This window comes from Dicentrarchus labrax, unplaced genomic scaffold (assembly GCF_905237075.1).
Source record: "Dicentrarchus labrax unplaced genomic scaffold, dlabrax2021, whole genome shotgun sequence".
Taxonomy (NCBI): Eukaryota; Metazoa; Chordata; class Actinopteri; family Moronidae; genus Dicentrarchus; species Dicentrarchus labrax.
The window spans coordinates 24994652-25278709 of NW_026136705.1; the positions used below are offsets into that span (position 1 = coordinate 24994652).

Sequence of the window (284058 nt, forward strand, 5' to 3'; positions counted from 1 at the left end):
TGCAGAGCAGGAGAAGCAGTAAACAGTTGTTTTTGTTCTTTTACTGCAGACTTCCTGTAGTCGTTTCAAAGTAAAAGCCTTCCACAACCGAGGAGGGGTTACAGCTTTTACTTTGACTTTCAGGAAGTGATAGGTCTGTGTCATTGGGTGGAAATTTGCTGCAGCGTACATTAATAATTGAAACCTTTATTTAAACAGGGTAAACTCACTGAAGAATGCCTGGATTTACAGGGAAAAGACTGGATGGATGGAGGGATAGATAGATGGATAGATAGATAGAAGCAAGAGCAAAGATCTCATTTAGAACCTATACATTAATCTGGTGATAATATTTACCTAATGTGTTTTGAATGAAGTTGACGTGTGCATAAAAACTACATCTCTATAGTCAATAATTGGAAGAAATGAAAGTGTAACTTGTCAGGAAGTGAAAACGTGACTGCAGGGACCCTCTGATGAGATCTGGCCTGAGAATAAAGGTCACATGACTTTCTGTCATAACATGCACATTACCCAGCGTACTTCAGCAATTTAATATTTGACCTTTTGTTTACGACGTACAGGATACTTAAACATTTAAACAGAGTGCAGAGATGCATGGTCACTTCACTTTTTTATCAAACTCCGTCCTGAAAAATGTCATGTGGGATCACATAGTGGAAGTTAAAGTAATTAGTAGTTCTTGTCAAAGAAAAACAGGGTAAAGAATTGAATAATATAATAATTTACAAGTTGGATCCTCTTGCAGATACTGAATGATTAACTACAGGTGATGGTTTTATGATGTGAGGATCATGTGGCCTTCATACTGTGCAGCTTTGTGAAAGTAAAAGTTGAACAGCAGAATTGTTTCTATTAATTGACGCTCTAACTTTTGATGTGTGTTTTTTATTTTTATTTATTGAACACCCAAGGGTGCAAAGGGGTTTAAAGTCAGTTTAATAGGAAGTGTGGCCACTGTGTTATAGTCAAATGATAACAGGAAGTTAGCTGCTGTTTTGCAAAGTCAGCTGTTATTTCTTTCTTTGGAAATTAAATAGGTTACCTGAAGAATAATTGTGACACATGCAGATGATTAAGATCATATGGGTTTAAACATGTCTTTAGTTTTCAGGCTTTTTGTTTTTTAGTCATTGGCTGTAACACTGGTAGACATTTTGTAACATTGCTACATGTGGAGTAAAAAGCTGCATCTCTTCAGCTCCAGTGATATCTGAACATATTTGGAGTCACTATCAGGGCCTGCAGATATGCCTCTGCCTTGCTAAACAGTCTGAGGAGTTAATTTTTAACATTTCCTCTCCAAGTTGTTTAATATATTACAATATCCTACTCTAGAGTGCTGTTTATACATCTCAAAATTCTGCCTCACTGCAAAATGGTGCAACTTTATTGTCAGAGGTGTTGATGCCAGCAGTGGATTCTGCAGAATTTATGGCTCAAACACGCCCTAGAAAATATAGGACAGAAACTGTTGCATTAAAATTTTAATTTGATAGTTTTCATCTGCAGTATTTTCCCTTTTTAAATGCATGAAATTGTAGAAAAGGCCAAATTCTAAAACATTGAAAATGTGCTTTTTAAAACTGGTCGTTCAGTTTTGTTGTTGTGTCAGTCTGACACTTTGGTTTAGAATTAAATATCTCAACATTTGATTGATCTCCATGAAATGTGGTCCAGATGTTTATAGTTCTCAAAGGAGAAATCCCAGATACTTTGGTGATTCTCTTACTGTTAATCTACGCCACCAACAGGCCAAACTTTCCATTTGTCCAACACTTAATGAAAGCATATCTCGAACATTTGTCACAAAATGTTCCTGTCAGGCTCAAGAATAATGCAAATATAGAATAATGTTAAGTGTCTAGAGTGTTACACTAAAATCCTAGCGTGCCATGCTAACCTTTAGTCCTTTGTAATTGTAACAAAATGAAGTGATGATATACAATACAAAAAAACTACAACTACATCTATCCATCCAACTCTATATTCTAATGTATCTTTACAATTTTTAAGGTGTAATCTCTGCTGTACCATAGATGTTATTTTTGTCTCCAAAAGAGGTTTATGGGAGTAAAATTCTGGTCCATTATTGATCCAGAGATCTTATCGAATGCCAAATGTGAGCAGTGAACATGTCTGTTGAGCCACACAGGGACCATTAACTCTTGTCTCCCTCTTGTCTTTCTGTCAGTGGTTGGGTGCTCCCTCCTGCCAGCGAGGCAGCTATGCCTTCTATAAGTCGGTGAGCAGCAGAGCTCAACCCGACGGGCCCGCCCAGGTGTGGAGGCTCGGGGATTTTTACTTCATCCGCTGTGGACCGCAGGATCCTGTGTGCATCGCAGAGGTGAGATAACTGCTCTGTTATATTAAAGCTGCTATAATCAGACTTTCCTGAATAACAACAGCTCACATGACTACATGTTATGTGAATGGGGTTCTTAATATTGATGAATCCCTCAGACAAGTATTACATACACTTTCCTGAAGAGTTTTATAGCTTATTTCAGCTCGTTATTTTGTTTATTTTTTTACCTGTCACTTTTGATTCATGCAAACTGCTCTCATTGTTGTTTTCTGATGCAGCCAAAAAAAAGCTCTAAAACATGCTGTACACTACCTGCTCAGCGGCAAACAGCCGACAGACACAGCTGCGGACTAGCTGGTGAACATAGTGGAGCATTTAGCAGCTAAAGAGCCAGATATTTCCCTCAGGTGTTGGTGGAGATCAAAAACAGAGATAAAATAGAGTGAATATGGACTTAAGTTCATCAGGTTGATCATGTTGCTTCAGATCTGCTTGTTGTGTAAATAGATAACTGTTGCTAATACATAGCCATATCAACTTTATAAGAGGATAATCCCTTTTCGAACCTCAGGCGGGAAATTCTAGTGTTGCAGCAGCACAAGGACAGAAATAAGTACAGATAAATAAATAAAAAATTAATAATTAGAATAGAAATAAATATAGAAACGGTACAAGTAAACTCAAAATTACAAGGCAAGCTGTACACATACACACAGTACCCAGTATTTAAACTAATAGTGAAGTACATGTAACATGTAAGAGTAATATAACGTACTGTAACAGCAGTAGTACTTAGTGTTTGTTTGTACTCTGTATTAATCTAGAAATATGGTAGAAATATAATATATAGAAAATAATGCTATAAAACAGCATACCCTATTAACATAATAGCAGCTTATTTTAGTATTGAAAATAAAATATAATACGGTATAATGTAAGTCGTTTTTTTCTCTCAGAAATTAGCTGTCAGCTGATTTTGTTGGATTGCCCCTTTTAACTGTTGACTATGACCAACCCGAACTAAATCTACAAACTGAACAACGGCACATCAAAACCCTAAATAGGTCACACTCCTGCTCACATGAGCTATAGAAGACTAATAGTATGTTTTACTGAGTCTACATCCCACGGCAAGGCTAAATTTAGTGAATTTAGGTCGCAAGCTGACAAAGTGTTAATGAGATTGCATTGTATTTAGGCTGATAGCATTGTATTGACAGTGACTGATTGAAATGAAGGATGTGAAATCAGTGTTTTTGGGTCAATGTATTTGTTCAAAATACAAACCCTGGAAAGAGAGAAACGATGAGTTAATACCAACATTTTAAATTGGTCAAAGAAACTAATTTAAACTGAACATCCACCAAGTGCATCTTCTCCCAAAGTAAATAAATCAGTAATAATCAATTGACACAAGGGCCAGGCAGAAACAAACAACAAGATGTGGATTCCTCTCAGACATGCAGGCCTTTATGTTCGTCTGACAGATATTTTGCATCCTGGTTTCATGTCTGAAGAAGCCCCCGGATCACTGTGTAAAACTCAAAATGATAAATCTTGAAGCATTTCTGTTTCACTTTAAATATGAAGCACAAAGTTAAACATGCAGAGAGATTAAATGCATGGCCTGTGTAGGCGGTATGCCTTCATCCTTTATGAACAAAATCCCATTTTAATAAACTAGTAAGCTAGTTTATTACTTGCAGTATTAAAAAAAAAACTTTTACATACAGCATGAGAGCAAATGGGAACAAAATTAAAGTCACGACTTAACGTCCTGTCATTCAATGCTTCTGCACAGTTAGATTTCATAATACAGGAAGCAGAATTCAAAATAAAGTTTCTTACATTACTGAAATGTGCCTAATTAAAATTCAGCTGTAAGCTCTGTTTTAAGACCAGAGAGGAAATGGAAAGCACAGGAACAACAAAGTTGATTCTACTGACCTAAAAAAATAAGAATATCTATTACTTTATTACTTGTTACCTTATTGTAAAGTCAGTATTCTTAACCTGGTCAGGATCCTGTAGGAATAATGATTCAAATCATAAATTTCCAGTGATGTGATTGATCAGTGGTCAGTGCTTTTGGTCGATGTTTATCTGATCCTTAGCCGTGTAGCATAGGAAACAATGGTGATCTAACCCGGTTAACAGTGAACCAGCTTTGTGATACCAGAAAACCTGAGTGAACCCCAAAAATATCTGATGATTGCTTTTTTTTTTTTAAAAAGCTTACAAGCCAGAAAAGGTTGGGAAATGTGTGGTAAAAACATTATCACCTGTGGATCCCAACTGTTCAATTATTTTCATTTAGTGCAATCAGACAGTAAAATATGATTGTACCGGTAATTTCAAATATTTAATCTCACAAAATCACACTTTTTTAAATAATATTTTACCCTAAAAAGGCTTGTTTAATGACTTTAGATACTAAAATGTTCAAAAAATCTTTCTGTATCCTTCAGTTTTTGTGTTTATGTCTCTGCTCCACAAAAGAGCATATTTTAATATTTGCACAAATCTGAATTGGAACTGATTGGAAAATCCAGTAAACCTCCAGCAGTAGAATCTGGTCTATCTACTGAAGGAGGTGCCCAGTCGGACTGAAGGTGATGAAGGTGTTTCAGTCTGTGCACTCAGTCAAACGTCTTCTGGGTGAATAAATAAAACCAAATAAAGACGAGCAGCTGAGCAGCAGTGATGCTGAAATTATCTCGATGTGATTCAGCCAAGAATCACGTCCGACCTCCAAACCTGCACAGTCTGGTCCACTTCAGTTCAGTTCTCACTCGCATAATATTGTCTGTAAGTCTCGGCCCATCAGTCTGTTCAGACTGAATCTGCCTTTATCAGGAGTAGTTTCCTGTTTGCTTGTTTGTCTCTCCTGTTGTTTCCTGTTTCTTCACCGTTGCTCTTACACAACAGGTTCTGTAATCTTCTGAGGGGGCTTTTTCATTATTTTCAATACAAAGTTTTCTTTTTTATGTTGTTGTTGTATGAAAGTCTTGTATCTTTTAACAAGTCCTAACATGGCAAATGTTGTAATCTGTCAGTGTAACTGGTTTGGTTGCAGGAAGTTTCAGTACACATATGATTTTTTTTCAGTTGAATAAATGTTAAAATCACAAAAAAAAAGCTGTTTGACTCCAGACATGGATTGTCAGTACATTTGTGATGCAGCTGTTTACAAGGTTACAAGGCATCTGTGTTTTAAAAAAACAAACACATTGTATTCTTCTTCATGTGCAGGTGACCTTACTGTGGGAGGACCAGACACGGCACCATCTGCTGGCCAGTACCAGGCTGTACTTCCTGCCAGAGGACACGCCAAAGGGCCGGACCAGGGAGCACGGAGAGGTGGGTCAAAGGTCACACGTGGAAGACTGGCTCTTCTTTTAGACATGAAATGCCAATGAGATGTTTATCTTTACATGGGATGATATTTAAGTCATTTTTTTATTCTTCCATGTATTTATACAAATATTATTGTAGTACACTGTTTATTTTTTATTAAACACTCTTCAATATGATTTATTTTAGTTTAATTTAAATTAAATATGGCATCTGTTACCATTTCCCATGAACTACGTCACAAAAACACAAAAACTTCTATATAAGGTCATATCCATCACAGGATATGACATACTGGTGACCTACACTCAGCTGCCAGGGCTCAGAGTCTTAAATTATAATAATACATTAGAATTGATTTGTTGATTAGATGTTTTATTATTAATCTAAAAAAAGGTAATTAAGGAAAAAGTACAATCTGTACTTCAAAAATTTTGTGTAGTAGAACCTTAAAACTGCACTATAAGTACAGTAGTTAATTGAATGTACTCAGTAAATGTACTTCCACCACTAAAAACAGATGTATAATACAGATAAGTAAACAAAAATACCATCGACTATAATATGAGGCTTGGAATAAAACCAGTCCCTCTGTAATTCCTGTCGAGCTGTAATGGGAGTGAACGTCTCCCTAATATAATCTGCTTAAACACCATCTATTAATAACCTCGTCACCGGAACGCTGCCTCCTTTTTTTATCCAAACATGTTCGGCCAAGAACTTAAACAGGTTAACCTTCAGTCAAAGTCTCTTCATCAAGTAGTGACCTTTTGGTCTTTTTATCCTCGTGTTAAAATGTCTTATTAATGACCCCTCAAGAACAAAAAAAAACATAATTTAATGATCAGCTTAATCATAAAAGAATTTAATCAGTTAAATTACTTTAAATAAATGACAAATGAACAGTGATTTTGCATGAAGGAAGAAAAGATCAAATGTGGATGCGTCTGCTGCTGCTGAGTGTTTTTGATTAACACAGTTCACATGCAGGCTGCAGCTCAGCCTTCACATGAAAATCCCCCTTTGGGAAATGAGACTAATGTTTTACCCAAATGTAAATCCTATGACTTGTCTGAAACTGAATTTTCCACATTTTGAACTTGATATTCCACTGTTGAAGTCTCTATATTGAGGTTTAAAATTTCCTGCTGGAAAATTGAGCCTTCTGAAAGTTGTTTTCAAAGGAATGAGTTACTTTTATATGAAGAGTTTGTTTTTTAAAAAGCTGTCTTATTTGTCTCAAGCGTTAAAAAACCAACGTTTTTTATCTTTAAAGATCTGTAGGATCAGTTTTAACATACTTTTAACATGCATGAATTTATCAACAGCGATTTGTAAGACTGATTTTTGTACGGATTAAACAATGGAGATGTCCCATGTTAATCAGTAAGCTGTAGAGGTGCTGGTACGTGGATTTTGTTATCTTTGGACAGAGCCAGGCTAGCAGTTTCCCCCATTTCCTGACTTTATGCTAAGCTAAGTGGCTGCCGGCTGTAGCTTTATATTTAGTTAATAGATATGAGAGCGGTATCAATCCTCTCATCTTACTCTTGGTAAGAAAGTATTTCCCAAATGTCAAACTATTCCCTCAACATGCCAGCCTCATGTGTAAATAACCCAAGTCACACACGCTTTGTTTGCTTTATCGAGAGTGCTGTTATCAGTGTTATCGCTTATTTCCTCTGCTCAAAGAAAACAAAATCAGTTTGTTAAAGTGTGAAGCCAGTTTTAATTTGTTGACAAGATTCTTCTCATCTCACATCTATAAAAAATGGATATTTAAGCCAAGAATTTTCATTTCCGATCCGATTCCAATACCTGAATTTGGATCTCTACCGATACAGACACATACGCTTTTGCAAAAGCTTAATTAAAGGTTCGGTGTTTAACATTTAGGAGGATCTATTGGCAGAAATGGAATATAAAATGAAAATATACCTCGGTTTTCGTTTGTGTATAATCGCCTAAATGTAGGAATCGTTGTGTTTTCTGTTACTTTTCATTACCAGATAGGGCAGATAAGTTTAGTATTGTATGATTTAGCACAACTTCCACCCCCTGAATGTTTGCTCTACACACATTACAAGTTTTTGTCTTACTTTTTTATGTTTCAAGACTAAAATATCTAAGGACATGTCGCAAGGTCCGCCTGTACGTCTATCAGTCCGATATGTTAATTAGGTCAGTATCGGCACCTAATACCGATATTGGACTCTACCATTTATCTAAGGATTTACTGTGACAGGAGGCAGAAAATTCAGCAAATTTTAAGAGCTTGGGTAACGCTTAAAAAATCTAAAACTGTTTATTCATGACTCCTACAGAACCACTTTGTGTAAAAACTCCTTTGCTGTGTTAATCAACTCTCACCTTGCTGCTGTAGGAGCAGGAATGTGAGGAGTTCCCACCTGGCTGCTGCCCAGAGGTGGTGGAGGTTGTTTTCTTTTGGTGGGGGGGGCTGGGCTCTATTGTTTTTGCCCTGAGGACTGAACAAGATCACAGCTGACAAACTGGAATGGGAGGAGTCATCAGCCGCAGCGCTCCACTTTAAACCGTGCAAACAGTGGCTCAGCTTGTCACATTGTACCCACGTGTTAACTGTTTGTATTCAGGGAAACTCAAAGGAGCAACACATACAACTTTTAAGAGTCGGGGCAGCATTTACTGAGCCTGGTGGGAATTACTGTCAGCGGCACAGAATTCTGCGTCACTGCAATTTTTCAATTTAGTAGAACATTTACTAAGACTACAGATGTAAATGAAGCTCATCTGGTTTGCATTAAGTGTCAGTTAATAGGATGTGATGCAGAGCTGTTGTGACATATACGAAAAGTAGTGTTCTGCAAAAGAGTGTTTTCTACTGCTGAACTTTTATGACAAATTAATTAATTAATCTAATCTTAGCTTGTCTTCAACCCACAATATGAAGCTTGTATATGAGGAACTATTAGTTAGAGAGATGAACATTGATTAGAGGCTGAATGTGTTTAGAAAAGTCACTGGATTCTTACTGTAAACAGATGAAATACCATAACAGGCCTAAAGGGTTTTTAATTGGCTTCATTCATATCACACTGGACTGCAGCTGCTAGTAGCCATTAAAAGTGAAGTGAAATTAGTTAGTTTAGTAAGTTAGATTAGTGTGTTTTTAATTGCAAGTGCAGAAAGTGCAGTTTCTACTTAGTCTCACTCTCTCACCAAAGTGTTTTTATTGCCTGACGTGTTGCGACCTGGCGATTCTCTCCCTCTGCACGTGTCTGATAAAACAGATTATACACCCGCTTTTCTCGTTTAAATGTCAGACTGCTGTTTCCTTTACTGCAGTGGCCAGTCTGCGGCGATTCCCTCCTCATGTACTTAGCACCGACAAACAGGAATACCTTAAAGGATCAGTCTGTAGGATTTAGTGGCATCTAGTGGTGTAGTTGAACACCTCTCGCGTCCTTACGTGACAACCTGGAAATAAGAGTCTCTTCTCCCGCTCCTAAAGAAGGGGCTCAAATCCTTTTTAGTAAATATCTTCTTTTGGTTTATCCTTGAGCTCGGGTTAAGGTGACAATATTTAGAAAGACCCATCAAAAAAGAGAACCTGTGTATTGCAACTATACAATTATTAACTGATGCATGAAACTATTTCAGTCCGTAGATTTCTCTTCAGGCTATTTCTCATAAAGTTCCTCTTTCACTTTTAAATGTTGCATCACATGCAGTGCAAGAAGTGTTCAAACAACAACAGCAGCAATGCAACACTTTAAGAATACAAGTAAAAGTCCTGCCTTTCGAAGTAGAAGTTACAAAATGTACTTAATGTGTATTAAAAAGGAAAACCCTCATCATGCAGAATAGCCCCTGTTCGTGTTATATTATTGGATCATTATAAATACTGGTGTATTCATTCTATAAGCTGTGCTTTATTGTGGTATTTGCTTGAGGTGGAGGTAATTTCACTACCTAATATGCTGCTGTCTGGTTTAATCTTAGATTGTCTATAACTAAATTAAAAATATGGAGATATAGACAGTATAAAGTCTGTATAAAGTACAGATGAGATATTATGAAATCATATTTTTTCAATAATTCAAATTTAGACTGTGAAATGTTGAAAAGCAAATCCTCAATAGTTCAGATAAACAACCAAGGGCTTAATAATATAAACATTAAATAACTTTCCTTAATGGTGGGAGGTTGGATTCAGAGTTTGGGAAAGTTTTCAGCCAGACGGAGACCTGAATGAAACTGTGAACCTTTTCTAATAAAACCTTATATGAGCAGGTTCTGCCTATCTGTACTGCAAAAGCTTTTTGTATTCTCATGTAAATGTCAAGACTTGTGTGTCAAGCATGTGTAGGTGTGCTCTTGAATATAAATTACCAGGTGATAGTTGAGCTGGTGGAGCATGGAGGGGGGAGCAGAGTTATATACAGTGGATAAAAGGACAAAAATCATAAAAATACAGCTTTAAAATCTGCTCAGAAGTTACATTAAATTTTAAGTTTATGGTTTGTTCAACCTGTAAACGTCTTCTGCCTGGCATAGAACCACTTCTCTCATGTGTGTGTCAATCGTCGTCTTCTTTTATTTGCTCACAAGCCAAAACCTGTAGAGCTACAGTCATTGTTTTCTGGCCTGTTCTCCTTCCTCATGCTTTGTCAGAGATGTAATAACAATCTGTTTCACAAACGGTGTTCTGGACAAAATGTGCTGACAAATATTTTACTAAGATAAACTTTACCAATGAAGGCCAGCTTCCCTCCAGTTGTGTCTTCAGCATATGGAGAGTGAAGTTCTGTTTCTAAAAGTCTGTTCCTGTGTTTTGGAGATCAGTTTCCCTCCTGTGTTCCTCTTTGTACTTTCACATATATTTTACAGTTTACTGATCACTGATCACTCGCCATATTTGAGCTGTGTTCAGTCACTGCTGAGGCAAACTGAACCTTTTCTGCTGTTTCTGCTTCATATTAAAAGTTTTTCCTCTGTCAAACTATGAAGAAGTTATAGTAAGTTGTTGTAAGTTAGCAGAGTTTCATTAGTGGTGCTATTCTTCAATAAAACCAGGTCTTATGAACCAGATATAGACATCCTGTCTGCTATTTGATCAGTTTTAAATACAACAGAGAGGAGTAGTAACAGAAACAGTGAGCTGTAAATGGCTGTAGGCTGTCACTGTGGTTTGTGACTAGCACCTACATTATGTCATCAGGCTAAACAAATTGACCTCACTGCCGGGAAAAACGCTCTGTATATGTGATGTAAACACGCTCGCTGAGCTGATGTTTGATTTTTATTTTTTTTTTTTGCCTGAAAAATGTGCGAAATATGACATTTGTTCAGCCCTGAGTTGTGTTTGCAGGAGTTGGCAGTCTGTGTATTCTGAAAAGCAAAACGCATGGCAAAAATTTCTTTCTACACCACTTGCCGAGGTTTAACTTATTACTCTGACTCATATTCAATTCAATTTAATTCAATTTTATTTGTATAGCGCCAATTCATATCAACTCCTGTCTTCTCTCATCTACATTATGGAGGCTGGACAGTAAAGTGACAATGTTAGGGAAGATTTTAATAAAAAATCAACCTGAACATATAAAAGTATTCATTTAGTTGGTTACATGGTCTGGAGTCTTAATCTACCAAACATTGTCAGCCATTATCTACCTTTTTAATATACTTATTTGTAGTTGTTTTGTAATATACCTCACTCTAGATAATCATTTTGTAAAATCTCTCCTCCAGGGAATCACTTAATGACAGAGATAGATATATACTTTATTAATCCCCGAATTGGGGAAATTCTTTTTCATTCTTTTTTTTTGTCTAATTGTGGAACGAACCTCTTTGTGTGCTTAGGATGAGGTTGTCGCGGTGTCCAGGAAGATGGTGGTGCGGGTTGAGGACCTGGTGCAGTGGTCATGTGCACAGCCAGCAGGTTGGAGCAGCAGCCTGAAACTGCCACCCTGTGGGATCAACGGTCTCCACAAGCCTCTACAGAGCAGCGATGGTAACAGCGGTAACACGTCCAACAAGAGCAGCGAGCCGCTCAAAGACAAAACTGAGAGTAAGAAACACTCAAATACACTTATTAAACACCCACAAAGTGATTTTTAGACGCTATCAAGTAGGGAATTGGAATCTATACACTTCTGTATGGTACGAGATTGTCAGTTTGTTCCCCTAACAGTTGTTGAATGAAGTACAGAATGAATCAATATTTAAATAATTTCTGTTTTTCCAATCATGTATTCGGAGTTAGGCTCCTTTCTGCATGTGCTTCACAATAAAAGCATACCCCAAAAAGGAGGGATTAAGTCCTTTCAGCCTCCGAAATCTAATTTTCCCCAGCTGCAGAGCCTGTACACATCACTGGACGAGTACTCCGACGGATGATCTTTTTCACCACAGAGGGATCTTTGGTTTACGTGTCTCATGTCTTTTCTTCTCAGACGACCTGGTGGAGCATCAGGGCATCAAAGTGCTCAGCTACCCGCAGTATTGCCGCTTTCGCTCTCTGCAGAGACGCATCCAGGATGGAGCGAGGGGGCCGGTGCTGCAGGACCCACATCTGCTGGCCCTGGGGGCCGTCAAAGCGCTGCCCAACACCCGGCTGATGTACTGCAGGGACACCTTCAGCCACCCGACGCTGGAGAGCAGTGCCAGCTTCTCCTGGCAGTTCAGTGAGTGCTTCAGTGAAACCTGTCCACTGTACTGCAGGGGGACGTACCAGAGCATGAACCATACTGGATTATTGTGGCAGATACTTGATGATAATAATAAAAAACTTTTTTTAAACGTGTTTAGTATGTTTGTTGTTGCACAAGCACAGTACTCTGATACTGGATTAACGCCACATGTTCCCAAGTTTTTGTGTCAATTAGTTTGTGGTCGTTTGTTTTAACACAACCTTATTTAGGGATGATTAAAGCAAAAAAAAATACTGTAAAAGCTGTAATCAGCACTTTGCAGATTAAAAGACATCAAAGGTAAAACTGGGCTGAATTTGTTTGAAAGGTTACAGGCTTCTAGGTTACATTTAACTGCTGTGAAATTAATGTATTGTAGTGTGTAGTTGCTGAAAGAGAGTCAGTAAAATGCTGCTTTAAGCATTTATTTGTATCGTAGATGTCTAACAAAAAAATTTTGTTCAAATCTAAAGATTACATTCCAGAAAATCTAATTAAATGTATCATTAAATGTTTCAGTCCTGCATTCTTTGAATCTTTATGTACGTTATTTGTGTTTTCATTTCTGCAGGATGTCCGTCTCTCAGTCTTCGAGGGCGACCTCGCAAGAGGAGAGGCCGAGACGACAAAGACTCCCCGACCTCCAGCCAATCAGAGTCCTGGATTGAGAGGATGAAGGTTTGTTCGTTATATTAAGTATTCACGTCTATGTTGTTCAGGGTTGTCTCATTTTTAGAGTTGTCTCTCATTATTAAACAGTTATTTTGAGGTGTCTCTTTTGAAAGTGGAGGGTAAAATCTCTTCCTGGATGTCTAACAGAGTTCGTCCCTCTGAAACCTTTAACTGAACTGAACTGGGCTCAACTCTGCACTGGTTTAGAAGCAGACTCGTCTTCAGGACGTCTGCTGACCGAGACATTTTGGCCTCAGAAATAACAAGCACATGAAAAAACTTAATTTGATTTATCCTTTCAGTGCAGGGCAGTTCAATGATACATATGTTCTGTGTGTTCCTGTTTTAATACTGGATGTGTCCCTCTCAGGAGAACGTGATGGGCAGTGTGGAGGTCGGCTGTGAGGGCAGCTGGCTCCCTCACCCTGAAGAGCAACTGTTCCTGGATCAGCTCTTTGCCTTCATGGACCGTCAAGGCTCACCCATCCACAAAGTCCCCAACCTTGGCTTCAAGAAGAGTAAGTCTTAATGATTTTCTCTCTTTATTTCTTTCTGTCTCTCTTTTTGTCCCTTTCAAAGGTGAATCAAACAAGAATGCTCTTGACATTTGAGAAATGAAAGAAGGTCACAGGTTCTATTCCTTCCCATCATGCTCTCTGCTTTTGGCTTAATCAGACCTGCCATCCGCTTTCTCCGACCCTTCAGAAGACTTTTCTTTTTACCTTTATTTAACCAGAATTGCACCACTGAGATAAAAAGTTTTTCAAGAGGCCAAAAGAGGCAGTAATATCAGTCAAATACAGACCGACAACCTAGAACAGATAACACTCAATTTATATCAAAATATAAAAAATTATCAAAATAAAATGATTAAGTCTAAAACATCACAGATCACAGCTAGAAACAGCAGCAGTTTAAAGTAGCTCTCTGTCAGGATACAGCTGGCTGCAGTTCAAAACTCCTGTTCGACTGGTTTCATGATCACGCTTGTGTCTGTGTTTGTTCAGTTTACTGCAGAAAATGTTTATTTAAATGTGCAGTGAGATTTTTGGCCTCTTGGGTGGCAGCAGTTTTGGTCCATCCTGCCTGTGGCTTCATGACCCACCAGGAACATTTCAGAAGCGTTTTGCTCAGCAGATTATGGTAACTTGCTCAGATTTGTTGATTTAATAATTCCTTAATTTATGTGCTTCTACCAGGCTTTTATTAGGCTAGTTAAATTTGTTTTTACGATCAGGGGTCTGTACAGTGTGTTTTATTTTGAAAAGTTTCTATGTCGGTCTTCATGCCAAAGCAGTCTGCTCTGTGCTGCTTCCATCAAAAATAGACCAGCTGCACATTTTCAGCATAGTAGAGCGAAGAGCCGCTTCAGGGACACTTCTGAAACACGCCGTGGTGCTTCTGGTGGAATCACTAGCATCTCGGAAACAGTACAGTGGTGGAGCAAACAGATAAAGGACTAGCTAAAACACTATAAAGCTGAGGGGAGCTGAAGATTCAGGCGATAATCCTCTGTAGGTTCATCACCAACACCCCTCACGTTATCACATAAAGATATCAATTATAGGGGCTTTACGTATTAGGTAAATTTAGGCTTTACGTAACTAGGGCTGGGTCAAATTACAATCTTAACTAAAATATTTTATGGTCTCTTTTAGTTATTTGATTACATTTTAAGCATATTCTTCTATTATTGAGTTAGCAGCTCAACTTACATATAACAATATAAAGTATTACATCTAATGAATGGATCTTGGTTTGAGGAGATGAATAATAGTCTTTAAAGGAGGAGCTGCCAGAAGGTTGGAGACGTGGATGTTTGGCAGCTGAAATCATGATGCGAGTTGTAGTTCTGCTCTGTTTGCCTCCGAGGATCATTCAAATCATAATCATAATTAAATCAGCAGTTGAACCCACTTTGTAGAGCTGCAAATATAAAAAACAAAGGAGGGTTTGTTTCATGTGGATGAGCAGGAGAGAATAAAGTCATCATGCACATTTGAAGTCTTTTGCAGATTGCTTTTATCAGAGCATATTTGTTTGTCAAGTGAGCGTTTTATTTCAGAATTACATCCCGTTTTGCACTTTAATTGGCTCCGTGTTTCATATTTCCACTTGCCGCATTGGGCCGCTGGGTTGTAACAGGTCTGTCCTCTCTGTCCTCAGTTGACCTCTTCCTCATGTACTCTGTGGTCAGACGGCTCGGGGGCTACAAAAAGGTGAGTCACTTCGAGTCACTTTAAGTTACTTCGGTTACTTCAGCTTGTTTAACCTTTATTTAAAGGAATAGTTTGACATTTTGGGAAATATGTGTATTGGTTTTCTTGCAGAGAGTTGCATGAGATGATTGAAACCACTCTCGTCTGTATGCAAAATATTTAACTGTCACAAGCTTAGCTTAAAGACAACAGGAGGAACCGGCTAGCCTGCCCTTGTTTGGTGTCATTTTTAAACTTAGATTTTTTGTTTAGTTTTAACAAATGTCATTACACATGTGAATTATTATTCTTCAGAAGTTCTGATAGGTGGATTGGGTTACCATTGGACAGAGCCAGGCTAGCGGTTTATTTGTATTAAGGATTTGAAAAATGAAATTGAATTGTTACAATTAACAATGATGACTATTTATGAAATGAATGACTTAAGTGAACCTGATGCAGTGAATTTTTAAATAACTGTAACATTCAGCATTATAAACTAATATATTTGTCTCTTCAAAATAAAACCGTGGAGCCTGAAACAATCAGTCATTTCACAGCAGCTTACAGTAAATAAACACACAGCAAAAGCAGCTTTACAATAAATGAATACAGACAGACAGAAACAGGCGGTTCAGTTTCAGCTCAGTGCTGCACTGTTCACAACAAAAGGCCCGTTCAGTCGTTCATTTCAGCCGCTGTACTGAACTGAGCCTTGTACTGAACAATACTGTATTATACAACATAGTTCTACACCCCTAATGACACATTGTGTAATGTATGTAATTGTTTCAGTCCTGCCACACACACACACCACACACACACACACACACACACACACACACACATACACACAACCACTGACACCACTCCACTCAGCTTAAAAATAAAACAGAATCAAGTTCAAATGAATTTCAGCGAACGCGCATCTCATTAGAATTAATTTGAACAGAACCCACGTAGCCTATAGAACTGTGCAGTGAAATAATATAAGCAGCAGTGATGCAATGAGATAATTGGAGGGTGATGACAAAAAAACAACTTTAAACTGTGGATTGCTGTCAGCGCATTAGCCACAAACCTGCTTTCCCTCTCCTACCTCTCCTTGGAAGTTTGACTGTTTGTCAGCGTCAGTAGTCTTTACTCCCCCCTGTCACTGTAGACTCATACTAACAACCACCCTTCCTTCCTGTCACACACACTCACAGCCAACACACTCTACTACATAAAGGTCTAGTCTGTAACATTTAGGAGGATCTATAGGCAGAAATGGAATAAGTTATTAATAGGTATGTTTTCATTAGTGTATAATCAGGTTTCGCAGCCACCTCCTCCTCCTACATGCTTGGAACTGGAAGATGAGTTGAGGACGTTGCAATCAGCAATCGTACTACAGACAAGGAAGCTGTTATTTTCCTAAATACAGATTAGTTTATTAGACTTTAGATTAATGGTCTTTTTTCACGCTTTTGGACGTGTTTTTGAAGGTGTTTAATATAGCATTGATGCCCGAGCCGTTGAGAGTGATTGACATTGGGGGATTTTTAAACTTTGCTGTAAGAGATCCTCGCTCCCAATGTGGAGCTGAGTAGTAAATAGACTCGTTCGAGATGAGGCAGGCACGCACAGAATCTATTATTGGCGGGTGATGCACAATGCATGCTGGTTAGATACGTGTCCAACTTATACCCGACTTGCTCTGACCTCAGGCTAAGTCAAGTACATTTTTTCTTATGTAGCCCAAAATTACAAATCACAATTTTCCTCAAGGGCCTTTACAATCTGAACATAAACTGGAAGAAACCTCAGGAAGAGCCACTGGACGGACAGACATGCAATAGATGTACATTTAGATATGCAATAGATGTACATTAAGATATGCAATAGATGCCACAGATGAACAGAACAAACCAACAAAATTATCACATTATATACAAATTTTAATGACAACATTTCTGATATATGATTATTATAGAACATATGTGAAGAATGTGGATTTAGGAGGACATTCAAGCAACTTCAGATAAGACATAAGATCCTCCTCTCCACCATGGAGATCTGGAAAATATTGTTTCTTTTCTGCAGGATTTCAAACTTGATCATCTTCAACTTTGTGTTTGTGTCACAGGTGACAGTGGACCGTCTCTGGAAAGTTGTTTATAACGAGCTGGGAGGATGCCCTGGCAGCACCAGTGCTGCTACCTGCACCAGGAGACACTACGAGAGGTCAGACAGAAACACTAACTGAATATAAATGCCTATTCAGGCTAAAAGTAACATGAAAGAAGATGAACTAAGCTTCCTGTAACTTTGTGTTTGTCTCAGGCTGATGCTTCCTTATGAAGAGCACCTTAGAGCAGGAGGAGCAGAATTCAAAATCCCAGAATCCCCCATGCCTCCCAAACCCAGAGGGATAAGAGGAAGGAAACCACTTCCAAGAGGCAGAAAACCAGGACCCAAAGCCAAGGAGAAGAAGATTGCAACCCCTGCTTCTCCTTCTCGCACTGTAAGTGACAGAAAACTTAAAAAAAAGGATTTGTCTTGAAACAAATGAGCTGATTTTTAAAGTTTTTTACTATATTCTGTGTCCTGCTGTGACAGACTACTCTTAACTACACATTCACACGTAATTACCCCCAGTTCCTTTTCTTTAGTTGTACCTTTACATTTTTTATTTCCTAACTTTAAGAGTAATGATAAATAACAAAAAGGCATATTTTGACCGTGGTAAGTTAATATGGATCCAATGGGATCACCTACAAGTCAAAACAATCCAGTAATAGCTGGTTTTTACAACTCTGTACTACTATGACTCTAGAATACAAAATAAATCCGGTAAACTCATGGTGCTTTACATTGTGTATAATGTATACAGCAATAATGTACAGAATACAATAAAAGTGCAACAGCAGCTCCAAAAGACATTAACAAACCCAGCACAGACATCAGAAATGACCACTGATCTTCCTCTCTCTGGGCAGATTGTGAATGCAAACGGCACCATGGTGGTGAAGAGAGGCAGAGGCCGGCCGCCGGGTACACGCAACAAGGCCACGCTGATCGCTCAGGCGAAGCTGCTGGCTCAGCAGCAGGCTAAAGCCAAAGCAGCAGCTGAGTCTCAGCAGCAGAGTCCTCTGCTTCCAGCCAGAGGTGGAGGTGGACCAGCAGCCAGCAGTGCACACAGGGTAACAGCTCAGACTCTACTGTACTGCAGGGATTTACAAAATCCATCTTCATCCATCCAAATATCAAATACTCACCGTAATATAGCCTCAAAATAATAAAGCAAGGGATTTTTAGCTTCTGTAGACTATGTAGTCTACAGAACTACAACATAGATATGATTTGTCACTGTAAAAATATGCTTTCAGCTGCTGTAGTCTGTCATAGATGGTGGATTCACAGGATGTTTAGTAGGAGCAGACATTGATTTTTAAAATAAGTCTTCGATCAGTCACTGATGTAAACAGACCTGGTGTACTCACAGCAGATCAATACCACTCTTATAACTGTAGAACCTTTGTTTAGTTTAGCCAGAGAGAACAGAGCAGGTAAGGCTCCCCCTGCAGGAGAGGAATGTGCATTCAACAAATGAAGTGTCCAGCAGAGAGAAAACAATGATTTAGAGGTTTCTGCAATATTAAGTTTGTTTTTGATCGGACCAGTTTCACATTTTATCTGCAATTTTAGTGAGATTGAGTGAGTGTTCTTAAGAATTTTCCAGAAAGAAGCTGTATTACATTGACACATTGAGAGTATTGACAGGAAGTACAATTGTTAATTAGTTTTGTGATCAGCTGAGAACGACTGACTAAAAGCACTTACAGAAGGAATGGAAGTTTCAGGCAATTTGATTATGACTATAGATTTTTAATAACTGACAATGAAAGCTGAACAGTCTTTCTCTAATGGACAAACTGCAAATCTTTTTCATAAGTTAAAAGAACTACAGTGTCCATCTTTTTAAGGATATTATTGAACCTTTTTTTAAATAAATAAATATATTTGTGAAAGGTTTTACAAGATTTAAATCTTCATTAGAAAGTCAGAAAGTACTGAGAGAAGGACTAACACAGTGTTTGGTTTAGATTTGTTGGCAATAAGAGAAATACAGAATAAACATCGTCACTATCCATGACCTCCGTTTTCTTCTTCTCTCCTCCATCCCTGCAGCCCGCCCAGCCAGCTATCCTTCCCGTCAACATGCCCCTCACCCCTGACCTCTCCCCCATGTCTGCCCCCTTCCTCCCCTTCCAGCCCAAACCAAAGGAGCTGAAGCCGGACAGAGGGGAGCCTATGGCTCCTACTCAAGGTGTGATCCTTTCCACTCTGCCTCGTCACTTTGTTGGAGGATCTCTGGGGGGCTTCAGCCCCATCAAAGGTGTGTGCCCCCTGGATGTCTTCCGGAGCTGCATTAGCCTCCAGAGAGGCCCGGAGAGCCCGGCCGTGACGCCTCAAGACTCAACCCAGCACCATCCAACCATCTACACCCTCCAGCCCAAAAGCGGGAGCCCGGATACGCCTCATCCCAGCGGGGACCAGCTTCAGCCTCAGCCCCACCCGCTCAACCAGCAGCACAACCGCTGCTCGGGGTGTAACGTGGACGAGGCAGCCCAGAGAGGAGGCAGTCGGGACGCCAGGAACCGGCCTCCTCTGCCCCCTCTCCGGGTCCTGCCTTTGAACCTGGACTGCAGCGTTCAGGTGTGCCAGCTGATGAGGACTCGTCTGGGCTCGTCTCAGTTCCAGACCTTCACCCGCCGACTGTCTGAGGCTCTGTCCCAGGACCTGAGCACCAAGCCCCCCTGCTCTCCCATCACCCCTCCCCCAGAGCAGGCGCTGCCTCTCAACCTCAGTAAACGCTTCACAGCTAAGAGACCCAGCACAGAGGGACCAGAGCCGAGTCCGGCAACAATCAATGGAAACACAGATCAACCGCCATCCAAGAGACCCAGAGCCGGCTCCACAGAGCAGGCGGAGGACTTCAACCCGGGTGACCGATCCATCTCTGGAGGGAGTGCAGGTGGGGGAGGAGAGCAAGATGTGACTAAGAACCAGGAGGAACCCGCAGACCTGAGCTCCCCCAGCAGGATCAGGGCCTTCCTGCTCGGGCTACCACCGTTCCAGGTGAAATTCGAGGAGGATCTGAACGGGACGAGATTTGGGAAATTTCTTCCTCCGGGATCTAAGGCTGAACCCCAGAGGACCGAGACAGAGAAAGCAGAGGGAGGAGTGGCGGTAAAGAAAGAAGTAAAAGAGGAGGAGGAGGTGTGTGAAATAGAGCGATGTGAAACTGAGAGGAGCAACAAACTACAGAAGTCAGAGCAGGAGGAGAAAGACCCCCCCCACCTCTCTGGTCCTGGCCCAGCAGAGCTGAAGAGAGCCGGGCCCTCAAACACTGACACGCACTGTTTTTAGCATTATTCCCTCTGTTCGTATTAGCATTTTGTGATCAGAAAACTGTCTGATTATTTGGGGGTTTGGTCGCTTTTGGAATCTGGAAAATTATATATCCACTTGGGCTTGGTGATGGTTTTGGACGCCGGATTATTCAGTAGTTAAATCGGCTCAGGTTAAAGCCTGAATACGCGGAGCAGGGATGTTTTCTTTTCTTCATCTTTTGAGAACATTTGAACTCACAACTTCTCTTTGTTTCCCATTATTTTTGTCTCCTGTTGGTATTTCCTGTTTTTTTTTCTTCTGGTTTTTGATCACGTCGTTGATTGAACTGCAGAGGAATGACGACACAGAGACTCATGACAATCACAAATCAGTTTCTCTTCCTATCTCTGTTGATTTCTGTCTCTTTACGGTAAAAAAAGAAACAGAGGAGTGAGACTGTGACTCTTTAACAAACACTGCCATAACCCTCCATAACACTATTAACTCCACTATTCAATGTTACAGTGAAATATTGAATAAGATCCATATTACTTAAAATAAAAATCATCTATCTATGGGTGATGCTATGCATCAAGCCATCATTAATTAGCGTCTAGAGTGTACTGTAGTTTGCTAGGTTCATTATTAAATTGTACTCTACTTCTGTAGAGAGATAGTTATTTTCTGATAAAGTGTCTAGATGTTATCTGGAGCTCTGAGTGAAGAGCTCCTCAGTCTTCACATTATAGCTCGTTAAGTGAAGCATTTCTATAGTCCTGCTCGTTAGCTGAAATTATATAAACTTTTCTTACACACATGTGCCTTAAATGGCCTGCGATCTGTTTCATCGCCGGCTTCAAATACATTCAGTTAAAGAGATACCTTGATGTTGGACCTGTTTAGTTTTCCTTGACTCCTCAGTCAGGCCGAGTATCTTTGCCTTTCTCCGTCTGAGCTTCTGTTTGAGGAATATAAAACATGCGACTTTGGACTGAAGAAGCCAAAGTCCTCAAATTTCTAAATGTCTTAATATAAGCAGCTAAAACGGTTCAAACGTAGGCTGAAATCAAGATTTCTGATCCGAGAATATGTAAAGTACAGATCTGAATAGATATCGCTGCCACATTTTGTTCGATACCCAGCCCTGCTGTCTGCTTCTGGCCACGCCTCGGCGCCGTTGTCTCGCCTTCATCACTGCTACTGTTCAGGTTGTTCAAACAGTAAGAAATCACATGAGTGCAGGAGGAAGAATTGTGTGTAGAGATCATACATGAACATGTAGCCCAAACATTCAGACTACCTCAGGTTTTCTTTCTTTTCTATTATTCCCACCTGCTTTATCTGTTTCACAGGGGTGGAGCCTATCCCAGCATGCATTTGGGTAGACGGCAGGGTTGGATGCTGGTCCATAAACACAGACAGACACACTTTGACCCCATTCCCACTTGGCATTAAAGGACCAGGCTGGTGTTATTCTATATTTTTCCCATGAAGAGACCAAAACAAACACTGTGTTACTCTCCATACTCTCTCACGTCCTGTCTGTGGCTCTCAGTAGGATACATTCATTGTTAGTTTTGGTCTTTTAATGGGATTTGACCACAAGAAAAATAGAGAATATCTCCAGAATAATCCTTAAACCTTGAATCTGTATCTGGATACATTTGCACTTACTTTGTGTAAATAAGCGCTCTTCTTATCTCCGTTCAGACTTCATTGTGATTGGATCTCAGATTAGGTGCACAGTTGGCAGGCAGATGGCAGACTAGTCTCAGGTGAAGGGAAGTTTATGGGCTCTACTTATTTTTCCTTTGCAGAAGAAGGGCTCATCTGTAGCTGTAAGACGGGACGAGACTGTTGACCTTTCGATTTGTATTTCTTACACGAATAGTTAAGTGTACAGTAAATATGAAGCAGCTAGCAGACAGTTAACTTGGCACAAAGACTGGAAAAAGAGAAACGGCTTACCTGGATCTGTGCAAAGGTAAAACCTACCTACCAACACCTCTACAGCTCATTATTTAACACTTTATAACTTGTTTGTTTAATAGTTAAACCGAAGTGTAAAGTTGTGAAGTGTTGGTGGGTTATGTACCAGACTATTTGCTGGTCCCAGCCAAGGAGTAGTCTGGTACCACCCCATGAAAAACTAGAGATTGTGCTGTTTGTGAGCTTTAAAGGTGGCGGTAGGTGGATTTCTTTTACCTTTTGTACAGAGACAGGCTAGCTTTCTAGTCTTTTGTGCTAAGCCAGCTCCCGGCAGCAGCTTCATTATAGCGTACAGACACTCGAGTGGTATCTCCTCAGCTTGACACTTTCCCCCCCTCCAAAAAAAATGTGGAAGTATCGCTTTAAGAATGTGGCCGAACTGTACAGATGTCTTTAACACCTGGCTGAGATCTGATTGTTTTCTGACTGTTATGCGAGTTTGATCCAGATAAGATGTCCAGATACAGATCGTACGTTTAATGCCAGGTGACACTCACTCTGCTTCACCAAAGAACGTTTCTCCCACGTAAACCAATCCACCGCTCCACCCAGACTCTCTCATCTCAAGTGCCAACACAAAAACCACTGACTCCATATTGTGACAAAAAAAACAAAAACCTTGTGTAGCTGGGGAAAAAATTCAAATGTCAAGGTATCCCTTTAATCGCAGCCTTTTCCTTCGACTCGTCTCTGTTTGTTTTTCTGCCACAGACGTTGGTTCAGATTTGCACACCTACTGTACCATTTGCTTCATTTGTTGTTTTTTTTTGTTTTTTTTCCATATTTATATTTGCCAACGTATTGTTATCTTACAGTAGTGGAATCAACTACGACACCGAAATTAACTGGTGCTGTTTGTTCTTAGTTTTGTAGCTATTGCCATATTGTTGTTGTTGTTGTTGTTTTTTTTTTATTATTGATAAAGCTGCAAATTCTTTTCATCTCAGCAAGTCATTAAATCTTGACTTCAGCCTCAAAGAGCTTAGTGAAAACATTTTACTCCCAGCAGATTTATTGGTCCAGAGAGTTTTAAGAAAATATTTTAAAGGACTAAATTAAAAGATACTATGACTTGTTATGAAAATATTTGCAGTTTTTTCCCGACTGTTGGCTTCACGTGAGACAGATATGAATTGTTTGTGAATGAATGCATGAGTAGAGAAATGTATACTCAGTAGATCATAGCTGGGCAGATTCACCAAAGCACACGTTCTCCACCAGAAACCACCAGACTCAAACCTCCGCAATCTTTCTAGAACATTTATAAATCATGTTTGAATCAGAGTTGTCATTTGTATTTCAGGATATTAGAAGTCATTTATTTTACTGCTCCTGTCTCTCTTAACGGTAACGTCTGAAATGAGCGGTAACGAGGAGAAGACGGTCAAATACTTCTTCCTCTTTGTGACTATTTCTTGAAAACAGAGTCATATTTTCATCAGTGCAGTAAGATTTGATTATATATCTCACAACATGTCTGATAATCTTACAACAAATGTATATTTTGTGTCTCACTCTGCTTCATCATGCCTGTAAACCTTTTATTTATTAAGGTGAGTTGTTTGAGTCTGTATCAAACTCGAGCAGTAAAGGCCTCTGTAAGCTTCAGAGGAAAGAGTTTGTATGACGGCGGCTAAAGACTAAAGTGTGTAAAGCTGTTCTGAAGAGTCACGAGGAACGAACACATACTCGTTTTTACATACAAATATAAATGGCGGCGGGCACTTTCAGGCAATCTCTGCTTTAAGACCTTCATGGTGTCGCACTCAGTTGCTCGTAAGAAAAGTGACAGAAGCAGAAGCTGCTTTCACACCTCCACAGACCAGACCACCGATCACTGTACAAATAGAACCGATGTCAGACACAGTTGTGCTGTCAGTTTTATTCAGATTATTTTATTGTCCGTTAAATGTACGTAAAATGAAAATTCAATGTGTGCATGTACTATAAATACTAATAATACATGTCCATAGAACTGGAATCTGGACTGGAAAATGGCAACCAGTCAGTTAAATGAAACTTGCTCGGCGAGTGCATCGGACCAAAAAAAAAAGTTTCCATGGTTCATGGTTTACTTCCTCCTTGTGCAGTCCACCGCACAGGCTCAGTAGTGCGTCTTACCTCTCAAAATAAAAATAGCTTTTCTAGACTCTGAGAATGTTTTTACAAATATAGAATCTTAATGAATTAAAAAGATGCCTTGTTCTGCAGTTGTAAGTATCCTGTGAACAGTTTTACAGAGGTCTCTTTTATAATGGAGGTCAATGGGGAGAATAATTTTTTTTGATGTTACAATACCTCGAACAGCCACTGGGGGCATATTGTCAGCATTGTGCAGTTCTAATAGATCAGTAGAGCTGCCTCCGACAGTAGACGGGGGGGCTGAACTTCCGTTTTATTCTCTACATAATTACTTTTGTCACTTTAATGTGCGAACAATCGAGTGCAACACCGTGAACTTCCAGGATTTTCACCCTTTCTGGTGTGGCTGTGCATACAAACACTTTTGCCTTCAGACAACACTGCGCACAAACTAGTTCGTCTCAGGCGTACACGGCCTTTAACACTCACCTACTGGGAGCTTCCCAGTCAAACCACAGCTCCACTGGACCAGTTTTATCTCAGTCTGACTCTCCTGAACATTTTTGCCTTAGTTTTAATGTTTTGTTTTTTTCCTGCATGTTAATTTTTATGTTAATGACAACATGCCACTGAGGGCTGAACGCCTGCTGTCATTCAAAGGGGAGGGGGACATCTTCTAGTTTAGAGTTGAGCAGCATGTTAAAGCAGTATGAGAGTTAAATAGTTTTTTTTTGTTTTTGTTCTTCCTTCTTTGGTTATTTAAGCTTTAGTTTGTAAAGGTTTCTTTTAGGTATAATTTCTTTTTTTTTTTTTTCTCCTTTGATAAAGTTGAAGATTTAAATGTTTACATTTTGTTATGCATGTTCAAACAGATTTGTTATATCCAGTGTTTTGCACACTACTTCAGCATTAGTCTTGAACGGCACTGCTCATTAATGTAAAGTACTTAAAAATTAAGTGCCTGATACTTAAAAAGTGAAAATTGGAGTTGATATTTGTAAGCAAATGAAAGTTAAATTTGCTCATTAACCTTCATGCCATTGACTTGAACAACAGCTCTTGTTGTCATGCAATTTTTGTTATTTTAAAAATTGTGTTTTAAAAGCCTCTGCAGGCTGTCTGATTACACAAGAGGAGATTATCTTGTTAAAGCAACTGCAGGACGCTCCTTCGGCTCCACGGCGCCGTCGGAGCAAACTGGACCTACAAGGACTTGACAACAGGAACACCTAGTGGCCATCAGAGCGCTCAGTGATGTGATTCATCCAGTGAGCAACATTCATGAAGATAAATGATCAAATTTTAAAAAAAGGTGCGACATGGGACATTTTAAACATGTGTAAAGCATTAAAAGACTGCAGCTTCTTCTCCGGATTGAACACATTGAGACACTTTTGTTTGGATTTGGAGCCGTTACAGGAAGGGGGCGCTGTTGTTCCAGCAGACAGTGGAGGGAGAGTACCGCTTTGTCAGAAAACCGGACTGTGAACTACGACAATTTTTACATTATATAGACTAAAGGATTAATTGTTTTAATCAAGAAAAAATATATACAGATTAAAGATATTCAGTTTAGCGCCTTAAAGGGAACCGGGCAGATTTCCACACACTTTCTGCGTAATAAAATGACCAAATATTTTAAGTTCAATGTTCAAATGTCTTGTTTTGTTTGGCCAATAATGCAAAGTCCAAAAATATTCCCGTTAATTTAACATATTGTCGTAGAAATCCAGTAAATTTCTGAATTTGAAAACCTGGAACCAGTGGATTTTCAGCATTTTTGTGTAAAAAAAAAAAATGGAATGGAAATTGTTGTTGATTAACTTTCTATCAGTTATTTGATTAATCGATTAAGTAACAACGTGGTTTCAGTTGTACAAATATCACAAGGTTTATTTCTGGTATTTACCGCTCTATCAAACAGTTAAGTTTAACATCTGTAGTTCCTGGTCGTAAATCTTCAAACTTCAAACCTCAAAATCTGGTTTCCAGTGACCTCAAACAACATATTAATCCTTTCCTGGGAGTGAGGAGTAGAGGCAGCGGGAGGGTTTATGGGAAATGTAGTCTGTCTTTGGAGAAACACCAGCAGAAAAAAGTGCAGTGAGGAAGAAGTTGCAGTCCATGACAACCAGACTTTTCCATCATGTGATTTTCTATTGATGTTAAAGATGCTGCATGTGGCACCTTTTTTATAAACTGTAAAGTACCAATGAATGTCTCAGTCACATCTTCCTGTGATCTCATTTTTTAATCACTTGACACCATTTCCTCTCATGTTTTTGTCCTTTTTTTGTTGTTGTTGTTGTTGTTCCTCCTTGAAACAAAGAACCCGATCAACTGTAAAACAAGAAGTGTTCTTTTCTTTTACAAACTGTGCTGAAACCTTTTTGAGGAGAACGAACACTTCCCAGTATAAATCAGTCGCCTGCGCCCGTGCACCTAAAATGGCCGCCGAAGGTGTTTGACTTGAATGGGGAATTTTTCTTTTTTTTTCGTGTTGCATTTGTGTGATTTGATGACTGCAGATCTGCAGCACAAACTCCAGTCCCATTTGTTTTTTTGTCTTTTTTGTTTCTATAAACGGTTGGCAGTGTCAGGTACCATTCCATTTTAACACTGTATATTTATAATAAAAGTAATCTGTTAATAAAACCTCACTGTCTTGTTTCTATCCTTTCTGAATGAGTTGGGTTTATAGCTGCCCTTTTACTCTTTTATTAATAAACGTACTGTAATTTGTGTGATGTGTACTCATGAGTATTGGTATTAGGGCCACTGTGAGGGGGCAAAATGTAGATTTTCAGAATTAAGTCAATATTGTGTAATTATTTTGAGAAGAAATAAGTTGTTTAAGTTGAAGAGTCATGATTTTCAAAAGAAAGTACCAATTTTACTTTGTAATATAGTTTTATAAGTGAAATCATAATACGAGATAAAATAAATTTAATTTTATGAATAAATTATGAGACTAATGTTGTATTTAAACATCTATGAAAAAAGGCTTTAAGAAGCTTAATATCAAAGAAGAATAAAGCTGAGTCTTATTTGTAGCAAAGTCATAATATGAGAAGTAATTTTATGCGACAATTTGCAATTTTGGTTTTAAAAAATTAGATAAAAATATTGAGAATAAAGTAGTAATTTCAAAATAAACGTTTATGATTTAACTGTAATATTAAGAGATTAAAATTGTAGTTTTAAATGGATTAAGTTATAATTTTAGAGAGAAAGCATGATGAGAAAGAGTTTTAATATCAAATTCATGTCCATTTTCTTTTAAAGTTCTGGGGGAAAAGTTGTTATTGTTAAAACATTTCAAGTGTAAAATAGGTCAGAATTTTGACAAAATATTATGAGAAGCTTTTTAAAGTTTTAATTCTATGAGACCCGACTTCATCCTGTTAATGTTAACTTTGGAGATTTGGCCCAAAATCTACCTGATATTTACTGAAACACACAAACAGATCCTTAGAGATCAGAGATTTATCTTTGAAGAAAGGCATTAATATTTGAATTGTTTTATTTTTAATTGACACTTGATATTAACTTTGAGATTCTTGTTCATAAACTAAAGATGAAACACCTTAAAAACTAAGAATCATACAGTTGGACCGGAGAAAGATACATTTCTTAACTTGCTGTGATTCTTCAAACTGAACACTAGATGGAGGCAGAGATCTGATAAAAGAAAAGACGTGTCCTGTGTTTCAGTGTAATATTGAAGTACTTAAGTATTTGTATTTCCTGTGTGACTTTTTACTCAACTAAATGTATGTGACAGATATAATTACTAGTTGTAGTTGTAGTTGTTGTTTAGTTCGTCACATTTCAGATGTCCGTGTTGTTATTAGTAGTGGGTGGGGGGGGATTAACAAATACAAATACTGTACTTGAGTATTTATTTTTCTGACAACTTTTTACTCTCACCCTTTTACATTTTCACACAAATATCTGTATTTTCTACTCCTTACATCTCCAAAACTGACTTGTTACTGTAGTTTTAATGCATCTGTATGGAGTTATTATTATTATTTGTATCATTGCACGCTTTCCCAACATCAAGACCGGTGCATATCCTGGATGACACAGATATAACATGACAGAAAAAGAGGTAACGACGTAACAACAACTCTACTTATAGTTTCAGTTTTGTACTTTGTACAGAAACAACAGGTAGAGATGTCCATCAGAGAATTAGAAATGTGTAATATGAGTACATTTCAGAGCCTGTACTTTTTCCATTTTTCTTGACCAAAGAAGTTGAATCAGTACTTCTACTTCTACCAGTCCTTTTTTTTGTTTACAAAAGTATCTGTACTTCTACTTCTACTAAATAATGCGTGTACTATTGCCTCCTCTGGTTGTTGTTCCACCAAAAAGACATTTCTCCTCTAAACTTAATTTCAATAGTTGTTTGAGGCTCAAAGAAGTAAAATTATTAACATTATACCCTGATGCATTAGTGTGAAAAATCTTACAATTTCACATAAAAATCATGTATCAGTCGCAGGAGACATTTAATTGTAGGAGGATTACTTTTACTGTTAAGTATTTTAAGTTAATTTTGTTACACAATAGTGCTTTTACATCTTCCACCACTGGTGTTTTCTCACTTGTTTTTCCTTTCCTGCATTTTAGCACGTCACCAGATATAGAACCAATCCCAAGAATGTAAAAAATCTGTGTCAAACCTCCATTTTCTTCACAAAACACACACACACACACACACACACACACACACACACACACACACACACACACACACACACACACACACACACACCTACCTCCTTCCCTCCAGGACTTTTATTCTGTTTCAGAAACATCCAGAGTGTAAACATTCACACCGAAGAGGAAATGAACACATTCCTCAGTCTGCTGCAGGAACATTGTTACCTACGCTGTGTGTGTGTGTGTGTGTGTGTGTGTGTGTGTGTGTGTGTGTGTGTGTGTGTGTGCAGGACTGAACAAATAAGGAAGTTTATCTGTATGACGAGTCAATTCAAATTGTTTTTCATAAGACAGAAAGGCATTAAGAAATGTATGTAAAACAAATTAAGAAATTACACTTTTGATTTGATTTGTGAAAACAAAGTAAAACAAAATAACATATCCACTCAGATAAGATTTTGTTAATGATAATGTTAGCAAGCAAGCAAGCTAAGGTTATCCAGCCAGATGCAACCCAGCCAAGCTGAATAATGTTATCTGGTGGCGGCCAAAGTAACCTTCCAACGGCGAGCCAGCCCGATCAGCTCCGGGAGTCTGGATGAAGCTAGCAATTAACATTAACCAGGTAAAAGCAAGTGTAAACTTATCGTGACGTCACCCATTGGTTTGTGGAGTGCCGATTTAAAGCCTCCAGTTTGGCATTTTGGCCATCGCCATGACAGTTAGGTGGAGCCAACCTCATTGGCTGCACAGTTTCAATTAATCTGTAGCAGGAAACAATGGCAGCTCGCCTAGTCACAAACGATCTGATTTTCCAGATAAATTATAAAATATGTTTCTGAAATGATTTCAGGTGACAAATAGTCAACAAAGTAACAGAATCCTGCTTCGTATTTGATCAGCACTGCCTAGTTTGACAGTTTTGATCGGGGTTTGGTGCATTGAGCTATTTTACTCTAAATTGGACCATAATTTACTAAATGAACATCAAAATATTTGGAAGAAGACTTGAAACTAGAGAGGGAGACCATGAAATCATAAGGAAACTGTTTACTGAGCTCATAAATCAAGTCGGGTCATTTCTCCATTACAGTGAATGGGATCGGTCTGTTATTGCAGATAAAGGAGCTCCCCCTGCTGGCATTTACATAGAATGCAGGTTGTACCCGTTTAACATGGCAATAAAAAGTTATTAATACATAAAAATAGTTTGTAAAATGCTTCACCATTTATATGGAAACCAAATGAATGATCCTGTTCTGTAACTGTTGGATTAAAAAAGGTGATGACATGTCAATAATGTGTTACAGTTATATACTAAACATAAATAGCTTATATATAAGCTATCTCAGTCTATCACAGTGTAGTTTTCTGGGGTGGATACGAAGATTAAAGCCTCAGTGAGTTGCTGATGTGTCAAAAGACTTTTTCATCTTGTTCATTTAGCTGGTTCAGGACTTTGTGTCATTCAGCCTCTCTTTGTGTCTCTGGTCCGGTTCTGTTTTCTGGATTACACAGCTCACCACGGGGCTCCGTCTCACTGGTTTGGTATGCGTGTTGTATTTTTCCTCCACAGCCTAACAGACTTCTAGCCCTTTGAGACTCATAAATATTTTCGTTTGAAGTGTTTCCCCTTTGTCTGAGACTTGACCAGCTCAGACTGTAAAATAAAATAATCCAATACTGTAGACAGTAGCAAAGAAACATAAAGCTATCAAGTCTTTCAAACAACATATAGGAGCATTTTCTCATCTGCTCCTCTATCAACATTCAAAACACGACACTATGGTTAAGGTTTGGTTAGGTTGAAGTGACTTGATTAAGGAAATGTCGCACTTTCGGTCAAAATAAGTCTTTAAAATATTAGGTGACCTTGTGTCGTCATGGTTACAATAATAATGACTTATTAAAAGTTAGGGAACGATGGTGGTCGTGGGTCTTTTATTTGTTAACTCATTTCTTTTGTTTGTCTATTTCAGGTTTTCCTCTTCCTCCACTAAGAAAGGTAAGAGTTTGTTTTCATCTGCTGAAAGAGGAACGTTTCTCTGCGCTCACCCCCCTTCAATCACAGTTTAGGGTTCAGTCACTCATCTGCACTGCATGTGTCACCATAGCCTGGACAACACCTGGACGTACCTGCAGGATTCATGACTTAATGACAATAGTGGTCCAGTATGAAACTTACAGGAAACTTGAAGCCTCAAGGTTACTTTATTTCTGTTTATTTTCTGTTTTAATGTGTAATTGTGTCCATTGTCCAGGAGTCAGATGAATAAAGAAAAGTCTAAAAGACGTAAGACTGAGATTTTCTTCCTTAAAATTAGATTTGACCTGAGTTTGTAAATGTGTTTCCTTTATTGGTACTTGAATTGTCTTCATTGAAGAAGAAAGAGTAGATGTAAAGTAATTGAATAATAGTATTAATAATAGTATTTGTTAACTAAAGCATGAACAAATACTCACTTTTTAACTTATCCTTTTACTGCCTGCAACTTACAGCGTATTCTGCCCATATTACAGTGTAATTTCACAGTGTGCCAGTACAGTATGTACCTGTGCATGAACATAAGAACAAGATGTGAAGTTGGGGAATAAGGGGCTGACAAATATGGCAAAATACTTTATATTATTATTATATACTTATATTGAAGGTGTTTTTCAGTCCCTCCAGGAAGTTGCAATGGCGACGATTAACGCAAAATCAATCAATCCCTGTGAATTCTGCACAAACACTGAGCTGTACATCACAAAATAAGTGATTTTATTCTCAGAGGGAACAAGTTGCCTTCTATTTTTAATGAATTACACACAAAAAATCCCAACTATTTTTTGCAATATTCACTTTCTCCTGAAAAATGCCTAAAAACATTGCAACATGCGTCGCAATTTTGTAGAAAACCTGCTGTGAAATCAGGCATTTTAGGCCTTAACAATCCAGAAAAAAGCCTGTGAACTAACTGGAGGGACTGATTTTTATCTAACAAGTTCATAATTACGGCTTACATGAGTGTGACCATCCTTGAGAGCTGCACAGATCATTAACAAGCAGGGAGATTCTTCTTTGGAGCTGTTGACACTGAGAGTGGTTACAGTATAAATTCTTTTTAAGTTCCCATATTATTACCTTCTTATTCCCCAGGTTCCCATCCTGTTCCTTTGCAGGCATCAGTAATCTATTAGTACACTGTTACTACACTGTAAATTGGCTGTACGTTGCAGGCTGTAATCTACCGAGGATTTTTATGTCTTAAACCAGAAGGAGGTCTTTACTGTTTTCCATTTTCTTTTATTGTTGGGTTTAAATCTGTTGCCTTTTGTGAAGCACTTTATAACCTGCTGATTTCTACAAATAAAGAGTATCATTATATAACATTGTGGATACGCATGCAGCCAACTGGTTTCCTCTCTGTCCAGCAGAGCACAGTGGCCTTAAGAGACCAAACCAGATCCGCTCGGTTACATGATTCATTGATGTCAGAGCAGTTTACGGTTCGACGTCCGCAGAGTTCAGAATTAATCCCCAGTTTGTTTCACCCGCCCGGTTTTTATTTCTCTAATCTGTTTCCTCTCCCACAAACCTCTGTTCTTCAGAGGGAATGTAGAAACATTCAGAGCATCAAATCCTCATATTCTGACTTTTATAGTTCAGTGAACATCCTTACTGAAAGATTTAGTTTTTTCCCGTCCAGATTTCTGAGTTATTGTTTTCTTTTATCTCCTCTCAGACAGAATCAGACAGTTTGTGGATGAGAGCTGGACACATTTTTTAAGAGGAGGAATTAAACTGTTAAACCAGGCTTAACTCTGAGTCCATCTCTGAGGACGTGAGCTTAGAGAAAGACAGAATTTACATGTCTGGAGCTTTTTATTTGATCTCTTATATGTTGATTTCCTGCTTGAGAATCCATCAAGAATGAAAACTCAGAGAGAGACTTAAACGAATGTGAAGAGCCAGTGATTGTTACAAGATAATAAAAAAGCACTCTCTCTCACACACAAAGACTACAGATGGGAAATGGTCATTTTCTTCTCCTTCCTTTTGTTTGTTTCCCCATCTGTCCACCTGTCTGCCTCCTCCTTCAGAGACATCCCAGTATAGAAGCTGATCAATAAAATCAATCAATACCCTCTCTGCCACAAAGGAGCACAATGAGTTTATAAAACAAAGGAAGGAGCAGTAACAGGCGGCGAAACTAACACCAGTTTAAAGCCTCTGGTTTTCCATCCAAATTTACAATTTTTACTTCAAATTAACAACAAAACGTTTTGTTTTTTGTCTTTTAGAGCGACATTTGTAGGTCTTTCCTACTTCTACTCAATCAGGCTACAAGTAAAAGTACAAAAGTATCAGTAGTAAAAGTGCTGGTTGCTTCAGTAAAATGTCTCCAGTGAGTAATATGTGATTATATATGGCATTATTAGTTTGTTAATAGTGATGCATCAGTGTTTAAGAAGCATTTTAGCTGCTGGAGCTAGATTTAACTAGTTTAGTACAGCCAGGGGGGTCACCAGATAAATCTATGGGGTCATGAGATGGTTAAAGTCATTCTAGGTAGAAATAGATTGATGAGTCACATTACCAGGTTGTCAAATACAGACGCTTTGGGTTATAGTAAATGAGAAACAGACAAAGTGTCCCTGGAGAGAGAACCACACAACACAGCAGGTGGTGTTCGTGCTCCCAGGACGACAAATACCGATACTACTTTTACTTTTAACAATCAGCTATGTTCCTCCAGAATGACTGACCCCACCTTTAAAGCCCCCTATAAAGAACTTTGCCCCTGTGGACAAAAGCGGTAGTGTTTCTACCCGCTCCTTTCATTGTTTTCAAGGGTAATCCAACCCAGTGGCAGGCGTTAAAGGACCAGTGTGTAGGGTTTAGTGGCATCTAGCGGTTTGAAGCATTTGAATATAGCTCAGCTTTCTAAGCATGGAGGAGAAAGAAACTACAGTGGCTGTAAAACTGACAAAAAAGGCAAAAAGGTCAGCCAGTGTTTGTTTTTTTGTCTGTTCTGGGCTACTTTAGAAACATGGCGGTTCAACATGGCAGACTCTGTACAAGAGGACCCCCTCCCTCTGTAGATAAAAACAGCAGGTTTTCACCATCCAGAAAGGTTGGGAACCATTAGTTTAATCTTTAGCTATGCAGTTTATAAGCTTATCATATGTTTTTTTAATACAAAATATAATCTGTAGAGCATCTACTAACTAAAGCTGCCCATATTTCCCTCTGAATTAAGTATGAACATTTTTAAATATTACGTTTTATATATTTTATTATTATTGTATTTCTTGTTGTTTATTGTATTTTATCTGTTTTATTATTTCATTTTCATTTATATCTTTCATGTGTGTTACTCTTGAATCACACTAAAGATGAAAGATGATGTATCAATAAAGTGTGATTGATTAAAAACAACTGCAGTAACATTTCTACTGTGAGATTTTATTTTTTATGTTATTTCAGAAGATTAAGATTTGTATCTTAAAACATGGGACGCTTTTAAGATTAACACTTAAATAAAGAATAAATCTGGTGATATTCTATATTTTACTTATTGTTAACAAATTCCATGAAAAGATTCAAACCAACAATCTACTAAAAAGGTTTTGTTTGTATTATTGACAATATAAAACTAAAATATAGAACAACTATTAAAAAAATGTTTGAGTTGTGGTGTGTTGAGCTCTCTTGGCCACGTACTAATTCCTTATTCATTTTTAATAATACAAAGTATAAAAAGAAAGAACTTAGTGGTGCAGACATCTTCAGGTTTGCTGTCTAAATAGTTTAAATTAAATATATTTAAATTGAGTATACAAAATGATTTATTTTTTCTTCCTCAGCACACGTCAGCAGAAAAGTTTCTTTCAAAAAAGCCTCAAATCAAAAGTAATCTCTTTTTCCTTTTTTCAGCAGACTCTGACCTAATTCTGACGGACTAGCTGCTCTTCGTGACCATTTGGTGGATTAAAACTCACTGATTTTCTAAGTGTTATTTATTCCTTACTGAAGCTGGAAGCAGAGTCGGTGTAATCTCCACCGTTCAGCCCTGACAGGCCAATTTGCTCAGTCAGAGCCTCCATTAAGAGAAGGCATTTTAGTGTCAGCTCATTCTGCAGGCCTGGATCTCATTTAGGGGAGAAGATTTGCACTTTGAGAGTCAGTCTCATCCAGAACAGCCGCTTTATTCTTCACAGAAAAGAGAAAGAATCAAGTTTCCATTTCAAATCTGACAGGAAACGTCTTTAGTTTCTAATATTATTTCTGTCTGACTTTCAATGTTGTCTTCATGGAGCATAATCAGAATGTGTTTATGGTCACTGCAGGCTACCGTACTCCCACATATACACACATTCACATAAGCATACTGGACACACACAAACAAACATTCACACTAACACTAACAAACAAAACAAACACAGCATCTGCAGGAAACAAGGAGGACCTGCAGGGTGAAGAGAATTAATTAATACTAACCCACTTAAGAGGAGGGGGAGGGATTGTGTGTGTGTGTGTGTGTGTGTGTGTGTGTGTGTGTGTGTGTGTTAGGGCAAAGCTAGAGTGTCATCGGATGAGACAGCATGGAGCAGACGGGAAGAGGGGAAGGGAGAAGATGCCGTTTACATGTCACAGTAGCATTTTTAGCCATACTAGCAGGTTGTTCTACAGACAGCAGTCTGTCTGTCTGTCTGTCTGTCTGTCCATCGGACTGTCTGTCCATCACTTTGGTCCAGACTGTCTATAAAAATATTGGATGGATTGCCATTAAATTGATGATTTTCAGAGGATTAATCCTACTGAAAATGTGTTTTCTAACCTAATATCCATTGGCACTGCAACTGTTGTGCCTCAATCATCACATCACATATATAAAAATGTACTTAAAAAGTTATGAGCATGTCAGTTAAAATGTACACCTACTCTGAACATAAGACTTTGTAAATTATTGTGTTTACGTGTTTACAGGACATATCCATTTAACAACACTAGTGGAACAACACCAGCCACAAAGCCCAATAAATTCCATTTGTAGACAGATTTTAGAGCCTGTGCAAACCACTGATGATCAATTATTAATATACAAAGGGCCGCCTCTAGCCTCACAAGAATAAACTAGAAAAAAGACCAAACTCAGACACACAAATCACCAACAATAAATAAAAGGGCTATGGACACATAAAATTAAATGACTGCTATATTAACAGCATAATAAAACATCACCAAAACAGACAATAGAGATATAAACAGCCCTCTCAGCCTCTCTGTCCTATTGTGCTCTTCAAAGGTTTCAAACATTTTGAGTTGTGACAGAAAGAGTCCTCACACACCTCAAAAAGCAAAAACCACCTGGAGGAGGATCCACCTGAGCGTTTCAGCATTTATCCTAACTCAGCTTTCACCTGTCAGTCACACAACATTGGGTGCATCTGTGTTACTTATCATGCTTGCTGATTGGTGCATTAAATCAGTGATTGAATAATAGAGATTGCGACCTTGTTGAGCTTCCATCACATTATTTGTGCTTTCTCGATTCAGATTGGACTACATTTAGCTCTAAACACTGCTGTGTCTAAGACTATATTAAGCTGCAAGAACAAGTGACCCAAATATATATTTCTTTGCTCATAGTGACACAGACATGTTTTTAATGACAGTGTGAACAGCACAATGAACATCTGCAAGAAACTGAACTTTTCAGTTCTTTCATATGTGGTCCAAACAGGATTTTTTTTGTAATACGATACGATACATTGTGATGTGACTGTGGGACATTTCAGGACCGTGGCCTGTTCACACAGGAGTCTGATATGGACCAAATTTAAAAAATAATGTTAAACACAAACAAAGAACCCCAATATAACCAATAAATGAGAATTGAGGGTTAAGGCTTGCAGTGTCAAGACTCACAGCGCCGCTAGTATAAGTGTAGACTTGTTTATTCTCCACACTACTTTTTTATACAAACTAGTCCTGGCCCTAAACAGCTGTAATAAACGCTTCTGACTTAGATATGGTCAGTTGTGTATCTAGTTTGTTTAGCATCATTTTAAAAGAGTCAAAATCTATAAAATCACAAGTGGATCTAGTTTCACTTGAACTGAAGCAAAGACGAATGAACATGCATACTCAGTGTTTCATGTTTTTGTGATTCTACAGAGACAAGACAAGAAACGTATAGCCTACCTGTACATACTAGTCTAATTTACTGGTAACATCTGTACAATCATTGCTGTACATTTGCTCTTTCTGTCAGTCCTTTTTATATACAATCTGTATCCAATATACCTGAATTCAACAAGAAAGCAACATTTTACTCCTGGGCCTGAAACATGTAAGTCAGAGCAATTGATACTGAGACCTTGTGTGGAAATACATGACCAAAGTCACATGACATAATTTATGTGACATTGGGTAAGGGACAGCCTCAAACAGGAAGTTGACCCCAAAAAGTAAGAGGTGTAAGAGAAATTACATATACTTCAGTTTGATTTTAATATAACGATATAAAATGTGAATGACTTATATGTTGTAGATATAAGTGATTTGCAAACATGTATGTTGTAATAGTGTTCCAAAATAAACATATATTGTTTTTAAAATATATTGAATTTTTTTTAAATTAGGACATTTTGTTGCTGTCCTAAATTACCAGACATGGCGATGGTTTTAGACAAACTGGGGCATGTTAGAGGCTATGCACTAGTGTACTCACATAAAAAGAGTAACCTCATATTAATGTCAGCACAGAACACAGAGACGAACCCGGCAACCAACTAATAAGATAGACTTTTTAAATAATTTATAAATTGACTCCAAATATCTAGCTTGCTAAGCTAACTGATGCCAATCCCCCAAATGATATGTGATAATAGGCTTTATAAATTGGTCAAATTAACCTATCCTAATAGTTTTCTCTGACAATTGCAAACAATAAAGTGTAACCTTAATGTTTAGTATGTTTAATGTGCATCAAGCAGCAATGAACTGTCCCCAATAGCTGACTTCACCCCTATAGTGTACTATATATATATATACTATACATATAAACTACTAGCATTGTTGCTAAGGAACAATTGTTCCTACAAAAAGGACCCAAAACACACATTGTTTCAGTCCTCTGGTGAAATGTTGGCAATTATTTATGATTCCATGATGCACTTAAAACTGTGAGAACAGAAAATATACAAAGTGTACTGGTGGTGTGAAGGTTTTTTTTATTTATTTATGTAAGAAAAAATCATGACTCACATTGAATATGTGTGAAGCCTGAGCTGCGTACCTCCTCTGATAATCTGTTTATCAGGAACCTCAACTTAAAAGATGGGAAACTTTTCCAATTATTTTGTAAAAATGAAAGGGTAGCATACTGCTTGATGAAAGCGGTGGAGAAGATGAACACAGCAGGGTGGACGCATAAGCTAAATTATGTAAACTCTGTTGTGGGCACAGTAAGTTTCAGCAGGTTCACCTTGTACAACATCCCTGTTTGTGCCAATTAAAGCGCGCACCAGCGTCCACCGCCCCTCCTCTATTATCCTCTGGCCTCAGTGTTGAGCTCTGAGAGCAGAGGGGAAGGTATGTGGGCTCGATGCCAGCCGAGCCTGGGAGAAAAACAGCCAGGCTGCCCGTGTGGGGTTCAGCTCTCTGAGGCAGGTTACTACGGCAACCAACCACCGCCACCAGACGGGGGGGAAAACCTCCTCTAAATGTCAACTTTTTTTTTTGGAAACAAAAGGAAAAGAAGCTCATTTGTTCATTTATTAGGGTTGTTTTTTAAAAAATCTTTTGAGGGGGATTCTTGGACCATCAGGTTTTTGAAAATTGTATTGTTATAACCCTTTAATTAAATCTTTATAGATATTTTAATCATGTAAACGAAAAGTGACAGTAGAATTTAAAAAAGGGATCATGAAAACAGTTTATTTATTTGGAAATCTGTCAGCAGTGGTGGATGAAGTATTCAGATCCTTCACTTAAAGGTCCAGCGTGTACCATTTAGGAAGATCTATTGACAGAAATTTAATATAATATTCATAGTTATGTTTCCATTAGTTTCACAGCCACCATAGTTTCTCCTACATGCTTGGAAGGCTGAGCTGTATTCAAATGGCTGCAGTCTGTAACTTCACTGCTAGATGCCTCTAAATCCTTCACACTGGACCTTTAAGTAAAGTAATAATACCACAAAAAATACTCTTTTACAAATAAAATCGTGTAAGTGAAAGTAGAAAAGTATTAGCATCCAAATATAATTAAAGAACCAAAAGTGAAAGTAGTCTTTATGCAGAACAGCTCATCTCAGAAAAATGTGTATTATATCCTAAATAGTTATTGATAAATGGTTGTATTTGTCACTTTTAATGTTGCAGCTGGAAATGGGAGAGCTTATTGTTTTTATTAAATACTGGGTAGCTTGTGATTTTCACCAAAGGATCAATGAAGTTTTACATTAACCTATAATAAAACATCATAATTTATTTGTTGATTATATTCTATAATCTGAATCTGCAAAGTTATCAATAAATATAGTGGAGCAAAAACTACAATATTTCCCTCTGAGTTGTAGTAGTGTCAAAGTATAAAGTAACAGAAAATGGAAACACTCGAGGAGAGTACCTTAAAATTAAGTACAGTACTTGAGTAAATGTATTTAGTTACTCTCCACCACTGTTCACCCCATATGTGAAGGGAACCTAAGTACAATTAAGGCTGAGAAAGTCCAGATTAGACTGATGACAACTGATCCAAGTCTGACAAAATAACAACAAAGCCTGAATGGTTTGAGTCTAAAATGTCCCAAAATGGCCACCGTAAAAACATTTTCTCTCTCTCTTATTCTTTGAGTTTTTTTGTTTTGTTTTTTTGTCTTCCTTGTCTTTATTGGACAGTCAGCACAGAGAGAGATTTGTTTTACACCTCGACCATTAAAATACCAGGGCGCCCCAAGCAGAACAAACCCTTTTGATTTGTCTGCCGACTCCACCCTCAGGACAAACTTTACATTTTTTGTCCCATTAATCGTAAGAACAACAAATTTCTCCTTCAATTTTGACCCGTCCAACAACACACTGTGAGATGAGAAATATAGATGGTCGCAGACTTTTAGTTTTCAGTCAAAAGCTTGCACATTGTATCAGAATATTGTGCTCATTAGTACTGATGTTGAACCTCCTGCACAGAACCATCTGTGAATCGCTTACTGGAAACCCAGCACTTGCTTGGACATCATGAAGATTTGATTTCGGTGCAGGAGAGTCTGCCTGTAGCTGCTCCAGGAAATACATCCTAATTATCTGCCCGTCTGTCCTTGTGAACAACAAGCTGCAGCCAGAATCTACATACAGTTCAGACGTCCTTCTCCTCAGCCCCCGAGCTGCTGTTCTCTGAGAGGCTGCAGGGAAGCCGACGCAACAGGAGACACACTGACACATTTCTGCTCCCAGAGGCAGCCGGGGAGAGTCTGCCTGCTGGAGAGAGTCACTGTGTGAGAGAGAAATGTGCTGGCACAGTTTTAGTTGCATTCAATCATGGTGTATTGCATTCTGACTGGATGTGGACTGTAGACTGTAGACTGCCGACTTAGAGCTGATCGCTGGCCTCCGAGGTTGTCAGTCCACATCTGCATCCAGAAAATAAACATTCACATTAAGGTATTTTAATTTAATACAGAGCAAGTGAATGGAATTTATTCTGCAGCTTAAAAGCGTTGAAAAATTGCGATAAAAAAATAGAAGAGCAGCATTGTTCAGAAAAAATGTCCCAGTTATTCAGGTAGAAATGAGTTCCAAAGTAAACACTTAGGTCTGTGGATTATTCAAATACAAAGTCCCTATTAAAACTGTTTCAGATGTGTCAAAAAACCCAAAACTTAAACTATCTCTGTGATGAGAGGAACTTTTGTAATAACTGATCCTTTGAAGAACAACTTCCTTTGTTCTGATTCCCGACTACAAAGGGTACTCTAGCCATGAGAGGTCAAACTGAACAAATTACCACCACCAGCCCTGCAGACGGTCTGAGTCAGGGGACGGGTCTAAGGGGAGGTGCTGCTATCAGATCCTGGTGGTTATTACTCACAAAAAATGTTCCCACTCGGAGAGCGAGGCTGGCTTCAAGCCACTGTTCTGTCCAAATTGTTCAGCTCAGTCTCACGCCAAGGTGTGTAATAGATCTGCCAATCCACTGGAGCACTGGTTCTCAACCTTTTAGGTGTCAAGGACCTCCAAATTGATACACATCAGGCCGCCGGAACCGTATTTGATAGGATGTAGTCTCAAGTATCTCCGTCTGATGAGATTTAGTTATTCCGTAACTGTCTGTAGATTGAAGAGAGTGAAACCTGTGAGCAGAATAGTCACTCTGATACTGTCTCTCATTCGGATAACTTCTAGTCAATTAAATAATAGTAAGTTAAAAGTACTCTCTTGGTTTCTCTGAAGGACATTTCTACCGGATGTTTCAGTGCAAAGCTGAAACTTCAAATAAGGTTGAGTCTTGTTTTATCTTGTTACAGCATTTTCATCACGTTACATCCCCTCAAATGTAAGGAGTAGAAAGTGCAGATGTGTGTGTTAAAATGTATGAGCTAAAAGTAAAAACAAATACTCAACACCTGAAAAAACTACTTATGTACGGTAACAAAGTATTTGTTTGTAGTATTGTTTGTTACTTCCCACTTCTGACTTGATTATACAGTGCATTGTCTCACCTGTGAAAAGTACACGAACTTATGAAGGTACAATGCAACAATTAACCCACATCAGCTACCTAACGTAACTTATGATCATTTCCTAAAATGAACCAAGTTGTTGCTTTATTTTGAAATAAGTTGTTGCTTTATTTTGTAATAAAGCAAATGTGACACTGCCACATTGGACAAGCGTGTCTATTACACGCTTTGGCACCATACCGGGGTTGAAACTAGAAACTAGACTCTTTAGAGTGCAGATTGTTGATGTGTCCCATTAAGCAGTTCTGAGATTGTAATCGCTTTCTTTCCTTTGTCTTACGTGCTTTTATGTGAAACAGGATGTTGCCGTGAAACCTAACATCTGGAAGGAATTAATTTGAATATAAATGAGAGTTCACAGGCAGAGAGATACTGCTGACCCATAGTCTGCAACGATATACACAAGAGTCATAATTTGTGTCTGCAGATAAATTAAACAGTTCATGCACAACACTTGAACAACGGAAACACGATTAATCAACCGCCAGCTGGTTTTCAAACGACAATCTGACACCTAAAAAAGCCCCACAAAGCCACGAAACTCTTGAGTTGTACTTATGTGGGAAAAGATTCATAAACTGTGAATTGCAGAGCTGAGATCTTATTGTTGCTGTTGTTAATAGCACCAGATGCATCTCGTTGAATAATCAGTTCGGTGCTCGTGTATCACCGCCACCTGTGTGTTCTCTGGGTTTGACATTAAGTACGCTGAAGAAACGTGACGTTGCACATTAAAATATTTCCTGCGTGAACCACAATTTGTCTCATTATGAGTTTGAAGTTCTTGCACCTGAGCGCCATATTTTAAAACAAAAAGTGTACTTCTTCATGTACCTTTTTAATTAAGTGTGGAGTTGACATGTAGCCAACAGTAATCCACAAGGGAAAAAAATGCTTTTTCCTTCCTTGACCCAGCTTTAGGAAGGAGAAAAAGGGAAGACGTGTGAACTAAAAAGGTTAATTCAAAGTCTCAGAAACCAAATCAGTGTATAATCATTAAAAAAAATCATTGTGAAACCACTTTTGTTAGATTTTTTAACTGTTATTTTGTGGTACTTAATTCTCCCTGTGTTTGTACATTGTCTTCTTTTTCTTTCTTCTTCCTGTAACGTAACACAAACTTGCTTGCTTAAAGCCAAACAAAACGAGACAAGACCCTAATTAAACTACAGTGCAGCGAGCACTTTAAACACTATAAAGTATTTTAATTGATTGTCACACTGACAAGTGGTCATTAATCGCTGTGTTTATACCCTGGATGCTCTTCTGAGATTGGAAATAATACGTTTCACTGCAGACATTTTCACCTGTCGTAGCAGAGGTGGGTCTAATAACACAGATGGTGGTTATTGTCTATTTAACTGTATTAATAAGTCATGACAATGAGGCAGCATCCACAATACCAGGAAAACTGGAACTGGAACATTTAAATGTAATGCAGGAGATTTTCTGATTTAATCACGTTGTTGTAAAAACACGTTGTTTTCTCGTGTTCTGTAGACATATGTATACGTCATATATAGTATCCATATAGGAGCGGATACTCAGATAGGGTGATGTTACAAGTAAAAGTTATGCAATCAAAAACAACACTAGAAATATGAAGGTCTGAGTAGTCAATTTAATAATAGTGAAATTACAATATTATAGTATAAAAGTAAAAAAGTACTCTCTTGGTTTCTCTGAAGGACATTTTCAGCATTTTCATCATGTTACTGTCATGTATGAGCACTGTTTTCAAATAATCGATAATTCCAATTAAATCCATTGTAACTAAAGACGCAGAAAGTGAAGATGTGTGCGTGTTAAAATGTAGAAGCTAAAAATAAGAAGTTGTCAGAAAAATAACTTCTGACTAGAGGATACTGTGTCAGTGTCACGTATTGTCTCACCTAAGTACACACATATATGAAGGTCCAGTACCAGCAGGCACGATTAACCTTCGTCAGACACCTGATAATCTCCTCAAGCCAACCAAGTTGTTGCTTTAGTTTGAAATAAATTGTTGCTTTATTTTGAAATAAAGCAAATGTGACAATGCCACATTGGACCAGTGTGTCTATTACACTCTTTGGTATGATACCGGGGTTGAAACTAGGATAACTGTTATGCATTCAAATCCACACTTAGGTAAAAGTAGTATTATTAAAAGAAGTATTATCGGCTCTCCAGGAACGGGTTTAATCTTTTACATTATATCAATATTAATGTATAATATCTATGTGTATACATGTGTATCTGTTCAGTCATCATATTATATATACATATTATTATTATATTATTATAAATATTATTAATATTATCATCATATACTGTTATTATTATATATACTGTTATTAACAATAACACTACCATCATGTCATCATTACCACCATCTTGCAACTACAACTCTTTGCATCTTACCTACCTATTTATCTTTTTCTAACTTTTCTATCTAAGTATTTTATTCTATTGTTGTATTTTATTGTATTTTAATGTACCTGGCTGTTATGACGACCCAATTTCCCTTCGGGGATTAATAAAGTCTATCTATCTATCTATCTATCTATCTATCTATCTATCTATTATAAAAAAAAGATTAAAGAAACCTGGAGCAGAGGTATAGAAGAAAGTAGTAGTAGTAAGTAAATGTATAATTTAGTTGAGATCAGTAAAAGATAAACGTAGACGGTCCATCTGTATTTTATAGTTGTGTGCAGCAACCGACATCAGTTTAAAAGCTACAGAGAAGAAACTGGGAGCTCCTTTAAGTTACTGCTATTTACACAGGAGCCTGTGAGGCAGACAATATTTGTGGTAAGTAAACTATAATTTAATTAAAAGTGGGATAAGTTAAGATAAGCGATTCTAAGTATTTGTTGTTGTTTTTTATTTGGCTCTATAACTGGTAAACAAAGTGGCTCAAACCACACAAACACTAACTTGTTATTCCAGATGGGATTTGTGTGTTAATTGGGTTAATTGACTTACCCACAGACATTTGTAGTTTGCCACTATGCTGTTGTTGTGATGTGTTAGCTATAATATATATATATATATATATATATATATATATATATAATATAAAACAGGAGAGGTGTGAGCCTTTGTGCAGCAACTTTAGCGACAGTTTGCTAACCTACAACATACCTATCGTTAGCTACATGAGGAGCTTTTAACATAGTTTAATTAGAAAATAGCATCATTTACCATTATAACTGCTACTTAATTGTGCAGATGATTGTAAGCTAGATCAGTATGAGCTTAAAAAATGTTAGGTTAATGACAGCTGTAAGGTATCATGGCTTAAAATAATAACTAACTGCTAACTAAAAGGAGCTAACGTTCTGGTATTTTGCACATTTCTAGAGATTTTCGACAAAGTAATCTCAGGGTGTGAAGTTTAATTGTGACGCTAACAGGACGAGGGTGTATAGGGATATATACCTTCAAGTTTTCATGATTTTTATTAACAAAGAATACCACAAAATATTACAATTCATAATCAGTTTTTCCGTTTATGAATTTTTTTGCATTTGCTTCATCGAGGTTGTAATTAACAGTGATGTTGAACTGGATTACGTTTTATTAGGAGGTAGTTTCTTATGGGTTTTTTTTGGCCCACAGGAGGTGGGAAGACTATTAGAATAATAATAAACATATAGTTAAAAAAAAACATCTCTTTGACAACAACTGAGCAGCATAATCTTCTTAAATGTTGAATTTGTGGCGTCACATTGCATTAAATTGTTCATGTTATCAATAGTTATGCATACAGAGGTGTCATATATAGGTGTAGCCTGCCTAATAACATAGCATTTTTTTATAATTGACATACAGATAAGATTAGATTATGAGACGTATCAGACAAGCTGAAGTTATTATTATTTATTTGCTCCATTAAACATTACGGACTCCATCTCAATAACAACTTCTGTTATGATTTGGCGCTATGTAAATAACATTTGATTGAATATTATACACTCATCTGACACCAGAGATGGAGGAAAGTCAGTTATTTTAGCTGCTGCTGATCTCATGAGCATCCAACAATAAATTAAATAATTTTTTTTGCACCTGATGAAGTTGCTGTGTTGCTCCCACCACAGTGTGTGGGCATCAGAGGTAAACTCACATTACACAGTCATCTCTCAGCTGTCTGACCTCACCGTGTTATGAAATAATGTTCTCTGAATCATGTCCATTTCAGATATTTAATTAACTAATAAAGGGGAATGATGACATGTCCTTCTGCACGTCATCTGAGAGAAAGTGTCTGTGTTTTTCTGCCTTTCTTTTCAGTGTCTTGTTACTTTATTATTATATATTTAATGTACTGCTGCACAGCCATGGTCACTTGGCAACTACGGCGGAAAAAACTTTATAGTCATAGTAACAAGAAGCTGTATGGTGAGTTAAGATCACCAGCCTCAGTTGGTTAAATGTTAATAAGAATTGTTTTAAAGCTTTATTTTATGCATCCACAATTTCTAAATGAGTTGTTTCCTGTAAAGATGTGATTTCTTAATAATGAATGCAAGTAAATATTCATCATTTATTATCATATTATTTATTATTCTGAATAGTAGAACTTCATATTTGTTGAGTTGTGACATACTTGTCTATTTTTTTTAAGATGCTGCTGTGGTGGGAATTCATTTATTGGAAGACCAACTGAGCGCTAGAGCTTCAATGATCAGACGATTCATTTGCAGCTATTTTGGTGATTTATTAATTGTTAAAGTCATTTTTCATGCAGAAATGAAAAGCATTTCTAGTTCTATCTTCTCAGTTGCTGCTTTTCTTTGTCTGATGTGATTATAAATAGAATATTTTGGGGTTTCTGACTATAACCAATTATTTTAAGACATCACCTTTATGGCATTTTGACTATTTTCTGACATTATTTAGACCAAATAACTGACCAATTAACTGTGAAAATAACCATTAAGTCTCTTTTTCCCTTATAATTTAGCACCAAATATACCAAAATACATATTTCTATCCAGGAAATTTTGAAGGAAATGATTAGGATATTACATTTCTATGAAAGCATTTCCCTTCATAAACGTACTTTAAAAGTACTTTAAAAGTACTACCAATGAAATATATACATATATAAAAGTACCAAAAGTAAAAATAGTCAATTAGCTGAAGAGCAGAATAATGTAGATTATATTATGGGATTATGATTATTGATGAATTAATGTGTTGCAACTTAAATGTATTCCTAAATATTTAATATATATCTCACTTTATATAATCATTAAAGTCGTATTGATAATTTGCTTGTTATTATTTTGTGTTAATAATTTGAATAGCAACTACTCAAATATATGTAATGTACAACATTTCCTTCTGATTGAAGTAAATACTTGAAAAATGTCCTACTACTACAATTAAACTACTTATTATAATGAAAGTTGACTCTCCGGCACTAGGACCCATCAGCCAATATCCGGTAACATACCGGCGCTAGGACCCTACGGACACCGTGATCGTCTCTTTGTCTCCACCAGTCAGAGCCTCCTCCTCCTCCTCCCTCCTCCTCCTCCTCTCCGTCCTCTCTGTAGTCTCATTTCGTGTCTCTCTCCATCAGCAGCGGTCTGGATGCTTGCAGGGACAGAAACATGGCTGTGAATCTCGGCAAGAACAGACTGGCCCTGCTGACCGCCTACCAGGACGTCATTGACGAGACCTCGGACACCGACTGGTGAGTCCTGCATGCCGGACGGCCATCCCTTCTCTCCAACCTCCCCCCACCACCACCAACATCTCTCTCTCTCTCTGTCTCCATCTCTTCTTGTTTCGCTGCGTTGCTCCTCTCTCTCGGCGTCCCTCGGGGTTTTGTTGTCCGGGTTGGTGCACGCTGAGGATGCGCAGGGCAGGACAGGGGCGCACCGTGCAGCATCATCACCACCCCCATCACACCCGGACTGGAGAAAAACTACCAAAAATAAATACAACAAAAATACTGTCAGGGCTTTAAAGTCCCAGCAGATCCACTACAGCTCCACGCACTGTCAAGACAGACGACTTTATCTCCAGCTGAAACGCTCTGCCTCTTCGTAATTAAGCGCATTAAGCAGCTACGAGCTGAAGGGAGCTTTAAAGCAGTGAAAGTGAGAGAGTTTTGTCCATTTTGGGTTGTAGAAAACACATGCAGTGCAGCAGGGTTTTCGAGTCTGAACTGAAAACTGCACTGCAGAGTCGGGGCAATGTGCGCTGCTGTGCAACACTGTGTGCGCACTGGACAAATAATTGTGCAAGCGGAGCGCTTTGTTTCCTCTCAGTTTCTCCTCTCCGGGCTCAGTCGGGACCAGGTTTACTCGCAGCCAGCTGGAAGCAATTTCAGGCTTTTATATAATGCGATGCAGCGGTGTGTGTGTGTGTGTGTGTGTGTGTGTGTGTGTGTCAGAGGCTTCAGCAGAGGTAACACGGGCCTGGTCCAGAGATACTGATGAGCCCCTGCATCCCCAAACGAGGGCGGAGAGGAGAGGGGCGAGGCCGGGGGGGGGGGGAGAGAAGGAAAGGGGGGGTTTCCATCATCACCCCCTTTGTGGCCTTTCCTCACTTGGAAATAGTGCAATGAAAATGAAAGTGAATTTACTGTGAACCAGACAGATATCATAGTTCCTCATGAAACAAGGATTTTTTTTAAAAGGCCAACAAGTATCACAAGTAAATAAACAGCCTGCGAATGTTTGCACATGTGGGAATTTTGGTATTTTCTCCCAAGGTGAAAAGGAAAATTGCTTCCTGTCTGACAAAAACACAATATGTGCTTTTATTTTGTGTCTTTTTAAACTAGAATAAGTAGTTTAAGCTCCGGTTTGTAGGATTTAGTGGCATCTAGTTGCAGATCGCACCTCTGTCGCCTCACCCTCCCCTTCCAAGCACCAAGGAGAAACTATGCTGTTCCATCTGTGGATAAAAAAACATAATGATACTTATTTTCAGGTGATTATACACTAATGAAAACAATATTATATTCCATTTCTGCCTCCTATATGTTGCACACAGGTTTAAAATTTGTGCCCCACAGTTTCTCTTTCTGTCATGAATGCAGTACTGTGCAGCCAGGAACCAGAAAGTGCCGGATGCTGGACTTTCCCTCCAGCATGTGACCCATAAGACCGTTATAGTTGAATTAAAGTGATGCCAAATGAAAGAAAGAGGGTTGCATTAGCTGTATTTTATAGGATTATTATGTTGGTTTGTTTGTTTGTGTCTGACAGGGAAGTGAAAGAGATTCATTTATTCAATTGGGGGAAACTGTTAGGAGTTAATGAACCAGGTAAAAACCATTCAAAGAGGTAATATTTGACTTTGAGCAGGACTGTAAGTTTAAAGTTAAACTGTAACCTGTTGTCCTTGATCGTGATATGCCAGCAGTCACTACTGTAACAGTAAGAACAAAACTCCAGTCCAAGTCTTCCACCTTAAACCTGCAATAACTATTTTTTTTATGCCTTTTAAGATGAAATGTTGAACTTCTTAGCAAACACTTTCTTATTTCCACATCCAGCAGTTACGGAGCAACGTGATCATTAATTTAGAGTCATGTTTGTCCAGTATTTACTCTCTTTTAGCTTTGTTTTTGGTCTCCACCAACTCCTGTGGCATTTTGGCTGCTAAAAGCTCCATTAATGCTCACCTGCTAGTCTAATTGTGTCTGTCTGCTGTTTGCTGCTGAGAAGGTATAGTGTATTGTGGATTTTTACTCGCTTTTACTCTGAAAACGACGCTATGAGAGCAGTGACAGCGAACCAAAACAGTAAAGTTGTGGGCCGGACAGCTAAACAATGAGCTTCAACTCGCTACGAAGCTCTGCAAAGCCGAGGGGAGCCGCAGATCCAGCTGAAACATTGTTTTCACATTATTATCTCTCTCATTTAATTAAACCGATGGATGCATCTGTTTTAAGTGGTGTTATTAGATTTACAGTCTGTATACAATAGCTGATTGATGAGTGACCGCTAATTTCAAAATCACTGGAGGTTGCACAGTGTTTTGGCTCAGATTGCAGAGTCAAACACTCTCTAGTCACCATCTTAACTAGGAAATGTGAACCTGTGCCATCTGTTCTGGGTCATTAGACTGAATGAGGCCAGATTGCCTTGAATACACATGTAATGGTTCTGCTTTCAGTTGGTTTTAGCTGTCGTGGTTTGGGGGAGATTTTGGTTTTGGTTCCACATTTAGTTTCTTGGTTTGGTGTCAGTGCTGATGATGTTCCTATATACATACCAAATAATAGCGCCAACAGATTGGTGGATAATATTTATAATTGTTAGTTGCAACCCTCTAAAATAAACAGTTTGAACACATTTTGTGTTCACCACGACAAACCTGGGGATTTGGAGTGAAATAGCTTTCACAGGGATTTTAACAAATACTTTTGAGTGCTGTTATGTCACATTTAGTGGCCATTATATCAAATAAAGACAGAATTGGAGGCTTATCTGGCGGACCTTGTATGCTATATGTTGAAAGTTTTCTATACTAGTGACAATATGTAAAATAGTGTTGGTAATGCTACAGAAATAGAATATATATAAATGTTTTTCTCTACAAAACCCTTCTTTGAGTTTAACAGAATAGCTGAATGTCTGTTATAACACAAAGCAGTAAGAGTGTAAAGATATCGCAATGTTGAAGACATTACATCAGTTTCACTTCACAAAAGGAAATCCTTTTGCACAGTTTATATCCTTCCACAGAAATAATAAAAAAAAAAGATTCTATAATTTGACAAAGCATAAGAGAAAATATATTTTGTAGATTGCAGTCATAATTTGTAAGAAAATTGTTTGATGAATTGTATTGAATCGTGAGTTGAGTGAGTAATTAAACAAAACCAAGATGTTCATTAATTTTACAGTTTTTGATTCTCGATGCTACAGACACATTTTGGTTCGTACTCAAATAGTACTGAGCCCTATGGAAACACCTCTCTAACTCTGCTTCAGGGTTCTTTTTTGGGTTGTTGTGTTTTTGTTTTGTTTTGTGTTTACTGACAACAGTCGAATGCATTTATAGCATACAAACATATCCGACGTTCATCAGAAATAGAATATAAAGTCCCGGATTAATTTCTGTCACTGCTCCTGAGCATGTTTAATGTCATAGCTCCCAGAGCTCCCCAGAGACGAAAAAACGTCATCGTCAACTGCTTGTTAAGTTGTTGATCTCAGCAGGAAATTATGCTTTTTCCACTCACAAGTCTATCTCTGTGCCTCCCCAAACATGCAACGTGTAAATTACATCTCTGCCCTCATAACCCTGTTTGCAATGAGAGTGAGAGCCCCCAACAATCAACACTAAGGTTAATGTTTCAAATGTTTGCTTGTTATGTCGGATGATCTGTTGGAGCAGAGACATGACGATGATGCAGAGGGCCTCAGGCCTGCCCCCGATTTTCACACTTGATGAGATTTGAACAAAGGCAGAGACTTCCAAACACCGCTGACCCCAAACAACATGGTACACCCCCCCAAACACTATAAACAACCCCCTCTGTCCTAATAATGATACACTCATCTATCTATCTATCTATCTATCTATCTATCTATCTATCTATCTATCTATCTATCTATCTATCTAAGATATATAAGTGCAGACCTTTAGATCAATGGTTCAAGTACCTTTGGTGTTGTGTACATTAACAGCTTTCCCCCCCAGTTAGAACAACAATCAACCAATCACGGCTTTGTAGGCAGTATTAAGTATTATTGTCCTACATAGACAGCTAGCTAAATCCAAGAAGAATAGTGACAGGTCAAAGGCTACAAAAGTGATGACAAAAAAGTTGAACAATGATCATTACTCTTAACTGTTACTGTAGCTTCATTCAAGACATGAATGTCAGGCTGAATGAATGAACTGAAACCAATGATTAGTTGATTATAATCGATTAGTTGATAGAAAATGAAGTAGCAAGAATGAATTGGGGTTTTTTTTGGACTGACAGAACAAGCCATTTGAATAAGTCACTCTGGGAAGCTCTGGGAAACCGTATACCAAACAAGTAGTTGACAAAATAACTGAGAAGACGATTGATTGATAATGAAAGTGAACGCCCTAAAGTAAATATAGGTTATCAGGCTAAGACAGTCTGAAAACTATCAAAAATAAATCCTTGAAATAATCATTTATTATATTATATATATATTTATTTATACTTTTATCCATAGTTGAACCTTCTTTCTTAACCTTCCTATCTTTGCAGTCTGGAATAAATGCAGCTAACTAACAAACTGATTTAAGGCTGATAGTTGATTTAATCGCTAGTCAATCAACAGAAAACTATTAAACCATTAATGGTATAAGTCCTTTTTCATAGTTCTAGCTTTGATGGAGCAACGGATTTGCTCATTATTTGTCGTCAGTCGAATTTCGTAAATAAGTTGCTTTACATATTTTGGAGGAAGCAGATAAAAGTAAAACTGTAATGCCTTCTAAGACGTAATTAATGTTAGGCTGGTAATTAATTTTTTCTTCTTCATCTTCTACACGTCCTTCTTCGTCTTCATTTTCATTTCCTGCTACGTCTTCTTTATCTTGTAAAGATTTGATTTCTGACTCCTGCTCTCTTTGTAGCAGCAGGTGTTTTTTCATGCAGCTGTAGAGGTTTATTCTGTAATTAGACGACATCCTCACATAATGCACGTCCCCTGTGAACAGCCCTTATCTCTGCCTCGCTCACTCACATGATACTGCCGCTGTACAAGCTTGTTACTCAAACTTTGAGCTCGGCCTGCTTCTCTCCATCGCCTGCAGCCAACATGGACTCGGCCACTGCCACCGTCTCAGCCCTCAGTGCGCCATTAGCTGCGAGTGGTTTAGAGCGGGCTGCTGAGTCTGAAGTGATAACAAGCAGGAAGGGATCCAGATGACAGATGACTCGGTCATGTCCTCTTGTGTTCAGCCAGAGAGAAGCTCCGTCTCCACTGATAAGAGTCATCTGAACAAGGACTCCTTCAAGATTTGTTTAAAAAATCATATTGTAGCACAAGGTTGTTTAAACGCATTAAGAGCAGTTTATTTTCAATCAAAAATTTTGCCAATGTGAAATTTAGTTCAAACATTCATGTTCCTCCTCAGGATGATTTGTAATAACTCTGAGTATCCTTTTAGTTTTCATCAAGCAAAATCCTCAGGTCAAAACTTTACTTTGTCTAATACTTTGGTTTATGACCAAATACCTACATAACTAATAACATTATGCCAAAACCCCAGCCATATAGAGCTGCTAGCATGGTCGTGGACTTGCCAGGCTTCAAGCTTGCACTTATGTCCAAACCTCACTGGTTTAGACCAATCTGCGTCCTTTGAGAAGCTACGGCATAAGCCACAGGTCGAAAACAACGATGGCAGCTGCTAAAGATGTTACCGTAGATGCTGCTAGCATCAGTTATATCAGAAGTGGAGAGTATTTCGTCATTGAAAAGCAAAGAACGGCGCTGACGGCTTTATACATATATATATATTTTTTCGCTCTTCTAAACAGTTTCCAACGACACCTTTTGTTGAACCTTTGTTGATTTGGTGATTTCTGAAGCCCAAATCGTCCTTTACTTCTATGTGGACAGTCCACACGTGCGTCTGCATATGTAGACACGAAATATAGTATAAATAGAATTGTAAATGGACTGCACTTATATTTCTAGTCCTCCAACACTACACGTCACATTTACACATCCATACACTGATGGCAGAGGCCCGCTATATTGCCCCGGTATTCTGAACCATATTCGCAGTCAGGTGTCAGTTTTGGAGCATATCCGACTTTGAAGCTGGAAGACCTTGTTGACCATGTGGTAAAAAAAGTGAACATCTGGCAACGGGAAACATTTGGACACCAACAAGGTGAAAAAGGACTTTACATAAACTAATTTATTTATGTGCATATTTTAAATATGATGGCATGGCACTGTGGAAATTGTTTACATTCACCTCCTTGAAACAATACAGGTAGAAGTGATGGACGGCTACGCACGTCTTTTGATAAATTTCCATCAGTGCTGCTATATTTAATGTTTAAAATGTAAGCTAGGCACAGATACACGAGATGTAATACGATTGGATTGACTTTACAGCCTGTTAACATTAATTCCTCCTGTGCCTGAAGGAAGAAGAAAAGAATGTCGGCTCTCGAACCACAAATGTCAGGCTGTAGTGAAGGTGATGTTGTGAAAAGGGCAGTGGGAGAATCAGGGTTATCCAATATCAAACAATGCATAGACGTTCAGGAATGCTGAGCACTCTGTGGCTGCTGATTGGCCCGAGGCTACTGTCACATGACCCCTTGACCCCCTCCAGCTGTTACAGAAAGCCATTACCCGACGAGTCACCTCTGCCAGGCTGACAAAAGAAGAAACCGGCGGTAAGAGGAGCTGAGCAGGAGGGTCGGCGAATTCTGAGTCATGTTTCATTAATTGAAGCCCTCAGACAAAGAAGCTTCAGGTCTGACGCATTCGCTAATTCTTTGAACTGCAAACATGCCTGGTTCTTTTCCCCCTTGCTCACATTTTTCTACCCAGCTAATAATTTTTTTATGTAGTTTCTTTATTTACCCCTGGGAAAGCTTTTGTACTCAGAGTGAGGTTACACAATGTATCACCGAAGAGCTGGTTGAGGTCAAAGACAAAATGCTGCCGAGGAAAACAGCCGCTGGTCATGTACTTTGGCATTCTGGGCTCGTGGTGTTCTTCGGTGGAGAATTTTTCACTAATCGCCTCATCTAGACAGGTAATAAATAAAAGGAAAAGCCTGAATAAACGAGCAGAGAAATGTACTGAATGCAGAGAGCTAAGGATGAAAATCATAGTCCTCTACAGTCAGATCTGAACTGAAAACCCGTGGGAGCTTTTGGAGAGAGAATTTAAGACAGTGCTCCTCTCAGTTGCAATCAAAACACCAGGTGGGACTTGCAGAATCTATATCCGTCCATCAAGGTATTTTTACCCACACGTTGGAGAGGGTTGATGGAAATGGCAAAACTCTAAACAAACATCCTCGATTTCATCAAAAGAAAAACTCTTTCACGCTCAATTGAGGTAGTTTTTAATGCACTTAATGGCTCACATGACTGATCAGCTGTTTCCACATCAGTACTCTTCATCGCTCCCATGGCTCTATAATGCATCTATGAACGCTCCCCATAGATGTGATGCAACCTTTCTCACCACTAAGCCTTCACAAAACAGCTGAATAATGTCTAAGCTTTTGTCAAGTCTGAGAAAACAACCCTGATCGGTGTCACAGTGATGTCATCAGGACATATCTCAGGTTGAGACTAAACATTTATAACAGGAAGTCTGTGGTGCAACCTGTTGGCGTGGGGTTTGAAAATCGTGGGCGTTCACCAGGCAGGGAGGGTCTAACGACGGATGCTGTTGAGTTTTATAATGGGAAATGTAGTATCCAATGTTTTTGGAGCTTGAGCCACACTAGAGACCAAAAGTCCCAGCCTCTGCTGCTTCGATTTCCACCATTCTTTTCCTTATGAGTCACTATTAAGAAAGGGCAATAATGCATTTGCCGTAGTACCTCTTTATAGGTCTGCACGAAATTTTTAAAATATCATCACTGAAAAAACTCATGATGATGTGATATTTTTTGCTAGCAGACAAACATGTTTTCTTAAATCTGGAGAACAAGATTTGTAGGCCAGGGCATCTCTTCAGAACTACAGTATTTCACTACAATGCTGTTTTGTCACACATTTTACCTTCCGGAAAAGATTGCAGCCTCTGTGATTTGGATGTTGCACTTGGCCATGGTTCGATTTTGATAATATTTCTATTGATTGCGCATCCCTAACCCATGTACACTAAAACTGGTATAACATAGGGCTGCAGCCAAGGATTATTGTCATTATCAAGTAATAATTTTGTCTATAAAACAAAGAAATATATTGAAAAATGCCTGTTATAATTCCCTTTAGCCCAAGTTGTTTTAAAGTAAGGTGTTGTTTTTAAATATATTTTCTAGCGGACAGGAACGGGGGAGAAAGAGGGGGGATGACAGCAAAGGACCGCAGATTGGAGTTGACCAATGCCCGCTGCAGTAAGAACCCAGCCTTTGTGCATGGGGCATCAGCTCTGTAGCATATCTTATTTGACCAACAGTCCAAAACTGTAAAAACCAAATCCATATTACTATTATAACAACAAAGAAACAAGCATAAAAAGAGGAGACAAAGAAAAGCAATAAATAAAACTTTTTAGAATTGGGACTGTGAATGTCATCAATTTTCCGTCAAACGACTAATCGATTAATCGACAGCGCATTGTTGCAGTGCTTGTAAAAAATAATGAGGCTCTGTATTTATAAATTAAGTAATATAAATGTCATGTAGTAAAATCTTCCCACCTGCAATCACAGTTGAACTCAGTTTTCACAGTGAAACAGCGAAGAATCGGCCCCCATCATTGATTATTTTGTCTGTTGCAGACTCGTTGGTGCCGACCAGGAGAGACAAACCACATTATTAATGGATCCTCTGACAAAAAACCCACAGAGGGAGGCATTTTCCGATCAGCTTCATATTCCTAATGACAGATTCTCTCCCATTAGTCTGTCACTGCACTCAGCAGGTCAGGAAAAAAACAGGAAATCTGTTCAGACCGATCAGACGTGCCCAGGTTTGACCTTTGACCTTATGTCCGGGTTGAGGATACAGCCAGAATCCTATAAACTGATCTCGTTCTCACTTCTGTCTCTGTTGTATTTCCACTGCAGGTATTCTAGTTTAAATCCATAGATAGTGTTAAACTGGTTGTAGTTGGTCGTTCTGTTGTCTTTTTTCTCGGTGCACTGACAGCTCTCCCCGCACAGTGTGCACTCTCTCAGATTAATATAGAACAGGGTCAGTAGTACAACATGCAAAACAGGCTTTTTCTTTCATCATGTCTACTTTGTGAAACTCAGTCAGACATCATCTCCCTGGACCGTTAATCTCCTTCCTCTACTGCACATTTATAACTTCTTTACTGACATGAGCTGAAATATATTAGATCAGGAATAAGCTGGGCCAGCTTTGTTTGTTTGTTTTTCCACTTTGTATGTCTTTGGAAAGATCAAGAACTCTCAAGAAAACATGTCACCTCCTCTCCCTCCCCTTTTCATCTGGTTAGCGACAGACTTCAGCTCCATAATGGGGTTGTAACCTTCAGTAAATGTCTCAGAGAAATGTGAGATTGCGGGTCGGACGGCGGCGTGTCAGGCCGAGGTCAGCGTCATGATGAGGAATGAGGAGGGTGACGTTATGCTGCAGTCCAGACGATGAAACCAGCAAATCAAAATCAGACGCGCCTCAGGCCTTACTGGGATACTCTGACACTGAAAGACTTGCTCTGATATTTTCCACAGCAGACACTTGTCATGTGGAGGGAAATGTTACAGTAATGACACTGAAAAGAAATATGATTTCCTGGTATTACTATTCCACACTGAGCTGTAAAATAGTATAATTGGTTGGTGTTGTACATTCAGAGGAAAACATTGCTAACAGACATTGCCTCATTCGGAGTCGGATATCTCTAAACCTGGTCAAATAAGACCAAAGCTATCTGCGTGACTAGATACCAAGTGGGAGGAGGAGGTGGAAAGTCTTTGTTTGTTTGTTTTTTTTGTAATTTGGGTGAACTAACTCTTCTCTGTGACAAAATATCTCAAGGTCCACAGTACTAGCTTTTCCTGGAGCCTTCAACCCCATCTCAGCAGAGCAAACTCCATTAACTGATGAGGACCATGAGATGCAGCTGAAAGCTTTAAAAAACTAAGAAGTGGACCTGGAGTTAAGATGTATTTTTACAAATTGAATTCCACACTCTGGCATGGGAATTGAGAACTGGTTCTCCTGGAATGGTTCAATGTAGTCTGATCCATCAAAATTGCAGCCTCTGAGCTTATCAATTCCTTTTATTGACACAGACATGTTTTTCTGACAGTTGCACTTTGCAAAATAATGAGTAACTCGTACGTCTACGCTGCTGGAAACTTGCAACAAGAAGGAGTCACGGCACACAAAAAGGCTTTTGTCAAATATTTAATTTATCATTTAATTTACTGTATTTATTATTTATTTGTCCTTATAACAATTATTACAATTTTCATTTTCATTTCATTTTTTTTTTTTAAAGAAAATGAAACTTTTAGGACTATCATAATAGACAAATTTGAATATGACAGGAATATAGGCTAAATGTAATTGTTAAACATTGTTATTTATTCATTTAACGTGCTCTTGCCACATGGAGACCTAAAACAAACAGGCCTGTGGCTGATTTGGGCTGCAGAACAAAGTGGTCTGGCTGTTTGGTCTTGTGTTGGACCTGCAGATTCATTAAAGCATCCTGCTGTGTGCTCTTTTCAGCACTGAGGCTGTTTTCCGACCCCAGACGAATGGTAGCTGAGATGATGAATTCAGTGACCCATGTCAGAATGATTTGCCTCAGCTGGACTTGTTGGTAACTCCCCCTGAGGCAACACGTTTTTTTTTGTTTCTATTGTACAATATGGAGGCTGCTGCAGCAGACTGGATGGAAAATTAATTCCGAGCTTGTAGCATTTTTCACTTTTGAAACTATTCAAAATATCAGGTTGACATATCGAAGTAACCAAGAAGGGTCTCCACTCCGATTAAACTCGGCTCTGCTGTCGGTGTATTTCGATTTTTTCAAAGGGCTGTTCCTCTGAGAAGATAAAGATACGATTTATTGAACTGTATTGTGCTCTGTTCTGGTGAAACTGAAGGTCAGTATCGGTGTTTTTCCTCCCATGGTACCTTCCCCCGATGATCTGCTCTGCTCACTGACTCCAAAATCCAACCACCTTTCAAACCTGTCTTCTAGGAAATATATTGAGGTTCACATTTGTGGTTTTGAGTGAAATATCTCAGTAACAATTGAATAGTTTGCCATGAAATGCAGGAAATAGGAAAGTATTATACTAGATTGTTTTTATATTCATGTTTGCTGACTCGCAATTATTTTCTTCCTATCTTTGGTTCATTGCTATATTTCTTGCCATGTCACTGCCACTAGCTGTCTGATATTCTTAAATGTAACTTAAACAAAATGTAAAAAAAAAAACACCCATTACAGTTTCCCAGAACCTAAAATAGCATTTGAACTACGTTGCTTAGCCAGACCAACAGTCAAAAATGCAAAGATATTCAGTTTACAAAGATATGAAACAAATAAATGTAGCAAATCCTCCAATGTTTTGTCGCTTGACAGATTAATTAAATCATTTTAGAGCTAATTGTGATTTTAAAAACCAAGCAACAATTAGGAGGGCAGAGGTCATTCTGTGCCAGGAGATGTTTCAGTGGCAAAAGAAGTTGATCTGTGGGCTTTATGCTTAATGGGAGAACAGAGGAAGATGTCACAGACTCTGGGGCTGAGGGGCAAAAAGGTACATAATATTTTTGAATTTTTTTAACACATCCGTGTGTTACTCAACCAGAAAAATCTATAATAGCTCGTTGAGCCAAAAGCCACCATTTTGTTAAATGAACAGCCCACTTCATAAAAACGTTGAGTCAGTGAAGTGAAATAAAATCTGTCAGGCCGAGTGTCATTTTGCTGCCGCTGTCGAAGGTTTTGAGTTCAGCGAGGGAGCGCTGTGGTACAAGAGGGAGCCTGCAGTTTGTAACCTCAAAGCTTTCCTGAATGTTTTCCTCTCTCTGTGAATCATTTGCACTCTGCCCTCGCAGTTTCATAGCAGCAGGGAGAGAAGAGGAAGAAGAGGGAGATTAAATTGGCCAGAAAGGAGAAGTCAGTCAGCTCTTATTTTTAGCTTTGCTTTCACACGTAGAACACATTTAATTTACAACCAGAGCTACAGAACTCGTCCCTTTTTGCAGTAAGAAAGCAGTCAGGAATCATATAAAAGTGATTCTTTATTTCATTCTGCAGAGACATATTGATTCTCAAACCATTTCTGTCATTCAGATTATAGCTACAATGCAGGACTCTCAAATGACAACATTTCAGTAAGAGTCTAACTACATATAACATAAGATATAGTCATGGTGATGCTGTTGAAACAAAAACAACCAAATGTACCCAGTTTTAAACTCGACTTCCATATATGCAGTAAAGGGGAAGGTGTTTGGATGCATTTCCCACAATAATGTGAATGATAAGAAGTCCATAGTCCCAAAAGAAGATTGGAGTTACTCCAGGACTAAATTAAAGCTTAAATTAAACCTCCAATGTCTCCAATGTGTGGTTGAACCTCCAATTAGTCTTAATTTCAATCAAATACAACAAGCACCACTGCCATTTTAAATAAATCAGTTTCTGAGACTATTGGCTAAGACATGGCTGCTGGAGGATTTCTATCTGCAATTACACCTCCTACATCACTGGAAGTGCAGCACTAAATCCAATCACCAATCAGTCAGTATAGCTGTATCACATGATGCCGACTAACGCCCCAAAAACGTGTCACGAGTCCAAGAAAACATGGCTATGGTTTCTGCCTCCTAAGGACTTGAAACACTGTGCAACTCTCCTTGTTTTCTCCGTACTTGATGGGGAGCCAATCTGGGCTCAAAACACTGTTCTTCTCCTTATGTAATAAAGTGGAAATTTTAAATGGGAGCATCTCACAGTGTTTTGAGTCCCAGAGAGACAGAAACCAGGATGAATGAACTTAGGTGTGAGTCACAAGAACTCTGACATGACTGTTTGTATTATCTCAATTTGAGATCCAATTAAATTTGATCCAATTAAATTTGAAAAGTTTTGATGACATTTGTGTGTGCGGGAAGTCAGCCAGAGGACTATAATGAGCTCTGTGGGCCAAATACATGTTAGCCCGAGGAAGCCTTAAAAATCTTTTTGCTGTACAGTGAGCAACTCTCATTGGAATGAGTCTGACACCATCTTGGAAAGCAGTATCCAGTATATGGTAATACACCTGTGGAGCTGTGTTCAAGGTACATATTACATATTAAGATCTTGAATATGTGTTCATTCTGGAACAGTGACAAAGTTAAGTTTACTAAAGTATATTAAACAGATTTTTGAGTTTTCATATTTTATTTATTGATTAACATTCTGATTTTAAAGTAACTAAATGTGTCAAATACATGTAGTCAAGTGTAAAGTAGCATAAAGTACCTCAGAATGTACTTAAGTACAGCACTTGAGTAAATGTACTCGGTTACTTCCCACCACTGTGTTTGTACATGTGTAGTTGTACTAATTCCTGTCAGCTCAGACCTGGAAATGTCACTTTTCTTTGCTTTGGAGTGTATAGTGAAAAAATAAATCACAGCACGAGTCTGATTTAGATGAACAGGCTGTTCAAGTTAATTAAGACATCTGCCAAGTGTAGTACGGTATGCACACATGATCACATACACACACAGCACACTTAGAGTGCACACTTACATACTGCAGGCAAACATTATGCTTGTTAGACAGACAAAAACCTACTGATACGGCTAAATTGTTTTCCAATTGCGGAATTTTTTTCTCCGATTAAGACCCGTGTATACATTTTACTCCCCCTTTAGGATATATGTAAGCATGATGATGTGAGGATTGCCGACACTGTAATGATACAAAGCTGGATGAAAATCTGCAAATTTCCCCTTTTAAGACAAATAGACCCTGAAAGTGGTTCATACCGGACTTAAAATTTTCATATTTTAGAGGCTGTAAATGATATTTTCTTTATTAATGATGTATTATTTCTTCCAACTGCATCTAGTCTACTAATAATAAGAATGTTAATTTTTATGACCTGGCCTGCCCGATCTACCATCCACGCATCGCTATCCTCCAGTCTGTTCAGGAACTGGTTTTGGTGTCCAGTTTTTTTAATGTTTTTCCAGTCTGAAAATCCGAAACAGAGACCACTGTCAATCACGTATTGTAGAGCCGTCTTGCAATGATGATATGTGTGTCAGGCTGATTCATCCACGGCCTTGACTGACAGTCCACAGTAAGAAAAGAGAAAATTGAGGGATGACTTTGCGAGGTGAAAGAAAGCTGTGATTACAAGTGTTTTTTTTTTTTTAGGTAGTTTAAATGGGGAGTGTGTGACACTTTATGTGTGTGTATGTGTGCGTCAGCCTGAGGTTGTATTGTAAGAGTCGTGGTAATACAAGCCTCTCTCAAGGCTGTCGATGAATAGACTGAAACAGGCAGGAAAAGACTAGAGCATGCCTTGTGTGTGTGTGTGTGTGTGTGTGTGTGTGTTTGAATTCTCGGCTGTTGATCTTTTTCAGCCTTCTCAGTACTGTTGCTGTCTTTATACTGCCACATGTGGGCAGCTGTGTACTCTGGTCTCTTAAGGACTGACTGTGGCTACTGTACATACACACTCATAATGCAGGCATAATGGGATCGAGGTCACAACGAGAGCAAGACAGAGCCCATAAAAGACAATTATTTCACTACGTTACCGTCTGCTCATCGAGTCACAGTGCGATATGAGGACCGCCCCTCATATTTTAGACTCGTAGGCACTTTAATCGACATATGGTTATATTATCTTCATGTTCAGAATGAATGGTTGTTTGGTCGCCACTTCTATGGGAAGGATTGATCAGTTATCAGTTACTCAAGTGCAGTTTTTTTTTAAAGATTATGATAAATGACAGTAAAGACAAGAAACATAAGGAGAGTGGGTGGGAATCACATCCAGCAAAGGTCCCCAGTAGGGTTTGGTATCGGCCAACATTAAATAGAACAAGACTGATCAGATCCAATATCGGCATTGCTTGCCAATACTAATTCACTGATTGGATATCGGACGTCACCGATCCCCCGTACCGACCAGATTCCATAGTCTGATGTTTTTATGACAGCTGTCTGCGGCTTTTCTGGAGTTAATTTATTTGACTGCTGTTCATATATATATATAGTTTGTGTGTGTGTGTGTGTGTATTAGCTACATTTATTGGAAATAGTGCGTACTTCATGTTGAAATTTAAATACCATTGAATGTACAGTATTTACTAAGCATTCCACATAAATACGTTTTGTTTTTAGTAGTAGTAAGTCAGCAGTAGGTTTGTGCTGACACTCCTGTCTGCTTCTCCAAACTGGGGGCCTATAGGGACTTTGGATAAGTACCTCATGCAGTCCCACTTAAAAAAACCTGAACTACCTCTTTAACTAACATTTCAGCTAAATTTTTTTCATGTGTGTGGCCATGATAACACGAGACAGACGTGGGTGCTGGGTTGTTAGTGAAGCTAACCTTGTCCTATTCTTAAAGACAGGTGGCAGTTGTGACTCAATGGGACTTTGTCTGTTGTGTTATTGAATAAAAAGCCATCAGACTGCTTCCAGACTGACTGGATCTAGATTGGAAGTCAATGTAGTCAATCTCTATACTCTGACCGGGCCTCTCATCTGACCTCTGGCTCATACGTAATGGTTTTTTAAACCAGTTAACCTTTGTACAAAGTGGACTTTAACTGTAACTGTATTCAGGGACATTTGCTGTTTGATGTCAAGTTAACCTGCACCGCATAAGGTTCGTAGGCTTTACTTTGATTTATTTGTTGGTGAGATCAGAGGGTCTCAGTCTCACAAGAGTGGGTATTATTTTAGGTAGCATGTTTTTGATGCTTGCACTTCCTCCCTGTTCCTCCACCTCCTCTTCGTCGCTCCCCATTTCCTGCCCTCCTCCGTTCTCCCTCTTTAATTTCTTTTTCTCTGATTCCTGAAATCATCTGAGACTTTTCTTGTCAAATTCCTCCCTCCTTGTCTCAAACTCCTCTCCTTGTACTTAAAAAGAAGAAGTACATTTGTCCACACCCCTCCTTTTATTTCTGCCTCTTCAGAGAGCTGATTGAAAGAGAAATCTATATTTTTGGAAACGTTTTGTTGTTACTCCCTCTCTCTCTATCCCTGTCAACAACAAAAAAAGACTCATCATGTTCTTCTGTTCCTTTCAAATTGAACCTACAGACGCTAAAGCAGTTGAAACACACAGTCCCTCCATCTTTTGTTTACACAGAGACAGAGAGGGACGGAGGCCAATGTTTGTCCTCTGTGGACCTCTGAGTCACCACGACACTGCCTGGGACTGTGAGAGGGAGAGAGACATAGAAACAGAAAGACGTAGAGAAAGAAACAACATCACTCTTATTTCTCTGTGTTTGATTGTTCTGTGTTTTCTGTGTGAGAGCTTATGAGTGGCTATGATGACAGCAATGTCACTGTGTAGTGTGTGTGAGTGTTGGTGGTCAGTACTGTGTTGTCTTGTGTGGACCTTCACCCCGAGGGCAAACCACAAACCTACTGCTGACTTACTACTACTGAAAACAAAACGTATTTATGTGGATTGTTATTGTTAAAGGACAAACTGCATCCCATCATTAACAGAATGTAACCTGATAGAACAGAAGTCAGACTGATTCTAGCCCGGATGTTAAACTAGATTTATTGACTTGATTTGACTTGAACTTGAATTTTTAGATCTGGAAATGACTATATAATTTGAACAACTTGAAATTTATATGATATTTGTGAATCCTAGAAATTTCAAAGATAGTAATTTAAGCCACTTAAATTCATGTTTTTAAAGTAAATGAATAAATTCAGTGGTATTAAATGTCACAACAGGCACAGTTGCTTATAAAATTCCAAATATATGACCTTTCTTTTCTTCCACATTTCTCTCTGCAACACAATTTACTAAAGGGACCAAAACATGCAAAAATAGACTTCAATTGAAATGTTTGTCTTTTGGACATTAACTAGTATGCAGTTTTGTTACTTTTTTTATCATACAGGATCTATACAGTCATGAAAAACCTGAATAAGTCATACTGTTTTTTGTAATTGAAACAAAAAATCCAATTTTTAACTTTAAGAAGGCACACTTCAATCCTTCACAATCTTGTTGAATAGTAACTAACCATTGTTTTAACAGCATATAAGCAGCTGTATCTTTATGTGAAGCAGCTACCAAATATATGAATAAAAGAACTAAAAGCAGGATTGCAGACAGAAGCAGTTAGTGGTGATGGGAGAGGGGAGATTTAGAAGGAGCTGATGAGGATTTGGGAAGGGATAGAAACTGAAACTAGCAGCTAAAGAGGTCGGTGGGGGGGGGGGAGGTTAAATACTGAAGTACTGTTGACAAGTGGCCAAATACGACTTAGTGAGTGTGTGTATGTGTGTGACTTAGATCCTATTAGGGTCATCTGTACTTCAAAGTTTTTCCTTTTTGTTCAGTTATGTTAAAGAACATTTTGAGACGCATTGTTTTCGTGAGATGATACATCAATGTGGCAATTTTGTTAACGCACGGATAACATACACATATTAGAATCAGTGTGAGTTACACTTCCCAATATCATTATCTCTAATGTCCAAACAGTTAAAGTTGTCTGTACATCCATTAGTACACCCATTAGTGCACTACAAACAGGAACTGCCAATAGCTAATTCAGCATACTTTAATGGTGCTAATTTGGCAACTAAATACAGGGCTCAAGTTTTTGCCCATTAACATGTCTGTGCAAGATGGTTTGAAATCCTGAAAGTCGTCGTTTGAAAACGTTTGGAAAAGGGCAGACGCTTTCAAAAAATACTCGGCAGATGATTCGATGAAACATCTGTCTATCACGGGCGAATTTGAACCACTGAGATCAACAAACTGTACAACGCAGTCAAACTCATATCAGATTCAGTCGGGAAGAGATTGAAAACATCGAGAAGATCGTTCTGTGCCGTTCTTTACTTTTCTTTCAATGAAGCTTTCAAAGATTTCCTGATCTCATGAGTCCAGCTGCCTTACAAGGTTACTATCCCACAGTGTAACCATGGATATACAGTATAAAAAGAACTGGATACAGTGTTGGAGGCTGCACTCACAGTTGCCCATAGACACCAGAGACTACCAGTGGCTGAGCCAGAATGAATCCATGGCAACATTATGCTTCCTGTTTACATCACCCTAAACCACATCAACCTGTAAGAACAAAACCAGCTTCAACAGAATCTAAATATTGGAATAATCCAACTTCTTAAATGCTTATTTTTTGCTTGAGAACAAGGCTTTTAATTTGGAAGAATTCTTTCCAGTGTTCAAACCCATAAATCGACTGATAAAATGTTTACACAAATGTATCTTGGGATCCTTATACAGTACACTATGCTTTATATCTTTCTTATTGCCCTTTTTGTAAATGCCCCAAAGATATGAACTGAAAGTCTACCAAACCACAAGTCTTTGGTGAGGAATTTGGGAACCAGTGGATTTGGTTTGGAGGATTTAACAGCCAAAATGTCTCTGACAGGCTCATACTGAAAATCTTCTAAAACCTCTCACCCCTGGCTGTGAAGATTAGACTGGGATTTTCTGGTCTGGCTCAAGGACTGTATCTTGGTGTTGTTCAGTTTTCTGTCCTGTGAGACTCTGAGATTTCTTTTGACTGGAAGACAAAACCATTCAGTGTGCAGCTCTGGCCAGAAGCAGTTGTGAGCAATTTATTGTCTGTATATGAGACATACTATCTGTCTGTCTGTCTGTCTCTTTCTCCACAAGTCCAGCCACATGGAGCTGGACCAGTTTAGAGTAATTTGAACTGCTTTACCTCCACTGGGGGTTCACACTGAAGTCTGAGGGTTTACAGTAAAGCCCTGCTGTAATATTAACTGTCTACATGGAGAGCAGAGATTTTCTTTAAACCGCAGATTCTTCTTTATATGGTTGACTAAAACCAGAAAGGGTCCACATATGTCTTCTGTTTTGATCAACCAAATTCTGTTGTTGGCTCAAATGGTGGCTATAAATACTTGGTAGCTTTCAAAATGATTATCATGTCAAAGTAGGAGCTCATGCTTCCTTAAATCCCTGTCCTGGCCTTGGTGAGAGACAAGCCAGACTATGCGTTGGACCGCCACCATTTTAAAGCTTGCAGTTGTCGCAACCTGCATGACATGCAGAGGTGAATGGGTAGGAGGTGCCAGAGGAAAACCGACTAGATCAGGAAGGTCAACAACGATGGCAACTGAGCCATCAGTCAAAGTAAGCAAAAAAGATGTGACATCTCTTGATTGTGAGGCATCCTTGACCTAGAATTGGTTCCCTTCCATTATGACACTCTACAACCTCAAACTGTTGTGTCACCATAGATGTGTTAAGAGAGCTGTATACAGTTCGATCCATCAACCTTACTGCCAATTTGTCCCAGTTGTCAACCACAGTACTGTACTGAACATTCCCTGCAAACCAAAGCCTACCTGGAACTGCAGACAATGTCATGTGTTACGAAGTTTAAAACCAGAGTTGGTTTAATGTTTATAAATACCTAAATGTTATAAAATATATAACTCTTTTTATGTGCATGATGCCATTCAGGTGTAATGTCAATGGAGCCACACAACGCAGAAGCAAAACAGGAAGAGAGAAACCTCATTCAAATCATCGTCATGCCGCCCTCTCAGTATCTTGGCCTCTTTTAGTGTCTTTAAGTTCAGTCCACTATCTTTTATTCTGAACCCAGCAGATAGAGGGTTATAGAGCAATAGACTTAAATGGTTTTAGAGTGGGAAAAAGTACTAATACCAATATTATTACTGACTGATATGTTGATTGTTTTCTTGAGTAACGATTTGTTTTATTTTTCAAATTAATACCAATTAAAATTATACATATTAAATTAGATATATTTTATTGTGATATTTACTTATCAGGACATTTTGCAGTTTAAAAGTGCTCTCTGGTGGACAAACTGTAATGGAGACTATGTTTCTATTTGTTATTTTGGTTTATAATTATTTTACTTACATGTGACCATACTTTTAAATGGTGAGGTAAAGTGAGGTATATTTTCCTTCCTTGTTCCGGGTTATTTTCAGGAACCCCCAGTTGGCTGTCTGACAATCTGTGCAGTAAAGCTAACACTGTACTTGTATTTGTGGTTCAGTACACTTTTTTGGTATCTCCAGTCTTAAATCTCAGACATCAGATTGTACAGCTGTGGAAACTGTCTGTGTGTGTGTGATGTGATGTCCGACCTGCCCTGACCTTCAGTTTGGAGCTATCCCAGCTGCTGGCTGCTAAGTGGCCTTAGCGAATTGTTGAAACTTGTAAATCAGTGTGTGGAAGTGGAGGAAGAGTCCCAGCTGTCGAGCCTCGCCCCTCTAAGCCTCCAGCCATTATTCCTTCCACATGTGTTTGGTTTTTGTCTCTAGATGACAAAAGTTTTTTTATTTTCCTGTGACCTGAATGAAAACCACAGCCAGAGATGCTGCAAGAAGGAGACAGCCAACAGCAAAAAAAAAAAGCCTCTCATATGTTTACACTGCTGTTTGAATTTGTAGTTTGGGTGTAGATGATGGTGCTCATCCAAACCCACCATGTGTCAGCACATTAGTTGATATTAGTGATGTTCCAGCTATTGTCTGCATGTGTCATTGAGTGAAAGAAGAGCTGGAAAATATGTTTCATATGTTGGACACTATGGTTATATCGTGAAAGATTTGTGAGGAAGGAGAAACACCCTCCGGTCCCTCATCAACAACTCTCCTCCCCTTACTTTAATACATTATCAATCATTATAGCTGAATAACTTTGTTTTGTTCTTTCCTAACAAAACAAGAAAGGAGACAAAATATTTGTTGAGACATTTAATGAATTCAAGTATTTTACCAACCCGATCCAAAATGGATGGATGGACTTTTAGACCTTGGTTAATCTGCTTGTATTCAGTCCAGTGTATCTACAGTGAAGATGGTGATTATTGGTGAATACTGTAATCAATAGGAATGATGACTAAATTACTGTAATCAATACAAATTATAGCTAAAACTATGTAACTGAGACTCAAGGTATTAAAAACCTTGAACTTTCCTTTCAGAAAATGGCCCTTTGAAAAGGAATTTTGGTGCAATAACAATAAAAGAGAGAGAGAGAAAAAGAAAAAAACAACTGCTTAAAAGTCAAGAATAATACATATAAATGAGAAATTTACAATAAAAATATATAATAAACATGTGAACTATTTCTGTTTTTAAAAACAAAAAAAGGAAATACGGACTAAGAAATGTTCACATTATAAAGAATTTATGCAAAAATAATAACCTGAGGATTTGGTCTGGAGTGTAGAGACTCTCTCTCGCCCTTCCTCTAATGATGCGGTTACCCCCCCCCCAGCCCTTGTTGGAGGCTTTGACCACAAATTGCACAAATGTTTGATCAGAGAAGAAGGAGAGAAATGGCCTTACATGGGCGCAGTTTACCAGGGCTGTTTTGATCGGAAAGCTCATGCCCCCGGTCTCTCTCTCTCTGTCTCTCTTTCTCTCACACACACACACACACACACACACACACACACACACACACACACACACACACTGTCCACCTTCTGTATCGCAGTCTGATCGTCTCCTTCCTGGAAGAACAGAGTGGTTGCAGCCTGCTGACTGAGCGGGCCGGCTGCCCGTTCCCTGTGTTAACAATTACTACAGAGCTGTTTACTTTCCGGAACCGTCTCTCTTCATCTGATCCCTCCTTAGCTGCAGCGGTAACGACAGACGAGGTGGTCCTGTTTATTGCGAACGCTTGTTCATTGTCATTGATGTCCTTTTCTTTCTTTTTTTTACCCCTTTAACTATATTGTCATCTTCATTTCTGCTTTATCAGAATGCTGAAGATCTGTTGTTGAATGCAGAGACAGAAGTTTCAAGTAGTATTGAGATCCTTTACATAAGTAAAAGATGTAATACTACAATATAAAAATACTCCATTACTAGTAGGGAAATGCCACTAAGTACATTTACTTACTCATTTTAAGTCTCAAGCCACTTCTACTCCACTACATGTCAGAGGGTGATATTATAGTTTTACTTCACTACATTTATCTGACAGCTTTAGTTACTAGTTCCTTTACAAGATTTTTGCACAAAACATATCAAAAGTATAAAATATGATTTTTATGATATATTTTGATAATTGTTTAAAGTAATTTTTATCCAAAAACATTGATGGAACTAACTAGTTATTTAAATTTGGCTTTAAATAATAAAATATCCTTATTTTTGACACCTTTCTGTAAATCACTATATCAGTGCTAACTATGTACTTTTGTACAATGTATTCTGTGTCACTCTGCATTGACATCACATCTCAGGCATCAAACTGCAGCTGACAGTCTCTGTCCAGTACCACTCTAGTCACTCTTCTTTGGTTTTTCGCTGTCAAAAGTTGTAGATTGTACCTGGTACTTTTTTAGCACTATCGCAATCAGCTAAGAAACCCGCCTACGTTGCGGGGGTACTATCTGCAGTGGAAAATGAAATCTAGAAAAGTGTCTGGTAACAAAAGTGAGTTGAGTGCATCTGAGCCGTACCATGCAGTGGAAACATGGTTGTACAGTCAGACATTTACAGCTCAGACACCGGATGGGACCAATATTCTCCTCTGTCCTCACATACAGTATTTAGTCTGCAAACACTTCCTCTCTAACAAGTCGCTAAGGATGCTTTCACACCTACCTTGTTTGGTTTCATTTGTTTGGTGTTGAATGATGGTTGTTGCATGTACGTGAGAGGAATTCAGCAGAAAATGTGCTTCAGTTAACAAAACACACATTTGAAATATAAAGTATAAAACCTCAAACACACTCAAGAACACGAGCTATGAAAAAACAAAACACTGAAGTAGTAACATTAATTGCCTGGAGGTGGTGCAGACCAGGCGGCATCCTCTGGCAAATGAAGCCAACATGGAAGTGCCATAAACTGCAGTTCCTGGAACGGCCACTTGAGGCTGGCTCCAGAAGAGTCAATCTCCATAAGGACCCTTGTTAAAATGCCCAACTTTGCAGTAGAATTAAACATGTTTACAGCCTGGTACAAAAGCGGTTTTGATCTCTATAGCTAAATTACCTGTTCATGACAACTGTCCAGGGGGTGGCTTTTTAAATAACTCACCTATTTAAATTATATTAAGGCTTAAAGTTATGCATAATTCAGGGCATGGCCATTCTGAGTGCTGTCAGCGAGTCTTAGCTCCACCAATGCTCCACATTTTTGCCCATTTTTGGATCAGCTTAATAACGAGAAACCTATGGTATGTCCATATTTATTTATCTAAGTCTAAGTCTGCTGTTACTTTTCTCTCCTGTAGGTGGTGCAGGATGGCAGGTGACTGAAAAGGTCCCTCTTTGGGAAAAATATGCAGTCTGCAAGTATTAATTAGTTTCACAAGGTGCCAGTGCTGTGAAATCACAAACCTATTTTAAACCATTTTAAACACTGACATACGATTGCATGATGCAGGCTGTTTTAACACTCCCGGTGTTGTGTTGCTGAGATCCCGGGTTGACTGAAACAACTGAAACACCAGTGCTGTGGGTGTGAACGCTGTCTGACTCAACAGCAGAGCATGAGAGCAGGCTGTTGTTTTATTTAGAAAGTTGAAGTTTTGACTCCATACTGAACTCGGCAAGGTTTCTTCAGGGGAATCTAAAAATATTCCTCACGTGTCTATCCAATTCTTTATTGTTTAGGTTTATATCTTATATCACTCACACTCCCTCCCTTATGTATTATGTGAAAGTGTTTTTTATAATGTATTGATATTGTACATAGGAGTTGAGTCACTGTAATTTGATGCAAGTTGGTTGGTTGGTCTATAAATATGTCAGACGTTTTGATCCAGGACCAAATATCTCACCAACTGTTGATACTCAAAGTCAACTGAGGATGAATCCTAATGATATTGGCGACCCTGTGACTTTACTTTCAGCGCCACCATCAGGACAAACTTTACACTTGTACTCTGTAAATATAAAAATCTAACGGCAAGATTGACACGAAGACTGGGCCAACCTTAACTTAAAGGTATGTCATAATCTTAGGGTCAAATTGTAACACAATTTTCAGTCCAAAGAACTAATTTTTTTTATAATAGGTGTGTATGTGTCACTTGAGTAAGCCTCTTTTGGGGCTGAAGACTACATGTTCAAGAATGATAGAAATGGGTGGCGATAGAAAGAAGTGCCCTTACCAGAGCTGCTCCTCATCTCTGCTCAAGCTAAAGGCTCCAGGTTACATTAGCTGCTACTAGCAAATCCAACATTGTTATAGACGTGTGTTACTAAAACAAATTGGCTGTGTTGGTGTGTTGTTTCATGAGATGAAATCAGATCCAGAAGGTCCAGTTGTTGGGTTGCAGCAAACTTTTGTTGAGCAGCGTGCTCTTGTTTCTGTGATACGGTTCATTTGTATCATTATTAAAGACAACAACTACAATCGATTATCTCACCTTTTGCAATCATTTGCTGTAAACGCCACTTCCTTGCTGACATTAGTTTGTATGTGGTAAGTATCTGTAATGCAGTGAAGGCAGACGGACTCACTGAATAGTATTTGTGGAGACTGAGGCCACTCATATGGCATCACATAATATGAAGGAGGTCATGGCAAATGATTACTAAAACACCCCATGACTCAGACATCCACCTTTACATTAACACTGATTCTATTGGCTCTCCGTAGCTGTGAATTTTAGCACGACACCTACAGCAATAAAGGTGATAATGAAAAACAAAGCAGGTCACGGCTGCTGGTGTCAGGGTTTTATTTGAAAAGCAAACTGCGAGGGATGAAGTGTTTTCAGACAGACCTGTCGTCCTCGCCCTTGTTGTTCACCCTCTCTCCTCTCCATCGATCTCCCGATTCCTCTAAGGTCTGTCCGATGGGGATCAGCCTTCATGTGATTTAGCGGAGGCTCTTCCTGTTTCTCTGCTCTGCTGTTTAGATGAACGGCACTGAGAAAATGCCCTAGAAGGTTTATGGACCCCGCTGAGCTCTCTTTTCTCTCTCCCTCCTCTCTTCATCTCCTATCATTATCCATCTGTTTCTTCCTCGTCATCTTCCTCTCGCCTGGCTTAATTTCCACCATAATTAAATTCAGTTTTGCTCCATTTCCATCTCTTCCCTCTCCCAGAATATCATGTTTAAGCAGAGGAAGCCTCCCTCCACTTGACATGTCTATAAATGAACTCCAGGTGGAAAAATGTGCTATAATCCACTGAAATAAACCTGTATTCGTGCTGCCGTGCCCCACCACCGAAATGTTCACTTGTGCTCAGGCCTCTCTCTGTCTCCTCATATCATATGTTCGCTGGATGATGGCTGAGGCTTAGGGATTTATGGAAGTGATTTATGGAGTGGAGCACGGCTTACGAGCTCTGCGGAGGTGCAGGATGTCTCATGTATAGTTTTTTCTTAAAGAAAAGTGGGCAATATTTGCCGTTTAATGCGTTTAGCAGGCAATTATTGTAAAAGAATTTAAATGAAAGCAGAGTCTGTAGGAGGAGAGACTGTTACTGACAGATGTGTTGAATTGATTTTTGAGAAGGTTTCAGCGAGGAAACTTAGGAAGAATTTATTTCATCTCATAGTATTTTGAATTCCCTTTTTTGGGTCAGCTGTGGCAGAGAGGCAGCAGTGCAGCTCTGATTTGGGTTTAGTGGGAAGATGAGGCAGTAGGTTGTTATTCCAAAGCATGATTCAGCCAAATGTACTGTCTGACACACACAGCTACGAGGGTATGAGCCTGGTGAGTGGGAGCCCTGGAGGGAAACAAATATATTTTGTTGTAATCATGTATGAGCTCATCTAGTGCTGCCTCTCTGCATTTTAAACCAATCCATATGCAACACCATCATTTGTTAGTGATTTTCATAATCATTACAAATGAGATACAAAAAAAAGGGACCATTTTCTGATCTGCTTCTGCAGTGGCTAAGGTTTAGTGTTGAGTTACAAGTTACAACTACCATGTTTGGGCATAAAAACTACTTTCTTACGGTTAAAGCTCCAGTGTGTAACATTTAGGAAGATCTATTGGCACAAATGCAATGCAGCTGTTGGGTATTTGTTACCTTAGAATGAACTGATTTTAGCTACAGGGTCCTCTACTACATCATGTTTCTACAGTAGCCCAGGATGGACCAACCAACCTCTGGCTTCAGATAGGGCATTTTGCATTTTTTTTGGAGTTTTGCGGCCACTGTAGTTTCTCCTATATTCTCAAAAGAATGAGTTGTATTTAAGTGGTTGCACACTGGTTCTTTTAAGAAAGGAAAAAGAAATCAATACTGACTTTCAGCAGGACAAACAAACAATTCCATCTCCTGTTCCTCACAGACAACAGTCATAATTCACTACAAGTCATTTTCAGAAGCACAGGATGCTTTTCAGGCTTTTGAACAGACAATTGGTTAGAATATGGCCATTTTTCTGGTGACTGGTGATAAAAGAATATTACTACTACTGTACCGTACTGGACAGTAAAATGTGAACACCTCACATTCAGTAATTACAGCAATATGTCAGTATGTCAGGTGACAATAGAGCATCTTTATAATCATAATCTTCTCAGTAATGTCTTACTGACAGAGTACAGTAGTACCATGATGATTCAGAAATCTCCACATCCTAATTTAAGCCCCTGTTATGAAATGATCAACACACTGTAATGAGGACAGAAATAAACCACAAAAAATCTTTCTTTTGAACTAAAAATAAACAGGATGTTCTATCTCCTCACCTAAATATGGCAGTGAGTTATTAGCTTCTTTTCTCCTGCAGAAGCTGCCAGTTCTTTTATCATACAGCGGTGGTCAGTGTGTGGGGGCCGAGGCCCAGCAGTTTGCTCAGTTATGTGGGTTACAGTGGAAAGACGGAGGCAGTGATTTGAAAGGAGAGCGTGCAGTCGTTTAGTTCCGCCGTGGTTCTATCTGCCCTCCTTTCTTTGCGCTTCAAACGTCTCTCTTTCGCATTTGACTCATACATATTCATCTCTCTCTCTCTCTCTCTCTCTCTCTCTCTCTCTCTCTCTTCTCCTCCATCCCCCTCTCTCTCCACATGTGGTAATACTATTAAAATGTCTGTCAATGATTAATTCCTACAGGCTGAATCAGGAGAGAGAGATCGAGCAGAGCTACACCGTTTACTCAGTATCAGCGACAGCCCGGTGTTATTTTAGTTAGCCAGTCGATGCCTATGTTTTTGGCTTTTTTGGCTTGTGACCCATACAAATGTCTACTAGTGAATGTGAGTTGTCAGTAGCGATGCAACAGTTAGTCGATAAATCAATTAGTTTCCAACTTTTAAATTAATCACCAACTATTTTATTAATTGAATATTGATTTTAATATTTATTATTAATTTAATATTTTTTTGAATTTACTATAAGAAAAATGATCAAATTACCTGCTTTCAGCTTCTCAAATATACATGTTTTCTGGTTTCTTTCGTCCACTAAGATAGTAAATGGAATATCTTTGGATTGCGGACAAAGAAAGACATTTGAAGTCGTCACTGTGGGCTTTGGGAAACTGATAAAAAAAAATTTCTGGACAAAACAACAAATCAATTAATTGAGAAACAATGTACAGATGAATCGATTATTAAATTAGTCATTAGTTGGAGCCTGAGTTAGCAACAGAGTGGTTATTTTTAGGGAACAGAAGAGGTGAAAGTATCCTTTAATATTTCTGGTTAGCACCTGGAATTGAACCTGTGACTTGGATTTGTGTGGCCATGGAGTATGTGCTGTATCCACTCAACTACAAAGGTGCTCCATGTTCTTCTTTTAGAATTGTAATTTAGGAACAAGATGATGCTGTGTGTGTCTGTGGTTCAGAAGTGACGTTATGTATTTGCATCATATGACGTGACAGATATAGTTATTTCCAGAGAAACTTGAGCTGCTTTTGAGCCACTTTTAACAAACTCAAGTAGCCTAGTTCTTTTGAATGACGCTTTCCTGTAGCTTGACTGCACTCAGAGTGAAGCAGCCGGTAGCTTTTCAAGTACGTTCACTGTCATTGTAAATGTCAGTGTCATAAACAATCTCTCTCTCTCTCTCTCTCTCCCTTTCTCTGTCTGTCTCTCTCCATCCAATCCCATAAGCCCCGGCAGGCGTGCTGGCACACATGCAGCTGAGCACAGCTTGACTTATCAAACTTGGAGTGCTGTCCATAAAGAGTCAGCACTCCTCTGTGTAACAGCTACAGTCCAGTGAGTGTACTGATGTTCTGTCTGAGTCTACTAAATCAATACACAATATGATTCTGAGGAGACAATCTGCCTCATTTTCACACTGGAAAAACCCTGCAGAGACTCTACTGCATCCCCTGATACCTACTTGTACTGTTTTTTGGAAGAAAAACAGGTCGAAAAGGTCTTGATGCACATGTTCCAGGACAACAGGGCCTCAATCTCAAAACAAAAATCATCTTTCGCCTAAAATATCACCTGGAGTTCTGTCTTTTTTTCTAATTTTCTAAATTCAATAAATATCTACATTCTGTCTCCTGGACATGACGCTTATTTACAACAAATTTGTTGATCTGATGATCTGAAGTTTTTTTGGACACAAACCAGACAAGGGCCAAGTTGCCAATGTTTTGTGCGTTGCTATCCGCTAACAACAAAGGGGAGATACAATTTTCGATAACAGATTCACTGTTAGCGTCTAAGTTTAGTGAATTTGTGTATTTTGCCAGTTTAGGTGTCAGAACTCAGAGTAACTTGCACCAGTGTGCCAAAAACACATTTCACACTTTAATTTTAACTTGCAGAAAAATTTTCACATGGTTGAGCCTGGCTGTTGTAAAGAAGATTTGCTTTGTAACACTAGCAGGCCGAGGTGAACAAAACACAGCACAGTAAAGCAAGGGTCAGTATTTAATCAGTATATTATATATAAGATTGTCCTTGATCAGTTGTCGAAAACTTGACATCTAGATGTAAGATTTATACCAGGATGGCCGAGTGGTTAAGGCGTTGGACTTAAGATCCAATGGACATAGTCCTCGTGGGTTCGAACCCCACTCCTGGTAAACCAGGGACAGTGAGGTGAGCCCATGGTAATATCTCCTGAAATTATGTTTATCACTGTTAGGAAAAAAGCTAAGCTTCATTGGTCACCATGTAGGATTAAGTAGCATGATGATGTGCAGATTGCAGTTCAACCTGAGAAGGAGAACAGTCTGTGAAGTGTGTTAGAGGAACTACGATGACAGCGAAAAATGTGAGAGCCCCTGTCTATAGCCTGGGTTTGGTTTATTGGTTCTGGGCTACTGTAGAAACTTGGTGGACCTCATGGACCTTGGTAGGTGAAAATGAAAACTCAAAGTTTCATATATTTAGGTGATTATACACTAATGAAAACATACCTATATTTATTATATTCCATTTCTGCCAATAGATCTTCCTAAATGTTACACAATGGATCTTTAAGGTTTGAGAAAAGTCATGGTTTTGGTTTAATATTGAAAAAGTCCAGTGACTCAACAGCACAAGATATGTTAACTTTTTTAACATTTAATTGAAACTATCTTTCCTTGACCCTGACCAATGTGCTACAAGCAGAATATCCTACGCTTTGGTTGCCTCCTCTGTACAGTAGACAAACCAAAACAAAAGGCAATAATTATTTTTTCAACAAGAAAATACATGGCAAAACAAATTAGTAGTGTACACATGTAATTTCCAGGAGACAGGAGGTTAACAGTTTGTTATGTGGGGCACATAAGCGCCAGTTTGCCCTCCAGTTTGTTGACGAGACTGAATCTGCATGATTTAGCTTATGCTGTCTCTTGGAGAGGAAACATGGGCCTGATTTGTTTTTGCCTCTTTGTGCATCCAGACAGCTGATCCCCTGCGTGTCTGCCTGTCTCTGCTGTAAAATAAAGATGAGCTGAACGAAGTCAGTGTAGATCAGATTCTGTCATTTGACTGTGATTGACAAGATTAAACTTGCATATTGCCCATATATACCAATACAAAATGTTGTTTTTCATTGTCTTTATTACTTACATGTTGATTTTTGATTTAACGCTGAACATATTTTACAGACCATGAAACAACGACTGGATACAAGAGATAAATCTTGTTTCCATGCCTGTTATTTTGTGCCTGCAGGGTGATAATTTTCTCTCCCTGTAGACTAAAGAGTGCAGAGAAACAGGGAATCACTATTCAGTGTTTTCCTGGTGCCTCAGGTGGACGAGCAAGACACACAGAGGAGGATGGGTGGTGTTACTGTGTATTTTGAGCTTTTGTATATGTGTGTACAGTCACATACACACTACTATTACACAGTTCCAATGCACCTGGTTGCTTGCATGTGTGCATGTATGTGTAGTTTTGTGCGTGTGTTTTTGTGCTGCGATGGTGTTTGATGGTTGATTCTATTGTTTTGAGTCTTTGAAGGTTCCCTCTTTCCCTCTCGTGGATTCAGCTGCAGGCAGGTTGTCTCAGATAAACCCACTTAGAGTTTCACCAGAAACAGAAACTGCACAATGCATTTTAAACTTTTTCTCATGTTAATGCTAAAGCCTAAAATTTAAAAGAGCTTTATTCTAAAATCCATTTAAATGATAGTTTTGAATATATTTTAGATCAGTTAGTATTGAGCCATGTGCTTTGGTAGTTGCACAATATTTTCATATCGTTAAATGTGACAGAAAAAAAATTATATACAAAAGAAAAGGGACCTGAGCAGTTTGCTAGATCGTGATAGCCACTATGTCTGAACAGAGATAGAAAAGAGTGTCATCTACAAAAAGTCAAACTTCATCGACCAAAAAACAGTATAATGACACACCAGAAGTTTTTGGGGATATTAAGCAAGCAAAATGACTTGATTAATGTTGGAAAATACCATCTTAATGGTCAAAACGACTAGAGTTGATTAGTTGACTAATAACTTAGTTTAGTTAAAAAAAATGAATCTGCTAGTTTGACAATTTTTTTTTTAAAGCAAAATATCAAACATTTTCTAGTTCCAGCCTCAGAAATTTGATTGAATGGCATGGAAGTGGTGCTGTCCAGTTTTGTGGCTAATAAATTACGTAGTATATCGGTCTGGTGCACAGACAAGCGTACTCGCTGATACTTGATAGCAAATTTTAGGCAGTATTGGAGGAATTTACGATTGTATCGCAACAACTCTATTGCTAACAAATAATAATACTAATTTTCTTTTGATCAACATATTAATCTTCCAAAAGTCAATCCATCCATCCATTAGCTCATTCTTTAGAGGGTCGGGGAGGGCTGGAGCCGATCCCAGCTGACGAGAGGCGGGTACAGACGTACTTCTAAAAATGGAGTCTCCAAAATGCCAGAAAATATTGGACAATCCTGAGGACAAGTTTCTGGCACCCAAAGTGATGCCTTTAAATAGCTTCTTTAGTCCAACCAACAGTCCAAAATGTGATCCTCCTACAGTAATGACTTAAAGCACACAAAACATTCACATTTGGAAACTGAAGATGGGTATATCTCACTGGTTAGGGATGGTTATGTCAAAAAAGATAGAACCAACTGTGCATCTGTCACAGAAAGTCTAATAAATTGTAAAATGTCTGTAATACTATAAGCTGTCATAACAATATGTTAATTTCCACACATAGTGTCCTAAGAGAGATGATGTGATGCAGTTGTGATCCTTGTAGCTTAGTCTGCAGCACTGTTTGATGTTAAGGGGATTGTTCAGGTGTCCTGACAAAGGCTCAGTTGTTTGTGTGTGTCGGGGGAGTTGATCTCTTTCTCCCTTCTCCCTTCTCCCTTCTCCTTCCTCTCTCCCTCTTCACCCCCTCTCTATTAGTCTGTCATGTCCTGGTATTAAACAGGGATTTGGATGGCAGGAGTGTGTCTGCAGCATAAGATTTGGCTGTACATGCCCAGTCCCAGCAGGGGTGAAAGCTTCGGCTGTGAGCCCCAGAGGACAGTAGACAGAGAGGAGCTTTATTTAACAGACGACTATTTCCTGTCCCTTCTCATAGCTGATAAGACAGCAACAAATATTTTAAAAAAGCATGCAGAAGAAGACGTTATCTCTCTGGTTATTGTCAGGGAAGGAATACAAATAGATAGCAAGCAAAAGGTAAAAGCTACACTGAGGCCATAATCGGTAAAAAGAAATGCTTTGAGTGAATGTTTTTGAGGTGATGTTTTGGATTCTGTACGTGGGTTTACTGCTCGCCATCATCTTTGTCATTTACGAAAACCATAAAATCCAAATCTGGGCATGTGTGTAGGAAAGTGCCAGTTATCTAGACAGAGTGTCTGGCAGAACTATCTTTCAATCAATCAAACATATCGTTCAAGTCCTAATCTTCTTTTGACTGCACTGTATTTTTAGTGAGAAGTTGGTTTTCAGTCTATAATTTAGTGGCTTTTAAAGAACTAACCTTGCTGGACTCATGAGCTCATGAGAGAATCCATCTTGCCAGACTTTAATCTGAGCATTTTTACAGGACCAATCAACATTATTGAAGAAGTACAGGCAGCTAAGGGGGTGGGTGCTAGGTCTTGCGCAACGAGAGGACATAGTTCATTAAACAACAATGGCGACTCCCATAGATGTTAGTGTAGATGAACTGGAGAGTATTTCTTCAGTGAAAGAAGAACAAAGAACAGCGCTGAAGGCTCCAGACTGATTTCAGTAAGAGTTTGACCACGTTCATCCGTGATAGGCAGATGGTTTATCAAATCACCTGCCGAGTATTTTTTGAAAGCATCTGCCCAGTTTCCAACGATGACTTCCCAGGTGGTTCTGTGTAACAAACCACCTGGCACTGTCAGATAATTTACGAACAGCATCATCAGCATTAACATTATCAATAGATTTAAGAATAGTTTGGTCTCCACCAACTCCTGTGAAAAATATCTGGCTCTTTAGCTATCAAATACTCCACTGTGTTTTTGCCAGCTGTGAGACTGAATCTGCAGAAAAACAGGAAGAATTCAGCAAAGATGGACAGCATTTGTTGGGGGTTCAGTTGGTCAGTAACAGCAAGTGCTTGAAACCCAGGAATTGGCATTACTACACAATTGTTGTTTCTCTGCAGTCTCAGTGTAGTCCACCTACATGGATTTTCTTGCTCTTTTATTACTAGCCCGGGGATCATGACACTCACTTGACAACTTCAGTTCACAATAGAAAAAACTGCAATTGTGTGTTTTCAGTCCTTCAGCACTGACATAATATCTCTGGATTCTGTTTTCAATAAAAAAAATACCTGCAGTACAACCTAACCACCTCCCGCTGTCTGGTGTTTATCTCAGTGTTATTGAGCAGCACATGCAGACATCACCTTACAGTTTGTTCTGTATACGGTGAAAAGCCCTCCATTTTCATCCTCACTCTGTCTTCATGTCCATACTGTTCTTTAATCTGTGAGCCTGTTTGCTCCCAGTGGTTTTCAGTCGAGCAGAGCACAGAACAGTTTGTCTATCTGATAGCAGGGATAAATCAACGACTTTCCTCTGCTGCTCCTAGCGGTAATGCTGCTGCCAGACCAAAACTTTGATTTTAGAGCCAATACCAGTCGACATGGTACCACAGGGACCCAAACAACAAATGGCTGTGGAAGAAACAGAAAGTCCTGCCAGGAAAACAAAAAAACCACAACAGGTGTTAGACATTAGCTGCCACTTTGAGGGTTTCCTGCACTGCATTGGTCATACGTGTACATTACGTAAATAAACAGAGTGTCGGTTTTGTGGTTGAGACCCATAGCGTTGTGTTTGAATCAAGTCTCAAGTCTCTAATGAAGTGAACTGCCGTAGTTACCAAAGTCATCTACTGGTCAAAAATCTAACATTCGGGTCATCAAAGCCATGTTTGATCCCCAAAGCATTGCTGGAGTCATTGAAGTCGTGTCTGTTGCACAAAATTTCAAGTTGCCGAAGATGAAAGTTTTAGTATTTGATTTAGAGTTGTCAGTCTGAGCTTTCAATGAATCCAGGCTTTAAAAATACAAACAATCACAGATGGTCATCAGTTACAGGAAAACAATGTTATTGCATTGGGACCAAGTTATTTAATTAATTTCTGTACTCACCTACATAATTCAGTGTTTTAATCTAATCATATGATCGGGGTACCAAAACAAACACCAAACATGAGTGCGAGAGGGGTTGCTACATCACCCGAAGGCCCTCCAATAACTTAACATAATAATGATATTATTCTCATAAATGTTTATCATTTGAAAATTATAAACAAGGTTTCATAAACAGAGAGAAGAGCACAAAATACAGAGAGAAAAACAAGAGGGGGAGCCAAGAGATGAGTGATAGCAGCTTGGCCTGCAGTTTGCTGAGTTAAGCACTCTGCCTTATTGGAGTGTGTGCGTAAGTGTGTGTGTATGTGTGTTTTTCAGCGGAGGGAGGGTGGCAGCTTATGCACAGGAGCCCGCAGGGGCATTGTGGGTAGTTTCCTTGCAGGTTTTCTCCCTCTGCCTGGATATAAGGGCACTTCCCTCTGTCTCTTTCTTATAGTCTCTCCCTCCTATTTCTTCTCTCCACATTTTCCTCTTTCTCCGTATATTTCAACCCAGTTCCGTCTGCCATGTAGTTAATGGTTTCAATCTAAAAACAAAAATGCACTTTTGCAACAGTCTAATGCACCAACTGGAGACTGAACCACTCAACTATCCGATAAAACTTTTGGTAGGGGCAGTGGCACGACCAGTTGACCCATCTTAAGTCCCGCCCCTTTTTGAACTGTGCTCCAATGACAGCTCAGCAAACTTTAGTCGGAACCTTCCTCCTTTCCTTTACTTAGATACGCTATGTGCTAGCCTTGTCTGTGTTGTTGTTAGTAAAAACCCTCCTGTGAGAAAACTGTGAGAAAATGTAGTTCATGCTAGAAATTGATCCACTGACCTTCATCACATTTCATTTACATCAGCCTTTTTAAAGCTAACATCTGTGATACTAATTGAAGTAAAAAATTCATTTTAAACCAAATTTTGGCTTCTAGTTTGGCAAGCATTCTGTGTATTTATGCTCATAGTCACCGGGGTAGTCTGCGTGTCCCTTGGTGGATTCAGATTGCACAAAGGATTCACAAGAAAAAATGCATATATTGTATTGGATGTGCTACGGAAGACAATAGCATAAGACAATGCCAGGAGGTTAAGTAATACCGTGTTGGATGACACCGTTGACTATTTAAACAACATGAAGAATCCTCTCACGGTTTGTTTGCTGTAAACAGATACACCAGAAAGATCCTTCGTGACTTTATATCCTTGACTTCAGTTTGCTGTCTGGTGGGTTTACATTTTTCAGTCGAGCCTGGTGCAGTTTGGCTAAATCCTGCAGAGATACAAGTTGCATGACGTGCTCTAGGTGTAGAACTGCTGTTCTAATTATGGCTGATGTAATGCAGCTGACAGTATTGCAATGTGGATCGTGATTATGTGATGGCCCTGCAGTCTGAAGGCAATGAGACCACATGTCAGTTTTCATTAAAAAACAGTCAAAGATGTTTATGCACGCAAACAAAGCTGCACTTCACAACCTGATCAAGAGTCAGTATCCACTGGAGTAGAATAATTAAGAATTTAATAACAATAAAATTACTTTACATTAGTATTAATAATTTATTGACAAGCCTATTGTCATGATTTTGTTCAACAGAAAAATGGTCTTCTGCTTCAAGCTAGTGTGAACGTGTTTTGGCATTCTGGTGAAAATATACTGATTATATTGTTTCTACTGCAGTTCAATTAACGTGCATTACACAATTCAACTAAAAAAAAACATGGAACACAGCTGGGTGGAAACCCTGCTCATGTTTCTGCTTCCTGCATACTGTGCAGAGGAAGTTATCTTCTGCCTGCAGCTCCTTACAGTCAGCAGTCTGCTTTTTCCTGCTGTTTGCTTCCAATAAATCAGCCCCTGACGCTCAGTGCCTCACAGCTATTTGAGCATGATAGCGACCCAATGTACATAGCTTTGTTACAGAAGTCCTGTCCAAGCCAGTGGAGAAAGATCTGCAGCTCTCTGTACACACCCCCCTACTCTTCTGTCCCTTTGCATTTAATATTTGATTTAGCATTAATCTTTTATTTGATTTCTTTGAGCAGATAGTTTTGTGCAGTTCACAGGCTCATTTGGTGTATTCAAAACCAGCACTTTGAAGGAAACCAGAGAGAGAGAGAGAGAGAGAGAGAGAGAGAGAGACGGATAATATTCTCCCTCTGTATTTCTTTCATCCTCCTTTCACGCTTCACACATCCTTCTCAGACCATCTGGGTGCTGGCGGGGTACAGCTAACCCTGCTGCCTCTCTCTCCTTATGCCTGACAACATTACACAGCTACAGAACACTTTGCTGTGCACTAACGTCAGAGACAAATACTATATCGAAGCTGAAAGGATTTAAGCTAACTGGTACAAGACAGGCATACAGTTTACTCTACAAGAGCTCAGATACTGTGCAGAAAATACACATTGTACACTGGATGCAGTCTAACAAAAAGCACTATACGATTGCATTATGGGAACTTTAGCATCTCGTGTTTCTTGGAGCTTGTAGTCAGAATATCTCGGCCTCTGCAAAATCAATTTTAGCCATGCTAGTGGCGTGGATGGCAGTGCCAGTTGGTTAGCAGGTCCACCACTTTGGTCCAGATTGAAACATTTCAACAACTTCTGGATGGATTGCCATGACATTTTCTACACATATGAACCCTATGACTTTGATAAAGCCCTGATTTTTCCTTTAGTGCCACCAGGTTGAAATTTCTGGTTTTGAATGTGAAAGTGTCTTGATAACTATTAGATCGCTTGTTACAGCATTACGTTTCTCTCAAAACTGTGTATTAGTAGTATACCTCAAGGTTTTCATAGTGTTCTGGCATTATATTAAAACACAGGTTGCCTATCTGGTATGCTTAATAATGCGAAATAATCAGCATTTGTCTGTATGGCTCCGTAAATCATACACAATCTTCCCTGCTGCCGCTGTATTTTATTCTCATAATTTACAGGAGAGGATATCATTTCACATTAATCAAGTCTTTTGTGAGAAACACAAGATGTGTTATTATGAAACTTAAATGACAAATCAAATATGAACTAGGAATCTTCACACCACAGTTGCAAACTCTCACAACAGCCTTCTTCCTGTATTCAGAGTGAACCAAAAGTCACTGCTCAGAATCTGCCTTTTTCCTGCAGTATCTCTGGTCAGCGGGTCCCTCAGCTGTCAGTGTGTCACTTCCTATGCTGCAGCAGCGATGACGGGTGACGCCTGCACCACATGTCCAACAGGTCTCTGTTTCACGACTTAAAACAGACGGATGTGTGACTGGGACTGCGAGAGCTCTGACTCAGGAGCTTTGAATCTGTCTTTCATCCTGTTTGGAGGACATTTCACCGCTCCGTCCGTCTACTAAGATGCCTTTTAGTGGAGTGGAGGAGCTTAGGGTCAAAAACTGGATCAATGACGGTGACCTTCAGCGTCTTGGTGCTGTTTTCTGATTCTCCTCACTGTAAAATGACTCCTTTTGGGACTTGGGGCTTTATATATATTAGAAATTATCGCACGTTATTGCACTTTACTGTAGTGTTTCTCTGGACCAAAAGGGACCAGGTGGAGCCAAACGAGCTGAACGAGGACAGACCCGAGAGGGATAACATCACCACTGGCAAAGAGACAGAAAGAAACGGCTACTGTAGTGACATTTTAAGACCTCACAACTATCAATCAGTCCTGCCTTATGTAACCATTTGCTGCCTTCTTCTGCTGCTTAAAAATAAACAAAACACTTAATAGTTCATCATTCTGGGGGATATTTATGTTTGCTTTCCTTCTAAGGGTTAGATGAGAATAATTATAGAGCTTCAGAAGTGCTATTAGCTACATTTTGTTATCTTTGGACAGAGCCAGGCTAGCCGTTCCTTCCTCGTTTTGTGGCCACCGTTTCTCCTTCTAGCTTGGAAGGTGAGGGTGAAGCAATAGAGTTGCGATGTGCAATTACACTGCTAGATGCCACTAAATCCTACACACTGGACCATAGAGTACACACAACCGGCTTCGTTATGTATCAGTGTCAAACAAAAAAATGAACTGACTCTAATTGGTTTTTTAGTCAACAGTCAATACTTAACATGCAGCAGAGTAATACATTTATTTAATAATTGATAGCACAAGTAACTTTAAAAATCAGCGACTTGCAGATTTTGACTCTTCCTGTAGCTTTAGAAATGCTGAGTCAATAAGTAAAGTACAGAAAATTAGAGGTGAGGACATAAATAAAAGAGCTGTATCAGTTTCAAAGCAATCGGGAGACTCCTCCCTGTTCATTTTTAAAAATGTTTAAATCCTTTAATGAAACGTGTTTTTAAAATTCAAACAGAGCTGCTTTGCCTCTCTCCCTCTCTGTCATTTAAGGTGGTTTCATCTCCTCGGCTTGTTGGCACACAAACTCCCACTCCACAGAGAGGGATTATGTTTTTTTGGCAAAGCATGGAGCTGGAGCGTAACGCAGGAAAATGCTATTATGTAAAATATGAAGCTTACTCTGCACTCTGGTACAGTTTGTGCCTGATTTCCAGTACACACACACACACGCACACACACACACACACACACACACACACACACACACACACACACACACACACACACACACACACACACACACACACACACACACACTGTATGAATAGATATCTGTGTTTTAAAGGTCATTCCAAACTATTTGTTCATCTATGTGAGGTGAAACTGTTATCTGATAGACTCACAACCTTATTATAACCTTCACAATGCTGATATTTTTAAACCATCATCATGTCACAAGTTTTACGTTATTGTCAAGAATTGTTTTGTCAAACAACAATCATTCATTTCAAAAACTTTTTCCATTTGAAAACTCCAGGAAGAGGCTTTAAGCTGCCAAATCATTGCACAACAAGGACATCCTTGATGGTTCTTTGGAAGGAAGAGTTGCAAATTCCGGCGTTGGATATCAAGTAGAGAGTATTGACTAAAACCTGATACCAAGACCCGCTGAGCAATGTGAAAAGTGACTTATTTTTGGCTTTATCAAACACGAAGGGATGACAGATCCCTTTAGTGAAATGAATATAAAAATGGACGTGTACATGATCCAAGTTTCTGCTGGTCAGCTGTACCTATTATAGAGTAAGTACTCTCATGGAAACTTCCCTGTACAAACACTGTGTTCAGATTGTGTCAATAACACTTTTAGGAAAGAAATTGTCGGTCATTACTGTAAGAAACATCCAATCAGAGAGCCTCAGGCCATGCAGCCGTGTGGAGGAAAGATAGAGGTTGTTTAGATATTTAAATCAATTGGTTTTTGGATCAGTAATGGATCCAGTCAGTAGCTGTGTTGCAGTGCTTGCTGAGCATTCTGAACATGTTACAACTCTGATTGTCTTCTGGCTGCTGAAGCTCACTCTACTATTGTCCTCAACCCGTCCACATAGTTGTTTATACTCAGGGTTCCCACGAGTCCTTGAAAATCTGGAAAACCTGGAAATTTAGAGACTAGTTTTCCCGAGATGGAAACACCTGGAAATTGATTAAAATGACTAAATATCCTGGAAAGATTCAGATTACAGAAACCTGGGTGCTCCTCTTTCATTTCTGCTATCAAATCAGTTAAGAGCTATTCACACCACTTTGTTGGGGTTGATAATTGTTCATTTACGTGCAACAAACACTTTCTACCTCTCATTTAAAAAGGCTAATAGGTGAGAAGATGACTATTTTAACTGTTCTTTATGGGCTCAAGCTAAATTAATGTTACAGTTAGAGGAAAACTGTGGTCAATTTGCAGGAAAGTGCCACAGTGGAAAAATATCTGCTCTGGTGACCATTGTGAGCAAATGCAGTCCAGTGTTGTCAAGAAAAACTCCTGTCCTGGAAAAGACCTTTTCTCCTGCTCTGCTACAGAGCACTGTAGCTTTGTGTCAACAGTTTGTGGTTGTTGGAACATTTCAATCCCCCCATGCACATAGTCAGGTCCATAGTTTTCCCAGTTCGGTGTGGAAGAACTGAAGTGGCCTGATCTCAACCCCATCCAATACCTTTGGGATGAACTGGAACGCAGACTGTGAGCCAGGTGTTATCAGTGTTGGACCTCACTAATGCTCTTGTGACTGAATTGGAGCAAATCCCTGCAGTCTGGTTACAAAATCTGGTGAAAACCCTGAAACCAGAAGACTGACATTACAGCCCATAGAATGACATGTTCAGCAATCACGTATCAATGGGAAAGTGTCCACATACTTTGTTCATGTGTCCAATGTTCTTCTGTTCCGAAACAGAGAAATGATGGTTAAAAGTCAACTTTCAAATGCAAATTTAAAGCTAGAAAAGTACATTTAGAAGCAGTAGCACTCAGGTACTACATGTACTCTCTAGCGAGAAATTTCTCAAACTCACGCATCACAATTTTGGCTCTAAAGAACTTGGTTTGCTCTTATAAATCTGGCCTTGTGGGCTCTCAAATCTTGGCACTCGATTCTATTATCATTGGTAGGTTGCTGGTGCAAAATATCAGCTCTTGAAAAAAGTCACTCTTTTTATTTTTCAGACAGATTGTTCTGACATTTGCTCTACCTTGCTGGAATGTTTCTGCTGCATTACATTTGGCCGGCTTTCCACCAGATTTTGGAAACTGGCTGCAGGGGTTTGCTCCCATTAGAGAGCTCCAACACTGATGATACTTGTAGTCGTATAGTATAGAAGAAGAATACACTAACCAGTAAACAGGACCATATATTCAACAGGCATTGTTTTAGGTGTTTTTGGGTGGAATTTGTTCAGAGGAGGAAAATATCCAAATTAGCATTTTTCAGAAACAGCCTCATCTTTCTCCTCTTTTTTTTACCTTCACACAACCACTGAACACTCACCTTTTCACAAATTATGTCACTTTTTCCCCACTGAATCCCTTGCTACATCTCCCTAACTTATTTGCTGTAATAGCATCCTATGTTGAAGTAAAAAACCTTCTACCTGAGCTCTAATTTCTCTTATTTCTGCACCGACACCTCTTCACTCCCACATAACCACTCAGATATCACAGGAATAGAGGCGGTTTACTGCAGCTCTGCCCCTGTTCAGACCATTTGAATGGTTGCTTTCCATCTTCAATAAAAATTGAAGCTTACTTTTACTGTGGCAAAATATTCTGGATGAGAGCATTAGTGAAATAGCTCATATTTAAATGTAGATGTAAATAATAGAAAAGGTGAAGGACTAGCAGAAGCATCTGTGACAGATGCTTCAGAATAGGGGCTATAGATATCCAGTGCAGGCTAAAAATAACCCGGCAGGATGGTACCTATAATTGAAAATGGATGTGGCGGAACAGAACAGATTCTTTTCGCGTGCGTCTTTTCCTCTGTTTCTCAATTTCACCTCCTATCAGAGAGCGGGAGGTCCGAATAGACAAAGACAGAGAAGGAGACGGTTATAGAAAGGCAGAGACGTGGTCAGACTCACAGACAAAGACAGGATGTGATCTTGTTCGTTTTCTTTGGTCTGAATCTTGAATTTGTTCTGTTAGGTTCACAAAAGGTGGAACCACTGGGATTAAATGTGGAAGCCAAAAATGCCTCAAGATGCAGCTCCTCTAATAGCGTCTAGATGGAGACTCCAAAATCTCCAACGTCTATTTAGTAGAGTCCAAAATACTGAATGTACTTCCTGTAACGCTCATTGTGATGCTGATTTTCAAAATGATTATTTCATTAAGGTATTAAAAAGTTGGTATCCTCGAGGACGGACCTTTATTGGCTGTGGGAATTATGAGTAAAATGTTTTTAGCTGGCAAAACACACCAAGTATACAGGCGGACAGCAGAGTAGTGGATTATGCTACTAAGTGGTTTGAGATATGAAATATTTGTTGTCTAAGATTTATTGTAAGGGTGTTTTTGGAAGGATGTTGAAAGGTTTTTGTCCATTGTCCCTGCAGAACGCGACAGATGCTATGTCCATGTGACTATACATGCAGAAATAGCTCAATGAGACCATTTATCCAGTCTTTATTTGTTTTCGCTTGTCTTTCCAAGCATGAAGAACTGCTGCGTATCAGATTTCCGTCCCTCTCTACCCATAAACCCTTGAGTTGGAAAGTAATTTCCTGCCATTAGTGCAGTTTATAATCTCACTCCTACTGAACCTGCAGAGCAGCGCCTCTATTTGGTGCCACACGAGTTGGATTGGTGTTGTTCTCACCTGGACATATGAAGCGAACTGAAGCAGTAAACAGTGCAGCACTCCGTCCAAACAGGTCTGGTGTAACAGAGAGAGAGAGTCAGACAGGCAGGTAAACAAAGAATCAGGCTGCCACACTTGACTCTATTTCTGTCAGACTCCCACTGAGAGCCGAAGGTGCTAAGCCAGGTTATAACAGTCTGCTGTGTGAGTCTGTGAGACAGAGAGAAAGAGATGTTGAAAATGGAATATATATTCTCTGGCAAATGAGACACAACTTTGTTTTCCATTTGCCTTTGGTAACAAAAAATATAACATTCATAACATAGCTAATATGTTAAAATACATTTATGATTTTAAAAAATCCATTGAATTGTATCTGGGGAAAACAAACAATAATAGATGCTAGTTGCTGATGTGATGTCCAAAGCTGCAAAAACAAAATTAGTTTGTTGCAATAATAGAGAAAACAAAAGAAAGAAAGACAGGAATGTTTCTTTGCTTTTTCAGCATAAACTTTGCCTGAAGTACAATCCAGACTTTGCAAAGACAAGAGAAACGTACAGTCGCATCTATTTCGACTGGCCAATGCAGTTACCAGATGAGGAAATGTATTAAATATAACAGTGGTGAAAGAATTATTTGAAAAGTAGCATTACCGCAGTGTAAAAAAAACAAACATATTAACAACAAATGTACGTTTTATATTTTTAAGATGGAGCTTTTATATTCAGTAGCGTCCCATAATGTAACAATTAGAGCTTAGTATGGTATAATAAATTCTGATACCAAGACATACGGATACCAGTAGAGTACTTCATTTGATACCTTTTAAAAAATAACCCTTCAACATTTTATGCATTTATTAAGTGTTATTATGATCGGAGGTGTGTAGTATAGCCGTTTTGGTGACTTCAGCATGCTGAACTGCCTACTCCGTCAAATACACTGTGCTTGACTTCACCACCACAGACTGTATATGTAGCTGCTAGCTGTTGCTGCGGTAGTGGGCCAGTCATATGTCGCATTAAACTAAATGCTTGTGGTGATTGAATACAAGCAAAACCCATACAAATAGTCATTTTTTTTCTAGATCTTGGTACAGAATGCAGGTATTGTCCGACTTTAGAAGTTTTAATGCTATATGGTATTGGGTTATTTTGGTCAATACAATAAAGGTAACCCAGCCCTTGTAACAATACATCATATTTTTTAAGTACCTCAAAGCTGTATGTAAGTGCAGCACTTAACTGTACTTCCTCCGGTGGAAATCGGGCTGTGTTTGTGTTTGAGTTCGTCTTCTGTCAGTGATTTGTTTGTGAGCAGCCTGAAGGCGCAGAGAGTCGGTCCATTAATCTAATTATCAGAGTGGAATCACAGATTGGAGGGATTAGCAGACAGGAGCTCTCTGCTAAAGCAGCTGATTTGAAGATGTCTGTTAATCTCACTCGTCTGGCGGCTCATTACTTTTATAAATTGACATTTTGCTTCCAGTCAGCAAAAGTAATCCCCGTGTTTTATGAGTGAGATAACGTCAGCAGTATTGATACCATGGTGCAGATGAAACGCTCTGACAAAGCAGGGTAAAGGCAGCAGTGAGCTTGCCTTGCTCAGGGGCACTTCAGATGATTCTGTTTCAAGGACAAACACTAGTGTAACCCTGCTGCCCCCCTAACGTAGTTTTATCTCCATCCTTTTATTTGATTCTCTAATGGCTCCATTTTCCCTTCAGGGATTAATAATGTTCAAACTATTCAGTGAAAGTTATTGATTGGATCTGAGAGGACGGAGGGCAGAGAGAGGTGGACAAAGAGAGAGAGAGAGAGAGAGAGAGAGAGAGAGAGAGAGAGAGCTGCAGAGGTTAAGCGTTCCACTTTACTCTTGCACAGAAGCTTTTTCTGTTGATGTAACACACATTGTTATGGTGTTCAGCAGCTGTGAATATGGTAGATTTGAGTGTATCAAACTTCAGTAGTGTCAATACATTTTTGGTACCAACCACTATGTTTAAGTCTTATGTAGTTATTCTTCTGTCGAATTTTTCCTGATTTGAATAAAAGTTTTGTTAATTTTAGTCTTTTAGTTTGTCCTTTAGATTGACTTACTTATATAGGATCTGTAAGGTGTGAAATCTTTGAAACGGGCCTCAGCAGTAGGGGTGGTGTTTAGAAACCAGTAGAAACAGCAGTAGAAACCGTCCCTCTCAGGCTGCAGGGTTTCTCCTGGCCTACTTTTCTGTGCTCTGACCCTTACTCCACCACAGCCACACTGAGATGATGATGAGCACATGTTGGTGTTTATGCAGCAGTGAGCATCAAAGATGCTTTCAGATCTGAGAGATCTTGGAGGTCTGGAGCAGAGCGATAAGGCGGCAGGAGAGCTCGGTGTCATCATGCTCTACTGCTGCTGGAGAGTTTGGTTTGGGCTGTTACTGATTTGTTTTGTTTGTCTTTTCTTCTGTTTTCTTTTCCTCTCGTCTTTATTGTAACCAACAGTCGGCCTGCTCAGCTTTGTGAAATATACAACATAGTGTAACCACTGTCTGTCTTGTTTTGTGTAAAACATGACGGTAGCTTGAATTCGAGTTGGCGGTTTAATAGTAAGAGATGAATGGATAGGTTTTGCCCTCTCCTGTTCAACTCAGTCACACCAATTTCCTGCCTTTTATTCAGTTAATGTGTCTCATTGACTCAATCAAAAAGCATTTCAAGCGTGGCATGCAATACACACACATACATTATACACATATGACATACACAAACCACAAATCACACCCTTCCCCCATAAACACACAGCACATGTTGTCCTATATGTTTGAACAGGGAATATCCCTGCAGCTCTGATCTCACACAGTGCTGATTACAGCTCTGATATACCAAAAGTGTTAATCACAGTCATTTAACATTTTTACGTTGGTAAATTAATAACTAATTAATTAAAAAACAATAAATCATAAAATGTTAAAAGTCAATTTTGCTTCAAATCCTTTTTTTTTTTATTAAACCTGAACTTTAACAACCAAGTACAAGGTTTGTTCAGTGTTGTTTCTATCACTTGGAAAGTGTCTGAAAAATCTAATCATTTCTGTCTGCGGCTGACATGGAGAAAGTCATTCAGACTTAATTTCATCCCGTCTTGATTATCGTCTCTATATTCAGCACTCAACTTCAGCTCGAAATCAACTTCAATTGGTCCAAAATGGAGCTGCAAGGCTTTTAGGAGAACACTGCCCCAATTTCAGTATCCCTTCATTGGCTTCCTATTGCTTCCAGAAAGCAGTTCAAAATTCTATTAATCACTTATAAGTCATTAAATGGATTGGCTCTAAGGTGTATTTCTGACCTACTAAACCGATACGTACAAGGACTCACACTGAGTTCTCTCACAGTGACCATTGACTTGCTTTCATGGCACCTAAACTGTGCTGTAAGCTACGGTTCACAATCTGCATCATTACTTCAGTACTTTTGAGGTGGTCCACATAAATTCAAACAAATGCTGTTCAGGTTTATATTCACTTCTTCATTGCAGTTCTGTGTAGTGCTGGAAACCAGTACATCATACCACCTGTCGTGGTCCTGGAAAGCTTTCGGAAAGAATGTAATTCATAAAATTGATAAGATGTGTTACATATCATACATTACAACACAGTTTAATAAATCCATCAGTGAGTAGATATCTTCCAAGAATACTTTGATTCACACTGTTGGAAAAGATTATCGTTATCGCTCTTACAGTAACATACCAGCTCAGTGAAATCACAGCTGTACAGCTGGAAACACATCTGGGAAATTTAAGATATCCTAAAAACTGCACAAGAGAAGCAGAAGAAAAGATTGTGTGAGAGAGGAAGAGAAAAACTATTTTAAGCTTCCAGACAGACCTACAAACAAACACAAGAAATATGCTGTTTTTTAAAATTGCCCTTACAAATCACTTGAGCTCTTATTGAGCTAAAATGCCTGCTATGTTCACATACAGCTATTAATAGCACTGGTAGAGGGCAGCGACATTGTGTCTTAAAGGAAAATATTAAAACTACCCTAAAACCACTAAGTAAAGATGTGCATTGATTTATGTGCTGTTTTATTGTTTATGTATCTTTTTTATTCTAGTGGATACCTGGACAAAGATATTGGAACACAAGATATTTTCAGAAGGCTGTTGGCTGTAGAACAATGTTGTTTGTTTGTTTTTTCGAGGACTGCAATATTTAGCAATACTGCAACAAGAAATTCACTGTAGAAGAGCTTTTGGCTTACAAACTATCAGGGATCTTGATGCAGCCAAGGGGCAGAAAAAAATATTGATTCATTGTCATCTCAGTTCATAAATGCTTAATAAAAAAACCCTTTCTGCAGTTAGAAATAATGCAAGTTTTGGAAAACAGTACTACTATTTACTCTAGATAAATAATATCTATTTTCCAACAGAATAGTGCGATGTCCATTTCTATGCTGACGATGCCATTGTATATGCCAACAGCTCTACTGCAGACTAGGCCTTCTTCAGGTCACAGTCTTCTTTTGCCAACCTTCAGACCTCTTTTATTGATTAAAAGCTTGTTTTAAATCAATAAAAGAGAAGACTTTTAAATAATAAAAAAAAGAAATAGTGTGTAGGATTTAGTGACATCAAGTGGTGAGGTTGCACATTGCAACTAACTGAACACCCTTCCACTCGCCCTCCCTTTCCAAGCGTGTAGGAGAACCTATGGTGACCTTCAGGTAATGTAAGAATGTGAAAAGCCCTGTTTATAGCCAGTACTTGGTTTGCAACATGCCAGGCTTTGTGGAAGAGGGCACACTACCTATGTAGATATGAAGGGCTGATTCCAAGTTGAAACACCACACAATTTTTAGTTTCAAGTGAATATACAGTAATAAAATTATTATGAATATTTTATTCCATTTCTGCCAGTGGACCCTCCTAAATCCTAAACGTGACTGAGTTTATTCCTGTTAGCACATATGAAACTCCTACTGTTTCTCATTAAAATATAGCAGACACGTAGCCCACATGTTTAAAATTGACTCTACTGAATCACCTCATATCTTAACATCTGTCTTTTTCTCTGACAAATCAATCAAAGTGATGGCTTTTCCATCCAAAGTCATCAGTCTCTCTCCTCGATTAAACCTGAATAACAACTGTATTGTGAACTGTGACGTGCAGTTTCCCCTCGATAACCGCACTTACACCAACCTCACTGCCCTGGTTTCTGCAGAGTTACATCTGATACTCTGTGTAAACTAATAGAAAACAGCTTTAAGTGTAATGTGTTCAGAAAGGTCGGTTAATCCCCTCTGAAGGAAACAAGATTTTTCAGTCAACTTTACTTGTACTCTTGAATTACTGTAGCTTCAGGAGCTTGTTTTATAGACGTGTTGTTCTCTTTCATGAAGCCGGACTTGCAGGCTTGATGTTATTACTTGTTCAGTTAAGCCAGACATTATTTTAAATGTCGCTCACACTGTGTGACCTCAGCATAATACTTTTAAACACTGCAGCTCTGGATGCACTTTATCTTTTTAAGTGATGCTTTTTTGTGACGTAAATGTGACTCGGTGATTACAGTTAGAGTGGTTTTCCGTTTGTTTTTTATGGTTTAAGATAAAATTGTCTAACATTAAGTGACATTATGGTTGATGGAAAGTTTCTCATCGGGTACACAGTGTCTTAGTAAACTATGGGGATTAGAGAAAGTGGTCAGTCACATACATATGGACAAGTGACCAAAATATAAAAATATTGTTATTAACTGTTCAAAAGACAACTTTTATTCTGCTGCAACAATACTACTGCTCTTACTGTTACAATACAACTGCTGCCAACTGCTTCCTACTACTGCTTTTACTTTTACATTTCCACTCCCTGCCTCTTAAGCTGTCTTCTTGTAATACAGTACAACTACTTGCACACTAATTACACTACAACAGCTGCTAAATATACAACTATGATTGTACTACTCATTCCTGCTGTCATTGCTGCTGCATTACTACTACTACTACTACTACTACTACCACTGCTGCTATTACTCATTACCACGACTACAGCTGTTACCAGAACTAAGACCTGCAACGCAGTCAGACTAAAGTTAGAAAAATGAAGAATTACTGACTTGACTGCAAACAGTGCTGCATAAAAATAAGAAAAATCAATATTAATGGTCCAGTCTGTAACCTTTAGGAGGCTGAAATGGAATATAATATTCATGCTTTCACAAGTGTATAATCATCTGAATATAGGAATTGTTGTGTTTTTGCTTAGAATGAGACGTTTTTATCTACAGTCGCTGCAAACATTAAACATTAATTTAACCACGCTAAACAGCGTGTTGACAATTATGTACAGCAAAAAAACAAGCTGTGAGATGCTAGCCTGGCTACAACATACCCTATCAGTAGCTGCTCATGGCTTGTAAGTTCTGACCACCAGCACCACATTAATGCACATTTCTATCTATGCTACACTGTGCATCTGTCACACACTATGTATTCAGAAAGCCACACATCCACTCTTTTTTCTATAGCATTTATAAAATATGCAGGAAGCGAGGGTCCTGCAGTAGCACAATTACAGGGGTTTACTCAGTTGGTGATTTGTTCATTTTTAATGGGGGATGACCCAATGGGAGCAACCCCTTGCCCCCTGATATTATAGGAATACAAGCAGCAGCAGTGTGTCTCTATGATCCCCTCCTCTTCCAGGAGTACACATAAAGATAACACCATTCTATAGACACTACAATATAGTATAGAACTGAGTAATTATAGTTTATAGTTTAGAGAATATTATAGACAAAACTGACAGAAGGGTCCGACTGAGAGAAGAGGCAAAATTATAAATCTGTCTGCTACCTCAGCGTCATGGATTTATCAGTACACAGCACAGGTAGGCTGCTGTTATTTCAGAGCCATAGATTCTAACTTGCGCAAACCTCAGTCAGATAAAGGATCAATGAGTGAGGCAGACAAGACTAACATCTTCAACTCTCTTACTAGGGGATGGAGAGGGCGGATGATAGGTTAACGAGAGGGATGCATTTTTGTCATTTTGTTAGCAATGGGGATGGTATACCCCCTTAATTCACCTACTCAGTGTACTAACTCCTTAAAAGCAAAAACACTGCAGTCTTGACCTGCTGCAATAAAAAATTAATAAGATAGCGACATGCAAGCTATGCCGAGCCACACAGCTTGAATATTTAATTATTATGCCTCTGCATTGACAGGATTTGGTCTCAGATATGTGAGAATTCACTTAAGGGCTTTGGAAGGAAAATGTTCAAATGCTGTTTCATTTTAAAGATCAATTTCCTTGAAACTTTTACTACTACTGCTTGTACTGCTGCAATGGTCAATGCTCATGCTGCTGCGAGGAATAAGTAGGACAGACTATGAATATGAGGCACATGTTGATGCTATGATGCAGCAGCGTGTTATGATCTTAGCAGTGCTCTGTACTGCGCTGAAGCAGATGATGCAGGATCCCGTCATGGTGGACTCTGGCCAGCAGCTGCCCTTCCTCTTCTTCACTATCAACAATTACAGACGTAAAGAAAGAAAACAAACAGGATCTGGCCCTCTGTCCTCTGTAAGGAACAGAGAGTGGCCATCTGTCTGCAGGGAAAACAGCATGTTGGTACCCCATGTGGCGTCCTGGCATGGAGCACAGCCACGCTGTCTGATGACAGCCTCTAATCTACAATAAGACAAAAATACTTATTTTTCCATTAGATGGTGATGGTGTGGGGCCAGAATAAAAGAGTTTAATTGGTTTTGTTGAGGTCGACAGTCAGAGGAAACACTTAAATCCAAGCTGCAAGAACGCATACAAACCCTCTCTCCAGCAAGAGATGAAACTCCAACCCCTCCTTCCATCCCTCTATTCTTGTATCTGTGTCGGCAGACGTGATATCCCAGCAGGCCGACGTTTGTCTGACTCAGTCTTTGTGCTCCAGCTAAAAACATCTCGACACACATTCTCCTTTTCTGGTCACCGACTCTCTCTGCTCTAATCTACTGTACTCTGCCCTGCTGGGGGAATAACCAGGGTTTTCCTTCCCTCAGCAGAGATGAATTATTTCTTCAGCTCTCTGGTCACATTATAACTGAAGCGAAAGCACAGAGTGCATCCTTGTCAAAGACGCGAATGGTTGATTTGATATGTTATCAGGTGGGAGGAGCACAGTTTTCTGTCCTCGTGGTGAATGTTTTTTTTTGTTTGTTTTTTTTCCAGAAACTGAGATGATGCAGTGATATCTCTGTAACAATGATCTGTCTGGTTGTATGAAGGCAGCTGGCCCTGAGTCTGCCAATATTGGCACATTCGGTCTACATATGGCAGCTCAGACGTGTGAATGGATGTGGCTGTGAATGTGGAACAGCATGTTGATGAAATCGAGCATGTTGATCCTCCTGGATAAGGTTGAAAACACAGCAGTCGTGACAAATACAGTCTGGTTGAAAGACTCGTAGCTACAGGTTAGAGCTGGAGGTTTCAGTTCCAGTGTGTTTTTTATAAGTAAAAAATATCAACTAAATGTACTCAAGTCTGTACTCAAGCAGGTATAAGGTTTACCATGTTTACCATCTCAGTTTGGCATGTTAGCATGCTATCATTTGCAAATTGTTTCTGGTACATTTGAAGCTAATAGGAACGTCGTTAGTTTTGCTTGAGGGTTTGTTTTGTTCGACCAGCAGTCCAAAGCCCAATAAAATTCAATGTGCAGTGATGTCAAACAGAGAAAAGCAGCGAATGCTCACATTTGAGAAGCTGAAACTAGAGAATGTTAGATATTTTTAGCCACATTAGCGGCAGGTGGCTCTATGGATGGCAAGGTCGGTCACTTGGTCCAGACTGAAATATCTAGTGGATGGATTGTCGTGAAATTTGGTGATCTCCTAAAGGTCCAGTATGTAAGATTTATGAGGATTTATTGGCAGAAATTTAATTTAATATTCATAGGTATGTTTTTATTAGTGTATAATCACCTGAAAATATGATATGTTGTGTTTCTGTTACTGTAGAATAAGCAGTTTTTATCCAAAGACTACATGCAGACACATTAAGGCCCCTAATGAGTTAACGTAACGCCTGGTAAACCGAACAAAATTGTATAATTTAACCCAACGCGCATTTAAAAGGGGTTAAACCATTGATTATAAAACATATTTCTGTGGCTTTACTTCACTTAACTGAATGAAAGATGTGACATTATAATGTGGTTTTGAATCTTTTGTGTGTCCGCAAAGTAATATTTTGAGATGAAGCAGGTTAATATAGGCTTCCAGTAAGTCTCTTACTGTGGATGAATAAGCAGAACAAAGGCTGATTTAAGACAGATATTGTAATCTTTGAGCAGTTCCTCCCACTCAGCAGGCCGCTCTCTTGCTAAACGATCCACCCACATTAACTCTGGGAGTCAGTGCAGCTCATTTCCAGATTTCCTTTAGGATTGTGCCAGTGCTGTTGCTTTATTTCAAAGTGCACAATAATGCTTCCTGGCTGCTCGACAAAGGAAAGTCAGAATGAAATCATAGTCACTGTGATGACTGTGTTCTTCTCAGCATAGCAGTCATCTCCTCTCTCTTCTGGAGCTGCAGTTTATTCAGGACAGCTTCAGTTTTTCACACATTATCTTTTTTCTCTTATGTCACTGTCCACTGAACAAGCTGTTTGATTGACGCTTCACGGTTCAGTTTCCTTTGTGCCTGTTTTACTTGTGAAGCTGATTTTTATCCTGTCATTATCGGTGTTGAGTTATTCATTAACTGCACTGAAATTACTGTTTACTTCATGGACTGTAATATGGAGAAAACCCAAACATTAAATTAATTTAGGCATTCATAAAATGTGTTATGAGAGGAATGTTGAACATTCAGTCTTCTGAGTGATTTATCAGGAAGAAAAAATAGGACTTTCTCTGTTGGAAAGTGGATGATTTTGAATTTAAGTCCAAGCTGGTGAAGGTTGTCTCCTTAAACTATGCTGTTAAATTTGTTTTAGAGGAAAGGTACCTGGGTTGTTTTTACTGGTAATGCATTTTCCAGTTCTGTTCAGACTATAAAGACAGTTTGTGGTTCAATTAAATATTTAAGATACTTGTTGGGCTTTGTTTCAAGTCATCTGTGCCTTTTTAAGTATTTCTCCGTGACCTTTACCAAGCGCTTTTAGTGTCTAAACTGAACAATAAAACACTTTAGTAACAGTAGGGTGAATATAATAGGAAAGCAAATAAAATTAGTTGTCAGTGGAACTAGGATGCAACTAATGATTATTTTCATTATTGATTAATCTGTCGATCATTCTCTCGATTAATGGATTAGTTGTTTGGTCCATAAAATGTCGGTTACTGTTTCCTAAAGCCAATGATGACGTCTTCAAATGTCTAGTTTTGATCACAACCCAAAGACATTCCGTTTACTGTCATATAGGTCCAGTGTGTAACATTCAGGAGGATCAATTGGCAGAAATAAAATATAATATCCATAGGTATGCTCCTCCTCTACAGAGTCCGTGACGTAATGTGATTGGTCAGTTTGTTAGAAATAACAACCTCTCTGAATGATTAAGCTGTTATTTACAGCCTGATCGTCTTAAAAAAAAGAAAGAAAATAAAGACTGCAGCATCCTCCAGGCCTGCAGGCTTCAGGCTCTATAAATGAATTAACAGGAGTTAAAAAAAAAACCAGTTGGTTCTTAAAAGATGCCAACTGGACTGGACACACGTTTAATGCTGACTCTGCCATATTGAGTCTCTGTTTGGCCTCAAGAACAATCGTTTGCTGTTAATGAGAGGAAGAACCCACCATCACTGCTTCATTAAATACTTAATTTCATTTTACTCATTGAGTAGAATTACAAAGTCTCTGTCATGGGCTTTAATTATCCTGGTGGTTTGGACGGGGGATTTCTGTCCATTCAGTTTTTAATTAATTCAATTCCACATCTTTTTTGCTGGAATTTGGCCAAGTGGAAACACATTGGTTTCATGACAGTTACTAGAGTTTGCTTGTAATTAGTAGTAGTTGACTAAACTTATCGTGTTACTATGAGAAAACTCTGAATTATGAGACTTTGATGTTGTTGATTATCATTATTACACACTTTTTCATATCATACTGCACTTTAGCTGTTAGCATTTAGCTACAACTCTGTGTGCCCTCCTCTTCCAATCCTACTGCGGCCTACAAAAACATAACATTAGCCACATAACAGAACATACTGTACTTATCTACATACTGTAGATAAGATATGAATCTCACAATCACAAGATAAAAGTCTCATGATTTATATAGTAGTTAATTGTTTTCCTCAGTCTCATACCTCTGACCAGACTGCTATTTTAAATTTGGGGGATTTAAGACTTGTTTTTTCAAGTCGCTCTTGAATCAGTTTCAGTACATACATCAGTGGGTATTTGCTGTAATAAACACTTTATTTTAAAGTATATGTTTGGGACAAGTATAATGCTATGTCAGAGTTCATGTTTTGATTTTATTAAACTAATCTTTCTTCTCTCTCTTCTCTTCCATGTTTGCCTCTTCCTGTGATTCGGTTTGATCCTATCAGGTAAGAAATTCTATTAATTTGTACAAAAACACACAGAAACATTGACAGTAAGTGCAGATGAGAAAGTCTGACTGTCCTGTATGTGTTTGGGTGGAGCTGAGCTGAACCTTATCACTCTCAGATTACATCAGAGGGTCTTTCAAGTTTGCGGAATTCCAGTGAAAGCAGAGGGTGTGGAGCTGTTTGGAAATGTTTGGACAGACTGATTTCACTTGTTCTTAATCCGGTTTCACTTCTGCCTCTGCTGCATGATAGAGAAATGTTATGTAACTGAAATATTTTGAGGCAAAGACACAAGTTAAGAGTTTGTCAATGACATATTATGGGAATAAAAACGAAGAAAGTGTGCCGTAAATCCATATTTGAATAAGCTAATAAGAGACTCTCAGAGGTCCGAGGCTGCAATGGTTAAAGCTTCATGTTCTTCTGCTGCTTAGATCTCATTTTCAGGTTATAACTACAGTTTGTGAACATTAATTAGGCCGTCAGTCAAGCTTGTTGTGTTTCTGATTTCTCTGAAAACAGATGCTGAGAACAGATCTCAAGTTATTTATAACTTTTAAAATGTTGAAGCTTAATAGTAATGAAGGATTTGACAGGAGCCACTGAAGCCAGGCTGTAAGGGAAAGGGTGCAGAGAGACCCTGTGGGAGGGAAACAAGAACTGTAATTGGTCAGCTTTGGCTTTTCCGATGCAGGGTGAGGCTGTTTATCAGAGAGTGAACAATTTAATTTAGTTTTCTTCATAGAAATGAATTAATTACTGAGATATAGGCCTACTGTGTCAACGTTTTCTTAGACACCCTACAACCAAGAAGGCCTTGCGACCCTCCATGAAGCTTTGGTGACCCCTAGTGCGAGTTCTGACCCCCATATTGGGAGCACTGTATTTGACTGCATTAGTAGCGAGCTGTACCCAATAAACTGGCAAATTTTGTGTATAATTATAGCGTGATCACGTATGATACACACATTAACTCGAAGCTACAAATCCAGCTTAACTGTCCTGGTTACATAATTTGCTATTTGCCCAAAACAATCAAATGAGATCAGCTCATCTCTGAATAGGACTGTGTGGGTGAGATGATTGGAGTGGTTTCACACTTTGTGTATTTGTATCTGAAGAAAATATTGTGTCACAAACAGTTGTTCTGTCTGCATGATCGATGTGGTTCTCCAAACAGCAGTAGCTACTCTTTGCATGCTGCGATCTTTCTGAGTCAGATATGAGCGATGCCGGAGCCTTTGACCTTTTAATCTTCAGTTCCCATCTCCTCCATTTCACATTATTATAATTTTTTCCACTCCTTTAACTCACCTGCAGAAGTTTTTGAAATCTCTTCTTCCTGTGGTCTCAGTGTTCCTCCTGCTTTCTGCTCTGTGATATTTACTCGTTTGCACTTTGTGTCCATCCTGCAGTATTTTTAAGGGTCCGTCTCTCCTGTGGTGCCGGTCATTAAACTGCAGTTCTGTTCACCAGTATCGACTGGAAGACAAACCTTCCAGTCGTTCTCGGAATCTGTGGCTTTAGAAACAGCAGGAGTGTCTATTATCTCTGTTAGGAGCCGGTGCTTAAAGGTCCAGTCCGCAGCCCTGCTGGGAACACTGGGAGACATATTTTATAAAATGTATTAGACGGAGGCAACGAGAGGCAGAATGTCACAGCAGGGTACGGCTGGAGGCGTCTGACTGATGTGGAGGAGGAACTGAGCAAACCCAACTAATAGTTCAAATGCAGGAGGCAACTGAACTCAATGTCAAAGCAAATACATTTCAAACTACACTACAGCTAATTATTTTCATCATGATCTCATTCGACGGATTCTTTTTTTAGTTTATCGTTTAGTCTGTAAAATGTCCATCACCATTATCCAGGGCTCAAGATGACGTCTTTAAATATCTTGTTTTGTCCAAAATACAACGATATTCAGTTTATAATGATAAAGCCTATAAATTTAAAGCGCCAAATTGTGATTTGTGATTCTGTGATTTATATATAAGCAGCAAATCATCACATTTGGAAAACTGAATGTTTGGTGTTTCTACTTGATAAATGACCTAAAACTGTTAATTTATGGATAGAAATATTAAAAGTTTAGTATAAAATGTATAAAATAGTGTATCATAGTATAAAATGTGATATATTATGACACATGATATATGTAAGTTACCTGAAACACATAAACCATGATCAATGATCTTATATCTATCAATCAGGACAAATACAAACCTCCATTCATATCAAAAAGAATTGAAATGTTCTGTGTAGCACCTGTCAAGAAAAAGGCAATTCAAAGATTTACATAAGACATAAAAATACAAGATATTAAACTAACAAATAATCATAAAAGTCACAAAATTTCAAGTTCAATAAAATATAAAAGACCAGAAGGAGGAAAAGAAGAAAACTATTAAATAGAAGATAGTGGAATAAAATGTTTGATTAAATATTTATATTCTTTATATGAGTACGACTGTTAACTTGTCATCAGTCAGTCAATATTTTTCCAAATGTTGTATAACTCATGTTACATTTTAAATGTATTTTACAGCTCAGCATTCGTCCATCAGCTTTTTAAATCAAATGACTGCTTCCAATTCTACGAAGGAGGGGAGACAGATGTCCTCAGTTGTTTTTCGCCTCCGAGCAGCAGCAGCAGTACCAGGCGTTTAAGTCGAGCATAAACAAAGTTAACTCAGTTAAAAGGCAGGCCTGTATTGACAGAGCCAATCAATAACCTGTACTAAGCAATAGAGGGAGGGAGGGAGCTTTGTCATTGCTGCTTTAATATGTGTGTATTTCAGCTGTTTAAAGAAGAAAATGGAGGACTGGACAGTTTACATAAAGTCAGGGACAAAATAAATGATTTAAAGTCTGATTGTAACTTTAAGTTTTACCACAGTTATCAGGCTGTCTCCTATTATGTAAGTATTGTGTGTGTATCCAAGGCCAGTGTCCAAACACATCATGTTCTCTACTTATACTCAGTTGAGCATTAAATGTGGATTAATTGTTATCCAACCCAAGGAATGCACATGTTCCTTCTGTATGAGTGACATTTGAGAAAAGCTACAGCGACCAACTGTTCTTGGAAATAACTGAAACTTTTCTTAAAATTAAATTATACATTTGTGACCAATTTTTTTAAGATTTACATATTTTACATATTTTGTATGAGCCAGTGGGATGAGAGAAAGTACTGAAAGACGGACAAACACATTATGAGAGTGCAGGACCAAATCACTGAAGTACTCTTTTAAAGCGTTGATCAGTCATTATAGATACTGTATGTAGCCAGTAGGTGTTTTGTGTGATTGAATGGCTGTAATGGAGATGTGGATTACTCATTCTCACAGGCTATTGCGTGTGCGTCCTCTTCTATCATATCTCATTGTCATATTTGTCATTTTCGAGCTGAAATATGTGAAATTAGTGGTTGGGATTTGAGATGAAGAGCAGTGATGTGTTCAAAAAGATGAAATAACAGAGTAAGAAGAGTTAGTGAAAAAGAGAAAAAAGGAAGTAAGGAAGTTTAAGCAACAAAAAGGAAGGAATAAAAGACGAAGACAGGTACGATGATGAAAGAGGGAGTAAGGAGAACAGGAGTGATGGAGAAGAAGTGCAGCATGTGGACATGAAAGCTTTCCATCAGTACAAAAGCTTTTAACTCCAACTGGAAGTGCTGACCAGAGGGAGGTCTGTCTGTCCCTGTGTCTGGTCCCGTCCACTGTGCTGCTGAACAGAGGAAATGGACTCCAACACCAGCGGCAAGTTTCAGCCAACATAACCGTACAAAAACACTGGCAGCCTCTTTTCATTCATCAACCAGCCTGCGTCATAGAAACTAGACTGCAGCTGAGTCTGACAGAGAGAGAAAGGGTTCACATGGTGCCGCAAAGTTCAAGCCTGAATGTTTTTTTTTTACACCTTGGCTGGTTAACTCTGTTACTCCACCAGAAAACAAAACTATTGGATTAAAGGTGGAAAGACAACTTTGCTTTTCTTGTTTACCTCAAGCTATGTTGTTAGGGACTCCACTGTAGCCTCAGACTAAACTCACTTTGTCTTTACATCATTATTGTAATAACATTTTGCTGATTTCTGTTCGAGGGGGATTATTATTTTGCCCTAACCAATGAATAGTGAACAAAATATTTATCGAGTCAACTTGGTAGTGGTTGGAAGAATCAGTTAACTTAATATTTCTTCACACTGATTGTAGAAATATGTTCATTTAAGAGTTGATATATAAGTTTTTTGGTTAAAATTTGGCTATTGGCTCAATTGTTGTTTTTTTGTCAGTAAGTTTTCAAATAAAAAATCTAAGATGCAGATGGAACTAAGCTAAGCTCAGCTGAGCTTTGAGCTTAATGCTAAGAGGCACAGTGGATTGAGTAAAAACAAAGTTCCCTGGTGGGATGAGGCAACCAAAGGTCGGCAACGCACAAACAGTTGGATCTGGCAAACAAGCTCAAAGAAGCTGAAAAATCCCCTTCATGCAGATCCAGAAAGAAAAGAAAAGGCCAAAGATGGCCTGATAGATGATGTTGCAGGAAGCAAGTAGAAGTATGAGAATACATTAGAGCAGCTGTACAGGTGGGTGTGGGGATCAGGTGACTGATATTAGTGGGAACTGCTGGTAATGGCAGGGTCTGGAATAGTGACTGAAAGGCAGAATGGATAGAAATATGCATAAGAATCAACAGCAGACTGATGTCATGACACGCTTTAGTCATGAAGTTAAGTGTTGGACAAATGCTAATTTTGACCTTCTGGATGAAATCACCAAAGTTAAGATTCATTCTCTGGAGACAATAAGTGTCTGTGCAAATCTTGATGACTGTCAACCAATATTAAATCAAGATGTTTCTATGTTTTAGTATCTTTATAAAGCAGTGGTTTACTTTCTCCTGTGCGCTCGTATTTCTGTTCTGCAGAAATATCTTAAACTTTGCACACTTCGCTGTGTGTAGGTGGGATAAGAGTGACTGCACACCAGCTACTTAAAGGGACATTGTGTAGTATTTTATTAGCTAAAATCAATGTCTTCATTCATAAATGTGTCCTCATTGGTGTAAAATTACCTCTGCCAATGATCTGACTTATCCTCGTAAGCGAAGAATTTCTTATCTGTATATACATTGGACGGGCAAGTCCATGGAGGCTTCCATGTCGTTCAGCCATTTTGAAAAACTATAATCGCCGAGAGGGACATAAAGCACTAGCCTACCTGTCTAGCTAACAAGCCAGCGTCACGTGACTGAAACCAGCTATAACGGAGAAGGAAATCAGTGAGAAGCGCTTGTCACTGGCCCCGGCACATTTGAAAGTCTGCACTGCACTTTAGTTCATAATGGAGGATCATACTTATGCTGAGCCACAGGAGAAGGAATGCTCGTCGCCAAAAAAGCGAAAAAGAGTTAAAAAGGCAACGTGACCGGCGAATTCACAGAACGAGGGTAAACATTGGGGTAGCTTTTCCCAGGTGGAAAGAGCTAATGAAGGAGAAAGACTTTCAAAGGGACGCTGAAGTTGCCTGCTTTCTCCTCGACAGGTAGGCTTCTTGGTACATAACGGCTACCGTAGTTGCAATACGCATTTGAAAATCCGAGGCACTAGAGAGAACTATTTGAATGCAAAATATAATTTCACCGCTAGATGGGAGAAATTCCTACACAATGTCCCTTTAAATGTTAAATTACTAAATCAGTGTAAAATAACTAGTGTTCAAAACCTTATTTTTTAATGCATTTGAATGACAATATACATCAAAAGAGTTTGGATAGATTCCCTCAAAGGAGCAAAATAAATGAGGAGGAAAGGGAAGCAAATGTGTGTCAGCCAGTTGTTCCACTAAATATCCTCCTGCAGCTTCCACCATGTTTAACAAAAACAGGAGGTGGTCTAGTATCAGCCCGTCAGCCTCCTGAAGGTTTTTGTGCTTCCTTTCCCGTCTCCTCCCTCTCCTGTCTCTCTCTGTCTCATTGCTCATGTGGAGTATCAGCAGTAAGTTTCTATATGTGAAGCTCTTACTGTGGCTTTCTGCTTCTGTAACTGTCAGAGAAATATGACGCAGCAGGAAAACCTACAATGAATTATTCTGATGATTACATAACACAGAATATGAATATGTCTTTTGAGAAAAACAATTTTTAGTTTCCTCTGACTCCATCCCGGTGCTCCTTCTTCCTCTCTCGTGAGCGATGACTTTCATGTCAGGCTAAATATTGAAACAGGCTCTCCTTCCCCCCATCATCACCAGGCTGCCAGGACGGTGTCAGCACAGGACGATGCATCTATTTCAAGCTCGGATCATCCTGAATGAAAAGATGATCCTTTTTTTTTTTTTTTCTTTTGAGTGAATACAGTTTTTTGGCCGTGCTAGCTGTTTTTCAGCTGCACCCAGCCTCACAAATGGGGATATTAACATGCATTGTTGTGTTTACACACAGTCATCCCACAAGAGTTGTTACATTTCTGTTCAATATATTACTGTAGTGATTTAGATTTTTAGACATTGAATAGCTTTGCATTAAAAAATAGCCTGCATTTCTTTTGATAGTTCTTTATAGTTGTCACAGTAATGTTTTCAAATAGCAGTGGCCCTCAGGTGCAGATAGTTGAGCTTATCACCGATATATCATATACACATATGCCAAGTGACAAGAAATGAGGCACAAAAATGCCCAAAATGCTGTATCTTTTAAGTAATTTAGAAACACCAGACTCAACTGCATGTCGGACAGTTCTGGCCTCCACGTGGTCCATTAATTCCTGATGACGGACAACTCGTAGGGTATTATCTCTTACATATACCGTATCAGCCTCAACCATTCAGTATTTTTCTGTCTCTAATTGAAACTTCTGGCTACTGGGGCATTTTTTGACAGATGGTTTACTCTGAGGAAACAAAGCAATACAAATGGATTTGCCTTTATAAAGACTTTACAGTCCATAAACATATACCTGGATCGGCCCTGATCTCGATCCCACAAATGAGCTGATACGTCCCGAGCTACTGTCAAATTCCCACAGAAGTATTTGCACTAGTAATAAGAAATATATAGATTAAGGTGGATTTAGCTTTATAAAACCTACACAGTCCATAAGAATATGTCTGGAACCACACTGATCGTGATCATGATCCCACAGATTGACTCCAGCCACCTCTAATTAAACTTAAATTACAGTAGAAATCTTCCTGTTTTTTCCCCACAGAATATTTACATGAACAAGAAAAAAAAACTGCAGAATAGGATCCCAAATAGGGCTAATGACCACCAAGAATACCAAATCCAGCGCTACACCATTGGCACCATTTATTACTGCTGAGCTGTCTGCCGAAGCCGCAGTTTGATGAGCATATGCTTAATCGTCCTGCAGTTAGTTAACTGTAAAAGGTGGGTCATTCACAGCACCAGTAATGATTCAGAATTTCCAGGAAACCAGTTAAAATCACTGAACAACAGATGGTTCCCTCTGGGAGAGACGCAGCACTGGGAAAATGTCTAGTAGCACCAGTCACTAATCCAGGTCTGACTCTTTGACTGTGTTTTCTCACTCTTTGTAAATGAGTAATGTCTTCTCCTGAGTTGTCCTGACCCTCCGACGTTAACTCTGTTATTGTTGTACAATCTTAGTGACCTTAATACAAAATGTGCTTTGAATAAAATATTAATAAGGCAGATATACAGACTCACACCTTAAGGCAGAGAGGCTGAACCTCCAGCTGTGTTCAGTAATTGGAGAGTGGGCGAAGCAGGTGGCGCTGCCCCACACTTTGACAGTATGTGTGTGTGTTGTGTGACAGCCTCTCCGGTGGGCAGAATGTCAGAGTGCCTCCGTTCTCTGGTCGTTAATTACAGCTCCTCGCCGACTGCGTCACCTCAGGACAACAACCCAGCGACATGACAGGCTACCACAGCTCGCGCTGTCTCTTCCTGCTGTCTAAGGCAGAGAAAGAGATTGGATTTCTTTTTTGATAGCCATCACTGTCTTGTTGTAAACTTACACGGCTTGCAGACTTGCTTGCATACCTGCAAGGAATAGCAGGATGAAGAAAAACATTCAGCCATTTTGTAAATTATTTTTCCAAATCACCACCAAGAAACTGACTGAAGAAATGACATTGACTACTGATAACCTGACCTGTTCTAGGCTTACTTGGCAATTTTCCAATCTCAGTTATGTAATAAATTCTTTGCAGCCAAAATTGTCAATCTATCATAATCTAGTGGCCATTGGAGGAACTGCATTTTAAGAAAATGGGCAAGAAAAATAAAGGTGCGTTTTCATTCATTACCATCATGTTATTAGCTTTTCAGTTTGGTGCCAGTAAACCATTTCAGAAGAATAAGGTGCAACAAGATGACATAATTGAAAAAGCACCGGTCAAATCTCAAGTGGTGGGTAAAGTTGTTTTTTTAAAAACACTATGGAAATATGACACATTTTGTTTGTTTTTGTGAGGAAGGTTACATTCTCCTCATCACTCCATACAGATGTTTTCCTCTGCCACCATTGTTGCTCTCTTATTTGGATGTGTAAGGCACAAGAGTAAAAACGTATTTGCGTTATTTTGAGATTTCTCTGTTTCCAATCAGGTTTTTTCAGACACAAATTGAAAATGTTCATGAAAACAGATGGATGGGAACACACATAACGGCGTCAGCATTCAGTCACTGTCACTATATGTATCACTATAAGTAGCTACAGCTGCGTGTTAATATTTGTTGCTCTGCGATATTACCTCGCTGGCTAATTTGCTCTGTGCCCTAGAGCTCCATTGTTGTCCAAAAACTATTAAGAACATCAATCAAGATGTTCCTTCATTACCATGAATACACACACACACACTGTAGTTTATTTTAATTCAATCCCTCATATCCCATCCTGTGGCCCCAAATACTCACTAGAGCACCAAATGTGTTAAAATACTCCTCAACATTTTCTTCTGTTTGTGTAGCATTTGATAAAAACTACAGTGAGCAGCTGCTTTAGGGGATTCTTAAGCTGTTTACCTGGTGTATTTAACCTTACCAATAGTGCCCCAAGTCGTAAAATTTCCTCCAGGAGTTGTTGTTTCACTCAACTGGAAACTGTGTCGAGTTTCAAAACAATTAACTGCAAAGATATTTGTGGATTAAGGGAAACTATTAGACCCTTTAACAAAGTCAGGGAGTGTTTTTATGTTGAAGAGGAATGAAGATTCAAACATTTGAAGACAAAATATAAATTACTTTAGACAAACTGATTCATACTAACACCGCATTTGTTCAGATGTATCCAAATCTATATGTACATCTGTGCTAATCATGATAATAATGATAAGCTTTTCCCTTTTTTTTGTCTCTCATCCCCACAAAGAGAGAATGAAAGCATCAAGAATGAAAGAAAAAGGTGTTACAACACAACAGAGAATTTCAACCATGTGAAAAAAACTCTTTATCCATCCCACCTCTTCTTTTCCATATGTAGCTACCTCCCACACTCACTCTCACACACACACACACACACACACACACACACACACACACACACACACACACACACTCACACACACATTCATCATCCATGCGCTCATGTAGAACAGCTGTATTCATCCCCCAGACACACGTATAGGTTCACTTTAGACAAATGCTGCTACTGATCTCTGAGCCACTTACACAAGAACAACACTGTTTTATTACAGTCCAGCTGTGCAAGTGGTTTATATTTAGAAAAAACGATTTATCTGCTGCACTTCAAAAATCACTTTCAACTCTGAGTCAGTTAGCTGACTGGTCTCTTATTAGGGTCTTGGTTGGCTTATGGGAAATGAGGGCAGTTAGTCATTGGAAAAAGCTGCTCACATCTCTCACATCACAGTAATATTCGCAAATATTTCTCTGCTTTATGTGACTAGCTCACGTCAGCTGGTCACAGATTTCTTTATATGGCTATCTGGTCCAGGCAGACCATGGCAGAGCACGCCCACAAAGTACAGGAACCTGCTCCGTCTGTATTCGTAACTCGACTGCTCTCCTCGGGGGCCAGGTTTCTGTTTCTTTTTTCTCTCTCCTCTGCCTGAACTCTTGGGGAGTTTGCTGATGGACATAATACCTTTACTTGTTGCTATTAGCTAGCCGATAACTGTTGCTAACAGACTGGGAGCTTGAGGCATGTAGATGTGTGCTAGAGATGTAACATTAAACATGCTTTGAGCTCCCAGTCCAGGAGACAGAGAATGGGCTGGATGAAGGGCCAGTATAGGATAAATAAGGATGTTTTTGAAGAGTGAATCATGCAAAGCTACTCTAGCAGAGTCTCAGACTAAGAATATAGTGCCGGTAATTAGCATAATAGGTCTCCTTTGAGACATTCTTCTCCATGACTTTGATGTTTGAAATAATTTGACTAATATTTTCTTTTATTAAATCAGCTTAATGATGATTACTTTTAATGATTTGACCTGTATTCAACAAAGCATGTCTGTAGATAAGGAAAGATAACTGGCTGGTTCATTTTGTGCTTTATTGAAGCTGTACAGTAAACAGTCATTTCTATGTCTGGCTTGGTATCGCTGGAAATCATACAATTGTCGATAAAATACTTGAGTTTCAGGACTGATTCAACAAACTACTCTGATAAGTGCAATCCCATGTTTCTATACAAATCATTTTTGTGTTTAACAAAAGCCACAATTCCAACAAAATAACTGTTGTCAAATCACAATCTGGCTAAATTGGCAATGTTTGGATTTCAATCAGAAACTGTCTGATCGAACAATAACTAACGATGATGATAAACCTGAGCAAGCTTTGGATAGCAGCTTTCAGTACTCCACAGTATTAGAAGGCTTGGTGCAGACACATTTGGGCCGCAGCTCTTTTATAATAGTAATAGCCCTTCAGAACTTCTCAAGCAGCCAAGGGGATCAACTTTAAGAAAATAAAGTCTCCCTTCCCTCAGACCCAATGAAAAAAATGCCACATAATTCATCTTTAGAAAGGGAAATTTTCTGTAGATGTCAGTCTTTTGTGTTCGGGGATGAGGTCAGGCCTACAGTAAATGGTGATAATGTGTGTGTGCACCAAATCCCTATTACGCTATGTGTGTGTGGGTTTCAATGGCTCCCTGGAGCGTGACATCATTTCACTGGGTGGTTTTACAGAAGGAGGGAGGACAAAGAGGGCTGGAGACAGGATGTCAACCCCTCAATTATGTAGGAAGATCTTGTCAGTCTTGTCACAGATCTAACAGCCACAGTTGAATCCATCATGATGGACCAAATGTCTTTCTATAAAGTCCAAACACCTACAGAAAAAAAGTAGTTGCTCGTCTGCAGGTTCATTTGGTAACATTTTCAATCAAGCACAGAAAACAGCATTGAGAATTCTGTTTTCAAATTGAAATACCCTGTGTAGACTCCAAATTTCACGCTATATCAACATTGTGGCACCAGTAAATCAGTCAGAGGAAATTTGACACCATAGACCACGAGAACTTCACGAAAACACATTGTTTTGTTTGATACCACACATCCAGTACACAAGCCACAAATTTTGGCGCAAGACAATCTTATAATCAAAATGAGTTGCTGTTTTATTTTTCTTCAATTATTTAGTCCGACAACCAATCACTAGTGAGTAACGTATTCCACCAGCCACCCATTGTCAGTCGAGACAAGGGGTGGTTGCTAGGATTAGTTGACATTGGTCAAGTCAGACTAGCTCGTGGGTAGCCTCCTGTAGTATTTAGTGCCTTTCAGCTTAACAAGCGTGCATGAAAAATGTGATTGGCCAGGAACAAAAATAAAAAATGTATAACCAATTGCTGTAACATCATAAATTATCCAGGAGACTCTTGTGTTTCTGTGTTGAGGAAAATTTACATTTTTAAACAAGATGAAGAGTCTACTGCTTTACAACTTTGTCTCTCATACATGCTTTCATACGCTGATGGCGGAGGTACAGCTGATGTTGATGGGAAAATATTCAAATTTGGCTCGATGATGGTACTTGATGAAAAGTCAGGTTGTGAAGATATTTAAATAAATCCCCCAAATATCAACCTCATGGGGCTGCATGAGAAAAGACAGAAGATCACCATAGTCAGTAGAATTCATCCTCTTGGAAGCATATACGTCTGTAAAAAATGTCATGATAATCCATCGTAGAGTCGTAGAGTTGACTGACATTACCATCCCTTGAGCCTTGGCAAAAAATTAATGAAGAAAAGAAAGGAAAACAAAAGAAAAAGGAACCATTCAAATGCAAATATGCTCTGGTTCTATAAATAATGCTGTCCTCAATGGAGCCATTTGCGTCACGTAACACAATCATGTTTTTCAGCAGTTTATCCATTTGACCAAGACATCCATTTTATGGGAGAAACTCTGGGGGAATCAGACTGTCTTGTTTTTTCTAGCCACTCGCTCCAGATAAAGATGTGTAACATCTACGGTATGTGAAATATGTTTATTCAAATGTATTTTAATTTGCCCTTCCTGCTGCAGAGTGTGAATGTGTCCAGCCACATGTCATATGACCTACTTCACATTCAGCATCAGTGTACTCTGTGTGTGTGGTTATTTATGTGTATTTGTGCGTGTGATGTTGTGATGTGTGGGTCACTTTGGCACGTCGCCGTCTGCAAGCCCGCATTCACACCGGAAATTAGATGAAGAGAGAAAGAGAGAGGACGAGGGGAGGCGGAGCGAGCAGGAGATGGAGATGTAGAGAGGCAGGAAAATGGAGTGTGTGTGTGTGTGTTTTAAATAGAGAGAGCGAGAATGAAAAGGAGGCAGGGAGACATAGGGTATGTATAAGAGAGAGAGAGAGAGATGGAGGCAGGATGAAAGGCTTTGCTGGCCGACAGCCCACAACGACCAACCACCAGAGACTGTTCGATCACAACTCACAAGGGGTCTGTGTGTGTGTGTGTGTGTGTGTGTGTGTGTGTGTGTGTGTGTGTGTGTGTGTGTGTGGAGACCAGCCTCTCATACACAGACGTCTCTGTTTGAGGCTACACACAGCCAGATGAGACTGCAGCATCTGAATGAACAGAGACACGGTTATAAAGACGTAAGACTTGAAATTAAAAATTGGGTCAAAAAGTCCAAACTTATCTGGCTAACAAGTATTGTGTGTGCATCAAAGCCTGATATATTGTATTCCTCTGTGCTGTAGAGCTTCCATTGTTGTCCAAAAATGATTAAAAATACATCAATGAGCGTGCTGTTGCACTCACATGTTCTTCTTCATTACCACGAACAGACACACTTCAGTATATCTTGACTCAATACCACATACACCGCCCTGCCCCTCCAAATACTCACGAGAGTACTGGTTCCCGATGTGGGGGTCGGAAGACAAGTCTATGAGATGATTGGATAGAAAACCAGAAAAAAATATTCATTTTTTTAAGCCTAACACCAAATAATAAATTTTTTAAATAATCTTAGCCTTTTTTCTTGTGAATTACTGGAAAAAGCAGACATATGCAAACAAGGATGAGGAGTCAGAAATAGCTTACAAGTGTTTACATGTGAATTAATCCACTGCTGAAAATAGTCCCCAGCAAATGCACCTCTGACTGGGCCTTTTTTCTTTAGAACAGTGAGTTGGAATGACGGACATTCCTGCCTTGAACACCCAGTGTAAAAGGGGCTACAGAGAGGGAACAGTCTATATTGACGATGGACAAACTCTTAGGAAGGAAAATATAGATTAACACCCATGGGGGCTGGAAGTAGCAGTGCTGACATAATGAAAAATGTTTAAACTTACAGTGACTTTCTCCTTTTTTTTTTTTTTTTTTACATGGATGTACACATGAACACTGGTATTTATGGAAGTTTTGTCTGTTTTTTTTATAGTTTTATTCACTAAAATGTTATAAAATGTGTATAAAATGTTATATTATATATATATAATATTATCCTGGCCATTCATATGAATTCAAAAACCATGAATGTCATGCATTTAGCCTTTAGTATGATACACAGACGTTCTCTCAGCACCCCCAACTCTGACTGACTTCCCTGATAACGCAGCATTATTCTTTTAAAAAAAAGATGATAATATGTTTCAGGCAGACATATAGCAGTAACCTTTGAGTAAATCAGAATGAGAAAGAACATGCATTCCCATTCACAAAGAATAAGAGGATGAGGGAAGTGTAGAAGCATAAAGAACTTTTTCACTGTCTGAAAGAAAGGAACACATTCTCTTAAGGTGATGACTCATTGAAGGGGAAATTAGCAGGATTTCTCACAATAATAATTATAAGAACAATAGCAGCAACAACGGTTCAATTAATTATAGTAATGATAATAATAATATGTTTCTTGATTAGTCCAGAGGGGTACTCCAGCTGAAAAGGCAGCAGCTTGAACCACAATCACCTCGACCCTCTATGCTGTATAGTGTGTAGCCTATCTACTGTAAATGATGAGGTCACCAGAAACCGCATCAAAACCCCGAAGAACAATGTAGTTTGTAAGTTCCCAAAACAACAAAATACACAATACAATCATAGCAGTACAATGGTAGCCAGCAGGAATGAGCAGGAATAAAAGGTAGAACATATTCCAAAAAGGCACCTAATTTACAAATAAACATCAGCTAATGTGACTGTAATAACAAAGTTAATTTAAACATAGATGGACAGTTTAATAAAGTAGTTTTCCCAATAATTCATTATACTTATTAAAACTAAATATGGTATTCAGACACAGACAGTTGTTGTAACAAACATTCTCTGTTTTCTATCCAAACCTTTATATCTCTGTATCTTGCCATGTGGATAGTGTCCATTTAGTTCCAGATGGAAACTATTGCCACAGATTATCTGAGTAAACAGGAGAGTTTTGATAGCGAGAGAGAGGTCTGAAAGACATTTACTGACCAGGAAAACTCAGCAGGAATGTCAGGAATGATATTTGACATTTAGCTGCTGCACTGTGGGGGAGTCAGGAACGGTCAGTCTCTTGCATTAAAACCGCATGGATCCCAAGTCACTGTTGTTCCACTTGGAGCTTTTAATATTAGAAGCTAAGGCAGGTAATAGAAGAGGTGTTTGGAGAAGGGGTCAGTGGTCAGGAAGGTCATGGCACCTTATTGAGGGGTGTGACTGCAAAAAACCCTTCAGGATTAAAAAAGAAAATGCTCAAACATTTGCAATATAAGTGAATAAGTGGTAAAGTAAATGTTTATCATCTTAGCACAAGCAAATGACACAATGGTGAAGTCAGGGCAGGAAGAAGTAGGCCAAACAACTAATTTCAGGCTCATTTATCAGTTCAGAGAATATCTCTTTGAATAGAAACAGCTTGTAGTTTTGTTTTCAGAGTCCTGGACTATCTCTGCAGACCATCAGGTCCCAGTTAAACGTCCCCTCGCCCGTCCAAACATTCTCTGTTTGCCCTCCTGTTTACACTCGTCCGCTGCTCACATGGCAACAGCCCAACATTGTGCTGGACGCTGTGTTGGTCAGTGCTGAGCTCTGATTGGTGCAGAGGAGACGGCGGCTCCACAGCCACAGGAAGTCCATTGTAACCCATCCAGCACACAAAGCAGGCCTGTGAAAGCTGCTGTGGCCTCCATGGAGAGTCCAGGCAGGAATGACCTGCCAGTGCCACACAACTTCAAAATAATAATAAAGAAAACAATCCATGTGAAAAGATAAAAGGCAGATAAAAGTTCAGGGTTCAAAATTAGTTTTTGATTTTTAACAGTTGTGGTGAAGTAAATATAATATTCGGCCAGGAGGTGCTGTCGGAATAGAGGTCCTTAGTAACCTATATGAAAACAGTCCATTCCCAGGGCCCCGCTGCGTCTCATACAGACACACAAAGTATCCTTCAGTGTCAGTCTGAGACACAGCAGGCTGTGATCTAACTCCAATGAATCTGCGTCAGGTGAAGTAGTGTAAAGAGCGAGAAAGTCCGTGTAAGGAAGTGGTTGTGGTGGATAGAAAAACAGGACTTTCACTCAGGAGGCCGGGGGTTTGTGTGCCGCGTGACACCCAAAGGTCAATTAAAGTTTTATGTTTTGTAATGCTACATTAACATAGTAGCTTCAACCCATCTTTTCCTAAATCTAACCAAAACAGTAACCATGTGTTAAAAAGGCGCCTCAGACAGAAACTGAAGTGTACCTTGTGCTTCTGTATGAGAACGTGTTGATCAGAAGGGTTTATCATGTTGTGAGCATCATAGTCTGAGGATATGTGTGTGCTGCAGCATTATATTGTTCATTTGTTTGTGGATGGTGTAAACATAAACAACATGAAGTCATTTGTGAGATTTTATGATACAATAAGTGTTTTTTCTGAACATTTAAGTATGGACTTTTTCAATAATAGTTTTGGTACTGTGTCATAGATTTGTAAAGCACCTACAGTACAAGTACAGCTGAGGCTGATGGTAATCATTTTGAAGGTATGTTGTAATAAGGGTTTTGGACTAAATTTGACCTTCTGGTGGTGACACTATTCATTAGGAATTGTCCAGCATGGATACCTGTACTCAGTTTCATGGTAATAAAGCCAATAGTTGTTAAGTTATTTCACACAAACACACACACACACACACACACACACACACACACACACACACACACACACAAAAAGTCAACCTTATGGTGGCACCAGATGAAAAGAAGGGGGATTCAAAGACAGTCGGTTTCAAGTGGGGACCAAGACTGTCTGTACAAAACTTCAACAGCAACTTAAATGCTAAACTGCTAGTTCAACATTGTGTTTTTGTCAAATGCTTGGATACGTGATTATCTGTAAGGTCCTTTATAACAAATTGTGCTATTGTCTGTAATGAAAGGCTGCTTTCTTTGTGTGAAGTAGTTGTCCACACCAGCAGCTAATCTAATCAGCCAATGACCACTAGAAGAACAGGTGTCACCAACTAATCAAGCTTCTGACAAAGACATCATGTTGAAATGCGTTTCCCTGCCCTGGTACATACAGTACACTGCTAATACAAAATCTATAACATTAGTTTGAAACGCCGTCACAATGCAGGCTTCTGTGGAGCCGAAGCATTGTTACATGTTTTCAGCACAGCATAAACTTTTCCATTAGTTTTTCATTAGTTACTCTGCAGCATCAACAGCCACAACCTTGCCTCAGGCCTCTTTTCAGCATCGCTACCTGTATCCCAACTGCTGCACCAATTGCACATATTGAATTACCTTCCATACTGTAGACAGACTTTCTGCTCAGCCTCGTAAGCAGAGAGACCGAACTCATCTGTCAGGGTATTTTGACTATTTCAGGAATAATGGACCGGTATCCTCACTTCTCCCGGAGGCACTTTTGCATTTTTCAGTGTAGAGGAGAGAATGAGTATACTGAGGAGGGATGAATACTGAATGCTCAATGAAACCCTGGAGACAATGCAATGTCTCTGTCACATACTCAGAGAAACAGTGAGTTGTGTAGTTGTATAAGTCTGTCTTTCTTGCTGAGTCAGTGTTCAACCAGACCTCTGAGTCCTGGGAGACACACACACACACACACAATCCTAAACCCCTATTCTCGTCCCTAGAGAGCTGATTAGGGTGAGTGTGCAAGGACTGGTGATATGTGTATGTGTGTGTATGGGATAGGTCCTAAGGGCCCAGAACAAGAAAAAAAAAAGCATTCTGCTGACTAAGTCACTGTGACAGACTTTGGTCCACAGCAGTGGCTGTTTTGACTGTCCTGTCCTCTACAAAGGCAGGGTTTGATGACTTCTAGGACAAACAAAACAATCTTCTGTCTGGAATGGCCGTGATACGTTCTAGTCACCTTTCATTTTAGACCTATTTTGGTAGACAAACATTGTTGACCTCTGGCAAACCTTCTGGTCAATAGACATTGTAGATGTCTTTGGAATATAAATATTCTGGACCTGTTTGCCAGCAAAGAATTTCTACAGTGGTCATCTGCCAGAGAGATCCCAACTGTTTATCTGTCAACATTATAAATCTCTGGACCAGTTCTGGGAGATTGACTTGCTGCAGCACAATGCTTTGTATCTGTGGGCGGCGGTTGACACGAGCCCTAAATTGTGTTACCTGCCTCTCTTTTGATGCAGTTCTGTAATGTTCTACATTCCTCTTCAGCTAACTTGTTTCTCTACTTTTAGTTAAAGCAAGATCATATCACGGATGCCTAAAATGTTTTCAGCCTGGGGCCCAGAAGAGAAATGAAAGCTGTTGTTAAGGGACCAATCTAATTTCCTTTTTTTTAGTGTCACATTGTTTGTAAAAGTTAGAACTAACTTCTCTATTTAATTGGTACTGGTTTCATTTTGGTTTAGAGCTGAAGCCTGTAAACATTTTCACTTCATGAGAAGTATCGTTCCACAACTCAGAAACCAAACAGTTTCTTGCCAGTGCCACATTCCTTTGGAGGAAACTCTTTGTTTTATTTATCCAAATCTCTTGTTAGTTCAGAACAACATGACCTTAAGCTTTTGTTTTATCGTTCTAGTCTTTTGTTTTTTTCGTCACTGTTGTCATGCGGAGAGCCCGGCAATAATTTGATCCAACAAATCTTCGGTTTAAATTAGTATTTTCAGACATTCTTTTGACAAATGACAAAGCTAGTCTCTCAGGCCTTTGGGCTATTGCTGCTATTGTTCCAGTTCTCTCAGCTCTCAACACAAAACGATTGCTGATCTAGACAGTATTCCTTTTAAAAATCAATTGCAAGTCAGCCTTTTCCAGATCTCAACAGTACAAAGAACCCACTGCCAAACATGAGTGGTAAGCCTGCTGGTTTGCTTACCAAATTCTTGAGTATTGATGGAAAATGTTCCCTCAGTAATTTTGCTGCCTCAGCAGCTACTGGTTTGGCAAGATAACTCCACTTTCCATCTGGTGTACCCATTATTAACCATGTAGGATGGTGGCAGGGATGTGCGATGTCTGAAACTTTGGATAAAGGACATGAACTCATTCAGATGTCGATAAAAGGTTCACTCATGCTCATATTGTTTCTGCTGCACACTGAGGGACCTTGTTTGGAAAAATCCATGTTTTGCTCTGTTACATCAAACTAGTAAAGTTTCAGGCTCAGTCTCCAGGCTGCTTTACAGACACTGGAGTTTTGTTTTAGAGAATAAACATATATATATTCATTCAACATAATGTAACAAATTCAAGGACAATAGCTACTTCTGTGGATGATTATATTCTCTAGGATAAGACAATATATTCATTTTGGAAGCTTGTTTCGGCATTTTGGGCACATCTGTTTTAAGAGTAGGATGTAGTATTGTCTAAACGTCTCTTTTGAAACACCACCCGCACACTCTATCTCTCTGTTGCTGGGTAAAATCATGTCACACTGCGAACGTTGATTCTGTTTGAGATGTGACCGCTGGATAACCTTTTTGGGAGCAGAAATGATCTGAGTCTTGGTGTGAGTGTTTGTGTGCGTATATGAAAAGAAAACAATGTTCTTTTTAAAAATATATGTTTTGCCTACAGGGTATTTCAACAGATTTCCAATGTATACAGTATTTCTGCCTTTGAAATGTCTTGCAGAAAAGCAACCTGTAACTAGGTATGGATATAGAAGTTAAATACTTTTGTGTTACAGGCAGAAATCTGTCTATTCTATCTGTCAAGTACCAAGAGCTGATGATCAGATCTGGTCAGATTCATAGTCTTAGAGTACATTTTATTTGGGTGCAGTTTTCGTGAAATACATTTCAATAAATATACATTATATGAACACATTTTTGAAGTTTGATATCATTTACAGAATGCAGAATATGAACCATGACCAAGGATGTGACTAAAATCATTTAAAAAGTAAAATGGTCCACTCCATTTACTGTGATGTTATTTTAGCTGGACATGTTTTGGATTATTATTAATTTTTATGGATGCTGCATGGAGAATTTTTTGGACTGATCTATTCCTCTTTCTTACCTCCAAATGTTAATAACTGTAATATCACATTCATTTTCACCCTCCCCTCTATCTCTCTCTGCACCACACACCAGTGCAATGATCATATACCCAAGGGAAGCCATTACTAGAGACTTTTTCTTCCCCTCATTATAATTTAATGCAGGCCCAGACACATGCAGACTCATGTTCAAGCTATCCTTTTGTCCTTCTTTTCTCCTCTTGACTCACTGAAGAGAAATTCTCATCTCTCTGTAATCTTGGCGACATCTTTCACTCTCTTTTTTCTTTCCTCTGTCCATTGTCCTTCCACTGTTTGTGTCATTAGGTTAGCTCATATCTCCTATGTTTCTGACTATTTAGGGTTATTTTTAGGCAGCTGTCATCAGTCTATCAGTGCAAAACACCATGGGGCAACGGGAAAAGGGAACAGAGTATGCAGGACTCTTATGTGAGGCCCACAAATATACTAGAATGAATAGTCATGGATGTGGGGAAGGGCCCATAGACAATGCCTATGTACAGGGTCCAGAATTTAGTGCTATGCCTCTGCAAAACACTCTCAAGGTCTATTGGATAGATGTTGATAATATTCAGAAGTTCATGCCCACCTGAGGAAGAATCATAATGATTTTTGTCTTCTGATCTTTTCTCTAGTGTCGCATGCAGGTCAAAATTTCCATTGTTCTCAACACATTTATGTTGTGTGGTCAAGTTAACAGTAATGCACCTATAAATAAACTGTGCGAAACATGGCAACATTAGCTTCTTATGATGCAAAAAGCCAAATATGCTAAATGTGCAACGACAACTTCAGGCTGTAGTTTACACTTTGCTAACTCTAATAGACATACTATCAATGGACTACAAATAACCCATAATGCAACACTCCCTGTAGGAGTTGGTGTAACCAGTGTAACACTGGTACTGTCTGCATTAACTTGGTGTTGTGAATATGTAAATGTCTTGTCCTCAAATATAACACAAACATAAATATTAACATAACACCCCTCTTTTTCAAACCTAATTTCCAGAAAAAAGTCTTACATTGTGGCTCTTACAAGCTAGTGTAACTCAGTCAGACAGCACTGTGTGTCTGGTTAAGCACGTGTGGGCAAATGATAAACCAGAAGCTTCTGTTTCTGTGCTGCATTTCTCGACTGGTTAGGAAGAGAATACGTAAGTGTCAAAAATCAATTCATTTGCTAAAACAACTCGACAGTCGACACTTGATTCCCAAGATTCACTTTGAGCCACTCTGAAAGCATCCAATGAAGTTGCAGGAGAGAACCATGAAGACCTAACATTACGTTTCGATGAGCGCCAGATGGAAAAAAATTACACCAAAGTTAATTTTGTTAAATTTGTTTTGTGGTCAAAATGGCAAAATACTTTTGATGAAGAGTGCATTATCGTTACTTAAGACTCCAAACTCAAAGTTTGACCCGGCACTTGCCTCTGGGAGTGCAAAGACTTGAGACTCATATCAATCATGAACTGGCAAAACCTTGCAGGTACCAGCAGCATTTATATGCTAAGAGAATAAACCTTTCCTTACTGTACAGTGCAGCTGAAACTGAAAAGATTCAGTTTAGACCAGTGGAGCTGAGCCTGACAAGATGAGTCTGGATTAGTCTAAGATGCCCTAAAAAGGCTGCGGAACATATCGTAAACCCTTTTGATTCCGATAATAACATGGTCTTCAATTTAGCGCCACCCTACAGGACAAACTTTCAATTCTTTGCCCCAATATTGATAAATAATATTGTAATATCTTCAGTTTTTCTCCATTCAGCAGTTTTCTGGACTGTAATGATCATTATAGCCTTGTGGTGGCGCTAGCTTGGCTTCAGATTACTTGTCTTGTTTTCCCATTTCTGCTTTTCACACCACTCGTGTCTTACTCATGAGATTGGCGTGCAGATTTCTACATTCCCAGACCGACAGGAACAGGAGTCATGGCTGTTCCCTAATGCCCTCTTCCACTCCCTCTGAAACATTACCCATAATTCTCCATCCTCATGTCTGTCTGCCTCATTTCTTTCGCATTAAGTCACCATGTAGGTTTTTTGCTCAATAAATCACGCTACGTTATCCGACCACAGGAATAACAGTCATTGCCAGCATACTTAATCATCCCCCATAGTTCTCTCTGTCCCATCCCACAATGCTCTCTGTCTGCCTGCGTCTCTCTTCACAGCTCTTTGTCTGTATTTACAGTCTCTGTTCAGAGTATCTCTCTAACCACACATATGTTTCTTTTCCCTCTGGCCATTAAAACCTCAGGAGGAATCCATAACTCTCAGACCCCGAGGATAAATATTGGATTTGTGTTGGGGAACAAAGCGCGCCTCACTTTTGAAACTGAATAAATAACCGAGAGAACCACTGTGCACACTACAGTCCTGTTTGTATCTGATCACATATTCACACATTGCCCTAACTAAATATATGCTACCAGATCCAGTTTTATCACACAAAATTAATGCCATGCTCATTGTCACTTCTAACATGGAATGTGTGGAAACTATTGCACCATTTTAATGCATCTGTTAGAATTTATTTGCATGACAGAGTTGCAAAACTGATGTCTTTTGATGTGGAAACATTACAGATTATTGGATGGATGATGAGATGACCAGCAGTGATCTCATGACAATGTGCTCATATGCTCCTTTCTTCTCTCTCTTTAATTCACTCTGTTAATGTCTCCTAATTAACTGCTGACTCGACTTTAGCTGCTTTTTCTTTTCTAAATGAGCCTCGGCACTCGGCTTCTCTCTCGTCTTTTGTCTTCACTGAGTCAGTAGGAAGGCTGACGGCAGCTTGCAGCAGCAAAGAGCTTTCTGACACTATTCATAACATCAGCCGTCTGGTGACGTGTGGCCGAGAGGCCTGAAAGTAGAACAAGTGTTTTCCATTTTTCACCACCAGGCTGGAGCCTTGGGGGGTTTTCATCCTTAAACTCTGGCAGCGTTATTGCCTTGTTCTGTACTTAAACTGTGGTACCTCCAAATACTTCTCAAACCTCTACAAGTTGGCAAATTAGGCCAATTTTCATAGGGTTGTCATGGCAACTGGTGCAAGTATTACATGCATGGAGCTTTAGAATGTAAAACTGATTTGATAAACACACAAATTACTTTTCTATCGATTGAATGTCATTAAAATGGTTAAATCACTGCTGGGCTGCCAAATCTCAGGCATTAACCGTGAGACTCAATGCAATTGACACTTTTTACACGCTCTCACGAGTCACGCCACACGTCTATATTCTCACACAGTGAAAAACAAATATTGATACCATAGTGATGATGTCGGAGCACTACAGCACAATATAATTATATATGGTAAACAGACTTTCTGTCCACTCAAGTCTGAACATCAGGGCACTCCAAAATTAAAAAAAAAACACGTTCTCATTTTGCTCTTCAGTTTCACATCTAACACAATTCGAAATGTTCATAAAAAGTTTAGCTGAATTAGGGTCATCAATAATATGACCCTAGAATCGCCCCTAGAGGTGAATACTACAAAAAATGCATTGGTATTTATCCTAGCTGTTATTTTTCAGACAGTACCATTGGTTATTAGCTTAATTTAGCTGCCAAGGTGTCAGAAGATGAACTGGCTTTGTAGTCTTATCAGTAACTACGTGTGAATGCATGCTCCAACATAATCAATAAGACAAATGTAACAAATACAAACAAAAGCTAAGCACTCTTTCCCTCTCTTCTATTTCTAGGCTGGTTTTCTTGTTAATAAAATCAGTTTTTCTGTTTTGAAAGATTTTCCACAGGCTCCACTGTCTTTGAACAATGTGTTTTTCTCCTTTATTTACTTCTCACACAATGTTACTGTTCGTAGATGTAGCTACTTGTCAATGACCCCTTCCTCACTGTGCTCCCGACTCCACATTTCAGCAACAAAATTACTCCATAAATTCACTAGAAACAGTGGGGGAAGCTCACCAGATACCTTGGTTAGGTTTGGCCTCCTGATTTAGGCTATATGATGTCTGGAAATTAATCTGTAAATGCTTGTGAATCTGGCTTTTAAATAACATTCCTGGGGGTTGAGGAGTGATGACCCCAACTACTGGGGTGAGGAGTGATGACCCCAACCCCTGCGGCAGGTAATGTCACAGAAGGCCTAAGTGCACTGACTTCACAGATAGTGAATCTAACTCCAGACTAGATTGAAAAGAGGGGCAGCTGATTTCCTCCTGTTCTTAAGCTCTCACTTCAAAAAGCCTGCAAGTGATTCATCATCTTGTTATATTTCATTTCATTCAGTAACTGTAACCTTATCTTCAAAATTCTGGGCAAGTCGTCCTCGTCTGTTGCTGATTAAATGATAACTCCGAAAGCAACTGCATAAAATGTCAATCTGACATGTTGCCCCACTTAATGGACATTAAAAAATGTGATATATTTGAAATAATAATCTTCACAATTCCAGTCTCCAGCACAGACATGACTGAGCATCAAACTTCATTACTTTTTTGGCACCGATTAAAACATTAGATTAAAAATAATATATATTGCATAGATTATTGAAAACTGTCACATGTGGTCACATCTTTAGTGTTCCAGGAAGTTTGAGTGTTACATTGCCTTGTTATATACCGGGTCAGGAGGGGTTTGGGGGGTTTTGGGTGTTAAACGTTGTGCACCTTTTAGGCCAAAGGCAGCAGGGCTTTAGATTAAGTGAATGCTACATTAAAATGATAACTTATGAAATCAAAAGCACTTACGTTCTTCTGACTATAGTATGCTCTGGTATGTGCTCGGGTATAGATGCTTCTCACCTGTTCAGCTTTTATATATAACCAAACTAACTGTCTGCTATCAAAAAGCAAAAAAAAAAAAACTTTGCTGAAAACAGCTTTTTGATAGTGGCTTGTGTTGGGTTTATCTTCTGTTTACTTCTTTTTTTCTGAAAAAATGTTTTTGTAGAAAAACATGTTTACATTTCTAAAGGTAAGGTATAAAAAAAGAGTATTGTTTGCACACTGGAACTTTGTCATCATGTAGGCACTAATACAGAAGTATTTCAAATGATACCTTGTCTCAAACAAAGCACTCTGTGGGCACTACCAGCCAAAAGATCACCTGGCTGACTGCATCTGAATCCTTCAGCAGGCAACATCAGCAGCGCCATCTGCAGTCTGTGTTCAGCTACACACCTGTGTGGTTGAGGTCAAGCAGTGAAAGCACTATGTGATATTTATTTGCACCAGATGACACTAAATGAGGTGAAGGTGCCTCCTGTCACGTAGGAAATTTGAGTTAGAGCAGGTTCTTTTGACCCCCATACCCTGTTTGATAACACTTAATTGATCCTACAGTCTATTTTTCTGCACAGCAACATGTTCCTTTGTGTATTTGAATTGTGAAATATGATACCAACGTGTATCTTTACACACTCCTGCTGTTTGCTGGGTGAAGGAAACAGACAGACAGAGCTTAGTGCATCAGGTCTGCAGATCCCTTTGAAGTTGTGAAGTGAGTCCAGCTGGATTGTCCCAACACACATACACACACGTACACTCAGCATGCTGTGTGTTCACCTAGTGTGTGTGTGTGTGTGTGTGTGTGTGTGTTTGCCCTTCAGCTCTCCTACACCCTCCTCCTTTCTTCCTTCCCTATCTTTACATCGTCGCTCCCCTCAGGTCACAAACTGCTGCTGTTGTGATAACGATGGGGGATGCTGCCCGGTTGCCATGGTGACACTTCCCGCGGGGTGTGTGGGGTGGTTTATCTTGGCAACCTCTTTTTTTTTTAACAGCTCCAAAGTCACTGCCATGCACTGCTGCTCCGCCATACAGGAGGTGGACAAAATAACAGAAACAGCAGAAATGAGACAAATCTGGTGCAGCTTTTTCTGATGAAACGTTTTCCTTCAGAGCAGCTTGAAGGTGTCTTTGTAGCTTGTCACATGTGTCGCCATGGTTTGAGGTCTTGTCTTGCTTCAGATTCCTCTCATCAATCCAAAATACTTTTCTTTTTCTGCTCATAGCTGCTAGTTTAGTGCGCCTGACTTCAGGTTGTGCATCTTTTTGTCTTTAAAACAAGACATTTCTGAAGGGAAGCTCCGTTGTTAAAAACAGATTTAAAGTTTACCCTGTCCTGTGTTTGTTGAGACTGTGTCACAGAGGTGTTTATTCAATTCTGGGCTGTCAGGTTTCCTGTATTTGAGATGCAGCAGCTGTTCCTCCTCCCTGATTCTGTTTATTAATCTTCTGAAATATGTTGTCAGATTTTAAAATCAGCTCTGGTAGTTGCCTCTTGGTCCTGAGAATCTGACACAGTGCGAATCAGCTTTCAGCTTAAAATAACTCTGGCTTTGTAGCTTCTTCCTGTTGCGACTCCTGTTGTCTTAATGGACTGGGAAGGATGAAAAGATCCAGTCTGCTTTTGTGTGTGTGTGTGTGTGTGTGTGTGTGTGTGTGTGTGTGTGTGTGTGTGTGTGTGTGTGTGTGTGTGTGTGCAGTAGTATTAGACATGTTTTATGTTGTGACTACAGAGAAAGGAGAAAGGCAGAGGAAAGGAAAAGGGAGAAGGAGGAATCGGCAGCAAATAGAAGTATTAAAGAATTTTAAAAGAATGTTAATGTCTATTTGAAGATACAATAACAGGGTTCATTTGTTTAATTGAGTAATTTTATCTGAGATGAGTTCAGTCTTCAAAGATCTTGATTAAGTCCAGACAGAGAACACATTTAATCATGTGAAATTGCCTCTTAATCTAAATCCGTCAACGTTGCAGTGATGATATCATTTCGATGTTCCTCTCTGAGCTTTTCGGCCATCACTGTTAAAACTGCAGCACTTTTTTAATGCATATTTTTAGTCGAGAAAAGAGTATTGTTCACAAACATTTTCTTTTTTTTCTCTCCTCCTCCCACCCCCATACTGCCTTCACAAACAATATATGAGAAATTATTTATATAGGGGATGATTATACCGAGCTAATGTGTAATAAAATAATGAATAGTAAAACAGACCCATACAAATACTACTTATATATTATTCTAATATAGAAAAAATAAACATCATGCTAACATATTTGTAGCACCAGAAGATGCTACACAGCTGCACAGAAACCTGAATAAGGATAATAAAAGTATCAGTTATATGAAAATCACACAAACACACACACACACAAACACACACACCTCCTACAGTAAAGAGCAGATTAGAGAGGAAAGCTGTTGTTCCGCCTCCAGTTGAAAGCAGTACAGTGATTCTTCTGCACATCAAAGGCAGCGTGGGCACACACACACTTACACACACACACACACACACACACACACACACACACACACACACACACACACACGCACACACGCTGACTGATTTTTATGGAGGCTATATATAGTATATAGGTGCTCAACTGGGTCGAGATCTGGTGATTGAGAGGGCAAAAACTGTAGCTTATATATGATTCAGTCAGCCCATGTGACCTGAATATATGGCATATATGGATGTATGGACTATATGAGTGTGTAATTAGGCTGTCATATTCTTCTGTTTGAATGTGGGAAAAATATTCAATCTGTAATGATCTGATCTGATTAAAAATTTATAGTAACATAAATGTAGCAGGGGGCAGTCCTGACCCAGTCCATGCCCAGTTGCCCTTAGCTAAGGCAAAATAGATAATGGTAAAGGTGACGATGTTCATACTGTAAAGTCTTATATGTCCACGTCCTCCTGGACGGCACAGTGATCTGATGCCTCCATCAGTAGGACACCATCATTTGTCTGCCTTTGGTTTAGGGACAGATCGTAGTTTAGATTATATTACTATGTCGTTAAGGTTAGCAGACCTTAACAAAGTCTGTTCCACCACAACATTGTTCATACTTTTTATTTAGATAGCCATATTTTTTGGCTCTATAATAATGTCAGTTGATTTCCTCCTTCAATGCCAATGTTCATATTTCCTACGGACACTAGAGGGCTTTTTTTATGTGCTACTTGTTCTGTCATTTTTCTTGTAAAATGCACCTGCCTTACAGTATCATTAGCTTGTCACTCAAGAGAGGTGGGTAGTTGAAGGTAATGGTAATAATGACTACGTGGGTTAAATTCAAATTACTGGTTAACTAAAAATTTGCTCAAAATTGATGGCGAAAAATTGTTTTCTTGAAAATGCTCTAACATGTGTTACGACCCGGCTCGTTTTGGAGAGCAGTAACATATAATTGGGATAGGAAATGAGGTGAAAACATGTCAAAGGACAGCCTGTTCTCTCACACTTGTTTCTATAAAAAGATGAATCAGACATTGCCACAAACCAAACCCGTGTGCATTGGACCCAGGAAAGGTCAGGGCGGCACTCAGAAGAGCTCATTGATTACGGCCTCCACACTTGTGATTAGTTGATTAATTGAGTCCTTTTCAATCCCTCATTATTCCTCTAATCTTCCTGCTGGTTGTTTGTCCTTCCTCTCTCCCTCCTCCTACTCCTCCTACTCATCCTTTCTACTTTTAACCTCCCTGCCTCTTAGGTTCTTCTCTCCTCCTCCTCTTCTCTCTCATTTTATTTTCCTCTCCTACTCCATACCTTTCCCTTTGTACCATCTTTTCTTCCTTTTCCTCACTCATCCTATTTTATCTGCTCATCTTATGTCTTTTCTTTGCACTCAGTTGTGTTACAAGCCTCCGGTGGTAAAAGTAAAAGTCCTGCATTCAAAATTTTAAAAGTAAAAGTATTTAATTATTATCAAAATAAATTGCCTAAAGTATCACAGACTACTGATTCTGCAGTAAAATGGTCCCTGACAGAGTTTTACTATCATATATGATGTTTTTGGATTAACATGTGCTGCATGGGTACATTGCAGGTGAAAGTACAAAAGTATTAACATCAAAATATACTTACTTACTTAAAGTGGAAATGGTAAAAGTACTCGTTATGCAGAATGGCCCATTTCAGGATAATATATGTTAGAGTTATTGAATTATACATTACTGATTGATTCATGTTGCAGCTAGTAAAGATCTTAATTTCACTTTGTATACTTCCAGGTAGCTTTTGAATTCCCCCCCAGGGATCAATAAAGTCTTAACTCTATCCATAATAATAAATAATAACTTATTTGATGATTATGTTTTTTTATTAATCTGAATCTGCAAAGTAACTTAAGTTATCAAATATATGCAGTGGAATAAAAAGTATAATATTTGTATAGTATTTGTGGACTCATCATCTTCATCACCATGTCCTTCTCTACCGTCACCTTTATTTTCCTCGTCTCATCCTCTTATTATATTTTCTTTCTCTTTTCTTCCTATTTTTTCTTCTCCTCTCGTCTTCCTTCTTCTCTTCCTGCTCTTACGTATCCAGCTGTGCTCACACACACGCACACACACACACACACACACACACACACACACACACACACACACACACACACACACACACACACACACACAGAGCTGTTTCTAGGTCATCAGGGCTTTATATGAATAATAAACAGCTGTCTGCTTTAAAGAGAATTATTTATAGTGCTTCGAGTGAGCGAGTTAGACCCACACATGCTCTCTCTCTCTCTCTCTCTCTCTCTCTCTCTCTCTCTCTCTCAATCTTAAACACTTCCTCTTTTTCCTTCTCATCCCCTTTCTCCCATCCTTTATTACACCCTGTTGTCTTTATTATCTGTCATCTTTTAATCCCTGGCTTTTTGCTCTCTCTGATTTTTCCGTCTATAATCCCCCCTCAGCCTTCCTTTTTCTGCCTCCAGGAATTTGGTTTTTCACTGGTTTGTTGTGATGCTGCTACCACTACAACTGTACCTCCAATAGTAGTAGTATAGTAGTAGTCATTGTGTGATGTCAGCAGTCCAGTAAATACATGCACTTTGGATTATCTAGCAACAATCTTTGACAGAACAAAAGTATTAGCATCTAAATATACTTACATTACCAGAAGTACTCATTAGTTATTGATACATTAATGTGTTCATCACTTTAGTGTTGCTGTTGGTAGAGGAGCTGATTTTTATTACTTTATACACTGCTATTGTGCATTTACCCTCATATCTTAACCTATAATAATAATGTTAATAATGCAAGCTGACTTGCATGTACTTTGCATCAATCAGAGGTGACTACAGACGCCAGCAAGAGTTTTTAACCACTTAGATTTCGAATATGTGATTAACTTCTCAAAATAACCCCTACAGTACTTTACTTTAGGAGATGTGAGCTCTTCAGATGGCCGTCAGTGTCGACGGAGAACAGGCTTAAAGCACAGATGACTTTGTAGATGAAGAATTGTTGCTATCAGTTTGTGTCCACCTGATGAATGTAAATGCAATATTCACTCTTTTAGCTCTGGTTTTGGTCACCACCAACTGGTGAGAAAAAGACTCTTTAGCTGCTAAATGCTCCACTTACTTCACCACGTAGTCTCTAACTGTGTGAGCAGGTGGTGTACAGTGGGTTTTTACAGCTTTTTTTTTGCTGACAACAGCCTTCTGTGGCTGAAAATAAATATAATTGGAAGATTTTTCATACCTTATATGTACAAATCTTCTAACACTACAATAAAATTAATACATTTATATAAATACAAACAAACAGAGGCAGTGTAGGAATGTTATTCGAAATTACAGTGAAGAGAAAAGCTATCCCAACGGCACATTGAGAATTTTGTGTTCTCTTATTCATGCATGTTTCGACTCCTTGTAACAAGTTCAAACTCCCATGAGCATTAGATTTGAGGCCTAATGAACAGCCTAATGTTACAGCCTGTTGTGTCTAACTGCTGCAATGTATTCTGGTCTATTTGCTGCCCTCTCTGAGGTACAGATACCTCTCTTATGACTGATTTTTATCACAGTGTGATCATAATACTTTGGTGGATGTAGAAAGAAGTCTAATCTGTTGAGGACAGTGAAAAAGAAGATTGGATAAAGGGAGCTGATTGGAGAAAAGGAGATTTTGGAGAAATACTAGTCTGGCACGGAGAGAGGGAGAAAAAAAAGCCTTTGGAAGCAGAGAGTGACTCTGCAGAAACAGACAGGATGGAGGGGAGGTGAGGTCAGCAAAAAGTCAGACGGAGACCAGACTAAAGCTTCGGGCTCAAACAGCATGAGGTCATCTGGACTGAGCCCGACTGGTAAAACCCACCATGCACACACACTAATACCACACAGAGGCACATGGACATCTACAACAAAACATGCAGCTCTGAAAAACATCCTGTTCTCCAGGAATATATCTTTTCTTAAGCAGTTTACAAAAAAATACAATTACATTTTCTTAAAAGCACAAAGCCTTTCAAACCATTCTAATATGCCACTATCACTGCAGCAATGTTTGTTTATTTGGAAAAGGGGTTCACATCACCATGTTTGTGTCACTATACATTTATTTTAGCAACTAATTCTGACTTTTAATTGTGAACTCTAAACACCCCCTTTCAAATTTGGTTAGTGTCATGTCTGTAACAAACAGGAGTCAAGAACAGGATCTATTTTATTTTGGGTGAAAGTGAATTCACATTTTAATGACACACACAGAAACACACGTACAGATACATCGATATACGTGTATGCAATCACTGGGAGCAGCTCGGAGCTTTCTGTGCTGATTGAGAGTTTGGTAAAGAGTTTTATATGGCAGTTTTTTTAGTAATAATAATCTTCAATAATCTACAGTGCACTGCTCCCCAGTTTATAATCTCCTGTTTAAACCCTGATAGATTAAAGGGTAATTTCTCTAACCTCAATCCTAGCTTGCATTTAATATGTAGAAAAATCCATTTTGATCACTGTCTCCTCCTGTTGGTTTCCACGGCTCCTCCTGATTTGATGGAGAATCACCATGAATACCTTTTATTCATCCAGGAAGAGTTTTAGTTCCCTGCTTCACATTCATACGAGGCCTGGTAAAGTTTGACCAGATGGACAGTATGGTCGGACATTATGTCGACTTTGAAAGAACAAGAAATATTTAATAGCTGGAAGCAGTGACATGTTAAAATCCTCTTTAACTCCACATGACCCACCAGATGGTTCATCATTTAAACACATTTTGCTTTTCAAATGTTTGTATCACCATAGAACTGTCTCTAATAATGCTGACGGTGTAGGAAGTAACTAAATACATGTACTCAAGTTCTGTACTTAAGTGCACATGTCAGGTACTTGTACTTTACTTGAGTGTTTCCATTTTATGCTACTTTACACTTCTACTCCACTAAATTTTAGAGGGAAATATTATACTATATGTATCTGACAACTGCCGGAAATTATTTGACATGTTATTCATCAGTACAGGGGCCATTTTACTTTTGAAAGTACATTTTGTTGCCAATGATACTAGTACTTTTAATGTAATGGAGTATTTTTATTGGGCTACTTTTACTTTTACATTTCTTGGATACTTCCTGACAAAATGTGCATAAAATGGTGCACAAGAGGAAACAGGAAGGACATTTTTTGATTTAGGAGAGTTTTTAAGAGAGGGATATATGAGATTTAAAAAAAAATAATAATAATATAGATAAAGTGTAGCTTACTCTAAATACAGCAGAAGTTAACAAAGCTTAGACAGATGGAAGCTGAACCAAGTCTGACAGCCTTGGAGCTGGGCCTACTCAGTATGAGATGTCCTAAAAAAGGCCACCATACAGAGGATCAACTCTTTAAGATTGAACAATAGACAGCTTCACAATAGTAACAGTGGCTATGGACTTTGTTATTGTTTTGTTGCAGTAAATGTATTCTGACCTACAGGTTAATGGATTTTACAGCAGGGTCACAACAGGAGGTCAAACTGTTTTAATCTGGAGATGTTGGCTGAGCTGTAATCTTTATCACCTTTATTTAACCTGAGCCAAAGAGGTCAGAGGTGTATGTCAATACATGAGGATGTGTGTGGGCATGTGTGTGATTTATTTTATAATACAGTGAGCATATTCTGTATGTGCAGGCCTGTAGCTACTATTGAGAATGCCGAGGTCATGTCAGCTGTACTTTTTCTGGGTCTATTAATTAAATTTCTTAACATGTTAAAGTCACGAACTGCTAAAAGTTCAAGTCCAGTACTTGTGTAGCGGGTTGTGGGCAAAGGTTCACATCATCCGCTTGTTGAGCCGAAACAGCTCTGCTTTGCAACTCGTTACATTATGTGACATACATGTAGCAAGTTGCACACGTACAGAACGGCCCTGTCGTTCTTTTCACTTTGTGGGTGAGGGGGCTGTAGCCTACATACACGCAACACTTGCTACAAGATCAGCCAACACTGTGTTTGAATACGTTTGCACTTTCAAAGCACACACGACCGCCTTACCAGTATGGTATTGGTAGTTATGGCATCAAGGAAATGTATTTATCGTTATACAACACAAGATTGTATATGAGAGTTTGCACTTCTTTCATGCTACACACATAGAAAAAGATAATTCAATTATTTAAAATACATAGAAAATAAATAAAATAAACCAATATATATTATATATATTGGTTTATTTTATATTATATTATTTTTATACATATATACATACATGTATACACCCAGGAAATAATTCTGCAGTGCATCTTTTGAATTTGTTTCTGGGGGGAAAGTAATGATGATAATATGGTTATAACAGTGTCCATCCACTATGACTGCATTTAAATGTTTCACTGATGCCTCATTTATCACTATAATTCATTAATCAATAATGGGAAATAGCTCCTCTTTGTATTTATTGCAAGTAATAATCACATTTACAGTTATTTATTTATTATTTTAACGGGCATTAGGATCTTTTTAATTCAAAGACATATTAGGCCATGTATCTTTTCAACAATTTTATAACTTTCATTCAACTTGAATCTGATCCCCTAGGACTAGGACTCATGTATTTCAAAAATCCTGGCTAGTTTAATTGTCTGTAGTCTATTATGCTGGACAAAGACAATGGTGGAGGAGGGGGCAACAGAGGTCAAACTGAGAGAGAATAGTTGTTACGGTGTATGAGCGTCTGTTTGAGCTGCACAATTATAGAAGTGAAAGACCAAAGTTTTAGACCAGAAAGTGAAGACATTTTTTTCCACTTCTCACTCTTTCAAACAACTGTTTAAGGATTTATAACTTGGTTATAGGGGTAGAATTAGCTTTAGTTAAGGCTAAGTGGACAACTATGTCAATGAATGTCCTGTTTCTCTAATCCAGGCAGAGACAGAGTTCCCACAGTCATTAATCAAACCGAGTAATCTGCTAAACACACTCACACCCTTGAGCAGATAAAGACGCTCTATCAGTCACCCTAAACAGGTTTGTAACACTTGTGCCTGGTGACGACAGGAGTCACTTGTTCTGCCAACCTCTGTTATTTCTCTCAACCGTAGCCTACAAAAAGCAGCTGATTTGTTAGGCTATCTGAGGTTAATTCGATTAATATGCAGCAAAGAGAGTTGCATGGTTCAAAGCGGCATGGTTGTGTTGTGATGATACAGAATAAATGGGGTCTAAGCTCTTTTTCTGAAGAACTGAATGCACTCGTGCTTGTTTGAGATGGATCCACTTACAATTTGCTGCCTCTTGTTCATGTATTACCACTATTGTATTGTAGTGGTTGAATGCATTTACTGTGAGATGCTATGGGAGTGTGTAAGGGTGTAAATATATGTAATGTATTTGTGAGAACAAGATGTCTACTGCCAGTCATTCTAGCATCTCTGTGAGGGGCCACTTTGGCACAGCAGTGCTTTCACCTAATTGCTCACAATGACAATGCTGACATACGGATGTTTAGCAGGTAGGGTGTTTACCTTGTTCACCATCCTAGTTTAGTGTGTTAAAATTAGCTAATTAGCACTAAACTCATTTAGGTTTATGATCAATTTATTATTTTGTCAGACCAATACTTTGGTTTATGACAAAATACTTTCAAAACGAATGATTCCCATTAGCCTCAGCATGACTTTGCGTTGGTGCTAATAAACATCAGCATGTTAGCATTGCCACTGTGAGCATATTACCACACTGATGTCAACACTATAACCTCACAGAGCTTATTGATTAAAAAGATGTTTGACTAATTGTTTCAAATGCTAATGTGAAATATACTTTGCAGTTGAGTTTAATGTCATCAGATTTGGGACTGGAGTCCAGACCTCTGCTTAGACTACAGTGTATCTTCTTCGTCTGCCTCTAGAAACACAAACCACATGTGTTTTCTCTCTGATTAACACCACCTCTTCCTCTTTCCAACAGGGCCTTGTACACATATGAGGATGACAGCAATGATTTGACACTGGCATCATCAGGAGGTAAGTTTATGCTTTTCTGTCATCAGAAAATGTGACATCTTGCTGTTATTCTATTTTATGTTTAAATGAACATGGCTGCCTGTTAACATGTACGGAGATGGTTGTAATTTGCTTGCTGCAGGCCGGCGGGTGTAACTCTGATGAGCTCTGCAGGTTCTGCTGTTGCTTTGGGGGGAAAATTATCATCTTCTTTGTCTCTTGATTGTTACTGAGCCATCAGAGAGCTGGATTCATTATTACCACGGTTAATGGTGCACTGCATGATCATTACAGTCTAATGAGACTTCTCCATTTGATACACACACATGCAGACACACGACACTGTCATACAGAGCCTGTGATATTATTATTGCATCAGGTTTATGTCCACTTTAAGGAATATAGAAATACAATTTCTCACCTATTTAAAAAAAACAAACATTTATCTTATTTATCATGAATGTAATTCTTATACATAATGTTGTTACTCGCATGACATGTTATAAACAACATGTTACAATATATTTAACTGTATATAAGGAGGACAAAAACTCACAATTCACTGTAAAGGAGTATTTTGTTTAATGTTGTTTGTTTCTCAGCATAACAAATACAGGAGTTCCAGTATAATTAATCCATATTATAGGTTTATGTTACAACCATTGTTTTGAATTATTTCAGCTTTGTTTAAGAGAAATCATTTTTATTTTTTCTTCCATGGGTTTGGTATGGGGAATGGCTCTAAAAACTACAGCACACGTTAGCCTTAGCTGCTGTTGCTATGGAGAAGAAGCCAGTCAGAGGCACAAATTAAGTTGTTGGAGCTAAAAACAAAACATGTCGCCATAGTAACTGAATTCATCCAAAACAAAACTGACCCAGAATCTGAAAGTGAACTGATTTAAACTGTTCTGACTTCTGTCCTTCAGCTGTCCACAGGCTTGTACTGTGGTCATAGAAGAGCTCCAACTGTCAGTCACCAAACAATAAGTGTGCTTCTTTTTTTTACTTGGCTGAGGTTAAAAGTTGGTGTATCAGTAAAACTAAATGTGACAAGCACACATGAATACACAATGAAATATATAAGACATGATTTAAACATCCAGTGACGAGCTAAAAACCTCAGGTCAGGATTCAATACATGAAACTAACAGAAAGGTCACATTTCCATCATGTTTTCTGTGTTTTGCCATCATTTGAGCTTTAACGTAATCTGGAGAATTAGCTCCACCAACTGTTTAACTCCATCAAACAATGAACTAATAATCACATAACAGTAGTGGATGGAAATGCACATTAATGAGCATTTTCCTTTGCTGTTTTTTTTATAAAACTTTGCACAAAATTTGATTGTAAGCTTGACTCTTTGAGCAAATGAATGGGACATCCAAATACTTTCTCCCACTTCGCAACTCAATCTGCAAACTACGTTAGGGTAACTCTCCATTAGCGCAGGCTTGACATGGCTAACATGAGTAGTGTTAGAAGGAGGCCTGCTCTCATCACAAACTCAGTCATCCATGTATTAGTGCTTTCAGAAATATATAGCAGAGCAATCAGTAATCTACTCAGAAAGAGAGGGAGTAGGTTGGGTGGTGCAGCACATGCCACGTAACGGCATCATCATCGAAACCAGCCGGTGATTTTTTTTGCATGTCATACCCTTGTCTTTTTCCCCCACACTTCGTCTCTGCCTCTTACTGTCATACTGTCCCATAAAGGTGAAAATGCTCCTACAATATCTTTAAACAAGATAAGATAACAATATTCTGAAGACAACACCTGCAGTGACTCCCAAAACGACACGCAGGTGACGACATATGACCGTCATCGTCACGTGGTTAACATTGTGACATGGTCGCATTAGGTTTAGGCACAAAAACTACATTAGCTTTTGTCAAAGAACCTTGTTTTGGTAAAAAAAAAAAAAAACACAGGACACACAATCGCACAATGGACCGGCTGTTTTTCTGGTGACGACTGGCTGGACGTATCTTCATGAGCATGATAGATTTTATCAAAGAGCTGGACGTGTCTCATGTTTGTACTTTGATTTGCTTTTGATGAGGACCACGGCTTATTCTGTGAGTCTAATGTAATCATCAGCGCAGAAGTCCTGAATATAAAAACAGCCGATCACATGAGAGGAATAAACTGGAACTACTACAGTGAAGTATCTGCATCATTAATGCTGGAGAGATGCATGAGAGACAAGAGCCACTTCTGCCAGCAGTGGTTTTAGTTTCCTTCATGTCGTCAGCTTTTCCTGAGAGAGACGTGAATATTTCAGCAGTGACGGAGAGGAAACAGAGTTTATTCATCTGCGCTGTAAACCTCAGAGGAATCTCTTTGCCTCTTCAGATCAGAAACCAGTAGACCACAGTTATGTTTGTGTGTACAAATGTGTATGTAGACATCTCTGACTGGGATATGGAGAACAGGATCATAAACTGAGGCATAAAACAAGCAGCCTGGAACAGGTCTGGCCAAACAGAAACTGCAGTCAGTGGCGGAACAAATATTCAGATCTTTTCCTTAAGTAAAAACACTCAATTAAAAGTCCTGCATTCAAAATATTACTTAATTATTATGTTTTTACTGTAACAAAAAAAATGAAAGTATGGCCCCACAGAGTTATATTATTGTATGTTATTCTAAAGAGGTATTATTTCTGATGTACAGTATAAACATGTAAGAGGAATTTTAATGTTATGTCTGGTTGAGCTCATTTTGTAGTGTGACTACAGTAACATGATACATTTAAATGGGGATATTTGTGAGTCTGATTCACCCTTGTACAAAGCCTCAATGTTCCCAGACAGGATTTAGGTATTTTTAATAACTGTTTATCAGATCCAGGTGCAGATTGAAAGTTCTAAACATTATTAAAATAACACATTTAGAGGATTGTCTTGTCTTGGCAGAGTCACAGTGTATGATTGCTTTCTAGTTTGTTTCATAAGTTGATTAATTTGTTAATCTTTTACCATTTTGTGTATTTTCGATCACTGGAGGTTCAGAGCTTGTCCCTGACAGAGGACAGTCTGACAGACACATTAAACTCTTGTTCTGTGGTGCAGGGGGCGGTCTGGCAGAGATCACACTGACCTTTGACAGCGGGATGGTGATGTACGGCTTCTGCAGCCTGAAGGAGCCCACCTCCGCTCTGCCACGATACATCCTCATCAACTGGGTGAGTCGCCGGGTCAGGGGGGGAAATGAGACGGGAGGGAACACCAAACACCCTGAGCAGCGCACACACACACACACACACACACACACACACACCTACACACACGCACACACTGAAATGTCCTCAAAGCCATTTAAGGAGAATATCAGATCATTAAGGGTCACAGAACATTTTTAATTTAACAGTTTGTTTAACAAGGACACACTGTATCACTGACATTCAGGACCTAGAAACTAGGTTCTGTGTCTTCATCATCCAATCACAGAGCTGCAGCCTCAGCAAGAAAAGTCGCAGCCACAGCAGTTTACAGCTGCAGACGTACACTCAGTGACCACTTTATTAGGTACACCTGTACAATCTAATGCTATCCAATACAACTGTTCTGCTATACTTTTTTTGTGCATATTATGTTCAGGGTTTCTCTTCGCATTGTCATAAAGGTTTTAATTCAATTCTATGTTGTTGCCATGTTTCTAAATGAGAAGGACAAACAGCTCTCAGTGTTATGTAGTCCAGTACAACCTGTAACCTCAGTAATGCGGGGTGGCTGTGGTGTAGAGGCGGGGCGGGTCCTCCCCTAATCAGAAGGTTATTGGTTCGATCCCCAGCTCCTGGTGACACATGTCGAAGTATCCTTGAGCAAGATACTTAACCCTGAATTGCTCCCGATGCTGTGCATTGGTGTGTGAATGTGTATGAATGAGTTAGTTTCTGTTAGATGGGCTTTACCATCACTGAGTGAATGTGTGTGAACGTAGTGTAAAAGTGCTTTGAGTGGTCGGAAGACTAGAAAGGCGCTATACAAGTACAGGTCCATTTACACATTTAATACGTACATAATTGTATTTCCGACCGCATTTTTATTTGTTGTCATTTGGTTTTATTTGTTTTTATGCCGTTTTTAGGTTTCACATTAAACACTTATACTACATCTTGTTGCATGTCTGTACACCAATGGATCTGAATTGAGGGTTTTAGGACAGAGAGTGTTATTATATGTTGTACAGATGGAAAATCCTGAGACCAAACAAAAAACGAGCACGACAGTTAATTTTGTAAAGGGAAGTTTTTGAGGATCTATTTCCTCGGGGAGGTTTCTTATGTGGGAGTGTCCGGTGATTGACAGGAAGCAGGACATAATACACCAAATAACTCATATGAGAACATTTAACAAAAAAGATCAATAGTTTGCCTTTTATTATCTCAGAGCTCTATTAAAAAATGTTCCTCGTACCAAAAGGGAAAAAAAGATTCACTGTCCTCCGACGGATGAAAAACAAACTCTCAGATAAGTCATGTGGTCTTCTCTCTGATCAAAATTAAAACAATGCAACCAGTAAAGTGTCTCCACTACAACCACTCCCTCTCTTTGTAACACAGATAACCACAGATTTCAAACTATGATCCATTGTTGCGTTTGCATGTAGTTGTCAGCAGCATCATGAAAGCTGTTGGGATGAGAGTAATTAGATGGCTCGATTTAATTTCTTAAAGGTCCAGTGTGTAACATTTAGGATGATCTATCGGCAGCAATGGGAGGTTAATATTCACAGGTTTGCTTTCATTAGTGTGTAATCACAGAGGGAGCTGGTTCTCTTTCACAGAGGCTGCATGTTAAACCACCATGTTTCTACAGTAGCCCAGAACAAACAAACAAAACACTGGCTGTAGATATGGCCTTTTTGCATTTTTTGCAAGTTTCACAGCCACTTTAGTTTCTTTCTTCTCCAATGTTGGAAGTCTGAGCTGTATTCAAATGGTTGCAATCTGCAACCTCACCGCTCGATGCCACCAAATTCTACACACTGGTCCTCAAAGTTTGTCTACTTTTAAGTGACATGAGCGAAACAAATCTAATAATACATAATTAAAGCTGTGATGTTACCCACAAGGGCTTCTATACAGCGGTGAGTGATGAAGTATAGTATTTTTTTACAAGTTTAAATATAGACGCAGGAAAGTTTGCAGGTTGACCTACAGTAACTAACTTATTACTTTAAGAGAATGACAACAAATATATTGCTGCACGCTGTGCTTAATGGGAGTTATCCCTACTAATTTGAAGTCTGTGTTAACAAATCAGATTCATATTTGTATGCCAAAAAGAAGATAAGCACCCCATTTGACACAAATAAACACAGTGTCTACACCAAGACAAAGAAAATGGTGAATGAACAGCAACATTTCAGGTTAGACAATCATTATCAGGTGTTTCTGAGAGCACAGATGCCATCTTTACAGTGTTTTCTCTAGCGGTTTAAAATAGAGGAAAGATGTGGACAGATGTTGCCTGATGCTGTAGTGAGTATTGTAGAGACTGAACTTGTGACCTTCCAGTTACAGGCCGAAACAGAGAGAACAAGTGGGTCACCACACATGTAACAGAGCCAGAGAAATTTGTCCACCATTTAATACATGATGAAAAAGGAAATGTAACAGGAACAAATGAATAATTTGTGACGTTGGAGCTCATTTTATCGCAGCGAGAGTCTCTAGCAGTGTGTGCTAAGAGCATTTAAACAGTCTGAGTGCATCTGAGAGCCTTATGATGAATGTTTTTACTTTCTGAACTTGACATCAGCAGCGGCGCTCTGAGCGAATACATCTACATAATGAGAGAGTGGTAGAGTGGAGAGAAGAGGTGAAAAGAGAAGGATACAGGTGGAATAAAACCACCTGGCCTCCTAGAAGTTAAGTTTATAGTTTCAGCTAATTTGTGCAATAATATTTTAAAGAAAATTTAATTGCTGCCTGAATTATGGTCCCTGGTTATGTTTTTTAAAGTACCATGGCAACCCTGTATTCTAGAAATTAAGTTAATATACTACAAATTTGTAAATTTGTTTATTATTATTATTACTTATTGAAATAATGAAAAAAAGCTGTTACTGAACTATCTGGTAGTCTCAAAAAATGATTTTCTGAATTTGCTGATGTTGTTTACTGATAAAATATTTAATGTCTTTTCCATTTCAATATCTACTTGTAAAACTTAAATCCCCATTCAGGCTGGATTTATTTCCCTAGATGGGTGGATTTTAACATTTCCCACCCAAGTCAGTGATTGTACAATCAGGAAGTCACCATGGGCCTTTTTAGTCTTTCCTCTCCTTTTATTTTATTGCAAAGTGCATAAACACAGAGGTAGAAACATTAAGTGAGAATTCATTACAAGAAGACATTACCCAACATAGAAACTATAGAAATACTAATAATAGTACAGAAAACATTGTACTAATAATAAAAGAGGTGGTTTTGGGGGACACACAAGAAAAAAAGGATCAGAGAAGAAAGACTGAAGAGGGACATTAAATCAATGAGGATGGGTGACAGAGAGGGACTTAAAGGACCAGTGTGTAGGATTTGTTGGCATCTAGTGGTGAACAGAGCCAGTGTTTGGTTTGTCCTTTCTGGGCTACTGTAGAAACATGGAGTTTCTACAAGGCAACCCGCGGCATCTGTAGATAAAAACGGCTCATTCTTTGGTAACTAAAACGTAACAATTGCAATATGCAGGTGATTATACATTAATGAGTTAGTTAGTTGTGAATATTATATTCCATTTCTGCCAATAGATCCTCCTAAATGCTACCCACTGGATATTTAAGACTAGAGGAGAGAGAAAACAACAAAATACATACAGGGCTGTCATTGGATCTTTGGAATCAGAGGGGCTACTAGTGATAGGTAGAGGTCAGGTAGGTTGGGCCTGTTTGTCCCTACCCTACTGCTGGTCTACTTCAATATTAACCCAAAACCACAATATTTACCTAACTTTAACCAAGTCTGTTGGGTTGCCTAAACATGACTCGACCAAATAAAGAACAGCTATAGTTGGGAAAACAAATGGAAAAAAGGTCTGTAAACATATTGCAGATACATTCTGTATGAAGCCTTCTGCGACTTGTCAGATATGTTAACTAAAAATGTGTTTGCTGTTGCAAAGTAGTTTTATATAAACGGAATTTCTAGGAGACAGAGTTGATTGAAAAAAGGACAAAAAGCAATAGAAAGACCCGGTAATTGCAGTGAATGGAGACTGAGTGAGAGAAAGAATGAGACATTTGGTGTTTAAATGAGACTGGGAGCAGAGCCAGAGGAGTCCTTCATAACGTAACACAGCAACACTAACAGCCAAAAGAGCACCAGACCGTAGCAAACCGGGCCAAACCGGGTCAAATTATGCCAGAAATGGGCCAAAAATGGGCAAAGTGCACAAAAAAATACCGGGAATGAACAGAAATGGACCACACACATTTAAGCTCTCATCAGACACACACAGATCGATGGTTAAATGTTGTTATTAAGAGATAAATTACCATGATTTCAGATGAGATGGAGTTTCTTTCTTTGCTTTGTGCGTTTGCATTGTGTTGGTCTGAATGAGCTGTGATTACTGAATCACATGATACGACTATTTGAATAACCAAACATGGTCACAGCTGAACAAAGGCCCTAATGAGACCAAAATAAGGGAAAAACTGTCCTTGTGAATCTTGATTAAACTCAACAGAAAATAACTCCTTCAGCTTCTGTGATGTTACTGCTTCTGTTATACCTGTTTTTGATTTATTTATTTTTTTAAAGGGTAAAGGTTCTCTTTCCCTCCTCCCCCTCCATCCTTCTCTCTCTCCCATTTGTTTTGTAACCCTCTCTCTCTCTTCCTCAGGTCGGGGAAGATGTGCCAGATGCCAGGAAGTGTGCCTGTGCCAGCCATGTTGCGACCATCGCTGACTTCTTCCAGGTCAGACCCACCATGGTACCAGTACATATTCCTAAATAAATACTCTAACAGCAGGTATATGTATGTTATATTGATGTGGTTTTATTTTATTGTTTACCTTTATTGTTATTGCAGTACTACTTCACTACTTCAGGAGGAACTATATATACTTATAACATAATGAATAAAGTTAAATCAAACCACAGATTTCTATATCTTATTTTAGTAATTCCTTAAAGTTCAAATCTTCCAACTTGTGTAATATTATGAAGGCAACGCTATGATGATTGTCATGTCATCATAACCCAAATCCATTTTAGACTCCAGAAAGAAGTTTGATGTGAAACATCGTATGACAACACGTATGAACCGATGCAGCAGGTCTGAAGTGTTTGTTTCATAATCGGCTTTGGTTTTGTGTCACATGCAGAATGTTTTCTACCGATTCTTTGTGGAAAAAAAAGCTACAGAAAATTAAACCTGTAGGAGGATCAAAGAGGAGGAACAAGAGTGTGTGTGTCTGTGTATGTGTTGTGTGTGTGTGTGTGTGTGTGTGTGTGTGTGTGTGTGTGTGTGTGTGTGTGTGTGTGTGTGTGTTACAGTGCATGACTAATACCATCTCATTTTAAAGTAATTTCTGAGAGCTCGGAGCTGAATGACAATCCTCTCACCCACTGAGCGTATGTGTGTGTGTGTGTGTGTGTGTGTGTGTGTGTGTGTGTGTGTGTGTGTGTGTGTGTGTGTGTGTGTGTGTGTGTGGCATACCCAGCGGTCACACCTGTAGACCTGGCTCAGAGTGTATTTTTGGATTTGTAGAGTAGATAAAAAAGCTGAGATTGAAGCAGAGGTGATGTTTCATTTATATATGTGTGTGTTCATAACTGCCAAACTCTGTGTGTGTGTGTGTGTGTGTGTGTGTGTGTGTGTGTGTGTGTGTGTGTGTGTGTGTGTGTGTGTGTGTGTTGAAGTGTCATTATTCTAAGTGGCAGTTTTCTCTCCCACACAGCCTCGACTTCATCACATTGACGCTGCTTTCAATGACCCTTTTTGGGATCGTACACACACACAGTACTTTATTGACATGAATAATGTGTAATGTGATCGATGATCAACATATAATAAATATTATTATAATATTATACAATGTACTATACAGGACATTAGATCATATTAAATCTATCAGAAATGAATAACATCTAATAAGACTGTGTTGTCTCTTAGAGTCTCATGTTTTTACTTGCGTGATTTCTTTTCATGCATTGTTCGAGGAAAATAATTTCATTGCCAACGACTGCTTCTCTGTTAATTGTTTAAAACTTCTCTCTCCAGGGGGTGGAGGTCATCGTCAATGCCAGCAGTCTGGACGACATCGACCCGTCAGCCATCGGGCAGCGACTGACCAACGGCACAGTGGCGGTGGCAAGTCCGGTTTTGAGCCGTCTGAGAACTCGGGAAGAAGAACACGCAGACGTGGTACGAAGACAGAAAGAGAGAGAGAGACAGTCGACACAGAAAATAATTTGAGTTATTTGGGGTCAAAATTCAGATCAAATCTCAAATCTGTTTGCTTTGTTTGACTTTATTTGTTAAATGTGGCCCATTCCACAGATTCCAGTGTGAACAAGTCACGGTGCTAAAGAAACCCACATGACGAAATCTAGAGTGACGTAAAAGTCACACAAATTTTGATATGACTGTTCACACAGAGGTCGCATTGCAAAATATCAGACCTGTATCTGAATTGAAAAGATCAGATTACATGTGATTTGTGCTGTTCACACTGTCATGAATAAAACAGATCTGAGTCACATATGAGCAAAAATAAATCAGATTTGGGCCTCTTGCAGTGTGAACGTAGCCTTCGTCATTACTATCATAACTGGCTTTTATGGTACTTTAACATTTGAATGTCATAATCATTTTAACCTGGAGTAATGTCAATACCTTAAATGTAATATACTAGTAAATGAGGGCTTAATTGTTATATTTCTTTACTTTTTAGTTGTAAGTTTTCCATCAAGTTTTAGATCAGCTCTAGTCTTCTTACATTCTGTAGCTTTAAAATTCTCCACTGCATAAGAGTACCACTGATATATTTTGTATCAGGTTGTTCCAGCTTTTTGAAACCAAAGATTTAAATATCATTTTACACACATTTTATCAAAATTCTCATATTTAGTATCTCTCGATACTTTGGGATCTCCGGGCATCTATTATCTTAATCAGAGTATTCACAGTACACAGAACAGCATGTATCTGTTTACTGGCTTCAGTGTGTTTATAAGACAGAGAACATAAAGGTAATTTATACACGTTAAGACAGACATGCACACACATTGTCACACACACTGTGCCATGCATTCTAATGACTAAAGGAACTCAATCTTTCTCTCTCTCTCTCTCTCTCTCTCTCTCTCTCTCTCTACCCTCTTCCTCTCCTGATGCAGGGCACGGTGTACGAGAAGACCAATGCCGAGGTGGAGATGAAGAAAATCAATAGAGAGGAGTTTTGGGAGCAGGCCAAGGTAGGTGTGGAATAGCAAAGAGGGAGGGAGTGAGAGGACAAAAAATAAGATGTATGAAGGAAGGAAATAAACAGTTTAATCCTGCATCATAAACTAGCGAAGTTAAAGGATAATTCTGATTATTACAAGTTATTACTTAATTAGTGTTGTATAAAAACAGTTACTGTGAATCCAAGTTGTGTTTGGAGTCGAGTGGAAGTGAAGAACAAAGTCAAACGACTGCATCCTCCAGCTGTGTTGCCTTCTGCACGTTCGAACAAAATGCAAAATGACAGCGTGCTTCATGGAGCTGCAGGGTGTCCACTGGATCTGCCCTTCACAGCTTCAGAGACTCTGAAACTGTAGATATCAAGTTGAACGGCAAGATTCAGTATCAGAACAAGATTAATCAGGTAGTGCACCAAAAGATATTGCCCATGCATAGGTAAAAAAAAGTCCCCTTTCATAGAAGATACAAAAATGCCAATTATCTCTTCCCAGCTTCACCTGAAGGCATCACCATGGGCATTTAGGCTGACTTGACTCATGTTTTTTCTTTGTTTTTTCACTCCAGCGTGAGGAGGAGATACGGAAGGAGGAGGAGAAGAAGAAGGCTGCAGAGGAGCGGCAGCGCTACGAGGAGGAGCGGATGGAGCTGGAGAGGAAAGAGCAGGAGAACCGAGAGAAGAGGTACCGCGAGAGAGAAAGGCAGATCGAGGAGCACAGGTGAGGAACAGATACACTAAACACTCAACATCATACTGATAAATGAAAAACCAAATTTCTGAAATAACATCTGCAGAGAACTTTTAACAGTCCCTCCTTCATTTTGAGTTCAATATGAGTTTAACCCTGATTTGGGTCTGACACATGTTCACATCACACAATCTTTTCATTTTCTGAAGGTGTGGTGCTTCTGTTCATGATACACGGGTGTAACTTTGCTGTGGAAAAAGTAAAACAGTGTAAAGTATCATCTAATGCGTGTGTTTATGTGTGTGACAATAGGAAGAAACTGCTGGAGGAGGAAGAGGCCAGAGAGAGGTTGCGGAACCAGACCACGATCGTAAGTTTCTGTCATCTAACCAAAAGAGCAAAGAGTGCAACATAATGTGTATAAATTAAAATGGTAATACATAAAATAAACAATAAGGGTAGATATGAATAGTTATATACAATATTATAATATTATTATGACTGCTGCTCATTAATCATTAATTGCAGTAACAAAGTGTTTGATTTCTCCTGCTCATCTGTCTCAATGGCACAAATATACACTTCTTTACTTGTGTGTATAGCAAAGGAAGTGAAACACATCACTCCTGGAGTCTCACTTCTCTGTGTTATAAGTGTTGTTCAGGTGTGTTTTTAGTTGATTGTTTCTATTTCTGCTCCCTCGGCCAATCAGACCATCACTTCCCTTCCCAAACAACCACGAAGACGTCGTTTGCAAGCCTCCATTTTTTGTTCCAGTGTCACGCTGCGACCAAAAAGTGAAATCAATTTGTGTGACAGTGGGGTTTGTTTTTAAAAAGAGAGTGATTATATGCTGTGCATGAATTTACTTTTTATTTTACATTTTTGACAGAACTATTAGAACATCTTGCAATCAGCTGCCTGCTGCGTCGTAGCACAGCTGTGATATTTCATCTAATCTTCTGAACATCTTAAACTCTGTCCTGGTGGTGACTTCATACACAGCAGTTATATTGCCTTGCAGGGCACTTTAGGAACCGTTTGTTACTGATGGAAGTGGGGGAGAGACCAGCAGGTTGTCAACGACTGGGCTGCTTTCCCAAATAATAATAACACCCAGAGGAGCCGTAATCCTTTTCCAGAGGCACTGCAACGAGAGAGCAGAGGGTCTAACTGATATTATACATACTTTGTCTGATTGGTAAAACATGAAACTGTTGGTCCAGAAACTTAGTTAAACTATAAAACTACTAAATACATTTTGAGCAGTGGAGCAAGTATTCAGATCCTGGAATAGAAGTACTAATACCACACTAAAAAGTAGTAAAAGTAAAAGCACTCAATCCAGACTCTGACTGTTATATATCATTAGATCATTGTTATCACTCGTGCATTAATGTAAGGCAGGATTGTACTTGTTGTAGTTGGTTTAGGTGGAACTAATTTCCTATAGGACTGTAACTAATGATAAACTATTTTTCTCCATTAATTCTAGTAAAATAGTAAAAAATTATAGTAAAAAATGCTGTCACAATTACTCAGACCCCAAAGTGACACCTTCACAATGCTTGTTTTAGCCTCCCAATCGTGCAAACTTTAAAATTATTCAATTAATAAAAAGGAAAAGAAGCTAATTCTCAACTGAACATCATATTTAACTCTTCGTGTGTTTTCCTATTGTCATATATTGCTGAGAAGTACTGACAATATGTGATGTTATAATAAATAACCCTTGGCCACATCATACTGGTTTTCAATCATACTTCCATGTGATCAAGAAACAAGTATTGTTTTGCATTTACTGTATGTGGCATTATACAAATGATAGTCTTATAAAATGTGCTCAGAAAGGCTGTTCCACCAACTACAAGATTAAAAACGAAATGCAGCTTCACCAGATTGTTTTAACTGACCTTCTCTACATCAAGATGACACCTGTTAGATCACCTCAGAGCTCTGAATGTACCTATAATGATTTAAAAATTTCAGAAAATCATTAATTTGTAGGAACTGCTCCAAAAAAAAGCCTACTTCTTTTTTCATTTTCCCTTTAGTGAACATTATTACTGCTACTAGCTCCTCTGTGGTGTTGATCTTTGCTCCTGAATGTGTTGTCTGGTGATAAACTCAGTCTCTATCGCCCCTCGCTGGCGGCATTGTGTGTGTATGTTGTGTGATCTCTCCCTTCAGAGAGTCAGAACATTCCTGGAAAATCCTTATGATCTGCTTTTCCCCTGCTTTAGGTTCGAATCGTTAAATTACTGCTTTGCAGCAAGTTTATTTTTTTATCTGTATTCTATTATCTCTGCAGGCAGCAGAGCCGAGCCTCGAGGACCTCAACCTGGACAAGAAGGATTCAGAGGTGGAGGTGAGTCTGACAGGCAAACTTTATCTAAATCAACAAAAGCTAAAGTGAAAAACAAGTACAAGTCAGAGAAATTAATGGAAATAAATATTAGGTTATTATTATTAAGGTCATTAATCCACCCAAACACATTTATAAAATGGGTTTTTAAGGAATTAGTGAAAGGATAGTACAGATGCTGTCACCACCCAATAGAAAACTTCTTAATTTATGATTTTGGATCAGCCAGTTTCTGGGACTGGAATTATCAGTATTATGTTCAGTAACAGTATTTTATTGGCTTATTACCCAGAATCTTTTATTAGCTGCCCAAAAGCATGATTAAACCAGTTCTAAACAAATATTTACCCTACACATGGGAACATACCTGCAGCCGCAGCAGTTTAAGCCTGAGCAGATAGATGACTTTGTCGGGACAGCTAAAGGATAAAACCCACTGATATTAAACACACGTAAGAGTAAAGTTACTCCAAAAAATAGTGATAAGATATTGTCGCAGTCTCAACCCTTCTATTAAAAAACATCATCTGGAGCAGATTTATTTGGTATTTATTAGCTGTTATTTCCTGATTCCAAACTGCTGGTATTTCTTTTAGTACTTTTTTATATAAACTTTTCTTATAAAAGATAGAAATTGCTCTATTTTTAATCTATTTTGACAGAGCTATCCTCTGGGATAAAACTTATATGTAGTTTATCTGTGTGTGTTTGTTTCCAGGAGGCGAAGGCCATCATCGCTCAGCGGTCAGGAAATCCACGAGAGTTTTTCAAGCTGAAGGAGAGAGCCATGACCATCAGTGTCGACGTCTCGCCCATCTCCGTCCACAGGACCGGTAAAGACTTCAATACTCACCTAACAATTATCTTTCAGGTTCAGTTTATTCTCATGTAAACACTGACCATGAAAGCAGAAAAAGACCACACGACAGCAGAGAGGACTTGCTGTAAATGAACTAAAGAGGTTTATACTAAAATATACAGTGTGTACATACAGTGGACTCAACTAAGCAAAAATATTAAATCAAACCAGTAAAGCTGTGTTCATCTTTCCATTCACAGTCTTAAAAAAGTTTTTAAAACAGGACAGAGTTTTTACATCCTATTTTACTCACAAAATGCAATTTTTGAAAATGCATTTTTCAGGTTTGCCCATTTGTGCCTGTCAGTTATTGTTTTTTAAGGCGACATGACAGAGCACAGTGCACATTTTTACTGTAAATTTGTGCAAATGCAGTTGCAATAAAAACAAAACATCTACCTCCAACAATGGTGCACATTTTACTGTGGTAGCTGCTCAAGGTAGAGCTAACCGCTTTTTTATACAGTTCATTTAGACCAGGTCCCAGCCTACGGGTCGGAACTCTCTGAAGGGTCACCAGACAAATCTGAGGGGTCGTCAGACTATTAATGGAAGAAATAAGAAAAAATTAAGTTCTGGTACACGTTTATATTTATTTTTTTTGCTCTGAAATGTTTCTGTCTCTTTGGTGGAACTGTTGACAGACATGGGGCAGAAGGACAGACAACTACTAACAATTTCATTTTCATAGGTCATATGCCGAAAATGTTGAGAACCACTGGTCTGATATCTCTGAATTGTAGTAGAGTTAAAGTATAAAGTGGCATTTATTGATAAGAAGTACAAGTTCCTGAAAATTGTACTTACATACAGTACTTGTGTACAGTAAATGTACAGTACTCTCTACTTGTGGCCAGCGATACCCAGCTGAAAGAAGAGACTGAGTCAGTCTGCAGGCATTAAGCACATCAGTTTCCTGTCCTGGCTGAGTGTGAAGTCTGTGATGGAGAGATGAAGCACCTGAAGGAGCCTCCAGTTGTGGAGGAAGGGAGTGGGTGTGAGATGTCATCTGAATCATTATGTGTCAATATGACATTAATCACATCCAACATCTCCTCAGCTGCTGCTTGCGTAGAACCAGAACTTAAATGTTTCATTTTCAGAGATTTATCATGTATTTAAAAAGGTGTTTGAAAAATAATTTATTACCAAGAGGAAAGAGTTCACATCTTTTCACACTGGAATCACAGGATGAAGGAGTCCACACTGTAAAACCACCAGACAATCTCTTCTCTTACCGTTGGATGGCTTTTGCTTTTTCATGTGATTTTGATTTTTAATTTGCATACTTGCATTGTTGTACGCTGTTTGTCTGTAGCGTAAGTGTTTGTCACGACCCTGCTTCAAACAGAGAGGATGTAATGTCCACTGGGGAAGGGTGGAACATGTCCCTTTCATATATTTGTTACTCCACTTTAACATTTTTATGATGATTTTCTCACTAAAATCAAACAATCCTCTGACTGTCTGCTGTAGTATACAGACTTTCTTTGCCCTGGATTTTGCCTCTCAGGCTACGTATCAGTTTTTATAGAGTATATACTACAGGAGTTTTTGTTCCTGCTTCCATGCAGTTTGAAGTAGATGTAGTTCTTCCCTAGACTCTATGTAAAAAAGTTGCCTGAAGGCTGTGTTTGGACCGTGTATGTGGCCTTAATTTGAATGAGGCCACTTGTGGTGGGGGCTCTGGGGAAAAGGCTCATCATTCCAACAACAGCTTGATTTACAGTTAATATTAAAAAATATGCTACAATTAAACAGAATACAGTAAAAAAACATGATCAGGTCTCTGTTAGGGAAACTAAATATGAAGTATTAAGTATTAAGTATTGTTGGTGCATTAATCATTGAGCCATTTACATGAGATTATTATCATTTTGCAAAACAATTTCATCATAATGTGTAATTTGCAAGCAAAGAAGCAGGAGATTCATGTCTTCCGATCACCAATATTAACAGAATTTTCAGAGACACAAAATTATGTTTTTCTTTTCTGGGATTTATTATTGAGAAACATAAATTCACAGGAAAAATGTAAGTTAGATACCTGAGGATGAAAAAACAACAAACTCGTTTCATTTCTGCCTAACTGCATGCTGTCAGTCAGTGTGTTTAAAGCCACACTAACTGCTTTTCTTTCTTTCTCTCTTCTTTCCTTCTGTCTTTCTTTTTTCCTTCCATGCGAGGTTTCTTCTGCACTCATTTGACCCAACATTTGTGTTCATCATCCTCATTCCACCTCATTTCGCTTCACTTCTTCATTTATTTGTTCACCCATCCCTCCACTCTTTTTCATCTTTGATTTCTCCATTTTGTGACATTTTGTGGTAACCATTTCTTTCATTTCCTCCTCCACTTGTCTTTTTCTGCTTTATGGCTTTCCACGGGACTCTCGGCTTTTCCCACAATCCTCTCTGCTTCTCACTTTTTCCTCTGGGGCTGAACTTCTTATGTCTTGACTCTGACCTCTCCTGTATTCTTCTTTCTATTCTCCCTCCCTCTTTTGCTTTTTGTCTGTCTTGTCTTCCTGTCTCGTCCATCTTCCCCACATCTCTCTGTCCTGGTGCGTCGCTTCGTGTCTTTTGTTACATGTTTGTGTTTGAATCTTCGTGATCGGGTGTGTGTGGCTGTGTGTCGTCCCCCGACCACCAGGCCGCTTGGACAGCCCGTTCTTGAGGCAGCAGCACAGTCCCAGCAGCCCCAGTCCGACTCCCCCACCCTGGCGCACGTCGCCCCTCCGTACCCCGCCACACGCACGGACGCAGCCCGCTGCTGCAGCCGGTAGGTACAGCACATAACCGATAAACAGCAGAAGAAGAAGACCGATGGACACTAGCAGATTGTTTCGAACATCCCTCCCCAGACACAAATCCCCTCCACAAATATGGAGGCTGAAGTTGAAACACTAAAGGAGAATGAAACTGCATGTGAATTAAAAATGTGAGCGATTAAATACACAGGGAACATTTACATGCACACTAATATCCCAGTTTTGAGTCTTATTCTCAAACACAACCAGAAAACTCCAAAAACCTGATCACATCGGGGTACTAGTGTGCAGATAAACCTCCACAGAGAGAAAATGAACAAAAAAATTCCACTTTAAATTTGGGACAAGAACGTTACAGGACTACTACAGGACTTCTGGAAAAGCCCTTTTAGTTAAAAGGTATTTTGATTCATCAGAAATCAGTGTGACAGTTGTATTTCCACAAGGAAAGGTAACTGTAATTTTCTAACAGCAAGACTTTCTTCCAACATTGAAGAAAACAGAAACAGAGGGGAAATTTGAGGTTAGCTGGTCAGATCTGATGATACTTTGTTAGTTTCTAGTATAAAATAACAGAAGTAAACATCAAAATTTTACTCAATAAAGGAGGTGGGCACATTTTCAAATTGTTGTACCATCTGTCTTGAGAGACAATCAGTAAGCAGTGAGGCCTCTCCGACAAACACGGTTTACCACTTTTTCTGTCCACATGCATTTTCATAATCTCAGTTTTAGTATTTCCTTTCCATAATTCACTCAAATTAGCACACACACACTTTCACAAGCCACACATCTGCGCACCAACCCCTTAAAACCACCTCACCTCCTCCCACCGAATTCACCCCCTACCCTGCCCTCCGTTCCCAAAGACTGAACGACAACTTTCATCCCCATCGATTTATTTATGTTATTTTAAAGCAGGTGATTCTCATATTTGAAATTCTGGAAGTGATATTTGAGTGAGTCTTCTTCTTGTCAACAAGTCCCTTAAAAAGACCCAAACCAACAATGAATGTATACTATTAACAAGTATCGTGTGTGTGTATCTTCTTCCTCTGTACCATAGAGCTCCATTTTTGTCCAGAAACGTTTAAAAACATGTCAGTGAGTCACACTGTTGCACTGACATATTCATTACCATGAACACACACTGTAGTTTATTTTGACTCAATCACACGTACACCGTCCTGCTGCCCCAAATACTGACTAGAGCACGAAATGTGGATTAATCGCCGCTAAAAATAGTCCCGAACAAATGCATTATTTTCTCCTGTTTGTTTGAAAAAAAACAGTTTGAGGAAATTACTTATTTAAAAAAAAAAAATTAAACTATACATTTGTGAGGTGCTTTTAAAGATTTACATTGTGGGTTTTTGGTCCTTTCATGGGATTTGTTGACTATGAGAAAAATAAAAAATAATTAAAATATTTAGCAGTAGCAACTTTATCAAACACTGAAAACCAAATAACTGCAAGTAATTCAGTAGTAAAAGAGCAAAAATCCTTAATATCAAGTAAGAAAAGCCAAACGAAATCCAACTTTTGTTGTGTTTTTAAAAAATCCTTTACATGTATTTTTAGAATGGTTGTGTCAGTATTATGTTCTACCTATAGGATATTTTTAAAAAAAAGCATTTTGAGCCTTAAACTGTTTTGTTATTCTTAGCCAAGGTAGTCTCTATTAAACCATAACACAGTTTTGGCTCATCTGCCTTTCAGCTTGTAACCTTCCTTGCTAAGCTAACAGGCTAACACACGCACAAGCATTTCACTAACTGCCACTCAATAATAAAATATCTTTTTATGGCTGTAAACCATAAAGCTGTTTGTCGGTTTGTGTGATAGATGTTGAGTCTGTCGTCACGTCAGTCTTCATCCTTTAGATGTCGTCCAGTCAGCTGTTTTTTTTTTCTGATGTTTTATGGTTCATATTAGCGACAAGGTGACTTTACTTCTCTCAGGGATGAAGAGCTGTTACTTTAACTACAGGACCTCATTGGTTTTCTTTCACCTCCCTCCTTTTCTGATCCTCAATCTCTTGCCTCTGATCCTGGACTGCATCACCTCCCTGCAAACAAACACCCATACACACACTTCCTCCTGCTGCTTTTAATCCTGACCGACTGATCGACCTGTGAGTGTTTGTGTATGAATGTGTGTGTGTGTGTGTGTGTGTGTGTGTGTGTGTGTGTGTGACGTCGTCGAATCGTCCGTCAGTCGCAACCGCTGTTTGTGGGCCTTTGACTGAATATGGATCTTTGCCCTGTGACCTCTGTGGAGTTGATCTAGTTGTCATTCTTTTTGAAGACCATAACGGTGATTTTGTATGTTTTAGCCCATTAAAAGTATCAAACACCTGAAAGTACTGCCTACGTTCCTTTAAGAAACTTTTTAAAGTTATCCAGCAAACAAACCAAAAACAAGGACATTGTAAAAAAAAAGCCAAATATCGGATGTTTTCAATTCCCTAAATGTATTAAAGAAGACGAGTTTTCGTCATTCTCTCAATAACATCAAGGCAACTAAATGTTTATTAGTTTTAAGGGTCAGTTAACAAAAAAGTATATAGTCTTACTGATCTCTCATAGTATCTATCCATGCAGACACAGGGGCAGCTCTAGAGAAATATTCATGACGTAGCAGGAGGTGGGAATAGAGACTTGAAATGTGTGACAAAATACTTGTGCTTTTTTCAGCGAAAATTGAATTTATGATGCAAAAATTATCATTCCCACACTAATCATGAATCATGTTGCAATTCAAAGTTGAATTTCATAAATGTCACTTTGATCAATGCTGAGAGCACCACAGACACAAAATCCCATTTATCTCCATTGTATCGGGGTGGAGGCAGAAATCTGAGATATCTCAAAATGTTGACAAACCAAAAGTGTCTGCATGGCTAAACACCACTAAAGGGAAGGCAGAACATTAGTTGTTTTGGGGAGAATCAACAATTTAGGATATGGATAGCAATAATGTAGTTACTGGGCAAAATCATGCAGACCACCTTTATGACCCACAGTGTGTGTTGTTGCATGTATAGAGGTGCTGTGAAGGCAGATATTATGCTGGGTGGGCAAAGAACCAGTTCATCCCTGTTCCTAGTGACAGCTGACGATAAAAACCAAGTATCTCTAAATTCTCCTTTAATATAAAAATGGTATTGGCAATTTTCCATTATCCATTATTAGAGCGGTTTTTGAGCACCAGGTGAATTGGAGAACCCACCCATGCAAGACCTCCGCTGAGCTGGATGTGATTTGTCATTTTTAACAGGGTCGCACATCTCAGTCAGCCGTTTGTTTCCCGTCAAAGTGACTCCGTTGTTCTTCGTCTGTGGTCTATTGTGTTCGTGTCCTCTGGGAAATCTTGTTCTGGTCTCTGAACAGGACGTCTGACTCCAACAAGCATGAAATCATCGAACATCTGAGAAAAAGTGACGTTTTCATTGTGAAAAGTGATTCTCTTGGCCGTAACTGACACTGTGTTGATGTTTGTCATTATGAGTTGTATTCCTGGACGTCGTCTCAGCATTGTGACTGTGACTCATATTTACATTGATGGCATATTGATGAATGTTCAGAGGATATCTGATGAATGTTTCATTACTTGCTGGATTATAGTGATTATGTCTTGGCTTTGGTGACCCATATACTTGTTGGAATATGCCACTATTTATCAATTTGCTTCAACTTCCCAGGCTCTTGACTACCTCTTCTGTCTGTATAACATGTCCAGTGTGTACTATGGGCATCAATTGAGTGTCACATGACAATCCGCCCCGTGTTTGTTGCACTTACGTCTTACACTGCAATCCAAAGAGAGGGTTGAACAAGACAAGAGTTTACAACTAGCAGATCTGTGAGGCTGTATTGAGGTACTTTGTGCTAAATGTTAACATGCTGAGGTATAATGTCAGGATCTTTACAGCTGCTAATTAGCACTAAACAGAAAGGGCAGCTGAGGCTAAAGGAAATGTGGTTAGTTTTTAGGTAATAAACCAAATTAAAGTGGAGAAATTAAAACTTTGACCTGATGATGGCACTAGATCAGGGGTAGACAACCTGTGGCTTTGGAGCAGGATGTGACTCTTTAGCCTCTCTCCAGTGGCTTTGAAAAATAATTGTATGGAAATGAGTAACACATTTTTTTTAACCTTTTCATTTATCATGGAATTCTGACATTCCTCAATTGTTAAAGTGTGTAGCCATCGCACACCAAATTAAAAAAATGCTTTAGCATAAAATGTATGAAATGTTGGCACCTCTCCTTTATATTTTGCTGAACATCAATCAAATCAATCAAACACTGGCTACTGGTCTTGAGTCTCCCTAACTAGGCTATGAAAAGGAAATTGCTTACACAACCAACACTGCTGGCCAAGTATGCCTGATCTGCAGAGAATGATTAGGCTCATATATGTTCTGCGGCTCTAGACAGAGTTTATTTGTTATTTTTTGGCCAAAAAATTTTTTTTTTTGGTAGTGAAGGTTAGATGAAAAGTCAGAGGATCACCAAAGTCATTAGGATACACCTTCTGGGGACCATGAATGTCTGTACCAAAATGCTAATCCAGCTTGTAGATAACTAAATATTTAACTGGATATGTAAAATGAAATGCACCTATTGGTGGCACTAGATGAAAAGTCAAAGGATCACCAAAGTCATTAGGATTCATCCTCTGGGGACCAAAGTGGTGACCAGCTGATCTGCAGACTGACATTGGCATTCCTAGAGCCGAGCTGTATTTTACCACCAAGATTGGTACTCAAACATGACGGAGAGCAAAAGGTCATTTTGGGACTTTTGTCTTTCACTTTGCTCTACACTTTTTCATCTACTACAGATTAAATATTGAAATAAAATATAACTTTAAATGCAATTAAGGAGTCCATCCTCCACATGACCTTTGAAATGCTCGACAGTATTTGAGATGTGGGTGTTCAGAGGTCTGAAAACAGGCTCTGTGACTGTATCTGTCTGTTTGCTGGTTGTGTGATGGCAAAAGTGATGTGATTGCTGTGATTTATTGTGTTGAAGTAACACAGGATGTGACTGTAGGTTCGAAAATCAGACAGCTTTACAGCATTGAAGATTCCTGTTATACTTTCAATGAAGAAAACCTTTCTTAAAAACATATCGATGTCCATTATTACAGCATGACCTTTAAGTTAATCCGCAACATTCTGTGTTAGTTCAACATATCTGGTTAATGAGGGTGATTTTGTTGTTCTAGGGCGTATGTGGAGAGGACTTTTGTTCTGTACCTTTTCGATGTTGTTGTACCATTTTGTCCCTATAGGGGACAATGATGACGAAGCGAGGACAGAGCGCAACATGGCCGCCGTGTCACCCATTCCTAAAATAGTCACCACGCCCATCAAAGAAGACTTCAGCAGGGATGAGGAGGACTGCAGAGATGAGTGGGGTAAGAGTGAAAGTGAACAGTCAAGAACGAGTCCTCGCCACAGGTTAAAATATACTCAACCTTCAAACAAACTTAGTCCAGTTACGTAGATGTTTATACATCTTAAGAGCTGCAAATCATCAAATCAGTTGGTGATGGACTGGGTTAAGAGGAAAATTAATGAATTATTATTAAATTGGTGTTGTGCTTGTTTTCTACCACCAGATTCGGTGCCAAAGCAGGAGCAGAAACCACCGGTCCAGGAGTCGACACCCACCAAGCCTGTGCAGAGTGTCGCCCCGCAGGCCCGAGACTCCTCCGACTTCTCTGTGTGGGAGTCCGGGACAGACAGCCTTGTCAACCTGTGGGACAGCAGTTCCGGTGCTCCCCCTAACCCGTCCCAGTCCTCCAATCTGGTAGACCTGATGGGCGATCATGATAACGTCCCGCCCAGCACCGCCGCCGCCACTGGCAAGCCTCAGCCCCTCCTTAGCTTCGATGATATGATCGACGGGACCTTCTGCTCGGGCACTGCCCCAGAGGACGACCCCTCTAGTCTGGTGGACGTGACGGCCTCTGACCAGATGACCCTCAGCTACCAGCATGCACTGCAGCATGCATCCGGGGAGAGGCAGGAGCTGGATGACGGACAGCTGCTGATGACCAATGGGGAGACGCTGCTGAAAGAAGGGACTCAGGTCAGACAGGTTAATGCTGCTGCTGTGCACTAAAAAGAGGTTTTCTGTCTTTTTGTTGGTTGATTGTTGTCTTCTCTCTGTTGGTTCTTATAGGCGAGCGAGGGCTATTTCAGCCAATCACAGGAGGAAGAATTTGGCCAATCAGAGGAGTCTTCAGCTAAACCTGCACCGGTCTTTTATAACAAGCCACCAGGTGAGATACTTATCTGAAAAGAAGACTGTAAATGCCTTTTTATTTGATGTTATTCATTATTTATAATAGTATAATGTACTTTTACACGGCAATATAGTCATTTTATACTCACCACTCCTGTTTTCATTCACTTATTATTTCTAGTCACTCCAAGTTTGCTCGGTTTTTGGATTAAGTGTCCATGATCTCCAAGAAGTAACCGGTTTTATTAGCGACTGGCCTTTATTATTTAATGCCGGCTCAGCCAGTATTTGGACACCTGGCTTTATTTGAGAATGTATAGTATGTTTAATTGTAGAGGGTTTTCAGGTGACATGTCCCCATTTGGCGACCATATGTAAGGTTGTAGTTTGTGGTGCTGTTTAGCTGTATACTGACGGGTGTTTTAATTATTGTGTCCAGTGAGGGTAGAAAAAATAACAGAAACACCTCTCTATAATAATAATAATAATTGTATTAAACTTTATTTATATAAAGAAAAAAATGAAGAAAAACCATGCAAGACAGATAAAATAAGAATAAAGGACAGGCATAATAGAGGAGGTAAAAACAATACAATTAATAATAATGAATAAATAGAATTAAAACCAATAAAATAATAATTAATATAATGCAGCCACATATCACCATTATCATACCAGAAATCAATGATGTCTTAGTTATCTAGAATAAATTAACTCAACAAGCATGTTTGTGTGTTTGTGTGTGTGCGTACAGAGATTGACATTACGTGCTGGGACACGGACCCCGTGGTTGACGATGACGATGACTAAGCGGCCAATCAGACACCACCACCGGACCAAGAGGAAGTAGGAAGTGCGCTTCATGAAGAAACAGATTTTTTTCTAAAAAACAAAACACAAACAAACAAAAAAAAAGTAATAATAATAACAAATCTTGCATCAAAACTACTTCTGTATTATCTTTTAGAGGACAAGAAAACAGTAGCCACCGAAAAAAAGGTTTGAGTTATCGTTAAAGAAGGTTTGAAAGCTCAGTTATGGGTTTTTTTTCTGTGTGTTTGTTATTTTATTTATTTGTTTTTTCTTCTTCTTTTTTTTTTTTTGCTATGCAGATGTAATAGCTGGGAGCGGGGGGACGTTGTTTGTGTAAATGATTTATTACACATGAACGTAGCGCGCACTGCTGCATATTAGAGACGATGAAGCCCAGTGTGTGGCAGGCAGCCGACACACCTAGTCTGTAGTGCTTTAATAACACCCTATAAAACTAATACAGTGGATCATTACAGCTGCCATGTATATCTTCACTCTCTTTCTTTTCTTACCTCTTTTTCACCTCCCTCCTTCTTTCTGCCTTCCTCACAAAATATTCACCTCTGCAAGTCAGTTAATCTTGTAATTTAGTCCTCACTTTATTGGGGAAAAAAAGGTGAAATATTTAATTTATTCTGCTGAATCTTAACGTCTTTCACTAACAGCTGAGGGAATCCTGACAAAGTCCAATCTATTCTCAAGGTAAAAATTCTAATTGTCGCTCCTTTTTGACCTTTTTCACTCCTTTTGTATGATTTTAAGACTGAATTCAAGATTAAATGGCTTGTAAATCTGGTTGCTTTTTTCAGTGCACTTTTATTTCTCCTTTCTGCCTCCTTGTGGATGAACTGCAGCTTCTCAATCAGCCCTCCCCTTTCTGGTTCCATAAAATCCATTGTTTCTACCCCACTTCTATATTTACACGAGCGTCCAATCTAGATGAATATACTGTAGATATTTTTCCAAGTGTTAACAGTTTTTTAGGAGAGTTTGGCTTTGTGGTAATGAACATGAAGCCACCTTCAGCTTGTGCACAGTAAAAAAAATAACAATGAATCCTTTGTATGATTCTCATTATTCTGAAATTTCCCAGCTGGTCCTTCATTTATGGACAACAGTCGGCACAGTTCCTCTTCAGAGTCAGGGAGGTTTTAAATAATAATAGTTTTAATGTTTATTTCTATCTGTTAATGTCCCACTCATTATGGATGAAGGAGGGAAGTTGGGATGAAACCGTTGGAAGCAAATTTGGGCCACACGATGCCTACAAATATCACTTTGTTTCTTCTTTGTTTTAATCTGCATGGAGAACCAGATGTATTGATGTGATCGGGTCAAATTTACAGTTCAATTTAAATTATAGATCCCAAAATCCAGAATTAGTCTAAGAGGCTTCACACATTCTGCACAATGTAGAGTTTATGGAGATCTAAGCAGCCATGAAACACCTTTATTGATATATTATACTATACTAACTATGTAAAAATCACACCAAAAGGTTTTGTTTACCAGACAAGAAGCGTCTAACAAAAGACACTATTGAGTTGCATCATGGGAAGTGTAAGATCCAGTGTTTTTGGAGCTTGACCCATTGGGACCAATGGTGGACTACACACTGTCTCAAGTACTGTATTAAGTACAAATCTGAGTGTTTTATTTTATACTTCAGCTCCACTATATAATCTGTCAGCTGTAGATTCAAAATAAAGGATCAGTTAATAATATTTCATATATCAGTGCTTCACTCATGGGAGCTATTTTCTGCTTTTCCTTTACTTTCTGAAGTACTTTTTTTAAATAACATTTTCATTGGAAACATCTGAGTGTGGTGTTGCTGATTTTACCTGAAGGACAAGTTCACATTTTTAAGTCCATCTTAAAACTATTCTCAAAAGTTCAGCTGAATCAAAGATAAGCAGATAAATCAAGTGTTTCAAAGTCTTAAGTGTGAATTTACAGGATTTAATGTTGGAACATTCCTGCTTGATTTATCTAAAGCCTCATATTAGTTTCATCTGACCTCTGTAATGTAACTCAACACAGAAAAAGGACACTGGAGTTGCTTTAGGAAGAAATATTTTCACAGCCAACAATAACAGCAGTCAATAACGCTTTAAATAAACACATGGACCCTGTGAGTATTGCATTACGACAGAATGTGAGGTGTCTGAATCCTTCCTTCACCACCGTTAGGGACTAAAAGTTAGCAGATTTCAGCCTCTTCTGCTCCGTCTTTGATTTTTATGTGTGTCTTGTAAGTTCCTAACTTTACAGAAGAATCACCAGAACAGTATTAAGGCCTTCTGTAAAACTTCAGCCACTGTAGGAAGGGATGCCACCATTGGACTTTGTTTCTCTTCTGTGATTGTTTCCATATGAGGTAACCAGACCTATAAAGCACCTAAGCAGGCTAAAGTCGACTGTAAAAATATCTGCAAATTCTGCAGAGTGAAGGTCTGTTGGTGAGAAATGAAGAGAAGCAGAGATCCCGAGGGCCCCGAGTTGATGAGCTGAAACTGAAGTCTAAGTAGTTGATATTTGGAAACTCAGACCACATGTGCTCAGTCTCAGTATTTTAAAATGCAGTTACAAACATCTGTGCATGTGGGATGGACAAGACAACAAATACCAGAACATTTTAAGCAAAGAAAATTACATCTGGTTCTCCACGTAGCTCAACCCCCCCACAACTAAAAGCCACTTTTAAATACTGACCCACGTCTGCTGCCCGACTGCTTTTGTTCTGTGCCAATGCAAAAAGCACCGTATGTATTTCATTTATTTTTTATTGATGTGATATTTAGTTGCCCTGGAAACTGGAGTGAGAGGTGGGGCGGGCTGAGGCAGGAGGTGTGTGTGTTTTTAATACCTGTCAAAAAGTGTGCTAGAATTGATTTTCAGGACCTTTTTGAATATTAGCAACAACAGTGTTAGTCTTTTTTTGCTGTAAATTCCTGTAGAAAATAAAAAACTCCTAGGCAATAATAACACCTGTGTGTGTGTAGAGCACCTGGATACTGTGTGTGTTCACCTGATGGGAAGCTGCTCAGATTATCTGGCTCGTTCGTTCACAGACCAGCAAATCCTGATGTGAGACCCGGTTTGATTTATACCTCTGAATCCTGAACGATCAGGGGCGCGTCCACATCCGACATTCACCAAATTATATCAAATTCTGTAAAATGAGGCTCAATTAGTGAATAAATATGCAACTCTTCATTTTATTTTGCCATTTTTTGTCTCATCATTCATAACTGTGAACATGTCTCTGGAGAGTCTATAAGAAATCTTGATCCTAAATGTGGCTGAGAAGTGTTCAAGGTTACATCGTCAGTCACTTTTTCGTTCTGATTGAAGATTTCTGGTCAATTGTTTACATGGGATGTGGACTAATACAATCTGGTGTTAAAGCACAGAAAGAAGTCATGAAGTTCAGCTTGGAAGCTGCCATTTTCTGTATTATTTATTTACATTTTTAACACCTTGAAATACAGCCTTTTACATTCATATAATCAATAAATCATAAGATCGCTGCATTTACACAAAGAAGAACAATAAAGGGGAAAAAATAAACATAACACTTACAAAAAACCTTCAAAACAGATGGTAATCTATCCAAAATTGACTATATTACTTGTAAGAAGATGCAAAATAAAACAAATATTTGAAAGAGAAAATTCTACTAGGTCAGAAACCGCATTGTTCACAGAGATTAGTCATCCACTGCTGGGAAATCTAAATCCTTAATGTAATTAATAAAGGGACGCCATATGTTCTCAAATACAAGCTGTTTATCCTTTCTGATAGACAGCTTGATAACATCTGCCTTACCCATTGAGTTGGTCTGTGAATCTCATTCCACAACAGTACAATACATGTTTTGGCATATAGTAAGCTGACTACATTTTTTCTTTTAATCGGTTAATGAAAAGTTTCTAAACTACACCTCTGCAACCAATTGAGATTTCAGTCGGTTTGGGCCTGTTTAGTCTGATTGATATTGTTACTCTGTGTGGGCTTTTAAACCAATTATAATCTGAATATTTGGCTCTGTGTAAACATAGCATTTCAAAATCAAATAAGTAAGTATATTTCCATTGCCTATATATGTATCTATAGTTAATGTTTTATTGATATAGAAGGCAAGTTATTTCTTGCAGACTGCAGGATTACTCTGTATTTAGCTCTATTCATTTCACCCTCAGAAGCCAGAGAATAAGTCAGCTGAACAAGGACCCTGAAACATGTCTGTGATTATAGATATTTATTGTGTCGGAGTTGTTCTTCAGCTGTTTTCAGGGTCTCACAATTTCTAGCAGTGCTGTCATTTGTGTCAAATAAACGTGGACTACAGAAAAAAGATACAGGCAAATATGCCCTAAAACACAGGGAACAATATTTTTAATAATCACCACAAAGACAAACAAATCAACTCTTTAACGTGTTGGTAAAATAGGTCTTTAATTTGTATTTAAAAAGAAAAGGTTTTGTCTCATTTTTTTTTCTCTAAATTTACTTTAATACAGTCAGAATTTGTCTTTTCAGTCACATCTAGTGGCCACTGGAGGAACCACTTCGTCCAAGGTGATTGCAGGGTGGGTTTTTGTGATGTAACTGATGCTTGACACTGTCCTCCAAAGACAAACTAAAGCAACAGATGTTTCAGCAAATACCCCCCAAAACAGCAGGTTTACATTCAAGTGAGAGGCTGCAATTGTTTTCCTTACTTACCTGTCAGGGCTTGCATACCCTCTAGTGTCTGTAGGAACCATGACCCTCAGGAACAATGGAGGAAGTCAGGTGACGAGCCAGAAGGGGTAGGTTGGGGTGGATGGATGTGACATCTATCTTGATTTTTGACTTCTATCCAAGAATCAACATTGGATTATTTTAACCATGAAGATGAAGGTCCACTATTCTTTATGGAGTAGGTAATTTAAACCCAATCCCTGTTGTTTTTTGTGTCTAAACCTAACCAAATCTTATCTACAGCTGATCAGAAAAGAGTTTTATTTCTGCCACTGTCACTGGAAACCATCATCCTGTCATCACATGAGCTTCAGATCAGAAAACACAATACAAACATCATTCAATTTGAAGGAAACGTGGCCATGGAAACATATAAATCAGTTTAACATGTTCAGAGATATAAATCAAACCACAGCAGCACGTCTCAAACTTATTTTAGCAAAATAACTTAAATAAAGTTAAATGATCTGACTTGTTTTGTAGTTCACACCTCCACCACTAGATAGCACCAATGTATTTCCATTTGACTGCTAGACCTACCTCTGCACTGTCTCTCTGAGAGGATGTTTGTTAGTTTCCTGTCCTCATGTTTCACTCTGGTCTTAATAAACTGACAGTATATGTCATATATGATCATCTGTAACCTCTGGAGCACTTTTCCTTCTGCTGATGTTTAGAAGAGATTTCTTTTGGTGTCATTTCAGGAATATTTTCATATAGCTTGTAGCTAATAATAATAAAACTAGAGTTTAATTCCCCCTCCATTCATCTGTTCTTCCACCAATGTGTCATGACAACGACCTTGAGGTCTATTAAATTTGATAGATTTTATTTATTATTCATCTTAACAACATGATTAACAGGTTTGGGAGCCGCCTGATGGTTCAGTTTTAACGTCCCATATTATTCAGGTTTCATGATTGTGTTTTTAAACCTGTCACAGTTCAGAATGTGATATTGTTCATTTTACATTTTTTGTTGAAAGCTTAAATTGAATGATTTTAGGTTTTATATCTACACATGTATTGACCCTTATTGGCTGACAGTTGTTTTCATTTAAAGGTAAACTGCAGATAATTCAGGTTACATGCTGTTTATTCCACTTTTCCAATGGAATCCCTTCATATTCACTAGTTTATGTGAGAAGAGAGCGTGTAACTATGTCCTATTTCAATTCCAAGTAGTCAACCCTATCATTTGTGAGTAATGTTTAATTCCCATAATAGACATCAGGCCTAAGTTGGGATAAGCTCTGGAGTTTTTTGTGACTTTTAAACCAGATTTCAGCATCTCCTCATGTCTTTAAGTAAAACCAAGGAGGAATAAAGGTTATAAATGATTACAGTAGTTTCATATAAATAGCTTTGTCTGATTGTATTAATCCTTGAACTAAATCTTATTGCGGTTGCTATTATTGCTGTACGTTAATACGTCTTCATACCCTTGACCCTAATGGGTTGGAGCTAAAATTATAGTTAAGATTGATCCATTTCATGTTATTGTCCCTTTAACAAGGCATTTAAACTGATTTTAAGGGGGGGGAGAAGTGTTTCCTCTGAGTTGTTTGTAGCGGGTGATGTGGAGGTTGAGAGGGAAGGCGGGGCAGGTTAACTGTAATTGGGCTGACAGATGGGAATACTCCAAAGGTTCTCCAATCAATCGGTTTGGCCACTCGGAGCAGCCTCCTCTAATCACTCATTAATCAGCGGAAATGAGCTCTGATTAAACTCTGTGACAGCGACTCTGAATGGAGGCCCGAGAGGCTGCAGGTTTTTTTCCACCTCATTTCACTCAGTGCGTCTTCAGAGAAACGAGCTGCTCTGGGGCCTGACAGGAAAAACACCACTGTGGAAAACCATGGATGAGGTTTCGGAGGGGACTCCGGTTCCTCATTAAATGTTTTAATTCAAGGGAATATTAAGTTTATATATTATAAAATCGGTTATATTTACCCATCAAACTTTTTCCTAGCACTGATCCCAGATCATAGTCATACTACGTATCATGGCCCATCTCCCAGAATATTTACGTCTCAGCTGTATCTGAGAATCTAACTCTGCATCTTTACCAGACGCTCATGTCCCCTTTAACTGCTCCTAACAGGGTCTAATAATCTCTAACTACTGCAATACAAGGAGACATACTACAGCTTGTACAGCTGCAACAAGTACAACTCCCCCGTCACCCCCCTTTGAAACAAGAATAACTTCACCCATAAGGCCTTTTGTCTCTTTACAATATTTCTCTTTTCTTCCATTTTCAGATTTCTCCATCTGCTTCTCAAATAATGTTTACTTACATACGAACAAGATCTTTTGTGACATGCTGAAGTGCTGATGTATGTTATTAAAAGACTTAAGTGTGTACTTGTGTGTTCTTTTCTGTGCTTCTTTTCCCTTCCCTGAGGCCCCTATTGTCATTTTGAGTTTGGATGAACTTGAGTCTTATCACTGTAGAGTTTTGTTGGGTGTTTTATTCTTGTTCCTTTCTGTTAAAAAGCTTGCATCTCACATTTTTTGGTGGTTTTCATGTTTTTAATTTCATTTGAAGGATGTAAAAAACAAAAACAACCTTTCCAGTTTGTTAAATTGGAAAATGTGCACTGGAGTTTTTCTTTGAGGCAAGGTCACAACAAAATTTACAATGGTGAAATGTCACAGCAAAATCCGTTTGAGCTGAATAAACAGAGACAAAAAGAGCAAAGGAGTAATTTCTCTTGTTTCCCAGGTTTCATTCAGACACTGAAAAGCAGCAGCTCCACTGACTTCACTACAGTCGGATCAAGAATGTGACACTTTTAGACACTTTAACTCTCAAAAAACAGAACGGCAACAACATTTAGAAGAGACTGTTTGACTTGACTTAATAATGTGTGAACAGCCACAAAATAAACATGTCTCTCAAACAACATGAAGCACCATAACCCAATAATTAGTTTAAAAAAAATACTGAATTACAAATAATGCCAGTAATTAACAGAAACTATGGGAGTCTGGAGGTCGGGCCAGCCACACAGCAGACGATAGGACCCAGACCTCACAAAGAAACAAAGATCCGAAAACTGGACTACCAGACCTCCATCCTCAAAGAATAAAACAACTAAACTACTCAACTAAAGTGGAAAAGAAACTAACTGATGGGATCAGGAGGCTGCTTGTCCAGATGAGAGAGAGCTCCTGCTTCTCCAACCTTCCTTAAATATGTGTGCAGGACCACCAACCAATCATCCCCAATGAGGGGCACCTGAGTGTAAGGAGAGTAAGCAATATCATATTTTATTAAATGATCATGTTTTGTTTGTAAAATCTTAATCTGTCTGTGTGATCTCAATCCCCCTGTTTCACCCCTCGCTTCCAAGTGCAAAGGAGAAACTACAGTGGCCACGAAAAACACGAAAGCCCCTATGGAGACAGTGTTTGGTTTGTCCCTAGAAACATGGTGGTTCAACATGGCGGATCTATGGTAACAAAAGCACACAGATTTCTATATTCAGGCTATTATACACTAATGAAAACATAGTTATTATCTGCCAATAGATCCTCCATAATGTTACACACTAAACCTTTAAAGGTCCCAGTGCTCTTCCAGGAGGTAGGGGCCCAACCAAGTGGCAGCCACCACAGTGAGATGAGCTTAGACAAGTCAAAAAGGTAGAAAACTTCTCCTTGAGGCATCCTATTAGCTCACCTGGTAGAATTGGCGCCCCATGTACCAAGGCTGAGTCCTTTATACAGCAGCCAAGGGTTTGACTCCCACCTGTGGCCCTTTGCAAGTACAGAAAACTTGATTTAGAATCACGTTTCTATCTGATATCCGAGTGAAACCTGCATGTTGGCAGAAGTCATGACTACGGGAGGATCTGTGAACGCCTCTGGCTCACAGCTCACCTCCAGCTGTGATGTAACAGTGGGTGTGGTCAGCTGGACAACATGGTCGCCTCAGACGCTCTAATCAGAGGACAGCGGAGGAGGAGGAGGGGAGGGAGGTTGCTCAGCCGTTGCCATAGCGATGTGACAGAGCGTTGGAGGGCTGGACTGATGTTCTCTCTTTACTACATGTAAACAAGGCTGAGCAGGTTGCCAGGCAACACACACTCTCACAGATGCCATCCAAGGCTCGATATTAAATGTTTGACTCAGGTTTGACGGAGGAGAAAAATCTCAGTGGTGTATTTTTTTGCTTTTGTTTTGTTTTTCGTGTTCAGTGTTTGTTTGGAAAAATGTCATCCTGTGCCGGCAGAAGAAGTCACAATGAATGTCAAAGTCTCAGATTGTTGCCAAGAAAACTTCATAATTTTGTCATCAATGTCATGACCTTTTAGAATAAATAACTGCCCCCTGTCAGCTACAAGACTTCACACCTCAGACTTTTGCTCCCGGAGACGTGAATAGAAATATTTCAAAGAAACACTCCATGAATTTAAGTCTATTCATGTCACGTACACTCTGAGATTGTTGCTTGGTAGAAAAGGTAAATATTCAACCAACCCTTTTCTCCAAATCAGTATTCAGTGCACTCCTACTCTGCTGTGAGGACAAACTCTCCAACAAAAATGATTTAAAAGGAAATACTGCATTACAAGAGAGTACAGATACAGCAAACGTGAGCATCAAAAGACGTGCAGTGTTGGGCAATAGCATGTTAGAGTATGTATAGTTGTATTTCTGCTATAAGGTACGGCTTGACTCTGCTCTACTCAGCTTTTGGTTCCCCTGATTCATTTTCCACGGCATATAGAACCTTGGATAGCACCCCCTCCTCATCGTAGGCGGAGCTGATCGTCAGAGTGATGCTATTCCAGCAGTTGGGAAACAACCAGAGAACAACAGATATGAGCTTTCACGTCACCTTTTAGTATGAGCTCAGCTTGTTTGAAACTTAACCTTTTAAGATAAACAGTGTGTTATTGCATTAAAGTTACTTGTGCTAAGCTAGCTGTTGATGGTAAGTACAACACTTCCAAACTGTATACTTGCTCCGTTTCTTTTTCTACCAATACAGAAGGACCACTTTAAAGGACCAGTGTGTAGGGTTTAGTGGCATCTAGCGGTGAAGTTTTGGAATGGCAACTAACTGAACACCGCTCACGTCAGTATTTGACGACCTGGGATTGAGAACAGCCTGTGAAGTGTGTAGGAGAAACTATGGTGGCCATGAAACTAAAACTAAAAACAGAAACTGTTGGCTTGTCTGTTCTGGAGCTACTATAGAAGCATGGCACTTTAACATGGTGGAAAACACACAAATAAAAACATACCTATAAACATTATCTGCCACTAGAACCTCCTAAATGTTACACACTGGACCTTTAGCGGCATCTTAAACAGAGCTGGACCGAGTAACAAAAAGTAACAATAACTTCTCATGATGATTAAAATTGCTTGTCTCATTTAGCCTAAATTAATGCGCTGCAGTAATAATTGGCTTTAGGCTTTTTATTCAACATCTTATGTAGTCTTTTAAAAAGTTCTTTTGATATGACATTATTAAAATGGAATATGCATCACATTAGAAACAAGTCAATAATCTGACTTTGTTTATACCCTTTTAAAAAACACCAACATGCTCGACTAGCGGAGTGATTCGAGACTCGTGATCGAGTCATGATTATGTGAGATGCAGATGCAGTCTTTAGTGCAAAAATATCTCAAAAACAAGATGAACAATGAAAACACATGAAGACGTCACTTGGTTACTGAAAAGCAGTGAGGAATCTTTCTGTTCCCGAGATCTTTTATTACTCAAGAGCACATTTGCTGTTGTGGAAACAGTATTGAATGGCCTCTCTATCTATCTATCTCCCTCTATTTATATAAACTCGCAGGCTGAATCATCATCAAGGTGTTTGCCTCCATGGTGAAATGCACGTCTTAAAACTGAGATGCTCATTTCAGTTGCGCAATCTGTCTCTCGGGTTTCTAAAGGCCAAGAAATAATTCTCTGAAGGTGTGAACATGTAATGTGAATCATCAGCTGGAAGCCATGGCGTAACCGGCATATACAAAATGAGACAATGACCAAGATGATTGACAGCTTCTTGTAGTGTCTGTGATTTGTTTAACATATGTCAGTGCAGATCTGTTACCTAAAGTCTGAAGACACAACTCAACCTGAACTCGTCTTTGGTCTCTAGGTGAGATTGAACTCAACAGGAGTCTGTTAATTGTTGCACTGTGGCTCTGAAGAAGATGGTCAGTATCCCATAGGATTGAGCACAATATACATGTGGGGTCTGTGTCATGTCAACTTCAGGGCCAGGAATGAGTTTTAGCTCCAGGTAGCGGTGATGGGCTGGGATCAAACAGACTGTCACTGAGGAATTTGGGATTGCTTATCGAAACTCCAAACCCTTAAGTCTTGAAACACATCATCACACCTCTGAACACTACACAAAATAGAGGATAGAAAATGTCATTCTTCGAGCAACAGTGTATTATGTTTTTAACCAACTGCCAATCCTGACCTATAGTCCTATAAATTTATGATAATAATTGGCTGCGACATTATTATTGAGGCTCTTCACTTTGATGAAAACCAGAGCCGCAAACGATTGTAATCATTTAGAACTATTATTACCATCATTTTGTGGCGGCAGGAATGAGAAGGGCTGAGAGGATGTGACATTTAAACAAATTGCTGCAGTTGTCGCTCTGTTTTGAATCAACACTGATTCACCTACAGCAGGGTAGAAAACGGCTGCTGCACCGCTCTTTATGGAACATCCGACCCCAGGCTACGCAAATTATTGATATGACACTGGTTATTTACAGGTCATTTTTGTCCTGTCCATGTTTGGTAATTTTCATATTTCTTCACTATTTTGTCAGTTAGCTACTCCTTGCCACATTTTCTTAGGCATATTTTTTATGGCTGGATTATGTGCTTATGCTTTTCCATATTCTTCGAGGAGAACAACATTAATACAACTGCACATGTGCTGTATTGTGGCAGTAAATATTGTGAAAAGCTTTAGTCTAAACACTTAGGCAGGGAGACAACCTAGAGGCTTTATGTATTTTGCATAAGGGACAAACTTAAGTCTGAAACTTAAGATTGTTTATGCAACCGTGCACCAAGCTACATACAGCATACAGACACAGTCTCAATCAGCTGACAGTTTAATGATAATGTGCACTTTTGTTTTTTTGCATATTTTAAGCCGACTATACAAAATTCAAATTACCAGTACGCCTACACATAGCGGGGACACGTCAAGTCTTTAAATCAAGCGTTTGATTTTTTCGCTAAACATTAACTGCGTGGTTCCATTGTGAGACACAGCTGCGAGAATCAACATTGTGAATCACTTTTATGGAATTAAATCAAATACTAGAAGTGTTAGGAGGAAAAAGAAAATCACATTTGTTTCAAATATTGTTTTGAAAACTGAAATCTTTTAAAGGCATGACACTTTTTGAGCCATTGTTGTCTTTGTTTTGGTACCTAATACTAATGCTCATGACCACCAGAGGCACTGACACCTAATAATTGCTGAATATGAGGGATTAAAAATATCTGAGCTTGATTCCTTTTCACTTCTATCACCTCAAGTGTTTCTGGGAAGTCTGACTCCTCCGCTACAGAGTGACAAGCTGAGATGAAGGGAAATAATTGACTCGTTTTGAGGCGGAGAAACAATTTCAAAACATGAAAACCTTTGTCAGTAATGAAGTAAGGAGTGGCAGCTATGATGGCTTTGCCAAAGTGGCAGATTCCATTTCCTTGTCACTCACTGCTGCGTCTTTCAGCAGTGAAGCAGCAGCATTAGAATAACAGCTTGTGCTCAGCAAGGAGGTCAGGGCTAATAGAGGGAGAGAGTCACAAAGGGACATACATCAGACCGCCAATATGTCATCATGCCCCAAGTGCCAAGGCTAGAAAGAATAGTGCTTTCACATATGTTAACATGATAAACTACAATGAAACTAGAAACAACCGTACTAATAACCAAAGCTTTTGTAGTTGGAAAATGCATTCAGGGATAAGGTTCTGTGAACACGAAGCAAACTGTATTATGTTGTGTTATTCCATGTTTAATTTTACAGGCTTACAGTATGGTATTTTATGTTCATGTATGTTAATTCTCATATATTCACATTCTGGTTGTCTCACCCTAGTTAGGAGAGTTGTTATTCAGTGTGCCATGAGCTAAGCACATTCCAAAGACCAAGGCTGTCTCTGGGAGAGTTGGGGCATCAGAAGTGTTATGACTACTGTTTATCAGACATTAGACGTCACCAATAGACACCCTTGGGAAAGAGGCATATAATAGTGATTCTCTTTGTTCTGGTTAGTTGTATCCTGGGACAACTCGGTTTGCACGTGAAGTGAATCAATCAATTCTCATCGTCATCTGTGAGTCTGTGTCACCATTCTGGGTACCTTTAGTGGGAGTTTGTGGTCTCTCACTATAGTCAAATAGCTAAAAGTTTATGTCAGATAGACATTAATTGAGGTGCAATGGGACAGAAAAATGAAACCACAACATACATTATTTTTTGACTCTGCAGTAAATAGCTAAATGATGCTTCTGACGGTTTCTGCTGATGGATTGCTTAAGTTAGCTTGACCATTGCTAACAGCTAACAGTCAGCACTATTTTTTGTCCCCACAATAACAAAGTCATGACCCACCCTTCTCTGCCTCTGATTGGCTTACCATAACATTCTTACCCTTAAAGCTCATTCACACTGCTCAGGTAGGCAGTGTGAACCAAGGTTTACCCTTACCAGTCTCACTCCTCATGCCTAAATCTAACCAACCAAACCAATGAAGGCAACAAGTATTAGCCAATCAGAGATTTGAGGAGGGCGGGTCATGACTTTGTGATGACTAGTATCCTATTACAGCAGCAGTTATTTATTGTCTATTTTTCTCTAAATTGGACCATAACTTACAAAATGAAGATCATGTTACATGGAAGAAGACTTGAAACCAACAATTGAGACCATAAACTCATTAGGACACTGTTTAAAGAGGTAATAAATCAAGTGAAAAGTACACTGTTCTCCAGAAGATTCCACATTATTGTGCTTTTTTTTGCAGCCAATGGAGCTGTCCCCTGCTGGGTATTACAAAGAATTTACCATTTATATCTTTTCTTTTGGTCGGGGACAGATTATGAAGAGAGAATTAAAAATAAAAATAAGAAGTACAACGGAAGTGCAATTAAGAAAGAAAGTGAAGATGCAGAGGAGATAATCAAGGGAGGAGGAGAGGGAGGGTACGAGTGACTCACTCAGAGAGAAACTGATATCTACAATTTACATTGAAGGCTTTCCTGATTGGCAGATGGAGACGTTCAGAATGAATTTATAGCTGAGAGAAGCAGAGAGAAAAAGAACAGAGATAATCTGATGAATAATTTATGTGAAAAATTGAGAGGTTAACACAGAGGTCAGAAGAGCAAGTTCACAGGAACAGAAGGCTGGAGAACATCTCCTTTGACCTAATTAGAAAAGTAGCGGTGCTGTATCATACAGACATTTTAATTCATTTATGATGAATTACAACTTGAAGAGTTCAGATGACGATGCAGCTATTTTAATGAAAGTTGTTGTTGATTGTCACCCTCTTCGAAACCCCGAAGCAAATCCAATACTTTATTTTGCTTGTTTGCAAAATTAGGAATAATAGCAAAAGACCTACATTCATAAGACAAAAACCAAACTCCTGGGGATCAATACATTCTTATGTGTCTTATATATATCAATCTTATATGTGCAGGGGAGGAAGGGAGCCATGAGGCCTCCCTCTTGGCTTAGATAAAAAAAACAAAAAACACCTTTTAGCCATCAAGACCTTCATCAAGTTCATATTGTATTTGTCTGTATGAATTTTTTGACCCAAAGACAGACTAAACCTGAATAGATCTGAGGGTAATTACTGTAGACCTGACCCAAAATGTGGTTGATCTCAACAGACCCATGTAGAAAGAACATAGCAACAACATGGTGCTCCACCACAAAACAGAACAGTGACTTTGAAACCAGCATTGTTCACATTTATGTTTCTTGCTAGTATCTTTCTCATCCTTGCCTTTGCTGGCGCATTTTACCGTTACCAAGTGTCAGTGGAATAGTGTGAAACTATTGGTGGGACTGTGTATCTGCATCCTCGTACGCCTGCATGACATACCAAAAGAAACGAGGACACTCTCGTAAGAAACATCACTCCATGGCGCTACGTGTGTTCAAAAACTCTACAGGGTCCCTTAAAACAAGCAGCCATAATCAAAGAGAGTATTACATATATTACAGTTTGGACTCAACCTGGGTCCAACATGAAGTTTCAGTTCATAAGAACCGAATGAACCCATGAAGACCTGATATGCCCATAATAATGTCTTATTCAGTACAAAGTGTCACTGGTGAAGTTGCCCTTTAAACTGATAATCAATTACAATAATGAAAAGTGCCCTCTTGGATGCCCCTATGCAGTGTGTGAACTTTACCATGGCTTTCAGGGAGCTCACTTTTTCTCTACTACCAAGAAGAGAAATTAATACTGTGAGTGGGACAAAGAAAGATGTTTCCATTAAAGTGAGGGAAGTTTATGATATTGTGCCGCTACGCTTCAGCGGTGATGGTAAGAATAGAATGCCTGCCGGTATCTTTGGTGAATTAGATCACCCTCATGCATGAGTCATACATCAATAATAGCCTAATTCTAGACATTATCCAAGATTATGAAGGTACAGAAAGATAGAAATGCATGATAAAAAATAGCATATCGTCAGTATTTCACAAATCGTGTTTTCAGGGGAGCTCATGTCTTATGAAGCGAAGCTGAGCTCCCCCTGGCTCCCCTGTAGTTTGCACCGTGCCTCTATGGTAAAACACCTTATGTGTAACATAAAAAATCTAACCTACCAAACTCACACATGAAGACCACTGCTTTGCCCAAAGACAGAACAACAACTAAATCATATTTTTTTTAAATAACGGCACCTTCACCGTCAAAAGTCAACATGTCAGCTTTTGGCCTAAAAGCACAGTAATAGATGCATTACATTATCGATTCATATTACTGAGGTAACTGGGCCTGTTAACATGTATAAAAACAGAGTATATAACCTATTATACTGTATTTATGAGTTCTTGTCCCCTGTATTGAATCTTATTAAAGAGATGACATCGCTCAGAGCTGCTTACTGTCCTGAAAAAATTATCTCACAACCCCTTTGGGGGTCCTGACCACTCCTCCAGGGTGCCCGTCCAGGGAAGAAAACATGATGAAGTACCCTCTAGGGTGCTCATCCTAAACCTGACAAAGATATTTCACCATGAAAGCATCACAACTTTCTGCGGGCTGGTGCCCTTTTCATTTATTTTTCCCACCACTGCAAAATGAAATTAAAACCAACAGGCAAAGACTGGAAGAAACAAACAAAAATAGAAGAAGAAAATAAAGAAAAATACAAATAAAAAATTTACGAAGAAAATATGGAAGGTAAAAATTGTATATTTTAAATTAATATTAGGTTTAATCATGAAGACATGTAGAGAAGTTAATGGCTTTATTTTTGATTTAAGCGATCCGATATTCAATGGTATATTGCAGAAACACTCTGGTCCCATTTTGGCCCTTTTTTTTCACTCCATAAATTATTGCAAGATGCCCAACTGGTGAAGTTGTTTTTATTTCACAAGAAAAAAGGCATTTGTCACAAAGCTAAATAAATGTATACATGAAAAAGAAAGTTTTTTTCACATAAATGACCCAGCTGACCCAACAGTATGTAGTAAAGACGACATTGAAAACAACAAAGCAGCATGTTACAAAATGCAATCCATGTACACTTGGTTCTCAGGCTAGCTTGTTGCACTCTACCTTTGTTTTGATTTTCACAGGGAAAACTGGCCCAGGGGCTCTAATGTCACAAACCGGGTGACAATGAGGGTCACCATGTGTTCTTTTGTAAGTGTAATACTCACAGTCCTTGAGAGGAGACAAGCTGTGAACACAGTCTTCAAAAATCAGAGCAGATAAAAGAGGAGAGGTCGTCGTGGGCAACAGACAGCTCCCGGGAGCCATGGCAACGGCAGACTGGTACAATAGGTTGCTCAGTCACAGAGAGAGGAGAGGAGGGATGAACAGAATAACAGGACGACACGAAAAGGGGGAGGTAGAGATGAAAATAAAGGCAGAGGGAGTCCAGATTAAAGGCAGAGAAACAGCTGTGCTTGTTGCTCCTCCTTTTACCTCATTACTGGTTGTTTTCTCTCCTCCTCTGCTGTTAAAAAAAACCTAGTCTCAATTAGCTTTCGATATGACACCAGGATACATCTGTGACTCAACAACACTGGTTTGAAAACGGTGGATAATTTCCTCCTTTATCCACACGCAGAGCTGAAAGCTGCAGTCCCAGCAGAGTAAGTGGCACCCTTCGCCCACAGAGCTGCACGGGGAATTGAACTCCTGACGCCTTTGCAGCATTTGAACCCTCTTTTAGCTCTTTAGGTAATTAAATCTCTACTTCTAGCAGTGTTAGTGCTGTAAACACGGAGCAGCACAGGATAGATCTCCTGCTTGAAGGCTCTTCAGAGATAGACCAACATATTGGTTGGTTAGACTCCTCCAGTAAGCATCCAGGTCTAGACAGCGGTGCTCCTACCCAGCAGGGGAAAGGCTGTTGGCAGGCCACAGCTGGGCTCCAGTCCCCTCAGTCCATGTACCCCCTGAAGCCCCTGTAACCCTCCTTGGAACCCCTGTATTCCCCCTTGGAGTCCTTGTATCCCTCCTCGAAGTCCTTGTATGCTTCCTTGGAGTCCATGTATGCCTCCTTGGAGTCCTTGTATACCTCCCGGAAGTCCTTGTATGCTTCCTTGGAGTCCTTGTAGCCCTCCTCGGAGCCCAAGTCCATCATGGTGAGTCCTGGGTTCTCGGCGGGGCATGGTAGCCATTGCTGCAGCAGCCTGGATGGAACGGGCCCCCGGCGGGGTGAGGTTGTTGTGGTTCAGGTCCATGTTAGACAGGAGATGACCCAGGGAGTCCCAGCGTTGGGAAGAAGGCAGACGTATGAGGGAGGAGTAAGCTCGCTCGGGGAATACAGCCGTCACGGGAGGCTTGCTGGTCTCAGATGTGAAGACCGGAGCAGGATCCTGGTATTCCCTGGGAGGAGGCGGCTGCGGAGCAGCTCGGAGTGGGGCAGGCTTCAGGTAGGTGCCCCCCCGTGGGTCAGCCAAGACCTCACTGTAGGGCGGAGGAGGATCCTCCATCAGAACTGCCTCCTCATAGCAGGGCGGCTTCCCAAATATATCTGTGTCTAAAAAATAAGAGAAGACTGGGATTAATCACAAATATACCAACATCAAATCAGCCTTGCTGCCAGTTTGTCGTAGAGGCCAGATGCAGTACTGCAACAAAGAAATCCCTTCCAGCCCGAAATCCATTATAAAGAGACACTTGTAGAACTGTTGATAGAACATATCGGACTGTATACTGTCAGTACTCTTTCTGGTATGATTTTTTAAAACCATGAAGGTTTTATATTTGTATAACTCACAGAGTCTAGGGAGATTTGTTACCTACTTTTACTTTATTAAACAAGGACCATGCACAAAAACATGAATCTCAAAATGAGAAGACATGATTTATGCCAGATTTAGCTATAAGCTTATTTCCATCTACAGTCCCTGGGCAGGTACAAACAGAACAACCACCAGACAATGTAAACATTGAGTGTACATGCAACATCATTACACAGTCTCTATCACACTAACAACTATACAGACACACATGGACATATCAATATCAGCAAGATATCAAAACAAAGAAAAGTCGTATAAGTTCATTTTTCCATACACATCACAATGTAATATGCATGGTGTTAGCCACATTATCACACACACACACACACACACACACACACACACACACACACACACACACACACACACACACACACACACACACACATATATAAGGCTAGACAGTAATCTTTAAGATTGAATTTGCTGAGATGTTAAATGCTAATGGCACAATGCTGAATGGAAAAAGTTAATTTAAAAAAAAGAAAAAATATTGAATTTGCTGTCATTTAGGATGGGAAGACTGAGGAAATTTAGGCAAATGTTTTCAGCAAGATGTATGAGAGTTACAGTACAGGGCTGGAAACTTTTTCACCACATTCCCAAAACTCATTAAGGGGAGCACTGACGTCGTTCCACAGCAGCCACACTGACAAGGGCTGCCAGCAAATGTCTGCAGACATTTACTTTTTATCGGCTTCGTGAGTGCAGCATTCAGCCAATGCAGAGATTTAAAAAATGCAAAATAATCAGTCTATAACCAGTTATCATTATACAATCAAGATATATGTATGTGCAACACACTTCAGGTCACAACCCAAACGATTTGAATAAACACAGTCCTGCTGTGATACATGTGACAGTGTGTTCAGCTGTGGGAACAAAACCCATCACAGCACATTTGGTCTGAACTCTCTGTTTCTCTCTTTCTTTCACTAAGTATCGCTCTCTCACACACATTTTATTTTCTCTATCACTCGCTCCTATTTCAGGGACACTGCCTCTGACGACTTCATAATTTCTAATGGAGCAACTGCAATGCAGCACATTGTGTAATAAGATACATGGACACATAAAATACACGTTCGTCATACATTCATTCATTCCTGTTTATTTAAATCAGATAGTAAACGCCTCATTAAGATGCTTTTTAGTGCTCCTCTGTGGTGTACGTGTGATGCAGTTATACCAGGATAAAGACTGTCCATAGCATCAACAACTTTAATCAACCCCATAATCAAATGCATTTTATATGTGAAAGTTACAGTCATGCGACACTAAATGTGTCATTAATGACGCAAAATGATGATGATTCATGAGTGTCTTAAATTTCCATTCACTTCTCACTATAGAGCAAACTACCGAATGTCTATTATATTGGGAGGACTGAATGAGGGAGTGATTTCAAAAACAGTGTTAAATGCAACCAGATTCATCTCTAACAGCCACACAATCTGCACAATTTGTCCATGAAAACTGTGGACACATATTCTAAAAGCTATGTTTGCAATAGGGATGCATCGATTCTGGGCTGGAACCTATGTTTAAAATAACAATATGACTAATAGCCGATGACAAAACCGATGAATTTCTGTTTTTATTTCTTTGCCAGCAACAAAGAAATCCACAAAGATAACCATCTCTGCCTTGCTGCAGCTCATTCTATTTCTCTTCTCATCCAAATGTGAGACGCAGAGCCAAACAGCCGCTCGCTGTCCGTGCTGCTGCATGGAGCACATCTGTATTTGCATGCAATTTGTGCCAGTGCTGGAAAACCGATTATTTCTACAATATCTGAGTTGGAAATAAAAAACACAACATCTAGCCAGCGCAAAATTGATGTGACACAACAGATAAACATCGGAGAATGGCATCTTATTTGCCAATATCAGTCAACGCAGCAAATATCTGATAAAAGTATGTGTCTATATCTTGAGCCAAAACGACCGCTGGCATTAGGACAGGCTTATATTTCAGCTGAAATATGTCGGACAATAATTTTCCTCCAACATTGTTTCCTAGAAAATACTTATATATTACTAAATGTTTTCCTAATTACATTGTGGTGACAAAGGTAATCTTTTCCTGGATTATGTTTATAGGCAAAGGTTTAGACTGAATGATAATTACCACACAAATAGCAAGAGGTTAGTCAGGGTGAATGGTGGGTGTACAGGACACAGCACTGTGAGACCAAACATCCAGACTCTACGTTTAGGTTAAGAACTTTGGTTAAGGTTAGGGAAAGATTCAGGTTAAATGTTAATAAGCATGTGTCTCAAGTCCCTTTTTCTGTAAGACCTCAATCTTTCCCGAACCCTTACCAAGTGCCACGAGTGCCTCAACATAACCATAGAATAGTTTCATAATGCTCTATTCACTACAAGTGGATATTGTATTGCAAGCTCAGATATTTTGTGTTAACGTGACGTGTAGCTGCTGCTGACTGGCTCATTGTAACCGTCTGCTCTATCTGTGATACAGTGCTGATGTTGCTGCTTTATTCAAGATTTAATTGGCTGTATCGGAAAATGATCTCCGTAGACGGATATTGGAATCTATATGAAATATAAATTTCTCCCTTTTGTTTGCAGATTTTACGTTTCCTTCAAAAACATATTTTCTGTTGCAAATTAGTTGTATATAAACACAATTTCTGATTTGCTAATTTCTATTTGAGGAGCTTAATCAGTGAGAAGGTGAACATTTCCCACCGTTCTCTGGAATTTTGGTGAACTTGCATGATTTTCTTCTGCTGATTTCCTTTCCTGTTTATATTTCCGAACAGGAGAGAAGTATGTTGGTTTCTTAACGCCGATTAAGATTTATCCAAATGATTGTCTCCTGATATCTGCACTTTGTTGGTCAAATAAAAGCCTTGACGTGATGGTTGCTCGTTTTCTTTTGTACACAAGCAGTTAGCAGATTCCTTGCCTATTCTCCAATAACTGGACCATTCACAACTGTTGCTAATTACACTGAAAGACTGGCCAGAACCAGATCTTTTTTTCTATTTGCAACCAATTAAAAACGATGCATTGACTTCACAGTGAAAGGAATGAAATTTAGACACAAGTTCAGCATATTCAGAAGAAACCACTGCACATGTTTTTCAGCTGTTCTGGTGCTTTTAGTGAAACATGAATCATAGTCAGACTCCATTACCCTGAGGGCATTTCAGCTACTACAGCTGAAGTAAAGTGATATTTATTCTAACAGATACAATTTCCCATCATTGTGGTTGAACAGAAAACCAAGCACTAAATTGTTAAACTTTTGGTTGGTTAGAAAATGGTGGCATTTTAGCAGCACGTCTGTTACGATACAAATTAAGTTTGCCATTTTCTTCTGGGTGACATTCAAGTAAAGAACAACTGAATATGTTGATTTTACTGTGGAGAAACAAAGCACAAAAATAACACCTGGAAACAGCATCTACCTTGCAATACACGTTCCCTCCTATAACATTTCTAAAAAACCTCTGGCCTGACAGAGCCTGTAGGCAAAATGCAAGATGGTAGACTCAATATTTCAATGTATTGTACTGTATAAAGGAAAAGATTTTTGGCCTGATAAAACAGCCTTGGGCAACAAACAGAGTCTCAAAGCAGTTTTTTTTTTCGGAACAACAGAAGACAGTTTCTATTTCCAGGCTGATGAATCTGCCCAGATTCTGATCAATATCTGTCGAAATGTTGCACAAACTCTCCTCCTGCTTTCAGAGACTTCACTGGACCTGAAATATTAACAGTAACTCCTCTGGCCAGCTTCTTGCACAGGCTCTTCTGAAGAAAAGAAAAAGTTTGCACCATAAAACGTAATCAATGCTAGAATTTTCAAAATGACGAATATATGAAATAATTTCCCAATGCTGTAGTTATCAGTTTCTCTACGAAATAGTGAAAGTCGTCTGTGGTTTTTGAGATGTTCCAGCTACTCTGACTGGCATTGAAATTGGACTACAGGGTCTCTTACACTTTTTAGACCTGAAAGCCAAAATCAAATTCTGGAGACGACTGGAACTTCAGAAAATAGCTGATTATTAGAAAAAAAACTCACTCAAAACTCTTTTAATTGCCCCATGAATTTGAATTGGTATTAGCTATATTGTTAAAAGAAGTCTTTTTTAGGGTGTGTTCAGAGTGATTTTTTTGTTTGGTGTACTGTAGCTCATGTCGGGACTTTGGGCTAGGAATGCTCTGATCGAGTTTTTTTGGCACAGATCCCAATCCGAGTCAGTTTTATTTTGGCTTGTTAACAAGTAACGGAATTAATGTGAATCAGTGACAGCTGATTTAAACAGCAACATTTGTCATTTTACCAGGTGAAAGTGACAGTTACATAAGACCCCCTGACGGTTTCACACTGGGGGTTTGGTGAATACAATTATTATACTACTTTTATAGCGGTTTGCCTTTTCTCTGTGATATATGTAACACTTATTAATCTATCCCCACCAAAATGTATATTTATAAAACTATATATTTACTCATTTTGAAATGTAGATAAACTTGCAGTACTCAGGTCTGTGTAGCTAAAGCCTGATGTCACAATGTAGTGTATGCCGTGGTGAAGAAATACAACGATCACCTGTCCCTACACTGATTCCAAATTATTTACCAGACTATTTACAGATCTATTTTACTGCCAAACCCAAAATGTAACACAATCTGTCTTTACTTTGTTTGGCTGTTGATGGATGAACAGACTCCAAAAACAGTCAATATACAACCAGAATTCACATTTAGGTGAATAAACAAGGTTAAAATATGCTTCATGTTCAATTTAAATGTACATTTAGTGTTTAATTTTACTGGGGGGGGATTGTGAAATGCTACTGCTCTGCATCATAGCTCACTGAATTCCTAAACACGGTTTTCACTGTGCTGCCTAATGTAACTGTATAATTCTCAAGCTTGTAGTGCAGTCTCATATGAACGAAGCCAATGCTTGCTGAATACTTGTCGCTGCTACTGTATGATGAATTGGTTTTAAGCCACATCTTTCTGTCTCACTCCCTCATCATCTCCCAGCAGTTTCCATGCTTGCATTCTTGCTGCTGAGGCTGCTGAGGCTGCTTTGGCGTACAGTATGTTCACGCTTGCTGTCTGTTAGTCCGTCTCTGACAATTACACCAACAACTCATTCCTCAGCTTGAACCTGTTTACCGCCAAAACAACAAATATCTTACTGGTATAAATCAACATCTGTTTGTTGAACTGTTGCCATGGAGCTGGATGTATTTATAGATGCAAATGTGTGTCTTTGTGTGTGTGTATACCTGGCCAGAATCCATGCCTCCTCCAACATGCCTCACAGATACCTTCAGGATCAGACTCTCATTGTTTCTCAGCTCTGTCCTAACTCCCCTGTAAATCTCTGTGCTGTAAACAATCCTACCAGCTGCCAGGACGGCTTTAAATAAACATCAGCCACACAGAAACAATGTCAGCAGAAACACATGGGACTGATGTTTCCACTGGGAGGATCAGGAAGGCTTCATATGAAGCTGCAGCCAGTTCTCTGAGGAGAATGTATGTGATACGGTAATTTCAGCACACGTATGATGGTGTGACAGTGACTGCATAAAACGCAGTGAACATATTAGTCATGGTGAGTCACAGGATTACACAGAATAGCAATAGATTAATTTACTCATTTAGGTTCCAGCCAGGCACAACAGCTATATTTCACTATATCAGTGATGGTGGTAGGGTATATATTTTAAATATAACAAAGTCTCATCCCTCTTCCCAATTTGATTTATTTCATACTCCTCCTCTCATTTGTTTTCCCTACCTCTTATCATCCCTTTCCTCTAATCTCCTCATCTCATTTTTTGCACCTCCTAAAATCTTCTTCTCATCCCTCTTGTCACATCTTTTCTTCATTTGCTCTCAGATGTTACTGTCTAACCTCATACCTCTCTAAATCTCTGTTCTCACTCCCTAATGATGCTCATCTCCTGGCTTGCCTCTTATTCCTCCTTTCTTTTCTTCACTTCTTTTTAACCTGATATCTTACATATGATCATCTCACTTGCATCTCTTAATATCCTCATCTCATCCCTCTTGGCACGTCTTTTCTCACTTCATCTGGTCTCTCTTCTCTTGTATCCGTATCTCCTCATCTCATTCCTCTCCTCCCTAATCTCTTATTCCCACAATCTCCCTCCTTCTATCTCATTCTATCTTATATGTCCTCTCACACCTCTTCTCCTCTCTCATGCCTTTCCACTTTCATCTCGCTTTTCATCTCCTTCCATCTTTCTCCTTCTTTATCTCATCTAAGCCTTTCCTTTACTATTTTTCCACATCTCTTTTCCTCATCTCGCCTTTCTCCCTCTCTCATATTATTTTGCATATTCCTGTCATATCCTCTGATTTCTTACTTTACCTATTCTCTTCTTTTCTCCTTATGTCTTCCTATCTTGCATCTCCTCTAAAATACCTTCATCTCATCCTACTTCTTTTTTCATTCAGTTTCGCAGCTCCTCTTATCTCCTCATTTAATCTCATCGTATTCCTTTTCTTACATCTGATCTGCTATCACTCATTCCCCTTTAACACATCAACCAGGACATCTCAAGTGATTGGCATATAGCTACCTAATGCAACAATTTAATCTTATCAAAGGCAAAACCGAGTACAGAAACAACCATGATTTTCCGGTTCAAAACTCTGTGGCTGCAGGCAGCTGCAGAGGAGGGATAATCACCCTCCACTGGTCTGAACTGAGCGACTTATCAGAGCTGCTCCCAGTGTGAACATCATGTGTGGGTCAGGACTCGGGTACAAAAGCCTGTCAAGAGCAAGACATGCTGGCTGTGTGGGATGACAGCTGAGTGATGCATGAAATCTGTGTTTCTGGAGCCAGTGTTGTTTTTAACGTCTCCTGTCACAGTTTCAGATGTTTGAAAGCGCATCTTTGCTGTGAGCATCCAGCACTTACTTACAAGCAATACTGGACTGAATCACATCTCCGGTGCTGCCTACTAATTAATCAACCTGAAACTAAAAACGCAGTGACAATTAGGCTGAAGCCTTAATTTGAAGCTGTTAACACCCACATCAAAGAACAATCCATACTGGTGGCAGACTGTAGGGGTAGCGATTTTATGTTTATCGTTCAGGTTTGTACCGAGAGCCAAATTATCTGCAGAGGTCTCCTCCTCTCCAAAACAAATGGACCCGGTGAATAAAAGCGCTAAAAATCCTGAATAAAGCAGTTTCACCTTAAAAAATTTTTGTCTGACGCTGTTCAGCGGACAAAGGACGTAAGCTTAGCTTGTTTCTCTGACAACTTAAAATCCAGACGTCCTATAACTAAAATCCTTTATCTGGTTAAAATATATAGTTAAAAACAACCAAGATCTAAAGTAAATCGGAAAAATGTTGCTTAAAGCTGGTTATAGGTCAATTTATGACAACGTCTTGCAACGTTGATGCATGTAGAAAGGGGTTCTGATGCTACTGACAGACCATTACCTGAATAAAATCCCAGGTTTCTCAGTCCACAAAGTGAAATAATATTTCACTTAGCAAGAAGAACCAGGCAGCAGAGCATTGTGCTTGTTTTGGCCAACAGACAGAGCTTCACATTTCTTCTTCTACTGACTACTTGCTCGCACAAGTTTTAGAGACAAGAGCCGTGGAAAACTCGGGCCAGAGGTTAGCAAGTGTCAAGTGAATCCATAATATCATCACAAACATCTTTTCAAGCCAGGTAGAGTGGAGAGGAAGGAGAGTGAAGGAGATAGAGGAGGAAAGATAAAGCTATAATCACCGTCCCTCCACCTCTATCGTAGCTGAGTGACTGAATGTCAATTTAAAGTGACGTACAAAGTCACATGAATTCTGATATGAAGGTTGCATTGTACGAAAATCAGACCTGTATCTGATTTGTACCACTTATGAAAGTGGCCCATCATGTCTTGAAAAAATCTGATTTTCTCTCCTCTGTATACGAATGAAACAGCTCCTGGCATCTCTCTCCGTCCTCTGCTGTGCTCAGCTGGTCGGCACCTGCCTCTCTTTTAGCTCTGCTGCTGCCTGGATACTAAACCTCTTCATCAGTCTGCTTTGTGACCAAGACTCCAGCAACCTTTTGTTTTATCCGTTACTGTCTGTCTGTGCTCATTAACCATCTTTGACAGCAGCTGATGCGCTTTTACTCACTCCAGCTTTCACTCTCCAAAAATCCTTCTTCCCACATTCTTTCTTTTTCCTAGCACTCTGTGTGTTTTTGAGGGTTTGTGCTGCTCCTCCTCCATCATTGCTTTCTAAGTCTTTTTAGTTGCTTTTCTAGTTATTGTTTTTCCTCTGTAAATAATTTAGGATTTATTTTTCATACCCATGTAAATTTGTTAAATACTACACCATAAACATAAGTAAATTCTTAATTCTTAAGTAAATTAACTTGCTTTTTAAGGTTTCTAAAGTTAATGTTTGATGTTGCAAATACCAAATGTTAATGCTCTACTGTCAGAGTTTGTAGGATTTTAATTGGGTGCTTATATGAGATGCATGGGCTTCTACTTCATGCTAATGCTGCTTACTGCTGACAATAATTTTCACTGCAGTTGCACTTTTCTTCATTTCAGATTTCAGTGGCTTTTGAAAGCGCTTTTCCAGCTTTCTACGTTGAAGCTTGAATTCCTGAAAAAGAAAGTTGCCTGGTGTTTACTTCTGCCTGGAGGTTGAAGCAGAATGTTCCCAAAACCCATGAATGAATTTCCATAAAAAATGTTGTACACACTGACCTTGAGCTGAGGAGCAATTGGCAAGCACTGGGTGGGAAAAAAAGAAGCCTGAGGACTGCAAGGTAGTGTAATGTTGGAGAGGAAAGACTCTCTTTTGCAGAATTGAGGCACCCTTGAGCAAGGCATTTAACTGCCGAATGCAGATATGGAGCAGCTTTGTGACTTGCAATGTCAGTCTGTGGCTGTAGTCGACAGCTGCCAGCTGTTATGTACAAATGAAGCAGGGAGTTTCACAGAGGAATGATTACAGTGATCAATAATTCTTTCTGCATACATATGGGAAAAAAATCAAAACTGTAAAATAAAGATCTGATGGAAAAAAGCCTCTCTCTCGCCCAGCTGTGCTCCTGCTGACTCCACACTCTCCCTCTGATTGTCTCTTTCTTCTCGCCTTTCTGTTTCTTTTTTAGTTTAGCCCGGCCGTGTTGTTGCTTGCTCCGTCACCGCTCGGCCTCCACAGTCACCACCCACGCCTCAGCGGCAGCTGTCGCCATGACGCCCCGCAGGGGAACGCTGCCCGGCAGGCAGGGAGGTGGAAGCTGGGAACCGAAGAGTCTAAAAAAATCTGACACAGTGCATAATGTAATCCTCCTCCTGTCCTCTGCTTTTCTGTCTGAATGTGAATTGCTCATATGCATGTTGTGAATTATTTTTTTTTCCTCCTCTGTTTTTGTTGATGTAACAACCTGAGTTCAAATAGTCTTATGGATAAAATATGCATTTGACCGTAAATAAACAGCAAATAAGATGTGACAGGTTTGGTATTTGTCAGTAATTTTACACTCAGCCGTAGAGGAGTGATTAATGTTGTAATAGTGGGAAGAGTTAGGTGGTGACACTAATGGATGCAGCAGTTGATATTTTTATTGCTGACTGCTAAAGTTTAAAGAGAGATGAAGGGAGGAAAAACACTTTGTTGTTTGATTGTTTCATCCATTATTGGAGCTGGAGTCAAACACAGCTGGGTTTGCTGGTGGGCAATTTTAAACAATTAAACCTTTTTGAAATAAATTAAAAAGAGAAAATACAGTCCATAGTCAACTTAAAATGATTTGAATCAATCAAACAGAATCTAAATTTCCCAATTCAGTCTTGTGTTGCTCGTGCTAATATAAACAAATAATTTCTTCTGACTTTTTTGAGTCCTTTATGTGCACTGGTAGATACTGCTTTCAGGAAATAGCCACAGCCTCACACTCTGAGTCTGACATTGACAAAACCTCTCGCCTTCTCCCGCCTACTCAGCTTTCATGATACCAAACTGCCAGAGATCGAAATATACATACTCCCGTACAAAGTCGCTGCCCTCGACACCTCTCGTGCCAAACTGCAGCTTGCACGCCAAAGAATACCGAAGAGTTGGACTGAGGGTTCATGTACCAGATATATGATCTTGTGCTGCCTGCAGACTCACTGCTGCAGTTTGTCTCATAGTTAGACTTTTCGTAGTTGTTTACTTGTTAATAATTGTTTTTAAGTACTTAAAGGTGGGGTTAGCAATTCTAATTCAGTACACTTCTGGTCAAATTCAGCAAATATCACGGTCTGCTAGCTGGCCGTTCTGTGTGTGCGCTGTTTGTAATTGGGAAACAAAGTGGCTCAGACCAAGCTACACAGCACCTTTACAGCCAATCCAGCCAGGATTTGTGTGTGAAGTAAAGTTAAATTACTTGTCTGTAGGAGAATTTCTTCCAAAATATTGAGAGTTCAGACATTGCTTTCTAGTTTGAAAAGCTATGCAGTTGTTGTGATGTTAGCTATAGTAGCAGGAGAGTTGTGAGTATCGCTGTCTGGAGCTTGTGTGTTGGGTTTGGAAAACTGTCTCGTCCACTCTGCATCTAAACTAATAGCTTTTACTCCGGCGTGAGTTGCATAACACACCTTTAAATGTCTAATTTCTTATTTCAGATATCATAATACCACATATGTAAAAGTTCTTTGATTTTTGCTTGGTTACTGGAAACAACAAGTAGAATAAACATGATTATCACGGTAGGTGAAGTTAAACACATAATGATTCATAAATCATCAGCCTTTCATCAGCCACAGCTTAATATTTTAGAAAGATAATGAAGCATAAATTAATTCCATTCAACACCCACACATCCTGTTAGCAGCTCTTTGCTCTTGTGATCTGAAAGGTGTAAAACACCAAATGTCTGGAAACCTCCCAAAACTCAAAAATGTGAAATATATAGAGGCCAGATACAGTATATACTGAGGCAGCAATAATACTTTGCACTTTATTACCTTTAAAATCCTCCTCCTTACCTTCCTACAAGTGCCTCCTTTATCTGCCAACTTCAGATCTTCAGTCAACTGACCGCCCTTTACCAACCACATTGTTCAGAACCATTCAAACAACATAAAAACAAACTATTCAAATTAACATTAAAAGCTGTGGAGTGCTACAACTATGAATCCACAGAAACCTTATAAAAACTCATGTTTTCCTCACCTAATGTTCTCTTGAGGAAAGAAAATCAACAGAATGACACACACAAGAACAAATAACCAAACAACAACAATCCAGTCACGTTACCTGGCATGCTGATCCAGTTTGCCTGCGGCATGGGATGAGGAACCTGCAGAGGAACAGGCGGCAACAAGGTCTGAGGCGGTGAGAACTGCGGTGGCTCCCTGGGCAGCAATGGAGGTGGTGGTGGAGGTGGAGGAGGAGGAAGAGGAGGAGGGTATCCTGCGGGGTGACAGCCAAGTGGCTCAGTCTCTACGGTTCGCAGACATTGCTCCCTCAGCCTCTCTTCGTGGCGGCGCTTCAGCCTGCGCTGCAGGAAGCTGCAGAAGCAGCAGAGCATGACGATGACGGCCCAGACCAACCAGAAGCCGGCGAAACAGGCCAGGAAGGTGTAGGTGCCCTGCGACATCACCATGGCGGTGACGGGACGTGCTGCGTGTTTTTCCCCCCGGGGCAGGAAGAGGTGATTTCAGACGTGCAGGACGAGATGTACGTGAGGTCCTGTTGTCCTCTGGGCGCCGTGAAACTTGGCAAGCTTGTGACTCGTCTCTCCAAGGTCAATAAGCCAAATTCTATATTGCCAATTAAAGTCCTGACACTGCTATCCTGAAGGCTGTAATCCAATGTGAGAACTAAAAAAATAAAAGCAGGTGATAAAAAGGTGTTAATAGTTGCGTCTCAGTCAACTTAACTTGAATACTGATGAATTTGAGTCAGTTAAAGTTACAAAATCCTTCAAAATCATCATCATCAATCATCAAATTTGATTCGGAGCTCAGTGGCAAGTTTGCTTCAAGATGGCAGCTCTTTCACTCAATACTTCACAAGATTTAAACAGATATTGAAATGGCTTCTGTTTCCTTGTTTGGAAGAAAAAAGGCATCCAAGAACTGGACTAGAACTGTCTAAATAAGTTAAAAATAATAATAATTTCAATTAAAAACAGTAAAATTCAGTAGAATCTTTATCTTTTCAGAAACATAACTGTGACATGCCTGAACATTAGACGTTCTGAATTTACAGTCTTGGTTGTGTTTATGAAGGTCTGTCCATCAATAAAAAGCAGCATCCTCAATAAAATGTGTAATCATATGTAGTTACATTCTTATTAAATCAAATCTTATTCAAATGTTTTTTCTAGAAGGAGGTGCACAAAGGAAGGACCTGAATGCAAAAAGTTGATGATGAGATTAATTGCCTCGGAAACCGGGGCGGTGGCGGCTCGTTAGTCTCACCACAACCAATTCTGTCTGCTCGGTTTGGAGATAAATGTATGTAAATCACAGGACGTTACACGTTTAAGGCGTGACGGTTGAAACTGGGAGTAAAAAAATATGATTTTTGTCCAAATAATATCTATAGAAATGATCTGCTGCACCACCACCAAATTCACTAAAACAATCAATCTTGTGCTTTTTTGGAATATTACATTTATTTAATCTGGTTTGCAAATCTTCTGTGTCCCTCCAGATGTTCAGCTCCTCTGCAGCACTTCTTATTTACATGGAAATGTGTCTCAGGATAAACACCAACATTCACACACTGGCAGACACACACTGTTATTCCAGACTACTAATAAACTCTGCACCTTTGCAGGTGTTTCAGCAGCAGCAAACATCCACTTAAACTCTCCAAAAGGCTCCACCAGACTCCTTTCAATAATCCACCCTCTCAGTTTTCTTGAACGGCTGGTGAAGCTGTGGCGGCTGTAAACTTCTCCATCTTTTCAGATGGAAAATAAAGTTGCAACAGCATCGTCGTCTGATTTTTGAGGCAGAACCTCATGTTCAAGAGAGAAAAAGAAGGGGGGAAAAAAGTTGAAACTAGAAGAAACAAAAGGCCTATGGGTCAGACAAACTGATGCGACGTCCAATCAGAAGCGTCAAAAAACCCCAGAGGTGATGTGTGAGTCCCTCTCAGACGGGTTCGTTCATGTGAAATCAAGCTGGTCCCTTCAGGGTTGCGGGGGACCAGAGTCGGGGGTCTGTCTACACCGCCAGGACGCCAAATTCTTCCCTCTCAGATCCCAGCAGGAATCCTCTGCCTCACGCTGCTCTACAAAGGCACACAGGGAAGAGAGGAGACCATCGTCAGTGATTATCAGAGGACAAATTCAGACAATATTTTCAACACAGTGAGAACTCCGAGCAGTAAAAACAGCGCAGAGGCCGTGTGCTTATAAATCTCAGCTGTTCGGGCAGGATTATGACGCCAACCTCAGGGGGTGAGTATCAGTTTCACACTTCAGAGAGCAGCTCACAGAGAAAATATTCAGTGATGTAGTGAAAAAGACAAAAGAATTGTCATAAAAACAAAAAATAAAAAGACACATTATACTTATCTTTATTGAAACTAATGAATGTACCTCAGTTATTCCTTTCATGCTGCGCTGCCCATAACAAGCTCTATAACCATCAGATTGTCAACCATCAAAAAGTTATTGGTGGTTAAGAACAAGTTCTCCAGATTAAATAAAATGTTCTGTGAATGCCAGAACAAACTAACAAATATACATTTTCTGATCTGGCTCCTTTAAGGACGACATTCCACATCAGTGCCTCGGAAAACCATCACAAAAATAAAAAGCCTGTCACACAAAAAAGTTTGCTTAGGTTTACTAAAACAACTTGGTTAGTATTAGAGATGCGTCATTGTTTGTGGTTAAGTTTCGGGAGAACATCATTATCATGGCTTAAGGTCAAGTGTGTAACATTTAGGAGGATCAGAACACAGCGGTTTGTCTTCCATGGAGTCTGCCATGTTGAACCGCCATGTTTCTACAGTAGCCCAGAACAAACAAACCAAACACTGGCTATGGATAAGGACTTTCACGAGTTTCATGGTCACTGTAGTTTCTCCTAAAGGCCTGTTCTCATTCCCAGGTGGTTAAATACCTGCACCAGTGGTGTTCAGTTAGTTGCAATATGAAACTTCACCTTTGGAAGCCACTCAATCCTACACACTTATCCTTTAAGTAAATGATATGAGTACTTCTACATCTGATAAACTGTTTTTTTTTTTCTAAAAAGCATTAACAGGCTAAAGGGAAACAGTCTGTAGCTTCTAAATGGTGGAAAACAGAATACATGAATAATGTTATGTTATAACCACGGGAGAATAATCACACACAAACAGCCTTTTTCCTTAATGTGCTCCAATCTGTGCAGGGTTTCTGCATCTTGATTAGCAGCTGATGTCTGCAAAATTTTAGCTGAACCACAACTGATTTTGCAAAATTATTATTCTTCACCGCAGTGACAAGAACAAGTAAACATGTCATTCCCAACGATGGTGCAGGTACTCCTCTGGACACTGAGATGTTTGGTTCCTTCAAAGTTCCAGTATAATCAGACCAGAGCCTCAGAACAGAAGGTCCTGCAGGTTTTCATGTCAATGACCCCAAACAGACGGGCATTAATTAGACTGCAGACATCCATCTGGTGATCTGACACCCAGAAACTGTCTGAAGATTTCTACTGACAGATCATTTTATATTTAATTGTATAACGGTTTGTCTGGTGGTGGAAAGGTTAATAATAGAAAGTTTCAGTCTAGCAGTGTTTCCATTCTGAGACAAGGGTTAGTCGCTGGACCAACTTAACGACAAAGAGACAAAAAGTCAGAGGCTCATCATCCTTCATCCTTTGGGGACCATGAATGTCTGCACCAAAATTTCATAGATGTGGAAAATAAAAACTTTAGACTTTCAGTCTTGTTCATCATTTGTGTTGGGAGGTGAGTAATCAGATGCTGTCAAACAACGACCCTCCAGAGGCTCCTGCGAGGTTGAAATGTGTTTTTAATATGAGAGTCATTAAAATAAACTGGTTTATTCTACCGTTTTTACGACCGCAGTTACTATAAAGTTGTCTGGCAACTTCAACTTGAGAGTTTCTCAGCTCTTGAAAATCTAGGTGGCATTGTTGGACAACTTCATAGTTATTGGACCATATATTTTCTGGTGTTGTCGGCAAGATACAAGTTTGGGAGCAGTGTGCAGTACTTAGGCGTCATAGAAGTTAGAGGGAATAATGGTGATGCCAACTTATCCTGGCACACCTTGGGTGCTCAAATTTAAAGGGCCAAACAGTGAAGTTGAGTTATGGGACTGGAAGGAGCAATTTCTAGGAATCCTAAATGCCCAGGAAATAACGGAAGATAAAAAAGCAGATATATTAATAAAAGCCTTAGCTGGAGAAGCAGAGCCGTGAGTTAGTGTGCTGAAAGGAAGCAGTGCCTAATATTGGGCCAGTTCTTACCAGGAGCTTACCAGGAACACATAGCTAGCTTTACATTGAAAAATGTTCTTGTTAAGAAGAATAGAAAATGCTAAAAGAATTAGAGTTAGGGTTTAGTCCAATTCAGGCACTGCTCGTCAAAGTTTTAGTTCCTTAAGATTCCCTGTGTGGTAACAACACCCTTGATGCATCCTGAGGTGACATTATCTCTACATGAGCTTTGGGGAGCCGCCCTCACAGAGATTTTCAGCCATCGCTCTTCAAGTTGTCAGCGACAGCAAAATGACAAGAAGAGAGGAAGTTTTTGAAAAACAGCGATGAGATTATGAATGTAATATTTCTTCCCCTCCCATCTGAAGGGCTCCTGAGGGAATCACCTTCACTTTGAAATACTCTTAACAGTCGTGACTCATCCCATCGCCTGCGACATCTCATGTTGTCACCACTCAAGTTTAAGCGAAAACATGACATTTACAGAAATTTGAAGTAAGATATCTTTCCTCTGAGAAAACAACACCTACTTCGTCCTAGAATTGAAACAAAATAACTCGTGAGTTATGAGGGGTGTGTTGTTTTTTTTTAATTGGACACTTGTACAGTATTACACTTGTATTCATAGCACAAGTGGAGCCTCAGTGTTCATGTCATGTTTTTTCATCTTCCACGTCCATGTCACCTTTGGGAATCACACCCCTGTGTCTATTATAATTTGAAATTGCTCAGCAGAGGTGATTCATCAGCAGAGGGCCTTCATGAGGTCACACAGCCGCTGATATTTCAATCTATGAGCACTGATACGGAACCGAGCCTTTGTTTACTCCCTACGCTTCCTGCATTCAGCAATACTCAGACCTCAACCTACACACCCACACATGTACAACAAAACACATGTACAGTACACACACAAAGTATTTTTATCCGTCTTTTGTCTTTTATCTTTCTCTCACATGGGCCGCAATCGGAAATAAAACGGATCTCTTTCTGATTTAAAGGACTGAATGCCAGAACAATATGAATTTGAACTATGAATTAGAGCTGAAGGACAACAATAAAATGTGAATAGAAAAAATATAAAAGCAGTTGAGCACATGATTAAACACTTAAAGGAATGTTTCAACACTTACACACTACGTTTTATTACCCTCGGCATTCCAGCACAGCAGCATTGATAGTGAAACTGGCAATTGAGACGCAGCTACCTGTACAGCTGAGACCACATTTAAAGTATTCAGAAAGTGAATTCTCTGCAGAACCTTTGTGCAGACAGCAGATGTGTTGAGGTCATAGTTCAAGTTCTTGTCGATCAGTGTTCCCAGGGACTCCACCGCCTCAGCCCTTTATCATTGTTATTGGGAAGGTTGCGTGGGAGCTCTTCCTGAAGTCAAAGGTTTTAGTTTTGTGACCATTTAACTTCAGGATGTGGTTGTTGCACCACTCAACAAAGTCTTTCAGAACCGGGCCATGATCAACCTCTCCGTCCTGTGGTGTACTCAACTCACTTAAACAGTAACCAAACTTAATGTCGTGAAAAGGATCTTGTGAATATTTTTGTGTTTAAAAGGTTGCGGTTTGCCTGCTGATTTTTAATTCGTAATAGTCTTCAAAGTGTTCTCCATAGGACTGCAACTAACTCGCGTTACGTGCTAGTTTACTCGCAGGATAATATGTATTTATTTGTACTCACACACATAACGCAAGGCGAATATTTGCATGGTATGAGCCAAAAATAAACAGATTTTGCTGTGATTTAATGTCAATAAACAGATCAAAATAACTATTCCAATCATTATGGCAATTTGTAAAAAGTGTGAATTCCTACTTTGTCGGGTCTGTGCACAAGACAACGAGCAAACAACTTTCAACATGCTTGTTTTCTGAATGGAGTTTAGATCAATCAGGGCTATGCTAACTTAGTTCATAGTAAAGTAAAACCGATAGCTAGAATCAAGAACCGACACATATTTTTAGCACTAACCAGGTAGGCCACTTTCCTCTCTTCCTTTCCTCAGAGCAAATCTCCTTTTTTTGGCCTGTCTCTGTATAAATATGAAGTATCATAGAGCTTTGGGTGCACAAAGACGGATACAAGCGGTGGTGGAACCTCTTAGGCTCGCAGCAGACAGGTTGAGCAGAGAGAGCGGAGATCAATCTAGTTTTTAATCCCAAAAGTTTAAAAAATAATAATCCCCGAGTTCTCCTCTTGCCAGTAAACGGCTCAAGATCAGAGCAGAATCTGGTGTGACTACGGGTGTTTATTCCTTCAGAAGCTCAGGCTCTCTTCTGCAGAGCTCCCCGAGCTCAAGCAGCTGTCTGTAGGCCAACAACAGCTCTGTCTCTCATCTCCTTCCCATACACGTTCAAACTCACGTCACCCAATTCGTGATATTCGCATTGCTGGGTGTGAATTTGCGTCTTTGTATTGACTTTGTATGTAATCTACATAAGAATAAGACATAAGAATCATCATATACACTAAAATTGTAAAATGAGAAAAATATAAACCTTATACCTTTACATTTTTGAAGATTTAATTAAGATTTCCTCCTCAAACACACCTAACCGGGGTCATAAAACTTGTAACTCTCCAGTTTCAGGCTGATCTCTTTATCCAGCCGCTGATCATGTGAGGATTTAGTGTTTTGCTTCAAGGACACTCTCCAGGGCACAGCAGGCCACTTCATCTCCTCTGAGGTTTCAGAAAGCAGCACGTCTGTCATCACATTTCACTCAGAGCAAAAAAAAAAAACACATGTTCAGTGGACCCGCGTGAGGTCGGTTTCGAATGAAAATCTTAAGATCACAAACTTTTTTCAGGAAATTAGTTCTTGACTTTGTGTCCTTGCATTCTTTGAAACACGACAACACACTTGTTTCGTAAGGAGGACCTCGGAGTTTGGCTTTCACACAATGAAAAGGAGCAAAACTTAAACAGTGACTATGAAGTTAAAGTTTTTAAAGAACAGTGGAGCTCTTGAGGCCGGGAGTCAGGTCTTTTTTGGGGGTATATGTCTGGCGAAATGATGTAAATGCAAACATTTACGTACTACAATTGCATAAATAGTCGTATGAAAATTGGCAGGAGTATCCCGAAACATGAGACTACTGATCAGACTGAAGGTAAAAAGCCATAAAAACAAACAGACAGTCCTGTGGTCTGCAGTTCAGGTATTGCAGAGTGTTTCTTGTTGAGGTCTAAGAGTTCAACACTTTACACAGTCACCTGACAACAAATGACCTGTTAACAAATATAAAATATGATGGCTTTAAGTGTATGTTACTTTCTGTCCCTTTAAACTGGGGGGCTGTTATTTGCTCCCCCTGTTGGTGCAATATAGCATTTCTTCTACAGGTGTTCCTAATCTGACCTACACAAATTCCTCTAAACGGAGGGCAGGAAAGTACCAGTCTCAGCAGACTGATGCGACTCAGCTGCTTCTTGTTTCTTTTCACAGCCTACTTTTGAGAAGATGGACCCTGTCATGTCAGTCATGTTTTGTTTCTGTTAGTAGTTTCTGGAAGCCCGGCTGGCTGCAGTGGCTTCCTTCTTTTTATTCACGCTTGACCTAAAAGCTTCGCCTGAAATAAACCTGCATTGCAGAACCAAATACAGTGCCAGTACAAATTAAAAGTTTGACTTGATGGTTGCACTAAATTAAAAGTCAGAGGGTTAGCAGAGTTATTAGGAGTACTTGTTGCCAGTCTGGAACAAAGTGGTGTACTAACATCCCTGCTAACATGGCTAAGAAGTTTATTTGCCTCTTTGATTCTGTTTGACTTGTGTGTGAGAACATTTAAGGGGGTTGTAACAAGCTACATTATTCCTGTGATGTGAATGTTAACACCCATTAAATGAAAGCTGAGACTCAGCACTTTAACCTCATTCTTCAATCATTATTTCATTTCAAACTGAATTCTTCCTTGGTTTGTTTTTGTTTACTTTGTGTAAACTGTAGGCTAGGCTAACAAGGCTAACACATGTTCGAGGCCTGGAGGACCGTCTGCTCACCTAAACGTCATACTGCAGCTTCCACTCTGCAGCTTCCTGCGTCGTGTGTTGTCTTATCCTTGAAAGACACCTGTGTCGTGCTGCCAGAGGGTCCTTAAGCAAGGCCCCGGCCTGCTTACACACTGAGTCATATTGGCAAAAAGGGCTGAATACGTACGTAAATATGGACTGAAATGTCCTATTATAAATAAATACATATATAACATATAACAAATATTAAGAGTTCAAATAAATGGATGATTTAAATATGGACTTCACCTGATATAGGTTATATAAATGGCTGATTTATTATAATCTATAAATAAGAATTCATTAATATCAGTGGAGGAAGAAGTACGTCGGGTCCTTTGATTAAGTAAAAGTAAAAATACCAATACTCCATTACAAGTAAAAGCTAATTGAAAGTAGACTAAAAGTACTCACAATGCAGAATTTTTATATATAATATTATATTACTCTGTATTAATCACTAATAAATACATGTAGGAGTATTTTAATGTTGTTTGTCAAAGTCAGCTTTAGGTACTTTGTGTACTACTGGGTAGAGAGGCACTGCGTCATGATGAGTTTAAGTAAAAAGTGATTAAAGCTGTCAAATAAATGTAGTTAAGTAAAAAGTACAATATTTTCCTCTGAGGTGCAGTGGAGCAGAAGTAGAAAAAGAAATAAGTCCAGTGAAGATGAAGTATGTCAGTATTGTTCTTAAGTAATTGATCAATATATACTCAGCTGTAAGTTACCTGGAGCCTTCCTCAGGGACCCCTGGGTGTTTGGGGCCCCTGTATGTCCTCTGTATTTGTGCTACAGAGAATTAAACTGCAGCCAATGAAATCAAAAAGTCTTTGTTAGACGTTTGGCGCCTTCACTGTTGGAAGATAAACACAGAGGATGTCTCAGCAGCTCCGTGTGTCCGGAATTGAACTGAATCACATCAAATCACCCCAAAAAAAACCATACTGATCGATTTGTACATACGCAACCGCTCAGACGCACTGCTGGCTTTCTGTTTTTTTAATGTCCCTTCTTTAATTTCCTCCATGAGAGAAACGGCAGGAGGGCATTTCATCACTGAGACTGAGACCAATCAATGACTGTCTGAAGTGGAAGACCTTCCTCTCCATTGGAGATCATAAGATAAGGTGACAGCGCAGGTAATGGAATACCTCAAACCATAACGTCGCTGTGAACTCACAGCTCATGTCCACACGCACTACAGGTCCCTGTTTGAATGTCACATTTCGGTGGAGAAAAAAAAAAAACCTCACCTTTTTAATTCCTCCGACGAGATGACGCACTCAGCTCGCTCCGTGCCATCTAAGTTTTGGGGTCCAACATTAAAAAAACAATAGTAAATAATAATAATAACAAAAGCAACCGAGGTTAAAACAAGACTTTCCACCGGTCCTGTTCCCTCTCGGTGTGTGTATAGGCCTGTCCACCGGCTGCTCCAGTTATCGTCCGTTAATGGATGTGAGCTCCTCCGTTTTCCCCTCTCCTCCATGCGCGGTGCTGCCGCGAGCTGCGCGTCGTGTGTTGGACGTGAAGTGGTTTATCAGTTCACCTTGACAGACTGGCTCCTCCCTCCCTCTCTCTCTCTCTCCTCTCCTTCATTCAGTCCCTCCCTCCCTCCCTCTCTCATCACTGGAACAGCAGAGGGAGCGTTTCGTGACACTCAGTCTGTCTGCCTGTCTGTCTGGATGATGAGAATATAATCAACCTGCCGGCGGGGCTTTAACGAGGACGCACGGCTTGGCAAAGGAAGACAGACGCCGTGGAAAGCGTAAAGAAAGAGCTCTAGGTGTGATATGTTTACGTGTGTATACAAACTATTTAGACTGTTACACATTGCTGTTATATATCTGCTTTAAAGCCTGCTCCAGTGCTGAAACCACACAGTGAAAAGAGTCTTTTGAGAATGTATTTATCCATTATTTATGAGGTTCTATTGGAAAATTTGAAACCCAGTGATGGGTCTTATGTTATTGGTCAAGATGGTCATTCATCTTTATCAGAGAGGTCAACCATCAGAAACAAAGAGTCCATACAGCCACACAAGCAACCGGTGTGAGGTTTAAAGATAAGATAGTAGCATTCTTTACTGATCCCCAGAGGGTAAATTCAGGTGTTGCAGCAGCACAAAGACAAAAATCAGTAAGCTAACCCCAATAAAGACAAGTAAAACATAGTTAATTAGAAGTAAATTAAATAGAAATAGGAATATAACTATAAATACAAACTATACAAGAGCAATTAAACTCAAAATTACAAGGCAAGCAGTACACTTTAACCCAGGAGCCAATGAAACTGTAGGTCTAATACTGCGGTCTCAACTGTAGCGGCAAAACCGCAAAGTATTGAACATTTAAGAGTAATATGATACCATCTACTATAACATCACCATCATATATATACACACACATATGTGTATATAGTTTGAAGTAATGATATTTAGTGTTTGTCTGTATTAAAGCCATATTTTGCAAGAATTGTTTGTTTTCTTGCTACTTGGCGCCCCTACAGTTTAGGAGCGTAATTCACTTTTACACCACCGTGGTAAATACAAAACGAGCGTTGACCCCCCCACCCACACAAACACAGTTTGACACGTGTATTTGTTGACAAGCTGAAGGACTTGGAGCCAGAAAAGAGACGTCAGGAACCACAGAACCATGTGGACTGACTGGGTGAAGTAATACAGGATTTTTCTGAAAAGTCAGGTGACTGATTTTGTGCCATCACCAACAAAACTGTCAGCCTACGCTTGTTCAACGCTTTAGGATACCTTTCAACTGAAGAGCGACTTCCTGTCAGCCTCAGCTGTAGTCTGAGATTAATGCTAACTGTGAACCTGTTAACCTGAGTCTTAAGTGTCCCCCATAAACAAGGCAGGTAGGAACTAAAATTACTTGAGAATGGAGAATGAATAGCAACCTAAATGTTACACGTGTAAATATATAGATAACACAATAAACTGCTAGAAGATGATACGGAAATAAGTATTGTAATTAATCATAAATACAAGTAACTGAAGTAACCCAAAACATACTGAGTAAGTAACTTAAGTAACCTGCAAATTAAGTGTGTATATACGGTTACAGTCATGAAAAGAGGGCGACATTAGCATTCAGCTCAGTCTATAGCTCTTATCTGATAAAGTCTAGCTTAGACTGATATAAATTTAATCCTAATGTAGAGTTTAGGCTGACTCTGAAATATCCTTAAATGGCTGCATACAGACGCCACCCACAGAAAAAAGCATGGCTGGATTTTTAATTTCTCTGCAGCACATATTAAAGACAGGGACTGGGAGCCCTGCTGGGGTCGGTCTAGCCATCTGATCAGGACCCGCTTTCTACTTGATGAATGAAATTAAAAGCAGCAGGACCGAGGAGCACTTTAGGAGAGTGAATAGATTACTGAGCTCAAAGGAATACTCAGAAGTTTGAGAAGTCTCGCTGGTCAGTTTACCAGATGAATACAAAGAACAAACAACCAAATCCTCCATGTGTCTCTGGTAGACCGGTTTAATGCCCTACTGCTCTGCAGTCCTCAGGGGGGCTCTGCTGCTTTATTGGCTCTATCACCGGGCTATAATCACAGTTATTATAATTCACCTGGAGTCAGAGGTGTAAAATAATCCCTGAGTAGATGTAGAGAATGAGAACTTGCAGGACTCTGACTCCTGTAAAGACCAGCACTTGCATGTAGAAAAATGTAGCCATGGATTGTGGATCACTCAGAGGTTTAAACTGGATATTTAAAAGCCTGGATTTTCCCTGATGGAGCTGACACACAGTCTGTGGAGCTCTTGATTTGATGTGTCAGACCAGGTAGTTTAATCACATAATATAATATTACACTTGATCAGGTATACGTCGTTTAGCAGCTAATTATAACCTACATTTACGTCAGGCAGTGACCTCTAGTAGTCGTAATAATTATGGCAGGAGCAAAGGAGGAAGTGAGGTGACGTAATATAAGGAGCGGCAAAGTCCATGTAGGGGTGAGCTCGGGTTGGACGGGTGTCAAACACACTACAGAGAGTACACATTTCTTACACAAAGCCTGTGATACAAACTGGGAACGTGGGCGTTTAACAGGCAGGGAGTGTCTGACAAAAAGCTGCATTATGGGAAATAAGGGCAAGTGCTTTTGGAGTTTGACTCATACTAAAAACTTACAGGATATCTCAGTCTCACTGCTTTGATTTTGACCTTTTTTTCACAAAAATGTGAAGTGTGAAGTAGCATGGTATCCTTGGTATCATGGGAGTTGTTCCTTCAGTGTTCATCGTTCAGGAGGTTTCTACCCAGGAGGCGAACTATGTGCAGAGTTCTGCTTCATCCGGTTAAGATATAAACATATAAAACAACCACCAAGATCTAAAAAGTTTGTCATAAAATATGGTTTAAAACTTCAATTAATGACAACTTTGGGGCCCAGATAGCTCACCTGGTAGAGCTGGAGCCCCATATACCCAGGCTTAGTCCTTCCTTCAGGGGCCCTGGGTTCGAATCCGACCTGTGGCCCCTCTTTCTTCCCCCTTTCCTGTCACTCTTCAGCTGTCACTATCCATTAAAAGGCAATAAAAGACCACAACACTGACGCATGTGGAAAGGGGATATGACACCGTGACAGGTGACCAGTGAAACGCACCATTAGACGATTGTTGGAAAACATTAGGATGATGTAAGTACACAACTCGCCAAAATATGTAACATAGCTGAAGTGTTTATAGACATTTTAATGCAGAAATGTTACATATTATATCTTTACAAGAAGTTTATAAATTCAAGTCAGTTCAGTTCTCCTTCAGCAGTAAAGAGCAGATGCAGCTTTTAATCAGTGACATCAAGTTACAAACAGATAAGTTGATATCAGATGACCATCAGTTTACAACACCTGCACCTCATGCATATTAAATATTCATAACCTTGTTACAGCAATGACACCGCACACGCACACCCTTTTTGATAACTGTCTCTTTAAATAAAGGTTAAAAACTTACATACATGTGAGGCAGGTGTCCTTGAGCTGGAGAGTCACATTACATAGAACCGGTTCGAGGTTATTATCCAAGTTACTGTCATAGAAAAGAAAGTCTTCCAGCTGTGATTGAAGGTAACGTGACTCTGCATCAGTCATTAGAGAGATGGTGGTTTCAACCTGCAGGAGCTGAGCTCAATCTACCTGCAGATTATTTGACTGTCAAACACAATAAATTCAAATCACTGAGAGCATCCAGCGTCTGGAAACAGAGTGAACCTCCCTGAACGACATGAGCTGTGTGCGCAGTGAACCTTTATTTACTCTTTATTTTATACTCAGCTTCTCTCTTTGGATTAATAGATTAAATGGTACAATGTTTATACAGGCTGGCAGTACAATGTATGTAATAATATAGAGAAAAAAGGCAGCATTGAAAAAGTGAATTTTTTCTCTTTAAATGAAGGCCTTAATGTTGCTAAGCAAGTTTTTATAGTGTTTCTTACAGAGTTAGTCGCTTAAGAAGTTTAACATACAGAGGGAGCTTCTGTTGGTGTGTAAAAACGGACTGAGGACAAATTGCCGCTGTCACTGGCATAATGAGTCTAAACAATCAGAGAAATAAAGCACAAAATTGAATTCAATATCTGGGGAAGCTGCAAAAGAAAATATAATGTCAAAATAAACTAGGGGAGACAATTCTCCAGTCTGGTGCCATTTAAAAAATACTTGGACAACTACCAATAACTAGTAATAAAGCAGTTGCTAGCTTCTTTTACTGGTGGTTGTGATAAATATTCCACACCACTGCTATCAAATGAACTGGGATGAAAGTTGAAATGTCAGTCCAACTGGTACAGTGATTTAGATTCCTATTTTCAGGTGACTATACACAAATGAAAAAAATACCTATGAATATTATATTCCATTTCTGCCAGTAGATCCTCCTTAATGTGACACACATGTAATCAACACATGCAAGTATTGTAATAATCCATTTTATTACCTGAGTAGTATCAGTAGCATTATATCTTGGAATATATAACATAAACATAAAGGTGAAGCATTTATTTCTGAGGACACAATAAATACTTCAAAGAAACAGGATAAGCAGGGAACCAAGAGGCGACCAAAGAAAGTGTATCAGTGCTCCATATGACTTCTGTTAAAGGGTCAGTTATTAATTTAAATACTTTTACTTTGTTGTAAAACACAAAAACATACTAATTAATGAACCTAATTAAACTACTTGTTCTACCTTTTCATAATAAAATAGCACAAAAGAAGCTGATTAATGTTCACCCTGAGTCACTGATGTCAAAAACACCCCGTCATATTCTGGTCCAGTGTGTGTAGAAACGTGTGTAAAATCAGCCAATCACCACTGACGTCACTCTCCTCCAATGAGAGGAGAAGTTGTAATGAAACCTACAGGGATGATGATGACGATGACGATGATGATGATGATGATGATGATGATGATGATGATGATGATAATGATGATGATGATGAAGCATCATGTGACTGAGTTTGCATTTAATCAGTGACTGTCCTCCAGCCAGTTGTTTCCCAAGCCTGTTTAGGTGAACACTGAGTCTGTTGTCTTCATCAGTTCCTCATAAAGATCAGTCTGTTCGTCACACACACACACACACACACACACACACACACACACACACACACACACACACACACACACACACACACACACACACATCTTGGCCTTTTGTCCCATTTTTGGCTGTCGGTTTGGTGTCAAACAGCTGACTGATTGTGCAAGAACTTCAGGCTGTTTTTAAAGTTGTAAAGAAAAAAGAAATCCCCTGACTTTTCCGGGACTGGATGATTCCTGGAAAGTCCTCTACGCGATTAAAGGAATAATGTAACATTTTGGAAAATACACTTATTTAGATTTATTTAAATTGAGCGGTGGTGGAAAGTAACAAAGTACATTTACTCCAGTACTGTACTTACTGTAAGTACATATTTGAGGTCTTTACTTTACTTGAGGATTTATTTTTTATAATACTTACAATTAGCTTAGCTTAACATAAAGACTGGAAACACAACAGCTACCTGGGTGCAGTGGTTTCTTGCACCTACATACTGGGCAGATGGATGAGCTGTTGTTTGTCAAGAAATAGTTCCAGCAGGTAACTAAAACTGCTACAACACAACATTTTTCAACTCTAGTGCCATTGTGGTACAATTTCTAGATTAATAATTCCAATATTCTTTTATTACAGCAAGAAATTTTTCAACAAACCCTTTCTTCACTTTAGTTCTTAAATGTTAAATGTCTAAACAAAAGCAGCAGTTTAAGAACTTTGTTTAAGTATAAAATATATCAATATATAATAATAAAATTCAATGCCAGCATTCATTAGTCAGCGGTTTTTGATGAATGGTGTCACAGGCAATTTTACCTAAAAAGGTATTGAGGTTGTATATCCAGCCATAGTTAACTCATTATTTTACAATATTTAATTCTTGCTATGTGCAGAGATGCCTTCAGAGTGGTGGGAAAGAAAGCAATGTGTAAGTGCAGTGCACCTAATGTGTGTGTACTAAACACTGGAGCAGCAATAAGCAGCAATACTCCAGTGAGCCATGAAGGGCGCACTAATACGCTATTTGCATAACAAATGTTATTGTGTAGTTAGAATTACCTACCCCTGACTGTCAGACTTGGGAAGAGTAAAATGGCAGACCCTAAACATATTTAATGCTGAAATGCATGTGTGTGCAGAAGAGTGTTAGTATGTGTTATTGTCACTTTTTCTCATGTTACAACACAAACTCTGCTGATATGAATGAATACAGTTGTCCTACCAGGAGGAAGACTAACATATCAAACATATCAAGTGAAACTGTGTGTGTCCATTGTCTTAAACAATGTGCTTATTTATTCTGAAACATGTATTTCCAGGACAGTGTTTGTGTGTGTGTGTGTGTGTGTGTGTGTGTGTGTGTGTGTGTGTGTGTGTGTGTGTGTGTGTGTGTGTGTGTGTGTGTGTGTGTGTGTGTGTGTGTGTGTGTGTGTGTGTGTGTGGACACATGTTGTTATTGTAAGTGGGTATGGCTTTGGCAAAGGAGCTGAGATGTTTCGGTGTGTTTTGTTTTGTCCTGTCTCGATTTCATCTCCAGCTCTGCAGTCCTCAGTGGGAGCTCAGAAGTTTGATGAGAACGAGACGAGTTCTAACTGGCATCCTCCCGCAACAGGACGGCAATAAAACAACACAGCGACGAGCCGGAGACGATCTCACATCGCTATGACAACAGCTCTCTGTGGGAGCGAGGGACTAACAAAAGCTATTACATAAGGAGAACCATGAACTCTTTTGCAGATAACAGTTTAATACCCGCAAATTAAAAGCCCTTCTACAGTGTTATTAACTTACAATACCCTGTAAAAGTGTGCATGTTGTATGGCAAACTGACACTTGTATAATGGTATTCATATTTCAAATTGAAGGCTCTGCAATCAACTATTTCCTTCAATACAAATTATATTCCACAAACTCAACTTTAGCCATTTTTTTCCCCTTAGCTCTAAAGAATAACAGAACTCCAGGAAACCAACATCCGGTGCAAACCAATTTCATTAGAAGTGCTGGGAGGGCAGGACCACCACCAGCATTCGAAGGACTGGCAGAAGAGGGTAACAAAGAACTCTCACTGGAGAAGAAGCTCTCTGTTGTTACAACCTGGAGCGATGGAGTGGCTTGAGTCTTGAAATAAGACAAAACAACACCTTGTCTACACTGGTGAAAGCATAGTTCTTCTTGTCCTCCAAGAACGACAGCATCAGTCATTTCAGCAAATGCAACAAACTTGCTGCTTTTCTAAAGAGTTGACACTCACAAAGACAAAGTGGGATGAATTGTGCCCCCAAAAAAAAATGGAATAAAGCAGTTTCACCTGAAAAATAAGTGTTTGTTCGATGCTGTTTGACTCACAAATGACATCACCTGCAGAAAAAGACTAATTTCTTTTGAGTTTTTACATTGTTGGAAACATTTGGGAGAATATAAAGTACACAACTCAACAGAATATATATTTATAACATAGGTCTAGTGTTAAATTTTTTTTTTTTTGCGGAAATGCTATTTTAAAAGCAAAAATAAGAAATATACCAATATATACAACTTACATGTACAAGAAAATTGGCCTCAAAGTTAATAAATCGCCCATAAATTTAATTGAAAAATATATTTCTTTAGATTTCTTTGGTTTTTCATTAATGCCCTCCTTTTCTCTGACTTATTCCTGTTTCTTGAAAGTTGACATTTATAGATAAAACCCTGGCATGCTGATGAGATGTTGATTGCTTGTTTTTTTCAAGTCTTTTTCCTGTTTCCTGCCCTCAGCAGGGAAACCTGCTTGCTCAGTATTGAGGCATTAAGTGGCTTGCATGCAGTATGCCTTGGGAAAAAGAAGCATTTCAGGGTCACAAGTACCCTTCAAGTTTTTTTTTCAACTCTCAAACAAAAACTTGGTTATTCTCAGTCTTTACATCTTTTGGTGAAAGAATAAGTGGGCATATCAAAGCTTAAACAAAAAAAGGCCTTTAACCAGTGCTGGGATTTTTTCTTAAGTCTTAAGTCAAGATGTGCAGATTTCAGTTTGGAGTACGACCTGCAGGTTACTCTTCAACGTGACAGATATAACTTAAAAAGTTAATTTCCACACTTGTAAAAGGGGACATTTACACATCTAAGCATGTTTCTAGGTGTTGGGAAGTACGACTGCATGTGTGAAAAAGTTGTCCAGACACTTAATATTGTTAAAAAAGGTTTTCAATACACAGCTGAATATGTGGAAAGTGTTGCAGAAAACCTTCCAGCATGATGGTAAACATATTAGGGCTTACTACTAAAGTTGAGTCATTGTTTAATCAACTTTATTACCAATAAAGGTTTATGAAGTATTAGCTATGGATGTGACATAGAAACAGTTTCCTTAAATTGTATTGAAGAGTGATGACATTTTTTTCAAGAATCCCCTGGAGAGGATTTTATTAATGCAGTCTGTCAAAATAATGAGTCACATTTTTCTGCGGGGTGATCACGACCGACAGGCTTTTCTCAGGTCCCATGAGGCTTTGCTATGGCTTTGCTGGGGGCGGTGGGTCATTAGTGCTGGTACCAGGGGAGCTCTCTTAAAAACACACAAACATACTTACCCCATCTCTAGCATTTTTATATTTAGTACTTTAATGGATGTTGGGAAAAGTGACTCAACAACTGGCAGCTTTTGGCATCACAGATAAAGAATGGGGCGTTCAAATGCGTGATATGAAGGCAATGTTTCTAAATAATGTTTAACCCAAGGTGCATAATATGAAGACATTTTGGCAGTTTTTGCTCAAAACAGACCCTTGAAACATTAAAGAGTCCATCCAGATGATCTGGTGATAGCTGTTGGAAACCAGAGAAATCATTTGAGGTTAAATTCTGTTTAAACATCAGCAATATTTCATTGATCAATACCAATCAAAATTAAAATTTGCCTTTTTATTATTAATTTAGAATCCTTAAAGCTGCTTCGTTGATTTTACTTTGGTTTTGTTTTTTGCCACTTGGGGGCACCAGAACAAGCTGTAAACACAACATTGACGTATTACCACCCAAAGTTATCATGCTAATTATATTCATTAATTGTGTTTCTTTAAACGTTCTGTGTTGTTATTGTCTTTTAAATATAACAACAAAAGAGACAACATCATTAAGGCCGTGTCCAGACAACAGCAGGTCATAAAAGGTGTCATCGAGGAACAAATATACTAAACTGTGTGCACAAATGAATAATAAATGGCCTAGAATGAATGCAAAGGAATTACTTACTGTTGATTTAATATCATATTATATATTTTGCTTCCTCCCCTTTTGTACAGACAGCAAACATGAGTGACATCCTCAGTATCATCATAGTTTTACTGTCTGTTATTGTTGTAAGGTCTGTTATCCTGTAAAATACCCGAAGTAACAAAACTGTATTAAATAAAAGCAATTCATAGTCATAATGAAAGGTACGAGCAAGACAAGGCTGACTGCCTGAAGGTGAAAAATTAGGCTAAATCAGGAAAATATTTTAATAATATTAATATTAAATTGTGGGCACAAATTAGTGTAGTGTTCTTCCAGGATCTTTATCAATGAGACCCCCATTTCGCCGTTTTCCAAGTACCGTCTAGAGCTTGAGATTGATTCATGACGCCTGAGATGAATCTCCCACATTGAGTATCCGCCTCCAATATTTCTGTTCCCACATCTGCCTAACACTATGACTAAGACTAGGAGTTCACAGCCATGCAAGCAGCTCTGTGTGTCTTCAGCAGAGCAGGGCTTTGAGTTAACATCAGAATACTACATTTCTAGTCACGGCAGTGTTTTACAATCGCTACTGTAATTTGTTGATAAAGTCAGAGTTTTGGCATCCGAACAACACAAGTGTTTGGGCTGTCAAATTTCAACCCCCCAACAAACTGAATGGTCTGTTTCCCCTCCAACTGAGATGAGAAACGATATAGTAACAGTTCATTTTTAGACCGATGGAGGATCTAAAAATGGAGTCGTTACTGAGCTGTTTGTGGTTCCCAGCAGGTGGAGAGTTGCTGGAAACTCCTCTAAAGTGGTGTACAGCTGACGTGGAGTCCACTGGTGGAGTCAACCCACGCTGAGTGTGAGTGTGTGTGTGAGGGAGAGTGTGACGAAATGAGACTGCAGGAATCAAATTATAAAACGTTTGACTCACTCCAATCATACAGGTTTGTTTATGCCTTCAAGGAGCTTCACATCTTTCTTAAAAGAAAAAATTGTTATGATTAGATTGTTTTTATCCACGCTCGGTCGGTCGGTCCTTTGCAGCACTTTGGCCCAGACGGAAAATAGCCAACACACCAACTGTAGTGTATGTTGGTAGCATGGCTAATGAAAAAGGGCATTGGACATTTATTTTTATTTAGATGTAAATTGTTGCTTTAAATCACATAAAGCTAAAATTGGTCGTGAGATGATTTGTTAGGATCTGAGCGGGTGGAGTCATCCAGTCAGATGTGAGTGACTCAGAGAAACATAAAGAAAATAACTCAACTAAAAGACAACAATCAGCCAGAGTTGGAGCTGAGCGTGGGATTTGACCCAGAGGAAGAGATGGTGTAACAGAGAGAGAGAGTGAGAGAGAAGACAATGAAATAAAAAGAGAAAAGGATAACCCGAGTGGGTTCGGGATGACGTCACAACTCCAAGTTACTGTAGTGACTGTGAGAGAGAGTGTGTGTGTGTGTGTGTGTGTGTGTGTGTGTGTGTGTGTGTGTGTGTGTGTGTGTGTGTGTGTGTGTGCGTGTGTTTGGTATCAAGTGACACACAACAGTGACAAATGTGTGAGTGTGGGAGAAAGAAAGTGTGACTGCATGACGTCCGATCCAGAAGTGACACAGCACCACACACACACACACACACACACACACACACAACACACACACACACACACACACACTCAGTACACACAGTAGAGGTCTTTGTGTTGTGTTGGGACATCCACTCAAAACACCCGGCGAATGAGCTTTATTGGCATGAACCCAATTAAGTACAGTATTGCAAAAGCAGTTTTACAACGTCTAACAATTTAGAAAAGGAATAATGAATGTTCATTATATAAACTATACAACTACATAATATACTGAAATCATGAAAACAAAACTATGGAACATATCGTGTCTAAACCCACACCATTGTTCATCCATTTACATGTCTTTTTCTGTCCTAGTGGGGCACACTCTGTCAAAACAGCACGCAGATTTGGAGTATTTGCAAAAATCCAGTTATTAAAAACACGTAGATTTAAAAAAGTGATTAAAATAGTCCAGGTCTAGAACTTTGAAGATCAGTGATCATCAGCACGGTGTTAGAGTCCAGGGTCCAGGGGAGATAGCCTCTCTTCTACTCCAGGAGTTAGGGCAAGCAAGGAGCGATCTCTGCAGACCAAACAGTTGCAGTCTTGAAGGTCCAGTGTGAAACATTTAGGAGGATCTATTGACAGAAACTGAATATAGGTATGTTTAATATACCTATATTCATATAATACCAGTATATCTATACTTTGTTATGGTATGCTATTCCCAGAATCGAGTGGATTGGAATGTCACGACATTCAATTATAATGTTAGATGTGTTTCAGCGCACTTTACACAGCTCATGTCCTGATTGCAGAGCCTCTTCAGCCACTCTCCTTCTCCTTCTCTTCTTGTATCTGTACTTCAAGAAAGAAGTGGATGTAATTATGAAATCAGCGAGCAATCATCTGCATCCTCACCTGTTTACGCTGATGATTCGTCCTCCGAACACAACAGCGCAGCAGGGATTTCATCACAAAATCAATAAGCAGCACTGAATACGAGCCCTGAGTATGTACTTTCATGGGTTTGAGTGGGCGAAAGCACACATGCGTGGGCGTGTGTCTTCCTACAGTTTATTCGTTTCATTTAAATCCTTCCTGACTTTGAGTTGCCGTGGTAACACAGGGGAAGATGGAGGATGTATGGGGAGATGTTAACACACGGACATGTCTTGTTAACCTTTTTCTTTATTCTATCAGCCTTTAATGTTTCCTGTCTGGTCTTAACCACACCCTCATTTATTGAAGCCAGCTGATGAAAATGTTGTTGTTGTACTTAAGAGGCCAAGGATTAGCATATCATTAACTAACTACATTATTATGTGGTGTTACAAGTCTTGACCAGCCATGTTCGGGACGACATCCACTGTGTGAAAGCTGGTACAGGATGCTACTATGTTAGCAGCTCTATCGGATGTCGGCTTATTAAAATTACAGGGCACCCAGGTAGCTTGTTGGGGGAGATGGAGCCCAATGTACAGAGGCCATGTACAGCCATGGGTTCCAATCGAACCGGTGGCCCTTTGCTGCGTGTCATCCCCTCTCTCTCTGCTCTCCTTGCTGTCTTCAGCTGTCCTATCTAATAAAGGGAAAAAAGCTCCTTATGTTAGATTTAATTACATTTAATCATGTTGTCATAAAGTGCAGGTTTGAGACCCTTTATGAAGAGTTTTCAAGTCAGCTGAGTTCCTGGTCAGTGTCGCTAAATCTGTCACCTGGCAACAAAAGATCCTCTCTATTCACAGTTTCACAGTCTGTACAAAAACCTTCAAAAAATATATATCATGTCCGCGCAGACTTTACTTTCCTTTGAAAATTGTTGGAAACATTGTTGGTTTAGGTTATTTGCTAGCTAACTACAGCTGATGACATTTGCCAGTGACAGTTTTTTCACCAATTCAACATTAAATTGAAAAGCTGCTGTCATCTGCTTTCTGAAATAATGGACCCATTGTGCAAACATTACTGTGAATTCTGAGTGATAAATCTGCCAGTTCCCATTGTAAACTGCTTATGTATCGTGCAAGAATCCAAAGCCTAACAACAGGGGGGGTCTAAATGTCATTTAGTAGTAAAATTTATAAAGCAGCAGGTGGGGGAATTAATGTGACAATGTTGACCTTTTTGAAGCTTGAAAACTGGTTTTGATTTGTTTTGTGATGAAGCAAAAAGACCAAGGCCTAAAAGAATACATGTATATAGAGATTACAGAAGAATTAGGATTGTTTGAACTAAAAATCACAACATCATGGATGTAATGTAGCTGTGATGAAAAGCCTTTAATAATATTGGCTTTAGATTTACACAGCTTTTCAGTGTTGGCGCAGGCTGTCGCAGTGACATTAACTGTGACATTTTTGTTGTTTGGAATGGATGAAAAGAGGTGTGAAGAAGAAAGATGAGTAGTTTAGAGAGAAAACAACAGACTGTTCGATGGGTAGATCAGGGAGACTATACAGGAAAATAAATGGCTAATAACAGATAAGGGAGAAAAACAAAGAAAGGAATTACACCTTTATGAAGGCAATAGGATCTTGGACCAAAAACACAGATGAGCTCACTGAAGTCTGACTGAAATCACACTGAAATAAAAAAAATGACTCCTTTTTTAAAATTTTAATTCACACTGTCACATGTCTTCAGTGGCTCACAGTGCAAAGCGACCCCACAGGGTCTCTATTCTGCTCTCTATCAAATCAGATAATGACGATTCATTTTATTCACCTGGTGTGAGACTGTGCCTGAACAGAGACTCCTTGTCCTGACTGGAAAACCACCACTGCTCAATCAAAAATCATCCACAGCCATTATTTCCAAAGGACAAGATGTTCGTATTTGAACTAGTTGTACAGCGGGGCAGGGATCAGGTTTTTTTTTGTAATGCACTACGGACGTCATAGAAGGTAAATCACATGTATGAATCACGAGGTTAGCGGGGCTGCCAACTTTTCAATCTGTGAAGTAGGTGCATTTTAGGAATAGACCTTATGTGACATTACCCACTGCAGGGGTCGGGGTCATAATCATAATCAAGTCAAGTCAATAATCATGGTCAATGATGAATAAGTGGTTGATTAGCATACTTGCCAGCCTCAAGACATCATAGCTTAAATTGGAAGACCAAACCTAACCAGGGTATCTGGTGATATTCCCCCAGAAAGTTGTTTTTTCAGAGACTGTATTCTTGATTTCTAGTGAATTTGTCGAGTTATTCTCAAACAAACTAAATTGTATTAGATTATAAAGCCAGCCTGAACATACATGAGAGGAAAATAGTTTGGATTCATCATATTTTTCTTATTGATTGTGTCAGATGTGCTTTCACACAAATTTACGGATAAGACTACAAAGGCATTCATCATCTGACACCTCTGCAGCTAAATGAAGCTGTTAACTAATGGGACTGTCTGATAAATAACAGCTAGGATAAATACCTGACTCTGGCCTGTACAGCCTGTCTACTGGACTAAATGATTTGTTGCAACAAAGCTCTGATTTGCATGGCTGTTTAGATGTCAGCAGGGGCAGTTCTAGGCTCTGCCCTGAAATCTTAAGAATGAGAAAAATACCTCTGGAACCAGCAGATCCTCCCATTTCACAACAGTATCAAATATGAACATCATAACCATGCTTGTTGGGTAATAGTTTTGTTTTTAATAATAAGCATGTTACCATGGAGGTAATATAAAAGAGCTGACGAAAAAGAGCCAGATATTGAAGAATAATGACAATACTGTTAAAATGTTAATAAATATAAAAATATAAAAACCCTCCCTCAAATGTGTTTGTACCGCTGACAACTAAGATTGAAGGCTGTATCCAACAGCAGAGGATACAGGTTACATCACCTCTGATGTAACCACCAATCAAAACTCCATATCAGGCATCCCAGCTGCCTGCTCAAGTACCATTAAAGAGCCATTTTGTTTTGATTTGTGATTCTCAGCATGTTGATCTGCACATTGTGACCCGCTTTTACACTTTTTCTAAAGCCTAGCCCTGGACACATGAATAAAATAAGCAATAATATTAAATAAGCACTCAAAGTGACTAATGTGAAATGTGTCACTCAAAGTGATGAACCTACAGAGAAACTGCAGTTCACCGCCAGCTCTATGCAGCATTTAAACGTCTCATAGACTAGATATTGAACTTAGTTTTGTCAAGTGGCAACAAGCATGACTCCCGTTGAATGCTGATGTTGCTGTGTGTCTGCTGAATGTTTAAATAGGCAAGTTTTCATCACGCTAACTTTAAACTTTAAACACTATATATGAATTTTGATTTCCTGTATTTATTATCCCTATTTAACACTTTCCATTTAGTGCCATCATCGGGTCAAATCAGAAAAAAAGTGTCCACACGTGGAAGAGGTTGGGGTGGTTGGACTTTCACCCAGGAGACCACTGTTCAAGAGTAGGCTTAAGACGTTCCTCTTTGATAAAGCTTATAGTTAGGGCTGGATCAGGTGAGTCCTGAACCATCCCTTAGTTATGCTGCTATAGGCCTAGACTATCGGGGGATTTCCCATGGTGCACTGAACTACTCTCTTCCTCTCTCTTTCTGCACTCATTCATGTCCCATTAATGCATGTTACTAACTCCACTTCTTCCCCGGAGTTCTTGTGCTTTCTCGTCTCGCAGGTTCTCATGGATCCTGGTGGAGCCTCCTGCCATGGTCCTGCTTGACTGCCATTGCCAATACTGTTGTTGCTGTGCACCTGTCTGTCTGTCTGTGTCTCTCTCTCTCTCTCTCTCTCTCTCACCCCAACTGGTCGAGACAGACGACCACCCACCTAGAGCCGGAGGATCTGTCCTAGGTTTCTGCCTTTTAACAGGCAGTTTTTCCTTGCCCTTGTCGCCAAGTGCTTGCTCATGGTGGTACTGTTGGGTCTCTGTAATTAATGTTAAAGAGTTCGGTCTAGACCTGCTCTATTTGAAAAGTGTCCTGAGATAACTTCTGTTATGAATTGGCGCTATACAAATAAAATTGAATTGAATTGAATTGTTCGGTGTATAGTGTGAAACCAGACATGACGTACGTAAGGCGACTTAACTTGTATACATAATGTAAAGGTCAGGAATAGAATATCGATGTTAATGTTCAGGTATGTTTTCGTTATATAATCAGCTGAATATAGGAATCTTTACATTTTTGTTACCTCAGAAGGACCCTGTTTTTATCTGTAGATACAGTCGCCATCAACAGAGTCTACAGTACCTCATAAGTGAGAAACCAAATCTAGATAGGGGAGTTTCACGGCAACCAGTGTCTCCTTGCACTTAGAAGTGGAGGGTGAACTACACCACCAGATGCGACAGAATCCTACACACTTCAAGTGATGTAATACCTTTTTTAATCCAAACCATGTTTTTCTTAAACCTACTTAAATAGTTTTGGTGCCTAAACCGAACCAAACTGCGACAATTTCACGCTCACTTGATTTTTTCCTTTCCTGCAAGTCCAAATCTTAAAATGTGTAGACATACACATGAAATGTGTATAAAATGTTATGTAAATGCCATCCAATAATATCACATCACAATACATTTTACATCTCCCTTTTATAAAAGCACATCAGGGTGGATGTTACCTTGAAAACAGCTTTCATAATCAATCGAATTTAAAAGAAAGGAACAGAGGCAGAGGCAATTCACATTTTGAATTAAGTGGACTGAAAATGAATGAAAGCAGTCTGTTTATTAATAGAGGCTGTTTCCCCAGTGTAAGGCTCTTAGGATTAATGAATGGTCTATTAACAAGAGAGAATAAAAACAAAGTTAAACAAAACTGGACACATTCAGAGCTGAACTCCCTGAATCCTTGAACCGCGTCATGAACAAATACAAGCAGACATGAAGATTTTACACAAGTTCAACACATGACAAGTATTCTCATCCACTCATGTAGATAGATTAAACCACTTTAATTCAGAGTGATTCTGCTTGTCAGCGCTGGATGTACCACAACCAACAGATTCCTTTCCATTACTTAAAATGTTGTCAAACCTTTTTGATTCTTCTCAGGTAATTGAAATCTCAGTGTTTTTGAAATATGTAGCATCTATATTGTAGAATCACTCAGAAAAAGAAGACAATGTTTAGGTTTGTACATCTATATTTGTGAGGACCCTTACCGATATAATGACCCTAACCATAAAAGGGTTAGTATGGGTACTATTCTCATATTTTTCTACCATTCTTCAGTCCCTTTGCAATTTTGTGCAATCACTGCAACTTTTTCACAAATTTGACCATTGTAGTTTTCACCTACTATAACAGACCAAAACTAGCAATTTTATTTAGTTGTTTTTGTATTTTTTTAATGAATTATGCAAAATATTTGCAACTGGAAACCAGTTTTTGTGTTCAAAGAGAAATATTTGAGATGATTCCTGTGAGGGTTTTTTTATTTCATGGTGTAGGAGGCTCACGCTCCTTGCTGTAATCAATGCTGTTTCCCAAATCTCTACAATGGAGGTAGCCCAGCTCTAGTCCTCTCAGTCGCTGTTTGTGCCAAACAATCAGAGAAACAACCAATCAGACCTTTGGATGTGGGATTAAGAATGGGGACATCTTCTTCCTACAATGCTAGCTGGCTCCCTGGCTGCTTCCATGAAAGATTTGCAACAGAAAATGGGCACTGAGGAGGCTCCAAGGCTCCTTTAGTTTGTAGCCCTAATACCAACTCTTAGCCTTCTAAGAGCCCAGACAGAGTATGTCCAAACTGTCCAAGACCTCGAAAACTCAAATCGGTCCTCACAAAGATAGAAGTACAAAACCACAGAGAGTAAAGAAAATGGTTTATGGTACAAAACAGAGGAGAGGCTCTCTGTTCTCACATCGTTTACAAGCCAGGCTCAGATAAACATGATGCCAACTCGCACACATACACTCTCACACTCTCACACACACAAATACACGCACACACACACACACACACACACACACACACACACACACACACACACACACACACACACACACACACACACACACACACACATACACAGCTCTAAGCTCTCAGCAGTTCAAATTAATTTGAAATGTATAAAACATTATTGCTAAACTAAAAAATAAACAACAATTAAATAAAATAGGATTTGTATATAGGAAAGTACCGAAACACACGGAAGATGCACCAACACAACTTTTTCTCTTGGTTTCACTGATATTCAAGTTATCAGGTGACACTGAAGCAGAGCTGGACGATCAGTTTGGAACATTTCCCACAAAAAAATAAAAAATAAAAACAACAACAAAAGGTCTGTTACAGAGATTCAAGATCATGTTCAAAAAACAAAAAAATAACCCTTTTGCTAAAAATATTGACACATGAATATAGACTTTTAGTAATTTTTTTTCTATTCTAATTTCTACCAATTTAAACAGTTTTTACTTTAAAGGATAATTCAGATTTTTTTTTACCATTCCTCATTTCTTTCACTAATAATAACATTGCACTCACCAAATTACTAACTACAATAACTGACATTATTAAAAATAAACGAACAGGAGATGAACTGTGGGAGCATAATATTTGTATCACTACCTCCTCATTTAGAGGCAGCCATCCTAATTAAAACAGGGTGAATGATAATGATAAATACATTATTTCTCATGATCCTTAATCGACAAGCAAAGACATTAAATAAAGCTCTTTTAATAAGTAGATTAAGCTTTTGTATTAATAATCAAAATAATGTATTAGTGAAACGCTAATTGCCATAATCTGAATTTAGAGCTGCACCTGGAAGTGTTTATTGGGTTATGGAAACATTGGCATACACCTCCCTGTTAAGATATCAGTTATTCATGTCAACCTGGCATTTTTTATTGTATTTATTTAGTCTCCTCATTAGCCTTATAATCAGACTAATGAGGAGCAACTAACACACAATATAAGCAAACAACCTCACAAATGTCCTCGCATTTCCATTTTGTGATAACACCTTTTTCCAACTGAGACTGTCAAATCAGTGAGAAGCAGAAACAAATTACAGAAATGTGTTTTATGGTCTAACTTTGGCAAAAAAATTTATATTCATGTATGGACTCCATCATCTGATTTAAACAATTTCTGAGTGCCTTCAAAGGTTATATATTGAGATTGAAAACATTAATATAGCAGCAAATGGCTATGTTACATATACAAATATATTTGCTATGTAAATATATAGTTGAGTCATGGCGAGAGGGATGTCACACTCACTACCTGTGTTGCTATCGCAGCCTTTGTTTACAAATCCAGTCTGGCGGCAAGTGCATGTTAGGGTATACAGTCTCTCCCTGTGTACGACTGAGGAGAGCGACTGAAACTGATGTTTTTCACATCTATGTCGGTGAATTAAGGATTTAATTCTACCAAACCTGTGTCTGTGATTGGAAACGCTAATAAAGACGGTTTTATTCTGTTTCTTTCCAATCAGAATGAAGTTGTTAAGTTATGCGAGGTAAAAGTACCACATTTATCTATCTAAAAGTCTATCTCTGTAGGGGTCCTTTCCATAATGTTGTCAGACATTTAAGGCTCAGATAAGAATCTGAGCCTGTCAGTGGCTCAGTTTGTTGCACTTTTGGTGGACGTACTTTGACAGGCAAATTTGTTCTCAAGGATTAGCTAACCTTAAATGGCAGCCAGCTATTTTCTTATCTAACTCTGTGAATTACAGGTTTATTTTGTCCAAATAAGCATATATGGCTGATGTAAAGACTTTGGAAATACTCTACTTATGACTACTCTTCTAGGTAAATGGAGTCTGGTCAGCCTTGTCCCCATTGTTTTGGTCTGAGGTGCCTTGTCCCAGATTTTAGCCATTAAACTGGTGAATGCAATGTTAATATTACTGATAAGAATGATGAACAAAACTTCAAAAATGAGACCCAAGTTGTAATAAACTGGAATTATCCTTTAAGACTGTTACAGTGTCAGTGCATCCTTAATACAAAGGAAACATAAACAGAGGCTATCCGACAGCAGAGAGACACAGCAGTTGAGTTCTGATTTAAACATCCATGGAGAATGTTAGAAAGCTCCTCTGACTCCCAAAAAATTCCCCTTTGACCTCTCAGTCTTTAAAAAATCACTGCAGAGACTTCAGAGTTCAGAGGTCGGGGACGGGAGAGTCGACAGCAGTCTTCAAGTGCAGAGATTCTTTCAGTCTCATCGTCCTCAATTTCACGAAGAGCATCCGACGACGAACACACAAGGTATCACAGACAGGAAGTGAATTGAAGCTGACGCAGCAGCAGGCTTTGCATGAGCACATTAACATACACATACAGTATAATAAAAAGAGGCAACTACAGGCTGGAGGAGTACCTTCAAACACCAAAAGGCACCTTGGATGGGAAGGACTCTGTCATCTTTGATCTTCTGTTATAACTGGTTTGGTTTAACTGGTTTAAGTGTTACAAGTCAAGAGCTCTGTCCTCAAACAAAAAGCAGATAGCACTAGGCAAACTTTGACAAAAGACTTTCACTGGTTTATACAAAGAAACTTGAACAATGAATCCATCTCTGCAAAAGCTTACCAAAAGTCACAAGAATTCATCAACGCCAGACGGTTGGTTGATTATCTTAAAAAAAAAAACCCGTTTTAAAGAGAATTTTTCAACACAGGCTGTCTTAGAGCCGCGACCATTTCTTGGTCATTTTGTCGATTGACAGAAAATTAATCAGCAACGACTTTGATCAATTTAGTAATTATTCAGCAAAAATACCAAACTTTTGCTGGTTCCATCCTTTCAAATGTAAAACTTTGATGGTTTTCTGTGTCGTACATGGTAGTAAATATTTTGGGCTGTGGGAGATCATAACAGACATTTTTCACTAATTTCTGCCATTTTATAGACAAAACAATTAATTGAGAAATAATCAGCAGATTAACCGATAATGAACATATTTGTAAGTTGCAGTAAGTTCACTCAAAAGTATAACAAAACGTACTTTTCTCATCGACCTCTAGCATTATTTTGTGGATAATTCCACACTTTTATGAATTCATGACGTGTTTCACTATCATACTTAACAGGAAAAAAACTTGGTGTCTGGTTTCCGATATCCATCTTCTCAGTCTACAGAAATAATATGACAGCCAGTTGTACATTCAGAGGTATTTCATTTTAATAGCTTAAAATCAGAGGCCATATTCTTTGAGGAAGCCATTGACTGCAACAATACCAGTGAGGCATTTCATTGCAGTGATAAACAGACCAGCATCAGTCTCTGCCTGACGAAGGATTTCACCCAAAAGCTTCAGTTACTCCTGTCGTCGCTTTAATGTGACTTTAACCATCTGATCAGGAAGCAATCTGCAACAGACCTGAATGGATAAATTGTTTGACTTTTTTCTTGCATTTTTGCTACCACACATGAGGTGGTCTGCTGGCAGAGGAAGTGTAAACCTGCACAGGCTGGAAATCATCCAGCCACCATCTGCTCATTAGCAAGGTTAAAAAAAGAGAAGAAGAGTCGGGAATAAAATTGTGGAAAAAAGTAAATTAGACTAGAAACACTGAGAGACAAACTCTGTGTGCAGTAACAATATTCAGATACTTAGTTTATGATCAGATATTGACTCATTGACCTTCACCCCCTCGTAGAGAGGGTTGCCAATAATGTCACAGGATTGGCAGTTTAACCATTCCTCCTGTCCACATGTCAAATTATCTTTGAGTAACAAACACTGAACTCCAAACTGATGTATGTATTTTCTGAAACTGGAATGTTTTTTTTTGTTTTGTTTTGTTGTAGATTTGAAACCAGCATCCCAGTAAAATGTTCTTTTTAGGAGGATTTAGTTTTCTTCATCACTTATTACTCAGTACTCTAATTAATGTGTGTATTAATGGTGTAGTAATTGTTAGTGTCAACGACAAGCTGCTCAAGGAGGCAAAGAACTTCTTGGACCTCTAAAAACTAAAAACGTATTACAATTTTGTCTCCCAAAATGAACACAATATAACATTAGATTGAGTAGAACACTAAAATCATGTCTGCATCAGCAGATTATCAGCTGAATCATTCACGCTTCATCGTCAGTGGCTCATTTATTGGCTGCTTGGCTACCAGCTGGGTAATAACATCCAATCGCAATCCAGGTGTGCTGGGCGGCCCTTTAAACCCTGAAACCTCTCACTCTTACTCTGCTGATACCTTGGTGACACTAACATTTGCTTTACAGTCACATCCCAAAACTGGCACTGAACTGACAAGAGTAACTGAAGCAGCACTGACACAACGAGTCGATTGTCTCAAGAAAATGGAAAATTGAAAAATTAAAAAATAATAATACTATTGATATAAAAATATCTGCAGATGTAGACAACTCCATGGCTCGGGTCAAAACCCATAATATCCAAGCAAAAATGAGACATTTGAAAGAATTAAATGAAAAATAGAGCTTTTGTGTGAGGTCGGTCACTGCAGAATGGAGGGCGGAAGAGGAAAAGTTTGATTCCCTGGACAAAGTGGGGGGGGAAGTAAAGAGATTGAGGAATGCTCAGTCCTCCCTTGGTAACCACTGTCACAGTGCCCTCCAGCAAGGCACTTTTACACCAGGTGGTTGTTCCAGTGGAGCTGCTCAATGGCCAGCAGCAGCTCCCAGATCAGTAAAATGGACATGTGTGAGTGGATGAATGTGAAAGCAAAGCCTTCCCTGGACAAACAAACTCAAACAAACAAAAGCAAAAAAACAAAAAAACAAAACAACAACTGTTCATCTCGTTCGCGTCGACAGCTGATATTTCACACGTTTTAAATAACATTAAACATTATGGCTATGCTGAAAATATACATTCTGACATTTAGAGATAGTACTATCTTAAAAATACAAATGTGCAAAAATTGTAAACAAATGAGATCCTGTGTGTGTGTGTGTGTGTGTGTGTGTGTGTGTGTGTGTGTGTGTGTGTGTGTGTGTGTGTGTGTGTGTGTGTGTGTGTGTGTGTGTGTGTGTGTGTCACAGCCTGGTGGGCTCCTCGTCACTGTCACTGCAGTTACCACAGCAGTCCTGCAGACAGAGGCAGAGCACAGAGTCACTTAGAGACACATTTGAACTGAACAACTACTCAACTTTATTTGTAATATTATCTGGGATATTTACGAAAATGGTCAAAGAAATTCGAAAATGTAGACAAGGTTAAATTCTAATGTGTTGTTTTGGATCCTACTCTTGGGTTCAAAAAGCAAATGAGCCATACACTAAGGTACAACATTGCTATCTGCTGAGTGGGAATTATTATTTGTATATATTGCATTGTGTTGGGTGTAATGATTTAAATTTGTATGTTTGGATCAATGGTTTTAACTGTTTTTAAACTGTAACATGTCATTTTAATGGACGCCTATTGCTGGAAAACAGCTACAGCTATATAAACAGTACATCGTGCATTGCTTCTGCAAATCTCAATGCTTCTCTATACTTGTCCCTTACAAATAAACAAATAAACTAGTTAACTAAACTAAACTAACTAGTATTTATTGTATTTGAGACTTTTTGTAGTAATTGCATTAATTGTATTAGTTTCTATATCTAACTGCTTTGTGACTGCAGACAGAAATTAACAAGTACCTAAATCTGGTCCAATACATGTGTACTTCTGTGAGATTAAAGTTTTTTGTTCATAGACAAAAACATCTAATAAACTAAAAAACTCTTCTGTCTTCTGTCAGATTGGATGAATCGGTTTATTTTCTGTTTATTATATGATTAGATTATTAACATATAAGAATATTCTGTGTGGAATAGTAACTTTTTTCCACAAAAAGTTCATTTACCTTTCTATTTGTACAAAATGTCCCCTACTTCACTGAAGTGAAGATCACTCATTGTGCACTGGAGGCTAAGTAACTGAGATTTAATAGAGAAACTTTCCTCCTTCGGTAGATTAATGTGAAAAAAAACTGCACACACATCATTCTGTACAGTGAAGCTCAACAAGCTCGTAACAATAAACAAAAACAATTTTTTTAAGTTGCAATATTTTCAATATAAAAACGGTGACTGCAGGATAAGCACAAACTGGGACTGTTCCACTCCTAACAAACCGATGTGTAGCTGTTTGCACAGATGCTGGGATATAAAGGGATGATGATGTTTGTGAGGTGAGGGGGAGTCCACTAACCTGTCGGCCAAACAGCCGTTGCAGGAGTCCCTGTTTGGGTGGAGGAGACGGCTGTCCTCTCCAGTCCAGGTCAGGAGGAACTGTCCCGTCCTGGTGGAAAACATTCAGCTCTGCGAAACACTCCGTCTCGATCATCTGCGGGCAAAGGTGGAAAGTAACAAATACTTCAATATCTGTACTTTCTACTCCTTACATTTTCAAGACAGGCTCATTACTTTTGTTTTAATGCATTTGAGGGTAATTATCGATTATTATTATTATAATTACGACCAGAAGTTTCAGAAACAGCCAGTAGAAAGGATCCTACAGAGAGTACTTTTTACCTTTATACTTTGAGTACTATTCAAAGCCTGTACTTTTCACTTTTACTTAAGTAAAGAAGTTGTATCTTATTTTCTACTAAAGTAAAGAATATGTGTGCTTTTGCCACCTCTGTCTGTGGGACAAAAGACCAAACTTCATTGTTAGTATCACATGCACAGAGAGACATACGTTCTGCAGAAAGTGGGTGTTTTTGAGTACGTTTCTCACCTCATTCTGCCAGGGAATGGAGACGCTGCCTGTGGACACTTTGCTGTAGAAAGACTCGTCTTTGGGCTCCAGCTCCACTCCTTTCACAGTGGAGAACTGCTCAATGTCCAGCACGTCTTTACAGTAGATGGCCTGCGGCTGCAGCACACACACACACAAACCACTACCATCACTACTGAGGAGCTTATGGTATACATTTCGTAATCCCTCCAAACTAACTTAGATCTCTTTGTTTAGATAGAGAATCCTTCCTGTTACAGAGACTGTTGAGGTTAATTAAGCATGCTCCATATAATGAGACATTCTTATTAATCAGATTAATTAACTCCACTGCTGTGGAGAAGATTGAATTTCCAGCTCTTTGCTTAAAGGAAAGAGGAAATATGCTTGTTTGCTTTCTTACTGGAAGTTAAATGAAAAGATTTAGATATGCTATGATTAATGTTAGTTACACCTGCACTATCAATAACTCCTCTGATATTATTCATGTATTAGTTACAACTGCGCTATAATTGATGTCATTAGTTAAAAATGTGCTTTCATTAATGCAACAGTTGTGCTATTAAAGGGAAACTTCAGACCTTATTTTCCTGTGATTTTGTGTCAAAGTGATGAATGGGACAACAAGTATTGAGTGAGAGCCCTGCACACACCAAACAGCTACAAAGTAATCCTTGCAGGCATTAAAAGTGCTTGTTTCTCCTAACTGGCTCTGATTGTTATTATAGGTGTCTGACAACACAACCCTATAGAGAAAATGAATGTTTTCTGTTCCTTTCACATGATCTGCTGTGTGTCCAACCAAGTTTCACTCAATGAGAAGTCTCATCATGAAATCTCTTGCAGGAAGACAGTGGAAAACATGAGCGCAGTAACGCTGGCCGGGGAGAGTTTGTTGTGTTGTGTGTACAGAAAGCATAGCTGAGGGTTGTGCAGAAGAAATAAATATCATTCTCCGATTTGCATGAGGCTTTTGTATTTGATGACTGCCCCTTTTTAATTGAGCAGCAAAATACACAGAAGACTAGTGGTGTTCCTGTAGGTGCTGTGACCCTGTGCCCACAGAGGAGATTTCACATACCGGATCAAATGAAAAGAAGAGAAAACAATTCATTTTTCTTTTTTTACAGTACTATCAGACACTTATAACAATTTGAGCTAGTCAGTGGTAAAAACAAGGCACTTTTAATGGACACATTTTGAAGCACAGATTACATTGTAGCCCATGTCACAGGTTCTAGGTTGAAAAAAGTTACCCTTCAATGTTATTAGTTACACCTGTGGAAATACTTCCTAGACCTATCTCTATACTGTACACAAATGAGGACGGATGAAACTGATATACAGATATATATTTTCCTCATCTAACTCTAAGAACTGTATTTCCCAAAATATAAATGTTTTTGGTATATTTTTTTCGGTAGTACATTCTTAAAATTGGGAAACCAACCAATCGCTAAGATTCAGGTTTCTGTAGCACAAACCTTCCTGAAGTTCTGTGAACTTAATGTCTGAGATGATATATTGTGGACTTACATCAGGAATGAAGGGTGCCTGCAGCATGCCGGCCTCAAGGCGTTTGAAGTTTATGGAGCGGAAGATGAGGTGGGCTTTGACCTCAGAGGCTCCACCTCCCTGACTACCCAGCCTCTCTGTGGGATCTTTGGCCAGAAGCTGGGGGTTAAAAAACACTGTTATAAACAACGGAAAGTGACAGAAAAACAGTAGAAACACACAAGTTTTAAACTCAAGAAAAAGTCTGAAGAAAAAGCAGGTGTTCAGGTGGGGAATTATTGTCTCTCACATTATTGTACAGGTGAGGCGATGGAATAGAATCCAGAAAGTCTGACTTGCATAACAGAGCGGATACCAAAATACTGCACAGTGGTTTATAACACTATTAGACAGGATTTAACATATACAAAAAGTTACCACATCAACAATCATTTTATGCAAATGCTTTTTCATTACAACAGCAGAAACAACCTGTTCCATTACAAAGTCATCCATCAGGAATGTGAGCTTGCACGTATGTGATTGGCCAACTCAGTCAGTGCGTTGATGGTTGATGATGCATTGAATTGCAAAAAATGTTGAGCAAGATTTAACCTTTCTGCCAGACAACCTTGTTTTTTTTTTTTCAGGAAGCTTAGCATGCCAACTAGGAATTAGTACATCAAGTTACGACACTTTAATTGATTGTGCAACTAACTGCAGAGAAAACAGAAGAAAGACTTTTTCACTGCATTTTTAGCTTTATTCCTGCTGGACTCTACAGTGTGACCGCCCCCAAATATTTGCTATTGGTCAACGTCATGTCAGTCAAAATCCACCAAAATGTAGCTTGAGCAGATTTTTATAAGCATGCTGTGGGTGTTTATGGTTCCATTAACATAAAGTGTGATGTGAGAGAAGAAATGCAGCCAAACAGACACTTGGACTAAGTCTGTTTAAACACAGAGGTGTACCATTAGAGTATGGTCAAATATGGAGCAGATGGGATCTATAGACCAGAGCAAATAAAAGTGGATTTGGCCGTTTGAGCATCCACCCACCATTTTACAGAGGGACTTGGCGTCCTCTGAGAACTTGCTGGAATATTCCTCCTCCACCTCCTTCACCAGCCGCTCCACTTCCTCCCTCTTGATCTTCTTCTTCCTCTGCTGGAAGGGAGATTGGCCCTCGATCATCTCGTACAGCAGGCAGCCCAGCGCCCACCAGTCGGGGCTGAAGGTGTAGCGCTCGTTTTTCACCACCTCCGGAGCTGGAGGAGAGAAGGTAGGCAGCAGACTGAGCTGAATGTAAATTTTTAAACACAGAACACTAAAACATTTAGTGAGCTCTTTCTGCCACTGATCAATGCTGAAAATGTGGTTTACTCCTGTTTTTAGAATCTACTTACTAGCAGAAGTTGATGAGGGGTTACTTACCCATGTATCCCACAGTTCCCACCCGTCCCTTGATGGTCTGTCCCTCTGGTACATGGACTGCTAAACCCAGGTCTGATATCCTGATGTGGCCTAAAGACACAACACAAACACATGAAGGTCTGTAAGATAGAAGAAAAGGTGAGGAGTATTTTCATCTTATCTGATCAATTCTGGTTCTTTTCAGCACCAGTTTTATTTTCAGCAGATTGAGGCTGCAATTGACAGTCATTTGTTTCATGTGAGAAGATATTTTCTAAATCTCTTCAGTAAAAACTGAAAAAATCCTCTTTGCAGTAGTGCTTTTCTCGTAGTTGTATTATTTGTCTTTCAAGGAGTAACGTACAAAAGCAAAACCAATCACTGGGTTTCTCCACATCTAACTGAAAGTCATACAAAGGAACAGAACTGTGAGATTGTTCATGCTGCTCTGTGCAAGGCGTCAGATAATTTGTGCTGTATCTTGTGATTTATGAAAACGTCTGCATCAGAACATCATGTGTTGAGACCACTTCCATCGAAGAGATAGTGAGCTGTTTGTTTCCTTTGATGCATAACGTGCCAGCAAACATACATATGAGCAGATGTGCTTTTAAAATTCGGCCACATTATCTGAGGAAATTCTGTATCTTTATGCTTATTACTCGCAGTCATTTCTCTCAACTTCCTGAATGTTAAATATATATTTACCACAGTTCTGCTGGTGTTAGATTCATCTTGATTCTGCCGTTATTTCCCACAAACTAGTGCAGTCTTTACTAAACAACTGGATATTTGTGGCTTTATTGGCTGGTTTTGAGCATAGATGTTTGTCTTCATTTAATTTTTTCACACCAGCTCAAAATAGTCATTGCTTTCTTGCATCTTTCAGGGTTTGCAATATATATTTTTAAAATTACATCTAATTGTCATATGGAATGAAACACATCAGCAGAGACTTTAAATCTTTTCTCTGAAAGCTTTTGGTTTTAGATCAGGCCGTCTACCAGAGTCAGAGCGCCCTCTGGTGATTTACAGTGGGAAGTTATACCTCAAACTGCTATAATACAAACAGTTGACTCCTTTACTGCCAGAACAGTCTCATAGTTACTGCCATCAAAGAGGTTATGTTTTGGTGCCGTTTGTGGGTTTGGTTGTGGGTTCCTGTTCCTATTTGCAATGCACCCACTGATGTGCAAAGAACTATAACTGCATTACTTTGACACTGAAGAAAACTTAAAAACATGATGATTCTCAGCCAAAGTTCTGCATTTTTTTATGATTTCCAAGTGGATTTATGGTAGTTTATTTACAATGGATAACAGATAATGAACACTAAGCACTTAGTACCGTAATTACATAAGTGTCTAAACTTTTTAAAACACTCAAATCTGCCAGGTAACAGTAGTTCTCATTGGTCTTCTTTAACTCATTGATCTGTGACTTAGAGACAAGAGCTTTAATGGTGATCAGACTTTCATAGAAAAGTTGAGAATTTTTCCTTTAACGCTGTTACTCACCGTGGTCGTCCAGCAGGATGTTCTCTGGTTTTAGGTCCCTGTGTGACAAGAGAACAAAGAGGAGAGCCAGTGAAACACGAGGAGCGAGTAAGGACACTGAGAAAAATGTCTGTGAGGGTCAAACGTGCTGACCTGTAGACGATGCGTTCTCGGTGCAGATCCTCCAGCCCGCAGCAGATCTCTGCAGAGTAGAAGATGGCTCTTTTCTCGTCAAAGCCCGCATCGCCCATGTGATAGATGTGAAACTTCAGGTCTCCTCCGTTCATGAGGGTCAACACAAGGCACAGAGCGTCCTTCGTCTCGTAGGCGTACGCTAAACTCACCTGGAGACAGAGGAGGGTCATGTGTTCATGATGCGTTAGTGAGGAAGCTGCGTGGTAACGTTTCAGCTGCTTCAGCTCTGATCAGGTCTAACTGCTACCTATCAGTTGCTGAGAGGTTTAAAATACAGTGATGCATCATAATTAAAGAAAAATCAACTTCTAGCTGCAGCCATAGAGCTTCAGTAATAGAGCTGAAATGATTAGTAGTTTAATTGATTAGTTGATCAACAGGAAAAAATAATTGTTTTAATAAATCAAGCCAAAATATCAAACATTCTCTATTTCCAGCTTTATTGTAAATGGAATATATTTGGGATTTGGTTGGTTGGATAAAACAAGCTGTCTCAAGACGTCACCTTGGATTCTGGGAAATAGAGATCGATTAATCTATTAATTTTAAAAACAATCATCAGAAAAATGTATCATGAAAATAATCCATAGTTGGAACTCAAGCTTTCAGATAAATGTAGTGCAGTCCAAAATCTAATTTTGGTTTAATTTAAACTTTATTTATATTTGTTTACTTGTTGTAGCCTCGCACTTCTGCAAGTGTTTAGAGTGGACACAGGAGAGAGTCAACAGTAGAAACAACAAAATGAATATAATAATAACAATTATAATAATAATCATAGATCAAGATCAATCTTTCATCACAATTTAAGATCATTAAACCTTCATCACTTGTGTTTTTGGCCAATTGGGGGCAGTGGAATAAGCTGTAAAGACAATACTCATATATTATCACCTTATGAACTTGTTATGGTGAGCATTTAGCAATATTCAACTCTTTTAGCTCTTTTTCCACCAACTCCTGAGAAAAATATCTGGCTATATAAGCTGCTAAATGTTCACCAGCTATAGTCTCTAACTGTGTCTGTCTGCTGAGAGTCAGCTACAACAACACTGATCGGCTGGAAGACCGAACCAACAAGCTAAAAACACAATGGGCTTCTCAGTTTGAGCAACACCTTTACTTTAAAGTAGCTATTGATCCATTGTGAATATAAAATATTGGAATATAGGAACAGCATATTTTTTTATGCTAGAGTCTGTTTAACAATGACAAAAGTACAATATTGCCATCTGAAATGTGGTGGAAGAAAACAAGAAAATAATGAAAGCATGACAGCATTTTGAGGTGAATCTTTCCTTTAACGTGAGATATTCACGAAGCTACGCTGATGCCTGCACGTCCACACAACTAAACACACAACCTGCTGCCAAAATTTCTAAATGAATTGCTGTTAAATAAAGTTGTCTGACAGCATTTTGACACGCAAGTCACTTTGAATCCTGAGGGACTCCTCAGTTCTGGGAGCTTGGACGAGTTCAAATCCACTATGCTGAACTAAGGTCATTTGGAAGAGATTCAAAACAAACCAGACACAAAACAAACCTCCATGTTGTCTTTTAATTACTGCAGTTGTTAATGTTGCAGACATCACGTCCGATTGATGCACACAGAGAGCAAACTGACGGGGAAATATGCAAAGTGCTCTACAAATGTCTATTTTTGGAAGTTAGAAAAGCTGTTTGTTGAACAGAAACCAAGAGCACCTTCTAAAGTGTTAATATGAAAAGATCTCGTTATATTCTATAATTTTCTACTAACTAGTTCGTACATACACAGTTCTGCTGCCAGAAATACTCACTAGTACCAAATGTGGATTGGTCCACCCCTGAAAACAGTCTGCAACAATTTGGTTTTGTTTGACTAAAGAGGAGCAAAGTAAAGGGTTTGAGAGCTTATTTGTGAGAACTTTTAAAGGTTTTACTCTTAGATTGGAGACAACATGAGATTCTTACCACAAATCTGCTGTTGACTTTCTCCAGGATCTGTTTCTCATTAAGTGCCATGGACTCTCCTTTCCTCTTCTTTATCCTCTTCTTCTCAAGTTTCTTACAGGCGTACATTTTCCCTGTGGCTCGTACCTGACACGCACACACCTGCAGGGTAGGAGGAGGAGGCGGGGGTAAAAAGATATAATACACTCAGTCACTTAATAAAACAGAGACTATTTCATATCTCATTCATATCTTCATATTTATTATATCTTGTGACTTCACATTTCTAAGAGCACCAGGACCCCAAACAAAACTGTGATTGTAAATGATCTAATTATAGGTTAACAGAAGACAGCAGCTCAGGACATAAAAAAAGAGGGTTAACACACGGAGGGCTGCGATTAAAGGAAACATCTGCTTCATTTATGCACTGTTGTGTGATCAGATATGCTCAAATTAAGCTGCATCCAGGTGTAAATTGTAGCAGCACACATAAATATGAAGGGAGCAATCATATACGCCTTGTTTTATCTCCTCACCTGGTCAATCTTTATTAATAAAATAAAATAACTTCTCTCTACCTGTTCTGCCTGTCTCTTATTTCCCGTCCAGTGAGTGGTGCTATAAACTCAGGGGAAGCCTGCATCGTTAACTGAGGATGAAACGTTTACTTGTTCTGCTTTTATATATAAATCCTGTTGACATACATAAATAATTGAATTTGTCTATCCGGGACTAACTTCTTAAAATTGAGAAAGTGCGTCAAATGCCATCTGAACTAGAGAAACTGTATACTGCCAGTAACAAAAGGTAGTGGGCTATCTATATATATTGAGACTGCCAAAACAAAGTGTTCAATAAGAAAATAAGTTGATGTTTGAGTATAAATTTTACCTCATTATCCTACCTGAGATCACACCAGATGATAATTCCAGTTATCTGTAAAGGGTTTTGCTTTTAAGAGCAATGATCACAGTCTCCTAGTTAAAGCCTCTCTGTTTTTTCCATTCAATTTTATTTTACTATTTATTTTTACTCAATTAGATCATTTTCTCTGTGTTTGTTAGTTGTTCTGTTGTACGTTGTGTTGACGCAAAAAACAAACAAACAAAAACAGAATGAACTCACCTCTCCAAAGCCTCCTTTCCCTAAAACTCTGTACTGTCGAAATGTATTTTTCGTCACGGGTTGCCTGTTGGACACAAAGAAAAGCTCTTTTTATAACACTGCAACACATGTAAAAGTCCAATTAAATACAAGTTACTGGATCACAGATTCTTGGAGCATTACTGAAACTTAAATTTTTTTAAATGCACCTGCAGCCACTAAAACTCAACAACTTTATATGACTGAAAACTCTCAGTGTTTCCACAGTGCAGAGATCTTAAAAACAGTTTTTGCATCCACAGTCAGTCAGCAGTGGATGGATTCATGAGGACTGCAAACAGAGCTGATAATGAACACCAGCACCAATGAACTGGTCCCTGCTGGTACCAACGCTCTCATGTCATCTCCCGCTGGACAGTTCGGTCATTCAAGCAGGTAAATTAAATGGACCCAGGAGCCTGAACTCATTAAAACAGGATGAGTCATTAACTGCTTAATAAGCCCTGTGATGGCACCTCTCCTGCTTGTTTTTTACATTATGTTTTTCATTAACTGATATTGGTTTGTGTATCCCTGCATTTAGCCCCATATTGACCTGCTGCCTTCCTGTTCTGATGAATGGAAGAGTGACGGTGAACAGGAACTAGTTTGGCTCTGGACATGTCATTGGTAAAAACAACATTGTCTCTGTAACCCTCTCGGCAATGCTCGATTCTAAATTACTGTTAATGAACAACAGGAGACTAAAGGTTCATAGCAACTTTAGAGGCTTTAATGCTGATTACAAAACAGAAAACAAAATTGTTAAATGGGTGACGAATGGAAATGCTATGTTTGGGTTCAAGTGCTACTAAGTTAACATTCAAAACTTAACCTTCATACATGCTGACATTTTCATGTTAGTATAAAGTTATAATGGCTGATGTGATATATATTTTTTAGTGTTTGTTTTAGTGTGTATGCGACACAGTGTACAGAGAAATCTGACAATGCAGTCAAATCTAATCAAATCAAATTACATAAATGCTACCTTTAAAGCTATGTGTTATTAGCCACAGGTGTCCTACTATTCCACTCCATTTCATTTTTGTTTCATATTTAATATTTATCCGCTCGTGGTAACGCACAATGCCAAGATCTTACCAGCTGCACTCTTGTTTCCATCAATGTAATACACCTTCATTTTACCTCAAAGACCATTGAGGAGGTGTCCTCATTTATATTTTGTGTCAAATGTAAAACAATGCAAACATAAAACTGATAACAATAATAATCAACAATGAATATTAGCTAAAAATTTAAATACACAATAAACATGCTATGAAGTAAATAATAAAACAAGTAAATACAAAGTAATTACGTATACCTGTTCTATTACTGTTACTATCTACATGCTATCATTGATGTTATTAGTTAGACCTGTTTTGTTATTATGGTTTATCGCTACTTCTCTCTCTATGGAAGAGTTCAACTAAACACAGTTATTAAAATATTGATGGGAGAGGGAGAGCCACATTTAGTTTGAACTTTGAAATGTAATGTGAGTGGTTGTGGGCTGCAGGTTTTCAGTTAACGTCCATGGAGTTATACCAGTCCTAAAATAAGTACCAGTAATAAGTTTTATAAGACATTTTGGTACTACTGCTTATGAAGCCTTATAAAGCCTTTCCTGAGTTAAATAAGTTGGCAAAAAATGCAATTTAAATCAGTTAACATCTAAATAAAGTAATAAAGACTATCTGATCAAGTATTCAATGCCATCTTTCAGTGCATGATATATTTCAATAAACAGTGCCATGGACACATGTTGGTCAGTAACACTAAAGTGCTGTTCACTTGACAAATTTAAACAAAAAGGCCTTGAGTCACTGAGACATTTTCTTAGATTAGATTTTATCTGCAGTGCATTGATGGCATTACAGAGCACAGATACCAACAGGAGAGAGTGCCAAGTATCAGGAGTAAGTAGGACATTTACATCAGAAGTTATGTGTATAATTTGTCTTAAACTGTATTTAGGATAGCAAGGTTGATTTTAAACAGAGTTTAAACCATTCATGCAGATGACTGAGATCACATAACAGCGCCTTGTTTATCCCTGTAGGACGCACTCAATGAAACTGATTGAGATTAAATCAGCAAAACAATGAAGTTGTACAGGATGGAACAAAGTGACAAATGTCCTTTAAGCCTTGCTACTCCTTCCAATAGCTCCTAGCATTGCTGTAACCCGTGTTGTTGTCTTTCAGGTCCTGTGTTTCCCGAGTTCTGACCTCCAGAGGTCCTTAATTCTGGCCGCACTTCTGCTTTCCTTTCATCAGCCATTACCCAGCCCTGTTCAATCAGCCCATTAGTCTGTGGGTATATAAGTCCATTCAGATGGTCAGTCAATGCTAGAGTGCAGAGACTATGTAGAGCCGGAGTATTTGTGTTTTGGCTTACCATCAGTTGAGTGTTTTTTGTTCCTATCCGCAAGAAGCTTTCAGTAAAGTCCTCAAGTGTTTGCCCTATCTCCGTATCACATGTGTCTTCATTCTCTGCTCACATCACTTGAGACTTAAATAAACTTATGTCTTCACATATGAAGAAAGGACATAAGTTCAGTCATTGAAATCCAACTCTTATGCTTTGTTTTGTCTCCTTAGTCACTGCACAATATTTAATAACCCAAAATGCAACTACACTTACGCATAACTGTATTCAAAATAATAACCTGGTATTCTGAAAAATACAGGTTTTAGTCATGAACAATTTACAGTTGTGGTGTGAGACAAAAGACACACACCCATTAACTAGAATCTACTGTTACTCTGTAAACGACCAGTTGGACTGAGACCGAGGGCAGGACTGGACAAAGTTTTTTTTTACTGTAGGTGTTGTTATTTTCAGAAGATTTAATACACTTTTGGTAACCACAGTATATCATCTCTGTTGCACTAGTCGTTCGCAAGCATAAGAAAAGAAGAGGTGAGATTACAACAACCATTGATCAAAGATCTATCAGTGGTGCTGTGGGTAAAAAAAGAGAGGCGCAGCTATATTTTCTGTTGTTTGTTTCTCATTCTTTTTGCACAATTATTATCTTTAGGTAATGACAAAATACAGGTGCTTGTAAGGTGTGGATCCTGCTGTTGCTAGGAGACAAGAGAAGTTTTGGACTGTCCTAGCAACTGGAGACACCCTGAAGGACAGCTGGAGAATCATCTGTGAGCATAGCTATAGCCACTGCAAAAAAAAGGGAAATTTTATTTTCTTTAATTTGTTTTTTTGGTTTATTTATTTTAATTGTGATAGCATAAGCAGCTTCCCGTGCTACTCTTTCAACATCTCGTAGTCTGACGTTGCTGCTGCAAGAAAATATTCCAATTATGGTGTTGGTTTTCATGTTTTCCCTGCAGCTGAAGATCAGAAATTTTCCTGCGAGGAGGGAATTCAGTGACCCTGTGATTCGTCCAAAACTTTTCTAAACCCCACTGGATGAACTGAAAAATTCAAGGTCATCAACCTTATACAGTTACTGGAAAACTGACATGCCGGACATACAGGGTTTTTATCTGATAAGAAGCTTGTGGGGCTGGAGAAACAGACCTCAATCTGCTATAAATAATGAGGAAAGAAGCCAACACTGTAAAAGGTTCCTGGTAGGCACACAGACACACCATCTGTCTCCACCATCTCTCGTCCTTTTGTTTTGTTTATTTTCTGTCTTTTTCCACTCCTTCTCTATATCTTCCTCTCTTCTTCCATCACTCCATCTTGTATTTCTCCGTCATCACCGTGTAGATTCAGGCCTGATCTATACTAAACTAAATGGATCAGTATCTCAAGCGGGTTGTTTCAGCTGATCTTGAAGAACACCAGTTTAACCATCAAACCTATACCCTCAGTCCACTGCAGGATAAACCATATGTTTACAACACCGCTGAGGTTTTCAAAGTGGAGTCTGGGAACCATCAGAGGTCCCTGATGGGACCCAGGCCCAAATCAACTTTCTCTTTCTGTAAACAAACCTGATCAAACTCAAAACAACCATTATTCTCATGATGGATTTATTTCTCCACCAGCAAATTAACACTTAAGCAATTCTGTGCTGAATAACGTCAGACAGCAGAGCGACTACAGTTGAATACCAGGAACTGAGATCCCTGTTTATCCTGGGAATTCTCATCAGAATCGGCTCCCTTTCCCAGGAAACTACTTTTTTAGCATATGTTTATTTGTGTGTCTGTTTGCTAGTAATCTAATTGCATTTAACTTCTTGGCTACTGACTGGCAGTCCAACTGTGGGACAACATACTTATTAATTATCTGAATTAGAAACGGGACATCACATCACATCTTTTTCAGTGGCAATTTAACTTAATGTGATCCTTTAAACCAGAGTTATGCTTTACACAAGGGGTTAACAGGAATCCTGCTGCAGATATCTACTGTGCAGTGTTTGATTTATAGATCAGTTTGGGGTTTCATCACTAATAACATCAATTATTGACTTATATTTAATCCCTTAAGTCATTGTTTCATTTACTTTGTTATTATGGCTGTGTGATGATACATAATATACAGTACATTGTGTCAGGTTAGAAAAACATCTGTCGTTTGATATTCTGCTCTACGGATTATTTCGTCAGTTTTGTCATTTAGACGACAATTTGCTCCTTCCGTTCAGCGCAGATGCAGGCAGGAAATCTGCATATGGCAACCCAACTCGAACAAACGTGTGAAGAGTGAACGTGACACAGAACGGAGAATAGGAGACAGACTCCAACCAGCCAAGACAAAACCAAGAGCTAAGGTGGGGCTATTGCTGTCACATGGATGTGCTTTGGGTATGAAAAGTCTGACACGAACTAGAAAACCGTACTTAGGGTTAGAGGTTAGTCATATGGCACCGCCCTGTTTGTGATGTAGAGTGACAGTTAGCTACATACGTTTGAGAGCTGGAGTTGCATCCAGATCACTCAACATAACATCATTTTGCATCGTCTCATTACTGACTCACTGATGAGCAGTCGCTCTGTGGTTAAGTTCATGCATTCATAGAGAGCAACGGCCGCTGTGAGCACACGGTTTGCAGTGGAGACGATCTTAAATATCATCTGAAATAGTAATCACCAGACTGAATGGCTTGCCTGTGGTCTTTGATGCCATTTATGGCACAAACACTGCATCTATGTAAATGTATTCAAAATAAATGTGTGAACAGCTTTGCTCTTTGTTCCCAGGACTCATTTTCATTTTCATTTCAGACAGGAAAGTCTGCACTAAACCAGGGAAAAGAGCTTTTATGTTTGCTGTTCCCTCTGACCATTACACTTCTGCTGCTGCATTTAAAATAGCAAAATGAACTCTAACTCCCTGCAAGAGAAACAGATCTTTTTGAGTAGTTTTTAAGCTTCAAATAATACTGATTTTGTGACATATTCTGAGTTCTGTTTTATGTTGATTGTCTGTAACCTGATTGTTACTGCTGTCACTCTTGGCCTGAAAGTTTTAATCTCAATGAGACTTTCAAGGTAAAGCAAAATAAAAATGTACATAATTTAAGGAAAAGTTTCTACAATAATGAATGCTCTTTACTGTGATCATGAGACCTGATCAAATGCCAGAATTGCCTGCTGCACTCCTGTATCTCTCTAAACAGAACCTTCGCTGGTATTATCTGTAACACAGCAGAAACACTTGTATCTAACCTTTTAGGCTAACAGCGTGTTCCTAAAGTCACGTCGCTGAAACTTTGCAGTTGAGCAACTTCAAGCTCCTGTCTTGAAATATGTTATGGTGATATCACTGTGAAGTTTGTGGATTGCGTTGTTCTTTCCCCTGTAACCCCGAGGAGCTGAGGACACTGTGGAGAGGAAGAAGGAATGAGGCAACTCTCTGAGCATGTTGTTACTGGTGCTGTGGTGGAGTTTAAGGCCAATGTAGCCTCTAAATAAGCCTGAGAGAGCTTTTAAGTGGTGTGTGTGTGTGTGTGTGTGTGTGTGTGTGTGTGTGTGTGTGTGTGTGTGTGTGTGTCTGTAAAGACATTATGCTGATGCACATAAAAGAGACAAACGGCAGCAAAAGGAAGAATAAGCAGAAAGGAAGAAACACGGACGAGGCGAGGACGTTAATTTCACTCATATCGAACTTTACCTCTCCAACCACTTCCACTGGAGGAACCTGTTGTAGTACATGCTGTCGAGGTAGTCTGCGAAGGGCGCCACGCTCAGGTAGTCGTGGATCAATCTGGGAAAAAAACAACAAACAGCATCTCTTGGTCATTTTCTCTTTTTGTTGACAAAAGTGACAACGGCTGCATAATGATATTTATTTTCCCTTCAATTAACCCAAGATTCTCTCGAGTTAGTCACTTTCAATTAATTGATAAGTCGCTTCACAGAAGATTAACAACAATTGTGATAACTGATTAATAACTTAAAATCTATCTATCAAGCAAAAACCACATATTCCTGGGAGGCCTCTCCTGGGAGGATTTGCTGCTTTTCTGTTTCATATCATCTTAAACTAAATAAATTTAGTACTGTTGGTCATTTGAAGACGCCACCTTGGGCTCTGGGAAAATTTATCTATATTGGTCAATCTTTATGCATCAATTTGGGGTAAAAGGAAACAAAAACCTTTGATTGCAGCCCTAGTGGCTTAGTAAGAAGACACATTAGTTTTTTCTTCATTCAAAAGTTACATTGTAACTCTAAGTTCACTTCTTTTGCATTTAGACTTTAAACTTTTGTTAATTAGCTTTAATTAAGGTTTTATAGACATTCTTATCTGCTCTGAATATGAATCAATTTATGAAATCAATCGTTTCTTGTATAATTACGTTTCTACTATGTTATGGCCAGGTGTTTCTAACTATGATGTGTTCAGAGGAAGGAAAATAAACATAACCACTCCAATTTCAAATGAAAGCAAACATATGGATTGATTTCAGATTTAATCTTCTGAAAAAGAAGCTTAACTCAGGCAATATGCTGCTTTTAGGACCTGCTGACATATGAAACAGTCTTGATCGAGGTTAATGTCTGAATGAAACACTGACAAATAAAGCAGAAGTGAGAAGGAATATTCAAATTATAGAAATATAAGATTTAAGATAATCTATATTATTAGAAAACAGTTCTGACAGGAACAGTGTGAAGATGACGTGTCGTATTTCTACATACAGACATATATATATACACTTGGTTGCAATATTGATAAATTAAACTCATTTTGCAGATTATTACCAGACTTATGCACTTATCTTTTACCTTCTCACCAGATAAAGAGGAGCAAACTGCCTCAGTTCAGAGTGACTTATGTTTAGTGTTTGATATCAAATATGTTACTTTTAACTGCATATTATAACATTTTTATTGAGATCTCCATTATGATTGTTGTATTTTATTTATAGCCTATTGCTTATTGCTGCTCTGCATGTCAGCGTGTGTCATCAGTACTGCATGGCTGTGTTTTCCTGCTTCATGTTGCTTGCTTGCATGGCTACAGTACATGTACTGAATATTGGATATTGTTGATGTATTACTGTACTAATGTTTTTTGTCTGTAGATTTTAGGCATTGGTTTTAAAACATCTATCCAAAGGACTGCAGTTGAAAATTTACAGAAATGTCAGTTAATGTGTGTTGTCCTTGGAATAAAAAACATGGAATAAAATAATACTGTGTACTGCAGTGTAGTAGATTACTCATGTCTTGTACTTGATGTGGCTTGAAAAACAAACTGGCCTCTGTGCTGCCTCACGCCTACGCAACAAGCATGAACAGAGCCGTTAGAGGATGTTACTCAATGTGTGAGTGTGTGTTTATGGAATGAACAATGAACTCTTCCTCATCACAAACAACATGAAATTTAATTGGAATGTTTTTCTTTCCATTCTGTCTTATTCTGTATTCTTCTTAATCTCGACAGCACCGTGAGTCAATTTCTTCTTTTTCTGAAGTAGATTTTGTTCTGTGTCAGAGGTATTTTTTCCCAGGGCGACAAACAACCTCCATGGTCAGAAACTGCAGCGCACTCTCAACCGCTATAACATTAACTTCCTCCTTTGGGAAACACTAAAGAACAAATCCAGTGCAACAAAAGTTAATGTCACAAGCCTAAAGCTGCTCTGTAGGGAACTTTATCGTGTGCTATCTGAAACAATATGAGACAAAAAACTGGATTTTGTAAAGCAAAGGGCACAAGTTGCTTGTAGTTGATGGAAAAATGCATGCTGGGATACTTGTCTAGTCCACACAAATCAGCTCCTAAAGCAGCCTGTCAGCCCTCTGCAAGGCATTTGTTTGTGTGTGTGCTTTTCAATGAATGATTGTAGCATCACCACAGGAGAACAGAAAACCTCACAGAGAGAGATGAGGGTTTGGATATTTTGGGATAAGAGCTAACATTGATCACTGATTTTGTATTTCATGGGAAAATGGATAAAATCTGCTATGTTTCAGCAATTCAATCTGTTATGGTTAAATTCAGTAGCCCTTGCTTTGCCTACGTCTCATCTCATGTCATTTCCCAAATATATCAGTGCATTGTCAGGGTAACCTGCAGTAATACATGTGATTTTATTAAGCGTTCATGATATCAGTTCATTTTCAGCTAACTTTCTGACTGTATTCACAGTCTGAAGTAAGATTTTGTTCACTTTTAAACCTGTAGCTCAATTAATTCAACTTCACACTGACATTACAAATAAACCAGGTTTTGTGGTATTTAAAAGAAAATAACAACACTTCACATTTTAGAAATTAATTTAACAGCTTAATTTATTTTTCTGAAAATGTTATATTTTTACATTATAGTCTGTTGTTTCTCTACACTGCAGGTGTGTAATCCTGGTGGGTAATATCTTATTTCTGGAAATTGTGAGGTTCATTCTATGATTACACACATTTGTTCGGTTTTTAAAGGCTGATTTCTAACATTTTTAGACTAAAGTTTTTTGTCAAAGATAAATTAATGTAAAAGGGTTTATTAATAACACTACAAACTACATGGACAATTCTGACCAAACAATGTGTCCTATAGCGTTTCTGACAGGCACTGGACAAAAATAGTGGACCAGAATAAAGAAGCACACGTGGGACCCCTGTGATCTTACTTGGTACAGTCCTTGAAGAGCTCTTTGCAGGCGTCCTGCTGCAGCCTTTCGGCACACTGAGCCATCATTGCCTCCTCCACCTCAGGCACGTGGTCCTCCGACTGTACCGCAAAAAAACATTGAGTCCAGGTAAACAGGATGACTCAACTCTGACAGTAAACTCACAGAGGAAAGCTGGATGAACTGGGTATAAGAAGGTGCCGGAAGATGATGAACACTCAGTAGGCTTCTGCATGTTCAGACTTGTACAGTATGTTCACAGTTACAGACAGACACAGGCAAAGCACACAGAGACAGAATAATTAGGAAAACTTCAACCTGCCCAGGACTGCAGACATGAAGTAGCAATTTGTCTGAATTTGCTACATTTACTTAATAATAATGTGAACTGCTGTGCATTGTGCATCAGATTAGTGGATTAGTTTTCTGACTTTAAATATTCTTGCCAGGTGGTAATGAGTCAGGACTGTTTTCTCTCCTTTGGGGTGCATTCATGAAAACTCTTTAAAGTGGTCTCTTGTCAGAAATTCAACTGAGTCATTCTGTTTTGGATTTTTGAGTTTTATTTATTTATTTCCTTTATATTTATTTTTTACTCCATTACTGGAATAAAGAATATGTTGTTTTCTTTACTTTTGCTAGAATTTTATAAATGAAAATACAGCACTACTGTGCTGTATTTCTATAAATTCTTTACTCCATTTTATTTTATACATTTTCTTTTTACATGAGTATGCCTTGAGAAAAATCCAAACTTGAATTATAAAATCATTAAGTTTGCATTTACATCGTGAAAAGAATAACTTGTATTGTTATCAGGATATGAGAATAACTTTTGGTAGCCCTTTCAACTGTGAAAGTAGCTTTCTCTGCAGGGAAACATAGTGACAGAGATGCATGACAGCAGCAGCTACCTTTGGGTTTAAGTATCTGTCGATGAGTTCTTGACCGCACTCCTTCCTCTTCTCATCTGGAGTCACCTCGTACTCCGCCTGCAGAAAAACATATTAAGACAAAATGAGCAGGAGGTGACCATCAGCTGCAATAGGAGCTCTGTCTTAATCGTCCCTCAGTTACCCAAATTTGGCAGCTTCATAGTCACCTTTGGATACAGTTTACTGGGGTCCAAATGACATCTACAAACAAAAACCATCCATATGCCATATCATGGCACAGGCCACATATTATTAAATCATTAAAGAGTTATTGGGAAAGACAGCGTTATGAGATGAAAACAGACTTTGGGCAAAGACCATATTGAAATAAAGCTAAAATATACTTTTTACTGTTAAAAGTGGTTGTGAAAAGAAGCAGGATTAAGTAACATTTCATGAAAATGTGCTGAGTTTTAAATACTTCACAATTTCCTGGTTGTATATTTTGTCTGGATTTATTCAATAATTTCACAATGTTTTATTTGTTTGCAGTTTGGGTCTCGACATGGTAAAGTGTGTTGATCAAGACTGAACATAAATGTAAAGCAGATTAACAGGTTAATATTAAAGGTTCAGTGTGTAACATTCAGGGGCATCTACTGTCAGAAATGGTACAGTGGTGGTAATACAGTGGTAACATTATTACACCAACTGACATAGTGTTTGAATCAGACCCTTTAGAAATCATTAAGGAAGTAGTTTCACAAAACAAGATTTTTAACATCTGTATTTAAACATCACATGTTTTACACATGCATACAAAAAACACCCTCTCTTCCCTTTTTCTATTGCTCCAGGAAGTATGGGCTCCAACAAGCCATTCAGATCTTCATCTGATGAGGAGCTGATGGTTGACCTTGGTGACCATCCACTCCCTCACATACACAATGAATCTACCTCGGTGGTTAAAGCCAAGCACAGCCATTGTTCTGTTCCTGCTGGGTCTACTGTCTAGAGCTGAGCATTATGGTTAAAATCAGCATCACAATATTAATCTGAATCTTAATCCAACGTCGATTTATACAAATGTATGCATCAAAAATCAAAAATATCCATGATTATAACGGAGTATGCATCAGTTATAAAAAAAAAACTTCAATGACTTAATTGGCTTTGAGTCATTCGTTTAGACTATTTGGCATTTTGTACAATGACACAATCTGATCATATCATCATGATGCTATAATGACTGTACTGAAGGTCAATAAAGAATCATATTGAGTAATTGCTCAGCCGTTCTACCAGCTCCCTGTGTGTTCAATAAAGACCTCTCAAAGTCTCGACTTCAGGAAACCCAATTTAAGATGAAATTGACGAGTTTGGGGAGGTCTGTTCCACACCCTGCAGTACATGAGATGATTGCATCTACTCCCCCTCACATCAACCATCCCTCTGAATGACTTGCAGTAAACTGAGCCTGACTGGAAAACTCCAAAGTGCTTCCTCTCCTCTCTCACAGCGAGAGCCTGTAAACTAATGCTAAGTGACAGCAGAGACGGTTCAAATCTCATTTTCCCTCTCCATCTCGTTCTCTCGCAGAGTTCTCAGAGAAGAGACGGGAAGCGGTTGTGGGGTAAAAGAGAACATAATTGCTTCGTGTGTGAGTTGTATCCGCTGGACGGCTGAAAGCTGTAAAGCAGATTGGCTGAGCTGGTCAGTCAGACTGGAGCCTTGCTGCCTTCACACAGACAGACGAAGGGATGGACGAGGTCTTCATCAACCTTTCCACCTCCGCCCATCACATCTGACAGCAAACAATTACTGATCCACTGATTGACCGACAAACATAGCTTCACTCGTCAGAGAGGGCAAACAGAACGGAATAAACTCAAGTGCAACACTTTCTCAGGCACTTCTCTCCTCATGATTATACAAAAACAAACAAGAAATACTTGTTATATTAGTATGTGAACTTCAATCAGAACTCGAGACTCACACTAGAAATGTCACTTAGGAAACCTAGTTTAATTATCGAAACTTCTGTCACTGGATGTCATGATAAGGACCGTTTCAAGAGCCTGACAGGATAGTTTGTGAGTATGAGACTGATAGACAAGCTACACAAATGAGGGATTTACATTATGCTTAAACTGTAGTATTTCATGTTTCACTTTTACAAGAAAAAGGGGTTCAAGAATGAGGACTGCCTTCTTCTTTATGAGATAGTAGCAGCTGAAGAGAGATGGGAAGGTGAGGAGAAAGAGAGAGCATGACGTGCATGTTTTTTTTGCTAAAACAGAAAGGAGACAAGAAGGCACAAGACTGGTGAGTAACAAGATGTTTTGACCAGTCTGTGTGTTGAGGTGTGTGTGTAGGTGTTGTGTGTGTGTGTGTGTGTGTGTGTGTGTGTGTGTGTGTGTTATTTTGTAGCAGTAAAAGCAGGCGGAAGAGGCTTCAAAGCAACATTTCACTTTGTGTGTGTGTGAGTGTTTCTGTAAGAGCGAAGGAGTGAAACGGTTTATCATTTATCAAAACTGTGCAACCAAAAAAAGCTAAATAGCATCAATGAGACACACACACACACACACACACACACACACACACACACACACACACACTCCAAGGGGAATAAAAAAAGCGTGTGACTGAAACATTCCTCAAGTGAGCAGAGCTGTGACAGATGAGGTCAACAGAAAAGTGTGTGTGTGTGTGTGTGTGTGTGTGTGTGTGTGTGTGTGTGTGTGTGTGTGTGTGTGTGTGTGTGTGTCGTGGATACAACATGGGAGGTACAAGAGGGCGACACACTGACGCACTTTTCTCTCCTTTGCACCCAGAAGTCATGAGTTCCTGTTCCTTTCATTAAACAGATATTAAACTCCACTTCCTCCTCCTCCTCATCCTCCTCCTCCTCACTCCAAACTTCAAGTGTGGGAGGCATTTCAACTAAACTTCCTGCATCGAAGGACCTACATGAGAACCACCTCACCAATTTACTTCCACCAGCTGCATGTAAAATAAAACACAGTTGTTTAAAGAGTCAGTTCACCCAAATCACAAAACAGTTTTGGTTTTATTTTTGGATGGGGTGCCTTGAAAATATCCCCATTAGGGGATTTTAAAGAGACCCTAAAGACAGAAAAACACTCATATGAATCACTTTTGTAACACTGACATGGGTCGTGTCAGAAAAACACTCAAAATCTGATACTGTTCTCTTGTACTCGTAACTGTAATCATACTGCACCTGATACCACTATACTGCAGTGTGATGTTGTGTAACCTCTCGTTTGCAGAGCAGAAGTAGGTGGAGGAGAAGCGATGTCAGCAGTTTGGAGATATTTGTCGAATCGTTGTGTTTTTGTTACCTTAGAATCAGCTGTTTCTATCAACAAATGCCATAGAGGCCGCCATGTTGAACCACCATGTATCTACAGGAGCCAAGAATGAACAAACCAAACACTGGCTCTAAATACCGTCCTCAAATTGTTGTGCAGCTGTTGCAGTACAAAGTAAGAGAAAGTGCAAATCTAAAAAAAAAAACCAAATCATTTACATGATGCCAAAAATATAAACAGGCTAATAGTATTGTTGTTGTGAGTTGCATATAGATAGCTTTGTGTGTACAATATTAAGTACAGGTGAGTATTTATGGTTAATTCTAAATGTTCAATGATGTCCATTATATTGCATGTAATGTCCCAGATCTTGGCCTATATATCTAAAAACATCTTCATTGCTACTTGATAAAATTAGCTATGTATCATGAAGTGACCCTTTAAGCACTTTGCTGTTTTAATTCTCTTTTTAATCCCTTATATAACATCCTTCTCTTGCTTACTTTTAGGTAAACAAGTTGTGTCCTTGTTGTGTTTTGACATTTGTTTATGTGTTTGTTTCTTTTCAAAGGAATCTTTTGCTTTTAAAAAAACTTTTTGTCCTTCCTCACCCTCTTCTTCATCAAATCTCTTTTTTTATTTGACACCTGCCTTCTCACCACAGCACGAGCTGAAGATGGTTTCAAGGTGGGAAGAAAATGAACACATATCTCTTCTTACACAGACACACACACTCACACACTTCCTTCCCGTCTATAACAGGAACTGAGGAGCATTTCAAAAAAGAAACCCAAGTCCTTGAGAGCCCCCCACCTCCCCCCCCTCACCCCACACAGACACTTCATTCCTTTTGTCTTTCCACACTGGTAGTCATGGAAAAGGGCATTTGGGACAAAACTCTCAAACTCTCCAACCCAAACAAACGCACACTTCCAGGAACAGGACAATCCATCATCCACACATCCCATCACAAACACAAACTCTTTCTCTATTCTTACCACAGCATCCAGGAACTTGACGCAGCGTCTCAGTTCAGGTCGAGTCTCACAGAACTGTCTGAACAGCAACCGTCCGATAGGCTGGCGCTCACAGAGGCTGCTGTAGTCCTTCTCTACAGAGACAGAGAAAGACAAAGTTGGTTAATTAACTGTAGCACTTAAGTTATCTTTGAATTAGGATGTTTCTCAAGCAACTTTAAGCAAAATATAACACATTTCCATCAGTTTTAATGCATTTCATGCAGTTTTTGTAGTCTCTAAAATAAAGAACACCTCATCTAATCCCAGGAAAAATTGTTACATAGTGGCGCTACATCACACAGCAAACACAGTTCTGCACCCATTGCAGTTTGCAACCAAACAATCATCTGAACCATCCTGGAAAAACCCCACCCCCTCTACAAGGAGCTGTGGCAGTTTTTCCAACATAAAACAATGTTGTTTTCTTTATGGTGTAATGGATTTGGTTATAGTATACACAGTGCATGGTCTTATAGCGGTTATTATTTAATGCCTCTTGCAGTCCTTGTTGTGATACGGCAACTCATTTGTTTGACCGATTGTTATCACCAGCGCCGCCTGAAAGTACCTGGAATTTGGACTCTGTATGATCTCTTGATCTTTCTCCCTAACATGGCCAGAAAACAATTAAAAGCAGAACTTGTGACAATGGCAACATGTAGTATTACATTAAGTTCCTTCACTGGAAATGCGTCACCAGACATGAATCATTATCTGCCATCCACATGTTATTAACCTTTCCCCAAAAAGTCACTCAGAGCGTCTACTGTGGAGGTTCTGTTTTTATATGCGGTACCTAAAGTGCGACTGGACATTTAACAGTCCAACTGGCAGGTCGAATAAATGCTCAAGCAAGGCCTGGATTAGCCCGGTCCCACCAGGGATTTGAACCACCAACCTCTTAGTAACAAACCTACAGGTATAATCCATTGAGTTATCAACAATATGATTCAGCAGCAGAAATTTGAGTGAGACCGAAAACAACATTGAATGACGCAAACACATTTAATAATCAAATATCAGCACGCACAGCTGCTGGTGTGAACACCTACTTTATGATAATATTTGCATACATCATTCACTGGAATATTGTTATTAAAGGTGCAGGTGCAAACTTACTGAGGAGATATAAAAGTAAATAGCAGGAAAGACTGAAAAACGAAAACACGTGAAAGTAAGAAGAATGACCGATCAGAAAATGTTTGACGTTGAAGAAGGTGGGACTTTGTCTGTGGGCGAATTTATATCGTTTTTTTTAGACGTGTAGGTCGGTTATTCCTAAAGTGGGTGCCTTAAGGATGCGCCAAGGGAGTAGCATGATTAGTTTATTTTATTTTTTAACGTTAAAAAAATTAGGTGAGATTATCATAAACTGGAGTAAAGACAATGAAAAAAAAACCGTCCTCAATACATGATATAATATTATATTAATGTTTTCAAAAACACTGGTTATATATAACACCTTGACTTCTAACCCCTAAACCATACTAGCTGCAGTGGTTTTAGATAAACAGTATGTCTGGGTTGTTGGGGTTATCTGTCCAGCTTTGCTTTAGGACAAAAAACAACATCAAGGAAATGTTGATTTGCATCTCTGACTCATGTGGATGCAAAGCGACTCAGGAAGTTTAACACGCAAGCAAATGTGATTCAGGGAGGAGAGCAAAATGACCTGCAAAACCCTTCAATCAGACCTGTCGGACTCACGAGTCAGGTCAACCCGATATGCCACACAGAATCTCTGGGGGCTTTACAGGCAACGATTCAAGGCAAGTCCAAACTCGAAGACAACAACTTTAAACATTCTGAACATTTAATATTTCACACCAAAACACAACGAGTGTATTTTTCAGGCCTAGCAAATTTCTTGTGTTTATTTCCTTCCTCTGAAAACATTTGCAACATACAAATTTGCATTAAAAACTAAATGTTTTGAATATTTTGAAAATGATTTAGCATTTTTTACATCCATTTGACAGCTGACTTATTTTTCTTTCTTTTCATATAACAGCCACCAAACCATTTTTCTTGCCTATCTTTTTCTTTGCCTGCTCATGCACATACAAGTACATCCCCACGCCTGACACAGCACACACCCACTCATCAAACCATAGCACCTGGGTTTGTCTTTGCCAGAGCAGCTCATTTCTCTGAAGCTTGTAATTCTGAAATACTTCCTAACCAAGCAGTACTTCCCAAGCCGTGGAGCTGCAGATAAAAATCATTATTTTATGATCACATTGTCAGACAAAACCAACATAAATACAGGTTAACTGCAAAAAGCTGTTGTGTTCAATTGGGCGTAGAACTAAAACATCCCGTACCCTGTTTCTTATCACTTTATGATCTGATGTACCTATCTATAAAACATTCTGGAGTGTTGATAACTTTGAAAGAACCTATTGATTGAAGGGATACTTTTGCACTACCATAAAGTTGGAGAATTTTGAGAGTGGGACTTGTGTTTTCAATTAAAGAAGCGGAAGTGGAGATATCTTGTCTTTAAGTCCTTCATTGAGCACGACTTGGGCGGAGTGCTCATCTAATTGTTTTTATTGTCACGTTTCTGAGTCTTTTCCTACCAATGACACAGTGACTGATAGTAAATGATGCCTCCTTCTGTCAGGTTCTGCTCTGTTTTTTCCCCACTTTATGAGTTTTTTCTGCTCTACTTATCTCTCTTCTGTTTCGCTCTGTTACGCTGCTACGTCCTCTTTGTTCTACTCTAATGATCTCTTTTCTCTCTACTCTGCTCTAATACTTCCTACGTCCTGCTGCAAAGTGGACAGAGCAGGACAATTTGAAGTAAATGAGAGCCGAAGGCAAAAAGAACAATTAAAAAAACTGGGGGGGGAAGAGAGGACGGAAGCTGAACAGAGTGGGATATCTGGAAGGCGACAGGAAAAAAACTCCTCAGGTTGTTCCAAAGCTTCAAGACTAATGTGACTTTAATTACCATTGCTAATTAACAGGCTATAAGGCCTGTTTACAATAATTTCAAGCCCATTATTCTCTGCTCAAAAAATTAGCTTCATTAAATTTCATGAAGCTACTTGGCCGATCCCACACTGGCTGCTCATGCGTGAAATATAACATCCCCCAGTTCTGGGAACTTTTCACTATTGTGGACTTTTTCAAAACATCACTGGAGGTGTGATGTACATGAAAGGAGCTCCAGGACTGTACAGAACATGTTGTTCATCATTACACAGAGAATCTACACAAAGAGGCCTCTGTCTCTGGCCTCCAGCTGGCTCTGCAGGCCTCAGGGTCCCTACAGTAAAATTATTATGCCACGGGTTTGAAACCGGATCAAGGCTTCTGCACTTCTGACTGTCTCCCTTTCTTTATCGAATGATCGGGGGAAAAGTAAACAAGCTGACATGGTGGATTCTCACCTATAACTCTAGTAACACTGTAGTACATGTAATGGGTTTTCTTTGTTTTACTCATGCTAGCAGCGTGGCTATAGAGATGCAAATTTAGGTCGATGGGCACTTTACAACTTTGTTCCAGACTGAAATATTTAACAGCAATATCATGACATTTTCCTACAGATATTCATGGTCCTCAGAGGATGGATCCTACTGACTTTGGTGATCCCCTGACCTTTCCTCTAGTGCCACCACGAGGTTCACAGGATTTGAGTGAAATGTCTCCACTACTGGATCGATTGCCATGTAACCTGCCAAAGACACTTACGTTTCCCTCAGAATTAAATGTAAACTTGATCTCCTAATGCTTCATCTAGCGCCACCATCAGGTCAAAATATAAATATGTCCAATACTTTGAATTATGACCAAATACCAAGAAAGCTAATAGCATTCTCAGACTCAGCGGCACTTTGTGTTTATGTTAATTAACAAACATTTGGCATGCTAACACGCTAAATTAAAGATTTTGGACATGGTGAACATTATGCCTGCTAAACATCCACATGTTAGCGTTGACATTGTGATCATGGTAGCGCAGCCTAAGTGCAGCCTCACAGAGCTGCTAGCATGGCTGCAGATGCTGGATCTTGTTAACCACGTCTTAAAGCTTTTATCAAGAAATGTCCAGAAGGTCCTGAATAACTAACTAACTAATTATCATAGTAACTACATGGTAACTTAGTTACTATAGTTACTACATGGTAAGATAGTTACTTATAACTCATAGTTAACATAGTTATTGAAAGGCAGTTTAAAAATGGCTATACTATAATATATAATATATGGCTAAAAATAAAAATAAAATAGATGATTAGATGTTTCTCCGCCAGCAAATCATCAAACTCCAGGATTAATGCTGGCTGAGACTAATCCAAGCATTTGTGCTTTTATGGTCAGTTAAACTATAGTTTGACTTGTCACAAGGGACCCCAACATATATATCAGTGATCAGATTAGTCAGGAGTACAATACTGCTATTTCTGTAATGTTACATATAAATGTTTTTGTGTAGAGCTGCTGACAGAAAGGGGTTCTGAAGCCACTATCATAGTTAATTTAAAATCTAGTGTGGCCCTAACTTTAGTGAAATAAACTGTTACTAATGTGTTGCATGAGACCTTGATTATTTTTTAATTGCTTTGTGCTTCCTGCAACTAGTTGTGTAAAAAGGCCAGCCTAAGATAAAGTTTCTTTAATGGCCTGTAGATGGGGGCTCAGAGCATTGAGGAGGAGGGGGAGAGGAGGAGCCAGCATCTATCAGGAGTCAAGATGCTTTCATTTGCCATTTGCAGAGAGAAGAAGCACATGTGCACAGAATTACCTGCACGTGTCTCTCAGAAAGACGCACACAGACAACAGCAGCAAACCACAAGGGTTAAGAACAGCAACGGCAAAACCAAAAAACAGCAAAACATTAGACAAATTACATATGTCCTCTGTTGCCTTGATGAAACTAAAGTGACACAAAGACCAATACTATGTTTCCACTTTCAAAAAGAAAGTGAAAAACAACTTTTTCACACACAGTTACAACCATAGTGGTGATACACAAAAGTGGAATTAAAATGACTGCAACAAAATATTTGTTACTACTATTTACTTGTCCATATATGTCTTATAAATTACATCAGGCCACATAAAACCAACTGAACACACCTTAGATAAAATAGCTTGTGTGAGCAATCTAACCCTGGCTTTGCTGCAGTAATGTCATAACAGGCCGAACTCTGACTGAGGAAGTGGATATTGTTGAATGAGTTGGACAACTGTCTTCTTTCCAAAGACTTCCTCATCTTTCATCCACACACCCCTCCCTCACGTCTGCTTTTCCTACTTGTTTCCATTTTAATTGGCAAACACCAGCTGACCAGTCTGCTCTCTTTTCATGTGACTTTAACAACATTGTACCTCTGCACATTCTCAAACAGAGAATAAGTCAACACAACAGAAACAGAAAGATTTCCTTCATTGGGAACAAGATTGAGAATGTTGTGAGATAAGACTCACAGGGAAATCAGTGTTTGCAAATGAATGTTCTGCAAACCCAGTTTTATATGATATATTTACAGAAAAAGCTTTGATCTCTGCCCTGGTTTAGAACAAAATTGGCAGATATGCATCTGAACAAAGGAGAAAAGATCACAGTGAGTAGACATTGTTTTGCCAGCTAGAAATGTTGCATATCGCCTGTAAAAATATGTGATGTAAAAGTGAAGAGAGCAGAGGAGAAAGGAGAGAATAGGAAAAGAAACAGATAAAAAAGCGAACCTGTTTGACAAACAAGGAAGTTGACAGTTTCCTGAATGTCTTTCTCAAGACTCCCTCCCACTCACCTCTTTCTTGTAGTTTCATAAAAACAGTCAACAGTCAAATTCAGCAAGACTTTCAGAGCTGAATCATTACTGAGCTCTTCTCTTCTCCTTGCATATTTTAACAGTTGTCTTATTTTCACTTCTCACTCTCAAACGTCCTAATCATCACGTTTTACTTTCCTTTTCCTCACACTTAACTATTAATGCATGTTACTAACTTCACTTCTTCCCCTGAGTTTTTAAATTTTCTTGTCTTGCAGGTTCTTATGGATCGGGGTTGCGCCTACTGTCGTGGTCCTGCGTGACCCCCACTGGCAATATTACTAATATTATCATCATCATTATTATTCATCTTTCACAATCATCGTGGCTATTGTCGTCATTGTCGTCGTCATCATCATCATAAGACATTCTTTCTAGTAAATGTGTTGCTATTGTGCCGCTGTGCATCTTTGTCTCTGTCTGTCCTTCTCTCTCTGACCGGTCGAGGCAGACGGCCAACCATCTAGAGCCAGGGTCTTCCTTGCCGCTGTCGCCAAGTGCTTGTTCATGGTGGGAACTGTTGGGTCTCTGTAAATAATTTAATTAGGAGTACAGTATAGATCTGCTCTATTTGAAAAGTGTCCTGAGATAACTTTTGTTATTAATTGAACATATCAGTATTTCTTCTCCTCCCCTCCCCGGAACCTCAGCTTTTATAATCATATGTGGTTTTGTGCAGCTACATATTGAACTTCCTGCCTCCATGTGTCACACTGTCTGTGAGACAGCATCTGTGACAACGCATTCAAATCAAAGCTTATTTGCATAGGACCTTTCAGGAAAGAAGCACATCTATTGTGAGCGTTTCCTGAATAAAAAAAAACATCTGCCATTGATCATGGACGCACCCACTGCTTCAACCAAACTTCATTTTACATACAGAATAATTTAGCATAAGCAAAAACTGATATTGCTCTGTTTGACCGACGAATCCCCGGAATAAATCAGGAACTGAATCAGGATGTAATGGTCCCTTTTTCACACTCGTGTGCATTTTAACACATCTGAAAAGCTGTGAATAGATGTTGGAAATGAGATGTGCAGAGGTGGAAACAGAGCACAAAAACTACAAGACACCTGTCTGCAAAGTAGAAGAAACTTTGAAATGTTCTCTGGGTATTTTCCTTTAGTAGATAATCAGCTTTAAACAATTTTATCAAATACAGTTCCTCTAGCTTGCCGTTGGCCTCATAACACTCTTATTTTTAGACTATTCATAAGTTGGGTACAAAGCTTTGTTTAAAAGCTAATAACGTTACAAGAACTCCCTTCTCATCCCCAGTCCCAAGAATGATTCTAGTGACAACCAGTCCTTGTTTGCAGTCGGAATGATGCTGTACACATGAGGTCGAACTCTGGAAACTTGTGTTAGACAAGTCAGAGGACTTCAGTAATGTAATACTATAGCCCAGGGAACCCAGGGACAGGGTCCCCCCCAATGTTTAGAATTTACTGCAAATTATTATTTCTCCCATTCAGATTTTCTTTATTTTTCTTTATTTTTTGATTTGACTCTCAAATACTAATTTTGGCAGCAGCCTTTCAAAAAATCCATGAGCAGGCTGTACTCATTATGCAGAAATTACCCTTTTCAGCAGGTTATATGACTATACAGTATTAGTGGATAATTATTAATGATACATTCAAATGTAGACAGCATTTTAATGTTTGCTGAGGTGGAGTCAAACTCATGTCAAATACATATAGTGGAGTGAAATAAGACAAAAAATCTACTGCCATGCTCTGATGTTGTACTTTGGCACAGCAGCGCTTTGAGATAAATGCTAACATCTGCATGATAACATGTTCAAAATGAGCATACTAACATACTTATGTTTAGCAGATGTAATGTTTACCCTGTTCAAAAGTTTAGTTTAGCATCAACACACAAACATTGGTTTATTACCACAAAGTACAGCAGAGGCTAATGGGAATTAGCTTTAATAGCTAATCTGTTTGACAAATATAACATTTGACCTGATGATGTGTGAGGCTAGATAAAAAGTCAGAGGATCACCACAGTCATTAGGATAAATCCTCTGGGGAACATGAATGTCCTAACCAAATTTAATCTTAATTCATCAACAACTTGTTGAGATGTTTTCATTCTTGACCAAAGATGGGCAACAACCAACAGATGTACGTCAATGCAGTTGATCAGAGGTGGAAAGTAAGTAAGGTACAACAGAAATTCAGAAAAGAAGAAAGTGCTTGAGAAAATGTATGTAGTTTGCATGTATGTACTTTCCACCTCAATATTCAAAATGAAAGAAGTTCTGAAACAGCTCTTTTGTTCTGAGATAAGTTCCTGCATTGTAAAATGGGCTATTAGTTCCTGATCTATTTCCTGTACTTTTCCTAGTACTAGTCTATTTCTGGTGACTAATTGTTGTAGAAGCCCCAACAAACACATACAGTATGTATACTCATCTTTGTGGCTCAAACCATCGTCCGGCTTTTGATCCTAACCAGTCCGTCTGTTGCCACACTGAGCCTCAAGGCAGTATAAGTTTAATCACAGGTCATCATCAGCTGGGCCTCAATGCTTCTTCTTTAATGGATGTCTTCCTAACAATGTGGCCTATGTGTTTACTCTGCACAGCCTGGGTGCCATGTATGGATGTATACCATGAAGAGCCTGTGTGCAGTGACAGTGCCTCCATACACAAACAGACCTCCAATGGATGGGAACACTGATGTATCATGACAGTGGCTATAGTTCACATCACATTGACATCACATGTTGCTATAGTTAGTTATTTAGTTCAAGGGAGGTCAAACCACTCGATCAGATTACAACAGAACACACACAAAAGGCTGAAAGATTTGAGAAAAATATCCAATAGCGATACTGGATACTCTGTCCACATATGTTTGGTTGTGGATCAAAGTCAAATAAAATGAATTTTGGCCAACATATAGCATTAATATCAATAATTTTAGCATTACTGTAATATGTAATACGTTTGTCTAATAATTTAATATTCATCATTTTCAAATCTAATTATGACATTCATCAGTTGAATTAGATTTATTGATTATAATGACAAACTACTAGCAAGCCAACTTTAGAATCCACCCACCACCTAGGATTCGAACCTTCAGTCTATACAAAGAGTCACAGCTCGGCAGGCTGTAAACTTGTCAAACCGAGTCTCAAAATGACCACAAACCACAAAATTAACTGCGGAAATGGAAAAGGGTCAGAGTTAGCAAAGTAGGGGCAGTGGCTGCTCCGACGCTGGCTGCCAGTGAAGTTGGCTGAACACTTTTGAACCAGACGGTGGTACAACCTCTTCTACTGCCATCCACTGTGACTGATACACGGCGCTGCAGCAGCCCGGCAGCAGAGACGCTCAGTGGTGTGCTGGGATTTTTATTAGTAAATTATGAGCAGAACGCACTCTTTTACTATCTCTGGTTGTGAGGAAATCTGATGTTTTCCACGTCACATATGACAAAGAAAGGCAGTAAAACGTGAAGTAGGCAAAAACACGAGACTCACGTAGCTGCGTTTTTACCACAGGAAAAAATAGTTTAATCTTCTTATTGGATAAAAAATTCCTTTAGTCGGGTACATCCCTAAAATCCTTCATCCTTCAGAGCCATAACAATGTTGACAGCACCGCACTTTTAGCTGCTTGGGCTAACGTTAGCATGACAAACTGACAGGACAGACTTCTGCACATCACTAAACGCCGATTCCCTGATTTCGAGGTAATATATTTTTAAAAAATGACAAAGGCAAAATTCTATATTTTTCTTAATGTGAAAATATCTTAAAAAAAAATTAAAATACGAAAACCAACACTGAATGTATTCTACTACCAAGTACTGTGTGCATATTAAAGCTGGATATGTTTTCTTCCTCTGTGCCATAGAGCTTCATTGTTGTCCAAAAACTATTAAAAAAAACATCAATGAGTCACACTGTTGCATGATGTGTTCCTTCCTTACCATGAACAAACACACTGTAGTTTATTTTGACTCAATCCCACATCCGTCCTTAAGAACTTTAAGGCCCTTCTTTTATAATCCAGCCTTAGGCCTATAGATTTCCGCCAGGGGCGGGAGCTCACATCCAATAATTCTAGATGCAGTACTTTGTCCAACTGTCAAAGCAAACAGAATCCTCTCTGTCCCAAAGGCAGACATTTAAAGTTCAATTACCAAACACTGACTACAGTTCCTGTTACTAGTGTTGTCGCTAAGAAAAGAGAAAATAAATATTCTGGGTGTGAGGTGAATCGAGGCTGCTTCGCTATTCTACTTAAGTTACAGTCTATTGAGAGATGCTGCATAGAGTCTATAAATCCAACACCAATTCTCACAATTTTCAGGGCACAATCCCGTAATTTCTATGTGGTTATCTCTAGCAGGACTAGATTTTTCTAGTCGACTAGTAGTCGTTAGATAACGCCAACAGTCGACTAACCATAGCGCATTCATGATACTAATTTAATTATTCAAATATATGTATCTGAATGCGTCAGAACAACCAGCAAGGAGACTATTTAGTTAATTTATTTTAACACAGTACAACATCCCACGAGTTTCGTTGTATGACCACTAACTAGCTAGGGACAGCAGCTACTACAGTTAGCAAAGGAAGCCACTCGCAGTGCACCTACAAGTGGCTCCCTGTGTTACAAAAGAAAAGGTCCATGTTGCAACTGTCTCCTGATACTTTGGTCCCGGTGACAAGGCACAGCTCCCGAACAGAGTTTAATGTTGTTTTTGTTGTGTTTGTTTCTCTCTTTACAGATTTGTGCAATCAATATGATGATATAAATTAACTGATGTAATTTTAAAGAAAAATCATACATGGATGTTTTGCATAGCCCTATATGCAACATTAAGTGATGAACATATACGTTTTATTCTTGTGCTACAATTGTGTGGCCTATGCTACAAAATTTTTAACCTCTGTAGCACCAGCTAGCAGTTGTAGCACAACTTACGGCCCTGATTCCAGCCCTCTCCAGGGTCGTCCTTACACTCACACCATTCATAGTGTTGTAAACTCTGCCTCTCATAGCCCCAGGTTTGATGTGGTTCTAGGAAAGTCCCAAACAGATTTTCAGTATTGGAGGCCTGTTGGGGGATTGCCCACATGCATTTCCACCCCTCAGTAACCCAATTTTTCCCCGGGGATCAATTAAGTATTACTAATTCTGAATGAAACCAAAGCAACAGCAGGAGTTGCTGAACATGATCCCCAACTGGCTTCCCACAGCAGTTTAAGTTTCTAATGCGTTATGTTTCTTGTTGATACTGCTGCTCTTATTCACCTCCTGGCTGTGGTGAGATTAATCAAACATGATGCCCATACTGCAGCTTTATCGGTGCTCCACATTATCAGAGGAATGTATTGTAAATTACAATACTCTAGCTGATAAGCTGCATAAAGCGATACAATAACTCAGAGCAAAGACAAAAGATCCCAGTTATTTATTTTGTATTAGATAACAGAAGATGTGTTGTGTGTGCACTCACCTTTAAAATCACATAAACACATAAGACCTTCAAGACAGCAGATATAGCCCAACAGCTGAATAAAAGCTCTTTTTATCTCATAACAACCAATGTCTTTTATGCATGTCCTAAAGCCTGCATGGAGCCATGACTTTATCTTGAATCAACACAAAACAGTAGCACTGTACAGCCAACCTGGTCTCACTCTGAAGTCTTCAAATACTGTCACTTGGTCAGTGGCCACTTCAAAATATGACGCTCTAGGTATCCCGCTAGCATAATTTCAGGATGTGGCGGCCGTCAAAGTCAAGTGACGTAGTTTAAAGAGTGAGAAAGTGGCATGGAGGTATCCCGTGTGAAACCAATAGTAAACAATTTATTTTAAGTAACTTACATAAGTTAACTTATGTAATGTACTTAAGTTACATCAGGTACATACTGTAGCTTACAATCTTATCCCAAACCAAAGGAATTAGTTTTTGTGCCTAAACCTAACCAAACTACTCACTACACATTTCACAAAGTGAACTATACAAGCTTTATTTTGAAAGTGTAACTGGACATTGCATACTTATTAATGTGAATTTGGTGGCAGGGCCCTGCGCATCCAGAAATGATGCAATAATAATGAACTAATCATATCAGCTCTTATATTAATCTAGCATGACTTTTTTTTAAACCCATTCCCTCCTAAATGTATAATTATCAAGAGCTTTTGCCGCTGTTGTTCAGATAAATACTTGACATACGCCATTGTTGGAACATTTCAGTAATCATGAGACTATTAACTGTTCTTGGCTTTCCTCCGTGTTGTTTTGGTGGTTCCATCCAATTCTGTGAAGCAAAGAGCTCCACTGCGCTTTTCCTGGAGCCGAGATGACCCACCAAAATAGCTGAGTGAGGTGGGCACATGGCATAAGGGTGGGATGATGCCCAAGTGAAAAAAAGTATCTACAGTCAGTGTTTGGTTTGTCGATTGTGGGCTACTGTAAAAGCATGGCAGTTCAACATGGCGGACTCCATGGAAGGCAACCCGTGGCCACTGTAGATAAAACATCTCATTCTAAGGTAACAAAAGCACAACTTTTATTATCAGGTGATAACACTCTAATGAAAACAGACCTATGAATATTATATTCCATTTCTGCAAATAGATATAGAGTAGCTGTAGATAATATACACAAACAACTACCTCCTCAAAATTACATTTTCATTTTTTTGAATTCCTAATTCCTATAGACCACCAGCTACTTTTTTTTCTTCATCTTGTGAAAGTGCAGGGAGCACTTTCACTCCCATCCTCTCCTGGTTGTATATCTGAGTTATTCTGGTATCATAAGCTCTGTGCTGTCACCTGTTAAAATGAAAGTAACCATACTGCTGGTTGAAACAGCAAAAACACCAGCCTGCTTCCTCTTTCCGCACATGCCACAGTTTCCTCTGTGGTACAACTTGAGCAAGATTTTTATTTTTTTTCCCTCCAGCTTGAATGCATTCAGAGTTATCATGCGCTTGACTTTTCTGAACTGGATGAATGAGGTGCTTGGTTCGAACAGAGTCAAGTTAGGACAGATTTTAGCTGCTTATCTTTGAACATAGTATAAAAGTGTGACAGCTACAATTGAGTTTTAGCTGATTAGCAGTCTCTGTACACATACATGGCAAAGCAGGTCCTGGGAATATCTAAAAAAATAGTGGAAGGGAAAAATAAAAGCAGAAGAACAGCACTCTATCCATTTTTTTCCATGTGTTGGACAGGAAGCAACGCAACCCTAAACAATTACAAAAGCCAACACTACATCATCCAACTCGATCAGTCGATAACAAAAAAAGCACAAAAGTTATACAGACTGACAGGTAAATTGTTGATTTGACAGTTTTGGCAGTTCCTGCATCACCAGCACCCACGTGGGGCCATCAAATTCCAGTGGGTGACAGAAGTTTATGGAACGGTTTAATGCTTCTGATGTGTATGTTTATGTTATTCTGGTGTCACAAAGAAACTCTTTAAAATATAACTGATTATAAGCATAATTAGACTGCAAATCAACCGCATGTTATGATTGAACAATGTTATATAATGAAGTGTATATGCTACACAATAAAATATTTAAATAACAAAGCATCTGTAATCTTTTTGGTCTTATCAATGTGTGGAGGGAGTTTCTCTCTCCAGTGTTTGGTGCTTCGATGTAGCCTTGACCTGAGTTGAATGAACTGTCCGTATTCTGCTGAGAAGTTATTTCCGTTATCTCTACATCTTTTGCACAGATTACATTAATTGATTACTCTAATTACTCTTTTTGTTCATGGGACTTTTGCTGCACTTGTGACGTGTTGAGCGTCTCTCACACACACAGCAGTGTGGAGGAAAGAAACAACGAGAGAGATGATGATGGCTGCACATCACATGAAAAATGTATCAGTAAAGCTCAACATAGCCAATACAGATGCCTTGATCGGCACCGGTACCAATTGGTACCAGATGCTGATGTCCCCATTTTCAACTATATGGAACAGGTAGTGGTGTTGTTTTCCAAGCTGCTATAGGGAAGGCATTTCCAATCTTCCATACGTAATATGACATTTTGGTAAATACGTTATTTGCTTTGTTGCAGAGAGTTAAATGAGAAGATTAGTCAAACTGTATCTGTATGCTGAATATGAAACTCAAAATGCAAGCCTGGCTCTGTCCAGAGTGAAAAAATGAAGTGAAAAACCTACCAACACCTCACTGAGTAACAGGTTGTGTCTCATTTGTTTAATCTGCACACAAACAAAAATGTAAGAAACACTATTTGTGGTTTTAGAAGGAGCTACGTGTTGGAACTATTTCTTTACAAACAACATTTTATCTAAGTACTTGTACATAGTGTCTTCGGCTAAGGCGCAGATTGCCAGATTCGGTCGCAGGTTTTTGTTGGTTCTTTTGTTCTTTGTACAGGAACTAATAAAGTAATTTTTTTTCACTGGGGCCAAGAGTGTAACATCCATTTTCTGCTTTTTTTTTATAAGTAACCTGAGAGCAATGGCTAACTAGTGTATAGATGAATGGATGTCTATTTTTGTACAGTATTATTAGGCCACCAGTGCTACACAGAGGAAATTAAAAATCAACATTGATCACATAAACTAAGTGAAATTTAATACATTAATAAATACTGCAATATTGCCTTATAATTAGTTCAGGTTTCAGTATATCTGTGCTGTGCTTAAGTACATGGTGTGTTGTGTACTTGTGAACTTTGTTTTGAACCTTAGGGGCCACCGTAACAACATCCACAGCTCAAATCATGACCTTTAGTGCTGATTTGCTCTTTAAAAAAGGGCTATACAAAGAGCCGTCCTCTGTAGTAAATTATACATTAACGTCCCGGTCTGGAGGCCTTGTTGGGACTTTTCCTTTACAAAGAAGAGTCAGCTGCTGCCACTTAAAGGGAAAATCCATCTTAAAAATATAATTCACATGTCATTCCTATAACATTGTACAGCTCAGTTTGTGGCTGGTCTCTCAATAAAGTGGCACAACACTGTTATAATGATGTACACATTCATGGGCAGAAAGTAATTTACTCTAAGTGCTTCTTCTATATTAGATCTATTTTGTCTGTTATATTAGAACACACATGCTGAGGAGCACATATCCCAAAAATGTCCCTGTGCTCAAGTGAACTTTTGTTATTACCGTAATTCAATAAAAAAAACACGCAAGGTCTACTCAGGCTAAGTGAGTATTGATAAATCCAATAAAATGAATCATACAATAGTAAGTATGAGGCCACTGAGAATGAACACTGTCCTGCTTCAGACAACTGAAAAAGTTTAGACTAGTTGCATTTCCACATTGAAATACACAAAGTGAACAGCACATCCAGACCAGGACCAAATACAGCATCTGATGCAACACTAGACACTTTGATGACAGGGAATACAGCACTGAGGTGTTTTTATTTGCCGGTTTTGACTAACATCAGCTGCACAAGCTAACTAGTCAACGGCATCTGAAATTACTGTTGGTAACAGCTTCTTTTAGCAACAAGTCCATCTGCAATCTCTATAAATCATCAAACTAGCTTCAGGTTATATACACTGGGAGGTTAACGGAAACGCATCTAGACAATGTCAGAGGGAAAACCAGACAATATTCTCTCCATAAAAAATGATCCAGTTTCACCCAAATCACGGATAAAGTTGTGTTTTCATACAACAATTATTGAGGCCCGGCCCCCCTGCAAACACTCTGCTTCGGTAGCTTGCAGTGCTGTTACTAAAAGTTGAAGATTGATTGTGATATTGTTGGCTGAATCGGTTACATACATATACATTGTTAAATAGGATCACAATATAACTGAGGATGCAATCTTTAAGGGTTAAAATTACATTTTTCAATTCATCTGGACGTTAAGGAGCCAGTTGACTGCAGATGTAGTCAAACCAATAAATTAAAGCTGTAAAGGAACTGTGGAGGAACTTATCTCTACCAACCACAAAACACCCAAAAAGCCATTTCCAGAGGCACATTTCCAAACTCAGCCAAAAAAGGATCACAGGATTTCAGAAGGTCTCACTTTTACCTCCTCTAGACGATATGATGATCTTGATGATATGGAGGTCTGGTGATGGCTACATAAGATTTGTTTAGCTGAAGGGGTGTTTAGACAACAACAACAACTCAGTTATGGATACCAAAAGTTTGAATCTGTTTCAAAGGCCTCAGACAGGCTCAACACATAAAACACCACAAAGATTCTCAAGTCAAGTGAGATAAAAGCCCTATCCTGTGAGACTGGAGAAAGACACCGCTATCTTACCTGTGGTTTGTCGCAGCTCTTCACACAAACTTATGTGGGGGAACTGCAGAAGCTGCTTCCATTTCTTGCTTTTGCCTTTTCTGTTCCCGCCACCTCCTGTAAAACAAACAGGTTTCAAACTTTTAAAACTTTTAAAAATCAATTCCAAGAATGATTGCTTTGGTGACAAAAAAAGCACTCTGAAAAGATGTGGATGTAGAAACGAGGTCTGGTGGTTAATACAGTAACACCACAACACCAAAGAGACAATACACTGATCGTCAGCGTGAATATGTAAGACGTGACATTAATAGACCAGGTGATGAAGCTGGCCTATTAATGTCAACACAACCATGGATCAGTGAGTCCTCTCTGCTGATTTATTCAGTTATTTGGTTGGTATACATACGGAGGCCTGGCAAAGTATTCAAAGTTAGTTTAAGTCTGCCTCCACTCAAAACTCAAAAATATTCCTACAGGTGAGTTTTCACATTCATCTGCTGAAAGTGGAAAGTTTCTCTGTGCTCATTAAAATCTGATTTTATAGAGCAGGGCCTACGAGCATGATTTGTGACAAATTGTTTGGAAATCAATGCAACTTGAAGTGATATAGAAACTTGAAGCCGTCAGAGCACAAGCACACATAATGGACTTGACAGTAAAGTAGGAGACATCTTGTGTCCAGCGAGAAAACTTTAGAAATTAACAGAATTTGCATATTTATAGATTCTGGATTTTTTTTTATGTGGTAGAAGGAATAGATGCCTTTTTAGGATTTAATTTACTTTTTTTTGTGAAAAAAACATATCAGACACACATTGCACATTGGTCCACGCAGACTATTTGTGTGCTGATATGTCTTAATACATGTCTGGAGGGGTTCTTTAAATAAAGTAACAACAACATTAATCAAAAAGACTCTTTTAAAAGTTAAAGGCATAGATGCAAAAGTTCTAAGTAGAAGTAAAAAGTACAATATTTGCCTCTAAATTAGGGCTGTTACGATAACCGCAATAATAAAATATTGTGCTATTGATAAGCCAATCACTGGGGATGAGGTCCCCACAAGGTGAGGATTAATGTCAACAAAATGTCTTCACAAGGATAGTAGAACATGGTTGTGGGTTTTGGTGCACAGTTTCTTGAGAAACTGCAGAGTGAACTCAAAGCGCAAACATCACTTGAGCAATCAGAACAAAGCACAAAGTCAAACCAGAGGAAGTTCCTGTCCTCTCCCCGTTAGTGCTCAGGCTGCTTTTAAAAGCTTGTGCAGCCACTCATACACTCCACAGGTTTTATTCACCTTACTGCAATAATAAGAAAGAGAGGCAACACAATGCTCACTGCAATCTCATGCAAGTTTCAAGTCCCTGCAAGCTGATTCATTTGCATTCTCAGGTGCAAGTATTTGCTGCTTTTCTCGTTGTTTTATGTCATTCTGAACTATATATATATTTGGCTTTTGCACAGTTGGTCTGACCAGAAAAGCCATTTGAAGACATCACCTTGAACTTGTGTAACATCATTCACCACAGAAAGATCTAATCTAAAAAATAATTGAGTAAATAATAGTGGTCTCATTCATCCTGTCTGTCAAGTGTGTTATTATATTATATTATATTATATTAAATTATATTAAATTAATAATACATTCGAACCAATCAGAAACTACAATACAAAATATACTAAAATTCTGACTTTTCACTGAATTGTTTTGTCAAAATAAAAATCCAATATTTATATATATATATATATATATATATATATATATATATATATAATATAAAATGCCTTGTTTTGTCCTGCCAACAGTCCAAAACCCAAAGACATTCAGATTACATTGATATAAAACAGAGGAAATTTTGTAATCCTCACATTAGACAGGCTGAAACCAGCAAATATTTGGCACTTTTTGCTCGATAAACAACAAATACCTTTGATATCATAAATCAATATAGAAATGTGCTTTTTAACCTGAGAAACATACAGAGAATGTGCCCATAAGCTCTGCTAGTGGAGAAGTTGATTACAGTAAAATAGGTGTGCAGCTCAATCCACGCTCTCTCTACTGTCATTAATACACAACTATGCCATGATTGGTCAACTGTTTCTCTAACTGAGGGAAACAGCTATCAATGAGCGCAGCATGAACCCTGTTTGAATCGCTGAACAGACGTGAGCGGTTATTTTGGGGTTTGGAGCGAGGCTGTATGTTGCCTGAGAGGCAAAACCACAAAGCACATGCTGCTGCACGTAAAGCTGATAACTTGGAGTGCACGTTATAACTGAAGGGGACTCAGATGAGTATATCAATATTTTTTTTAACAACTTAGAGCTTCTCTCATCTGGATTTCAGCAGCTGGACAGTCAAAGGTTGTGTGTTAAAAGAGATTTTAGTGAGTAAATTATATTGGTAGTGTAAAATGAAGGGGGACATGCCCTCCCTAGTCCAGTGGAAATGACTTCCTTGCCTTCTGTAAACATTTTACTGGGCGGCCGTCAAATCTCATCCAGAGGCAATATCACGAAGATTAAACATGGTGATGCTATAAAATTTCTGAGGGACCGATTGCCCTTAGTAATGCTCCAGGATCAAACAGTCAGAGACACAGTGTAGAAGCTGTAGATGTATTTACTGATAACAGAGAGATGTTGTGAATACAGCCGCAGACTCACTGTGTGTTCTGACCAGGAGAAAGTCAATACCACGCCTCAGGATTTGCTATTCAAATACTGCAGGGCAGCTGCTACTCAGACATGCCCGAGTAAAAATGGATTATTGTCATAGATACAATGCAAACAAGATGTTTTGTTTGTGTCCGGGAAACAGATGATAACATCAGCCACAGAATTACCAATAAACTGATTGATAACAGAGAAAACAAGATCCCTGATGTCCGTTCTCTGCATTAGGGGAAATGTAAATGAAGACAAACAGCATGACAATATGGCCTGTCAGTGAGACAGGAAGGCACTGAAACACTGATTCTCCACCAAATGATAAACATGCATAATTAGACTCAAAGCAGTCAAATTAGCTTTTAGTCATGAAATCCTCCCACACTGGCAGAGAGTAAGGAGAAGCGTTGTGACCACCAGGTGACTTCTCAGCAGTGTTCTGGAGGAAGTCCATTCAACCAACAGTCTGTGACGTGATATAGTATCTAAAGACACTGAACTTCAGCCTGACATAACAGTACGGCCATACCACCTTAATAAATTGCCAATGGTGTTGGGTCTCTGTAAATAATCTTATAAGGAGTACGGTCTAGACCTGCTCTATTTGAAAAGTGTCCTGTCTATACAAATAAAATTGAATTGAATTTGAATTTAATTAAATGTCCTTTTTCCTACCAGTATGTCTAATGTTACTCCATAAAGCACATGGTGTGTATCCTCCTGAATATCAGGCTACAACTGACAATCATTTAAATGATCAATTATTTTGTGAGTCTTTTTCTCGATTAATAAATTAGCTGTTTAGTCTGTAAAAAAAAATCATAAAATAGTGAAAAATGACTGTTATCATTTCTCAGAGCAAGTGATGTCTTTTTTGTTTGTTTGTGGAACAACAGTTTAAAACCCAACAATATGCATTCAATACACGATTAACTAATGAACTAAATAAATTCCAATTAATTTTCTGTCAACTGACTAATTGATTAATCATTGCAGCTCTAGTTGAGAGCATGTCCTTCCTCATAAAACACATGTAAGGCAGTTGTTTTTTTAACATCCAGTGCTGCAAGAATGAATCATATACCCAGAAATGAGTTCACATTTTAGCACTTCCAGTTCCTAGTCAATGGGGGTTTTAGTCAGATGGTTGGGACAGATTAATGTACAATAAAGGCTTTTATTGATATTCCTCCCTTGCTACTTTTTTTTTGAAGTACCTGGATTGCCTTTCTTTAGACTTCAGTATCTTTCAGTGAATATGCTCTCATGTGGCTCTCTGGACTGACCGTGTCCAGTGAGTGGAGGAGAGCAGCAGTCGACCAATCAGCAGGCGGTCTGAAACATGAATGAGCTGTGGGTGCAACAACCAATCACTGATCCCCATTGTTTGTCCGGGGGAACTTTGTTTTTGTTCTAAATGATCTATCTTTACCGTCCACTCATCCATCTATTATCTGCAACCACCTACCCTTCGCAGGGTTGTGGGGGGGCTGGAGCCAAAGTTTTAATTAGCAATAGATGTATTCAACTGCTTCAACTGCTTCAACTGTATTCAGATGCTGTCAACTCAAAATAGTCGCCAACACTGACCCCGGGGGGGCAGTGATCTGAAGCTTGCACCATGTCAATGTGACAGCAGCAGTTCAAAGCCAGACTCGGTTTAAATCAATCACATGTCCTTAAATCCTACGTTGAAAGTTCTGAGAATAGTATTTTTCTTTCCTGGGACATAATATGACACATCAGCTGATTTTTTAATGTTGGTATGTAAAACACAGTCAGGCAGTAACTCAAATGTCTTGTTTTGTCCACTCATAAGTTAAAAAAACAAAAAAAAACAATTTAAAATGATGTAAAAAAGACAAAAGCAGCACAATTCCCACATTTCAGAAGCTGGAACCTGAGACCATTTGGCTTTTTTGCTTGCTTTTTTGCTTTTCTGGCCATTAGCTAATCAATGAATGACAAATATTCACCCAATGGGGGAACTATTCTGAACTGATATCAGGAAGTTTACTATAAAACAATAAATGCATGAACATTTCCCGAAGCATGCAGTAGAGTTGTGGCTTTTTCTATTGACCGACTGATTGATTAATCAGCTCATTTGTCACAACTGTGACGAGGTGCTGTCCACAACCTCTGCCAATATGATCTCGACGGGGTGAACCAGGGAGTGAAAACATCAACTGACAGATATCTTCAAGGACATCTTCAACATCTTCCTGCTGTCCTCACATACTTCAAATCCAGCACAAGTCCTTCTTCTTAACAAGTCCCTGACTGAGAGTCTAAAAACCTCCCCCTGCCGCACTCACCCCCTGTTTTGTCATGAAGTCTTTTGAGCACCTGGTCAGGACGTCTTACTGCTGCACTGAATCATCAAGAATCCTGCAAGGTTCTCCTCGATGGCGCCTAAACAAGCTGCCCTCCTAAAAGGCTTCAGTTTAAAACTACAAATGAGCACAAGTGCTTCTGAAGAACCAGAGTGAAATGAACCTGATAAACTCTACACTTCCTGCAGCTGCTTTTCAGGTTAAAAGGATTCAAGGGAAGAAAATGACTTTTACTGTGAAGTAGCCACGGGAAATGCTCAGTAGTTTTAATCAAATAAGCTGTGTTTTTTTTTTTTTTCCTGTGCCATCTCTAGATTATGAGAGGTCAGTACCATTATACAAGAGTTCAAGTGGATAAAGCTATCAAACAACAGCCAACAAGCTAACAGACAGCTCTTCATAGTCTAAAACTCTTCATGCAGAGGAAAACAGCAGCACAACAGACATGTATAAACCATGCTGGAAACAATGCACCATAAAACCCTTTGGAAAAACCAAAATTTCAAATATCCAGTCATTTTCAATAAGATGATGATTATTATGTATTAGGCTGCGTTCAGGTCACATGGGGTCAAAGGTAAGTCGTCATCAGACAATGGTACACCTGAAGAGTTGTTCATCTGAGGGCAAGAATATAGACAAACTAACGCTTTTTACCTTTAATTTGCATTTGATTACCTTGAATGACGGACTGAATGACCATATTTGTTTGCATTTCCAGGTACTTCTGAACATTATTTAGGCATTTAGTGTTTAAGTTAGTTTGAAAGTTGTAACTTCTAAAAGAAGAAATCATATATTATTCCTCTTACAAAACTCATAGAAGAGTTTGCAGCCAGTAACTGACAATACTGAGTAAAGTCTGGGCCACACTGCCTGCGTGTGCAGCGCATAGTTATGGCTCCCTTTTTATTTCAGTGCCCATGGTAACAGGTGAGCGCAGTCACAAAATCATCTGTTCATTGTCCTATTCACAATATACCAGCAACATATACACCTTTCACACGTCACACATGAAAAAAACATATACTGAACACCTCCTGTATCGGTTTCAGATTAAAAGCTCTCTAGCGTTTTTGTCCTTCTAGCGTTCTATTAATATGTTAACAACGCTTTTATTGTATTGTATTTATCAAAGGCAAACTTTTTAACAGAATTAAAAGAAAAACATCAAACTAAAGCTACAGGTTACTTGGGGATTGAACTTTCATTTGACAGCCAGCCTGGTGTATCCCACATGATTAAAACAAACAAGAAATACGTCAGGAGAAAATTACACTAATAGATGTAACTAGGGTAATTATAGGTCGTCTCAAAACACTTTGGTGCTGTTTTCTGTCTGTCATGACGTCAGCCACATTCCTTTTATATGTACCTGACCTTAAGTAGCTCAAACGAACCGTATGAACTTACAGTGGGTATTTTTATACAGACATGCAATTGTGTACGTTTTGTTGCAGATAAACTGTCCTAATGTCAGAGGAAGAATTTATACAGATACGGCAAATCACACATTATTATATGAAACTGGTTACTGGGCTTCTCAAACTCATGCTCTAACACAGGTCTAGTTAATAGAGTTCTTAAACTTTATGATAAACTTCACATTTGCATCTTTACTAACGGCTGTCCTTTGCTTTCGCACAGTCCCTGTCGTTTGATTGATGGTCAATTTGAGCGTCTTTTTTAGGAGAATATTAACTGTAAATGAACACATAGATTAATCTTGTTTTATTATTTAAGAAAATGTGCAGAGGGTTTTGAGTAGTGTCTGCAGGTCTACCTTTCAGGCTGCAGGTACAACCTCCACCAGTCACAGGCTGGGACAGTAGGCTCTGTACAGCCTGAAAAAAAGTCCATATATCGCCAACTCCTGCTCTTACAGCTTCATCTCTGTGAGCGCACGATAATAACTGAAGGCAACCTAGCTTAACAGGTTGATCTTCTCACTGGACATTGTTTAGGTAATGAAGAAATCGAAGTGTTTGCCTATCTTCACATCAGTGTGCAATACTGCTGTCACACTACGTGATTTTTACTCACTGAGGTTCAAACTGTTTCCTCTCTCCCTGCCATTTGCAGCCATGGGAAGTTGCCTAATGTTGCCTGTTGTAAAGGAAAACTCCACCCTAAACTTTTAACACCATCTAAAATGTCTTTGTTCCAATTCTATACCCATTTTTTTCCTTTTTGCCTCCGTCCATGAATAACTAGTAAGTGTAAGTCTTTGTTGCTCTTGGATAAAAAAAATAACAGAAATCCAAAGCAGAGACAGAGAGACCTTTGACTTGTTATGAATAATAGTTAATTGTAGTAAGTTAGTTGCAGATGGCTTTCAAGCAACTTTTAGGTCTGTGCAATGAGATTTCTGAGGAAATAAACTGCCATGGAAATCGGTGCTTTGGAAAATGGTGGTAATGTGAAGTATAAGCAAATTGTAACTAAATGAGCCATCCAGCAATTTAGTATTCTACTTTCATAAAGTTCAGGGACTCAAAAGAGACAAGTAGTTGTTACAAGCAATACAACAAACTGGCAATGTTTTTTACTTAAATCAGGAACCTTCGAATCAAAGAATAAGAGAACAAGATTGAAGATATGAATAGGAATTTGATGCCAACTTTCAATATTAGGTGGTTTCCATTCCTCTGTATAGCTGGCTTTGTCTATTTATTATTATTACATGGGTAGTACGATTTGAATTAATTTTACATAAAGTAAAATTCAAGGTTATGGACAGCAACATGTTGCTGCTAGCATAACCAATACTGTTGGCAAACCACTGACATACTTTAGATTTACAGACTTTTTAGTCTTTTTCCACAAAGGAGGTAAATTCACGTAGTTCCACATTAAAAAAAAGCATCTATTTCAGTCTCTACACTTAAATCGCTGCATCCTATAATTTCCCAAATGCACCGTACAGTAATACTGTCTTTCATTTGACCAATGCTACATCCTAAATCCCCACTTCCCTCAAACCCCCCCACCGGTGTGTGGCAAGCTTTCAAATTTTCAACCCTAAGCCAAGATAAACTTGATGGCGTACAGTAATCAAACTTTGGAAAGCTGTAAAATCCGAGGAGTCTGCCTTTAAAAGGCTTAAAGATACAAAAAATATACATACAGTCCTTTAAACTGAATGCTGTTACCTCCTCCAGTGAAGACTTGCGCTGGGTGTGTTGACAACTAATAAGCAGTGAACTTATCTGCCTCATCAGGCTGCATAAATCTCTTTGCATTAACTTCCTTCAAACCTATATAAACATCTTATATTATCAAGTGTGTCTTTTTATAGCTGAATCACACAGTCTAGTACGTCTGTCCAACACATATGATAATGGTGATGATGATAAAAACACCTTTTGCTCCCTGGTGATAAAAGAACATCGAGTCTCCAGTGAGGTCAGAGGTCAGGGAGATATGGTGCCTTGCTCTGCCCAGATGAAGGGCACTTCAGCTGGGCGGATGGGGTGCCAACACCGAGGCTTGAGTCCTGGTCCTCTCCAAGCACAACAGATAAGCTGAATTGAGCAGATGAGCTCACAGTGAGGGATCATGACACTCATCTTCTCCTGTCCCTCTGCAGATGGCATTAGGATTATGTTGGCAACAGTCACCAAACCTTTGTTTCCTGTTTAGGATAACAATAACAGAGGGCTCTCTGATGGTGTTTCCATTGTTCACAATAAGATGTCGGTGTACAGTTTATGCTGTAACTACCCAGGAGTGTTATCATGCCATAGGACAGACTGCAGTGTTTGAAAGATGTTTTTATCCTACATTTGCATTTTATGCCTTTATCTAAACCTGGGGTGACTTAAGAGATCTTAGGAGGCCCTCATATGTATTTAAAACATCACTCATTTTAACATGAAACCTAAAACTCAATGACCAGACATTGAAATTCTGTGCACAGGCTACAAACCTCAGGACAGCACAGCTGCTATGCCTCAACATCCTGTTTCGCAAACGTCAGGACGATGCTGCAACATCAGCAAGGGAAACCCGATGTGTCGCTGCAATCACATTTCACAGTTGCAACCCCTTCCGGACCTCTCATACTTCGCCTTCCATGTACAGAATCAGAGCCATGCCAAACTTATGTTAAGAATCTGGGCATTTTTACGCGCCCGCTTGTCACAAGTGTGTCGGTTTACTTTAAGCAACGTACACAATACTGACAGCGTTTTACAAGTCTATGAGAGCCACTGTTCAATTCGGCACACGCTAATAAACAGTGTTTTATTTCAACGAATATTCAATTAGATCTTGCTTGGCATCCCCGCTGTCTTTTACCAAGCCCCGCTGTGAAGGTGGTTACCGTGTTACAACGGTGTTATTGACAGTTTCATAGCGAGCACCGTCAACAAGGAAGGCAAAGATTTTATCAGAAAAAAGCGATTTACTTAAACAATTTCCGCGCCGAATTGACCACTGTTTGCCAAGAAGTTGGCCACGGTCTTCAGACAGGTTAAAGCACGCATGTACGATGAAGGATACGCCGGAAAACTTTAAATTGCTAACGTTGTAAACGGAGTTCGGCACGTCGCTCTATCCGCTCGAGAGAACGGCGCGTATTTTAGGTAATATCCTGTTCGTATTGAACCGGCATCATCAAAAGATTTTGATTACCGGCCAAGAGGAAGTGCAGTAACAGTTTATATCAACCCATGTCCCGGGGGGGCATCCCTCCAGCCGTGGGACCGCTGCTCTACCGGGTGAGAGGAGCTGTCAAACCGCCGTCTCCATCCTTACCTTCCCGTGCTTTCAGCAGCACCGTGTTGGCTACGATGTTCTCCAGCTCCATGTTGATGCTGTCTGGGGGGTTACACAGCAGCAGCAGCAGCGGCAGCAGCAGCGGTAGCAGCAGACGGGGCTCCCGGTGCCCCACGGCGGCTTCAATCTCAGTTTATCCTCCTTTAAACACCGTCCACCACCTCCTCCGCACCGCCCAGCCAAGGAGGAAAAATTCAACTCCTCTGTTTCTGCTTTCGCACAGTCCCTGTCCGGTAACAGTCCGCACCCCTCCTCTCCCCTAATCTCCTCCTCCTCCTCCTCCCTCCGTCTCTCCGCCCTTACAAAAAAAGCGGCTGTCAAAGAGGAGGAAGAGACACAGACTTCTCACTCTGCTATAAAAAAAATTGCTGTTTAAAGAAACACCTAACGTGAGACAGATATCACAGACAGACCTCTCACTCTGCTCATACTTCCCTCCTCCTTTTTTCTTTTTGTAGTATACAAGGTGATACAAGGTCAATTAGTATCTTCTCGGGTAACTTAGCAGCCTAATTATCATCAGTTAAGTGTTTTTTAACTGAAATTAAATTGTTAGCATTCAAAATCTACAGCTGTTTTTTGGATCATGGGAAGCTATGGCTAACTGTAGCTGCAGGACCCTACTAAAATAAAATAAAAAATAAATAAAATAACTGTTAAAAGACTTGGTTCTCAAGTGTATTAGGCTACAGTGTACGATATCGAACAGAAACCTCTGGTGTTGTTAATCGTAAAGGTTATTTCCTGACCTTGGAAATAGAATCGTATTTTAATAAAATAATCTTCAAGGTCAACTTTCTGTCTTTTTCTGGGACTGAGATAATCGGGAAATGCAGTTGACAGCTCCTGAAAAAGCTATAGTACGTTGATTTTAAATGTACTTTATTAAGATACATTTATTCCATCAAACCCCCCGCTATCATGTTTTAGAATTATGTAAAATCTGGCTTCACGTTCGCGTCATTGTTGGAATTATTTATTTATTTATTTGAGTTAAAAGAGAGTTGTCCTTCCAGAAAAAGCTTTTATTTTCTAAAAAGTAGTTTTTCAATGTAAATCAAATCCCTTTGTACAGCTGCCATTTGACGTGTCACCTCCACCTGCACTGTTGTACTCAGTATGAGCTACTAAACCTCAGTTGCCCAGCAGCTTTGAGCAGAATGCTGAAACTAAAAAGATTGCTAACAAGCCAGCTTTTTTACTATTTTTTAAAACATCTTCCACCTGCCATTTTTGTTGTGGTATTTTTATTTTTTATTTTTTTTAAAGCAAAATAATACATCTTTTAATGTGCATGCAGTCATAGCAAGAGCACTACTGTCTAGATTTGTGTGGTATTTTAATCATTACCATGATATGACGCATTATGATTCCAGCTGTGCATGGGCTCAATATGTCCACATAGATCTGTTTATCAATTATAATAATGTAATAATGTTTCACATGTTTCCTGAGCTTGATGTTTGAACAGTTCCCAAGATGTTCCACAGTTTTGAACACTTTACTTCCATGTTTGTTTGATTTACTACTTCACAATAACTAACTGATCCACTGCTAATAACCTATAGCCACTAAAAACATTCCCACCCACTCCATTTGTATTTCACAATGACACAATAGGTCACAACTATTTTGAATCAATGCAACATGAATAAAATCCAATTTCTCTTTGGCGGCCAAAAAAAAGGCTTCAGTGTCCCTGGATGTATCAATCAGAATTGATGCACTGTTACGAATGCAGAGATCGATAGATTACTGACTCCAAAAGCTGCTGCTCTTTGTGGCTCATCTCCCATTCTGCAGAAAGTGGATTTCCCTGCACAGATCAATGAAAGTGCCACGGTGCATTATAGGTGCATTAAGAAGGACTTTCACTGTTTTGCCGTGCCGAGTGACGACAGCAGATCATATCAGGCAGAGGGAGTTGATAGAGTTATTGATCATCATCTGTCACTCTGGGATTTCTTCTCCTGGAAACTCGCTGTCTGTGCCAAACTTCCACTTGGAGCCATCCTCCCGCCCTCAGTGTCTGCAGTTGTTCATTGATGAGGAGGACGGCGTGACCTGAACTGTTCAGAGCTACAAACACTAAAAGGCCTCTTACCCATACCAGGACGAAGGAAAACAACTGGGAACAGCCTATGTTACCAGTTCCTTATCATATTTGAATCCTTCATGGCTGCTGGTTTTTAAAAAACAAATACAAATTATTACAAATTATTATTTTTATAAGTAGTAGTATTATGTTAATTTCAACATGTTTCAATGTGCAATTAATTGATTATTATGTCATTCTTTGTAATCATCTATAACTGCAACTGCAACACCACAATCTTACAACTTACTACTATTTATTTAATTTCTGTCAGCAATACTGTGGAATATGTTTACATTTACATTTACTTTGTATATAGGCTCTTATTATCTTATTTCATTTCTTAGGCTCTTATTTTATGTCTATTTCCATTTTTATTTTTACTATATGCATATATGTATACATTCATTTCTATTCTAAAGTCAAGTCAAAGTCAAAATCAACTTTATTGTCGAATATGCTATACATGCACGTCATACACACAGATGAGATTTCAGTCCTCTCAGACCCACAGTGCAACCAGGAAATAAAAAAAACTAAGTAAGTGATAATAGAAGAGACATAAAATAAACAGTCAACAATCAATCAAGGGCACTTTTATTCATTTACCACTTGTGGTATTCTATATTTTGTGTTAGATATTGTATATAAGTACTATTTCTTTAACGTTGTGTGAGTAAAACAACTGTTTCCCCACAGGGATCAGTAAAGTATTACTGATTCTGATTATGTAAACAGTATGACCATTAAAGGATTCTGTGAGAGCGTGACTTTCTCATGATATTCTGTGCTAAGGCACTTTTAAAAGTCTTCTCCTGGAGCAACTAAACAATAAAAGTAGACAAAAAGTAGACAAATAGGGATGAAATAATGGGAAACTGGCTGAAATGTAAACAAAAAGAAGACTGGACGGAGAAAATGTTGATGACGTACATCAAAGAAAACATACAATAAGGGAACTTTAGTACCAAAAGACAATTTATTGTGCAGACAAAGCAACAATAGAGAAGGACCATGCTTCAGGTAAGAGCATTTTAGTCATTTTTTTAATAATCTGATAGATTTGGGCCCTGCTGTTTATTTGACCCTGCTGTCATTCTGAATAAAAAACTGAGGTGACCAGTATTTGTATTTGATCGGCAGCTTGTGAGAAACTTTTTGACCTGTACTGACACCTAGAGGCGGGAAAGTAAAGAAAAAGGAACTGTAAAGGGTTTCACATGTTTTTTTAAGTTGTGTGTTCTCCTCATTAATGTATTGTGGACTAACTGTTCTTCAGCATTTAGACTCAGAATTCCTTTTAGAAATAAAATAAAATACAGTTGAAGGTTCATTATTCTTTGAAACAGCCGTTTAAAAAAGGTTTGTGGCACAACGTCCACGTATTGGCCTCCTTTACGTGGCAAGTTAGTTGGTGTTCTTTCTTTCTTTCTTTCTTTCTTTCTTTCTTTCTTTTTTTCACACTGTAGATTATTAAGATTATTATTAAGCATTAAGTCAAAAGACATGCAAGGTGTCATTTAAAAAAAAGATATAGACCTAAATATCTTAATTTATAAAATGAAATAGATTATACAAATGTGTTAAAGATGAATAAAATAGTTAGAAAACAGGAGAATACAAGCCAAGATATGGTTGAAATCTCCAAAATATTTCCAGTAAGTGTCTTACTAAGCAAAGAATTACAGTTTCAGTGAAGTTTCAGTACATGCTTGATGCTGTACATTAGGACTGCAACTAAAACTATTTTCCCAATCAATTACTCGCTATTGTCCATAAAATAATGAGAAAATAGTGAATATTTGCAACCATACCCAAGTTAACATATTGACTGAATGTCTTACTTTGTCCAACCAGTGGTCGAAAACATGGTCAGTTTACTGTCACAGGACACAATTTAAAAACAACTATTACAAAATAGTCACCTATTAAATTTCAGGGAAATAGAAATAGTACTACGTCACATTCAGTGTGATGTTAGAACACACCTATGGCATTATTTTTTACATATTTTGTGGCTTACGTGTTGTAAATTTAAGTGATTATTTTTTTATTTAGTCAGTTTTTAAAACAGTTTCTACATTTTCCTCTACGTTTGTCTGTTATATTATATATATATATATATATATATATATATATATATATATATATATATAACATGTGTTTTCTTTTCTTTTCTTTTCTTACTTTTTAATATTCTACTATTAAAATTATTTTGTTTAAAAAAAAAAAAAAAAAAACGGGGCGTGGTCTCTTAAGTCACATGAGCGGAACAAAACAAACGTCTACTTCCTGTTGCCTGCACGTTTTCCCCCTTCACCACCAGCAACAAACCTTCCGCTGTGCTGGAAGAAAGAAAGAAAGACACATCGCGAACATGCCGAAAGCCAAGAAGTCAGGGAAGAGAAAGAACTTCGATTACAGCCTGGACCGAAAGAAACTGAAGAAGAAGTTCATCAAGAAATACAACCCGAGGATAGAGAAGTAAGCGCGCGTACGTTAGCATGTTAGCAAGCCGTGGCTAACCCCCCCCCATGTTGACACCATGTGAGAAATATAATAATATAATATAACTACTCTGTTAGAAATACTATAGTCTATAAATACGTGTTTGACGATTTAATGATACTAGATTAGTAGTTTAAACATCAGAGCATGTTTGTTGAAGTCTAAAGTCAAATAATAATAAATAAATAAATAATAAATAAAGTGAAGTATGCCCAGACATTACGATTTCCCTGTCACCTTTAATTCCCCTGTTTTATTATTATATATATTTTTTTATTATTTTAGTAATTTTACAAATTGTTTAGGTTTTAAATTCAGGGATTTTGATTAATTATTGTTCTCGGATTTGTGTTTTATCGTATAACAACTACTCACAGCTCTGCACTTTGGGCAGTTTTGTTCTTATCACAAGTCAAAAAATAATTATGAATTATTAAATATAATGGAATTGTTAAGATTTTTCTTTGTATGCAAACAAAAAGAAAGATAATAGATCTTCTTATTGGGTGGAACATTGATGATAAAATATGTTTACAGGTGGTTTTGGATATAAAACTACAGAGCAGTACCTTTTTTTTATAGTAATGATTTAACAGAACCGCACAAACTGGAACTTCCTATTTGTTGTCTGTTGATGTCATTGTGTGTCCTAACTTTCTTTCTCAGCCCACAGATCCGAAATGCTTGGGACGACAAGAAGTCCATGACCAGGAACCTGCAGGAGATGGGTCTGGCTTTTGATCCGAACCGCACGCTGCCAATAAAGAAACAAAGAGTAAGTTACTGCCGTGCTTCTGTTGTATGTTCCCTGTAGGTTTATTTACCCAGGAGGGCTTTCTTCAGAGCAGACACACTTCTTCTACACAGTCAGACCTACTGTGTCTTATATCCACAGTCTGTATCTTCAGAATAACTATAAATAATTACATTATAATCAGATTTGAATATCAATTTCATGGCTAATCTTCTCTCATTCCCATTTATGGGATGTTTTAGGGTGTAAAGTGACGGTATTCTACCATTGTAACTGCGTCTGAAACGACTGAAACATCCTGCTTCAGCCTCTAGACTCCTCCACTACCCAGTTATTTCAATGCATTATTTACATCTAGCTTCATTTTTCTTTGTATCCTGTTGACTGAATTCAAAGTGTGACCACATGCCAGACGTGGTATCTTCTTTAGTACTTCTTTTCCTCACCGGCATTGGTAATTACATCCATTAAAGCTGCTGTGTTGAACAATGCCGACCTCATTTACTGTTTAGGCAGCCTGCATGAAAGAGTTAATTTATCAAACGCTCTGATGTGACTGAAATTAGGTCAATTAGAGAGTCACCAGGGCAGTTTCAGTCAATTTGGGATGGATTTTCAGCCCCACTCCGAAAACACATCTAAATTTAACTGTTTGCTGTTCGGGTGCAGTTTTTGTCCCAGTGTTGAATGTTTACTTCTTCCATGTCGGAAATCTGAGATCCAGCTGCACTCATGTCAGTTAAGTTCTTCAGCTTTATGATGTGATTGTGCACAAATTCACCAGTTCAGAGGAGCGGCCGATTACTTTGATCTGACTCTGCAACAGATTAAAAGATTTTTATCATGTTCAGCTGCCAGATGAAGTTTATATTTTAGAAACACTTGATAAGATTAGATTGAACTTTAGTTTTCCTGAGGGAAATAGAACTGAACGCAAACAAAATATCAATAAAGGTTCAAGTATAAAAATAACAAATACATAGACAAAATCAATATTAAAATGGATGATTTTTGTACCAAATGTGACCATGATCATAGTCAGTCACTAGATCAGTGGTTGAGTGATTGTGTTGCTCAAGAGTCCCTCGGCTGCTGCTGGATTTTTTCCCCCTCAGAGTTGATGAAACAAAGCGCTGATTATTAAATTGGAAATAGTAAATGTATCAAACAGGGCAGAATTTTAAAACGTGTTCATGTGCTGTAGTTTGCGTTTGTGCCACAAGGGGGAAACAGAGTGTTGAGTATGATGATTGAACATATGTGAAACCAGACGAAATCTCCTTAAAACAAACTTCAGTTAAAGAGTCGTTAAATGTGTTAAACTGATACTTGAAGCAACTTGTAGCTCAGTCAGTAGGGACTTGGCCTGGGAACTGGAGGGTGGCTGGTTCAAGTCCAGCTGGGCCCACGGTATCGAGAGTGGACTGTTAGCTGGAGAAGGTGCCAGTTCACCTCCCGGGCACTGCCGAGGTGCCCTTGAGCAAGGCAATTTATTTTTCTGCCAATAAGATAACTTTAAAAATATAAATAAATAGGTTCACAACCTGGACTTTTTACACATCTGATGGTAAGAAAAGCTGAGATGAATGATTTAATATTCCATAGCTCTGACCTGACTAACTAACTAACTAACTGGCATTACTGTTCTTAACACAACAACAACAGAAGAAAACAACAGCTGTCATTCAAATAACTTGACAAACATAATTTTGGCTTTTATAGAACATGAATCAGTTGTTTTGAAAATCAAATGAAGTTATTATTATGGACCAAACATTGATCGGCTGTAATTGAATTATCATATTAATTAACAGCCGACAATTGATCTGCCCCCATAATTCTCGTTCACCCCGACCCTAACTGCTCCTGCTGCATCGCTACGTGACAGCCCATCACTCCACCATCCCCTGTGTGTGAGTGTGAGTGAGTGATTGTTTTTCTGTTGTTGTTTACTGGTCCTCCAACACTCTGCTGCAGTAACAGTTTCACCCTGAGGTTAATTAAAGTTAGTCTTGTCCTCTGGGCCGCTGCTTGTTTTCCTCCAGCCTGAGACGGGGTTAAGTTTGTTATCTTATGACAGCGTGCGACCCATAAATTATTAATTTTTTTTCTCTCCTCTGGGCTCAGGGCCACGGACACTTACACTCTGTGTTATCTTGAAGTGACATCACTCATGGAAAACCCCACATTTCATACTTGTCATGCCACATTAGAGAAGAAGATGGATGATCTGCGGGGGGGACCATGTTTATCGCCTTCTGTCCCGATCAATTAACCCAGAATGCAAACACACTGGCTCTTGACCTCCATTGTTCTTCATAATGTGTTTTTGTCCACACTTGTAGCTCCTTGGTGTAGCAAGAGAGGCGAGAGAGACTAAAGCTCCCACAAACATCGTGACCAAGCCCTACGTCGTCAACCGTAAGTCTTTTGGAAACCTCATCATGTAAAGTAATGTAATGACTTCTTTTAAATTTTATTCTCCAGCTTTTGCTAATTTGTCTTGCCGCTTAGAGGTCTGCAGGCAGGCCATACTGGGCTAGATCCTGATTGAAAAGTGCCTGATGGTACAAGAAAATGGAACCGCTAAATATATCCTCCCTTCCCCAGGCCTGCTTTAAAAAAGAATCTTGTGGCTGAAGTGCAATGGGCCTCTTCAGGCGATCAAAGAAGGCCAATTTGAGATCCATGAGTCTATCAGGCTCCGAAAGCAGCTCTAATGCTGATGAAAGGAACTCTCATCCTTTCATTCAATGTTTAAAAATCTCCTCAAGACACATATTAAGAGATGTAGTACTGCTTGGGACAATAATGTGTGTCTGATATGGGTTTTTTTTTTCCAACAAAGAAAGTATAATTTTCACATTAAAATACTTAAAAAGGCATTTACTCTTTCTACCTCATTTAAAATTCCTGAATCTATGAATATGTAATTTTTTCCTGCTGGAGAAAAGATGTCTTCTACTTCACTGTAAACTCCGTTTTCAATGTATGTGCCCTGTGGCTTCAAATTTCTACATCACTGTACACAGAATATTTGTGTTGGTCGTAGGCCCAGCCGCTTTAAAATCCGACTATCAATGAACTTTTCATGTGAAAACATACTTGCAGTGTCAAACTCTGCATTATTCTGCACAGTGAAGCTCAAACATCCAACTGGAATGAGTTGGAAAAACGTATTTTGAAGTGGAGGGGGACTTTTGGATTTCAATGGTGCAACAAAGCTACTATAAAAAGCTTCTTCCACTTTGACACACACATTTGAGGAAGTGCAAGATGAAGGGGGGGGGGGTTCCAGAGTTCATTAAAAAAAAGTCCGTATGAAAGCTTGCGTTGCCTTTTATAAGCGAATCCCACAGAAGCAGCCATTATTTCCAGTCAGAACGTGCACTATTGTGAATGCACTTCTTTAGTGAAATGTTTTCCTTCGCCTTCGCTCAGTGTCACAACTCTTGCTAGTCGTCTTTTCATGAAGGCTGTTTCGCACCATTTCCAAGGACCTTTTCGTTTTATTCAGTCGGACACTAAATGTAATTGCAGCCTAATTGGACCAATTTGGATGAAAGCTTCACTTTTAGAACGTCCTATGCACAGTTTCATAAAAGCTCTGAGTCTGCCTCCAGCGCCGAATGACTCTTATTCCTCCATTTATACCATAGTACATTTAACACTGCGTTAAATATTTCATATCCTTTATATTTACGTGTAGCAAGATGACGATATATGAATCGTTCTGCCTTTTGTGTTTGTGTGGCTTTGAACAGAGCTGGAGGAGGAGGCCGGTCGTCCAGAGAAAGACTCCAAGACGTTATCCTCCGACCTGATCGAGTACGCCCAGTACATGATCCGAGAACACAACGACAACTACAAGGTGAGAGTATGAACCAAAGCCTGAGCGGGTCCTGTACGACGTTAACACAATAACAGAGCAGGGAGATGAAAGGACCCCACTAAAGTAACTGCATTATCCAAAGCTTAAGATTGACTTTCCCCACTGACTTCAGTATATTCTCACACAAGCTTAGTAACACGTATGTGAAAAAACTGAAAGATTTTTATGGAGCCGAAGGATCAGTGGCTCACAATCGGCTGAGGATGTACAGGCGACCGTACAAGGATGAGGGTAGTTTGAAGCTTAATCTTTTACATGAGACATCAAGGTTTGATATTCACTTAAGCAATTATGTATGAAATGTTTCCGTGATGGTGTATTCAAGGACTCTCAGATGTCAGTAGTTATCAGGGCCGGGTGCCAAGGTCCGAGATGTTTTTCTTTGTCCTGGACGTGCTCAGTCGCTGCAGAGGAAAGTTAATTTGTCAGTTGAATATTTTTAACTTGCATGCAGCCGATAACGCGTCCTTCGTCTGTTTGGTTCTGAAAAGTTTTGAACAAAGCCGCACAGCTGAAGGACAAATAAGGTTTCAGCTCTGTGATATATATTTATATTTTTTCACAGCTGCTGACTTCTGTTTTTCTCATGACTTTAGATTGAAGGGACACGCTGGTGCACATTACGAACGGAGCTGAGAGCTTAGTGTGTTTTTTTTAGTTTTTATTGCTCAGAGCGGCGAGTGGCAGAAGTTTAAATTACTTGAGCTTTTATCAGTAAAGGGGCCTCATTCAAATGGATTTTCAACAGTTTTCTTTAAACGGGGACTGAGTCATCGCTGGGAGAACTGCCAAGTCAGAATCAGTCAATAACAGGAGGGTATTGTGCGAGAGTTTTTCTGCAATAAAATATCTTTTCAATAGAAAATTTTCCATCCTTGACTTTAAATTCTGAAAAGCTGAGTCAGTTACCTGCGTATGACTGCGGCAATTAATTGTATAGCCGCCCTCTAACAATGTCTAACACGAGAAAGGAAGGAACGGTTCTGTATTTGTCTCAGTTCGCAGGAAAGGTCCAAAACAATCGAATATTCGTCTCAGTTTTGACCAAACCAACTGTCCCGTTCTTTATCGTCCCTGCAGGAGATGGCCAGAGATGAGAAGAACTATTACCAGGACACGCCCAAACAGATCAAGAGGAAAATCAACGAGTACAAACGCTGCCACCAGGAGCACTATAACGCGTTCATCAGCTCGCTAGCTCCTCCGCAGCCGACCGACCAGTAGAGGGATCGTCAACCGTTCTCTGGACTTTACATCACTCTCTGCATCAGGATGAGGTGGACCTCGTTTTGGAGACACTGTCAGCAGGTCAGACAGGACATCTCATACTGCGTCAGAGGACAGCGGACCCATAATCAGAGTAACCGACGGTGACAGGAAGTGGAGATGTCCAGGAGCACTGGGGGACAAGCACTACTTCGGGGTCTTGTTAAGGACTTTTAAAGTGCTTTTGGACGTTTCACCCCTGTTATTATCCTCCCTGTCAACAATATTGTCCTGATTCCAACTGTATGTTCTGAACGTCAAACATGATTTGTATGTATTTTTAATGTATCATTTAAACACCCTGAAGCTCGTCTAGCAGATGTGTTTTCTTTCTCCTCTTACAGACACACTGCGGTGTTCTCTGGTGTTTCCCGTCTTTTCCATGTTTTCCCGATCATCACACGGTCACACAGGACTTGTTTTTAGATCTTCAGTTGAAGCATCCATTTGCTGATGTTTATATCCGGGTAGGAATCTCACTGCAGCATCGTGTTTGGAACTGCACTGGAGATTTGTGCTGTTTTGCGTTGAAAACATGTTTGCAGCTACGTTAAAATATGTAGAAAATTCCATCAACACATAATACAGTTAACATATTGACCCAGTTTGTGTCAATGAATTGTTAACAGTTGGGTTAGAATAACAAGGTCTAGGTCTGAGAGCAAGAAACCTCATTAAAATATTACCTCAATTTTAAGGACATGTTACTGAAAACAAAGAACAGTTTTATTTTTTACTTTTTTACTTTAACTCACTAAAGGTACATTTGGTGGCAAAATAGATACTGCAGTACGTTGCACAAGAGACCCTTTCGACAAGTATTTAGGCAGATATTGGTGTGGTACAATTGAATTCCAGTTTTCAAATACAAAACAGGTTCTGTGTCTTTTGGAGGCCGAAGAGTCACGATGGAGGTCGATTCAGTCA

The 284058-nt window shown here is 39.0% G+C and overlaps 5 protein-coding genes, 2 long non-coding RNA genes and 1 other non-coding gene across 12 annotated transcripts in view; 5 read left to right on the forward strand and 3 right to left on the reverse strand.

The window, feature by feature from the left end:
• zgc:77151 (uncharacterized protein LOC337153 homolog) overlaps nt 1–27314 on the forward strand; it is a 38027-nt gene extending 10713 nt beyond the window's left edge. The window contains exons 2-12 of the mRNA XM_051400908.1: nt 2195–2347; nt 5561–5668; nt 11510–11717; nt 12103–12333; nt 12911–13017; nt 13382–13529; nt 15178–15230; nt 17338–17435; nt 17535–17715; nt 18191–18394; nt 19383–27314. Of these exons, the coding sequence (XP_051256868.1) occupies nt 2195–2347; nt 5561–5668; nt 11510–11717; nt 12103–12333; nt 12911–13017; nt 13382–13529; nt 15178–15230; nt 17338–17435; nt 17535–17715; nt 18191–18394; nt 19383–20624 (2733 nt within the window). The 3' untranslated portion in view covers nt 20625–27314. The remainder of the gene's footprint in view (nt 1–2194; nt 2348–5560; nt 5669–11509; nt 11718–12102; nt 12334–12910; nt 13018–13381; nt 13530–15177; nt 15231–17337; nt 17436–17534; nt 17716–18190; nt 18395–19382) is intronic.
• A 20282-nt stretch (nt 27315–47596) lies between these two features.
• Nucleotides 47597–164215, forward strand: dbn1 (drebrin 1). 3 transcript variants are annotated; one of them, XM_051400353.1, is made up of 15 exons: nt 47597–47762; nt 136770–136825; nt 139885–139997; nt 144667–144756; nt 146050–146193; nt 147168–147245; nt 147799–147950; nt 148233–148290; nt 150232–150288; nt 151004–151118; nt 153797–153925; nt 159220–159345; nt 159550–160022; nt 160116–160215; nt 160933–164215. In XM_051400353.1, the coding sequence occupies exons 1-15, from the start codon at nt 47680–47682 to the stop codon at nt 160986–160988; spliced, it is 1830 nt and encodes a 609-aa protein (XP_051256313.1). In that variant the 5' UTR covers nt 47597–47679; the 3' UTR covers nt 160989–164215. The 3 variants fall into 3 exon arrangements, with proteins under 3 accessions (XP_051256313.1, XP_051256314.1, XP_051256316.1); XM_051400354.1 differs by having other exon boundaries at nt 144667–144741; XM_051400356.1 differs by lacking the exon at nt 153797–153925.
• LOC127363630 (uncharacterized) lies at nt 47628–56996 on the reverse strand. Its single transcript, XR_007884917.1, has 2 exons — nt 56429–56996; nt 47628–47996 (listed from the first exon to the last, which is right to left on the reverse strand). It is a non-coding gene; the product is annotated as an uncharacterized LOC127363630 (long non-coding RNA).
• On the forward strand, nt 76823–76904 carry trnal-uaa (transfer RNA leucine (anticodon UAA)). The gene has a single exon. It is a non-coding gene; the product is annotated as a tRNA-Leu (tRNA).
• Nucleotides 164216–177362: 13147 nt separating the features above from the next.
• LOC127363629 (proline-rich protein 7) lies at nt 177363–200347 on the reverse strand. Of its 3 annotated transcripts, none has more exons than XM_051400359.1 (4): nt 200019–200347; nt 192098–192559; nt 190576–191141; nt 177363–179007 (listed from the first exon to the last, which is right to left on the reverse strand). In XM_051400359.1, the coding sequence occupies exons 3-4, from the start codon at nt 190922–190924 to the stop codon at nt 178337–178339; spliced, it is 1020 nt and encodes a 339-aa protein (XP_051256319.1). In that variant the 5' UTR covers nt 190925–191141; nt 192098–192559; nt 200019–200347; the 3' UTR covers nt 177363–178336. The 3 variants fall into 3 exon arrangements, with proteins under 3 accessions (XP_051256319.1, XP_051256317.1, XP_051256318.1); XM_051400357.1 differs by having other exon boundaries at nt 192098–192564; XM_051400358.1 differs by having other exon boundaries at nt 190576–192564.
• A 16448-nt stretch (nt 200348–216795) lies between these two features.
• Nucleotides 216796–272858, reverse strand: grk6 (G protein-coupled receptor kinase 6). The gene is made up of 16 exons (XM_051400267.1): nt 272596–272858; nt 262844–262939; nt 246748–246860; nt 242454–242531; nt 241540–241640; nt 238575–238667; nt 232458–232521; nt 231351–231491; nt 229354–229544; nt 229222–229259; nt 227726–227815; nt 227351–227559; nt 226332–226469; nt 224796–224933; nt 224265–224399; nt 216796–223150 (listed from the first exon to the last, which is right to left on the reverse strand). Exons 1-16 carry the CDS (start codon nt 272645–272647, stop codon nt 223100–223102), a joined length of 1728 nt encoding a protein of 575 aa, XP_051256227.1. The 5' UTR covers nt 272648–272858; the 3' UTR covers nt 216796–223099.
• Nucleotides 227752–234973, forward strand: LOC127363588 (uncharacterized). The gene is made up of 4 exons (XR_007884909.1): nt 227752–227863; nt 232739–232871; nt 233020–233105; nt 234686–234973. It is a non-coding gene; the product is annotated as an uncharacterized LOC127363588 (long non-coding RNA).
• A 4142-nt stretch (nt 272859–277000) lies between the features above and the next one.
• Nucleotides 277001–283446, forward strand: nop16 (NOP16 nucleolar protein homolog (yeast)). Its single transcript, XM_051400268.1, has 5 exons — nt 277001–277195; nt 277886–277994; nt 280319–280394; nt 281738–281844; nt 282946–283446. The coding sequence occupies exons 1-5, from the start codon at nt 277089–277091 to the stop codon at nt 283087–283089; spliced, it is 543 nt and encodes a 180-aa protein (XP_051256228.1). The 5' UTR covers nt 277001–277088; the 3' UTR covers nt 283090–283446.
• The last annotated feature ends 612 nt before the right edge of the window (nt 283447–284058 follow it).

Excerpts from the sequence above, each read along its gene's own strand:
- dbn1 (XM_051400353.1), top strand. The coding sequence starts at position 47,680 with ATGGCTGTGAATCTCGGCAAGAACAGACTGGCCCTGCTGACCGCCTAC. Across the intron at positions 151,119-153,796 it reads CATCTCCGTCCACAGGACCG|GCCGCTTGGACAGCCCGTTC; the intron begins GTAAAGACTTCA and ends CCCGACCACCAG. Across the intron at positions 160,216-160,932 it reads CTTTTATAACAAGCCACCAG|AGATTGACATTACGTGCTGG; the intron begins GTGAGATACTTA and ends GTGTGCGTACAG.
- LOC127363629 (XM_051400359.1), bottom strand. The coding sequence starts at position 190,924 with ATGGTGATGTCGCAGGGCACCTACACCTTCCTGGCCTGTTTCGCCGGC. Across the intron at positions 179,008-190,575 it reads AAACTGGATCAGCATGCCAG|ACACAGATATATTTGGGAAG; the intron begins GTAACGTGACTG and ends CTTATTTTTTAG.
- grk6 (XM_051400267.1), bottom strand. The coding sequence starts at position 272,647 with ATGGAGCTGGAGAACATCGTAGCCAACACGGTGCTGCTGAAAGCACGG. Across the intron at positions 229,545-231,350 it reads AAGTCAACAGCAGATTTGTG|GTGAGTTTAGCGTACGCCTA; the intron begins GTAAGAATCTCA and ends CTCTGTCTCCAG. Across the intron at positions 224,400-224,795 it reads CCATTCCCTGGCAGAATGAG|ATGATCGAGACGGAGTGTTT; the intron begins GTGAGAAACGTA and ends CTTTGCCCGCAG.
- nop16 (XM_051400268.1), top strand. The coding sequence starts at position 277,089 with ATGCCGAAAGCCAAGAAGTCAGGGAAGAGAAAGAACTTCGATTACAGC. Across the intron at positions 280,395-281,737 it reads CAAGCCCTACGTCGTCAACC|AGCTGGAGGAGGAGGCCGGT; the intron begins GTAAGTCTTTTG and ends GGCTTTGAACAG. Across the intron at positions 281,845-282,945 it reads AACACAACGACAACTACAAG|GAGATGGCCAGAGATGAGAA; the intron begins GTGAGAGTATGA and ends TCGTCCCTGCAG.